Source organism: Suncus etruscus, chromosome 5 (genome assembly GCF_024139225.1).
Source record: "Suncus etruscus isolate mSunEtr1 chromosome 5, mSunEtr1.pri.cur, whole genome shotgun sequence".
Taxonomy (NCBI): Eukaryota; Metazoa; Chordata; class Mammalia; order Eulipotyphla; family Soricidae; genus Suncus; species Suncus etruscus.
This window is the reverse complement of record NC_064852.1, coordinates 20,773,648-21,018,851: the sequence shown is the minus strand read 5'-3', so window position 1 is coordinate 21,018,851 and position 245,204 is coordinate 20,773,648. Positions and strand designations below refer to the sequence as shown.

Genomic DNA, 245,204 nt, shown 5'->3' with positions numbered 1-245,204 from the left:
CACCCTCGCGCCAGACCCGCGCAGGCGCAGAGCGACCCAAAGGACGACGCGCGGGTGCAGTTTTGGGATTGGCACCAAGCAGGCGCGGGTCAGCTGCTAGGGTCAAGAAAGGGCTCCTTGCGGGCCGAGTTAGGGGGATATGGGTGGCAGCCCAGAGTTGGCCCTGGACATGTGCCATGTTCCTGATCTTCCTGCGGTGCCCTAGCCAGGCCAGCAGAGCAGGTGCTTCTTGCTGCTCGCAAGCATCTGTCTGGTCTTAATGAAGGCAATTCTGTTGAATGCTCAAATGATTATACTAGTATACTAATTTTTTTGGTAACTGATATAAGATTTGCTTAATTCACCTAGGGTTAATAATAGTCATGGCAGGTCAGGCCCTGAGCCTGAGCAAAGAGCACAGAAAAAAAAAAAAAACAGAACCAACAAAAAGCTGGTCCTGTTTATCTTTGCTCACATCTTTATGCAATATATTAAGTCCCGGTAAAAGCATTTTTGTACATCTGTGTTTTCTATGCTATACATTAAAATTGGCTCGAATGTCATGCCATTATCTCATATGTCAATTAAGACTGTTATATTACCTACGTAGGAATGCAGAGGAATGGGAAACAGGATGTCTATGAAAGTGAGAAAGAATTAGTATTTCACATGTCAGGTAAATATTGGGTAAATATTGTTACATTGTTTTTAAATTAATGTTTGCTGCATGGAATGCTGGATGGAATATCTCTGAAATGTATCGAAGAAGAAAGCAATGAGCACTCAGGATTCATAGTCATGAGCTCCATCAGGAAATTGTCGGACCCCTGTTGCCCAGGTAAAAATGTTAATAAATAAAAGCCGGATGTAACGCGTCACAAATTGGCCGTCTCTGTCTCTCTGGGTTTTGGGGCGATGGATAACTGTAACTCTAGTTCTTTTTTTTTCTTTTTATTATTATTATTATTATTATTATTATTATTATTATTATTATTATTAGTTTTTGGGCCACACCCGGCGGTGCTCAGGGATTACTCCTGGATGTCTGCTCAGAAATAGCTCCCGGCAGGCACGGGGGACCATATGGGACACCGGGATTCGAACCAACCACCTTTGGTCCTGGATCGGCTGCTTGCAAGGCAAACGCCGCTGTGCTATCTCTCCGGGCCCGTAACTCTAGTTCTAACTCAACAATTCCTTTTGGCAAGTGGCCACTGACTGTCCCCAGGGAGGGGGCACTTTGCTTATTGGCGCTGTTGGGGCACCAGCACAGAAGGCATTGGGGGCATTGTGCCCACCTGCCAGGGCCTCAGCAACTCCCTTTGTAAGCGCCCACACCATCCCCAATGGGTGATCCACGGTTCATCTGCAGGTTGGGTAGGATGCACAGTCAGGGACAGGGTCCGCCCTGTGGGCCTAAGTTTAGAGAGGCCCAGGACCACCTGCACCTTTGCCTTCCTCCAGGCAGGCAGGCAGCAGCAATGCCTATGTGCAGGCTGCCCTGTAGGGCCTGTTGCCCAGTGCCAGCTCCACTGACCACTGCAGAGACAGTGGTGGGAGAAAAGAGTTGGTTTAGAATTGACAGGCTTCTACTCAGGCTAGAGCTTGAAGGCTGCTTGGTTAGTTCAGACTGAAGGGCCCAGCTCAGGGAAAGCTCAGTAGTCAGTGCAATGCCGTGGTCCCATTAGTTCCATAGGCCAGGGGCTTTCCAGAGCTGGGGTCTGCTCTGCACTGCCTGTTCATGACTTGGGGTTTAGCAGTAAACACTCAGTGTAGTCTCAGGATTGGCCAGCCAGGAGCACAGACAACGCATCCAAACTGACTTTGCACACTACTTTCTGCCTTCCCTCTGGGGCGCCCCTTCTCTCATCTGTGCCATCCCCTGGCCCCTCCGCTGCACCCTCAAGACCCCATTCCACCTTCCATTCTCCGGAGAGCTGCATCTCACCCTGGACCCCTTCCTGCCCAGGCTCACTCCATCTAGCCTCCCCCTACCCCTACACTTAAGAACCCAGGACCTAACTCCCCCACTTTCCCTATCACTCCTCATAACCAGAGTTTATACCTCTCTACTTAGTTACTTGGTGACCTGGCCTCCACAGGAACTTCTAGGACCATCTATGCTTTCACTGGCCACACCCTACCACACAGCTACTTTTCTTCCCCAGCAGAAGTGCCCCACAGGATGACCAATGTCCTCAAGACCAGTTCAGGGGGGGGGGTGTAACCCTGCATCCTGTTTCCCTGGTGCAGTGTCCAAGGAGTGGACAGAGGCCTGGTGCCATCTGCTGGCACAATCTATGCATTGCTGGTTTCGTGAGGCTCCTGGCAGGGCCTGCAGGGACTATGGGGTGGGGGGAGACTGGATACTGATCCTGGGCACCAACCTGTGCCCTGACTTGTCCTTTCACTTATTATTATGTAGTAGGGGAACCTGGTCATATTGGTGCTGAGCCAGGGGCACTCTGGGCATTAGACTCAAAGGAGCCAGGCTGGCCTGAAATAGGGGTGTTTGAGGACTGAACTTCCAGCACTGGTGTGTGTTTTGTTTTGGTACCACACCCTGTAGTGCTCAGGGGTTACTCCTGGCTCTGCACTGAGGAATCTCTCAGGGGACTCTATGGGATACTGGGGATCGAACCTGAGTTGGCTGTGTGCAAGGCAAATGCCCTCCCCACTGTGCTACCACTCTGTCTTCCTGTGAATGTTTTTGGGGACCACACCAGTGTGTTCCTGGCTCAGTGCACAAGGGACCAGGATTGATGTGAGGCCTGAACACAAAGAGATCGTTTTGTGTTTGCACTGAGCAGAACTATGGGTCAGTACTGCAGTGAACCCTGTCCCCGGCTGCTGCCCTCCTGTGCTGTGGTGATCCTATTGTCCCTGATGCTATTTTTTTTGGGGGGTGACACCCAGTAGCACTCAGGGGTTACTCCTGACTTCACGCTTAGAAATTGCTTCTGGGGGCCGGAGAGATAGCATGGAGGTAAGGCATTTACCTTTCATGCAGAAGGTCATCGGTTCGAATCCCGGGGTCCCATATGGTCCTCCGTGCCTGCCAGGAGCAATTTCTGAGCATGGAGCCAGGAAAAACCCCTGAGCACTGCTGGGTGTGACCCAAAAACCACAAAAAAAAAAACAAGAAAGAAAAGAAAGAAAGAAAAAAAAGAAAGAAAGAAAGAAAGAAAGAAAGAAAGAAAGAAAGAAAGAAAGAAAGAAAGAAAGAAAGAAAGAAAGAAAGAGAGAGAGAAAGAAAGAGAGAAAGAAAGAGAGAGAGAAATTGTTTCTGGCAGGCACGGGGGGACCAAATGGGATGCCGGAATTCTAACCACCGTCTGTCCTGAATCTGCTGCATGCAAGGCAAATGCCCTACTGCTGTGCGCTCTCTGCCACCACTCCCGTATGCTATTTTAAGGCAGAGACTCTGTGATGGATGCAAGGAGGGGTCACCTGTATGGGGGCTGACCCGTGACCCATCAGGAGGCCAGGGGATGCTCCATGCTAGCACCCATACCTCCAGTACCTCCTGACCCATGTGCATGGCTCAGCCCAGCCTGGCTCTGCTTTGGAGGAACCCGGGGTATGGCTATCACATCTGCTTACCCTCCAAACTGGTCCCAGTTCCTGCTGAACCAGCCACAGTGGCCTAGGCTAGGGATGATCACATACTTTTTTTTTTTTTTTTTTTTGGTTTTTGGGCCACAGCCGTTTGACGCTCAGGGGTTACTCCTGGCAATGTGCTCAGAAATCGCCCCTGGCTTGGGGGGGACCACATGGGACGCCGGGGGATCGAACCGTGGTCCGTTCCTTGGCTAGCGCTTGTAAGGCAGACCTTACCTCCAGCGCCACCTTCCCGGCCCCTGGGATGATCACATACTATGCAGTAGCTCCCAGGTGTGCTGCCAGCCTCCACCCCTGAGATGAATGGACACCACCTCCAGGCAGCCCTTGGACCTACTACCATCTCCCGGAAGCTGGAAACATCTCCCAACCCCAGATTCCTGGGCCCTTGCTCTGAGCCACAGGACAGGGTACTGTAAAGTGTCTATAGGTCTAAACTGTGACACCCCCAGTCCCATCTCAGAACCTCCAGTTCTTGGAACCTGACTGTCTGGACATGAGTCTTTACAGTGTGGACACAGGAACCAGGCATGCACAGGTGGCTCTTCAGGGCAGTGAGTAGGACTTTGAGGGCACCATGAATACCCAGAGCAGCCTGGAACCTGAGGCGCCTCCCCCACCCTCAGCCTGCACCCACAGCTAGAGTTCCCCGGGCCTGAGGTTCTGGCTGAGCCACAGGGCTGGGGACAGTGATGCTGTGGGCAGCATCACTGCTGTGGGGACTCAACTGTGAATTTAGTACCAGTGCCCTCCACCCCCACCAGGTAGGACTCAGATGGGACAGTGGCCATGGGGACCTGGATATTTGCTTTCCCCTAGCTTGTGCCTCCCTCCTCGATCCTGACCACTTCCCTGCACCTTTCTCAAGCCTTCAGCCAGGGCCAGCATAACCCAGTCCCTCAGTCAGCAAACCTGTCCCCCTTGTCTCCTGTCTAAGAGCAGAGCCCTTATAGGGGACACATAATGAACTAGCACATTCTGTGGCCTGGCTTGGGGACCCCTCGAGCATGTCAACCACCCAAGTGCTGCCCTGAGGCCTGGTGTGGGGGAAGGCACCTATGGGAATTTGGGCCTCCTGTGCCACCCTGCATGGTGCCCAGGCACAGTGTGGTCTCTGAATGGCACCTGCTAGGTCGCCTCCCCTATCCGCCCATGCCATGCCATAGCCAGGCTGCACCAGAGGAAAAGCTTGGTGAGCACTGGTCAGGGAGGCTCTGGGGTCCCCCAGGGATGTACCTAATGAATAGTGCCCCAGCCCTCACAGGGAAGAAGGCCCCTGACCTCACCTTTCAAGCACCCACATACCCCTGCCAGCTACCCTCCTAGCTCAGGTACTTTCTCCCAAACACACCCTCTCTGCCTTGGGCTGGCCAATTCCACACTGACATCTGGAGCTCAGCCCGGGCCTGATGCCACATGGTTTACGGCTTGCAGGAAAGACAAACATGGGCTCTGGCATGTTCCTGGGTGCTGTCTGGATGCTAACTTGTCCATTTGTCCCAACTTTTAGTCGTTCCACTGCATTGTGAGAGATTTACAGTCTGGAGGGAGAGACGGAAATGTCACCTTGAACATACTTGTTACTCAGGCACAGAAAATGTCCGGGAGACGTGGCTCTTCCAGATAAATCACCAAGAAGAAGCTCATTTTGGTCATTAATGCTTGATGGGCCCCCAGTACTGAATTTAAAGCTGAATTATGCAGAATCAAAAACAAACCTCAGAATACTTAATCAAACCTGCATAAAACTGTCAGGCCCAAATAAATTCTCTCAATTAACTCGCTTCGGAGTGTGATTGCATTCACCGATTTAATCAGCCACACAAGCCAGGACCCAGGGTGGCAGCAGGCAGGGGTCCCAGCCACAGCCTGGCCCTCCCTGGTGGCAGCTTTTCCTTCCCTGATACTCGGGCACCCAGCAAGTTTCCCCTGGCATGACAAGGGCTTATTAGCCTGTGTCCCCAAGGAGCTGGATATACAGGGACTCCCAAGTCTGCAACCTACAGCTCTGTGCCCTGAGGGACATGGTGGATGTCTGGGTCCTGGTGTAGAGTGGGGGCATCTCCTGGGGTCTGAGTGTCTGTGTGGAGAGGATCTGATAGTTCAACCTTGTCCCCACTGCAAAGTACTTGTTTTGTATATTTTATTCCTGAGAAACAGGTGACTGCTTTATATTTTTCTTGTTATTGTTTCAGAGCCACACCAGCAGTGCTTGGGTTACTTTGGCTCGGCACTCAGGAATCACTCCTGGAAGGCTCAGAGGATATAAGGGATACTGAAGATCGAACCCAGGTCAGTCAGGATGCGAGGCAACTGTGCTATTGCTCCAGCTTTCTTGGGGGACTGTTTTCTCATTCCTTTCCTTGTCCCTTTTCTGCTCACATACAGTTCTGGGGTTTATGCCCATTGCTTGCTGGGTTACTTTCCTGTGCTGCCAGGGTCACACTGCATGTGAGGTACAGCTGAGGTTGGCCTTGAGGCCTTGCTCCTGCCTGGGAGCTGCGGGGGAGACCAAGCTTGAATTTGTAAGTAAGCCCAGACAGTATAAAGGGACATGCAGGGCCCTGAGAGATAGCACAGCGGCATTTGCCTTGCAAGCAGCCGATCTAGGACCAAAGATGGTTGGTTTGAATCCCGGTGTCCCATATGGTCCCCCGTGCGTGCAAGGAGCTATTTCTGAGCAGACAGCCAGGAGTAACCCCTGAGCACCGCCAGGTGTGACCCAAAAACAAAAACAAAAACAAACAAACAAAAAGGGACATGCAGAGCCTAGTGTGGGGCCTCCCCAGGGATATGGGCTAGTGGTGGTGGTGGGGGGAACCCCTATATGTATGACACAACTAGGCACAAACATGACCCGAAAGTGTCAGTTGCTGCTCCTACTGTCCCATGCCCCTGGGCACCTGCATCCACTTTGCCCCACCCTGCCTGGCCCCCCACTTAGCATCTCCCACAAGTTCTGCTCAAGGTAGCCCCTACTGGCAGCATCTTTAACCCAAAACCAGAACCAGGTACTGGGCAAAGCCACATCAAAAGGGCTCTTCCCCACCAATCTCAGGCAGGGCTGAGCCCAAAACTTCCGTGGTTCCCCACATTTGATCTGAGGGTCACCTCCCTGGGGGGACAGAGCTGTCCCAGAGTAACCCTGATTGGGGCAGGTTCTCCCCTTGGATTGTGGGGGGTGGCTGCTCCCCTCTGCACAAAGGTTGGAATTACACCCAGGGGGAGAGGAAACACCCCCAAAATCAGCCTTCTGATACCCACACCCCAAGCCCTGAAACCCTGACATTCTGATACCCCAAACCCTGAAACATTATAACAAGACACCCCAACACTCTGGTACCCTACCACCCTGATACTCCAACAGTCTGACACCCTGTGACAGGATGCCCCAACGTTAATACCCCAACATGACAGCCAAGCATTAATACCCAATATGATATCTGTAAAATCACCCCATGCACCATATTTTTAATCCCAGTTGAATGGATCTGAAGCAGAGTTGTTGCACTAAATAATCCAAACCAGGCTGAGGGTGAAACAGGTGTAGTCTGGCAATCTTCTACCTCGTATCAAGTGTGAGCTGCCTGCCAGAACTGTCTTTTTTATTGAATACAGAGACCACCCCCAGGTGGGGGGAGGTTAGTAAGGATAGAGTAAAAACTGGTAGCTCAGGCTATCCTGAGCCAGTTCTGCCAGGTCTACATGTAAGACTATCTCTGTTTGGGCCCGGAGAGATAGCACAGCGGCATTTGCCTTGCAAGCAGCCGATCCAGGACCAAAGGTGGTTGGTTCGAATCCCGGTGTCCCATATGGTCCCCTGTGCCTGCCAGGAACTATTTCTGAGCAGACAGCCAGGAGTAACCCCTGAGCAACGCTGGGTGTGGCCCCCCCCCAAAGAAGGACTATGTTTGGGGGTAAAACCAAGTTGTAAATAAATACAAAGAAACCAGGGATGATCTTTGTTTTGGGTAAAATAAGGTGTAATCTAACAGACACCCTAACATGTCTTTTTTTTTGGGGGGGTCACACCCAGCAGCGCTCAGGGCTTACTCCTGGCTCTATGCTCAGAAATTGCTCCTGGCAGGCTCGGGGGACCATATGGGCTGTCGGGATTCAAACCACCGTCCTTCGGCTACCCCCATGCTGTCTCTCTGGCCCCACCCTAAAAGTCAACCCAACATGACATCCAGACACTGACACCCCAAAATGAAACCCCAACACGCTTACACTGAGACCAACACCAATACCCCCACATGGACCTTCTCACCCCACTCACCCCAGCACATTTCCCCTGCCCACATCAGCCCACACCTTCTTTATTTCCCTGGGGGGGGGGGTCCTGAGTGTGACTTGTGCCCTGTACCTCAATTTCCCCTGCAGGTCAGCTGGGCATGGAGTGGGGATTGGTCAGGGACCTCAGCACATGTAGGTCCTTGAATAGGTGTGCCCCCTCCAGAAGCTGCTCCCTGGGTATCCTGTTGTGGGATACAGGGTGCAGAGGGGGCTTGTATCACCCCCATATGTGGGCCCTAGGTGCAGGGGTAGACACTCAGCTTGAGGGGTGAAGCTGTAAGTCCCACAGGGTAACTAGCACCTACTGGGTCCCCAAGAATCCTGACTAGTGATGAGGGCCACGGCCATCTTCGATGTTGGCACCAGGGGGCGCCATTACCCTTTCACTGGGACTGAGCTAGGCCCAGAGACCAGTGTGGGGAGACAGACTGAGATGGAGGGCCTGGGTTTTTCCGACACACAGACTAGCTTGGCTCTCAGCTCTTAGCTGCAGTGTGAGGTGCATGTGAGCTGGGTCCCTCCTCTGTGGGATACTGGGCACTGCCCCCTTATGGGGTGGCCAAGTGGAGGTGGGAGTGTGTATGTCAGAGGGGGGATTGATGAGGGTGGCTGCTGTTCTGTGCCAGGGTGAGGCTGGACAGAAGGGGTGTCTGACCTCTGCTCCATACACAGTGCAGCCTCCTGGTCCTATCCTGGGGATCCAATGCCTCTCTCTCCCCAGGCCTCCTGCAGCCAGTCAACACCCTTACTGTGCTTGGCCATGAGACACTCTGCAGTGACCACAGACTTCTCCCTGCTGCAGGCCCCATGCGTGACGGGTGGAATCGGACCTCAGCAGCTGGTGAGTGGCCAGAGATGTTCCCCCACCCCCGACCCCCACCCACAGAGCCTCCCTTGCCTTAATTAAAACTTCATTTAATTAAAACCCCAAGTCCTCATTAGACTCGCGATTGATTTAATTTTCTGCAGCCAAACACTGAAGCGGGATGTCTCCCACGATCTGAGATGACAAAGATGGGAGAAAGAGTAGCTCCTGGGGCACCTTCCCCCATATTCAAGGGGCTCTGGGACCCCACAGAGCTTGAGTCTGTAGGGGCCCTGGGTGTGGGCAGCACTTGCATCAGGGTCTAGAAAGAAGAACACATGGTCTGTATATGCAAGTCCCATGAGTCCCATCTGCCTTTGGCCCAGGAAGGGCTTTTCAGGGCACTTTGCCCCCATCTATGTGGGACTCCATCATGAGTCCCCCTGAGAAGGCGTGGGATGCTTCAGGGTCTCACGGTCACTGCCAAGATAAGATGGTCAGTCCTTCTGTTTCTTTGTCCTTCTGCCTGTCCTCCTGACCCCTGCCACCATGGGTGGCCCTGAGAGATGAGAACACTCCTGCCAACTAGAAGATCTCTTCCACCTTTTTTGGATCAGGGCAGGGAGAGCTCAGAGGTAGTAGGCTGAGATTCAGGGTCCACTCCCCAGCACCACACATGCAGCCAACTGGGTTTGATCCCTTGCACCACACATGGTCCCCCAAGTGATCCCTGAGCACAGAGCCAGTAGTCAGCCCTGAGTCACACACTGCTGGGTGTGCCCTCCCCCCAAAAAAAAAGAACTCAGCAGCTGTGGAACATTGAGAGTAGGGAGGCTGGGGGGCAGCCTGTCAGGGCCAGGGGCCCCCCTGTAGCCCCCTTCTGGGCTGGGCTGTTTGCATGTGGCATCTGATTTCTCCGGCCCTTTTGATTGTGGGATGGGGAGGGGACCTGGGAACACCAGTGATTTTGGTAAAGCCCCAGAACCAAGAATTCTGCTTAGCTGGGTCCCCAGAATGAGAGGTCAGCTGTGCCTGGCCTCATGCCACATCTTGGGAGCCCAGCTTTGCTCCCTCCCCTCCCCTAGGGCCATGTTTCTCCCAGCTTCTAGGGTGAAAATTCACAATCCTCAACATGGCAAAGGCTCCTGGGCACTGAGAACAGTGCCTAGGCACCTGGCCGGCCCACAGGCCCACAACAACCCGTCCGCCTCCCCGAAGCTCTCCCTCCCAGGCTGACCCCCTCACGATGCTGATCAGCAGGTATTGATTTCACTCTATTTTACTGGTTTCACTTTAATGACCAGAAACCCCAAACAAATAAAATCCCCTTTTAAAAAAAATCCAGATTGATGTACTTGGGTGACCAGATGATTCTCCCCAAAGGAGGGGTATCCTGGGCCCCAAGTCAGTTTCAAGCCAGAGGTTGGGGAACTGGGACAGGGGTATGCATGTACAAAGGCTTTGTGAACCAGAGGTGTTGGCACCTATGTGCCTGGGACTCCCCACCAAAGGCAGAGACAGAGCAGAAGGGACCTGGGCACCCTTCTGCAGACTGAGGTCTGGGGACTGTAGGCAGGAGGAAGGCGAGCAGGGGTTGAAGCTGGGCCATGCTAGGCTGGGTGAGGGTGCAGTATCCATGTGCCCTGCTGAGCTCATAGGTGCCCAGCAGTTCCCTCTGGGCTCTGGGGCAGGCACAGGGGCCCTGTTTCTCCCCTGACTGCCCCCCCCATGTACCCTCATGAGGCCAATTTAATCTCCGGCAGGTGACACGCCTCTTGGCAGCCGGTGTCCAGGCTGGGTGCCTCATCAATCATTCAGGCCAGTTCTCGGGTTCCCTGCGTCATGTTGGGGTGCGGGACCCACCCAGCCTCAGCTGTGTCTAAGCCTTCCAGGGACCCCTGGCACAGGGGACAGTGAGGGGTCCTGTTCTTCTGGCTGGATGGTGTCCTTTGGGTGACACAGTCAGGGTGGTACTAAGGCCTCTGACTGAGGTGTCCTGAGTGGGATCAGACAGGCAGTGCCCCTTACCCACCCCTATTTCTCCTCTGGGTTCTTGTGAGCTCAGCAGGATCAGTTCTTCCCCTCGCAGTCCTAGGCTGAGGGGGAACGCCTGGCTCAGCTTCAGGGCATAGAACCGGGCAAGGTCTGCATTGGGCAGGACTGAGGGCACATAAAGGTCTCATGTTTGGACCCCACTGGCTGCGTCCTCACTATCCCCTTGGGTCCCTTCACAGATATTACTGGAGGACCGAGGCTGGAGCAGGGCCATCCAAGTCCAGGCCAAGGGCTGGTGGAAGCAAGCTGGAATGCCCTCAGAAGCCTGGGCATGAATCTTGGAGTCCCTGCAGCCGACATAGCTGCCCTCGGGAACTCTAGCACTGCCCCCATCCAGAGTCACCATAGTGAGGGAGGGAGGACATTTGTAGGTCACTGGATCCTCTATTGGATACCCAAGAAACTGCAGCCGTGCACTGCCTATTCTGGGCCCCCAAATGCAGTCAGTCACTGCCTATTTGCTGGGTCTTTGGACTCAACCAGTCACTGCCCATTAGTGGAGCCCCCAAATACAGATAGTCACTGCCTAATGTGGGTCACCAGATGCCTGAATTACAGAGCAGGCCAGGCCTCATGCAGAGGCAGCTCCCTGGACCCAGAGCTGGCCAGGTGGGCGGGTGTAAGCTTCTGGCCTCGATCCAGACTCAACTGTGGGGGACATCCCCAGAGCCCCCCAAGCATGTGGCAACCTGCGTGTGGATGTTCATCTTTCCAGAGAGCAGCTGGGTGTGAGTATGTAGGGCCCAGAGGAGCCCAGTAGGATCCAGGGAAACTCTGGGCTGAGATGCTCACTGCCTGCTACCTGGGGGTGTTGAACCAGCAGCTATGCAACCCCCCTTGCTCAAGCCCCAGAAGCTGTGTCCAAGTGATGGAAGGAAGTTCATACACTCCGGGTGTGGTGCAGAGGTGGTGACTGACCCCCACCAGCCCATCCACACCAGAGCTGCTCCTGGTGCTGCCTGGAAAGTGCCTTGGGCCCGCCCCACAGGCCTACTGGGGCTCCCCAGGGCACACCTGAGTCCCTCAAACAATGATTTATCTGAGAATTAAGTGTATTACACGGGGAACCTGCCAGTTCCGACCCAGGGAATCTGGCTAATTAAATAGATTATGCAGCGCGGCCTTGATTGTGGGGAATGAATCAGTTTAATTACAGCCCAAGAATGCATCACAATTAATTTTAGCATGTAAATCAGTTCGGCCAGCTCCCCACGCCTTCCCACACACAACAGGGACCTAGGACCAAGGTCCAGCAAGAACCAGGCATGTCAGACCTCCATGTCTGGCATATCTGCAAGATCAGTATTCAACTGAGGCCTAGGAGCAAGATGCTAAACCAAGTGGCCACCAGGATAAGGTGACCAAGCTGGGGAGGGGTCTAAGGCCACACATCAAGGGGGTCAGTCAGGAGGAGGGCTCGAAGGTCTGTCCCCATCTCCTTGGACTCAGTCCATGTAGGCCTCAAGGTCATGCTTTGGCTGATGTCCCAGACCCAAAATGGCCCAGGGTCCCTGGGTCCCCAGATGGCTCAGTGTCCCAAGCCTGAGTGTGATGGGGACTGACAGGGATTAGGGCTGGGGTGTGATAGGGAGTGACAGGGAAAGTGTCTGCAGTGACTGTGAACAGGATCAGACCGTGATGATGCAGCTGTTATGATTCTTATAGGGCAGTAAGAGGCTGTCACAACTCGGGTTGTGCCTTTGCCTAGTTCCTGCCTTCCTGTCTCCTCCATGCTGGGCAGTGTTAAGCATGGCCGTGTTGGACAGTGTCCATGGGAGGCCAGGCCCTGGGAAGAGCCAAGACACTGAACTGGGGACCCAGGACTGGACTCACTCACAGGCTGGAAGCACCGTCACAGGCGTCCAATGCTGACATGAATTCTCCAGGGAAACAAACTCATCGGGGTTTGTCTTCTGACTCCCAGGTGCCCAGGCACAGCTGCGTGCAGCCTGATGGCTCAGAGCACATTGAGTCCTCAGGCCCACAGGGCTGGGAGCAGACCTAGGCCCTCAGCACTACTGGCCCAGGGATCAAGGCAGCAGCACTCTGGCTTGCTCATCTCTCTGTGCTCTTCTGGGGTGACATCTCTGAGGTTGTGTGTCCAGACAGCCAGACAGAGAGTACATTTGTGAATACACAAGCTGCCCACACACACCACATGTACTTGCACCCGCCAGATCCCCAGACGGGAAGCAGAACTTGGCCCAATGAAAGGCAAGGGGCTCATTTTCCTTCGGCCCTTTCTTGTTGTTCTGGACAGGTGAGCACATACATGTGGCCATGGTCTCACCAAGTGCCTGTTCCTGCTTTTCCACACACGACCCATTCTCTCACATGTGGCCTGCCTTCATACATATGAACCATCCTCGCACATGTGACCTGATGTCTCACATATACCTGTCATCTCATATATGACTCAACCTGTCAACATGTCACTTGCAGCTTTTAAAGATGACCTGCTCTTGCATGTGACCTGTTACCCTCACATATAACCTGGACTCTCACAAGTGGCCTGCCTTCTTTTTTTATTTGTTTGTTTTTTTGGGTCATACCCGACAGTGCTCAGGGGTTACTCCTGGCTCTGAGCTCAGAAATCGCTTCTGGCAGGCTCAGGGGACCATATGGGATGTCAGGAATCGAACTGGGGTCCATCCAGGGTTGGCCACGTGCAAGGCAAATACCCTACTGCTATGCTATCTTTCTGGCCCCTGACCTGCCTCCTCATGAGTCCTATGACCCTCACATATGACCCACAACCCTCATACATGCCTCAGGGCCAGACTTTCCGACCACAGCTCTCACACACTTTTTGAAAGGCTGGTGCTCAGAGAGTACTGCATCCCTTCCTGTGGCACCTCACCTGTGGCATGAACAGAAGTTATCTGTGACACTGGAGGGTGGTATCACTCATTGCAGAGCTTCCAGAAACAAAGTTGGCACCTATGAGGTCAAAACTCATGAGCACAGGCTCCCCTAGAATCATTTGTTTTGGTTTTTGAGTTTTTGGGTCACACCCAGCAGCGCTCAGGGGTTACTCCTGGCTCTACGCTCAGAAATCACTTCTGGCGGGCTTGGGGGACCATATGGGATGTCAGGATTCGAACCACCGTCCTTCCACATGCAAGGCAAATGCTTTACCTTCATGCTATCTCTCCGGTCCCTCCCCTGGCATCTTTGCCTCTCCTCGTGACCCTCAGTGAGGGCTGTGAGAAGTTTGGCTACAAACAGTTCAAGGTTTCAGATGCAGCCCTCAGCTGTGGTGAATGAGGTGCCTGTGCTTGTCTCTGGGCCAAGGCCAAGTGCCCTCTCGGAGCCAACAAAATGTTCTGGTCATTGTTATTCTCTCCTGGGCAAGCTTGAACCCGGGGCCTCGCCCTCAAAAACCATGTGCCTCCCAACCCCTCTCAGCAGCCTCAGGTTCCTGGAAAGACTGAGTAGGTGTTTCAGAGACCCCCCCAAGGTCCCCCTCTCCCCACTTCACACCCCATCGCAGACACTGCACCCAAATGCTCATCACCCAGCTCACAGCACCCGTGGGGTCAGGGGTCGTTCTGAGCAACCTATACCTAAAGGCACTTTTTTGTTTTGTTTTGGGGTCACACCCAGCAGCATTCAAGGGTTACTCATGGCTCTAAGCTCAGAAATCAATTCTGGCAGGCTCAGGGGACCATATGAGATGCCAGGAATTGAACCCAGGCCTGTCCCAGGTTGCAAAGCAAACAGTCTACCACTGTGCTATTGCTCTGGCCCTGAAGGCACTTTTTGAGGCTCCTCAGCCTGGGATGGGAATCTGCACTCCAATGTCCCCCAGACCACCTCTCTGTACTGAGGACAGCAACCCCTCACAGGCTTACAATGCCTCGGCTTAGAGGTCATCTGAATGCTGGGAAAGTGGAGACTATGGCTCTGAAAGTTTCTGGCTTCTTCCAGTGAAGCCGTTAGAGCAGCTGGCTGGGGCAATGGAGACTTGTGAGGACCATAAGAGACGAGAACCATGAGGGTCTGTGAAGCCTGTGAGGCCTGTGAGGGATGGCGAGGCCTGTGAAGGCCTGTGATGCCTGTGTTGCCTGTAAGGCTTCTGTGAGAACCTATGAAGGCCGGCGAGACCTCCCTGAGGATCTGTTGAGTGCTGGTGAGGCTGGCAGGGCTTCATGTCTTCGAGGCCCCCCACCCCATCCTCAGGGCTTCCTGGGAGATGTCCAGGCATCCTCTGAGTGTAGCTCAGGATCTGGGAACAACACAGCCTGTCTCTGACTGCTCATTTGTACACCACCAGCAGTGCCCACTGAGGCAACATGGGAGGCGATGGACCGGGCACCCATGGGGGCGGCCAGATGGCAGCGGGGGGCCGGGCCTCATTAGGCAGAGCCAGGCCGAGGCCAGATTAAAAGCGCGGCCTAGACCTCTCGGGGTCGGGGTCAATAAATCTTGTGGCTGCCCAGCCTCCCTCCCGCGTGGCCCAGCAATCTGTCCGGCCCCTTTCAGCAGCCTCGTTGTCCCCATTACCTCGGGGGAAGAGCCACAAATCACTGTGACAGACCAATCAACAGGCCAGGAAATTTTTATACACCGCGCCTTGAAGGATGACCCTCCCCGGGAGCACGGGGAATAAATCTCCCAAACTTGCCGGGCCCAGCCTGCAGCCCGGCCCCGCCCCAGCCCGCACTGGCCACCCCAGCCCTGGGCAGGGCCACCACCCTTAGCTCAGCTGGAAGAGAGGAAAACAGCTTTAGGAAATAATTCATAGGAAACTTAAAACACCAAGACACGAAGAAATTGCAAATGGGGAAATATGATGGATTGTGGCTTGAGAGAAGGCGACTTCTCCAGGCAGAATTGATCCCTCAGAAAATGCTTTTGTCTGCGATGAAAAATGGGCAATATCTCGCCGGGGCTCCAGAGCCATAATCCCGAAAATAATTTGCTTTTGATTTCCTCTTAGTCTCTGCCACTCGGTGCCCGTCTCTGCGCTGGGGGGCTCTGGTAGGGGCCAGGGAGGGGGGTCTCCTATCCCAGATGAAGCTTGGCCATCTGCTCCTTGGGCCATGGGTGCCCCACATTCAGAGGTCACTTGGAGAAGGAATTTTCCCACTGAGAGATCTGGGGTGGGAGGCCCCACCCAGGCCCTTCTTGTCTACCCCACTCTGCTGTCTTCAAGGTCCCTTTGCCTGGTTCCTTCTAGCAGGAGCAAAGACTCATGGCTTCCCTAAGGGGCCCAGCACATACCTTCAACCAGGAGCAGATGGGGAAACTGAGGCAAGAGGGTAGATCGTTGGAGCATCTTGGCTCAACAGCACTGGGGAGACACATGGGCAAAGCTACTGTCAGCCCCAGGAGCAGTTTTGGTCTAGTCACATCTTCAAGTGTCACCATAAGACGGAGACCTGGTCCCTCTTGGGGACACGGGACAGGGATCCCACAGGGCATAGGGCACAAGACTGCACTGGCAGGTGGCAACTGCAAAGTGGGGGAGCCAAGGATTGCCTCTGTGCCCCCAATCTGCCAATGCTGCTCCTGGGTCAGGGAGTGCTTTCCTGGAGGGCTCTTCAGTACCCCCAGCCCCTCCTATTGGTGGGGGGCATCATGTGTCCTGGCTGGAGCCTCCAGACAAACCCAGGAGCTGGATGCCAGCCATGGAGGGGCCCAAGCTGAGCCCAGTCTAGAGCTCTGGGGAGACCGGGCTCCAGAACTCAGAGCTCAACCATGCAGGGGATCTACCAGGTTCCTCTTGCACCATTATACAATCAGAACAAGAGACCCCACCCAGAGCCTCTGAAGTCTTCTGTGGTTCTGCTCACCTGGGGGCTTGTGAGGTTACCCCTCCCCCAATGCCCTATGTTCATGTCACCTAGATGGTCAGATCTCCACACACACACACACACACACACACACACACACACACACACACACACACACACACACACACACACACACACACCTGGGAGGGGTCTGAAGTTTTTTGTTTTTTTTTTTTTTGGTTTTTGTTGGTTTTGGGCCACACCCATTTGACGCTCAGGGGTTACTCCTGGCTATGTGCTCAGAAATCGCCCCTGGCTTGGGGGGGACCATATGGGACGCCGGGGGGATCGAACCGCGATCCTTCCTTGGCTAGCGCTTGCAAGGCAGGCACCTTACCTCCAGCGCCACCTACCCGGCCCCGGGTCTGAAGTTTAAATAAAGAATATAAGGTGTTGCCTGGGGGGAAGGGGAGGCAGAAAGAAAAGAGCAAGGAATTGTGGAGAGCAGCAGAGAAGAAGCTGTTTGGAATAAGTTTAGCAAAGAAGCCATGGGAGGAAATGCACATGGCAGATAGGACCATAGAATAAACCGAGAGCTGTCTTCGATGAAACTTTAACTGACTGCCTGTGAAATTATGTCGCCGCTACTGCCCTTCACCAGACCTGCCGGCAGGAGTAAAGGTGCCGTGCAGAGAAAGGCCTCACCCCAACACTATGACTTTAGACTTAATATTTTATATTAAAACAACAGGGACTCACCTCCAGGTCCACCAGTCAGGGAAGGGGCACCCAGAAGGCCCATCCAGTTTCCTCTTCACACTTGGGTACAAAGAGGTCCAGTTTGAGGTAATTCCCAAGTATCTGCCCAGAGCCCCTACTTTTCCCCCAAAACCTCAGGGCATAGGCCCCCTACATCTTTGTACCCAGGATAGAGCAGAAGCTGGAGGCTGTGATGATGGTCCCAGTGTGGAACCTACCTGGCCGAATCTCTCAGACCCCACACTGACCCATTAGTGGGGCTTGCATGGACCAGACCCATGAATGCCAAGTACCCCCAGTACCCTCGGAGGGTCCTTACATGCTTCATAGGGGTCTTTCCCATCAGGGCCGAGTGCCATGTTGGCAAAATGTACAGGCATTCAGGACCGGTTGTTCATGGGGCACCATTAGAATTGGGGCCACAGAAGCTAGAGCCAAGACTGATCTCGCCCTTGGAGCACTGGAAGAGGAGCTGTGGGGTGAAGGCCCAGAGAGAGGGGGGCCAGATAGGCCCTAACCTATGATCTGGGCCTGCATCTGAGGAGCCCGTCACTTCTCCAGGCACCTCAGAAAGCGAAGGCAGCAGTACTGAAGGACAGGAGGGTAAGCAGAGTGGGGCTGGCCCTGAGCCTCTCCTTGTAGGGCAGGGAGCTGGCTTTGCAGTTGATTCTATCAGATGCCTGGCTTCCCTTTTCCTGCAGTCCCACAGCAATGACCCGCAGTTTAGGCAAAGCACTGTCTTCCTCTCATCCCCTCTCTCAGCCAGCCTGTTTGCCAGGGAGAGATTTTGTTTCTGTTTTCTTGTCATACCCAGCCGCACTCAGGGGTTCCTCCTGGCTCTATGCTCAGAAATCGCTCTTGGCAGACTCGGGGGACCATATGGAATGCCGGGATTCGAACCATCATCCTTCTGCATGCAAGGCAAATGCCCTACCTCCATGCCATCTCACCGGCCCTGCAGGGAGAGATTTATGAGAGTACAAGAAGGAGACTCATGGGCCCGGAGAGATAGCACAGCAGCGTTTGCCTTGCAAGCAGCCGATCCAGGACCTAAGGTGGTTGGTTCGAATCCCAGTGTCCCATATGGTCCCCCGTGCCTGCCAGGAGCTATTTCTGAGCAGATAGCCAGGAGTAACCCCTGAGCACCGCCGGGTGTGGCCCAAAAACCAAAAAAAAGAAAAAAAAGAAGGAGACTCATTTGCTCCTGAGGTGTGGGATGGGTGGATGCAAGGGTATTGTAGGGCTGAGCTTCACAGGCCCTAATGGGGACCAAAGCCACTTCAAGGCTGGACTGTACACTGTACACCGTGGAAATGTATCTGGGCAGGACTCAAGGGAGGGCAGAAGCCCCGGGTAGCTCAGGTGTGCCAGGATGGGCACAGCCCCTGGGAAAGTGCCTGTCTGCAAAGGGAGAGGCAGCAGGTAGTGTGGTGTGAGCCCATGCAGTGTACATGTGTGAATATATGTTGGTTTGTCTCAGGTACACATTTGAGTATGTATCTGTACACATGTGTGTGAGTACATTGTATTTGCTTCTTTTTTTTTTTTTTTTTTTGGTTTTTGGGTCACACCCGGCAGTGCTCAGGGGTTACTCCTGGCTCCATGCTCAGAAATTACTCCTGGCAGGCTAAGGAGACCATATGGCATTCCAGGATTCGAACCAATGACCTGCATGAAAGGCAAATGCCTTACTTCCATGCTATCTCTCTGGCCCCCTTGCGTTGCTTTTTTTGTTTGTTTCTGTTTTTTTGTCCACGGCTGGAGGTGCTCAAGGGTTACCACTGGCTCTGAGCTCAGAAATCGCCTCTGACAGACTCAAGGCACCAAATGGGATGCCATGTATTGAACCTGGGTCGGCCACGTGCAAGGCAAATGCCCTAACTGCTGTGCTATATGGCTTCAGCCCAAATTATGTTATGTGTGCACATGTGAGCGTCTACATAGACCGTGTGTTGAGGTTGAGCATGTGTGTGCTAAAGAATGTGAGAATGAGAGGCCTGAGCAACAGCACAGAGGGGAGGTTACTGGCCTTGTACAAGACTGACTCGGTTTTAATCCTCAGTATTTCATATGGTCCCCAAAGCACAGCCAGGAATGATTCCTGAGCAGATCCAAGAGCAAGCCCTGAGCACACTGGGGTTTGGTTCCCCCCCCCCCCAAAATGTGAGAACATGCTCTGTGCATGTGAACATGCAAGTGTGAGTGTACCATGAATACAGGTGGGAGTGTGCTGTGAACACGGGAGTTGTGTGTACTTGTACAGTCTGCCGTGCTATTGGACCCCGTGGTCTGTGCCTCCTGATCTTGCTCATCACAGCCACCATTTCTGTGGAAACTTCGGCCTGACTGGAGTGGCCAAACCTCCTGTGAGCCTGACGTCAGGCCCATAGGTGATTGTTCCTTTGCTCTGAGCTGTACATGTTCCTGCCTGCTCCCCTGGTCCTCCCTCTGCTACACCCAGCTCTGTGCCCTCATCCCTGTGATGTGCTCCTCAGCCTGTCCTGCTGTGCTCTCCTTGGCACACGCACCAGGGCCAACCCATGCATTTCAATCACCCCTGCATCCCCACCTCTACCTCCTCTGTTCCCCACAGCTCGTCTGCCATTGATCCTTCCCAGTCTGGTGGGCACTGGGGATTCTGTTCCCCCCATGTCTAGCTCACTAGCTGGGAAATGAGACGTGGCATCCCTGAATTCTCATAAAACCCGCCTGATCCAAGCCTGCTGGGGCTGCAACCAAGAACATTGACCCCAAGTGCTTCTGTGTGTCCTTCCAAGCATCCCTGCGAGGGTTTAACAAGCTGCTCCTTTTACAGAGTGCTCTGGGCAGTCTGTGTTCTCCCTCATTCAGGCAGCATCCAGTGCTCATCCCCCAGGACTCAGTGCTCAGCCTATAGTGCTCATACTTAGTACTCCTCCATGATCACCCAATACTCTCCAGTGCATACCCTCCAGTACTTATCAGTGCTCAACCTCCAGTGCTCCACATTGTTCAGCCTCCAGGGCTCAGATACAGTGTTCCTCTATGCTCACCTAATACTCATCCTCCAGTGCCCACCCCCCCCTCAATGTTCAGCCTCCTCTCTCTGTCTTTGCCCTTCAGCTCTATCTCCTAGAAGTCTTGAGGTCCCCGTGGGTCTGCTTATGTCCATGCCTGCTGCTCCCCCCCACCCCTGTCATCCCTCTGATGCACCCAGTCTTCTAGTCCTCTGCCCTCATCCCTATGATGTGTTTCCCAGCCCTTAACTATTCCACAACTAGGCTGATGTTGCAGACCCTCCCTCAGGGTAGTAGCTACCGAGGACAAGCCCTTCCTAGTCTTGCTAGTTCCTGAATCTTGGTTGGGGCTAAGGCCTCGGGGCTGATGAGTGGATGTTGGTACTGCTGAATAAACAAGCTATAATGCACAGACACTCGGGGAAAGGCCACTTTAGGGACCTCAGTGCTTCTGCTCTGAGGGTGCTGAGGAGGGTAGGGCTGGCTGGCACATTTGCCCTCCACCCCCTGTGATGAACTGGGCTGTCCTCACGATGCTCTGCTGGGGACTGGGTTGCTGTCAGGGCACTGACCCTTACTATTTTCCCCAACTTGTCCTGTGCAGGGGCCCTGTGGCCTGGTGAAACTGCAGTGCCCAGTGCAGTGAGCTGGACAGTGAGAGAGCAGGACCAGAGGTACCAGGGTTCCCAGGTCCCAGGGAAGGCTGCAGGGGCCCACAAAGGGTCAGGCGAGAGACTCGCCCTGGGCAGGAGCCAGATGCCCAGGACATATTGGCACAAAGGCATGCACCTGGTTGATGAGATTGTGGGCACAGCCGGGGTCAGTGGGCGCGTGGGCTCTGGCACACCGTGGTCATCGAGATGATGGATCGAGGCCCCCCCAGGCAGCACACACGGCCTCACTCGCCCTCAATTGCTCCCCAGGGCCCGATCGATGGCCCAGGCGAGGCCAAGCAGCGGTGATGAATGACTCGGGATTGATTTTCACTTAATTGACAATTTGGTGAACCTGTTTGCGAAGCCCCAGGTTTGGCAGAGTAGGAGGCCCCACATGTGGGGTCCATGTGCCTGGAAAGGGGGCAGCCAGTAGGGGTAGGTCAGCTGCACTGCGGTGCACCCTCTGCCTGGCTAGAGAGGCCTCCAGAGAGGGGGCGCTGGCTCAGTGGTCACTTAGGTAGGAGGAGCTCCAAGCTATGCCCGGAGGGACTCCATGCAGCAGCAGCAAAGTTGATCCAGCCATTCTGATGCAGTTTGTCTGTGCTGGGCTAGTTTGGAGCTGGCAGGGCTGGTGCTTCTCCTGATTGAGTGCTCACCAAAGCCCCAAAGGGGTTGGCTCCTGGCTCAGTCTTTGACCCTCAGCCTCTTCACCTGGAACCTGCTCTTCCTGAAACCCACTCTCAGCACCTTTGCTTGAGCAGGAATGAGGCAGGCAGCGCCAAGGGCACCTCCTGTGGGTCCAGTTTTTCTGGCCGCCATCCGCAGTCACCTGGGGCTGTTACTGGGGTGACAGGTAGTGCTGCCCTCGGCCATCACCCCTGAACTCATTAGCAGGAGAGAGGAACTGTAACAGGATCCTTGGGTAATCCCTTGGGGCCACCCCACACAAAAGCCAGAGTGAATCCACAGAATTACTGGGGAGAAGTCAAGAGCCTGGAATGTCCCCCTCAAGTACAAACAAAGACCATCCTTGGAGGACCCAGAGGGGGCTGCCCGGGTCTGATTTCCTCCTGGTGCAACCTGATGCTGTCTACGAATCCTGCTGTCCCATAGCAGCAGCAGCGCCCCAAGAAGGGAGTTGGGGATCAGGGCTGGTTCTTAGGCAGGCAGAGGGACCCTGGGTCAAAGACAGGAACTCTTGCCGCCACACCTGCCCCCACACCCTCAACTGTCTCCATACCTGTCCCCCACACATGCCCACACCTTCACCTCTGCCCATACCTGTCCCCACGCTCTCACCTGTGCCCTACAACCACCCTCACCTGGCCTCCAACGCCCCCTCATCTACCCCACTTCACAGGGACAGAATGTACAGGGCCCCTAGAGCACTGGTCAAGGGTGTGGAGACCCTTTCCCTACCCAGGACTGGTGTCTTCTAGGAAAGGGGGTCACAGAGACACCCCAAGAACAAGTCACATGAGATTAAAATAGATAATTATGTGACCTCAGGCTGAGGGTACTGGAGCCCCAGAAACTGGGTGAGGCTGAGACACCCCCCACCCCTAGAATGCCAGAACTGGTGAGAGCAGGGGCTGGAGAGGCAGGACAGGGCAAGGAGAGCATTGTCTACACCCCAATTCAAATCTGGCACCTTGTGTTTTCCTAAGCACTACCAGGGGTCACTCTTGAGCAAAGTCAGGTGCAGTCCCCTGAGCCCAGTTTAGTTGGATGTGGCCCCTAATCCCCAGAGAAACATCCAGAAGGGAAGGGAAGAAAGAGATTCGTCTGGTCCCCTGTGGATCTTGGTGCCAGTTGGGGGCTTCCTTTTTTTTTGGTTTTTGGTTTTTGGGTCACACCAGGTGGCGCTCAGGGGTTACTCCTGACTGCTCAGAAATTGCTCCTAGCAGACCAAGGGGACCATATGAGATGCCGGGATTCGAACTACCATCCATCCTGGATCAGCTGCTTGCAAGGCAAATGCTTATCTCTCTAGCCCCACTTGTGCTATCTCTCTGGCCCCAGTTGGGGGCTTCCTGAGGTGGGGAGCAGTGGCCCACACCCCTCACACCCCTTGCTGTGTTTCAGGGCCCCAAGTGGTGTCCAGTCTGATGCTTGGGTCCTGAGGGCCCAGCAGACTCTCTGGGTGAGTTTGTGGGAAACCCCCATTCTCACCCCCCAGACTCCCTCAGCGTCCAGTGTACTAATGATGGGACATAGGGTGGGAGCGCTGGCCTCAAGGTGGCCTCTCTGTGCCCCTTGTCAACTCTCTGCCCCCTTGTGGGAACTGACAGGGGTGGCATGGTCCCTGGTACAGCTCAGGATGACATTGGACATTGCGGCTGTCCCCACTGGCCCACAGGCACTGTCATGCCCCCCACCACCACCACCAAGGCAGAGGGACTTGGTGGTAAGAAGCAGTGAGAACAGAGAATGGGCCAGTCTTTCAGACTTTTCCAGAACATTCTGGAATAGGCCTGGATGAGAAGTCCCCAGGCTAGCCCAGCAATTCTGGGGTCCTGTCTTCTCACCTGATTTGGGCTTACCCACTGTTTGTTCAACCAATGTGCCTAGATGAATGAAGACAGAACCACCTCACCAGGGCCCCGCCCTCCCCCATCATCCCCTGACCACCCCCAGGTCACTCCCAGTGCTCTCCCTTCCCAGGTCTGTGTGACATTCACAGCCACTCAGAGGGGCTGTGACCGGAGCAGCCCCTCACCTCCTCCCAACCCCAAACTAAATAAAGCAAATAGATGGGGCTCGGAGTGTGTGTGTGTGGGGGGGGGCGGCCGGAGATCCCCTCATGCAATCAGCCAAAGAGGTCTGAGTGCGGGTGAGCAAATTCATCAGCATAATGGCACAGCCAGCCACTGCCCGCCCACCCGCCCTCCAGAAGGAAGGAAGCAAGCAGCAAGCAGGGCCAGGCTTTGGGAAGGTGCAATCCCTAAGCTCTGCTGGGGCAGAAATGTAGGGGGGTGGCCAACCCAAGTCTGCATCCCCAGCCTCAAAAGTCTGAGCCCCCCAGTCCTGAAAGTCTGCATCCCCCAGCTCTTCTCACTCCCTAAGACCAACTCTCAGCCCAGTGACCCCCCCCCTTGTTCCAAACTAGGCCTCAGCCCTCCGTGTCACAGGCACATAGGGCAAGGGACAGTGTCTCTGGGTTCTAAGAGCCTCTCAGAAGGACCCCTGGGTGCCTGAGAAGAAGCCTGGCATGAAGCCTACTGGTCCTTGCAGCCATCCCAGTGCAGGTCCAGGCTGCTGGGGGCTATGGGGAATGGGAGAGCCATGTGGGGTCCCAGGGTCTTCACTGTTGTGCACACGGTTGGTGCCCACCCTGTGTGCCTTCCGCTTCTCCAGCTGAGGCCCATGCCCTGGGCACAGAGCTGACACCAAGTCCCCCTTGGTCCCTCACAGTTAGGCCCACAAAATTGGCTCTCAGGATGAAGCCGTGGGCTCTGCCTCTTCCTCCAGCACTTCTAGCAGTTTATGACCAGGGGTCAAGTGTTGGGGGCCAGGGAGGAGAGACCCAGGCAGGAGCAAGTGTGGAGTGTCATGGCTAGGGGAGCAGAGGGACCCCACCATGCAGGTCCTTCCCCTGGCCAGGCTCACTATGGGACTTTCCCAGCTGTCTCCAGGAGTTAATTTATGGGGAGTACAGAGCCCACACGCAGAGATTTATGCACACCCCAGCACTGCCCACTGAGGAAAGAATGTGGGGGCATACCAGCCTACCCAGACAATCAGAGTGTAGTCAGGGGGTGCCTGAGAGGCGAGATGGCAGTCAGGGATTTAGGGCAAGTGGCCAAGAGCCAGGCAGGGCTACAGCAGGTTGGGAGCAAGGGTCTGAATGTGGAGCAACTCAGGGGAGAATTGGGGACTGGGGCCTCTGGACAGGGAGAGCTTCAAGCTGCTATGCCTGCTCTCAGGCAGCTGCCGCAACCAGGCAGCAGCGTGGACACAGCCTGGTAGTCCCCTTGTTTCTAGAGCTGAGCCCCTGATCTGAGGACTCCTGCCCTGGCACCACTACACACAACTCTGAACAGCCTGGCTTTTCACTCACCCCCTTTTTTGTTGTTGTTGGTTTTTGTTTTGTTTTGTTTTTTGTTTTTGGTCACACCTGGCAACACTTAGGGATTACTTCAGGTTCTTCGCTCACAAATCGCTCCTGGCTTGGGGGACCATATGGAATGCTGGGGATTGAACCTGCTTCGGTCCTGGGTGCAAAGCAAATGTACTTCCACTGTGCTACCAATCCAGCCCCATCACATTATCCTTGGTTCAGGGATCAGGGTCAGGGCTCGCTTGCTGTTCTGTGCGGCCCTGGGTCACCTTGTACCCCAGATACAAGTCCTGCCCAGGGTGTCTGTTCTGTTTAACTCCCTGGGGGCACCAGGCTGTGTCATACTCCTTGGCCTTGGTCCTGGGAAGAACTGCCTCCCATCCCCACCTGCCTGGTTTTGATCCAGTCCCAATGTGCCAGCCCCTCTAGAGGACCTTTCCAGAATGTTCTGGTGGGCAGGAGCAACATGTGAACAAGATTTGGGGCTGATCCCTTGGGGGCTCTAGAGCCAGAAGTTCTTGGAAGTGGAAGCACTCAGCCATCTGGGGGAATCACTTCTGTTGCAATGGGGCAAACAGAAACTGGGGATCCACTCCAAGGGGAGTGGCAAGACCACAGGTGTTTGTTTTGGGGCCACACCCACAGTACTCACAGGTTACTCCTGGTTCTGCACTCAGGAATTACTCCTGGTGGTGTTCCAGGGACCCTATGGGATGTTGGGGGTTGAATCTAGTTTGGCCACATGCAAGGCAAATGCCCTCCCCACTGTGCTCTCCCTCCGGCCAGCAAGACCACAGGTGGGCCCATGTGGGGCAGGACTTGCAGACATATGAACCTAGGTTTCCCCAAGGGTGGTATCTCTGGTGTCTTGCCTGCTACCCTCCCTAGCAGCCACTTTGGCCCATTCCTGCTGAACTATGGTGTCCCTTACCCCCATCCCACACTCAGGAACTGGCCCTAGACACGATTTCTTCCAGCTTAACTTCCTTCACAGGGGAGTGGGAAAGAGCTGCTTGGACCATGAGGCTGGGCCTCCTGAAGTGTGTATGTGTGCATGTGTGCAGGGAACCCGTTTAGACACGTGTGCAAACCTATGTACACAGATTTGTGTGCTAGCATGCAACTGTGTGTGGCTATCAGTGTGCACAGTGTGGGTGAGTGTCACAGGTGCAAGTGTGTCATGCATTTATGCTTGTGTCATGCATATACACGTCATGTATGTGTCATGTGTGTGTGGGTGTCATGTGTGTGTGCGCACACATGTGTCTGCATTTTCCTCTCTCCAGCTCCAGCATTGGGCAGCCAGAGCCCACAAGCCCCCACCAGCACTCTATTTAATGTCTTCCTTATAAGAGTTTTAAATTATCAGCCTAAATGAGGCCCATAAATTTGACTTCATAAAATCCACGCACATCATTTTCCGGCAGAAAAGGCTCTCTAAGAAATATTTTCCTTAAGACCCCCTGCACCCCCCTTGGCAGCAGAGCGTTTATTCTGATATTAAAACGGCAGGAATTCTATAAATCCTGGTCGCCTGAGCCGGCGCCCAGGGACACCCTGCGATATTAGTCTATTCGATTGTCATTCAGGCCCTATTTGGGGGTCAAAGAGCGGGACCCGCATGCTTGAACTTCAGGCAGTCCGAAGCGGATCGATGGTGGGGATGCAGATTAGGTGGTCGTGACTGGGTGGGGAAAGCAGGCCTGCAGGGAATGAGGGTCTGCATAAAGAGCCCTATCTGCTTGCTAGACCCCCAAACCAGGTGAAGACCCCACCCCGAAGTCAGAGGGAGACAAATCCTGACTAGCCTGGAGGCCCTGTCCTCCTCTCAAGTCCCCCACACTGTATGTCAGCCTTAACTTCCAGCTGCAATCTGGGTTCTACTTCATTTTCTTTCTGTTTTAGTTTTGTTTGTTAGTTTTGGGGCCACACCTGGCTGTGTTCAGGGGTTACTCCTGGCTCTGCATTCTGAAATCACTCCCTGGCAGGCTCAAGGAACCATATGGGATGCCAGGAATGGAACCCAGATCCATCCCGGGTCCACTTGTGCAAGGCAAATGCCCTACCATTGTGCTATCGCTTTGACCCTGGGTTCTGATTCTTTTTGTTGTTGTTTGGTTTGTTTTTTGGGTCACACCCGGTAGCGCTCAGGGATTGCTCCTGGCTCTATGCTTAGAAATCGCTCCTGGTAGGCTTGGGGGACCATATGGGATACCGGGATTCGAACCACCATCCTTCTGCATGCAAGGCAAATGCACTATCTCTATGCTATCTTTCCGGTTCCGGGGGTTCTGCTTCTTAATCTAGCCTGGGACACTCACAGGCTCCCTAAATCAGGCTCCTGGAATGGTTGGCTTCAGGGTTCCCCTTGCTTTGACACAGGCTGATTCCCAGTGGTCCCCCAGTTCTGACACTGGCCCTAGAAGGAGTGGGAAATAAGGTGCTTTGCTCTTTCAAGGCCGGGATCTGAGTGCTCACGCTGCCCCATAGCTCCCTGAAGACCAGTCTGGGGTGTCTCCTTGCTATGACCTTGGGGCCACCAAAGTAAAGGTGTCTCCTGTCTCTACCCCCTCATTGATCACCCACAGCACCCCAAGGCCACAGCTGTCTTCATAGGGCCCACCCACTGGGAAAGTTCTGGGGGAGATAAATAACTTGAACCGTGATCTCTCCCCTTCCTCCAGCCCCTCTTATGGGGTCAGGTCCCTTCACACTGTCCCCAGTAAGCATGCAAAGATCTTCCAGACAGGCATGTTGGGGCTGGAGAAAGCCACTGCACATACCCTCATTCTGGTGCCCCTACTTTCCTAAACTTCTCTTCTTTGTTTATTTTATTTATTTATTTATTTATTTATTTATTTATTTAGGGTCACACCCAGCAGCGCTCAGGGGTTACTCCTGGTTCTGGGGAACCATATGGGATGCCAGGGATTGAACCCGGGTTCGTTCTGGGTCAGCTGCATGCAAGGCAAACACCCTACCGCTGCGTGGTATTGCTCCGGCCCCTGGGTTTTGTTTTATTGGGGGGATTGGGCCTTGTCCTAACAGTGTTTAGCAGGTACTCCTGGCTCTGTGCTTTGGGAGTCATTCTGGCAGTGCTCAGGAGACCAGGAGCACTGGGGATCATATCCACTCAGCTGCCCATGCTGGGGCTTCAGTCTCGAGTTGTGAGTTGCAGAGATTCTGGTTCTACTTCATGGTCCTGGTTCTGCCTCCTGATTCTGGTTCTCCTTCAATGTTCTGTGTTTTTTAGTCAATGGCTCAAAGGCCCCGAGGCTGCTGAGGGTCAGCTATTTGCAGCTCTGGCTGGAGCAGAGTCAGTTTGAAGACCCAGCACCCCAAGCAACACCAGGAAGGAGTCAAGAGCACAGAGCCAGGAGTAATCCCTGAGCATGCCGGATCTGCTCCTCCAGAAAAACAAACAACAAAAACCCACAATGGTAATAAAACCCAAAGACAATAGAGATGATGGTCAGGAGGACCATTCCATGGCAGGCAGGAAGCTTGTTACAAAGCGGCGCAGAGCAGTTAGAGTAGAGTAGGGAGCGCTGTGACAATGAGAATTGAAAATGATCACTCTGGAAAAGAACTGGGTACTGAATAGAGGGAAAATAATATGCAAGGTACCCTTTCAGTAATGACATTGCAAACCACAGTGTCTGAAGGGCAAAAAGGTAGAGAGAGAGAGAAAGAAGGAGGGGAAAGGAAGAGGAGAGTGAGAGAGGGAGAGGGAGAGGGAGAGGGAGAGATAGGGGGCACCAGAGAGTGTTTCCTGCAGGCTAAGAGGGCGTGTGTGGTCCCAGGAGGCTCTGGCTTCCCGCCCCTCCAACTGCACCCCCAGGTCCAGATCCAGGGTGAGTCCCCTTCCTAATGAGGCCCCTGAGAGAGTAGGGGTCCCAGAGCACCCAGGGGGGCTGCCCAGTGGGCGGGACCTGGGGGTCCTCCAGCCCTGAGTCTCCTTCGCCCCATCCATCTGGCCCTTTGTATTGGCCCTGGCAGCCAGACCCAGTCATGCAAGCCAGTGGGGACTCCAGGGGGCCCCCACCCCTCATGGGCTGGGCTGTGCCGCCTCCTGTCACATCCGTCACACACTCCAGGCTTTCAACTGAACTGGCTCCTTTTCACTCCCCGTTACTGACCTATCAGAGGGTTAATGGCCCTGCCAAGGGGGGCAGCTGTGGGGTGGGGACTGCTGGCCAAACCGTCAGATTCCAACTGCCAGAGCCCTGTCTCCCCCCTGCCCCACCCCCGCGCCCCCCCAGACTCAGACCCAGAAGTAGTTCAGCCTCTCCTCCCAGCCCACCTGAGGCCCTAGTGGAGAAGCTATGGCATCCTGGATGGGAACTGCTGGGTGGAGCAGCTCTTAGCCTGAGGCACTTCACTGAGGCACTGTTGCAGGATCCAACTTATAGGGGTGCGAGAATGTCTGGGCCCTGGAGCCTGCAAGAAAGGGCCTGGGGTTGACCCTCAGGGACAGTGGCTGATGCTGGGTTTCGCTCATGAGTAGCCCCTGCATCCCTCCATCTCTCTGGGGGTTATCCCAATACACATGCACACACACACAAACACACACGCACACAAGTGATTCCTAGTACCTGATGGAGTGAACCGTTCCTGAGCCTGTTTTGTTTTGTTTTGTTTTGTTTTGGGGCCACACCCGGCGGTGCTCAGGGCTTACTCCTGGCTGTCTGCTCAGAAATAGCTCCTGGCAGGCACTGGGGACCCTATGGGACACCGGGATTCGAATCAACCACCTTTGGTCCTGGATTGGCTGCTTGCAAGGCAAACACCACTGTGCTATCTCTCCAGCCCCTGGTTCTTGACCCAGTCACCCTTCTGATACTACAAGTTGGATCTTTTTTAATTTTTAATTTGAGTCACCGTGAGATACGTAGTTCCAAAGCTCCAAAGATCAAGTTCCAGTCATACAATGTCCAACACAGTTTACCAGGGCACATTTCCCTCCACCAATGTCCCCAGTTGCCTTCCTGCTGTCCCCTTTGCCCTCCCTGCTGCCTGCCTCTGGGTAGACAATTTTCCTCTCACTCCACCCCCCTCTTTCTGTCTCTCTTTCTCTCTCCTTTTTGAATCATGGTTTGCAATATTGTTACTGAAGGGGTCTCATGCCCACCACTTTCTCTCCTCTTAGTACCTCATTCTCATGTGTGTGAGGAAAGAACACAAGACAACAAGACAGCAACTCATAGGACAGTATATGAGCTTATCAGTCCTGAGGACTGTGTGGGTGAGACCTGTCAGTCCCTACAACAGCTTGTGTGAGTCCATCACTCTCAAACAGAGGGTTAGGTGGGGCTTGTTGGTCCTCTTACCCTGTTACCACAGCAGGCATGCACTGTCTCTCAGGAACAGGGTCCTCTTGGCCTTGGAACCTTCAGTGACTCCTGCCTATGAGGCCTCTATGTATTTCTAGTCCTCTAGGAGACCCCATTGTCCTGAAAACCAACTACTGGAAACCTGGGTTTCAGCCCCGCAGAGCTCAATGCTGAGAGGAGTAGAATGTTGGCCAGTGGCCCCCAACCCCACAAGAGGGGCCCCCAAGGAGGGTCAGGAGCCCAGCTGGTGCAGCCAAAATGTGCTCGGAAGAGACAGGGAGGTTGTGTTGGGGTAGAGAGTGACCATACTAGGGAACATTCTGCAAAGAAAGAAAGTCAGGCTGTTCCAATTGGGGGATTTGTTGATGCCCTAACCGGGCATGTATTCATGTCAGGATGGTAAATTGGCCTGAGAGGTAGCAGCAAATGTGGGTTATACCCAGCACTGAGGCATTAATTGTCTTCCAATCCCTCTGTCTGTCAGTGTGCACTGCTGTGGTGGCAGAGAGGGAGGTCAAGGGCTACTCCTGGCTCTACTCCTGGCTCTTTTTTTTTTTTTTTCTTTTGGTTTTTGGGCCACACCCAGCAGTGCTCAGCGGTTACTCCTGGCTGTCTGCTCAGAAATAGCTCCTGGCAGGCACGGGGGACCATATGGGACACCGGGATTCGAACCAACCACCTTTGGTCTTGGAGCAGCTGCTTGCAAGGCAAACACCGCTGTGCTATCTCTCAGGGCCCTCTACTCCTGGCTCTACGCTCAGAAATCGCTGACCCCCCCCCCCCCCCCGCGCGCACAGGCTTGGGGGACCATATGGGATGCTGGGATTCGAACCATCGTGCTTCTGCATGCAAGGCAAATGCCTTACCTCTGTGCTATCTCTCCAGCCCTGAGGGAGGTCAGTTTAAACAGAGAACACCCTGGGAGAGGGGGGCAAAAATCCTGGAAAGAGCTAGCCACACCCTTTTCTGGATTGTGGGGTCCCACTTAGTGTTCCTCCGGTGACATCACCTCTGCAATGTCTGCAGGCTGCCCTCACCCTCACCCCACCCCCACGCTTTCACTAATGGGACACTTAGTTTAATGAGAGACTTTGCATAACAGCGCTTTGCTAATTCAACTTTAAACCTTGTCATTCCGAAGATTAGCAGGGCCGGGAAGACCACAGACCTCGCCAGAGGTCTCGGCTGGGGAGCCTGGAAAGAATATTCCAGAAGGCAGAGGGACCCAGAGGGGGTGGGGCTCAGGGCACTCCCCACGTTACAGCGAGCCGTGTCCCCACCACCGGCTCTTCCCTCCCTCTGTGGCCACATTGTCCCCAGCAGAGAAAGAACAAGAAGTATGAGTCAGAGGGGCTGTGGCAAGGTCACCCTGAACATCTCCGGTCATGACCTGTGACCCCCCTAGAGGTCAAGCAGGGCTGGTGGTCCGGGTGGCCTGGCTGGAGACAATAGTCCAGGCAGCCTTGGGTGGAGCTGCCTTGTAAATGAGGGACGGTGGATGGGTCCCCTGTGTCTGTGGGTCACTCTCCTTCCTTCCGGGGTTCAGGACCACTTAGGTGGGGTCGTCCCTCCCGGCTGCCACTTGGCGCCTGTGCCCCCCGCCCCAGGTCAGGACCCCAACACCAGCACAGATGCAGACCCCAGACAGGCTGTGGATCGGTGGGAGGAGGAGGGGCCAGGAGGGGGATCTTGGAAGGGGGTGGGGATCCCCGGAGGGGAGGGAGGTATTGAGATGGGAGGGAGTTTGAGCTAGGCAGGCACGCAGGCAGCAGGCTGTAGATGGATATGGCACAGCATAAAAGGGGACCCCCTACATCTACCCTGCCTGGGCTCTAAGTGGCTGCTGTGACCCCAACAACTCATCCGGGCACCTCTTCCCAGCTGTGGTCCCCATAACAGGACCACTCCCCTCAATCCCCAAACATTCCCCACCTCCACCACCAGGTCTGTCCTCTGGGACCTGTCCTTCTGGACACACAGAGTCCCCTAACTGCTCCTGGGAGCACTTTAGGACTGGCCCTCAGGGTCTGCCTGGTCTGGAAGGCAGCAATTGGCATCCAGCTCCTGAGTTTGGGAACTGAAAGTTCCGAGTTTCTCCACCAGCATCTACTCCAGTGCTCTTAAGAGGGTGGGTGGGGTCTGACTAGATTGAGAGCCCGATGGCTGCCTGTAGCCCAAAACAGAGCCTAGAGCAGGTTCCCTGAGGGGGACTGAACCGCGAGTGCCAGTGAGGGAGCCTGATGTGGGGTGGGGAGGTATCAGGAGAAGTCCCCACCTCAGCCAGTCACCCCTGCTGACTATCAAAGAGTGACAGGCACTGATTCCAAGCACTGCCAGGTAAAAGTGTCAGAGTTTGCTTCCCATCTACACCTCCACAGACCCCAGCACCACCCAGTCTGCAGTAGCCTGAATATACCCGATATGGCTCAAAATCAAAGGAGCAAAAATGAAAAACAAAACAAATCAGTCGAGGCTGCCAGAGCGATGGTGCAGCAGGGTCAAAATTTGCCCTGCCAACAAAGTCTGAGGTTCAATCCCCAGCACCACATACTGTTCCCTGAGCAACCCGAGGAGTGATCCCTGAACACCGAGCCAGGAGTCAGCACAGGGCACTTCTGGGTGTGGCCCCAACAAATAAATAAAATAAATGATAATACAATAAATCTCACATCTGCCCAAACTCATCTAAGTGCAGTGAGAGAGGCAGGTCTGCACTCCAGCACCCTGGAACCCTTACAGCAATCTCGCTGAACGACTTCTCAGAACTAGGGGTAAGAAGCCCCGGGGAACCCCCACCTTGACAGCAGCCTCAGAAACAGAGGGACACACAGATCTCTGACATCCCCATCCCCACACTCAGCCTCTCATCTGTTTTGAAATGTCAAGAAAAACCAGGTCAGGAGGAATATTTTTATGGTAAAAAATGAGTCAGTTGGAGGGAGGTGGGCGCCCAGGCAGATTGGAATTCTGCTTATGAAGGGGATGAGGGGCCCCATTAATTACAGGGGAGGGAGCCCTCCTGCTGCCACGTGCCTCACCAACGCCAAAAGCTTGTCAACATTTTGCAAAGAATGAAAATGCAAATAACTTTCAAATTCTTCAATGTCACCAAGGTGCAGAAAAAGGTCGCCACGCTGGCTGCCATTTGTCTCGTCGTGAGTGTGAAAGAGCTTTTTTTTCTATTAAATTTCTTAAAATTAATGTTTTATGTTGCTCAGAGTAATTTGAACAATTATGGGCTTAAAGAATTGATCGTCGCAGCCCCTGGGATTCGCGCCGTAGATGAATTCCTTTAGAATGGTGCTGATTTATCAGGCGTTCCTAACCTGAAAAATACCCCCGTTAGCCCTCCAGTCCCTGCCAGCCCTGCCTGCACACGCCAATGAAGGGCCAGTCTCCCCCACTCTGCTGCGCTGGCGCTGGTGGTGGGAAGGCAGAAGAAGGGAGGCAGGGAAGTAAGGTCTGGGCAGTTCGAGCAGAAATTCTGTGTTAGAGGGAGAAAGAAAGTCCTTTGACATGTCACTGAACTATCTCTTAGAAATTCAACTGTTTACATTTCACGGGGTAGAACCTGAGTTCGGAAGCACACACACACCCCCAAAGTAGCTTAAGACTCTCATCCTCAAGAAAGTAAAGTGCTCCTCCCAACCCCACCCTCAGCCGCTGGGTCTTTGGACCTTGAGCGCCACCTGAGCAAAAGTCCAGGGGAGAGAGAAAATCAGTCACTTGAAGACTGGTCTTGCACTTCCTTCACTCTCCCAGCTCTCACTCCCTCTGCACTGTCCCCCAGTCCCTCCCTAATCCTCCTCCGGCATCTGAACTCGGCAGAGCCAGTGGGCAAGGTTCCCAGCCCAGGAATAGTCTCTGGTCTAGGCGCAGCCCTTGCTCCCCCTTTCTGCTCCAGGACTCAAATCCGGCTCCCACAGGCTTCCACAGGCACTTGGGGCTATCCTGCATCCAACTGGGGAAACTGAGGGCAGCGGGATGAGGCCCAGGAGCACGAGCAGATTCTTCAATGGATGGCACTGGGGCCCACATAGAGCAGCACCCTACATTTCCTGGATTCCAGCGCCCCTTTCCAGTCTGTACTGAGGACACCCCCCCCCCCTCCTGCCTGCACCTCTAAGGGCTCAGCATCAGCCAGCTGGAGTGGCTTCGACAGGTGGAACCCTAGGGGAACACTCTGGGCTTTATTAACCAGTCAGCAACTAAAAGGTCCCTGGGGCCTGGGGAAGGGGCCAGGAAGCCAGATGAGGATTTTCCCCCATCAGACCTCCAGGGCCTGTGCTGAGCTAAACAGCCCTCTCCAAAGCCAGAGTCCCGGTTTTCTCCTCCTCAGGACCCTAGAAAGGGTCTAGAGCCCCAGCACTGAGGCCCAGCCTTCCCCGTAGCACCCCCACTTTGAGTCCATGTCCTCTCCCACCCTGCTCAACTCCTCCCAACTACTACTACCCCAATCTCCTCTTTCTCACCAATGAAAGACTTGGAGACCACTGTTTATTTGGGACCCAGGGAAAAGTCTTCTAGTGAGACGACTGAACCAGAGTCCCCCCAAGTTCCCTGCAAAACCCCTCTGCTCTTCATCCTGTTCTCAAACCAGGGCCGCCTTCCCTGAAGGAAGTGCCTCTTCCTGCAGCCGCACCAGGACAGGTTGAGGAGGGTCGGGTTCCCCCCCAGTCTCCAACCCCAGCTCCATGCTCAGTCCCCACTCCCGACAGTCTGCGCCCACACACCAGGACCACCAAAGAGGGTCCCACTCACATCAGGAGCTTCCCTGACAAATAAATAGGCACCACCAGCTGCCCGGAAAAACAGCCAGTTCCCACCAAGAACCGTTTATTGGGTCTGGTAAAGCGCTGTGGCTGAGGCCGGGAGTCTGAGATAGACACTCACAGACTCCCAATGGGGAGCTTGGGGTGCAGGTTTGTCCAGCTGCCAGGGGTGGGGGGTGGGCTGCAGGAGATGTCTAGTGCTTCCAGTGGATCATCACAGTGCAGCCCTTGAGGGTGTTTGGCAACGAACCCCCGCAGGCTGGGTGCTGAGTGGAGCACAGAGGGGTGCAAACGGTTGGGGTGTGGGGCTTCCCAAGGCATCCATCCTGCGCCCCAAGACTCCGAGACATGGATGCACTGAGAACTGGCTGTGCAGATGCAGGGCAAGGTGGGCGACAGGCTGCCGCTGCCCCACAAAGTAGACCGGATCTCTCTGTAGCCTCCGGAGAGGAAGCTTCGAGCCCCAAGCAATGCAGGGACTGCAGGGAAGAACGGCAGCGGTGACTTCTCTCTGGGGAGATCAAATCCACTGACAATTGTGGTTTCTGCAGCCCTATAGGTAGGTCCTGCTGCTCCCCGAGAAGGGTCCCTGGAGCTCCTCAAGTTCAGTGCTCACAGAGTCAGTCAGAACTGGGCATGTTCCACCTCATCCAGCCAGGAGGCAGGGCTGGCAGGGAAGTCGGGGTAACCCCCACTGCTCCCAGGGGACAAGTCAGAGCTGGGTCCAGTCCCTGCCAGTGCTCTCATGGGTGGGGGCGCCCCCGGGGCCCCGGTAGGCACCAGACTCAAGCTGGCATCGGGGTAAGCCAAACTGGAGAGCAGGGGTCCCGGGAGGCCAGGCAGTGCAGCCGGGGAGGGAGCCACGCCAAAGGGGCTGCCGGGCCGCAGCTCACGGTAGGACTCAGGGCCTCCCAGACCCCCGTGCTCCAGTGGGAAGCTTCCAGGAGCCCCTGCAGGTCGGCCCAGGGCTGGTGTAGGCTCCCCCAGGCTGCCGTAAAGGCCATTCGCAGGGCCCATGTCGGCCACAGTCGGCTCATCTGCAAGAGAAGCAGAAGGGGAAAGCAAGTGGGTACTGGATGCCCAATGCTCTGCACCCCGGTTCCCACGCATTGGATGGTCTGGGATCACCTGCATTTTCCCAGTGAGGCCTGATCAGGGGCAGGAAGAGTCCAGTCAGGTTTCCTGGAATCAAGGGGTATACTGACCCCCAGCCCCATTCTATAGACAGGTTCACCACCCCAGAGCCAATTCCACAATGTGGGTGGAAGTCTGTGGCATAGCCTCAGAGTCTGTTGGGGGATGCTCTATAGTATAGAGTCTATACCATAAGGTGGATTCTAGGAGCTAGAGCAATAAGACAGCACGAAGGGCATATGACCCTAGTATGCAGCCTGTCCTGGTTCAATCCCCTACATCCCATAGGGTACTCCGCATCTGCTAGGAGTCAATTCCTGAGCGCAGAACCTGGAGTAAATCCTGAGCATCATCAGGTGTGGTCCAAAACAAAAACAAACAAAGAAGGTAGATTCTAGGGGGATGCTGAATGATTTGTTTTCTTGAAAAGGCTGGTTAATGAGAGCCAGAGAAATTGTATGGGGGTAGGACATTTGTCTTACACACAGATAGCCTGGATTTGATCCTCGGCATCCCATAGGGCCCCCTGAGCACCTCCAGGAATAAATTCCGAATGCAGAACCAGGAATGATTCCTCAATATCTGTTGCCAGGTGTGGCCCAAAAACAAACCAAGAAAAAATAAAGAAGGGAGAGAGGGAAGGAAGGAAGGAAGGAAGGAAGGAAGGAAGGAAGGAAGGAAGGAAGGAAGGAAGGAAGGAAGGAAAAGAAAGAAAGAGAGAAAGGGAGAGAGGAAGAAGAAAGAGAAAGAAATAAAGAAAGAAAAAAGGAAGAGAGAAAGAAAGGAGGGAGGGAAGAAAGAGAAAAAAGGAAGAGAAGGAAGGAAAGGAAGGAAAGAAAAAGAAAGAAGAGGGGGCCGGAGAGATAGCACAGTAGTGTTTGCCTTGCAAGCAGCCGATGGAGCTTTTTTTTTTTTTTTTTTTTTTTTTTTTTTTTTTGGTTTTTGGGCCACACCCAGTGGTGCTCAGGGGTTACTTCTGGCTGTCTGCTCAGAAATACCTGCTGGCAGGCACGGGGGACCATATGGGACACCGGGATTCAAACCAACCACCTTTGGTCCTGGATCGGCTGCTTGCAAGGCAAACTGCCTCTGTGCTTTCTCTCCCGGCCAGGAGCTATTTCTGAGCAGATAGCCAGGAGTAATCCCTGAGCACCGCCGGGTGTGGCCCAAAAACCAAACCAAACCAAACCAAAACAAAACAAAAAACCACAAAACAAACAAACAAAAAAAAAACGAAAAAGAAGAAGGGGAAGGAAGGAGGGAAGGAAGAATATATGAAGGGAGGAGGAAGGAAGGAAGGAAGGAAGGAAGGAAGGAAGGAAGGAAGGAAGGAAGGAAGGAAGGAAGGAAGGAAGGAAGGGAGGGAGGGAGGGAGGGAGGGAGGGAGGGAGGGAGGGAGGAAGGAAGGAAGGAAGGCAGGCAGGCAGCACTGGCTGAGTGAAGGGATCAGGGCTTAGAGAACAGTAGACTGGAGCCCTCCTGTCCCTCCCCTGAGCCCCCAGCACACCTGTGAAGGACACCTCAGCGTCACTGTCCTGTGCCTCATCCTGGACACTGTCCTTGTCGGGCCTGGCGCCGCCCCGAGAGCGCTTCATGTTGCGGAAATATTGTCCCCAGCGCTGCCGGCCTGCGTCCTTCTTCAGTCTCTTCTCTTTAGCCCGGCGGTTCTGGAACCACACCTGGGGGAGGGGCGTGCGTCCGTAGGGCTGCCCAGGCCAGCCTGCACCCACCACCCACCCGCAGGGGCGCCCTCGCTGACCTGCACCACCCGCATGTCCAGGCCGGTTTCAGAGGAGAGCTGCTCTCGCACGTGGCGCGCGGGCTTAGGCGATGTGTTGTAGGCGCTCTTGAGGGTCTCCAACTGCTTGGCCGTGATGGTCGTGCGTGGTCTCTTGGCTGTGGCTTCAGCCTCTGTGAAGGGTGGGGCAGGACGGCAGGGTGCTGAGGCAGGCCCCCACGGCACCCCAGCACCCAAGCCGCGGCAGAAGCACGTCGTGGGTTTTCTGTGCCAGATCCCAGAGACCAGGATCCCAGGACAGCATAGCCTAGGGCTGGGGAGTGGGGCATGGAAGGAGAAGCAGGAGCAGCGGCAGGGTCCACCTCTGTCAACCCTCCCTCCCTTCCTCCCTCCCTCCCTTTCTTCCTTCCTGGTTTTTCGGGCCACATCCCTTTGATGCTCAGGAGTTACTTCTGGCTATGCACTCAGAAATTGCCCCTGGCTTGGGGGGACCATATGGGATGCGGGGAATCGGGATCGAACTGTGGTCCTTTCCTTGGCTAGCGCTTGCAAGGCGGACACCTTACCTCTAGCGCCACCTCGCCAGCCCCACTTTATTTATTTATTTATTTATTTATTTATTTATTTATTTAATTTTGTGTGGGGTGCCACTCAGGAATCACTTCTGGCATCTAGACTCGGGATCTTATAGGATGCCGGAGCTAGAACCCAGGTTGGCCTGCATGCAAGGCAAATATCGTCTCCTCTTTGCTTTCATGTGGCCTGTGCCTCCTTTTTGTGTGAGGGTTTGGGTAGGTCAAAAATCCATCACTCGGGCCCGGAGAGATAGCACAGCAGTGTTTGCCTTGCAAGCAGCTGATCCAGGACCTAAGGTGGTTGATTCCAATCCCGGTGTCCCATATGGTCCCCCGTGCCTGCCAGGAGCTATTTCTGAGCAGACAGCCAGGAGTAACCCCTGAGCACCGCTGGGTGTGGCCCAAAAACCAAAATAAATAAATAAATAAATAAATAAATAAATAAATCCATCACTCAGACCTGCCTCCCTGCACCCTCTCTCAGAGGTCCCTGAGACGAAGACCTGGGCTTTGGCTGAGCAGCTATGCTCTGTCCCCCTGGCTGGAGCTGAATTTGTGCCCTGTAGGGGATTTCTTGGCGTGTAGTAGGTTACTGCAGCTGCCTCAGCCTCCCTGACCCACTCAGCCTCACACTGTTGAGTGTGTGCAGACTCAGGGGAGCTGGGGGTGGGTGGGTTTTCGGGATACCCGGTTAGAGCAGTTGCCCCACACGCACCTCGCTGCTTGGCCGTCTCATAGTCGGCCTTGCACACCAGCCGGCTGTCTTCCATGAGGTAGAACTCGTCGCCCGTAGCCAGCTGCCGCTTGCACACGACGCAGGAGAAGCAGGGCAGGTGGTACACGAAGTCCTGGGCGCGGCGCACCACCTGCGTGGGCGGGATGCCCAGCTGGCATGCGGCACACTTGGTCCCGAAGCGCCTGCGGGAGCACGAACAGGGTAGGCTCGGGGCCGGCTAGGGCACGGCCGCCAGGGCGGCTCCTTCGCCCGGAGCGGGTTGGAGCGGCGAGTACCGGGCAGTGCGGGGCAGGGGCAGCAGCTCCCAAGGTTCCACCAACCCTTTCCCGCCCCGATCTGCACCTGCCACATAGAAGACCAGAAAGGAGAGCAAAGGCTCTGGAGCATCCAGGGGCAGCCCCGCCTCAAGGGCCCCAGACCCAGACATTAAGGACAAAAACAAAACAAAAGTCAAAGAGTGCCAGCCCCAGGGTGCCAGTCACACCACTTTCACTGGGCTGCTCCTGAGATGCAAAATCACTTCATTTAAAAGGTGGCAGCGCAGGAAGCCTGTGTAATCAGGTGCAGAGCTCTAAGACCCCGGGTTCAGGAACAGGGATAGATAGGGCTGGATGCGGGAGGGCCAGTGAGAGGGGAGGAGCAGGGCACAGAAGGCCGGGTGAAGAAGCTGGATGCAGGGGCCAGGTGCTTGGTGCAGGGGCCCCGGAGTACAGGGGGTTGGCACAAGCTGGGCGGGGTAGGAGCAGGGACCAGGCGAGGCTGCCGCTCACTTGAAGAAGTCGTCCTTGCAGTAGACGCTCTCCCCGCGGCTGAAGCAGCGCTCGGCCAGCGGCGTGTGGCAGTCGCTGCACTTGAGGCATTTGCTATGCCAGTGACGGTCCAGCGCCTTGAGGATGAAGCGGTCCAGGATGTGCTGGTCGCAGCCGGCGCACAGCGGGATCTCTGCGGACAGGAGCACGGTCAGGGGATGCCCTCACTTTCCTGCAGAGGGACTCAGGGATCCTGACTCCCCCAGTCCCAGCGCTGCGGACTACCCAAGCTCCCTGCTGCGATGGGGCTGGCTAGACGGTAGGCAAGAGGATGCAGGGGGCCTGACCCCGGGAACGGTCATTTCCCTTCCACAGGAACGCCCACCATCATCAGGAGACAGTGAACATCCTCACCCTATGATCGCTGTCTGTTTGAGCCACCGCGATCAAACCCGAAATCCCGCGTCGGGTGACCATCCCTGTGCTGGGGACTGTCAGTCGTGGACCCTCACACCAGACTCCCACAAGCACACACAACACGTGCTTCTTCCCTCCACTGTGGCCATCACCGTCACCCCAGCATAGGGCTCTGTTCCCAGGCCCACTAGGAGTAGTGGGTCCAAGGGAACCTCATACGGGGCTGAGGGCACTCTAGAATTAGGAGAAGACGCGGGAGAAGGGAGTGGAGCTCAATTAGGTAGGCAGCGTGGACCCTGGCTCTGCCCGCTACACAGGCTCCGCGCCCCTCCTGCGCCTGCGGGCTGGGCCGGACCCCAGGAGGGTCTCCAGGACGTGGACCATCCTTGGGCAAGACTGCAGCTGGAGCAGAGCCTGGTCGGACCCGCTCTTGACGGTGCGGTGGAGACAGCAGGGCCTTGGGGTCCGCTGAGCAGACACATAGCGCGGGGTGGATTCAGCACCGAGGCCAGGACAGCGGCATTGACCTCGCTTCCCGGGTCCAACAAACACCGCCCGCGCGTCCCGGGCTCCCCGCGCCCTCGGTTCCCAGCGCCCTCCGTTCTCCGCACTTTCGCTCGGGATCCCGATCCACTTCACGGGGGTCTGTCCAGCTTTTGGGATCCGTTCACGGGTCTTCAAGCCGGGCTCAATGAGCAGGGCTGGCGCCCACCCACTCCAGCCTCTCCTCCCAATGCCCGCGTCCCTCTCATCGCGAAGCCGTCAGAAAACGCATCACCGAGTGGGAAACCGGGACGAACCGCTGGGTAACCTCCCGCTCCGGCCCGGGACACGGCGGTCGCAGCTCCGGCCCCACATTGCGGGGGTGCGGGTCAGAGCTGGGGCCTGGCCGGAGCTCCTCGGAGGCGGTGCCGCAACCCGCTCCAGTACGACGGGTTCCGGAGCCGGCCAGAAGTGGGGGCCCCGGGGTGCCGCCCCCCGACACTTCCCAACCCTTGAGCGGCTGCGGACCGAGCCAAGTCGCTCCGGGGACCCTCCCTGCACCCACCCACCCGCCCGCCCGCCTGCCCTCCAGGCTTGGTCCATGGCCCCCCGAGCTTGGAGCGCGGGGCCGGACACACCTCGGCGCAGGTCCTCGCGCCGCGCTAGCAGGGCCAGCAGCAGGTCCCCGCCCGTCGCCTCCCGGGCCGGGCCTCGCTCCCCGCGCGCCTCCATGCACCCCGCGGTCCCGCGCGCCGCTCCACTTTGCCGGCGGGTCCGAGCGCTTCGGCGCGGCTGGGCGCTAAACCCGGGGGGCCCCTGGCCGGGGCCGCGCAGGGGGGCGGAGCGGCAGGCGGGGCGGGGCCGCGGCGGGGCGGGGCCGGGCTCGGGTGCTGGGCAGCTCAACCCGCACCTCCCCGCACGTGGGGGTCCCGGGAAGGAGTTCGGTTCCATTGGACGTCGAGACCCAAAGGTAGACGCCGCGGGACCCACGGATAACCTCAGGCGTGTCCAGCCGGACTCAGCCTCGAGTGTAGCTCTGGCACCTGCTCTGGGAGGCGGTGCTGTGCGGGAGGTTCTGGGAAGAGACCCCCCCCCCCCACCAGGTCCTTCCCTCCCTGGACTGCGGATCCTACGGAATGGGTCACACTAGGAGACACCCCTGTCCTTGGTCCTCAACAGGTGAGAGCGCCCAGGGGTAAAGCAAGAGAAGCTCGAACACCCCCTAGTCCTCCCAGGTCACCAGGCACCCGTTCAACCACCCCAGCAGCGAAGGCCCCTGGGCACTGGGCAGGGTGAGGACATGGGCCAGTAGCTGCAGAAGCTCCAGAGAGTGAATAAATTTAGAGCTGGCGCTGAAGGGGTCCGTATGTAGTCTTTGTCCAGAACCCCCCAGTTCCCAGGTGAGGGTAGACTAATCTGGGGGCCCCCTGGCTGCTGGATGGGGAAACCCAGTTCTCCTCTTGCTCCATGGATCCAGAGCCTCTGTTGGTAAAGACCTCGTCGCGGCAGTCCCCCAAAAGGGTACCCCGGGGCGTCAGGGGGCCGCTATCTGTCGGAGGAGGTGCCGCAAAGGCCGGCACAGGTGGGGGCTGGCAGCAGGTCCAGGCGTCCCCTGCGCGCGCTCGCTTGGCGTCTGGCGAGGTCTCTATTATTTATCTCCAACGTCTGCAGCGCCGCCCCGGCGACCCTGGGGCTGGGGCCAAACCGCTGGGGTAGCTGGAGCTGCTGAGGGAGCAAGCAGAGGGAGCGGAGGGCTGCCGGCTCCTCCCAGGCCCGCTCTGGAGGGCTCTGGACGCGGAGCCCAAGGCCCCTGGGACCTTACTTGCCAGACCTCCAGCATGTTCGTTGATTCCATCTGCGCTGAGTGTGCCCAGCCCTCAACGGCGGGTCCCGCTTCCCGTCTCTGTGCCAACCCTAACCAACCCTCTCAGGCTGCCCAGGCCGATTGCAGGGCGGCTCTTACCCCGGGTCCCGCCAAAGGTGCAGATGGCAGCGGCGGGGGCCCCGGGTCGGTCCCGCTCACCCTGCAGCTCCGTCTCCAGCAGCATCCTGCGGCCAGGCTGTGTCTCCTGTTCCCCAGAGCCTCGCGCCCGCTTGGTCTCTTGGGCCGGGGTTCTGCGCCTCGCCCCTTCTCCTGTTCGGTCAGCACCTAGGGCGCCTCTCCTGCAGCGTGAGGCGCACAGTCTGGCTCTGTCCCCGGTGCTGACGGAGGCACGTAGCCTTCCAACTCTGGGCACCCCCCCTCCGGTTGCCCACCCCATCCAGCGACGGGGCCGCAGCCCCCGCCCCCAGCCCCCACCCTCCTCACACCTCCGCACCTTCCCAGGTCCCGGCCTCGCGCTGCCAACCCCCTCAGGCTGGCTCCGCCCCAGCGCGATGGTGGAGAGGAAGAGGGAGCCGGGGTGTCGGGTTCCCTTCGGAGCACCGGGGTCTGGTCTAGAAAGCTGAACTCCGTTCGCAGCCAGCAGCACACGGTGGTGGGGAAAGGGGACGTCGCAGCCCACTGGCCTTGGCTGCAGGTACCAGCCTGGGAAGGCTGAAGGGCCCGCTGGTCCCCTGGGAACTGTTCCCGATTCTATGGCTCTAGGCGGGCGGTCTCGGCATTCTCTGGCCTCAGAGGAGCCCCGAGCTCAACTCAGCGCGGCGGATGGTTTTTTTCTTCAAACTGTGGCAGCTGGGCAGACACCGATCAGACGGGGGTGGGGGTGGGGGGCGCAGGCGGGAGGAAACCCAGTAGGAGGCCCTGAGGGCAGCACAGAGCTAAGCCTCAAAAGACTAGGACTGGGCGAGACCACCCCAAAGCCTCCTCCACTCCCTTTCAGCCCAGGAACCTACCTGCCCCCACAGACACTGGCTAAAAGCTTCCTTTTAATACAAGAAACCACGGGACAGGAAAATAGGGCGCACTGCACCCCACCTGCCCCCCCGCTGTGCCGGCTAGGATGCACCCTGTGCCCCCCCCCGCCCCGCAGCTGTGCCCCTGGTGGTGCCCGCCCGGGGGCCCAAGAAGCACCCAGCACTCGGAAAGGCACTTCTCCAACGTAGGAGAGCTTTATTTTTTTTAAATGTGTCCATTATGCTTTACACAAATACAAAATGTTCTTTTGTTGCAAGTAAGAAATTTGATTGACACTCCATGTCAACTAGTTTTCTTTTCATCAAAATATTTCCGTTAAAAATAAATAAACATTTAAATTACTTAGCTGTCATATTCATTAGTCTCTATACCTTTTAAAATACTCCCAACTTTAGAAAACAGACCTTGACCCTTGTAGAAGATGGCACCAGTTCGGGACAGTCACGCTAGACAGGCACAGTTCTCAGCATTACACACACACCCACAGTCCCCACCACGACAGCCCCAGTACACTGTCCCTCTGCTCTGGAAAGGGGGGGGGCTGACATCAGCCTCGGGACCCCTATCCTCTACAGCCCTGCGGAGCTCCTGCACACAGGCACTGGTGGTGGCAGTGAAAACAGCCTCCTGTTGGGACTGCTTTGTTTGGGGGGCTGCACCCAGCAATGTTCAGGAATGGTTTCCGGTTCCTGGTGCTGGCGACTGAACCCCCACCGTCTCGAATGTGTGAGCATGGGAGCTCTGAGGTGGGGATGTATGTGGCACTGGACTTTTAGCCAGAGATCATGCACAAGGCACAGCAGGGTCCAGCCCAAGTCCCTGCAAGCCTCCATCACAGCAGATGGGGCTGGGGTGGGTTTGTCTCTCCCCAGGATCCAAAGAAACATCAGCAGGAATGTTCTCCGAGGCCCCGCATACAGCCAACTGTGGGTATCACACAGAAAGAGTGGCGGCCACTCTGGCCAGACAGGTGCACGCAAAGCACACATGCACAGAGGCACACAAACACACACAAAAGCAGACACGCAGACTGCAGTCACATAGTGTGGACACACATGTACACAAAGCAGACATACTCAAGTGTATAACAGAACACGTGCATGTGTACACATGGCAGGCACATACATGTGCAGACACAGCTGAGATGGTTCACAAAGGCTCCTACTGTCTGTCCTCAGCACAGAGAACAATTTCATTCTGGCATCTTGTCTTCCAACATGTGCCAGATAGAGCCGCAGGGCCCAGCATTTTGAGGTGGGTCACACCTAGTCACAGCCCAGAGAGGACAATGCCCCTTACCAGAGGCCAGCAAGGGCAAGAGACAGAGACAGCCCCATCTCCATTGGCCTCTCCAGGATTCTGGCAAGAGCCTGAGGACACTTTCCCGACCTCTGACTCCAAGTTCACAATGGGTAACAGGATGTGGGTGCCTGGTTCTCATCTCCTGAACCAGTGCTGTAGGCAAACATGGAGCTGCAGTGAGTGTCGTCTGGCTGGAGGTGTCCTGGGACCTGCAGGGTGGAGCTGCCAGTAGAGGTGCTCTGGGCCTTTGTCACTGTGGTCACTACTTTGAGCCAGGAAGGCACCGGGGAAGGACAGGGATCGTGTGAGGAGGAGTGTTCAGAGGGCAAGTCTGCAGGGTGTAGGGTGGCTGTGCCACTTGGCTGGGGCTACACAGCCGGGTGCTGCAGGCGGAGTCTCCAGCGCTTGGAGCGCACCCGGAAGAAAAAGTACATGAGCATGAGGAACAGCGATGAGGCCACGTAGAGCAGGACACAAAGGCTCATGTCAAGGCTGGAGAAGCCCGAGGCTAGTGCAGGCACAGCTGCCTCGGCCTCCACTGCCCCCACAGCTGCCCCAGCTGCACCTCCATTAGCCTCCAGGCCAGCATGTGGCCCATGGGGCAGGCGGGGTCCCAGGCCTGGGGAGAAGATGCTGGGTGGGTGCAGGCTTTCTGCCCCAGGGTGCCTGGTGGGCTTCGGGTACTCGGAGGCCTGGGCCGGGCCAATGTCCCCAGGGGCCACCGCATGTGTGTGCAGCAGGTTGTCGGCACCATAGTGACGTTGCAGGAACTTTAGCACCTGCTTCTCATCCCAATGGTCCACGCCCTTCACCTCATCATGGCAGGTAGGACAGAGGTCAGGTGAGGGCCATGGAGCTTTGGGGAACTGGGGGTCCTCGCTGGGATGGCCTAGAGGAGGAGAGGCAGAAAGGGCTGGACCTACCATCTCCCTCTCCGCCTCTTGCTGCACCCCTTGCTGCCCGCTACTACACCCCAGTTCCACAGTGGCCAAGGTCTCTGTCCCAGCTCTTGTCCTATATTACTGTATCACCCCAGCAGCAGTTTAGCATCAGCCATAAAAGGGATCTACCCCTTTAAGAAAGACCTTAGTCAACTGTCATTGGTTGACTAGAGGCATAAACTCCTCCACCTCCAGGCTGGGGGGTGGCATTGTGGCAGTTGGAAGAGGCAGTTGCTGAGTAGCAATCTGAATGAACTGTTTCTACTCCTAGCTCAGACTTTTCTCCCCAATTTCGACAGATCTTCAACTGTACCTTTTTGGACTGCTTATCCTTTACTTTGTATACTTGGTCCTTTTATCTGACACTTAATCTGACCTTACCCTGGTCCCAAACACAGCTCTCTCTCCCTTTCCCACTTCCTCTCCTGGCCTAGGGGTTTGTCATTAGGCCCCCCCCCCCTGGCTTCTCTATTAAAAAAGGCTTGAAGTATTTTGCCAGAGTCTTGCCTGCTTGTCTATGGTGGATTGAGGGCCCCGCGGACTCTGGCAACCAGCATCTATGCTCCTCTCCTTGGCCCAATCAGGATCCCAGGCCCATGATGGAGACATGTTGCAACCTGGGGCCCAGCCCATGTGCACCTCACCCTATGCCCAGAGTGAACAGACCTGGGTAGGGGCCCCTCTAACACCCCCTGGCTTGTCATATCCAGGGAAACCAATTCCCTTTAGTGCCCTTGTCGCGGGATGCTTTCATAATACGGTGGATTAGAGAAAAACTGACGGCTTCGTGCAGTCCCTGTTCATCTCTATTAAGACTGATTTCTCCATGGAATTATTTCTAAGCCTAATTTTAATCCGCTGCTGATTTAGGAACAGTTGGAATTATTTAACGCTGAGAAAAAGATGTGTATCCTATTTGGTTGGTTTTTTTCCCCACAAATCACCGCGAGGGCTGGTGGATATGCCAAGAGCACATGACCTTGGGGATGCAGGAGTGGACACATCCTACTTCCCTCGGAAAGCAGGGGCCAGGGCTGGATACACTGATCCTGCTCCAGGTTGCCACAAAGTCCAGGGCGCCCACACTGTGTGCCCATTACCTGCCAGGCGGCTGTTGACCACGTTGTGTTTCCTCCAGAGCCACAGTATCGCCTGCTCCGGTGTCTTTACTGTGTCCAAGGACTCTTTTGCCATCTCCTCAAAGTGCTCCCCGCATTCCTTACAGCCAAAGAAGGTGTTCACGTACCCCCGGACCACCTGCAGCACTGCCTTGGGGTCGCCCTCAAGGCCTGTGGGGAAGGAGAGTAGCTGGAATGCCCTGTACATTCAGGTGCACACACATTCACACATGCATACTCACATGTACACTCATACATGTACATTGATACCCACCTATGGGTACAACATGTACATTTATGCACACACATACGTTCAAGCACATGCACATATGCACAGAAAAGCTGGTGCCCAAGTGTTTCTACAGAGTGTAAGGAAGAGTGAGCAGGGGATCGGAGAGATAGCATGGAGGTAAGGCGTTTGCCTTGCATGCAGAAGGTCATGGGTTTGAATCCCAGCATCCCATAGGGTCTTCCGAGCCTGCCAGGAGTGATTTCTGAGCATAGAGCCAGGAGTAACCCCTGAGTATTGCTGGGTGTGACTCCCCCCCAAAAAAAGGAAGAGTGAACAGACATGTGGGTGGCAGTCCATGGATACATGCAGAAGGGCCTGGCAAGGATATCACAAACGAACCCTCAGCACAAGGTCATGAGGGCGGGGGTGGAGGTGTTTCAGTGCCCCAGTGAGCGGGGGTGGGAAACAAATGAATGAGCACGGCATCTGACCAGACACAGAACAGAATCCTGATCACCACTGGGGAAGCTATGTGCACAACTTTTGTCCTTTGGGCCCCCAAAGTGGAGGCCTCAGCCATGGAGGAGCCTTTTCCACCTTGAAGCCCTCCAGAACTCCCTGAGGGGGACCCTGGCCTTACAAGACTTAATGGCCACTGGGAGGCGCAATTGGCAAGGTAGGTTTGGGGTGCTTCTCCAGGTCTGGACAAGAAAACAGGGAGAGGTTAGGGTGGAAGGCACAGCTGGGCCCCCCTTTCTGAACTGGGCTCTGCCAAAGGGACCCTCAAGCTGGGCACAGCCTTGGTGCCAGCTGCTGTGCAGCCTGTAATCCTGCGGCATTTCTCACCCTAAGCTGTAAAGTGGACAGAGCCCAGGGCTGTACCTGGGGGATTAGGGCGGCTTTGGGGGGAAGGCTTTAAGCAGCCAAGACGGAAGCGGCCACATAATCCAGCCAGCTCAGCTGACCCACTTCTGGGGGCCCAGGCTCCTCCGCCCTGTCTCCTGGGAAGCTTTGGGGGCCCACCACGGCTGGTGGGAGAGAAAATGCCATGGGGGGGGCATTCTAGAACATGAGAAATCCCTCCCTCCAAATATGCTGCTTACTCTGCCTTTGACTTTGATTTGGAAAGGCTCTGGGGATCATATCCAGCCATGTTCAGGGAAAGAGGTGCTGGGTTTTGGGCTAATTTTCCCAGCAAAACTGGGTGGGTTTTTTTTTGGTTTGTTTTTGGGCCACACCCAATGATGCTCAGGGATTACTCTTTTTTTTTTTTTTGGTTTTTGAGCCACACCTGGCGGAGCTCAGGGGTTACTCCTGGCTGTCTGCTCAGAAATAACTCCTGGCAGGCACGGGGGACCATATGGGACACCGGGATTTGAACCAACCACCTTTGGTCCTGGATCGGCTGCTTGCAAGGCAAACAACGCTGTGCTATCTCTCAGGGCCCCCAGGGATTACTCTTGGCTAAGCACTCAGAAATAGTTCCTGCCTGGCTTGGGGGACTATATGGGACGCTGCCGGGGATCGAACCCAGGTCCGTCCTAGGTCAGCCATGTACAAGGCAAACACCCTACTGCTGTGCCACCACTCCAGCCCTGGAACCAGGTGTTTTTGAAAGGCCCTGCCCACCCTGTGAGGGTTGGCTGGGCTGGCTGGGCTCTGGCAGGGTGGGGTCCAAGCTGTTTGCAGGGGCCTTACCTGTCCTGTCCAGCACCTCAGGGTGTGCCCAAGCAGCGACGGTCAGTGTGTGGAAGAGCTTCCACAGTGAGCAAGGGTAACCCCGCAGTTGTGGTTGGCTCCCCTGGCACGCAACCCAGCGCACCTGGTTAGGAAGGAACAGCCCAGAAATCTGCAAAGGGAGAGGGGCAGAAGCTGAGCCAAATAATGCGGGGCAGCAGAAGGGTGTGTGCATGCCAGACCCTTTCTCTGGTGGGTGGAACCCCAGAAAGCAGCACCCAACTCACCCTCATCTTGTTGTCTACCAGATCCAGGATAGCGTGGTAGGGGACCCTGTCCAGGGGGAGGGGAACCAGCCACTCCTGCAGTGTCTCTAGCAACCTCCTCACATGTGGCCGACCTGGAAATAGCTGTAGAAATAACCACACAGGGCAGCTGCCCCGGAGCGCAGGGCAAAGAGCACAGGGTCGGGGGTGGGCCCTGTACCCCAGCAACATGCCCCCTGGTCCAACCCCCACATGCAGCCCAGAAGTTCCATGGGGACCACACAGTGCGAGTTCCTGCACGGACACTGCCCCATGGGTACTGAAGGGTGATGCCCAGAGCCCTCACACAGACACTGCCTGCCAACCACTGAGACTCCCTCTGCACAACCCTGACTCAGTCTTCATGTGCTCAGAGCCACCAGATGGGTCACAAGGTCCCACAGGCTGCACAAGGCCAGGAGAGGTCAGCACCACCTGATCCTCCACCTTCACAGGGAATTACCCTGAAATAATGTCATCAAAACCCAGGACTTTGCAGGGGGTCCCTGACCCATCAACTGCTTAGATGCTGGGTTGGTCCACTGGGACTGACCACAGGACCAGGAGAATCAGACAGAGCTGGGCCGAGGAGATGGTACCCCAGACTGAGACAACAATCCTCTGGCCTACTTTCTGGAACCAAGACGTCCTACGAAAACATGCATGGTGGCCCAGCCAGAGCCACATGCCAGATCCTTCCCAAGCTTGGTACAGTCTAGGAAGTGCCCAGCCACACCCATACATAAAACAAGAGCTTGCAAGCCCCACCTTAGCCAGAACAGTGACAAAAGCCTTGAAGGTCTTCAGCTGCTCCCCAGCCAAGGACGAGTGGGCCGCCAGCTCCACACGCAGGAGGTAATGCAGGCCAGACTCAAGATCGACTGTGTACAGCCGGGACCTAGGGACATGGGCCCGAGTGAGGGCTCTCATCTACTCCGGCCCCTGCAAAACCTCCCACTCCCATTTCCATACCCACTCCCACAGCCCTGCCTGGGCACCTGTCAAAGTCCGTCCACTCCACCTTCTCCACAGCACCTCCCTCCTGAGGCTTCTCAGCCATTGGTGGCAGCTTCTTCCTCACTGTCGGCAATGACTTCAGGTATGAAGAGAAGAAGGAGCGAAGGGGCTTCACGCTATGGAGAGGTCGCAGGGCTCAGGGCCACAAAGAGAAAGCCCCCCAAGTCAAGGGGTCCCTAGGATCTCCAGCCTTGCTCTCAGTAACCTCACAGCTCAGGGACACAATGACAGAGAGCCTCAAGAGAGTGACACTACCCAGGATACGCAGACGATCCTAAGTGAATGAATCCGGGCAGCCTGTGACTGGCCTATGATGCAGGGATGCAGCAGGGGACAGGCCTGCCTGCCTGCCTGCTGGGGATCCTGTGTGTTGGGAAAGCCTGGCCACTGCCAACACACCCCTCTAGAATGCTTGCTTGGCTGCACCTGTCCCACCTGCTCCCCTAGGAGCCCTAGGAGTCATTGCCACTATGGAAGTAGCTGTGTGGCATGGGGTCTTGGGCAGCCCTTGGGCCTCCTCATCAGTGCCAGCCGTGCCCTGCCTATGATCTCTGTCCTGACCCAAACATGGCAGCTTTGTGCAGGTGTACTCACGTGTGAACCAGGCTGTGGGAGCCATTGGGGGTGACCAGATAGCAGGCGGGGCTGGACAAAATGCCCAACTTCTCCAGTAAAGCCTGGTCTGTGTCCAGTGCTCTCCTGACTACGATGTTCTCGAAGGGGATCAGGTCCATCATCACCTGCTCATGAGGGACCCAGTGTCACCCACGGCCCAGCTCGGCCGAGGGAGGCTGCCTGAGACCTCCAGGGATGGTGCATGCCAAGCACCCGGGGCGCAGGGCCCATAGAGCAGACACAAGGAGCCACACACCCCTTGGGGCCTGCAGCCAATGGTCCCTCAAAGCTGGGCAGATATGAAACCACAGATCCTGCCACAAGCTCTCCCTAAGTTCCCATGGGCCAGGCTGAATCTGCTTAGCCTGGCTAGCAGTGCAGCTGAGAAGGAAGAACTTGGCAGAAAGTTACTCACACTATTGGGGAGTTTGGGATAGAGAAAGATGTGGAAGGGATTGGGGGAGCACTGGGCTCTGCCCACAGCTTGGCAGGCGTGACCCTCCCAAAGTACAGAAGTGAGATGAGCTGCCCTGCTGCATCCCGAGTGCTGCTCCCGAGCACTGTTCTCTCTGTGATGGAGACCCAAGGCCGGGCAGCCAGGCGGTGGGATGACATACTCACCTCACGCCCCACGTATGAGCTGTTGCTCTCAAAGATGATGGCCATGTAGTAGCTGTCATGGGTGCGGAGGAGCGAAAGGACCTCACTGGGCCTTGGCAGGGGAAAAGAGGCCTTTAGTGCTCTTCAGAGCAGCTGCCCATACCCACATCCCCAAAAGCCATGGCGGCCTTGAAACACTTCCTATCCACAGGGGCTCTATGTCCCAGGGCGATGGTGCATTGCCATGTACCTGATGGGCTCCAGCTGAGGGCAGGCCGGTGGCCTCTGGGTGACTGAGTGGCTCTGCAGGAAATCCACCATGGCATGTCGCACTGTCTGCAGATCCCTGTCGGGTCCTGTGGACACAGATGCCACACCACACTCACACACAGCCACACTAACAGCCATGGCCATACTCAGAGCTGTCATGGCCATACCCACACTCAGCTGCCATGACCACACCACAGCCACCATGGTTATGCCCACACTCAGTTGCACGGCCATGGCCACAGCTGCCACAGCCACGTGTCCAGTCACACTCACAGCCACAACTTCGTGCACTGCTGCCATGGCCACACTCAGCCACCACAGCCACAGCCGCATGGCCACTCAGTCCCCACAGCAAAGCGCACAGCTGCAGAAATAGGCAGGGCACAGTGTGCGGGGCATTAGCAGTGCCAAGGACAGTGGGTAGGTGTGAGTGTAGGGCCTGCAGACATGGGGCTGGGAGCTTGGGGGTGAAGGCCTGATCCGGAAGTCATGCTGAGACACAAGCCAGAAACTTGGGGTCCACCCCAGATAAGGGGGAGCAGATGGTACCATGGCACCCTCATTACAAGTATGCTCAATGGGCTCTGAAGGCAGAAAGCAGCCCCCAAGCAGCACATGGCCTCCAGCAGGCCCCACCCACCCACAAGGCTGACGCATAAGCACAGTCACCATGAGCCACTGTGAGTCTGTCCAACAGACAGCTATGCTGGGACACTGCTCCTCACCTTTGAAATTCTCTCCCACAGTGAAGTCCTTCGTGAAGGCCCTGAAATACTGGGATGCAGGACACGTCGTCAAGAGGCCAGTGACCCTTACAGGGGCATCAGGTGCCTCCTGCACCCCCATGAGAACCCCCAGAGGCACTGGTCTCACACATTCAGGGCTCAGGGCACCATACATGCCCCAACACATAAAGTGGTTGCATGGGGACAGTCAGGGAGACAATCAGTGAAAGGGGCAGTGGGGGACAGTCTGGGGAACAATCAGGGGACAGCTATGGGGAAGTTGTGGGGGATGGATCGTCAGGTACAGTGAGATGCTTAGTCATGGTGGCCACTGGACACACTGGGCCGCTCAGCACAAACTGTGGGCACCTTCTATATCCCCTAGGCCTGGACGTGTTCTGGCCGTGCCGGGGTCCCACTGCTCAAGGGAGAGAGGCATTACTTCCTCCAGGTGGGGTGCTTGGCTTGCCCTGGCAGTTCCTCCGGGCAAACTTTCCCAAGCTGCAGGCTTGTTCCAGGACCCTGAGTGGGGCAGGAGGGACTGTTGCAAGCCCCCAGGGCACTGCCCAGATTCCAGCTGACCTGCAGGGAGCACTGAGCAGGAGCAGCAGCTGTCAGAACCCTTGACTGTCTGCAGTGGGGCTTACCTAGAAGAGGGGCTCATGGGAAGGTTGGGGCTCACTTGGAAGTGGGGGGCTCACCCGGAAGGTGGGGTAGAAGTGGACATCGTAGGCCCGGCACACCTCGTGATTCTTCTCCTCGGCACAGTCCAGAGCAGCCACCCGGATGGCAGAGGCCCAGTCTGGGAACGGGAGGAAGGGGAGATATCAGTGTATAAGCATGCTGCCCCAGCCAACCCAGGGCGCACTAGCATCGTGTCTGGCTCCAGGGCAATAGGTGGCAGGTGGCACTCAGCAAGAGGCCCTACTGAACCTCCTCAGCCCTGTTAGCTCCACCAGTCCCCAGGCCCCTCACCCCCCTCAGACCTGTAAGCTCTATTGCCCCCTCAGCTCTGTCAGCCTGGCTACTCCCGGCCAGCACCATGGTCGAATCCCAGAGAAGGCAGCTTCAGGCTGCCTTACCCCCTGCCTGGTGGGGGTAGGTCCCGAACCATCTAACTATGGTGACCCAACAGTCGCCTGGGCATAGATCAGGCCCTGTGGACCCACCATCACTATAGCAACAGCCTGACAGGTGGCTTCTGGGGACACCATTGTAACTGATGGCAGCAGCTTCTCTCTGGGACCCCAGCTGGGCCCCGGGTCCAGGAGCTCCGGGTCTCAAGATTCAGACACGCACTTCCTGGCAGCTGGGTGAGGGGCCAGAGGTGGCACTAGGTAGCCCTGCCTATCGGCCATCTGTCCAGCTTTGCAATAGTTATTATTGCCAGGCCAGCGGATGAGGCAGGAGTCCACACACTGGCTCTGCAGTTTCACTCTTGAAGACCAACCAAACGTGGCTGAAGCAATAGCACCTCAGGGAGGGTGTATGCCTTGCATGCAGCAACCTGAGTTTAATCCCTGGCATCATATATGTTCTTTCAGAGCCTGCCAGAAGTGATGACTGAGTGAAGAGCTGGGAGAAAACCCTGATAGCTGCCGGGTGTGACCTCCCCCCCACTCCAAAACCAACCCCCCAAAATAAACCAAGATCAATGAAACACAAAAACTCCACAAGAACATGGTGTGACCATCACACACCACTAACACTATCTCCCTCTGGCTTCAAGGCCATGTCCATGGGAAAAGCTCCGCCTGGCCCAGGTGGCAGCTCTGTGAATCTCCAATTGCCAGAACAACAGAGACACAGTTAATACTGGCTCTAAGTATTAATTTGCCGTGGTACAGCAGGTGGCAGGGGAGCACTGTCCAAGACTGGCTGTCCTTGCACTGGCTGCCCACAGCCCCTCTGCACAGGTGAATTGGCTCAGCAGATGCTTGGGGAACCACCTCACTGGCTCATAGACTCAGGTCTGCAGGATCCCAGGATGTCCCCTCTTTGTAGGGCACTAGTTCTCCTGACCAGATGGGTATGCAGGAGAGTAACAATCCTGAATACCCCTCCTCGTTGCTGGGCATTAGTCCTTCCAATCAGATGGGCTCACGAAAAAGTGACCACTGTGACAGGTCCAAGACCAACAAGGAGACCACCAGCCAGACACAGGAAAGATCATAGGGCCATTATCAGGAAGGCGGCAATCCTGCTCGCAAGGATAACCCTGAACCCCAATCCATGGCCAGTGCCTAATTCACCCAGGGCAGCACAGCCCACCCCAAAGTTCACACTGGGCCTCGTGACTGTCCAAGGGCCAGCAGACACCCTGGTTCCTATTCAGGCCCTGTAAGTGGAACCTGAGCATGGAAGGAGGGGTCTTGGGAATGCTCCAGAGGGGCACTTCCTAACCTGAAACCACCCCTGTCCATAGCTGTAGTCACTCCTCAGAGGGGCCTCCCAAGCCAGGCAGACCATGGGGGGACAACTCCATCTGCTTCGATCCAAGGCCCCAAATGAAGTATTCGGTGGGCCCAAGGGCACCTTCAGAATGTTCTCTGGTCTCCACCCCTCTTTGTACTATGCCTGTGGGGATCTCCCCAGGGGATTAGGCACTCAGACTGGCAGCCTCTAGTTACTGGCCACATCAGCCCTCCACAGCTGCAAGGAGGAGACATGGGCAGTGCAAGGGCCCCAAGGGGAGGCCCTTCAATTTATGGCATGACTGTTTCTTAGATGACACCCGCACCAGCACTGGCCCTCTGACCATCTGTGTATCTTGAGTAGCTGCTTCCAGTCCTCCTAGCTCACAGAATCCTAGTTCCACGCCCCAGGGCTCTGATCAGGGGTAGGGGGGAGCCCTGTCAGCAAAGATGAGACAAGCCCACAAGGCTGCACGTGCTGGTCCCCACCACCTGGCCGGGCACCCTCCCCACTGAGATGGCCTCTTGCCAATGAATGACCTGGTAGAGGTGTAGACAAACATGGACCACTCATGAAGCTCCAGGCTTTCTGGGAGCAGCCCGACTGTCCCTCAGTTCCTGCAGGGCCTGTGTCTATTCAATGCAATGAGGCGGCAATGAGCATCAGCCGGATGGATTCAGGGCCACACAAGGGAGGCCAGAGTCAATAAGCTTCCAGACTGCTTCTCTGCCCATCCACAGCAGAAGCCTGAGGAGGCAAGGCACACCCTAGACAGCAGGCCCCGAGTTCAATAGGTCAGAGAGGATACCAAGTCACAGGCCACAAAGAGGTCACCTCAAGTAGGTGTGAATTGGGGCCAGAGAGATAACATGAAGGTAAGGCGTTTGCCTTGCATGCAGAAGGTCGGTGGTTTGTATCCCGGCACCCCATATGGTCTCCTGAGCCTGCCAGGGGCGATTTCTGAACGTAGAGCCATCCGAGCAATGCCAAGTGTGACCCAAAAACCAAAAAAAAAAAAAAAAAAAAAAGTAGGTGTGAATCTGAAAAGGAAGGCCAGATGGAACGGCTACACTCCAGGGTGGTATCGCTATGCTCCCTCTATGGGCAGGTGCCTCAAGAGTGTTGGGGTCTTAGTAGATACAGCAATAGCTTTGGGGTCATAGGGCAGCACTGACCCTGGACAGGCCCAAGGCTCTTATGGGAGGGCACCAGGATGAGACAGAAGGAGCAGGCTGTGGGGAAAAGGTCCTAGACCTCCTGAGGTGAGAGCAGAGACCAAGGACCTTAGCAGGCCAAAACAGAGGTCCCATAATAGCAGCCCCAGAACAGAGGGCCCAGAAAGAGGGTCCAAAACAAAACCCAGAATAGAGAGAGGGTCCTGAACAGAGCCTAGGACAGTGGCCTCTTTCCTGTACGAGATGCAGCCGCAGGGTACACCAGGTCTGTTTATAGAGTGTGAGGAGCCTAAGCCAGATCCCATCAAGCCTGAAAGGTCTGGCACAGGCTAACAGTGTCCCTTTGTTCTTGGGCCACCTTCTGACTAGGAAAAACAATAACTTGAGTCACGAAGATGCCAGCGAAGGACTCAAGCTGGGCCTGATGTTCTGGGGAAGGGAGAAAGGTGTGGAGCTGCCAGCTTCCTGTCCGCAGAGACCCCACAGCCCCTGCTGTCCAGGCTGCAGCACAATGACCACATTTTCTAGAGGCTTCTCTGGCATACGCTGAACAGTTTCCATCTGGAAACTCCCAAAACTTGTGTGCAGGATCCTGATAGTACAGCCCAGCCCTCGAGAGGCAGGCAGGAGGTCGAGAGACCAGACCTAGCATAGAAACATCCTCAAAGGCCTCCTCAGGGTTCCCCTGATATCAGCCGTGCTGAGCCTGGTCACCATGATGCTTGGAAAGGGGTCAAGAATATGGTTGAAACCAGAGCAGTAACAGCAGGGAGGGCATGTGCCTTTTATTGGCTGACCTGCGTTCAGTCACTGACATGTCATATGGTGTCCCGAGCCTGCTAGGATTAATTTCTGAGCATAGAGCTAGGAGTAACCCCTGAGCACCACCAGGTGTAGCCCAAATACAAAGAAAAAAAAAAAAAGAAGAATATGGTTCTAACTGGGGTCCAGGTAGTGCGCTGGTGGTCGTGTTGTGTAGGGTGAGTAGTGGCGGGGGACAGGACAGGACACACCTCTTTTTTTGGGGGGGGGCCACACCCGGCGGTGCTCAGGGGTTACTCCTTGCTGTCTGCTCAGAAATAACTCCTGGCAGGCACGGGGGACCATATGGGACACCGGGATTCGAACCAACCACCTTTGGTTCTGGATCGGCTGCTTGCAAGGCAAACGCCGCTGTGCTATCTCTCCGGGCCCAGGACACACCTCTTACACCTGCTTGGGCTTCCACACCAAGGCCACAGCTTCCTGTTGTCGTGGCTACCCACTTCTCCCTCTATTCTCAGACCTACTTCCCTAAACCTCCTCATCTAGCTCAGTGACGCTGACCAGACAGCCGGAGTGGACACCGATTCTCCTTCCAGAAGGAACAACATCAGGTCTCAGAATCCCCGTTCCTTAGCGCTGGCTCTGCTTGGGGCTCAGCACGCTAAAGTTTCAACCTGGCCACTTACTGCAGAGCCTGGAAGCAAAAAGGATTACGTGGATTGGTCTGGTCTGGCCAGGGCCACCTGGCAGGACTCCCGCACACCTGTCTGTTTCCAGTGAGAGCTCTGGGAAGGTCTGAATGCATGCGATTCACTGCGGGGGGTGGGGGGGAGGCACTGGCAAGAGTCTGAGCAGGGCAGAGCCCCGGGACAGACTGACAGAGCAGAGAGGTCCTGGCTGGGAAGAGAACTCTTAAGTTCGGCGCACAGGGACATTCTGCAGGTCTCTAAGCACCGGCTGAGAAATAGAGAAACCACCCAGGGCGGCGGGATTCAAGCCCTGAGCACCAAAGTGGCAGGAGGAAGCGGGAGCATCTGTCACCCACTCCGGAGACCTGCAATTAGCGGTCAGCAGAGCAGCAACACGCCCCCGGGGCCCGTCTACTTCCCCAGAGGTCCAGGGTCACCCTGGCCGTGTTCCTTCCTCGCTGCCCGGGGCGCTCTGCAAGGAAGGGTGCAGGAACCCCGAGCGAAGCCCATGGGGGCGCTGCTGGGGGTGGCCCGGCCAGGCCCGACAAAGGCAGCGGCGGCCGTGCAAGGGATCCCAGGGCCCAGGAGGCGCCTCACCTCGCACGTCCCCGGCCAAGGCCCGCCAGGTGGGCGCGTAGCCGATGCAGTGGCCGCACCACGACGAGTAGAACTGCACCAGCCACGCGGCCGAGCTGTTGGCCGTGGCCCCACGCACGCTGCCGCTGTCCAGCACCCACACGGCGTCGTGGCCCTCGCGGTACAGCTGGGCCGCGCCTGCACCCGGGCAGGCCGCGGCCGCCAGCACCAGCAGCAGCACGAGAAGCGCCGGCAGCCGCGAGGGCCGCTGCAGCGGGGCTGACCCCAGGATCGCACGGCCAGCCTGGGCCCCCGGGGTCGGCGAGGCCGCCACCGCCATCGCCACCGCCACGGCCGCCGCCATGTTGAAAATGAGCCGGCGCGCGCCTGACCTTTCACCCTGGCAACCGTCGTCACGCGCCCGCCCGGGGCCACGCCCCCAACGGAGTCTCCGCCCCACTCCGAGTTCCTCGGACCAATCCCGATCCAGGATAGAGCGCGTAGCCACGCCGCCTCTAGATCACAGCCACGCCCCTAGGTGTAGCCCCGCCCCCACGCTGCTAGTCGGTCCGCTCACACGCCCCAGTGCATAATAAATCGCACTGTGCCTGACCACGCCCCCTAGTGCATAATAAGTCGGGCTCACGCTCCGCCCCCTGGCTCCAGGTCCCGCCTCCAGCTCCTCCCATCCTCTAAACGCGCCTCCTGGTCTCCCTTGCGGACATCTTCCACCTGCTTCCACCCCAGATTGAGGGAAGGAGAATCTGGAGGGCCTGAAGCTGCCTTTGAGAGGCGGTGGGCCATGAATCGACCCACGTGGGCTTGAATCTGCCATCGTTCAGCATTTGAATTCGCTGTAGATCTATGGCAGTCGTTCAGCTGCTGGGCCTAGCCAGAAGGCTGGAGTGGACATTTCTTTTGTTGCTCTTTTTTGGTTTTGTATTTTGTTTTGTTTTGGAGCAGCACTTGGTCGGTTCTCAGGGACTGACAGCCCAGCGCAGAGCTTGGGGACAGTGTGGGGCCCAGAGTTTATCCTGGCTCCCTTGGGCAAAAACTTGTTCTCTGGTCTGGTTCCCCTGACCTTGACTTTTTTTCTTTTCTTTTCTTTTTGTTTTTGTTTCTGGACCTCATCCCTGGCTCTGCGCTGAGGGATCCCTCCCGGTAGAGCTTGGGGAACCATATCAGGTATCAGGTTATGGGAGCCACGTTGATCACATTCAATGCAAGCACCTACCCACTGTATTATGGCTCCAGCCCCTAACCTGGAATTTTTTGGTGAAACATTTTTGTTTTGTTTTGATTCACATCTAATGATTTCGAGGCTTCCTCCTGGCTCTGCACTCAGGAATCAATCCTGGCAGTGCTCAGGAGACCATATGGGATGCTGAGGATAGGACCTTGAACAACTACATGCAAAACAAGCATTCTACCTGCAGTACTATCTCTCCTGCCTCCTTCATGAGACTTGTTTTGGTTTGGTGTGGTTTGGGGCCACACCCAGTGGTGCTAAAGTGTTATTTCTGGCAGGGCTCAGAAGAACAAATGGGACACCAGAGATCAAAGTTGGGTCAGCTGTGTGCAAGACCAGCACCCTCCCCACTGTACTATCCTATCACAGTGGCCTCCTTGATGAGACTTTGAACTGCAGAGAAGGTGGCAAATACCCAGTCAAGTGGCTGTAATAGGGGCTGAAATGTAGCACCTGTGGGGCCTAGGATAGCAGGAAGGGCTGGGGCACATGATTCACAGGCAAAGCCTGGAAGTGACACCAGGGGACCACCGCAAGGGCAGCTCCCTACCCCCCACACCAGTTGTGCTGCTCCAGAAGGCAGAGACAAACCATAAAAGGCTGCTGACCACATGCAGAGACCAGAGGATGATGGGTGCAGGGTGAAGTGGCAGACCAGGGACATGTCAGGACACAGATGGACCACAGGAAGCTCTATGCTTGCAGGACAGAATTGGAATGTGGGAGGGTGAGAACAGACCCAGGTGAATAGGCCTGATGCAGGGATGCTTCAGGATTAAAAAATGGGGCCTTGGGGCTGGGGAGATAGCACAGCAGGTAGGGTGTTTGTCTTGCAAGTGGCCAACCTGGAATGGACCCTGGTTTGATTCCAGGGTCCGGATGGTCCCCAGAGCCTGCCAGAGGGGATTTCTAAGCACAGAGCCAGGAGTAACCCCTGAATGCCACTGGATGTGACCTCAAAAAGGGGTGGTGGTGGAGTGATAGCACAGTGGAGAGGTTACACACAGCCAACCCAGCCAGGTTTGATCCCCAGCATCTCATATGGTCCCTGGAGCCAGGTAGGAGTAATTCCTGAATAACTCCTGAGCACCTATGGGTGTGTCCCCAAAACAAACAAACAAACAAACTAAAAAGAGCCAAAGGGGGTTGAAGTGATAGCACAGCAGGTGGAGTGCTTGTTTTGCACATAGTTGACCTAGGTTTGGTTCCCAATATCCTATATGGTCCCCAGAAGCACTGCCAGGAGGAATTCTGAGCCCAGAAGCAGAAGTCCAGAATATTGTCGGGTGTGACTCAAAACAAAATAAAAAAAAAAAAAAGACTGAATTAAGAGATAAAACATGGGGGTCAGGTCACCACTTCACAAAGATCCTTGACTTTCTTCTACAATATTTATTACTTAGAGCAGTTAATCATCAGAACAACATTCTTGGGTCAAATGCCAGACTTTGACATACGGCCTTACAGTACCTGGATAAGCATCTTTGTAGGGGGTGTTTCCAAGGGAAGAATTGGTCTTGGCAGAGCAGGGACAGTTTCAGGGCCCTAAGGCAACATTTCTCCCTCAGGCTGTATTTCTTCCTGGGAGCCAGCACCTTGCCTTTGAAGGTCTTTTTTCTCTCTGGCCTTCCACAAGGAGAAAGGGACTTGGCTGATTGGGCCAGGGTCTGGGGACAACAGGAAGCTCTGGGGCCTGAAGCTTTCCCAGGGGATTCCTACAGACCTTCTATTTCGACAATAGCTGCTCTCAGCGGCTGTGCACTGGCGGGACTCAGAGGCAGGGCTGAGGTCTTGCTGCCCCCTGGTGGCCGAGCGGCCTCAGTGTCCTGGCAGGGGACAGGACACCTTGTGTGTATGAGACTGTTACCCAGCCCACTGCCAGTTTGCAAACCCCCCATCTGCTCCCCACTGTGCTCGCAGCAACTTTCTTTGTTGATTATTTATTTATTTTTGGTTTTTGGGCCACACCCGGTGACGCTCAGGGGTTACTCCTGCCTATGCACTCAGAAATCGCTCCTGGCTTGAAGGACCATATGGGACCCAGGATTCAAACCACCATCCATCCTAGATCGGCTGCATGCAAGGCAATCGCCCTACATTTGTGCTATCGCTCAGGCCCTGTATTTTTTGTTTATTTTTATTTTATTTATTTATTTATTTATTTATTTTGGGGCCACACCCAGTGGCGCTAAAGGGTTACTCCTGGCTCTGCACTCCTTTGGCAGGTTCTGGGGACCATATGGGATACTGGAAATCTAACCCAGGTCAGTCCTGGTCGGCCACATGCAAGCAAACACCCTACTACTGTGCTATCTTTCCAGCCCCATTGCAGCAACTTTTGAAAAGGCTTTTGCTTGAGGGGGTCAGGGACAAACTCAGAGACTTTTGTCATTTGACAAAGGGCTGCAGGGATGAGGGACAGGACAGCTGGCATGGAATATCACTGTCGCATACTCATGTGTGTGTGTGTGTGTGTGTGTGTGTGTAAGTATGACAGGAGTCTGGACACCCAGGAATGTGCCACCTGCTGGCTGTTGGCACCCAGGACTCCCCATGTCTGCCTCTCTTGTTGTTTCACCAGGGGGTGGTCAGTGCTGCAGGGGAGACTGAGAATGGGCAGAAGCCTTGGGCTTTGGGGCATAGAAGCCTGGTTAGGCCTTCTGCCGGAGGGCGCGCTGGGGTGGGGCGTAGGGAGACAGATGCCAAGGAAATGTAACGTGGGCATAACCAAGAAATAATCATTCTCTTTGAGAGATAATGACTCCTCCCGAGATTTATTGGCTCAGGAGGTCACAACAAAGCAGAGCAGAGACCAGCCGAGACCTTGAAGGAGGCCAGCAGGATATCAGTGAGTCGATGCTGGGTCAATAGATATATGGCGAGGCTGGCAGCCTCAGGCAGGGCTGTGTGGCTAAGTGGTCAGTTCCTTACAGGAGTGGGGGCAAGCCTCCTAAATCACCCATCAAGACATAGCCCACAAACCCCACCCCATCATGCAGTAGCTGGGCTAGCTAGGCCCCCATTTGCTCTCCTCTTTGCCTTCCTCTCCAGTCCACATCACTGCAGCAGAGGTGTGTAAACTTGGGAATTTTCCGGCAAATCTGCAGGTTTCCATGGAGATTTATGAGCAGACCGGGTATGTGTCTAAAATACATAATTCCTCTCACACAGCCTCATAAATCCAAAGACCTAGCGATAAAGAGGGGGCAAAATACTACAGACTAATTTGTTTGGAAAACTAGAAGGGAATCAATAGGACGTGGAAAATGTGAGAGAGAAGAAACATTTGCTTTGTCCCTCGATGGTCTTCTAAAGGTGGGGACTCGGGAAGGGGATCGATCCCTAGGGTAAGGGCAGCACCAGGACATGGCCCCCTAATTATTCTTGGATTTCCCCAAGAAGGGAGGTGGCCAAGGACGTGTGGATCAGTCAGAAGCTGACAGGTGAGAACGGATCAATGAAGGGGAGTGACGGGTGAGGCTCTGCACGCAGCTGGTAAGTGGTAATCAAGGGGGGGGGGGTGACACAGATGGTACTTGGGGAGTGGGAGTGGGAAGTGAGGCTCGGAGGGCAGCTCCCAAGAGGCCCAACTGCTGCATGAGTTAGCCCACGTCAGGGCCTGAAGATTGACTGCTCAAACGCTTTGCAGTACAAAGCGTTGATTCTGTCCTCCTGGAGTCTACACTTGGTTTCACCTGGGTGGGTGCAAGTGGACGTGGGCATGGACAGGGCATGTTAGTCCCTTTGAGCAGGCTGGGATGTCCCAGGGAAGATTCAGGGCTGGGCCAGGGTGAGACAGAGGGTGACTTGGCGTGTGGTGGCCTGGAGTAGACAGACCGTGCATGCAACAGACACATACACCAGTAGTTCAGCTAAAGGAGCAAGGGATCCCCTAATCTTCCAGGACCTGGCACAAGGGCAAGCTGAGGGGTGCAGCAGCTGCTTAGGGAGGGGTCAACCTTGCACCTCCTGCCCAATCTCCCCATCTTCCTTTCAGCTCTATCAGTGCTGTCTGCATCCCTCCTCATCAGAAGCTGCATGCCCTGTCCTGCGTCTGGGGACACCACTGTCCCTCTCAGGCTGTGTGATCTTGAACACACCGCACAGTGTTAACAACGCTGTGTCTCCTGAGGCCCAGCAGCTGCCGTGTGCACTTCAGGGACCTGGCTGGCACTCGCTGCATCTTCAGGCAGCTCTGAGAGAGCAGCCAGTGTGTCCCACAGGATCTTGCGCGTAAGCTGGGTGGACATCCGGTCCACAGCCTCAGCCCCCGCCCCCCCTGGCAGGTGTCCCCTGCAGGAACCTATCGACTCAGTGTCCCCCCATAGCATCTGAACAGTCTCAGGGGTCAGTCTGGGCATGTCTGGACAACAGGGGGTCTGCCCGGGACCTTGTTCTCCCATCGCCCCAGGACTGTCATCACCTCCAGGCTCCTCCTCTAGGCAGGCCTCCCCCTCACTGCATCCCAGATCTCCCCACAAGAAAGGCCTCTCGGGGACAGTGGGGGTGGCCTCCTGTGCAGGGTGCTCAGAGCCACCAGGGAACAGGACAGCATCATCAGGGGGAGGAGGGAAGTCCTCGGAAGCATTGCTCTCGGGGCTGAAGGGTGGATGGTTGGCACAGGTCCTGCTGTCAGATACCTCAGCCATAAAGCAGGTGCATTTGGCGGTTTCTTCAGGGCTAAGGGGAATTCTACTGTCACCCTGAGTGAGACTTCCAGAAGGAGTCTGCGGGTGGACCCAGATCAGCAGCTCAGGGGAAGCCTGTTGGGGGTGACCATGAGTGGAGGGACTTGGGATAGCTTCTTGGGGAGCCTGTAGAGAACCGCTCTGGGCCAGGCTAAGCTGGTGCGAGGGGTGCCCAAGCTGGGAGGTCTCAGGACTTGCCCCTTGGCCCTTCTTCAGATTGGACCCATTGCTTCCGGAAGCTTCTAGGCCCAGGGTGGGAGGCTCAGAGGGGGGTGCCCCATGGTCTTCTGGGTCCGAGCAGGGTCCCAAATCTGGTGGGGTCTCCTCACCCCACACCTCACTGGACGCTACCGATAGCTCAGACCCTGACCTTCTAGAGGCCAGAGGGGAGCTGCCTTGGACAGGGGCCTTGTCAACCTCTACCCCTATCCAGGACCCCCCTGAGAAGGAAAGCTCAGAATTGGGGGGATCTGACAGGGACGTGGAGGATGGGGACAGCTGGACCAGGATGGCCGACACCTTTTGGAAGTCCTGGAGCGAGGACAAGGACAGAGTGTGCACAGAGTCCAACCCTGACCCTGACCCCACAGGGGTCCCAGGAAGCGCTGTTGACTCAGAGTCTGGGTCTTCAGGGGCCTGAAGCTGGCTGGATGCCCCCTGGCCCACAATTACAGGTTCTGGGGAGACCAGAATTTGAAGTGACTGCAGGGCACCATATCCCCAAAGCTGTTCTTAGTGCTGGGTGAACAGCTGTCTCCCCTCCACCACCGCGGTCCTCACCTGGGGCCCAGGCAGACACAGGCAGGGAAGGGAATGAACCCTGAGCCCCCGGGACCCCAGAATCTCAGCTGTTGCTCAGGGGCTGCCCGTGAAATGTCCCCACCTGAGTCTAAGGGTTCCCCAGATCAGAGACCTCCCAGTCCTGGGGGGAGGGGATGTCCCTGGAGAGTGGGGTCACCTGGTGAGGTACTTGGCACTTCCTGTCTTCGGGGGTCCTGGGGGTCCACCTGCCGTGGCTGTGTCCTGCAAGCACAAGGGCCATGTCCTTCAGGTACCCACAGGCACCTCACAGAGCCTGAGGCCTGGCCTGGGTCAAATGCTGTCTTTGGGGGTCCAAACTTGGGGACACGCTCCCTCATCTCATGCTGACCCACTGACAACATGACCTTGTTTGGGTTCGGGGGCACACTTGGTGTGGTATGCAGGAACCATGTAGTGCTGGGGTTCGAACTCAGTGGCTCCATGCCAGACTGACTCTGCCCTCTGAGCCTCTTGCAGGTAATTGGAGGGACTGAGAGCTGAGGGGTCTGGGGTTTCCTGCTTACCTCTGTTCTCTTGGCTCCCCATTATCTGCGCTGGAGGTGAAAGGCAGGACCTGAGGCTTCAGGAGAGAAGACAGATGAGGTGTCATGAATCTGTCTGGGGACCTTCCCACCCGTAATGACTTCCCGTCGCCCTCCGTCATCACTAACACTCACACAGGGGCACAGGTGTGTCTACTCACACTCACACTGGTTTCTAGGGGACACTGCTGGTCTGGGGTGTGTGTGCTGGGGCTCAGCATGTTCCGTTCTTGGCTCCCCAACAGAGCCCGGGGAATTGTGGAGGCATCTCCTAGGGGTAGGGAGTTGAGTGCAGACAGGAAGAATCATTGGAGTGTGAAAGAAGGGACTCTGCACATCCTCTGGGCTGGCAGTGGTTCAGGTCCTGGGACATTTACAGGGTCTGCCAGGGCCACAGCAGCGGAGTCAGGGGCACATGGGGAGCTGAGGGTTAAATTAGAGTCCCCAGCCCTGCTCCAAGCCCACTGGGGGCTATGCCACTTCCCAGGCCACTCCAGCTGGCATGAATGGCATGATGACATTTAGCACTGGGGCAGAGAGGGACCAACGGCAGATCTGCCTTGTCCCCGAGAATAGCAGGAGCAGTTCCACAGGGATAGATGGTACATGGGGACTCGTAGGCCAAACCCAGAAATGGGGTGGGCTAGTGCATTTCTGAAGCTTACCCTGTGTCTCTTGGACCTGGTGCCCTTCAGCTGAGGTGCTGCCCCCTTCCTCACCTGCCTGTGGCAGAGGGGAGACCTGCAGAGACAAAGAACTAGTGTACCCCTTAGACACTACTGAAGAGGGGATGGGGACCCCAGAGACACTGATAGAGAACAGGGGATCTCAGAAACACTGGAGAAGGCAGGGGACCCCATTGGAGACAGCAGGGAATGGACCCCAGAATGGGGAACAGACAGAGGACCCAAGGAGATAGGAAGGACAGACAAGGGACCCGGAATGGGAACAGATCGAGGATCATATCAGCTCAGGACCAGGTGCCAAACCAGTGTCCCCAGGACCTGGAGCTGAGGGAAGAGGCCAGGGGGGCCTCTGGGTCTACGTACAGGAGAGGCTGGACCCCATGTCTGCCCTGCATCCAGCCTAATCACCTGTTGGGGTATCCACAGCAAGGCCTTGGGCTGCCCTGAAAGACACGGTAGAAGATGAGGTGGCCTGAGCCCGGGGTTCCCAGGGAGGGCGACGGGAAGTCATTGCGGGTGGGAGGGTCCCCAGACAGATCCATGACATCTCATCTGTCTTCTCTCCCAAAGCCTCAGGTCCTGCCTTTCACCCCCAGGTCCCCAGGTCCCAGGCCCTGTTTCCTGAACCCCTCTTTTTTTTTTTTTTTTTTTTTTTTTGGTTTTTGGGCCACACCCGGCGTTGCTCAGGGGTTACTCCTGGCTGTCTGCTCAGAAATAGCTCCTGGCAGGCACAGGGGACCATATGGGACACCGGGATTCGAACCAACCACCTTTGGTCCTGGATTGGCTGCTTGCAAGGCAAACACCTTTGTGCTATCTCTCCGGCCCGAACCCCTTTTCTTGAGCGCTTCCTCCATGCCTGTCCTCTCTCTCCACCCTGAGGGACCCTGTGCCCAGCTTCTTCCCTGAACTTCAGGGGTTTGGGGGTGGGGGAATGGGAGTAGGGAAACCACCTTGGTAGCCCTAAGTCAGGAAAGGCTGAGGGGTGGAGGGTGGGGTGGGGTGGGGTGGGCAGGTTTGCTTCTCAGCCCAGATTCCCTCCTTGAACAGTATCTGTCTGCTTGTCCCCATCTCTATTTTCTTTTTTTTTTTTTTTTTTTTGGTTTTTGGGCCACACCCGTTTGACGCTCAGGGGTTACTCCTGGCTATGTGCTCAGAAATCGCCCCTGGCTTGGGGGGACCATATGGGACGCCGGGGGATCGAACCGCGGTCCTTCCTTGGCTAGCGCTTGCAAGGCAGACACCTTACCTCCAGCGCCACCTACCCGGCCCCCCCATCTCTATTTTCATCCACTCTGGAGAAGCCTGACTCTTTCTGAAAACATTCCTCGCTCCCCTCATGAGGCTATGTAGCTATTTTTTGTTTTTGTTTTCTTTCTTTTTGTTTGGGGGGTCACACCCGGGGTGCTCAGGGCTTACTTCTGGTTCTGCTCTCAGAAATCGTTCTTGGTAAGCTCAGGGTACCATATGGGATCCTGGGGATCCCAACCTGGGTTGGCCACATGCAAGGCCGCTGTGCTATTGCTCTGACTAAAAAATAATTTATGATTTTTTGGTCACACCCAGCTTAGGGATTATCCTGACTCAACACACAGGGATCACTCCTGCCAAACTCAGGATTTATTCCTGGCTCTGTCCTCAGGAGTCACTTCTAGTGGTGCTCAGCAGTTACTCCTGACTTAGTATTCAGGGGTCACTCCTGGTGCTGCTCAGGGATCATATGAGATATTGGGCAATTAAACCTGAGTGGACAATTTGCAACACAACTGCCTTCCCCACTGTCTTATCACTCTGGTCCCTCTATGTAACTTTTGCATAATGAAAACAATTTTGTTTCATTAAAAAAAAAAAAAACGAACTGGGGCCGGAGAGGTGGCACTAGAGGTAAGGTGTCTTCCTTGCAAGCACTAGCCAAGGATGGACCATGGTTTGATCCCCCGGCGTCCCATATGGTTCCCCCAAGCCAGGGGCAATTTCTGAGCCCTTAGCCAGGAGTAACCCCTGAGCATCAAACGGGTGTGCCCCCCCAAAAAAGCAAAACAAAACAAAATAAAAAAAATAAACTGTTGCCCACAATTGCACCCTGGACCCTATGGAAGAAGCATATTTGCAGACAGAATCAGTCACAGGTTGAAGCCAGAGGTCCTGGGCTACTTGTCAGGGGAGTCACTTTGAAGTGACAGTCCTGGGGTACAGGGAGCCTTTTGCTTGCATTCCCGCCTTTGACTGCCTCAGAGCACAGAGGGGAGACTGAGGCAAGGGAGTTATGGTAGAGTAGCATGGGAGGGGCCACACCATATCTGAGCAGATGCCCCTTCCAGATCCCAGGTGGCCCTGCCCTAGCCACCCTTTTACCTTGGTCCAGGAGGGCTTCATGCTCCCTCTGTGATGCTGCTGGGCTGAGTCCTCCGCTCCTTGCTTGGCCGTTCTCTTCCCAGGTCATCTCTGGGTGCTGCAGGGCCCCGGGGGGCCTGCAGGTTGAGAGGCTGTGACTGTCCACCCCCCCATCCCATCTGTGTCCTGTTCTCCTGGGGTAAGAGTTCCCCTGCCCCTCTCCTACAGTGCCCTGAGCCAGCTGGTCATTCCCAAGGCCCCTGTGTGGGTGGGGAAGTGCCCTGCCTAGCCAGACAGTGATGAACTTGGGGGTTCTGCCTGCAGGGCTGCCTCCCAGAGCTCTGGAGGCCCAACTGAGACCCAACCCCTTCCCTAGACTGTGCCCATACCACCCTAGGAGCTGTGTGATCCCCAACTCTGAAGTGTCTTGCCCATTCCAGCCTTCCCACACAGGCTCAGCTAAGCCACAAGGCCAGAGTGGGGGCCACGGGCTGTATGTGGCTTCACTCTGTCATTGTGCACCCCAACTGTGGCCTGCAAGAGTCCCCAAGGGCTGCAGATTTCTGCCTGGGAAGAGCACAGCCTTCACCCTGAACTGTGCCCCATGGCAGTTGGCTCAGGGACCTCATCTATCTACTGGGGAAAGTCGCTGCCCTTCACCCCGCTCCCTGTGCTAATGGCCCCATCAAGCTCCAGGGCAGAGCCAGGGCAGTGCAGAGCTGCAAGGTGGCACCAAGCGGTGCATGAGTCCTGCAGGGCTTTATTGGCAAAGGGCTCATTGGTAAAGAAACACTGATTGTGGTTGCAGGGAGCCGGGCTGCCTTTCTTGGGAGGGCAGAAATGTGACCTTCCCGAAGACTGCTGGTCACTGCAGGTGCCCCGGGAAACAGGGATCTCTGCAGACGGTTCCAGGGGGCCTCAATTGCTGCACCCTCACACTCCTGAGGTGCTGGCTCTAGGCACAGCTCCAGGGATCTGCTGGCTTGGCCCCTGGGAGAGGGGGTCACGCAGGTGCTGGGGCCCGGGGCACAACAGGGCTATTTGCCTTATGGCTAGTGTCCCGAAGAGCAGCTGTCACCAGTCCTGGAGGGGCTAGGCTGAGCAAATCCCACAGACTCACTGTGCAGCTTGGGGGTTCAGGGGGTTTGTCTGGGGCTGGGAGGGACATGAGATGACCCAGGCAGGCCGGTCCAGAGGGAGACAGGTCTGAAGGCATCCATTCTGAGCAGCTTCAACTTGCTTGTGGGATCCCTGAGGGAGAAGCGGGGTGAGGGAGGGGTCCTGGAGAGGGTCCTAGGGGAAGGTGGGGGTCAGGGCCTGGGGGGAGGGGAAGGGGAAGGATTTTTGAGAGAGGGGTAGAATCTCTGGGGAGAGGGGCCCTGAGGAAGGGCAGGGTGAGGGGTCCTGTGAGAGGGGCCCAGGAAGGAGGGTCGGGGAGGGGTCTCCTGGAGGAGAGGGAAAGAGGTCCAGGGGAGGGGTGGTGCTTGGGGAGGTGGGGTTCCGGGTAGGATTCCAAGGAAGAGTGAGAAAGAGGCTATGGGGAAGCAATGACCAGGACATTCTGGGTCCCTGGGGACACTGCAGGGTACCCTCACCCCCACCCTGGCCCCTAGTGCCCTGCAGCTGGACAGGTGCTCAGTACATCCTGGCCCCTGCCCAAGGGGCAAGACTTCCCCCTAGCTCAAGGCTCAAGACTGGCATCCAAGCCTCCTGATGCCCCTTGCTGCACAGGCCCTGGAGGTGCTCCACAGACCCTCACACTTGAGGAGACACCACCATCTCCTGGGGAGGGTCAGGAGACTGTGCCCGGGTCCCTCACTCACCTTCAGCCTCAGCACCCAAAAGCCCTCCCCCTAGAGTCCACTGACCCGCCTCTGCCCCTCCCAGTACATCTTGGAGTGAGCGCCCCCACCTGGGACAGCCTGGAGCGGAGCCAGAGCTCTTGCTGCATCCGGGTCAAGGACCTCTGCACCAAGGCCAGGTCATGCTGCTGATCCAGGAGCAGCTCCCGGGCGAGATGCTCCAATCGTTGCTGGCGATGCAGAGCCCGCATTTCCCTCTGCAGGGGAGGATTAGCATAGGGGGGCACGCAGAGGATCCTGGAGGGACACCATTCCACCCTCCCTTTTCCTCCTTCCCCTCCCTCCCTGTCCATCCTCATCCCTCCCTTACTCCTGAACTCTGGCAATTTGGTTCCATCAGGGCTGAGGGAGATTGGAAGGGCTGGGGCTGGCAGAGGGTCCTATAATGAAGCTGTGACTGGCCAGCTGCACCCCTCCCTAATGGGTCCATCCTTCTGTCTCTACCAGAGGGTTTGAGGGGCCTGGATACCACTGGGTAGAGCCACGACCATGGCCACACTTCCTGTCAAGCCATTGGGGTGGGATAGGGGTGTAGGTGGGGTGTGTCCCGGAACGTGGGCCCAGGACAGCCCAGATGAGATGGATACACCTGCTGCTGCTCCAGCCTGCTGAGCACTTCCTGCTGCCTCTTCCCCAGGGTTGACAGCACCCCCACAGTAGCCAGGCTGCTCGGATACCTGGGAGAAGGGTGGGAGCACAGAGCTGTGGGCAGCCACAGGACACAGCAGAGGGCAGCTGTCTTCAGTGGCAGGAATGTGACCTAGGTACCCCTGACCTCCTGCAAGTATCACCAGAACTGGCCCCTAGGTATCGCTTGATACACGCCCACCCCAGAGACATCACCCCCTCTTCCACCCTTTGCAGTCTCTGAGCTAGGAGCCCAGCTCAGATGGAGGGAATGGACTCCCATGTTCCCATCACACATGTGGAAAGCTGAGGCTTCCCCAGAACTCTAGCAGAGCTTCAGGACTCCTTCCTTCCCTTCTCTAGAACCAAGCACAAGGCAGGGACTCCCCAGGGTCACTTGCAGTAGGGCGAGTCCTGCTCTGCCTGGGGCCAGCTGCAGGCCTCTAAATTATAATTCCAGCAGTCGCAGCTTCGCTCCAACCCTACCTTGCCACTGGTGCCCAATGCTCAGTGCCCATGCCAATCTGCAGGCCAGAGGCACTGGGAAAGGAGCCCTATCTGGGAGTGCTGGGGTTATCGAGGTATTGAGATTTTTGGCCCTTGGCAGCCTTATCTAACTTTCTGCAAATACCAAAATCAGAGAGGTGGGAGGGGCCCGGGACTGGTGGGCGTGATCACGGTGGTTATGGGCGGGGCCTATGGGGCGGGTCCTGTGGATGTGAGGAGGACCGTGTGTGGCAGTAGGCGGGGCCAGTGTTGCGGTGGGCAGGGCCTGTGGCGCGCATGCGCTCACCCTAGCTGCTGATACTTCCAGGCCAGCTCACTGCGCACCTTCTCTTCGAAGGCCATCTCACGCAGGCGCAGCAACGTATCGTGGATCTGGGCGCGCAGTTCCTGCGGGAGCGTATGCAATGTGAGAGGGGTGAGGGGGTCCCGGTCCCCAGTACCGGGGCCCTCTCTGGAACCCAGCTCCTGGGGGGAGGCCTCCAGGAAGCCCTTCAAGATCATCTCCCATCTCCCATCATCTGGCCCATCTAAAACAGACTTCTACATCCTGCCCTTGCTCCCTGCAGCAGCTCTGCCAGGAACTTGTTTGTATTTTAAATGGTTAAAAATTGTTCAAGTTGGAGCCAAAGCACAGCGGGTAAAGCGCTGGCCTTGCACAAGGCCGACCTGGACTCCATCTCCAGCATCCCCATAGAGTCCCTGAGCACCACATGGTGCTCCTGTGTGCCAGGAGTAACCTCTGAGCACCTCTGGGTGTGGATCAGAAGCAAAAAAACAAAAACAAAAAAGAGGTGGGACCTGCCCAATACCTGCAAGATGGGATTTTCCCAAGCTCGGAATTTGGCAGCTGGGTCCTGGAGGCGCTGGTACCCTGACCCTGACTCTGTGAGATCTGAAAACATAAGGGGGAACGGTGTGGGGGCCGAGCGGCTCCTAGCAGCCCTGTCCTCCCGGTGGAGGTGTTCCGTGCCCCCACAACCTGACCCCTAGCCCAGAAGGAACTCACTGCTCCTATTTTTGACCAGAAGCTCTATGTGACGTGAGGGCCCTCTTATTGCCCCCACCCAAATTTGTGCAGACCAGACCAAGATAGCGAGGATGTGGTTTGCATATGTCTGTGCATATCTATGCATGTGTGTATGCCCTGCTCAGCCCTCTCTCCTGGCCTGAGCCTACAGTAGCAGAGACCCTGCACTTCACATGTTGTTGGGATACTAGAGTTCATTTGGATTTGGGATCCAAATGGATAGTCCACTTTAAAAACTACCAAGGAGGGGCCGGTGAGGTGGCACTAGAGGTAAGGTGTCTGCCTTGCAAGCGCTAGCCAAGGAAGGACCATGGTTTGATCCCCCGGCGTCCCATATGGTCCCCCCAAGCCAGGGGCAATTTCTGAGCATCAAAGGGTATGGCCCCCCCAAAATAAAAACAACCAAAAACTACCAAGGATGGGCCAGAGAGATAGCACAGGCGTTTGCCTTGCATGCAGAAAGATGATAGTTCGAATCCCAGCATCCCATATGGTCCCCCGAGCCTGCCGGGGGCAATTCCTGAGCATAGAGCCAGTAGTAGCCCCCGAGCACTGCCAGGTGTGACCCAAAAAAAAAATAACTGCCAAGGAAGGCTCTAAGTAACAGCACAGCAGGGAGGGCATTTGCTTTGCACACAGATCCCAGCATCCCATAGGGTCCCTGAGCCCGCCAGGAATAATTTCTGAGCGCAGAGCCAGGAGTAACCCTTGAGCGCCGCTGGGTGTAGCCCCCAAACAAAACCACCTAGGGGTCAGAACAATAGGACAGTAGGCAGAGTGTTTGCTTTACACAGGGCTGACCTGGGTTCGATCCCCAGCATCTCATATAGTCTCTGGAGCCCATCAGGAGTGATTTCCAAGTCAGGAGTAACCCCTGAATATCACACCTAAACACCTAAGCATCTGTAGTGGTTGTTTGGAGGTCACTCACTTGCAAGGGCCCCACTTCTGGACCTTGCCTTGGGAGCCCAGGAGAGTGCAGTGGGGCTTCCATCCAGGGATGCCCATGGCTGAGCTCTGCAGACCGTTCGGGACCCATAGTCCACAGGGGAGGCCGCCAAGAGTTCCACAAGAGCATGTGATCTACAGGGAGAGAAGTGCAGCTTCTGCCCACTGCACCCCTTTACCGCTCCCCCCCCCCCCACCTTTCACCCACCTGCTTCTAGCCCTCGAGTTCCTCCTCAGGTAGTCCCTGTGTGTCCACCTCCGCAGCCTGGAGTAGGGGTCTGGCTCAGCCTCCATGGGGTGTGACTCTGTCAGGCACTGCAGAGCAGGAAATGCAGGAGGGAGCATAGTCACTGGAGGCCCAGCTTGTACCCAGCTGGTTCCAGGGAGAGGGAAGCCTCCTGCAGCCAGATCCCAAAGGGAAGCGGAGGGAAATGCCTTTGCAGCTGAATCCAAAAAGACCCTATAGCTGGGTCCCAAGGGGAAAGGAGCCCCCTGCATTTGGGTCCCAAGATAAGGAGAACCCTCTCAGCCAGGTCCCAGGGGAGGTCCTACCTGTAGCCGTTGCCTGAATAGTAGCTGTTCCAGATCTTTCTGTGCCTCACACAACTCCAGCTCTGCCTGCAGAGCCAAGAATGCCAGTGTTTGCTCCTGCTGCCTCTGGTCTCACTACAGATGGGCCCACGGCCTTCTAGCTGGGGCCCACCTACATCCCCCTCTTTATTCTCTTCTGGGAGCCTGGTTATTCCAAACTCACCACAGAGCATCTAGGCTGGGCCAGGACCCACATAGGATGGGGTGTGAGGGAGACACACCTTTAGGGCTTTCAGGGAGGACAGGGAAGACTCTCGAACGGTGGTCTTGTCCTGGAGATCAGGCAGTGGATTGCTGGCCTCCCCACACTGACCTGTGGGGAGAGGGCAGCACTCAAGTGCCCACAGGGCCGCTCCCTCAACCTCAGCCCCGGTCTTCCCTGGCACAGAGGGCAGAGACCAGGGCCCAGGCTTCTGGGTGCCCTGAATAGTGCCCAGAGAGGGGACTGCAGCCCATCTGGGCCATGGCACCAAGGGCCCGGGCGACAGGAGTGCAGAGTCATTGCCAAAGCTGGAATGACCGCGAGGGTCAGGAGGGCTCATCCCAGCTCATCCCTGAGGCATTAGGCTGTTCTGGGATTCATACATGAGAACTGACATTTTCTGGAGGTTCCAGGGCCCCAGCAGTGGGGGTGGGGTAAGGCCACATCTCAGGCGGCCCCATAATCGGAAGCTCTGTCTGTGCAATACTCCCCTACCCCCTTCCCACTACCTCCTTCCTTGCCTGCCCTTCCCCACCTGTCCCAATGAATCCCTCCCCTGCCTGCCCTTTCCCTCTGCACCTCTTCCTGCCTACCCTTCCCCTCTGACCCTTCTGACCCTCTGAACTCCCACTTGACCCTCCCCTCCCCCACTGTTCCTTCCCTATTCTCAGATCCCCTCCGAACTTTTCCCTAACAAACCCTCCCCTGCTCTCCTCTCCCCTCTGCACCCCTCCCTTGGCAACCCCACCCCATCTGCTGCACTTTTTTCCTACACATTCTGCCCCTACCCACCCCTCTTCTGCACAGTTCTCTGCCTGCTTCTCCCTGTGTACCCCCCATTCCCTGTCTGCTCCTCCTCTTCATCCTTTACTTTCTGCAGACCCCTGGCAGCACCACCCCTCCAACCTCTCCCCTGTACACTCTTTCCCTACATGCCAATCCCCTCTTGCCCCCCCGGCTCTTCTCCCACCAGAGCTGGCTACAAGCAAGGGACACCTGAGATTGGGGTTCTGGGCACATCATGGCAGTGGGAGAGGCTGGGCCTGGGGGAGTCACACGGACCAGGCACACGAGTGCCCCCTGCGTCCCCCCCCCCCCCCCGTCTGCGTGGTAGGAAGTGGAAATGCCGGCAAAATTGTCTCCCTGAGGCCTGCCCAGCCCAATGTCCATGCAGAGCACCACCCCCCTCAGAAGCTGCTTCCCCATGATTTATGCCCAAGTCCAGTTGCCAGTCAGTATGGCAGTGGTCCCTAAGCTCCACGCAGTGACCCCCAACAAGCAGACTGACCTCAGCTCACAAGCAGAGGGCAGTAGCTGCCCCCGCCAGGCTCAGGACAGGACTGGCTCCCCAACTGGCAGTGACCTGGAGGTGCCCTGGAGCAGTGGGCACAGCGGCCCCTCGAGGCACCGACCTCATGGTCATGGCCTCCGCCTGTCCTGTCCAGAGATAGTCTAGCCACCCACATGGGGGCAGATGGCAATCTTGGGGGGTTCACAGAAAGCTCTAATGGAGAAAACAGTGGTGAACCAAGCCCATGCCACCCAGGGACTTCCTGACACAGTGTCTGCCACCAACCCTGGCTGGGAAAGCACTCTGGGCTGTGGTCACTGTTTGGCTTCTGAGCTCTTGGCAGGAGTGGTCAGACTGGGACCAACATTGGGCCGAGATCTGCGCCCAGTTCTGCTCCAGAGGCCTTGTCAAGGGGTGCCTGACTCAGCCCTGTATGCATGCAGTGGATGAAGCAACTGGAAAACTGGAAAACCCTCCCTCTGGCCTGACCTGGGGCCACATTTCCACTTCTGCTCATCTCAGCAGCTATAGAGGGTTGAGATGGGGTCCCTCACGGGAGGGCCTGGCTCCCTTTTGTCCCCACTCTGGATTCTCTGTAGAAGCAACTGAGCCCAGGGCTCCCCAAGGCTTCACACCTCCCGCTTGTTGAACAGGCTCTGTCCAGACAGACGACCCAGGTGCCCCAGACTTCTGACATGCACCACAGTGGCTGCCACAGCTCATAGAGCTGTGTGAACCCATCTCAGAAAGGCTCAGGCACATGCATGGGGCCTCTCTGTCCCCCAAATGTCAGGAGCAGACAGACCCTGGCCTGGGTCCACAGAGGGGGGTCATCTGGGGGCCAGTGATGGGCAAAGCGGGTTCTATTTTCTTCCATACCTTCCCCACCACTGCTCCCTTTTGTGTTCATATGCACATGCTTTTACACATGTGCATATAATGCCACAGTGCCATCCTGTTTTCACAGTGTTCACACATGTGCACATGCTTTCACATGTGTTCTAATGCAATATGTATCCATGTAAATATCCACACAGACCCCCACATACTTATATGTTCCTGTTTTGTGTTTACATACATGATAGCATGTTACACATGTACACAATGTGTTTGTGTACTTGCTCACAATCTGTGATTCACACATTCACATTATTCTATTCATATGCCCACATATTCTCACGTGTTCATTATTTCAGTTCCATGTGCCCATACATACCACATAACATTTCCACATACTCATGTGTTCCCATGGCATGCTCCCACACATAGGCATATATGCTCATATACTGCTACTCACATGAAGCCTCATCCCTCCTTTCTTCCTAGGTAACTTGACCTAACCTGCAAGACCCCGCCCATTCCTGGGAGGGGTCTTGGAAAAGGTAGATAAAGCCTTTGACCCAGGGGACTAGGGGCTAGGTTCTTTTGGTCTTTGGCCAGCATGGAGGTCAAAGGGAAGATGGCTGAAAGGAGTTAAGATGCAGGGCAAGCTAAGAATAGCAAATGCTTAAAAGGTTATGATTTAGGCCACACATGTGGTGGATAGGGTATGAATAAAGCTGATGCTTCCTGATGCCTGTCTCTGGATGAGTCTGATTCAGCTGTTCACCTAAACCTGGGACCCGCCAGCTAAATGGGGATTGCGGAGCCACACATAAATGTGTGCTTTCACAATGCCACGCGTTCCCATTGCATGTTTCACATGCATGCCCAGATATGAAAACATGACAGTACCACCATCTCCATGTGTACATGCATGTTCACATGCTCATGTGTGTTGACGTGCATGCGATCACATGTACGTACTCTCCCAGTGCCCATGGTATGCTCAAACATGTGCACAGGCATGCACAGCACAAAGCCCACATGTTATATCCTCACATGCATGACAGGCGCACACAAGCTCACACCTCCACCCACATGCCAGTGTGTTTCTGTGTATTGCACAGATGTACTTCCAGAAGGCACAGGTGAATATCGCTGCATGCATACATGCTTCCACAATGCCCAGAGTTTATGCCTGTTCATACAGCCCATGCTCCCATCATGTGCTCCCATGTTCAAGTACTTTCCCACAAGGCTTCCACACAATGCACTGCATATGCCAACATGGGCATATACTTGCCTATGTGTTGGCATGTGCATTATCAGAGGCATTTCCACATATAGTCACATAAACATGCTCAGACACACGTATAAGCGCTCACATGTATGCATTTATACAAGTGTCCACATGTTCAAACACACTTATGTATTCACATGTGCTTATATGTTGACACATACCATAGGAATTACAACATGCTCCCACTGATATGGTTACATGCTTACACAATTCGCTTGTGGGATGTACACATGATTCATACGCATGAATGCATGTTCACATACACAAGCTTGTGAGCAGTGCTTCACATGTGTCCAATTGTCCCTGTGCACCCTTTACTACAAGGTGCCCATATGCTCAGCTGCATTTGCACAGCTCTGTTCACATATGCACATGCCCCTGGTGAGCCCTGCAGCCCCAGAGAGGCCAGTGCCTTTGCAGTAGGTCAGGAAAGACAGAATCCAGGAGGCATGGTGGTCTGGGAGGGGATGTCTCTCTGTCCCTGCTGCCTGTGGCCTTAGAGCGAGGGAGAAGGTCCTCCCTGGGTATGAGGGAAGGGTGCTGCTCCCAAGCCCCAGCACTTCCTCAGGCTTCTTTCAAGAAGACAGCCCACTCTATCCATAGGGGTACAGGTTCTTTGGGGGCTACAGAGGGAGCCCTAGACGCAGCCCTAGACCTGAGCCCTAGACCTGAGCCCATCCCAACCCTCTACTTTCCAATAAATCAACCAGTACCCCCAGGATCAGCCTGATGCCATCACCAAACCCTGAGCCCAAGTCGGTGCAGAAGGCCTCTCCAGCCCGATGGCACCACAAGAACCCATGGGGAACATGAAATGGAGCCTCCGCAAAGGGAGCCCAGGCAGAGCAGGGGGACTGTGGGGGGACTCAGGGTGCAGCAAAGGGGCAGTTGTCCCCACTTCACCCTGCCCAGCACTCACCACAGCAGGCAAAAGAGCGAATAGCTGGGCCCCAAGGCCCACAGAATCCTTTAATACCACTGCGGGGTGCCGCAGGGGTGCAGTCCACATAGAAAGGTCCTCTCTACAGAGCACTAGGCTGAGAAGTGGGTCCCCAGTGGACTCCCTCGGACACCCGACCAGACAGCCCAGGGCCTCTCCACAGGCTCGTCCTTACCGAAGCTCTGGTTGGTCCAGGTCGTGCCTGAGCCCAGTTTCTGGGCCTTGGGCATCTCGTCCAGCCACGGGGAGCCACAGGTAGGGTCTGGGGTAGCGAGGCTGGGAGCAAGTGCACATGTGAGCAGAAGTGGCTGGGCCTGAAAATGGGCGCTTAGGGGACCTGGAAGTCTGAATACTCAGGATGGGGTCTGCGCCCTAAGCAGGCGCAGGAGCTGTGGGCACTACTCTGGCCTTCCTAGTCCAGGAGACATGGCAGCAGATGCTTTGGGGGTGAGGGTCACTTAATTCATCCCTGTTGCCTCCCCTCCGCCTCTTCCCAGGGGACCCAGACATCTCCACAGTTGTGAGAGCAAGTGAGCACTCAAGTACCACACTCATCAGTGAGCATGTCTCCAGGTGTACAGTTCTGTCAAGGGGGCCCCAACAAGGCCTACAGCCATACTCATGCTGGGAGGCACCCACCTCTCTGAGCAGGGCCCCAGGGGACACACCCACCTCCCTGCACAGCTGCTGATGGACTCGGACAATGCAGTACCACCCACCAGCTTCTCTGCTTGTGCCCAGGCTCCGTCGTCATCCATGAAATCTGCTGCAAGTCACCAGGTCTCCCAGTGGGTGTTGGAGCCCAGCAGAAGTGAACCCTGATCCCAGAGGGCAGGGGGGGGGAGGGGGCTCCCGGGGCACCCTGTTAACTTTAATTTGCCTGTCTGTGGTGCAGGACTGAGGGGCAGGGGAGACCCATATCCAGGCTGTGCCATGGCCTTACCTCGGGTCTGGCCGCCAGGGTCTCCTGTCCGTGGCAGAGTCTGGCAGTTCGGGGAGCAGTGGGGAGTCTGTGTATCTAGACAATCCCGCCATGCCCCTACGCCCCCGTCTTGGGCTGTGGGGATGGTAGGTGTGAGCCTGCAGGGCTCGAGTGGAGTGTCAGGGCCCAGGCGCCCGGGTGCAGCCAGTGGCTCATGAGACTGCAGCCTGGCAGTCAGGACATCCACACGCTGCTTGAGGACATTGGCCATGGCCTCCAGGGCCTGCACCTGGGCCTGCTTGTGCTCCAGGTGGTGGAGAGACCGTGCTCCTAGGGGCCCTGCCTCATCCATGCCCAGAGAGATGCACACGTCTGAGTATGGGTAGCGGGTGCCCAGGGCCCAGGACCTCGAGCGGCCACCAAAGATACTGGGCCTCATCCGCCTGGAAATGCCGGCCCTGCTTCCTGGCTCTAACGGCTCCATGTGGCTCAAGGATCTGTTCAGACACAGACAGAAGCTGCAGAGAGAAGGGAAGATGGAGAAAGCAGGGTGGGGCCCAGGTCTGCTGTCCAGGATGAGAGAAAACTGGATCCACATGAGTGCCTGGCTAGGTCCCCATGGGGCAGGAGGTGGGACCATCATCTGTCTCTACCCTCATGGTATCAGTAGTGGGGCCCAGGTAATTGAAAGCAAAGAGCCCTAACTGAGGCAGGATTAGCCCCTCTGGGTTGCCCAGGCTCATGCCCGGCCCAGAACACCAGGCACTCACTAAGTGGTGCTAAGTCTCTGCCTCTGCCCCACTGCAGTAACCAGGAGCACCCACACAATCCTTCCTAGAGCACAAACTAAAAGTGAGCTGACCCTCAAGAAATGGCAGTGTCTCCCACCAGCGAAGCAGAGCCTGTGCCTCACTGTGCCAGGCTTTGAAACTGGTCCAGGATCACCTGCCCCTTGCCCCCCATGGTCCTAAGCAGCATGGAAAAAAAAATCTAGAAAACATAAGGCCCACAGAAAGGTTCTCTAAAAAGATCAGGGACCCCAAATGGGAGGACAGAGATGGTGGGCCTCCAGCTGGGAGCACATGAAAACATGCCCCCCCCACACCTGGCACACACCTGCCTGGGGCCTCCTGGTTGCCCAGCACTGTTCCAGAGGTCACCTTGCTCCACTCCTGCCCACTTAAATGCTCTGAGCTCTGTGGGTTCTAAAACAGCAAGATGTCACTCAGAATCCTCTGAGCTGGGGGATCTCTTTCTGGGGCTGCCCCCTTGGCCATATCTGGATCCTGGGGACCAGACATGCCCTCATCCCTGCTCCCCCAACTCACACTGAACTGTGCAGAGCTGGGGACGAAGGTGACAATGCCGGGGTTGGTCTGGGAGACCTGCGGGGTGGTGGCTATGCAGGGGCCGGGCAACACAGTGCCAAGGACAGCCTCCCTGCGTCGCCGGAACTCCTCCTTTCGTGCCCGTGCAGCCAGGGCCTTCTCTTCCAGGGCCTGGCATCGCTGAGCTTGTGCCCGCTGTCGCATAAAGTCCCGCAAAGACTCAGGGCTGTGGAGGGGGGCCAGGGGTGCTAGCGGCTTCGGGCAGGTCAGGGGCTGCTTCTTCTCCACTTTGGGGTGTTCCTTTTGGGTTGGCTTCTGCCAGGCAAGTTTGGGTCCCCGGGGAGGCAAGTGAGCACCCGGCTGTGGTATTGAGGCACTCCAAGAGCGCTGGGCTGGGGAGTTCCCCAGACCCCAGGATGTTGACTCCCTTTCTTCCCAAGGCCAGATCCTAGGGTTCCGGGAGCCCCACCCAGCAGAGGCACTCCAGGGACGCTGAAGGACATGGCTCAGCCCACCAGAGGGGCTCTGGGGCCTTCGGAATAAGGGGTCTCTGTGTCTCTGGGTGTCTAGAATCTGTCCAAGTGGGTAGCTTTCAGCCCTCCTCAGGCCTTGTCCCTCTGCTCTGGCCTGAGAGGTCTTAGAGAAGCCGACACAGGACTCAGGGTTCTTCCAGGGCTGCTTCTTCCCCCGCAGGTCCCGGGGACCCAACTCCAGCCCCATTCTGGGTCGGCTCCGGGCCAACTCCAGTCCGGTCTGGATCTGGTGACGGAGGTCTCTGAGGATGGACATCGCTGTACGGAGGGTCCCGGGCGCATCACAGGAGGTCCTGCTGGACAGGTGGGCAGACGCCAGGTGGCTGTTGCTGACAGAGGCTGAACTGGTCACGGGGGTGCGGAGAGAGCGGCTCCGGCCAGCACTGACCATCTTGCTGGTCCCTGGGAACCAAGAGGGTAACAGGTGCTCTGGGCTCAGGGCCAGCTCCTGCCCAGCCCCCCTACATTTAGCATCCACTGAGGCAGCTCTGGGGACATCTCACTACACCTGGCATGCAGCTACGGCTCTGCAAGGTGGGCAGGAACCCGGCTGGGAATATCCTGATGATTGTGACTGCCCCCAGAGCCTCAGGCTCTCTCAAAGAGTCCAGAAATCCTTCTCCAGGGATTTGAACCAGCCTAGCTTCTATTGTGGAAATTGATCCCCCTGCCACCACCTCCTGGCCACAGCACTATCCCTGCATGCTCACCCAGATGCCACAGGAGTGAGAGACATGTAGGTACCTAATTCTTTAGTAGGGGTGAGGTCCTTCTGGATCCTGCAGAGTGAGGGAGGCGGCCCCAAGAGAGCCCTTGCCAGAGCACTACCTTTCCTCCAGGCGTAAACACCAGCCAAATCAGAATCTTAAAGAGAAAAACAACACATCCAGGGTGTTGAGGAACTCCCAGAGCAGGGCCCAGTCCTGGAGGGGCTGGGAGCAAACTCCCCACATGCAAGCCCCCTAAGCAGAGAGAGGCAAGGCTGTGTCTCAGAGTGACCCTGAATTTCTCCTCTTTTATGGAGGAGATGAAGCCTGATCCCAAACCTGCAGGCTCTGAGGGCTGGCCCAGCCACATAGAGATGGTGGGGATAGGCACAGTGGACAGAAAGGGACCCTCAGCTCTCATTGTTAGTGCTGAGCTAAAGGGGATCAATTTGTTTCTAAGCAGAGGAGACGCCACGGTGACTGGGGGTGGAGAGGATGGATGAAAATGCTGAGCTGACAGGACAAGGGAACCTGGACAGTCATGAGACAAGCAGCTGACAAACACCAAACATAAAAGAACTTCCTTTCCAAAGGAGTGTCGTAGCCCACGTGCTAGGAAGTGATAGGAGGTACCAGCCCCAGCCTCCATCCTCGGGAGCCATCCAGAGGGTAAGTATGAGGAGCTTCTGCATGTACACACACTGGCTGCTCCAGGTGGGCTCACTGAGGCCCAGGCCACACCTGGGGGACTGGCTTATGGCACCACCTAGCTGATTGAGACCACCCCTGAATACTGCCATCTCCCCTTCTTGGTGGAAAGACATTTCTGCCAAATGAAGATGCTTGCAGCTGTGATCACTTTGGGACCCAGGTGCATGGGGACACACAAAAAGACATGATCAGGAGACCCTACCACTCAGACCTGGCACTTTCTCACCAGGTCAGCCCAGCCCAGGTGCAATGTCTCTAACATAGGTATGAAACAAAGCCAGGAACACAGAAGGCTGAGGAAGGAGATCTGGAGAGAGGGCCATCCTGCATGGTCATCAACTAGGAGGGGCCTGAGCCCACACACCCCAAGAAGCTACACTGTGCTCAGGCAGGAAATAGGCATCACCCAATGAGAAGCCAGAAGCAAGCATGGGAGATCCCCTCATCCCAGATGAAAGCAGGCCAGGACCCTCTCAAGCAGTAACAGGCCATGCCCCTGAGAACTGTGCCCCTCCCAGAATGAAGCAGGCCCCAACCCTACCCCACACCTCTCCAGGACCCACTCTGTGCCCTACTACCTGTTCCCTCCAGTGATCTTGGTCTCAGAAGTCAGGTGAGGGGGTTATTGTATTGGGTTGGGTTTTTGGTGTTGGCCTCCTAAGTAGTGTTTGGGGCTCACTTCTGGCCCTGGGTCATGCCCCTTGATCTTTGGCAGGTCCTGGACTTTGGGCGAGCTGGTGTTGAGGTCCTCCAGCCATCCACTCTACAGTGCTCAGGGAACACTGTGAGATGCAGGGCAGGGCGCATTCTGGAACCTGCAGGTATCAGGCCTATGCTTGCCCCTGAAGCCCCTCTTGGCTCTATTTAAGTCCCAGCTCCTTGCTCTGTAAGGATGACCTACCCTTGCCTCAGTTTCCCTGTACGTAGACCTTTCAAAAGGCCTCATGGGGGAGTGTACTTGGGGTCCCTCTCACTCAGGTGTGATGGTTTGGAGTGGAAGGCCAGGGCTGAGGTGGGTCTATTCCCCCGCCCTATAGGGTGAGGCCTTGGGTCCTGGTCCCTAAAACACTTATACTTCAATCCCAGTCATGCTGGTCAGGGGCCCCCGGCCCTCAGCATTCTCAAGAACCTGCCAGGAGTCCAGGGGAATGAATGAGTCCTGCTGGGCACATTTTTTTTCTTCCTCCGAGCAGTTTAATGGCAATTAATTTTTTTACGAGAGTATTTTTAATCTGTGGAAATGGATGAAGTCCCTAGTGCCCTGTCAGAGCCTCGGGCAGGTCTAATCTATGATAAAAAATGCAAAGCACGGGCGAAAATCTGGAATTAAATATCGGGCTTCATTTCCCCTCTGCCCAGATGGATGAATATTTTATAACTATTGTGATTTAATTTTTTGTTAACTACAGCAAATTCCGACTCCATCCAATTCCCGAGTCCTGTGGCTTTGACCTCTGAACCCAAACTCATCGCTCCTTAGCCCTGCAGTGCCCATGTCGGTGACAGAAACTGATGGTCACCTGGGCCGTGACACAAGGTTTACGATGATGAATGTGGCCCAAGGTTTGGCCCTGTGACCTGGTGTCAGCTGAAAAACGGGTCATTTTTCAACAGCACCATTAGGCTAAAACAACCCTAAGCTGGGGGAGGGGACGCAGGGGGCTCGAAAAGTGTCACTAGTGGCATTTGCTTGTGGCCTTCCAGAATCTTCTTTTTTTTTTTTGTTTTGTTTTTGGGCAATACCCGGCAGTGCTCAGGGGTTCCTCCTGGCTGTCTGCTCAGAAATAGCTCCTGGCAGGCACGGAGAACCATATGGGACACGGGGATTCGAACCAACCACCTTTGGTCCTGGATCAGCTGCTTGCAAGGCAAACGCCGCTATGCTATCTCTCTGGGCCCAGAATCTTCTTATTTCTCAGCATCCCTCCCTCTTTCTGGATCCAGGGGAGGTTTCACCCCTTCTTGTTCACCTGCTTCAATCTCTTAAGCACCCCTCACAAGCTAAGTAGAAGTGGACCACAACTTAAAGGGTTGAATGTGATCTTTGCCCCCAGTATTGGGTGTGTCCCCCAAAATGCAGAGCAAGCAAGAGTCTAAGGCAAGAACTTGAACCATGGGTCCAGCTGTGCCTGGACTGTGACCTTGTGTCATTTGCAGACACAGGCAGGAATGCCAGGACAGTCCACTGACCTAGCAGCTCACAGCACACAGCACCCAGCTACTCTCAGAGAGTACCCCCAAATCTTCCTAGCTCAGATTGGCTGGGCCCTGGACAGGTGCTGTACTGTGGAGCCCCTGCAGCACCTTTCAGGGTCATGGGGGATGTGATACAACAGGAACTCAGGGCTTCACTCAGTTTGACAGCCCCCCACTTTCCACCTCCCACCACCTGCCTCCAACCCTGCCACCCACCCCACAGTGTCTCTGCTCATGGATGTGACAGTGATTATCTGCCACTGTGTGGGGTTGGGAGAAAATGGACCCCCTCTCCTATCATCTCCCACAGCAGCACCCATGAGAACAGAGGTTCAGGGTGTTGTGGGTTATTCCCATTTTTCAGCTGACACCAGGTCACACAGGGCCAAACCTTGGGCCACATTCATCATCGTAAACCTTGTGTCACAGCCCACCCACCTTTCTCAGCCCCATACTCAGACACAGCAGTCTGCCTAGGGCTGTATTCCCCATACCCTACTCTGCTGCTGAGCTTGGGGGCATTGCTGGTCCAGACAGGAACCGGGGAACACCTGCCCAGTCAGGAAATGCCACTCTCACCTCTGTCCCTGGCTGCAACTCCGGGGCACCTGGAGTGCTTCTGCCTTTTGCAAGGACTGCTCTTCATCCTCTGGACTTTATTCTGGAGCACTGAGATGGGAACGAGGGAGCAACAGGGCACGTCACCCATAATTCCCAGCTGGGTGCAGACTCCCAGGTGCCCTGCGGGGAGGCAGGGGGATGGCTTCCACTTGAGTCCTCACCTGAGCACCAGGTCTTGGTCCCCACCCTGTGTCCCCTACCCTCAGTTTTCCTGGTCCTGGGCACAGCACAGGGACTATCCCATGTTCCAGCACACATAGGGGAGACAGTGACATGGGGGGCAGCAAGACAGGGCAGGTCCGAACCAAAGTGTGCTGAGGGTCATAGGGGCTGGAGCCCACAGACCCTGATGGAACCCCTGCCTGAGTTTCCACCTGACACTACAGGATCCCCCCATCTGATCCCCCACTTGAACCCATACCTGATCCCTAATGTGATTCCCTTACCTAATCCCCATACGAACCGCATCAGGTCCCCCACTATAACCTGTACCTGATCCTTGAAATGATCCCCCAACTGATTCTGTGATTCCCACCTGATCTCCTGATCTCCACCTGAGCCTCACATGATCCTTGACCTGATTCACCCATCTGATCCCCTCCTAACCCCCTGAGCCCCATGAGCCCTGGGGGCACACACCTGTGCAAGTGGGGCTCCGGGTGGGACAGGGGGCCCGGGTGAGGGTTGGTGCCAGTGAGGAGTAGAGATAAGAGGCACTGGAGGGCGCAGAGGTGCCCAGGGATGTGTAGCTAGCCTGCCGCCGGGCCTGGGATCGAATCTTGGCCTTCAGCAGCTCTAGCTGGGTGTCTCGGCTCTGAGGCTGCTGTTTGGGCCTCAGGGACGGTGGGGGCTGCTTCCTCCAGGGCACATGGTGCAACGTGGGTGATACATGACCCCCTGAGGAGCCCGAGAAGCAGCCAGACGACACTGAGCTGCCCCCATCACCAGCCTCTTCACTGGTTGACCACAGGGGAAGGGTGGCGTGGCCAGGCCAGGTGGTGCGTATGGTCCCTCGCAGAGCCCGGGGCCCCTTCAGAGCTGCCATGAGCGCGACTTCCCTGGGGAGATGCAGACACCACAGGTCAGTATGTAGCCCGGCACTGGGGCCATGTGGGGCCCTGCTCCCCCTTGTCCTGTCTTTCAAGGGGCCTGTCAGACTCCCCGAGGGGTGAGATGAGACAACTGAGGTGTGGGAACACAGCCTTCATGCCCTGCTCTAGGGGTCAACCTGACCTGGAACCAGGGCCCTTCAGTCAGGCTCTGGGCTACCATGAGGGGCATCACCCCCCAAAAAGCAAGTCACCTCCCAAGGACCCAGCTGAGGTAGATAGGGGGCTGAGACCAGCAGGTGCTGCCCCAGGTCATAGGCCACTTTCCAGGGTCCCCAACAACCTCTGCCCACCTTGCCAAGGCTGTCTGATGCCCACTGCCTGGGCAAAAAATTGGGGAAGGGGACTTTATTTTTTTGCTTTTGGGGTCACACCTGGTGGTGCTCAGGGGTTACTCCTGGCTCTGCACTCAGGAATCACTCCTGCTGGTGCTCAGGGAACCTTATGGGATGCCGGAGATTAAACTTGGGGCAGCTGCATGTAAGGCAAATGTCCTCTTTTGTGTGCCATAGCTCCAGCCATCCCCAGGGGTGAATTCCATGTGCCCTTGTACAGTGTCATCAATCATATGACTCTGCGACACCCTTGGCCTTCAGCTCTGCACTGCCTAGCTGCACCCCATCTCCTGAGTGGGGCAGGGGCCTATGCTGGGTGAGTCAGGGTAGAGGAACATGGCCAGGGCTGGGAAACAGCGTGGACTGGGTTGGCGTTGATTGCTCCACCTCAGGGAGCACCCAGCATACTTCCCACCTTTCCAAAAGCAGTTCCAGATGCCCAAGTGGGGCCTGATTCACCGGCTGAGCTTCCAGGACTGTGCCACTACACCCAGGCGACGTTCACTTACCTTCGTGATAATAGTGGGTGGGCAGGGTGACTTGGGCGCACTGTGCCCTGTGCTCTATTGGCTCTGGGCTCCGCATGGTCCCTGCGGGGGGAGAGATGGTTGGGGCCAGACTCCCGCAGAGAGGGTCACCTCGGGCAACAAGACCCCACCCTTGGTGGCTATTGTGAGCACGTGGTGAGTTCATGGGGGAGGCTAAGACCTGTGCAGGGGATAGAAGGGGGCTGGTGCTTAGGGCACCCCAGAGAAGGGCTCAAAGCAAAAAGCCGCTGACCAGACTCAGCCTGTGGGACCCTGATTGTAGCCTTTGAGCAGTGCTCTTGTAGCTTCCCTGGGCCCCGCTCCTCCCACCACAGTGCTCACCAGAGCTCCTGTCTGCAAGCACCCCGGCCAGCCCCACAGGGCTCATCAACAACTCAGGGACAAAGGGGTGAGTGCGTATGCTGAGCCCTGGGCATGAGGAAAGCAGAAGTAAACCCCAGATCTGGTCACCCCAGCACTGTTCTCTCCAGACCCTTCCCCCAACACTCTCACCCACGGGGGTCCCTTGGTCCAACAGAGTCCAGCATTACAGGCTTTGGCTATGGGGTCTGAACTCAGAGATAGAGTGTGGGGTTTGGGAGAGGGGCTAGCAGGACCCTCCAAGTGAACAAGGCTGGGTTCTCACTTTCCAGCAGAGGACGAGCTTGGCTCCCTCCACTACCCCTGTACTCACTCCCCCATAAACACACACACACACACACACACACACACACACACACACACCACCACCACCACCACCACCACCACCACCACCACCACCACATGCATGCTCTAGTCCAGTGACAGACTGATCCCCCCTCCCCCTCTACTGACCTTCTTTGGCTGGCTGTTGGCAGTGCTGTCAGTGCTGTCGCCCCTCACAGTACTGACCCTTTGTGCCCCACTTTGGCTCTGCCCCTGTTCCCCTGTACTCACCCTCTCTGGCTGGCCCTTCCTCTCTCTGTGCCTTTCCTTTCTTTGCCTGTTCTGGATGGTGCCTGCGGCTCCTCCAGGGACGCTGTTGCCTGGAAACCACCTGTGCCAGGCTCCTCCCAGGGCCACACCTGCTGCCCTGGGGTTTGTCTTTGGCCCTGCTAGAGTGTGTTTGTGAGTGTGAGTGTGGGTCAGTGAGTTCACATGTGTCAGTGTGTGTCTGAGTATGTGTGTGAATATGAGTATGAATGTCTATGGGGTGCCAGCCTTCTCCTTGGCAGGGTCCCTGGGGCTCCTATGGGGGGACTCAAGAACAGCACCAGGCCTAGCCAGGTTGGTGGGCAGGGTGGGATGGGGGCAAGAGCTGGAAAGGTGAGGAGACCCTGGCAGGGAGCTGGGGAGTTGCAGGACATGAGGGAACACTCCTGCCCCTTCCAAGCAGTTCCAGAGACAGTTGGGCATGCAGGATTGCTGTCCTATGCACACACCAGCAGGGGGCTTTTCTCCTTTCCATAAGCCAGGACTCCCCTGCTTGAGAGCAGACCCATCCCCAGAAGCATGCCTGCCCCAGGAACATTCTAGAAAACTTCTAGGAAATTCCAGAAAACTTCTTTGGTCAAGAAAGTCCTCCTGGGGAATGGAGTGATAGCACAGCAGGGAGAGCATTTACCTTGCACACGGCTGACCCAGATTTGATCCCTGGCATCCCAGATGGACCCTTGGAGCCTGCTAGGTGTGAGCACAGAACCAGGAATAATACCTGAGCATCCCTGGGTATGGCAAAAAAAAAATAATAATAATAAGCCCTGGAGCATCAGGGAGGGCACCTGCCTTGTAGATAGCTATGACTGACCCAGATTTGACTCCTGGCATTCCAGATGCTCCTCAAGCACAGAGCCAGAAGAGATCCCTGAGCATAACCAGGTGTGGGCCAAAAAAACAAAACAACAAAAAAAAAAGAAAGTTTTTTTGGTGTCCAAGAAATTGGGATCCAGCAGATTCAGAACATCCCCATCAGGAAGGTTCAGTCCTCCCACCATGGTTCTATGGACACGGCAGTCCTGGGCTCTGCCTCTATTGATAGGTCTGTGACAACACCATGCCCTAAGGGGTGGGACAAGGTCAGGACCCACCTGGGAGAACCCAACTGCAGGAGACAAGGGACTGCTTAGGGAAAGAGCCAGCCCCTGCTGGGGCTTTCTGTAGGCACTGAACCCTCAAATCAGTCCAAAATCCCAGTGCCAGTTTTTTTGTTTTGTTTTGTTTTTTGGTTTCTTGTTTTGTTTTGTTTTGTTTTTTTTGAATCACACCCAGTGTCACTCAGGGGTTACTCCTGGCTCTGTGTTCAGAAGTCACTCCTGGCAGCCTCAGGGAATCATAAGGGATGCCGAGAATTTAACCGAAGTCTGGTTAGGGTTGGCCACGTGTAAACGCCCTATCACTATGCTATCGTTCAGGCCCCAGTGCCAGATTCTTGTCCAGACTCCAACACTCTCTCTATTAGTACCCATTGTCTAGGGTAGCCATGCTGGCCTGTGGGGGGCAGGCCTGAGATCCTGCAAATGGATTCAGAGAGGACAGAAGTTAGAAACTGAGTGTCAGTTAAGAGGTGGGCTGGCTTCATGGCTTCATTTCAGAGGTGTTGGACAACACTTAGCAGTGCTCAGGGATTCCCCTGGGCTACACTCACAGATCCCTTTTGGTGGGGCTCAGAGACCCCATGTGGGGTTGGCCTCATGCAAGACAAGTGTTCTCCCTGCTGTTCTGTCTCTCAGACCCCCAAAGCTGTATATGTGGCAAGAAGGGTCTCTGCCAAAAGTAGGGGTGCTGCCCCGGGGGTTCTAGGCCTGAAGGGGCCTCACCTAACCCCCTTGTCCTGCCCACCCTGCTTTCTTCAGAACCAGTTGCAGTTGTCTAGGGCAGGCTCAATCCAGGCCCAGGAGCACTTGGGAGCCCTAAGTCCAGGTTCCCCACCTGGTGATGGCAATCACACAGGTACTCCAGCCTTGGTACCTCCATCTGAAGGGTCTGGTGGGACTCCGAGTTCTTAGCAGGTTCCTGCTATTACAGCACAGTGTGCAGTTCTAACCTCTGGGAATAGGCTCCAGGCCCAGCTTATTCTCAGGTACCCTGGCATCTCGGCTAACACTGACAGGAAGTCCTCAGCTGACAGCAGAAGGGAGGGGTGTGGGCGTGACCCTGGCCAGGGGCAGACTCAAAGCCTGGCAAAGCAGGCATCAGGATGACAGGGCAGCAAGAGGTATATGTGGAGACCACTTCTCCGAGCCCAGAACTACTGGCCTGAGGGATAGCACAGTGGGGAGGGCCCATGCATGCTGCTGACCTGGCTTCAATCTTCAACATTCCATAGGGTCCCACAGCCTTACCAGGAGGGATTCCCAAGTATATATCCAGGAGTAATCCCTGAGTACTGTTGGTTGTGGCCTAAAACAAAAATCAAATAACCAGACTTCTGAGCACTGCTTCTGCCAGGATCTTGGGACACCATCCACATAGTCTGGCCCACATGGGGAACAAGAAGCACCAGGAGAGGGACAGGGGTCACCCAGGGGCCTCAGTCCTGAGGGTAGGAATGAATTTTGGTTTCTCCCCTAAATTTGTCTCTTTCTCTTTCTGTGTGTGTCTTTGTGTCCTTGTGTCTGACTGTGTCTCTATATTTGTCTCTCTGTCTCTCCCCCTTCTGTACCCCCCCCCATAGCAGAGACCCTCCTCCCCAGTCTTATTCTCCCAGAAGAAGAGGACAGCATCTGTGTCTGGAGCCAGTGGTAGGGCATTTGCCTTTCACTCGACTAACCCGGGACAGACCCGGTTCGATCCCCGGAATCCCATATGGTCCCCCGAGTCTGCCAGGAGCAATTTCTGAGCACCTCCAGGTGTGGCCCAACAAGAAAAAAAAGATGGGGCCAGAGCAGTGGTGCAAGTGGTAGGGCATCTGCCTTGCACACACTAATCTAGGATGAACCTCGATTCGCTCCACCCCACCCTCCAACATCCCATATGGTCCCCCACGCCAGGAGCGATTTCTGAGCGCATAGCCAGGAGTTACCCCTGAGCACCACTGGGTGTAGCCAATAAATAAATAAATAATAAAGAAGAGGGAAAAAAAAGGACAGAATCTGCGTCTGCCTTGGAAAATCTCTTGGTGGACATGTGTCACACATTCACATCTTGACACTGAGCTCTGGGGTCTCAAGTACAAGCTTGAATCAAAGGAGACACCAGTTCCTGAATCTAAGGAGACACCAGTGGGGTTCTGGGAGGTGGCTCTAAGATGGAGGTATCAGGCCTCACATCCTTCTGCCCCCACTGAGTGTCCAAGCTGGACCCCAAGTGAGCTGGGGCAAGCCCCCAGTGCTGTATAACACCCCTGGATGGGGCTGGATGGTAATGGGATGGATGGAGGATGCGGCCTTTCTCCACTGGCCTAGGCCACGCTCCTCCAATTCCCTTCAGCGGGGGGTCTGAGGGTTCAGGATAGCTGCAAGGAAATGATCTACTGCAATCAGGTTTCAGGAGACATCAATTGTATTCAGGCCCTGGCCAACATGTGTGGCCTATCATAACCTTTCAAGCCAGATCCATTATCAGCCCTGCATTGAACCTTGTCTCTCCTGCCAGCACCCTCTGCTTGCTGAATCCTTGAATCAATTCAGCCTCCAAATCCCCTTCCTGCCCCTGAGGTAATCCTCTTGATACCTCCCAAAGACCACTCCCAGAAATGGGCAGGTCTTACTATCAGGTAAGGTTACATAGGAAGATAAGGGTGGGGTGACACCCCAGCACCCCACGCCGGGTATAAAGCCACCAAGGAAGGCCAGGCTAGGCCCTATGCAGGCAGGCCCCAGTAAGGACACATGACATGGGGGGAGGGAGGGCTCTGTAGGCCAATACCAGGCCTGGGTGAGGTGGGCTGACCTACATACCCTAGCCTCAATGGCCAGCTGCAGGCCAAATCCCAGCATCCTGGCCCCCTTCCCCAACTCAGCCCTGCAGTCCCCACATCTGACTTCCAGGCTCTACACCACCAAACCCCCATTTCCAAACTTGAGGCATCTCTTCCTCACTTGTCATGACTTGAGTCCCAGCATTCATGGACACACAGGCTGTTCTCAGAGGGAGTGGACCCTGGGCTGGAGACTGTCCAGGCCAGGGGTCTTCAAACTACGGCCCGCGGGCCACATATTGTATGTATTCCCATTTTGTTTCTTCACTTCTAAATAAGATGTATGCAGTGTGCATAGAAATTTGTTCATAAATTTTGTTTTTACTATAATCTGGCCCTCCAACAGTCTGAAGGACAGTGAACTGGCCCCCTGTTTAAAAAGTTTGAGGACCCCTGGTCCAGGCCATGGGACACTAGCCTTGCATGTGGCAGGTTTGGTCCCCAACACTACAGAAGGTCCATTGAGCACTACCAGAGGACACTCCAGAGCACTGAACCCAGAGCAGCTGCTGAGCACTGTGGAAATGGGCAGAACTCACAAGAAGGACTATGCCCAATTCACTCAGGGTAGTGCTGGGGGAGGAAGAGGACAGTTAGATTGTGGCTGAGGAAAAATGGGGACCCTCAGGTGGGCTGCTGGGCTCTATCTTCCCCTCTGGCCACTCCCCAGGCCACACGACCGGTCAGCTCCTCCTGCCTCTGCCTGTTGGTGGTGGCTCCTGGCATCTTTGTTCAGAAGCCCTGGCCCAGGGGTCCATGTACTTCATCTCAGGTCAATTCCCTCTGCATCCCCCTATATGTCCCAGGCCTCTACTGGACTTCCTGGGAAGGAGGTGCACTGGAGTGCTGAGAAGCCAGTCTGCTGGGACCCCCTGGGACCCTGCCCCACTCCCACATGCTCTGGTGGCTGCTCACAAGGCTCCCCCACCAGCTCTAACCTCTAAACTGGCCTTTACTCTGCCCCCCCCCCAGATGCCATTTCCATGGCGAGCCGCTCTCAGGTGCCCAGTGGGCACCTGATTCCCAGCCCTGCTATGTATGCAGCTCCAGGGCTGCCCTGTGTTGGGGTCAGAGCTCGAACAGCCCAGTGCTCAGTGCTCTCAGGTTCAGGTCCCCATGCCATCTCAACATCCCATCGCCTGTCTTCGTGTCTGCATCTCTCCATGTCTCTGTGTTTCTCTTCCTGTCTCTGTCTGTCTCTCCCTATTTCTGTGTCTATCTTTTTTTTTTTTTTTTTTTTTTTTTTGGTTTTTGGGCCACACCCGGCGTTGCTCAGGGGTTACTCCTGGCTGTCTGCTCAGAAATAGCTCCTGGCAGGCAAAGGGGACCATATGGGATACCGGGATTCGAACCAACCACCTTTGGTCCTGGATTGGCTGCTTGCAAGGCAAATGCCGCTGTGCTATCTTTCCTGGCCCTGTGTCTATCTCTTGTTGCTTCTCCCTGTGGCCCTGTCATTGTCTCTACCCCCCACTTTTTTTAAATTTTGGCCCACACCCAGCGGCGCTCAGGGGTTACTCTTGGCTCTGTGCACAGAAATTTGTGCTCCTGGCAGGCTCGGGAACCATATGGGATGCTGGAATTCAAACCACTGTCCGTCCTGGATCAGCTGTGTGCAAGGCATACCCCCTACTGCTGTGTTATCTCTCTGGCCTGTCTCTACCCCTTCTATCTCTTCTCTCCCTGTTTCACAGACAGGAAGGATTATCTGACTGGGTCCCCCCAGACAGTTCTGCCATGCGGGTAATAGTCATCTGCTCCTGAGTGTCCCATCCTGTCAGCGGGGTGATGGTGCATGGTGCCTGCTGGCAGGTGTCCCTGGAATGTGGTGTGGCAGGTGACGCTGTGTCAAACAGCGTGACCTCCTGCTCCGGGGACAAGTGACATCACTGGCCAAGGTGCTCTTCTGGAAGGAGTGAGGGACAGAGGCATGTTTTGTGGGTGGCCTGAGGTGCCTTTGTGCCACATGCAGTAACTGGAATTTCTCACAACAGCAAACACCCCATTTAAGACCTGGGAGACCTGGGCAGGTGTCCAGTGCTCACAGAGGCCCACACAGCGGCTGATCAATCACTGTGAAGCTCTGAGCCAGCGCCTGCCCTAGCAGCTGGTCAGGCAGAACAAATTCTCCATAGCTCCTGGGAGAAACGGGTCTCAGAGCTGGTCACTGGCCAGGTGGAGCCCATCAGCTTTGCAGAAACTGCTAGGGTTCATGGGGCAAGTGCCAGTTGGCCTGTTCCTGTCCCCACAGGCACCATCTGTGTGCAAGCAGGTCTCATCATGCTCTCAAGACGTGGTGGCACAGGGTGTGAGGCATCTGCCTTGTGCACGCTAGCCTAGGACGGACCACGGTTCGATCCCCCAGCGTCCCATATGGTCCTGCAAGCCAGGAGTGATTTCTGAGTAAACCCGGAGTGTCAGTGGTGTGGCCAAAAACAAACAAACAAAAAGACATGAGGGCTGAGGGTTGAGTCTAAGACCCCTGAGCAGGGCCATGTAGGATCATGTGCAGAAACTCACCCCTTTGTGCATACACAAGTTCATGTGTGTACATGTGCCGACATGGTGCATGCACATGTGTGTTCATCTGCCTATACAAGTGGGGCCACATTTCCATGCACATACATAGGAATGCATGGTATGTAGCCAGGCAGTCACATGTGTGGTCATGCACTATGTGTGGTCAGGGTGAATGTATCATGTGTCATGAGTTGTGTGACATGTGCCATGAGTGACACCATTACTACCCCTGGAATCCACATGATTTGGGCTGAGTTGCCTCCTTTAGGGTAGCACCTGTGAGGGTCCCTGAGGATGGGCCTGAGTGAGTCAGGGTGGGGTTGCCCTGTGTCTTCGGACCCCCTGTCCTCAGGTGCTGCTTGGCTGCCAACTTCAGCCACCCCCTGGGCCTGGGCTATGGCACTGCCTGGTTTGTGAGGTTACCCCTCCCCCTAATATCCTATGTTCATACCTATGTTCATATCACCTGAATGATCAGACCTACCCCTGAGAGAGGTCTGAGGTTTGGAATAAAGAATATAAGATGCTAGCTGGGGGAGGAGAGGATAGAAAAAGGTAACAAGGAGAGATAGCACAGCGGCATTTGCCTTTCAAGCAGCCGATCCAGGACCAAAGGTGGTTGGTTCAAATCCTGATGTCCCATATGGTCCCCCGTGCCTGCCAGGAGCTATTTCTGACAGACAGCAGGAGTAACCCCTGAGCACTGCCGAGTGTGGCCCAAAAAACAAACAAACAAACAAAAAAAAGAAAGAAAAAAGTAACAAGGGGGGCTGGAGTGGTAGCACAGTGGTAGGGCATTTGCCTTGCACGCGGCTGACCCAGGACTGACACGGGTTCGATCTCTGGCATCCCATATAGTTCCTGAGCCAGGAGCTATTTCTGAGTGCAGAACCAACAGTAGCCCCTGAGCACCACCGGGTATGTCCCCAAAGAAAAACAAAACAAAAAATAAAGGCAGCAAGGAATGAAACATGAAGGAGCTGAAAGGGAGACAGAGAGTTCCTGAGAAAAAGGCAGAGAGCCAAAGGAGAAACAGCAGAGAGGCTGCTTGAAAAGTTTAGCATAGAAGCCATGTGAGGAAAGGAACATGGTAGTAAGGCCATGAAATAAAGCTGGCTGACTTCTATGAAACTTTAACTGCCTGTGAAATTATTTCACCGCTACTGCCCTTCTCCAGAGCAGCCGGCAGAAGGGAAAAACATGCCAGAAGGGGTAAAGGCCTCACCCCAGACACACAAACTCTTTAGACTTTTTTGTTTTTTGAGCCACACCCAAAAAAGCAGTGGTGCTCAGGGGTTACTCCTGGCTCTGTGCTCAGAAATCACTTTTGTAGAGCACAGGAGACCATATGGGATGCCAGGAATCGAACCCAGGTCTGTCCTGGCTAGGCCACATACAAGACAAACACCCTACGACTATGCTATCACTCCGGCCCCTAGACATTATTTTATTTTATTTTATTTTTTTGGTTTTTGGGCCACACCCTGTGACTCTCAGGGGTTACTCCTGGCTATGTGCTCAGAAGTTGCTCCTGGCTTCTTGGGGGACCATATGGGACACCGGGGGATCGAACCGCGGTCCGTCCTAGGCTAGCGCAGGCAAGGCAGGCACCTTACCTCCAGCGCCACCGCCGGCCCCTAGACATTATATTTTATATTAAAACAACAACACAGTGCCTATGAGGATCCCATAGAACGGAGGTCCCTAAGAATGAGCCTGAGTGAGTCAGGGTGGGGTTGCCCTGTGTCTGCGATTCCCCTGTCCTCAGGTGTTGTTTGACTGTCAACTTCAGCCACCCCCTGGGCTGTGGCACTGCCCAGCTGTCTCTGTGCCATCTGCCTGTCTGTGTCCATCTGTCTGTGCCCACCTGCCTGTCTTTATGCTCACCTGTCTATCTTTGTGCCCATCTGTCTGTCTCTGTGCCCATCTGTCTTTGTGCCTGTCTGCCTGTGCCTGCCTGTCTGTCTCTGTGCTCACCTCTGTGCCCCCTGAGGCCAGGCCCAACCGAAGGTCCTGAACATTCTCTTTCCCTCTCAAAACTCCTGGTTCACATGCTGGAGTGGGGACAACGCAGAAGGAGTGGGGACAACGCAGAAGGCTGAGCCTGCCTGACTCCTTCTGGCAGGAGAGATATTATGAATCTCAGCAAAGACTCAAGTGTCTGGCCCTGCTGCCAAGGTGGCAATGAAGGCAAGTGCTGATGGGGGGGGGGGCACGGGCCTTGACCCCTAGTGATCCAGGCCCTCCTCCAATCCGTTCCCTTGTACACCTGAGCATCCATGCTGGCAGTGTAGGGAGCGTCTAACTTGAATCCCAGTCCATTCTCTCAGGCCCTCTGTGCCAGAGCTGGGTTGCAGGAAGGTAGGTCCCCTTATCCAGCCAGGACATCCACAGGATGCAAGGCATCAAATGCTGGGCACACCTCAGCCAGGGCCAGGCAGAGTCTGAGTCCATCCAGAGCCCTGTGCCTAATGCCAAGGCTGTGGGCACCTAGACATGAGCAAGCTGGAAGCTTGGAGGAAAGCGGGCATGGGGGAGGGGGTCGCTGGACATCTAGGCTGGCAGCACCTCACCAGAAGGCCTGTGTGTGGTGCCCCACTTTCCTCCCCAACCCAGTCTCCCACTCCTCTCTTCACCCTCATCTCCCTGCTTCCCACATGCCACCTGAGTTTGTGGGGCCACAGCAAGACCTCTGGAGTCCCCAGTATCAGAGACTCTGCAGTCCTCTTCCTTCCCACATTGCCAGCGAGGGACAGCATTTGGAGGGAGGGCAACCGACCCTGCTGGTCCAGCAACCCTGCCAAGACCTTGCCCAGCCCCTGGGGTCCCAGGGGTGGGCACAGCAGGGCACAGATGGTTCCATCCTGCTGCCTCGCCTCTCAGCAGAACAAGCCTGGGGCAGGGTGCCAACAGGCCCTTTATCTGTTGCTGGGTCCAGCGGCCAGGCCCAGCCAGGCTGCACTCCCAGACCCGCTGCCGGCCCCTGGCTGGCTGGGCCCTGACCCCGGTGGTGGTGGTGGTGGTGACATTGGCCCCCAGTTCCCGGCATCTCCTGGCACAGGAAGATGAAGATGAACAGGGGACGAAGAGATACCCGGTGTGGGCCTCCAGGCTACAGGGTGACACGGGGTGAGGCCAGCAGCAGAAGAAGGCTGGTGTGACGCAACGGGTGCATCCCGCATCCCGGTCCTGCGGCCAGCCAGCGGGTCACCCAGGAATCCAGCGGGGGCGGGAGTGGGCGTGCCAGGAGGGCGCGTCTGGGTCTCCCCATTTCTCAGAGCAGAGCTCCAGGCCAGCAGGGACCAAGGACGGGACTGGTTCGAGGTGAGACGGGCTGGGAGGTGGGAGGGTGGCCAGCTGCTGCGAGCCAGCCGAGCCCCGCGCCCTGCTGGAGAAGGGGCTGCAGCGTGGTGGAGGGTCGGTATCGGGGGGCGGGGAGCCCCGCGCCGGCGGCGGTGACATCACCGGGCGGGCGGCGGCCGCGCACATCACTTCCCGGCGTCTCCAGCAGCGCAGGGCCCGGCGGCTCCCGGGTCCGGCCACTCCGCGCCATGGCCGGCCCCGCCCCGCGCGCAGAGGAGCTGCCCGGCCCCGCGCGCCGCTTCTACTCCAGGTGCGCGGCCGCGGGGGGCCGGGCCGGGCCGGGCTGGGCAGGCAGGGCCGGGCCGGGCCAGGCCGGGCCGGGCAGGGGCCAGGCCAGCGCCGGGCCAGGGCCAGCAGACCCGCAGGCAGCAGCAGAGCGAACAAAGGCGGCGCCAACGTGGCGCGGAGCCTCCCTTGCGCGCGGGAGGATGGTGGGGCCCTGTGCGCGCCTCCAACCCCCATTCCCTTGGGGCGCATGGAGAGGGACTGGCAAGGGGGTGACCAGCTCAGCAGGTCGGGGTGGGGATAGGCTGCTCCGGACTGGAGTCGGGGTCAGACCCAGCCCCACTGGGGTGCAGGGTCAGGCGCTGAGCGAGGCAGTGTTCCCCCACATCTGCTGTGGGTGTCCCTGTGATTCCCCCATCCTTGGGTACCCATACCTTGGGTACCTGTCAAGGTAGCCCACAGGTGATTGAACTAGACTCATGTGACAGCCGCAGGGGGCGGACCCGCCTTCTGGCGGGATCCCCAGGGCTGGCAGGAGCTGGGTTTCTGGTGCTCCCACTGGGCTGGTTCCTCCACCGCTCCTCCTGCCTCCCCACAAACCCACCCTCCTTCTGTCTCCCCAATCTTGGCAGGGCCTATCCCAGGCCCACTCCTCAGCTCCTTCAGGGAGCTTCAGGAGCGCGGGAAGCAGCTTCACTGGTTAGACATTACACCATTGTGCCAACTGAGACTAAGTGCCTGCCTGGTGGCCCTGTTTGCAGGGCCAGTGGGGACCCTCGCCCCTGAGCAACCCCTTCAGGGTCCCCCTGGGCCCCAGGAACAAGGCTGCAAGACCTCTGACCTCGGGAGCTGGGGCCTGAGTGGAGGCTGTTTGGGGGCGTAGTGGAGCTGGAGGACCTGGTTGGTCATTCCTATCCCCCCATAGGCCAGAGCAGCAGCTGATTCTTAGGGAACTTGGGGATCACGTAGGCTGGGACCCTGGTGAGGGACAGACGTAGCAGAAGACCTGGGCTGGGCGATGCGAGCACAGATAGACCCAGAGCTGTGCCTGTCAGACCAGGGCAGAGTCATCCGCAAAGGGTTTTGCTCAGGGGTCGGAACTGCGTGGAAGGACAGAGGAAGGGAGGTGGACAGAGCCTAGGTCTGGACACTGAGGTAGTCAAAGGGTGGTCAAGGGGCTGCAGTTTGGGACCCGAGGTGCTTGGGATGGCCCAGCTCAGCCTGTCTCCAGTTTCTGACCCCAGTTCCTGTACTCCTGTGAGAATGGACCACAGAAGGACTGTGAGCCCAGGAGTCCGGGGGGTGGGGGGGGAGGAGAGTGGCATTCAGTGAACCCCTACAAACCTAGATACCTGATCCATGTGGGGAAGGGTTCAGAAGGCCCTGAGAGGAGGCTGTAGGGGTCCCTTCAAGACTTCCTGGATCTTGGGGGTCCCCTCTTGGTGCTGAACCCCAACAGCTCATATGGGCCCAAGGTTCTTCTCAGCTGCTCACGCCTCACATGTGAGTCTGTCTGAGAAGAGGGTTTGATTCCATCTGGAAACACCCCTGTGAGGGGCCTGAAGCACGTGAGGGCAAGGCCAAGGCTCACATAGGGGCACAGCGTAGAGGTGGGGGACTGGTTCAGGGTCATGGATTCCAGTGGCCAGAATGTGGCCCAAGTATCCACCTCCTGGCCACACTGGCCTGGCTCAGGGTCCCGCAAGGCAGACTAGTTGGGTTAGGAAGTGGATGCTCACAGCCTGCAGAGGTTCTGGAACCTTCTCCCTAGGGCCAGCAGAGCTCACCAGAGGTCAAGAGAGGAAGGACTGAATGCTGACATGGCCAGTGCCCCCTGCTGAGCTGCCCAATGGGTACACTGAGCCCTAGTGTAGAGAGCAATGGTTGCCCTCTGGACTGTCCCACTCGCCCTGCCCTGTGTCCCAGGCACAGAGCCCAGGAACAAGACTCAGGACAGCCTGGCTCCATGGTCCATGGTTACCTGACTTGTACAGGTTCCCAACGGCTGGTGGGGGGAGAGGGTTGGGCACGAAGGGCAGGTCTGCTTGGGAGTGGGGCTGATCAGCCTACCATCCCTGGCCTCGGCCCAGCCCATGGGGCAGCTCCAGGAGCCAGGAGAGCATGGCCACAGGGTCTCAAGAACCCAGCCTGGCTCCCCCAGCCACTCTGTCCCACACTCCAGCCATGGGATGTTGGGGTGGACAGCATGTTCCTTGCAGCACAGGGCAAAATTGGTGAGGGCCACTTGTCAGCATGGGACAGGGTCAGTGACCCCATTGTCTCACACACATGTGTACTCATACCTTGTATACACCTGCATACCTGCACACAAACCCTGCCACTGCCCTCGGCCTGGAGCTGGGCTGGATCCCCAAAGCTGCGGGATCTGGCTGGAAACAGTGCAGGACCCTGGGGTATGTGGGGACCTGAGGTGGGAAACTCTAGGCCAGGGTCTCTGAATCCCATCTCTGCAAACACTGGCCTTCAGAACCAATGCTTCTGCCAGGGATCAGTCAGAGCTGGGCTAAGAAGGGCAGGAATCGAGGGCGCCTAGGACTCCTGCTACCTCGTAATTCTCCAGCACCCCCTGTACCCCCTTCCATCTGTACACAAGGTCCTCCCTCCCAACAAGCTCAGGGAAGTGGCTCTGACCCAGATCCCATCCCTAAAGCTACTGTGAGGGACACCCTGGACCCACAAGGTTGGGGCAGGGGTTCTCCATGGCCAGGTACCGAGGCTCCACATTTCGGGTCCTTATTAGGTAGAAACTGGCATGTTCTGGGTGTGATGGTGCTCTCACACCTTAGCAGACATTGCAAAGGACAGACTGAGCAGGAACCAGGTCCTGTTTTGTGACCCCCAAACCACCCCTGTCTCTCCCACCCACATCTCCCATCCCTCCCACCCATGCCCCTGCATAGGCAGTGGGGATGGCCTGGCTGGCATCCTGTTTCAAGCACTGGCACTGCTGGAAGGTGGGATGATGCACTGTGGGCTCCTGTGCACCCCATGCCATTTGGGTCAGGCGTAGCCGTGGCTGAGCCAGTCCCTGTCCTTCAGTCCCTTGTTCCTCTCCCTCTGTCCCCTGTCCCTCATCCCTCTGCCCCTCATCCATCCATCTCTCATTCCTCTTTCCCTCATTCTTCTGTCCCTCATCCCTCTGTCCCTCTTTCCTGTGCAGGATGGAGGCTTCGTGCCTGGAGCTGGCCCTAGAGGGCGAACGTCTGTGCAAGGCTGGGGACTTCCAGGCAGGTGTGGCCTTCTTTGAGGCAGCCGTGCAAGTGGGCACAGAGGACCTGAAGACACTGAGCGCCATCTACAGCCAACTGGGCAATGCCTACTTCTACCTGAAGGAGTTTGGCCGTGCCCTCCAGTACCACCGCCATGACCTGCTGCTCGCGCGGTGAGTGTGAGGACTGTGACTTGGCTTTGCTGGGGCCCTGGGGTCAAGGGTGCCTGTCCAAGGGATGGGTCCAGGATGCCCCACAAGGCAGAGGGGCTACTCCATGTGAGAGCACGTATATGGCCTGTGTGGGAATATGCTTGGGCCTTGTGTGGTACCATGTGTGAACATGTGTGTGGATCCCTGAAACATGTGTAGTCCTATGTGGGGCCTCATGCGTGAGCACATGTTTCTATGTGAGAACACGTGAGAGCATGTAACCCTACTGTGAACATGTGTGATTCCATGTATTGTCTGTATATGTGGTCTTACATCAAATCATGCATGTAACATTGCTCAGTTCTATCCATGTAGTAGTCCCATATGAGAACATATTGTAGTTCTGTGATCCTATGTATGATCCCGTATGTGTGGTCCCATGTGAGACCATGTGTGGTCCTATGTACTGTCCATATATGTAGTTCCATATGATAACCTGCAACCTCCCGTGGGGGACCTCCGACCCGCGGGGGTGTGGAAATGAAGGTTGCTAGTTATTCGTGGGTTTGCCCGAGCAGAACCGACCTGTGAAGAAAAACTTGAGAAGTTAGTAAGAGAAGCCCTCAAGACGACACATGCTGTTCAAAAGGGAAGTTTATTGTCCGGTGATCAGCTTTTAAGGGCTGAAATAGGTCAGAGGGTGTTACAGGTTTTTCCACCAATTACAATTACAAGCATTCATTAGCATAAGCTGGGGCAGGTAATAGGGAGGGGCAAAGAGGTAGAGAGCACGTTTTACCTGAAAGCATAAGATTCAAACAGAGTTCTATAAATTTTACTCAACAAGCATAAATAGAACATCAGATGTAATCCTAATAACCTTTTGCTAACACAAAGGCAAGTTGCTCTATATTTTTCTTTCTGGCTGGATGTATTGGGCTGCTTTGAATTACTTTAGTATTTGTCTATTTCCTTTGTTCTCAAGGCATGGGCGCCTTTGGTCACGTGGGTGACAAGATTAGGAATTACTGAGGTGTCCTATGTTCTAGGTTTCATCAGCTAGGCTCCCCACAATAACCTGCATGCAACCTATGAACATGTGTGATCTCATGCATGCCCCATGCATGTGGTCCCATGTGTGAGCACTGTGTGGCCCCCTGTGTGACTGTGCATGTGCATTGTCCTATGCTATTGGGCTCTCTGTGCATGAGAGCCATGTTCACATGTATATGATCCTATGTGGTTTGTGCATGTGTTCTTATGTGAACATGTTTGTGGTCCTATGTAAGACCATGGTCCCTGTGGGTATGCGTGTGAATGTGTGGCTTCATGTGTATATATGCACGTGCTCCCATATGGGGTCACGTGCATGTGGCCCTTCAGAGTCTGGGGCTGTGATGACAGCAGGAGGCACCTTCCCAGGGCCCCAACTTTGGTGCTGCTGCCCTGCTCCTGCCCTACGCCCCCTTGCTGCCCCTCCATCCTGGCTGAGCTCCTAAGCCTTTGCCAGCCCCCCCTTCCTCCACCCTCACCTTGCACAGAGCCCAGAGTCCCTCACACGCTCCAGACCCCCAACTGTCGTCTCCCCAAGCTGGGCCCTGATGGTGGCCCTGGGCTTCTCTCGCTCATCCCCTGCCCTGCCCGCAGGACCATTGGTGACCGCATGGGTGAGGCCAAGGCCAGTGGGAACTTGGGCAACACGCTGAAGGTTCTGGGACGCTTCGATGAGGCTGTGGTCTGCTGCCAGCGCCACCTGGGCATTGCTCAGGAGCAGGGTGACAAGGTGGGCACTGCCAAGCAGCCACCAGGTGGGCACAGGAAGCATATGACACCTGAGCTTTTCGCTCCGGCTGCAGGCAGATAGGGACAACTGAAGTCACAGCCCCCAACCCTCCTGGACCTGACCCACACTCTGTATCGCCCTTGGGGGTCTCCTTCTGGGAAATGCAGTGGAGGAGTAGGTTAGGGAGAGAAGGGAAGAATTGGGGAAGGGGACAGGTGGGAAGAGAGGGATGCAGTGGGAGAGGAAGGAAGAGCTAGGGGAGAGGAGGAGGAAGAAGAGGCAGGGGAGGGGCTCCAAGGGGGGAGAGGCAGGGCAAGGTCTGGGGGAGGAGGAAGGAGAGGCGAGCGGAGAGAAGAGTCAGGGGGTGAGAGGGAGAGAAGGAGTGGAGGGTCTAAGGGGAGAAGTGGGAGGGGACAGGAGGGGGAGAAGAGGGAGAGAGGGAGAAGGGAGGGAGGAGGGCAAGACTCGCACCGAGCACTCTGCCTTGCAGGTCGGTGAGGCCCGGGCCCTCTACAACCTGGGCAATGTATACCATGCCAAGGGCAAGCAGCTTTCCTGGAGTACCGCACAGGACCCTGGCCGCCTGCCGCCTCATGGCCGAGAGACGCTGCGCAGGGCCTCCGAATACTACGAGTAAGCAAGTCCCCCAGAGTCATCCCCCAGTGACTGTAGCCAGGCCCTGCCCTGCTTTCCGTTAGGTGGGGGGGGTTACTAAGCCCCAGGTGCCCCCCAGTGGCCAGATTTCGCTGTGAGGGCAGCATATGCTGTGTCAGCTGAGACTGGTTGACTGGTGCTCCCCAAGCCCAGGGATGAAATGAGGAATGGGGGTAGAGGATGGAGGATGGGGTGGGAGGGTGGATGATGGGGATGGGCTGAGGATGAAAACTGGGAATGAGAATGGTGGTGAGAGATGGAGGATGCAAATGGGGAGGAGGGATGGAGTGATAAATGGATAGCAGATAGGAATTGGGATGGAAAAGGGTGGAATATGAGGATGAAGGATAAAGATGAGGGATGAGGAATGAGACTGGTGATGGGGTGGTGGATGGGAGATAGATGATGGGGATGAGGGATAAGAATGAGGGATGAGGGGCCGGAGAGAGAGCATGGAGGTAGGGTGTTTGTCTTGCATGCAGAAGATCAGTGGTTCAAATCCCAGCATTCCATATGGTCACCCGAGACTGCCAGGAGTGATTTCTGAGCATAGAGCCAGGAGTAACCCCTGAGCACTGCCGGGTGTGACCCCCCCCCAAAAATGAGGGATGAGGGAAAGGGAAGGGTAAGGGATGAGGGATGGAGGGGTGGGATGAAGGATGGGGGTGGGGAGATGAGGATGGGAATAGAGTAGGGGTGAGGGAGGGATCAGAGACAGGGATGGGATGAGAATGGAAGTGGATGATTGAGGACAAGAGGTGATGGTGGTTGCGGGATGGGTAGAAGATGAGAGATGGGGAATGGGGCTGATGGAAGTGGGGGATGGAAATGGACAGTGGGGATGGAGGGAGGATAGAGGAGAGAATGGAGGAGCAGACTGAGGGGATGGAGCAGGGCCTGGCGGGCTCTCACTGCACCATTCCCAGGCGGAACCTGTCCCTGGTGAAGGAGCTGGGGGACCGGGCGGCGCAGGGCAGGGCCTACGGCAACCTGGGCAACACCCACTACCTACTGGGCAGCTTCACGGAGGCTACGGCCTTCCACAAGGAGGTGAGTGTGGGGTGCCTGCGTGGGAGACTTGATGACAGGCTCACTGATGGGCTCCTGACGGACCCCTGACGGGCTCACTGACTGGCCCTGCCCTGCCCTGCCAGCGCCTGGCGATTGCAAAGGAGTTTGGCGACAAGGCTGCGGAGCGCCGGGCTTACAGCAACCTGGGCAATGCACATGTCTTCCTGGGGCGCTTCGACGTGGCTGCTGAGTATTACAAGTAAGAGGTGGCCCACGGCTGCAGCTTGGGCATGGTAGTGGGGCATGCTCAGGCCATGCAGGCATACCAGAGTGGGCCCCAAATCTCCAGACCCACAGTTTTCCTATAGGTGTGGGCTGACTTAACTCATATCCGAGGCCCTCATCAACTCCACAGAGGCCTCTGCATTCTGGGCCCAGGCCTGGCTTTCCGGTCCTGGTTTCTGGGGATCCCCCATAGCTTTCCTTGCTCTTGGCACTGCCTGGGGGCTTAGTTGTCCCCCACATCCAGCAGGCCCTGGGCTCCAGGACATGGGCTCCTGCTGCTGCCTGGCTTTTAGGCAGAGGCGAGGCCGGGGTTGGGGTCTTTAGGAGTGTGGAGCTGGTGGCCAGGTGGGAAGCCTGGGTCTGGGCTTGAGCACATCCCTCACAGGAAGACGCTGCAGCTGGCGCGGCAGCTGCAGGACCAGGCGGTGGAGGCGCAGGCATGCTACAGTCTGGGCAACACCTACACCCTGATGCAGGACTATGAGCGTGCCGCAGAGTACCACCTGCGCCACCTGCTCATCGCGCAGGAGCTGGTGGACAGGTAAGGGCAGTCATGGGAGACACGTGGAGGGCAGAGGGGAGGGTTGATAGGGTGACTCAAACTGGGGAGACTGCAGACTCAGGATGAACCCTCAGTGGCCACTAGGGGGCGAGCAAGCCCTGGGGACCCCAGGCTATTGCTGATGAGGCTAATGTGGGGAGGGAAGGTGAGGGGGGGGGAGGGGAGGAGAGGAGAAGGAAGTTGAGGAGAAGAGGGGCAAGGACTCTCTCTGGGGTCTAATCCCTCTTGTACTCAGGCTGAGGCCTAGTGGCTCAAAGCCATGTGTGGCATCCAGTACTGGGCCCTGTGCCTCCTCCTCCCCATGGCTGGCTAGCAGGTGGGCAAGCTGAGGATCCTGAGTGCACAGACCTGACTCAGTTTCCCCGCAGAGTGGGAGAAGGCCGGGCATGCTGGAGCCTGGGCAATGCCTATGTGTCCATGGGGAGCCCAGCCCAGGCCCTGACCTTCGCTAAAAAGCACCTGGAAATCTCCCAGGAGGTGAGCACCCCCGTTCTTCCCGTCAACAAACTTGTTACCCATGGGTCAGCAGTCCCCAACAGCCCCCTTCCCTTCCAAGGGCCACCCCAAGGGATGTGGCCTTGCAGAGACCACTAGGGCCAATAGGGCCTGTGCACCCCAACCCTCCTGTTGGCTTGGCTCATTTTTAGCCTCGGCTCCTGGGGTGACCACAGTCCCTGAACCCCATCTTCTGGGCACTGCTCCTCAGCATGGGGGACAGCAGGGATTGGGGAAGGAGCCCATGGCCCCTGGTGGAGCTGAAAGTCCTGAACCACACTTGCTTGGCCTGCACTTGGTGGTGTCTACAGCCTGGGACCCTCCACTTGGGTCTCTGCTCTAAACTGGGGATGCAATAGAGGGTACAGAGACCTGGGAAGGAGCCTCAAGTCAGACAGCCACTCTGGGGTGTCCTTGATCCTCACTCAGAACCCCTGTTCTGCTGGCTGCAGATTGGAGACCGTGCTGGGGAGCTCACAGCCCGCATGAATGTGGCACAGCTACAGCTGGTACTAGGCCGGCTCAGCCCAGCAGCAGCCGAGAAGCCTGACCTGGCCGGTTACGAGGCCCAAGGTGAGTCCAGGAGGGATGGGGTCCAGTGGGTGGGGGCAGGAGTTGGGGGCCAGGGGCAGGGTGTCCTGGGACAACTAGAGCCTCTTTGCTTTTTTTGTTTTGTTTTGAGGCCACACCCAATAGCCTCAGGGGTTCCTCCTGGCTTTGTGTTCAGATGCTCAGCAATCACTCCTGGCAGGTTCAAGGAGACCCCATGGGATACTGGGGATTGAACCTGAGTTGGCTGTGTGCAAGGCAAATGCCCTACCTGATATTCTATTGCCCCAGCTCCTTTTGGTGTAATTTAGACTTATTTGTGCTGCCTGTGAGGCCAGGGGAGGCAGGGAGTGAGAGTGAGGCCAGTGGGAAGCCAGTCAAGGGGCTGTGACCAGCCCTTGTCCACATCCACAAGGCTTGCAGCACTTGGGTCAGGCTCTATGGGAGAGGGTGACCTTCAAGACTGGGAAGGCCTAAAAACAAACAAACAAAAAGACTGGGAAGGCCTGTCATCTGACCCCCCTGGAGGGAGTGGGGGGCACTAACAAGGCCCCATCTTCCAGATGCTGGGCAGTATCTACCCCCAGCAGTGCCACACAGGCAGCAGGTGCCCAAGCAAACACATTAGCAAGTTGGGCAAACATGGGCACTGCAGGGGGCTGGCCCTGGGCACAGACAGGCCCCTCAGGTTGTGGGTACTGCAGGAGAACAGTCCTGGCATCCTCAGCCACCGTAGCACCCCACACATGCTGTTAGTCTCCCCAGCCTCACTTGAACCCCTCCCAGGCTGTGCCTTAGGGGTGTCCATCTTGCCCAACTCCAGTGCCCACTAGGAGTCCTCACTAAGAACCCAGAACTCAGAACTCAGTTGGGCATGCTGGACGCTGCTGCTTCTGTTGGGGGTTGCTGGGGGATGGGCCCGCAGAAGACAAAGCACCTCTTTCATGTGTGGATTTCCTCCTATGCACCCACCAAAACACCCGCACAATAGTTTCTGTGAGTGTCCTGGGTAGCAGCGGCCTCTCAGACCCCCATCCGGGTGCCACTGGGCCCAGAGGGTGAGTCTGTCGTACCTGGATGCCCGTCTACACTGCAGTGTGGGGGATGGACCCTAGGCTGAGTCCTGTGTGGGGCCCATCCGCCTCAGGAGACACCGCCCAATACTAGCTGCCAGAGCCAGGAATGGGCATGGGGTGGGGAGAGGCTGGCAGGCAGGAACAAGTGGTCCTGTGTGCCCGCTGCCCTGATTGCTGCCCGCCAGAGCTCCACGTCCTGTAGTCTCCCAGGACTGGGTACACTCTCAAGCTGAGTTATCGAATACCTTTCAGGTCCACTCTTGCACAATGGCAGGGGCCACTGCTGCCCCCCAAACCCCGTCTCTCTCCCAAGGGTCCCAGCTGGTGACTTCAGCTGTCCCATCACCTCCCAGGTCCCTTGCACCCCCATAGACCTTGGCAATAGCAGTGAGGCTCAGTCCTGCCCAGGGTACCCTAGGGAGTACTGCCCCTCAAATCCTGGCCCATGCTCAGGCCCCTCCACTACTGTGAGCCCCCCGAACATGCATGGACAAGAGCCAGGGGTGCAATTCAGCTGGGACAAGGTTGGGGGTCCCTAGGAGTAGTTAGGGGGGCAGAGTCTAGCTTGGAGAGACGGAAGGTTCCAGACCTCACCCTTCTGCAAGGAGAGGGTTGGGGTGTGGCCTGAATGCCCCAGTCAGGCCAGCAGACGGCGGTTGGGCCGCCTAGGCTGGCCCCTCTCCACACAGAGGCTCATTTAGCACCAAGGGGCCTTCCACCCACTCCCCACTGACCCCCCAGCTCCTAGGCGGCCAGGGAAAGGGACACGTGTCCTGGAGATCCAGGCTGGACAGAAACAGCCGGTAGGCTGGGCAGGCAGCGAACTAGATGGGGAAACTGAGCCGGCCCCCCAGGCTGCCAGGCAGCTGGGAGAGAGGCCCCCCACACACCACAGGAGGAGGGAGATGGAGCCGGGTTCTGGGGGGCTGCGGTGAGTGTTGGGGCTTTTGGTCCACTCTCGGTCATTCCCATCCACAGCCCCCTGCTTGAGGAGTGGTGGCATTTCCAGTGATCACCAGACCTGGAGCTGCTTTTCTTATTGGGACATTAATCCCCAGACTCGTCTTATGGTGCTCTCCCTCTTCTGCTTCATCCTCTATCCTCCCTCTCTGGTCTCCTCCACTTCCCCTCTGCTCCCTATCCTTTGTTGTCCCCCAGTTCTACCCCTCTCTCCTCCTCCCCCTCTGTGCTCCTCCTCTTCTCTCCTCCTCCCCTTTGTGCTCCCCCTACTGCCCTCCAGCCCTCTATGCTCTCCCATCTGTTTTCCCTCCATCCCACTCTGTGCTCCCCCGTCCTCCCCATTTTCTGGACCCTGCTTTCCAGTGTCTCTCCTGGCCCTGTTCATGCCCCCTCCACTCTACCTTCCTTAGGGCCCCAGTGTAAACAGGTGCAATTGACCACTTTTGGGAGCTGCTGAGCAGCAGTGGGGCCCCTTGTTCTTAGGGGGGCACCTCGCTGCCCACCAAGCTCCCCGTGGCCACCTAGAACTGTGCGAACCCCTCCCTACCTGCATAGGCATCCAGCTCAGGCTCACTGAGATTTGGAGCCTGCTGGCTGGGTCAATGCTAAACACCCTGCCCAGTCGGTCAGTTTTCCTATGTCCTGGGGCACCTTGTCTGCCTGCCTTGCTGGCACAGGGCTCTGCTATTTCCTGGAACATTCTCAGCCAAGCCTTGCCACAGCCCAGGCCATCCCCTTGCCTGCTTCCTTCTACTGTCCCTGCAACCTCCAGAGTCTGGCCCATACCCAGCTCTATGCAGGTCCTAAGGCCCACAGCATGGGGCCAGAGATAGCAGGGAACAGACAGAGGGGTCAGAGCACCACAGGGTGAACCCCCGGACAAGGCACAGCTCCTCATACCCCCAGTTGAGGCCTGACTGACAACTCTCTGCCTTCCAGGTGCCAGACCCAAGCGGACACAGAGGCTGAGTGCAGAGGCCTGGGACTCACTGAGGTTGCCTCTGGAACGGGTAAGGCTGGGGAGAGGGTGACGCTGGGGAGCTTGGACAGGGCAGATGGGAGCTGAGATGCAGGGTCTTTGGTATAGGGTTAGTGGTACAGGGTCAGAGTGTAGGGTCTGGGGTATAAGGTCTAATGGGTAGGGACTGGGGTGCAGGGACTGGTGTACAGGCTCTGGGCTGCTGAGTTTCGGGGTGCTGTGGGTCCTGGGGTCCCAGGGCTGGGTGGACCTGATCGCAGGGCTGGGTAGTGACTTCCTCACTAGTGACTGCCCTCTCCTCATCCTGTGACCAGTTTGGTCCCTGTCAGACACCAGTGAGGAAGTCCCACAGGCCACATCTGGCCATGTCCCCATCCCTGTCTACATCTCAGCCCTAGATCTCAAAGACCCCTTGGGGCAGGGTCAACACCAGAGCCTGTGCTTCAGTGCTGTGAGGCTATGGCCAGGACCTGACAGCTCTGAGCTCTGGTTTCCAAGCTGGACTCGACTACCAACCCTAGTGGGGGCCGGGTAGGTGTTGAACACAGAGCCCCAGGGTCACGGGTCCCTCAGTGTAGGAGCTGCCCCACCCCTGCCCTGAATCCCAGGGGCCCCTAGACTGCTGTACCCTTACAGCTCTGCCCCCCTGCTGCCCAGGAGCAGAATGGAGATAGCCTGTCAAATGCTGGGGATTGGCGGGGTCCTGGCCGAGATTCATTGCCCCTGCCTGGGAGAAGCCGCAAGTACCAGGAGGGGCTGGACGCCACTGAGAGGAGGCCCCGGGAGGGCGGCCACTCCCCGCTGGACAGCGCCGATGTCCGGGTGCAGCTGCCCCGCACGGTAAGTAGGGGTGCCCCCACCCCTGCACATTGCTTATCACTGGCCAGCTTACCCCTGAGCAGAGACAGATGGGTTCCGGCAGGGTGTTCTTTGCTCAGGATCTGGGTAGGGCTTGTGGGGCACAAAGGGGCGAATCTGCAGCCCACGGAGCCCCCCGCCCACAAGTGCCTCCCCACGGAGCTGCAAATAGGCTTGTGATCACTTGAGTGGCACCTTCCAGCGGAGCCGTGGGCGCTGCAGTATTCTTAGCTCGAATGCCATACCCCAGTTCTCTACAAGCCTGGTGAGGGGCCGATACCCCATCTGACCCCTGAACTGCCCCCTGAGTGATGGCGGAAGGCTAGGGTCACCCCCAAAGTGAAAGCCCCCAGCCAGAAATCAAGGCTTTCTATTTCATCCGCCCAAGGCTGCAGGGACTGAGCTCAGGAGCAGCTCTGGGCCTGGTGATCCAGAAGTGAACCCTAAGGGAAGGAGTTCAGGAGGGTGGGACTGGACATAGACTGGGGATCCACAGGTATGAAGGGCATGTGTGACGTGGTCTGGGCAGCACCTGCCCCCAACCTGGCTTCATCCCTGCTTCACTCCAGCTTCCTGACTCAAGGCCCCTCATGTGACCTGGTCTCAAACCTTATGCCATACATGCTTGCCCCCTAAACCTCAGCCCTAGGAGGGAAAACTAAGGCCCAGAGGGGCAAGCTGGCCTGCAGCACCAGCTGGTGCAGTCCCCCTGTACCCCTTACAGAGGAGAAGTGGGTGGGCAGTGCCTGGCTGCTCCCAGGGTCCCTCCTGCTGTCCTGCCCCTGCACCCAGCTGCTTCTCCAGCTCTGGGCTGTGGAGGGGCTGCCAGAGGTGTGTGTGTGTTGGGGGGGGGTTTGCTCTGGCCCAGGGCCCTGGGCTGAACAGAGACCAAGAGGCCCCACGGGGGGGGGGGGGGTGAGGGGAGAGTCCAGAGGCCTGAGTGCTCAGATCAGCATGGGAAATGTACTCCCAGTGTTTACAGAGGCTGTGTATGTGCGTGAAAGAGAGAGAAAGAGAGAGTAAGAGAGAGAGAGAGAGGGAGGGAGGGAGGGAGGGAGGGAGATAGGAGAGAAAGCACAAGGGGAGAGGAGGGGGGAGGAGGGAGAAAGAGAACACAGGAAGAGGAGGGAGAGGGGAGGAGAGGGAGAGGGAGAGGAAGAGAGCCCGAGGGAGAGGGAGGGGGCAGGGGCACCCGCACAGGCAGGTGGGCTGGACAGGGAGGTCCCAGCTCTCTCATTTAAACAGGCGCGCTGGGTGCCACTGACAGGCGCTGGGCGCTGCTAACAGTTGCTGGGTGTGAGGTGCCTGCAGCTCCTTGGGGTGGCCCTGCTTTCTGTGGCCCCGTAGCTCTCAGTGGCGCTGCTGGAGCACAGTGAGCCAGTGTGAGTATCGGGGTCCCTGGAAACATCTCTCCTGGGGAAGAGGGGGGTACGGCAGTGGGATGGGAGGGGGCCACCCAGAGTCCCCTGGCAGCCTTGCTCAAAGCTAGTGCTATAGGCTATGTTCCAGCACCTTCCAAATAGGCCAGCAACCTCTTTCCCAGGGCCCAGCAGGTTGGGGGGGGGGGGGGCCTGCCTTGGCAGAGAGGGGCCGGGTGTGGATGCGAGAGGTTGACAGAACCCTCAGCTGTCCCCCAAATCCCCACTGAACCACATATAGGGGCCTGGCACCTTGGTCTTGCCCTGTGGAGGCCCCCCTCAGCCCGAGCCCCCACATAAAGGGAGGGTCCCCTTGACAGGTGTGGGATGAGGGTGCGCCAGCCCAAAGCCTCTCCCTGGGAGCACCTCATCCGAATGTCCCCGGGGGCTGGAGAGTGGGTGTGAGTATAGAGAAATGGGGTTCAGTTTATGGAGGCTGTGGATGTAAGTGCAGAGAAGTGGGGTTCAATCCACAGAGACTATTGATACAAGAGTAGGTAAGTGGGGATTAATTTATAGAGTGTGGATATGAATGCAGAGAAGTAGGGTTCAGTTCATGGAGACTGGGTGTGAGTGCAGAGAGATGGAGTTGAATGGGTCCAGCCCACTTCTTCCTGTCCTAAAGGAGCTGGACCCTCGTGCCTGGCCTATTTTCTACAAGGACAGGCCCCTGGCATGGAGCCCACTGCCTGCAAGCACCATGGGGTCCCCAGAAGGGTAGATCACCCAGCTCGAAAGCCCCTGGGGTTCCTTCAAGCTGCCCCTGCACTATCAGGACCCCATGAGCAGCCCTCCTGCTCTCCCCAGTATGGTTGAGCTGTTTGTAATCCCAGCAGGGTCACAGTTGGGGGTTCCCTGTTAAGAGGTGACCTGCAGGGCAGGAGAGATAGCATGGAGGTAAGGTGTTGCCTTGGATGCAGAAGGACAGTGGTTCGAATCCCTGCATCCCATATGGTCACCTGGGCCTTCCAGGGGCGATTTCTGAGCATAGAGCCAGGAGTAACCCCTGAGCACTGCCGAGTGTGACCCAAAAACTAAAAAAAAAAAAAAAAAAGGTGACCTGCCCTCTCGCCCTGCCAGCGCCTGAAACTGAAACTGGTGTACAGGTCTGGGCCACCTCACAGCCATGGGGTCAGCAAGAGGGATATTCCACTTTCTGTGACCTGAGCACTCTACACATGGGAACCTGGCCCCCCAATATTTGCTGTCTTCTGTGCCTTATAAATCTGCTGTCCAGATCCCATTAAGGCAGGAGTCAGGAGCCCTCACCTTCTGTGGCCTGGGCTCCTTGCCTTTGCTATATGCCCCCATGTTGCTGGGATGTTTGAGTCAGGCTGCATGTTGACAGGCTGATGCTATTGAAGCAGAGACTCATAGGGGTGTGGGATGGGGTTGGGTGGGGATATCTGTCCAGGGGGCAGGGCAGGGCGGCTGCAGAGGATCCTTCCGATGATTCCCCCCTGACCCACAGAGCATCCCCCGAGCCCCATCCTCCGAGGAGGAGTGTTTCTTCGACCTGCTGAGCAAGTTCCAGAGCAGTCGCATGGACGACCAGCGCTGCACCCTGGAAGATGGGCCTGGGGCCTCTGAGGCCACAGCAGCCCCCGCCCTGGAGGAGCGGATTAGTGAGTACCCGAGGGCGGGTGTGCCAGCTGCCAAGTGCCCCCAAGCCTGCCAGAGCCTGCACCGAAAGGGTGTAATCATGCTGCCCTGCCCCCGGCACTCCGGAACAGGCGTCAGCACCTGCAGCGAGGCTGTGGGAGGCCAAGGCCCTCCTGTCACCTCCTGGGCGTTGCAGTAGGGGGCTGGGAGGGCCGGGAAGGGCTGGCTCAGTGGGCAGAGCATAGCCCTGGCCCCTAGCTAACCCCTGTGTCCCGTAGCCCAGCCCTCGATTACCGCATCACCACAGACTGAGGAGCTCTTCGACCTCATCGCCAGCTCCCAGAGCCGCCGGCTTGATGATCAACGGGCCAGCGTGGGCAGCCTGCCTGGCCTGCGCATCACCCACAACAACCTGGGACATCTTCGAGGCGAGGGTGATCCCCAGGAGCCCGGTGACGAATTCTTCAACATGCTCATCAAATGTCAGGTCGGCCCTGGGGTCCTGCCCCGCTCCTCAGCCATGCCATGCCCACCTGTCATTCCCATTCCGAAAGCCACGCTCCTCATTCGTGCCTATTAAACAGCCATACCCATTCAGCAGCTCACACACTCGGCCACACCTTCTACCACCTGTCCTGCCCCTCAACTACACCAATCACCCCCATATGCCATGCCCATTCAGCATGTCATGACACTTAACCACACCCATTCTGCTTCCTGACAAGCCCCTCAACCATGCCCCACCCACCCTATACAGTCCTGTCCATTTCACACCCCAGGCCCCAGTCACGTTCATTCCATTGCCTACCCTACCCAGCCATACCATTCCATGCCCCTTCACCATGACACTCCCCCAGATCACAGCTCCTCACTCCATTCCCAGTTGTGTGAGCTCTGCCATCCCCTGTTTAGCCCTCTGGTCTCATTCAGAGACAGAGACTGGGTCACCTAGCGCCTACAAGTGCTGAGAGCTCTGGGCCCTCCTGAAAGCCTTCCCAGAGGGTCTCCCTTAAGGGCAGGGGTTCAGAGCCTGGATGCACAGTGTGGACTCTGGAGCTCCCATCCTCCAAAAGTTGGTGCAGCCTGCGGGCAGGTTGACAAGGAAGCTGAGGGTGGGGATAGGCAGGAGGCTGGGCCCTCCGCAGACCTACCTTCCTTCCCACAGAACCGCACCTCCCAGCCCATCCCGCCCCAGCGCCCTCCAGCCCCCCGTCTGCACACACACCCGCGGCGCCCACTGTGGCCGCTGCACCAGCTTATGGACCTCCTGCTCCACGGCCTGCCGAGAAAGCCATCGCGGTCCCCGCTTCCCCGTACCAGGCGCCGCGGTCTGGGTCTGAAAGCTGTAGCCAGATCTCACTGGTGACCCTCAGCCCCATAATCCAACCACATCCAGGGGGTCTCCTGCTCAGCTCTCACCCAGAGACCTCTGTGAGACCAGTGCTGGCTGCACCTCCCCAGGGGGTCCAGGTGAGGCAGCCAACAATCCGTGTCCCCCCAGTCCTCCAGGATTGATGACCAGCGCTGCTGCCCACCTGCTGTTCTGCCCCGTGGCCCCACCATGCCAGACGAGGATTTCTTCAGCCTCATCCAGCGGGTGCAAGCCAAGCGGATGGACGAGCAGCGGGTTGACCTCGCTGGGAGCCCAGAGCAGGAGGTGGGCGGGCCTGAGCCCCGAGAACAGTGCCAGCCAGGCGCCAGCTAAGACTGCTGGGCCCCCACCAGGCCTGCCCCCAAGCCCCAGGGTCACTGGCAGGCTCTGTTCCCCCAGTCCCTCCCGAGGAGCCAGCATACAGCCCCTGTGGCCTCGTCCAGAGCAGCAGGCCTAGGCTAGGGCCTCAGGGGGAGGTGGTGGCTCCTGTCCTGGGCAGACCTCCATATGGTACATGGCCTCCTTGGGCTGCCTGACTCAGCCCTGCCCCTTCCCCTGGCCAGCCCCAAACCCGGTGCTGTCCCCCCTTCCTGCTCCCCTGGCCAAATGTGAAACCCTCATATTCCCCAAGCCCCCAAATCTCTCTGGGGGCGGCCAGTAGCTTGGACCTTACTGTTCCCTCCAAACTGGTTCTAGAATGCCCAATGCTGAGCCCTGGATAGGGACCCCAGGGGAGGCACCCACAGGCTTCTTGAGTGCCCCTGGGGGTCTGGGACCACAGAGTTGTGGGGGTATCAGCCACCTCCAACCTTACCCTGACCATGCCAGGAACCCAATTCCGAGACCCTGACACTGCCCAGAATGAGGGGCTCAGCCCAGCTCTTGCCCTATGCAGGCAGTTGGGGGCCGGCCCCTGCATGGCCAACTTGCCCAGTGGGCAGGAGATGTTCATCCCTCAGGCCTGACTATCACTTGCTCAGCCCATTTGGATCCATGACCCCCTGGGGAGCTCCTGAGGCCCAGCCACAGCCCTCCTCCCCTGTGTGCTCTTGGATGGGTCAAGGGTGCCTCTGAGGAGGCAGTTGGACCCCCCACCTGTGGTACGGCCTGGGTATGTGGGTGAGGTGGAGGTGCTCTGAGGGGCTCCACACCCACATACTTAAATGTCCCCCATGTCGCTTCCCTGTGCACCACGCCCACGGGCCCTTCCAGCCCCAGCGCTGCACCTCCTCCCCGTGATGCCCAAATAAATGCCACCAAGTAACTGATGTGTTGATATCAGAGCTGGACACACAAATTGACCCATCCCCTGACCCTCATCACAGGTCTTTCTCGGGACACACAGCCTGGCAGAGTGCTGTGCAATTGGTAATGAACCAGGGTTCTGTCCCAGGACACTGCTTCTGGGTGGCATAGGGAGGTGGGTGGGCTCTCCACTGCATCCTGGGAACCCAGTATCTCTCAGACAATCCCCAGCCCTGCCTAGATTCACAGACAATACTCAGTACATGAGTCTAAGTGAAAACTCACGAGTTGCTTTTCCTACAGTGAGGACCCCTAGAAGAGCTGACAGGTCTGGGAGACTGGAGGTGGGGCAGAAGGTCTCTGCACCCCCAGGACATCATGCCAGGTTGGGTTGGGGGAGACTCAGAAGGCTTGAATTTAACCCTTTGGAGACAGAGTTTTCCAGGACAGCAAGGATCACAGAGGGACGGAGTACAGAGGGCTGGAGCACCAGGGCAGAGGCAAGACTAGCTGTAAGGGCTTCTTGGAGTGAGTGGATGCAAGAGAAGGGGGCTGCAGGCACTGGAATCCCCTGGGCCCAGAAACTGAGGCAAAGCAACAGCCACATGTCCAGGCCCAGGGCCCATTCCCAATCCCTGCCAGGCTGCCGCTGGTTGCACCCTGCAAGTAGGGCTGCCCTGGGTTCTGGTTCTGCAGCTCCATGCAGGAGAGGTCCTCAGTGACACAATCCTCCCCTCCCATGCTCATGGCAGGGCGGATCTGGGGGATAATGGGTGCCTGCTAGGGAGTAGACAGGGGGAATCAAGTCTGAAGAACAATGCTGGGTCGTGAGGATCCAGTGCTGCCGCTGCTACCGGTGATTAATGTTGAAGGTCACACAACCCAAAGCGGAGCCGGAATAAACACGGCCCTGCTGGCGGGCTGGCGGGCAGACAGCAGGAAATAAATGGGGCTCTGGCCCGCCCTCATTCCCCCCTCTCCCTGAGTGCAGAGCAGTGGGGGACAGGGTCAATGCTAAGGTTGGTGCTGCTCACAGGCAGTCTGGGACACTGGATTGGCAGGGCAGCCAACATGCTCCCCGACCCTCAAGTCTACTGCAAACCGAATGGCCCTGATACCTTACCCTTATGGGGGCATAAAGACCCCTACCTTGTGCAGTCATATCGAGCTGGCTCCATTGACAAGGCCTTCAGTGGCCAAGCCCCGAATTGGGTCGTATGGGACAAGACAGCAACAAGGACAAGGAAACACCAACTGTTTACTGAGGGAAGCCAGACCAGGGCAAGGAGAGTAGGGGGCAAGGTGCTCAGCTGCTCTCTGTCTTGCCGGGGAGAGATGCTGGGTTCTGGTCCTCGGACTCTTCTGGGGCAGTGGTGGGTTTGGAGGACTCTGCAGGCTTCAAGCCCAGCTCCAGGACCCCCTCGCTGGTCACTCTGCGCACCTCCTCCCCTTTGGCTGCCAGGATTTCTTCAATGTTCCTGCAAAGGAGTGAGAGGGAGAATGTGAGGGAGGGAGATGGAGAAAGTGAGAATGAGGGAGGAATAGGGAGAAAGAGTTAGAATCAGAAAGAAAAAGAAGGGGAAAGTGAGAGAGAATGTAAGAGGCAGAGAGGGAGATAGAGGGTGGGAGGGACCAGAGCAACAGCACAGTGGGGAGGGCATTTGCCTTGTATATATTCAACTTGGGTTTAATCCCCAGCATCCCATATGGGCCCCCAAGCCTGCTAGGAGTAATTTATGAACACAGAACTAGGAGTAACCCCTCTGGAGAGTGGCCATAAAGAAAAAAAAAGAGAAAAAGAGAGAGCTAGGTGCTATGAAACTATAGACTCATGCCTGCCCTGACTTGGTCCCCAAGAAACCCAGCACCACTCTAAGGGACTTCTCCAGTGCTGAGAGCCATGGGTGACTCCAGCACCTCTCGGGGAGGGCAGAGCTGACTGGGCACCCCCACAAGCCACACCAGTCCCATGCTCCCAGTGCAGCACCTCCAGAGAGGACGCGATGATCTGAGGACTCTGGCTTCAGTGCTTAGGGAGCCTTGGTCGGGCAACAGAGGGAACCACAAAATAGAAGTTTTGCTCTATGGCTGACCCTGGACAGATGCAATTGTTTTATTGGGGGGGGGGCGCTTCTGCCCAGAACACTGAGACAAGGGCAGAGGTTAGGCAGTGAAGTGGTTCGTGGAGCTGATCTCCAACAGATTCAGCAACTGAAACATCTACTATGCCTGGGCCGTCCCAGCTAAAAAGTCACTTGTGAATGACTCTGAATTTAATACTGGCAGTATAATAAAACTGGTTTATTTGTCATGCCAGGGAGAGAGCAAGGCAGGGAAGGAACTTGCTTTCCATGTTCCTGACCAGGATTCAATTCCTTGCACCACATAGCATTTCCCAAGTGTGCCAGGAGTGATCCCTGGACACCACTAGGTGTGAGCCATAGTGGGGGAAAAAAAAAACTTTTGAAGAATCATGTTCTCTAGGGGATTGGTTGAGGTTTGATTCCCACCGAGCTCCCAGTCAGGAAAGGCAGTTCCCATTCCCCTTCCGATTAGGACAGGAGGAACAGTTCCAGTTGTAGAGATCTGCAGGAAATAATTCACAGTGAAGAGGTACAAGAATAGGTTCAGGAAATCCAGTGCTCAAGCAAGAAATTCAAACCACTCAAGCTTTCTGCTCCTAAGATGGAGCGCAGCCCAGTGGAAGAAGACCGAAGAATGAACCCCAGCCTTCCTCAGACCCTTGTTTTGTTTTGTTTTTTGGTTTTTGGGTCACACCTGGCAGCGCTCAGGAGTTACTCCTGGCTCTGTGTTCAGAAATTGCCTCTGGCAGGCTCGAGGACCATATGGGTTGCCAGGATTTGAACCACCGTCTGCATGCAAGGCAAAGGCCCTACTGCTGTGCTATCTCTCTGGCTCCAGATCCCTGCTTTTATTGACAAGAATTAAGTCCCACCTTAGGGTGGGAAAAAAATACCTAGTAAGGGATAATCCAATATATTATCACCAGATCACACCCTAAGGTGAAGAACAATTATTGATCAGGGTAGGATCAGGAACCCAACAACTTTAGCTTTATCTGAAATTCTAGTTCCACACACAGCGTGGTTCTCAAAAGCCTTAGGGCACCTCCAGTCAGGTCCTTTCACAGGGTTCCACTTGACTCACCTTTTCCCATCTAGGTCTGAGAACCAGCCCAAGTTGTCAGCGATGATGTGATGGTTCTGGCAGCCAGGGCAGGTCACAAGGACCACACCATGCTGATAGGCCCGCTTGGAGATGCGGTTGGAGGACCGAGTGCCACAAACCTAGAGGCGCAAGGTGGAAGCTGCTGACCCCGCCCTCAAGGGAAGCCACGCCCCACAAGACAGTCCAACCCTGCGAGAAGCCACGCCCCTGCATAAACAGCCCCGCCCACCACGGGGGAAGCCACGCCCTACGAAACAAGCCTTGCCCAGAAAGAGACAGCCCGAGTGAAACCCCGCCTCCAGTGAAAAAGCCCCGCCCCACAGGAAGACACTTTCCCCGCCTCCGCTTGGTAGCCCCGCCCTTTCCAGAAGGCCACGCCCCTCCTGCCGGAGCAGCCGCGTGGCCCCGCCCACCTTGCAAGTGTAGACGAGCTGGTAGTGCACATGCTCCACGTGCCCCAGAGTCTTCCCCGGCCCCGATTCGGAGCATGCGCGCCGCGGGCTCCAGCCCCAGCCCCGCCCTCGCTCTGCGACCACCAGGTGGGATCCAAGTGCCCACAACCTCCTCAAGCCGGGCGTCTGAGGCCTCGCGCGGCTCAGGAACACCGCAACGAGGCCCAGCGGAGACCTGAGCATCGTGCCCGCCCGCCGCCGACTCTGTCCGCCCCGCCCCTGCCCCTCCCCCTGAAGCCGTACAGCGGCCATGTTGGAAGTGGGCACGCAGCGGATGTCCCGCCTCCCCATTTCCGGCCCTGCAAGGCGCCTTGCTCTGCTGCCCCCTGTCGGAGGATTTAGAAAAGACTCGGAGGGCCAAGCGGTGGCGCAAGCGGTAAGGTTCCTAGCCTAGGACGGACCGCGGTTCGATCCCCGCCGTCCCATATGGCCCCTTCAAGCCAGGAGCGATTTCTGAGCGCATAGCCAGGAGTAACCCCTGGACGTCAATGCATGTGGCCCCCCAAAAAAGAGAAAAGATTTGGAGGCCTGGGGTATTGGTTCGCTGGCTTGTTTATTGGGGGCGGCTGGGACCGGGGCACCCAGGACAGGGTCGTGCAGAGCTGCGACCCTAGGAGCCTTCCGTGTCGGTGTTGTCGCTGCCAGTGGTGTTCTCCCAGTCCGCCTCGCCCTGCCTTGAGGCGTGCTGCATCTTCCTCAGCGCCCGCTTCCTGCCACAGACACAGATGAGAGGGTGCAGGTATGCATGGTGGGCACAGAATGCAGGTACAAAGGGGCACAGACAGGCACAGGCGGCCCTCCCACCCACCTGCGATAGTTTTCAAAGCTCTCCTTGAGACGACGTCGCTCCTTTTCAGGGGGCTCGGCCCCAGCATCCTGCAGGAGGGGTCAGCTGCTCAGGGAGTGCCCCATGGGAGGGGGCAAGGCCGCAGTTCGAGGGAAGAACCCGCTTTCCACTGCCTCTGGGCTTCCAAGGGGGCCCTGCCCTGCCCCACATCATGGTCACTGTCCAGATGAAGGTGCTCGGTTGCCGTTTCCAAATACTGTACCCCAGAGTAGCCCTGGAGCATCCCCAGGAATTAAGCCTGTCCAAGGCCCTGGGGCAGACATGGCACTTACGTGGTGGGTGAGTGACAGACACTCCATGTGCAGGGTAGCCACTGGCTGTTCTGGGCCCTGTCTGTCCTGATTTCCTGAAAGGACCAGAATGCCTGTGGGTTCTCCCATACCTCTGAGCCCGAACAGGCAGTTCCCACCTGTCTGGGTGAGTTGGGCTGAAAACCATCGGCACTACGTATATCTGGTCTGCTCTTGGGGGGCCCCTGTGCTAGCTGTGGTCCCCAGAACCCACAAGCTGGTGGGGGGCAGAGCTATGTCTCAGGGCCTTCAGGGCAGAGCCCATAGGACAGTGGGCAATGTGGCCTGTCTCCAGCTGACTGTGCTGCTGCTCTGAGCTCATCTGAGACTGTGGTACTGGGAGGGACTCCAATACAGGTGACCGGGCCCGAGCTCTCCCCACTCTTCCTAACCCTCCTCTCCTGCCTTTCCTCATCCTTCTCCTTTCCCTCCTTTCTGTCCTTCCCTCCTCTCCTTCCTTTCCTCCTCTCCATCTTCCCCTCATCTTCTTTCCACTGTCCTCTTCCTCATTCCTTTTCTCCCTTCTCTTCTACTTCCTTCTTTTTCCTCCTCCCCCTCTTTCCTTCTTTCTTCTCTCCCTCTCCCTCCTGTCTTCTTTCTCCCTCTTCCCTCATCCTTCCTCTCCCCAATTCCTCACAAGCCTGGCCTCCCTCAAGACCTGGGGAGCTCCCCAGCAGAGCACATCCCTCTTCCATCCGATGTTCCCTTCCCACAGCTTGGCCACATCTTGGGCACTGGATTGAGTGGCTCCCATTTGAACCTGGGGCTCTTTTAGAATGCACCCCTCTGAACCTGAAAGGGGTTGTGGGTTGGGGCTCCCCTCACCTTTGTCTGAGAGTGGGGCATCCTTCAGGTCCTGGGGAAGCAAGAGCTTGGGAGGAAGAGATAGAAATGGGGTCATGACACGCCCACCCGACTCTGCCTTTGTTCCTGTGTCCCAGCCTCCCACCCAGCCTGTGAGTACCTGGCTGACCTCCTGGGAGTTTCGAGGTGAGATGTCCTCCAGGTCTGAGCTCTGGCCACAGAAGGGACTGGTTACCAGGTGTGGATGGGCAGGGGACGGTCCTGGGTAACCTGTGCCCTAGCCCATAGCTCTGTAGGGGAAGCCCCCCTATCCCACACCCCTGCCCCACTCACCAGCACTAGCCGGTCCTGGTCCTGCCGCTGACCAAGGCGTCCGTGAGCCTGTGCAGCCAGCAGCCGCGCCTCACACTGAAACAACTGCAGTTGCAGCTCGTCTGCACGCTCGCCCAGTTCCCGGGCACGTTTACGCAACTCGTCTTTGTCCTGCAGGCTCCTTGCGTATTGTGCATGCAGCTCCTCCCTCGACGCCAGCGCCTGTGATGAACCCGAACAGAACACTTTTGGGCGCCCAAGCTGGAGCAGCTCAGCCCGCGATGCCCACTGAGACCTATCACCCGTGCGGGTATGGTTTCACACCGTGTGTGCCCCTGTCGACCCCATGAGTCTTGAGGACCACAGGGGGAGACTGAGGACACACACAGGCCACAGCCAGATCAGTGTGGCCCCTGACGCTCAGCCTCAGCAGGAAATCAGCCAAGCCCTGGATAACTGGCCACATCCGTGTCTTCTGTGCCCATGTACTACAACCTTGGACCACACTGGACCGCTGACCCCCTGCCTGGTCTGGGCAGCTCTGCCCCTGGCTCAGTTCTTCTCTAGTGGACTCGCAGTTTTTTTTTGTTTTGTTTTTTGTTTTGTTTTGTTTTGGTTTTTGGGCCACAACCGGCGTTGCTCAGGGGTTACTTCTGGCCGTCTGCTCAGAAATAGCTCCTGGCAGGGACAGGGGACCATATGGGACACCGGGATTTGAACCAACCACCTTTGGTCCTGGATCGGCTGTTTGCAAGGCAAACACCGCTGTGCTATCTCTCCGGGCTCGGACTCGCAGTTTTACACCCACTTGCCTGGCCTATTAGGCCTGTGGCCTGGGACCAGTGCCTTCAAGGACAGCTGCCCACACAACCTGTCTGTGGGAGCCTTTGGAGATGCAGTGTTGCCAATTCTCTCCAACTCATTCCTGAAGCCTGACTTGACTGGCTGCCTCTGACCTCTGACCTGCCAGTCCACAGTTTTAGTTCTATGTTTTTGGTTTTGGTTTTTTGGGTCATACCTGGCGCGCTCAGGGATTACTCCTGGCTCTACGCTCAGAAATCGCCCCTGGCAGGTACGGGGGACCATATGGGATGCAGGAATTTGAACCACTATCGTTCTGCATGCAAGACAAATGCCATACCTCCATGCTATCTCTCCGGCCCTAGTTCTTTGTTTTTGTTTGCTCTATTTTGGGGCCAAACCCTGAAGTACTCAGAGGTTCCTGGCTCTGTGCTCAAGGGTAATTTCTGGCGGTGCTTGGGGGACCATATGGAATGTCGAGGATCAAACCTGGGTTGGCTTTGTGCAAGCCAAATGCCCTCCCTCCTGTACTATCCACTCCAGCCCCCCTTTATTTATTTTTTTGTCGTGACAGGGACTGTGCATTGTGGATGTAGCACGAGACTCTGGCACCTGGGACCTGCAATGGGCTTCAAGTCAAACATGAGTCAGTGAAGTCAAAACTCAACTGAAGTTTCCTTTTTTTTTAGATTTCCCTTTTTTTAACCCAGGGCCTCACTCATGTGAAGCAGGCACTCCTGAGTAGAGTAAGATCTTCCCTTTTTCTGTTTTGATTTTTGAGGCCCCAACCCAATGGTGTTCAGGAGGAGATGAAGAGGGAAATCCTCTACAGCATTGGGATTCGAACCAGTGCCAAAGCCACATGTTAGGCAATTGCCTTCCCCTGTGACTCAGCCTCCAGGCAATTCCTTCTATCCGAGAGGCCAGTGAAGGCAGGAGGCGCAGCCCACCTGGTCACGCTCACCAGCCACCTCGTCCATCTGCTGCAGGATGGCCTCGATGCGCTCCTGGGACATCTGGGAGTCTTTGCGCAGGGCCTGGACCTGTAGTTCCAGCATCTCCTTCTCCTCCTGACACTGTGTGAGGGAGGGCACTGGCTAGTGTGGCCACTATCCACAGGATGCCCTATCCTAGTCCTGCACACACCCCAGGGATGAGAGAGCTATACCTGGGCCCACCTATCTGTGGATGACTGGAACCCAGTAATGTGAAAGTGGTGGCATGGAGCCCTGTAAGCTGTCTTACTGGTACCTGGAACCTCCCCTAGCTCCAGCCTGGCGCCCACTCATCCAGTGCTCACCCGGGCACGCAGGGCCTCGCCCACACGCAGGTCCTTGCGCAGGGAGAAGATGGTGCTGGCCTGCTCTTTCTGGGCACGCAGGGCCTGGTGCCAGTCTTCCTCGGGCACCTGCATATACGGGCTGCCCCTGTCCGGCTTCCCTTCCTTCGGGAAGAGGTGGGCAGGGAGAGAATGGTCAAAGCACTGGGGTTACCCAGTGCTAAGACTGCAGGTCCAGCACGCCCACCCGTGAGGCCCACCTGCACCTCTGCCTCTAGCTCCTGCACACGGGCCTGCAGCAGCGCCTTCTCCTGTTGTAGCTCCCACAGCAGCTCCTGGCTGGGCCGCTGCTCCATGGCGTGCCTGAGCTTCAACGTGTGCTTGCGTTCCACCGTGCAATCATTCTCTGCCTTCATGAGATTGTGCTTGAGCCGGTCAATCTGCACATAGAGAGGCCCGGAAAACAGGTGAGTGCCCTGCCCTGCCCCACCCTACCAGGGGGTCAGACCATGGAAGTGGGGTGGGGGTACAGCGCCGGCACCTCGAGCTGTAGGTCTCGGTTGCGCATTAGTGCAGCACCCTTCTCCTCACTCTGGCGTGCCAGGCGCAGAGCCAGGTCGTAGTTCTGTTCCTTGCAGCGCTTGAGCTCACGGCCGCCAGTCTCGCACTCTTCGCGCAGTCGCTGCACACGCTCTTGGTGTTTGCGCAGGAGACTGTCCTTGACCCGCAGCTCCTTTATTAGGTCGTCCTTGCAGCTGAGCAGCGCTGACAGGTCCTGCACCTTCTTTTGCAGCTTCATCACCTCACTCATGAGCAGCTGCGTCAGGCCCGACTCCCCTGATGCATCTGTGTGGCCCCAGGGTCGGGTATACGGTCACTCCACCTGTCCTCCATGCCATGCCATGTGGGAGACTTCTGCCCCTGCCCCTGTTCACATTAGCTTCAGCTCCTGGGCGGGCAGCAGACGGCTTCCCAGATACCAGGCGGTGCCCAGCAGGTCCCCAGCAGCCCTTGGAGCAGGGCTTATCAGATCCTTAGTTCCTGACACCAGACCTCCCAGAGTGCAGCTCATTTTATCTATCACCCACTTCATCCCAAGTCCCCCAGAGTAGGAGAGGCCAGCAAGTTCCCTGTACCCTGCACCCCTCTCGTCCTCACACCCAGGCATGGTGGTTGCACCCTTACCGATAATCATAGAGAAGACTCTGGCTGGCTCCTTGCCTGTCACCTTCTTGTAGAGCTGCGGGTAGTACAACTCCAGGCTCTCAAGGAAGGCCACATAGCCCTTGTGGCCAGTGCGCTGCAAGATGTCCAGGAGCACCCCTGCGAGCAAAGCCTGGCTGGGTAGAACCCTAAGACCACCTGGGGTTTCCTCAGGGGGCTGAGCATATAGGGGGGTGGGGCTGGGGCAGGGCTCAAAGGTGTAGAACCAATGGAAACGGCTCCTGATGGGGCGTGGCAACAGATGGGTGTGGGGGGGGCTACAGGTGGGCATGCATTTCCTGCAGGTACTGCTGCAGGTGGGCGAGGCTGTCTGTGGGTGTGGTTATATGTGGCATGGCTCCCCCTTAGAGGGGTGGTTCCCCTGGGTGTGATTCTTCCTGGGGTGGACATGGGTACAGGTGGACATGGTTCCCTTGGATAGGGCTGGATGTAGGTGGGCATGGCTCCCAGAGGACTGAGCTGATTCCAGCCCCAGACTAAGGCCACACTAACCTACTTTCCGCTTTCGAATGACCAGGTTGGGGTCGCTGAGCACCTGTTCCTCATCATCAGGGTTAAGGACCTTGCACTGCCGCAGGTAAGGGGTGATGCGCGAGGGGTCAATGACAGAGATGAGCTTCACCCGGAACCCTTCCAGAATGCTCCAGCACGCATCATCATTCTCGTAGTCAGACATGGCACCAGGCTGCAGCCACAGCACAGAGGGGTGTGCTGACTGCCTGCTTCCACATCCCCCCTCCAGGGCTGACTCTTCCACAAAGCCCCCCTCCCAGGGCACCCCGCCTGCTCCTGGGCTCTCTCCCACCCCTCCCATCACCCTGTCCTCTCTCCCCATCACCCGATGGCCAGGGGTGGGTGGGGGAGTGTGGTGCTCCAGCTTATGATTCCACATCATCCCATGACTTTAAGGGGTTCAGAAACGGCTCCTCCCTTGGGGGGAAGTGGTGGCTAGGAAAGGCTACTCCACCGGCAGCACCATCAGCCCAAGCCTGCTTTGGGGAGTTCCTCATTCCCGGTTGGTCTCCTCCCCTCCTTCCTGTGCCTAGTGATGCAAGTGATGCCTAGCAGCCGGCCAGGCAGCCTGCATGAGTGTGTGAGGAACAGGAATGGCCTGGGAAGGCGCGTGTCACCCACGGCTGCTGGGAATGCTGTTCTGGCACCTCCGCCCGGCTCCCGGCTACACCTAGGTCGCCCATGCATGCCCGGAGCCTGCCTCCTTCCCACAGGCAGGACCCATGTGTCCCCAGTCTCAGCGCTGGCGGGAGACGCCTACTCCAGGTTGGGGAGGTGCTCCGATCTGGCCCTGAGTTCCTGTGGGTCCTTCTGTGGCTGGTTTGTTGCCAGCCCAAGCCCATGGTGGAAGAGTCCGCATCGGGCAGGGTGCTGCTGGGGGAAGCTCATCCCCTTCTTGCCCACTCAGCTGAAAATCCTTACCCTCAACCACCACCCTGGGACTCCTGCTGCTACCGACACAAATTATCAGGTACAAGGAAACCAGGAGGGGAGACGGGGAGTTCCCTCTGCCACTTGCACCCGAGCCTCCTTCTCCCCAGAGGTCCTGCAGGCACTGAGGCCAGCATCTTCCCTTCCTACCACTGCTCAGGGAAGGAGCTGACCAGCCTACCGAAGTCCTGGGCCAGAGGGATGGGCAGGTCTGGGGCAGGTGCAGCCTCCCGGTACTTGCTGGTGTTCTCTGGTGTGAGCACCCAGGCAGTCTCCCATGGAGACGCTCTGGGCTGGACTTGCCAGCCCAGTAGGGGCGGGGCCCAGGGAAGTGGAAGTGGAAGCTCTGAGGAAAGCTGTGGGGGACCTGCCCGCCTCCCTACCCAGGCTGGGCCCTTGGCATGCGAAGGGGGGGATATTGCTGGTTTCTGGGGGCACTTCAGCAGAGTATGCCTAGCCTACAGTGAGTGGCTTTGGGGGCTGCCGCCCAGGCTGGGCACAGGGGACACCTCACACAGTCAAGCAGCCTGAAGTCACTCCACGGCAGTGTTGGACTCCAGAATGGCCATAGAGGAACCAGAGAGAAAACTTAGAGGGGAGGGCACTGGCATTGCATATTGCCAACACAAGTTCAACCTTCAGCATCCTATAAGGTCCCTTGTGCACCACTAGGAGTGATCCCTGAGCACAGCCAGGAGTCAGATGTGGCCCAAAACTCCAGAGTAGGCACAGGACAGTGGTTGCTGCCCCCCATATGGCCTTCTCTGCTATGTCCTGGCCCATAGTGGTGACTGTAGCTGTTTCCTGACAGGCAGACCTGCCTGTGACTGCTGTGAACTGTCACCGTGGTGTCACCTGCTGAGTGAGGAAACAGCAACAAGAAGGGCAGGAGAGGGCCTGTAGCCCAGCCGGACACACCCAGCCAGGACAGGAGATGCACCCTAGCAGAAACCTGGACCTGTGTGTGTGTGGGGGGGCTGATTCCATAGACCACAGGAAGTGGCTCTTCTGAGGCCTGGGCCTTGACTGGTTTTTGTGGGAGGGCCCACGTGTGTCTGAGGCAAGACCTAATGCAGCGAGAAGGCACATAGACCGCTGTTCCTAGTGAGTCCCAGTGCCTGTGTGCAGTGGCCGGTATATAAAAGATGAGATGACAGGGATAGAGAAATTCAGTTTATTCCCCCTCCAGTTTGTGCGGTGACGTGGTTTCAGCCCACAGGACCAGGTGTGGGGATGTCCATGCAGGGCTGGCCTGGAATACAACACACCCCAGTAGTGGTGCCACTGAGCCTCAACCTCGGTCTGAATCCACGGACCCGAGCCAGACATGGGTTCCAGAGAACCTAGCACTTAGGGGCAGGACCAGAGCTCTGTGAACCCAGTGGTCAGAATCAGGGTGGCTCTTGCGGACTCAGAGGACGTGATGGGGATGGATGTAGAGGAACGAGCATAGGGAGAAGGTCCGTGGCATCACCAAGCTGGTGCTGGGGCAGGAGGAGGGGTGGGGAATAGCTTCTGAGATCCCCCCCCCTCGCTGCCCGTAGGGGTAGCCTAACAGTCTGTCAGGTAGCTCACGGACCTGGGTGCCCCGCAGCTCACACCAGCCTCTTGCGCTTCCGTGCATGCCGGGTCCGCTGCGTCCTCAGTACATCCCCGTCATCAGAATCCTCCGAGTCCTACAAAGGTCAGGGCTGGAATGAAGGCAGGGCAAGTTACCCCTGCCCAGAGCCCCAGCCCTCCCCCATGGGACAAGGGACACACAGGCACTGGAGGAGGGACCACAGCGGATGGGCCAGGAAAGTTGGATGGGACCACAACAGAGGCTGAGCCAGAAACGTGGGCAGTGCCTCGGCCACAGAAGAGGCAGCGTTGGAGAGCAGGGGGACACGGAAAGTTTCAGGGAAGTGGGCGGAGCCACATCAAAGGCTGGGCCAGGCAAGGGGCGGAGACAGTTGGCAATGGGGACAATGGAGCAATGCACGGGGCGTGGTAATGGCAGAGGCATGGTGGGGGAGTGGGTGTGGTCAGTCCTACCTCCCTGGGAGTGGCTGCCCCAAGGTTGGTGGGAGGCCCCTGCTCCTCCAGTCCATTGTAGTCATCCTCATCTTCCTCAGATTCGGGGTCTGGCCCTGACAGCGTAGTGGGGACGCCATTGGGGGGCAGCGTTGCAAGCAGCGCAGGAAGGGCAAAGGTGGCGAGGAAGCGGCTCCGGAGCAGCAGGTATGCAGGGCTGTGCTGCAGACGGGCCCGCACCTTGGTCAGCGTCGTGGGCAATGCCTCATTGGGCGCCAGCGCTGCAGCCCTGTGCTCCAATGCTGCCTTGCGCAGTAGGAGTCTTGCCAGCGCCCTCAGGCTGCACAGCTCTGGGGGCTGGTAGGGTAGGCAGTTCCACAGAGGGGCTGCATGCAGACCCTGCTGTCCCACCAGCCACTCCTCGGCCTCAGTCTCCTTGGACAGCAGGCCCAGGTCCAAGGCCCCCTTAAGTGACTCAGGCTGGGGCAGCTTCTCTGAGCTCAGAGGTTGTGGGGGTTTAGTGGGGGGCTCACCAGGTATGCTGAGGGGAGGGTCAGGGCGTTCGGCCTCAGGGTGGGTGGCCGCATGCAGGGGACCAGGTGCTGCCAATTTCTTGGCCACGGAGACCTCAGGGATCTGGGAAGCCTCTGTCCTGGCAGGCAACTCTGGCCCCCGGTCTGTGCTGGCTGGGGGTGGCTGCAGCTGGTTTGGGGCATGGGGCTTGGTTAGGGGGGACAATGGGGCAAGTAACAGTCCTTTGGGGTCTGAGGCAGCTGCCAGCCCAGGCAGGCCCACAACGGTGGGAACAGTCAGCAGCCCCTGTGCTGTGAGAACCAAGGTGGCGGGCAGGGGGACACTGGAGGTCACGTGGGGCCCGGCACTGGGGATGCTCTGAGCCGGTGTCACACCTAGGGCCCAGCCTGGCAGTTGCATGGGGCTGGGGGTGGCCGGGAGGAAGGTCAGTGGTTTAGGTAAGCCCTGTTCCTGGCATGTGATGGGGGTCTGAGACAGGCCCAGGGGGCCTGGCAGTAGCTGGCTAGAAGCTGATATTACGAGCCCCGGAGCCTGTGGCAAGAGGTTCCTCTTGTTCATGGGGAGTACTATGCTCGGGGTGGCTACTGAGCCACACAGCAGTGGGGTTGGGGGGCTGGGAGTAGACAGGGTGAACGGGGGACGGAGTATCAGCAGTGGTGCGGGGTGCTGGACGGCTCTGCGGGTTCGAGCTTCGCGGCGCCGTTTCTCCCGAAGCAGCTCAAACACTGTCTTGGACTTGGACCGGGGCCCACTGGGAGTGGCAGGGGCTACAGTTCGTGGCATCCCTGTGCCCTTGGGGTCATTGCTTTTTGACACATCTTTGGCTGGCGCTGGTGGAGAGCAGCTGTCTATGGGTGGGGAGCAGAAACACAGCCCTGAGACTTCACAGCCTGTGCCAGCCAAGCCTGTCCCCATATGGGCAGAGGGAGGGCAGCAGAAACCATTGACCCTATCCGGCAATGAGGGGCACCCCATTGAGCAGGACACACCTGTTGCAATCTGGCCTGCGGGGAAACTGAACATCTGCCTAAGATGAGAGCTGAAAATCCCCTTATGTCCCCCCACTATTTACCCCATGGAAAAAGTCCAGCCCTGCCAGGGCTGCTCTGGCGGTAGCAGCACGGGCAGAGAAGGGAGAGGCAGATAAGGTACCTGTGGTATCCTGGGCACTTGTGAGCACCTAGAGAGGACAGAAGGAGGATAAGTAGCTCTAAGTGTTTCCATAGGCCCCAAACCCCTTGGACAGAAGCACAGTCCCTCCTACTGCCCTCAGGACTCCAGGCAGAAGGACTCACTGGTACCTGCCTGGAGTCACCTGGGGCCCTCACCTCACCCCCCAAGTCTACACTCCAGTAGTCATTAGTGACCTGCCAAGGGCTCTGGGAGCCCCATGCCAGCTGGGGAGCTGGGTCAGGAGATGGGGGGGGGGGGGCACAGATACCTTGTGCGTCAGTTTAGGCACCCCCTTCCTCTCCTGCACCACCTCCAGGCAGCCTGCAGTGTCAATCTGCAACAGCTGAAACATAGAGTCCATGTCACATTGTGCCAAGATAGGCCAAGCAGAGCCACCCGGGCCACATGGCTCCGCCTCCCTTCCCACTGTGGCCACCTGGATGAGGAGTGTGAAGACAGGTGTACTGGCGAGTCGGATGTCCTGCAGCTGCTCCCTGATTCTGTCAGCTGTGGGAATAAGGCTCATGGTCAACATGAATGCCAAGGACCTCCCAATCCCAAGGTGTCCCCAATAGTTGCCAAATGAAGAAGGGCCACAAACTAGGGGTCCTCCCCAGCAGGGTCACACCTCGGGTGTGCAAAGCCGGTCTCTGGGGTGTGGGGGGCAGCGTGACTTTGCCCACCCAAGGGCTCACAGCCGTCAGCAACTGGCGGTACAGGAGTCGCTGTTGCAGGGTATGTCCCTTCCTGAGGGTCTGGTTTCTACACTGTGCCACACAAGGCCCAGTCTGGCCTCCCAGCTGCTGCCTCAGTCTCGGCTCCTGCAGGTGACACAGGTCCTGGGTTCAGCCGGGTGTTCCAGTGACCACACCGCAAAATCATATCCGGGGGTACCTTCTACCGACTAAGACTCTGAAGTCCCCACCCACAGCCTCACAGGGCCTCTCCACGGAGCACTGCCTCCCCTGGGAGGGATTGGGGGCACCCACCTCAGCCACCAACCCCAGGCTTGTGGGGTGCGCGTGTGTGGAGCCTGGGATCCCAGTGCCTGGTGGGATGGAGGTGGCCTTTGCTGAGGGGGGCACCCTGGGAGCAGTGGAGGCGGCATCGCTGCTGCCACAGGGTGCTAGGCTGGAGGCTAAGATAGTGCCGCCCAGATCAGCAGTGCTCCGCCGGGCAGGCATCCACAGGTCCAAGTTGGGAACCAGGTGCTGGGCTGGCAGCTGCTCCTGGGGTTCCTGGGCTCCATCCCCAGACTCTAGGGAGTCCTCTGGTTCCGAATCCTCACTGCTCTCATAGCTGCTGTCCAGGCTGCTGTCAGAGCTTGAGCTCAAGTGTAGCAAGTGCCGTGGCCGCTGCCTCAGCAGCCTGGGCCGCCGCTGCCTCGGCAGCTTGGGCTGCCGCTGCTTCTGCTGTGGGTGAAGATGACAGAGGTCAATGGTGGCACCTCGGGCCCTGGGCCCTCCCATCCGGCTACAGCTGCTTGAAGTCTCACCTGGACCATGACCTTCCACTTGCTGAGGCATTGTGCGCCTGAGCGCTGTGGCAGCTCAGATGCAATCTTGGCCCAGTTGCCTAGGAGAGCGAACAGCACAGAAGTGACCTCAGGGCAGCCTGAGAGCTGGGCCAGAGTCATGTTTTCCCAAAACCTTGGTTTTGGGGTCATGGAAAAACTGACAACAGTGCAGGTTTCTGAAGGGGCAAGAACTAGAAACCAATCTAAATTAAAAGTTGGAGCCTCTGGGGCTGGCAAGGTGGCACTAGAGGTAAGGTAGTCTGCCTTGCCAGCGCTAGCCAAGGAAGGACCGTGGTTCAATCCCCCGGCGTCCCATATAGTTCCCCCCAAGCCAGGGGCAATTTCTGAGCGCTTAGCCAGGAGTAACCCCTGAGCATCAAACGAGTGTGGCTCGGAAAACCAAAAAAAAAAAAAAAAAGAAAGTTGGAACCTCAGTGATCATGTGGCAGGGAGGGGCAGATCAGGATATGATGATCCCCTGCACTGCTGGGGGGAGCCTGCACTCACCCCTGTCCCCTCATCCATGTCCCTGTCCCCTTACCCACGCCGTGTTTCTCGATGAGCTCCAGCAATTTGTTCTCCTCTTCAAAGTCCCACCGGCCCTTTTTTAAACTGAAATGCAGCCTCCGGAGATACCTGCAAGAGATGAGCCTTCCAGTGAGGGCTGCCCACAACTGCGGGTCCTGTGTCGGCCTCAAGGCTCATATGCCCAGACAGGAGGACATGTGGGGTACGGGACAGACCATAATCTTCATTGGGCTCCCCATTCTCCCTCTAACCCTGTTCTGAGACCCTCCCACCTGCATCCTCCAAACATGTGATCTTTGATTCAATCACAGCCCATGGCTCAACTCACCGATCCCTGCACTGGGCATCACTTCTGCCTGGCACTTCCTCCCGGATCTTAAACCAATCCTGCTCACCATATTTGGCCACTGCCTGAAGCAGCTTCTGTGGGATGGAGAGAGAAGCCACAGCTCTGGAGGCAGCCAGGACTCCAATATGCCTGGCAGGAAGGAGGCCAGGCCTCATGCTGCATGGAGGTGGCCTGCAGCCCAGCACTCACTATGTCTTCCTCGGGGGTCCAGAAGCCCTTCTTCAAGCATGGGTCTAAGCTCTTGGTCCAACGATAGATGAGCTGCATGGAATCTCGGCCTTCCATGTAGTAGGCGACTGTAGATGGGGTGACTGTGAGATGCAGCCCACAGCACATGGCTGGCCCCACTGTACCCCACACTGACTACTCACTGCGGCGATAGGGTACATGTCTGCCCACACGCATCTCCTGCACCAGCTGCATCAGCATGTGGTCCTCTTCCTCTGTCCACTGGCGGCGCTTCAGGGCTGGGTTGTGCTCCTGGTACTTCTGTAGGCACTGGAAGGCACTGCGGCTGGTCTGTGGCCAAGGGCAGAAAGGCGGGGATTCAGTGAGGTTCCTTGCTGTTCCTCCTGGCCCCAGCGGCCCACACAGAGCCCATGTGGGAGACCCTGAGCACTGTGGCAGAAACCAATGAGATAAGTCTGGCTTGGGGCCAGAGTGACAGGCATTTGTCCTGCACCCAGCCAACCCAGGCTCAAGCCCCAGCATCACATAGGGTCCCTTGAGCACTGCTAGGAGGTATCCCTGAGCACAGAGCCAAGAGCAAGTCCTTGAGCACTGCTGGGTGTATCCCAAAATAAACAAAAAATAAGTCTACATCGGTGTGAGTTGCAGACCACAGCTTGTCTGGACATCACCAGCCAGCCTGTGGGAGACAAGAAACCTTGGGCAGGACCAGATTTCCCTATGGGTCTCTAAACCACGAGGCAAACGTGCATTTTCGTGTTTGAGGAGAATTGGGCAGCGTGTGCTTGTATGTGTTTCTGCATGTCTCTGAGCATATGTTGTGGGGAGTGTGTGAACATGTGGTAGCTGTGCCATGGATGGACATGGTGGTGTGTATGGAGTGCGTGGTCTGAAATGAGACTGAAGTTCCAGGCCTGCTGGACTGGCTCATTCCAATTCAGGAATGGCCCCTAAAGGGCAGGAAGGAGTGAGACCCAATGGGGCGCTGCCGCTGCACAGCCAAGTGGGGATTCACGTAGGTCTCCCAGAGCTGCACCCAAACCCCAAGTAAATGAACCTACTAAAGAAACAGGAACGGCCTCGTACAGCTGATGCAGGTGCAGAGGGGAAGGGCCGCTGGGTATGGCATCCAGTCCAGGGCTCTTGTCTCAATCCTGGGCCAGGTGACAGAACTAAACATCACTTGGGGTCAAACTACCGACTCATGGAAAGGCCTTATCTGAGGTGCTCAGGCTACCCAGTGGTGCTCCGGGACCACACCTGGCAGTGCTCAGGACCTTTGCAGTTCTAGGGATCAAACTGCAAGTCTCTATGTGCAAGGTAAGTGCCCTGTATTCTCTCCAACCCTCCAAATGACTAATGTTATGACACTGTGGGGGCACAATTCAGAACTGATGACAAATGGACTGGCTGACTCTGGCACCACCAAAGAAACACCCTATAGTTGGCCCCACTGTGCAGTGCCAGCACAACCCAACCAGGACAGGTGAGACAGGCAGACAGAAAGTCGAGCAGGCCTAAGGGCCAATGTGGTGAGAAGGACCTGGCCTGATGGGATAGGCCCGCCTTGGTGGGAGGGGCCCTGGTCTGGTGTGAGCAGCTTTCTAGCACTCTGCTTGATCTGTGCTGCAGGGATGTGGCTGTTGGTAATTAAAGCAACTTTTCACAGATCTTGTTCCCTGACCTGAATTGATCCAACAGAGGAAGAACAGCACTGATCCAGGGAAACAAGTAAACTCCACCACTGATACTTTTGTTTCTGGGCCACACCTGGCAGTGCTCAGGGGTTACTCCTGACTCTACACTCAGAAATCACTTCTGGAGGGCTCAGAAACCATATGGGATGCTGGGGACTGAACCTAGGTCGGTCGTGAGCAAAGTATTGAACAGGGGTTGGCTTTGTGCAAGGCAAAGGCCCTAGCCACTATGCTATCACTCTGCCCTACCACTGACAAACCTTGAACTCAGGGATTGAGAAGAGCAAACCTTCGAGAACCAAAAGGTAGAGAGAGCATACCCCGTCCTCCCATGGGCAGGATTCAGGGGAGACCCAGTAGGTGGGCCCCTTGCCAGCCTGATGTGGCTCTGCATGGGTGCTCACCCCTAGCTCCTCAGCGATTTTCTGCCAATGCAGGTGGCCATGCTGAGCAGCGATGTCCAGTAGCCGGCTGACCTCGGCTTCTGACCACTCCTGCTTGTTGATGCTGGGGTGCTCGCTGTTCTGCCAGAACTTCCGGATCTCCTCTGCACCACGGCCACCTTCGAACTTCACCAGAGAGCGCCAGAGCTGGCTATGACCCGGGGTCTCTGCTAGAGGGGAAGAGGGAGGTCCCTGTGACCAGCCCTGAGGGCTGCCCCACTCACATTGACGTTGGAGATCTTCTCCCAGTCGTGACTGTCCAGCCGGCTTCCAAGCAGTGTTTCCTCTGGAAGTTGGCTGCAGAGACGCATCCCGGGTCTGAGTCATTCCAATAGTTCCACTCTGCCCTGCTCCCCATTTTATGCATCCCTGACCACATACTCCACATGGCTTACTCACCTGCTGCCCTACACATCCTCTGCCCCCCGCCCAGCACACTCAAGTGATGTATTGCACCCCTTCTCCACCTCTCCCCAGCTCACTCACCTGATATCCTGCACTTCCCTCTCCGCTTCCTTTGCTTGCTTCTCCAACACCTGTTTCTCAGCCTCACTGTTGGCCCTGCTCTGTTTCTGCTGCAAGTACTCAAGCCTGTGAGCAGGGGAGGGGAGTGCTGTGGGGAGCAGCAGGCATACCTTCCCCCAAGAGTTGGCTGGGAGCTGGCACCAGATCCCACCCACCTGGTAGTAACATCCCACTGTCTCCTTGCAGTGACCATGTGCAGACATGACGACTGGTCAGTGACCTGTGGCCCTGAGCTCCAAATCCCAGGTTTCTGCCCAGAGACTTGGAGTGGATCTGAGCCATGGGCCTGCGGCACTAACTCACCCTCCTCCAGTTGGGGCCCCTCTGCTGATTCCCCATTGCTGCTGGGCCCACCCTAGGACCCATAGCAACAGCCCCTTTCCCTGGCAAGTACTGAAGCCCCAGAAGAACCAGGACCACAAAGAGCCAGAGAACACACCCTGCCCATCACAGAGCAGCTGGCCTAGTTGTTGCCGCCAGGACTCACTTCAGTAACTTTGGCTGGAGCAGGCGCTGTAGACGGTCACTCACCACGGCCTTCCGGAGCAGGGACTTCTCCCGGCTCTTCCCTGCAGAAACAGAACACAGAGCTCCCCTCGAACCTTTGGCAGTCCTGTCCAGAGGTGCAAAGGGTGGGCAGAGGATGAACAGGGGACCTACACTTGGTCACCAAGAGCTGGTCGAAGGACTTGATGCCTTGCGCAGACTTCTCCCGTGTGTCCTCATTGGCAGGAGGCCCCTGTAGGGGACACAGGACCTCAGGGATGGCACCCAGAGCCTTCCCTGCAGCTTGCAAGCAGCCTCACGGGGACACTTATGCCCCCACCCACCTCCAACTCACCAATCCTGTGACTCGGTCCTTGAAGTAGGGCTTGAGGAAATGGCCGACGTACATGTTTGAGGGCAGTTGGCGGCTTTCTCTTGCCTTCAGGCCCTTGGAGCCGGCCAGACGACATGTGAGCTCTTCTTGCTGCTCCCGGTTCTGAGCCAGCAGCTGGCTAAGCTGCACCAGTCTCTCCCGCACCACCTCTTGGTATACTAGGTTCAGCTGCAAGCATGTCTCCGGGTCCTCAGCAAGTGCCTTCTCTGGAGCATCCACCTCGTCCTCACTGGCCATGCCCCATTGCTCCTCCTCCTGTGTGGGAGGTGAAAGGAAGAAGTGCTGAGGTCCGTCCCCAGCCTCGACACTGGGGACACAGATACCCCGATAGAGGGCAGGCAAGGAATCTGTGCGGACATAGCAAAGAGGATAGCAAGTTCGGCTGGGAGAAGGGTTCGGGCCTCAGAAATAGCTGTGGCTTCCTGGAATCATCTTGTCTGTGGGAATGAGGCCTGGCTATGTGCCTATCCCCCTTGCCAGGGCAGTACCTGGGCCAGACATAAAACAAGGCAGGGGCAGCTGGTGACCTTATACATGCTGAGCCCAGTTCAGTTCCTGGTACATCAGCCCTGCCAGGATTAAATCCTGAGCATGACTGGGAGTGCCCCCAAATACAAATGGACTGAGACCTGCCATGCCCACAGCCAGTCCCCAAATCAGCAGGCTCGGCAAACACAGGATAACCAGAGCCAGCGCCCTGATGGTGCTGCAGGCCAGATAGTGGCACTAAGGAAGCCCTGAATACAGACAGTCCAATGAAGGCAGCCCCACTGAACTGCCCAAGAAACTGAGGCTTGGGATATGCACTGTCCGCTCCCCATCTTCCAGGGAGCAATAGGAACAGCGGTCACTGAGGCAGGGTCAAAAGGCAAACCACCCAGCTAGGAGCAAAGGCTGTTTCAGGGACAATTGGACCCTGATGCTTGACATTGGTACCGTCTCACCTTTGGTGCATCTCTCTCTCTCTCTCTCTCTCTCTCTCTCTCTCTCTCTCTCTCTCTCTCTCTCTCTCTCACACACACACACACACACACACACACACACACACACACACACACATCCTAGGTACTCACTGAGAGGCAGTACTTTCTGGGGGTGATTATCTAGAGGGCAGGTACTCACTGAGGGATGGGTATTTACTATGGGGGCTTGAGGGTGGTATATACTAGGGTGGGTATAGTGATGTGCCTACTGCTCGCCTAAGCAGTCAAGAAGAGAGCTGTGGAGGGGGGATTAGGGGGAGAGAGAGGGAGAGAGGAGTGAGCAGCACCTTGACAATGCTTGATCTCAGGACCAGGCTCCAAGGCTCTGCAGGGGCCATGTGCCGAAAGGCCCTGCTTTGGTCTTGACCCTAGGCCCCCCCTCCTGCCAGAATTTACCTTTTTATACTTAGGGCAGTTGTCAGTTACATGGGACGTGTCCCAGTCTAACTGCCATTGGGGGGGGGGGACGGGGAATCATCACCCCTTAAAAGTACATTGACCAATTCCCTTACATACATCAACAATCCCTTATTTTCTGGTGTTTGGACCATACCCAGCATCGCTCGGGTTACTCCTAGCTCTGCACTCAGAAATTGCTCCTGGCAGGCTCGGGGGACCATACAGGATGCTGGGGATTAAACCCGCATCGTCCCAGGTCGGTTGCATGTACGGCAAAAACCCTGCTGTGCTACTGCTTCGGTCCCAATTAGCCTTTTAAGTTTGTTAAAATAATAATGACAGCCCCCTGTAATGAGGGTTGGACTAAGACATGCCACCCTGGAATGGGATATGCCCCCCTGTAACTGACAACAGTCTTTTTTGTGTGTGTGTGTGTGTGTGTGTGGTTTTTGGGTCACACCCGGCAGTGCTCAGGGGATTTTTCCTGGCTTCGTGCTCAGAAATTGCTCCTGGCAGACACAGGGGACCATATGGGACGCCAGGATTCAAACCGATGACCTTCTGCATGAAAGGTAAACACCTTACCTCCATGCTATCTCTCCGGCCCCTGACAACAGTCTTAAGTATAAAAAGGTGATAGTTATTGAAGGAATCCCAGGAAAATGATTGGAACATAGCCTATCGGCCCACTGGGGACCTGAGATAAAGCAACAGCAAGTGTTGTTTTAATATAAAATATAAAGTCTAGGGCCCGGAGAGATAGCACAGCAGCGTTTGCCTTGCAAGCAGCCAATCCAGGACCAAAGGTGGTTGGTTCGAATCCTGGTATCCCATATGGTCCCCCGTGCCTGCCAGGAGCTATTCCTGAGCAGACAGCCAGGAGTAACCCCTGAGCATCGCCGGGTGTGGCCCCAAAATCAAAATAAATAAATAAATAAATAAATAAATAAATAAATAAATAAATAAATAAAATACAGTCTAAAGTCCTGGTGTTGAGGTGAGGTCTTTCTTGGCAAGGCGCCTTTAGCCCCTTCTGCCAGATGGTCTGGAGAAGGGTAGTAGCAGCGAAATAATTAAACAGGCAGTCAGTTAAAGTTTCAGGAATCAGCCAGCTTTATTTCATGACCCTAACCACCATGTGCATTTCCTCACAAGGCTTCTATGCTAAGCCTTTTCCAAGCAGCTTCTTGTCTGCTCCTCCTCTCGCTCTATCTGCTTCTGTCTCCCTTTCAGCTGCTTCTCAAGCTTCCTTGCTGCTTTTCTCTCTCCCCTTTTCCCCAGGTCACACCTTATATTCTTTAATTCAAACCACAGACCTCTCCCAGTTGCGGGTGGTTTGGACCATCCAGATGATGTTAACATTTCAAAACAAGTTTAGGGCATTGGGGGAAGGAGTACCTCACAGGCAAGATGCTGCTCGCTTTGCCTCTAATTCCCCCTTCTGGAACCTGGAGCTACAGAACTACCCGCTCTCCAGCCATCCATCTCTCTGGTATCTCTGGGTAGGAACCTCCCAGCCCCAGTGACCAGAGCCCAGTCCTCGCAGATGATGCCCTGAACAGGTGGACTTTGCAAGGATCTAAAAGAGGAAACTTACAAAGACAAAGACAGGAGTAATGTTGAAGGAGAAATGAAAAACAGAAAAATGAAAGGGGAGAAATGAAAGAGAAATAAGAAAAATGAGAGAAGATGCAGCTGGAGAGATAGCACAGCAGTAGGGCGTTTGCCTTGCATGCAGAAGGATGGTGATTAGAATCCTGGCACCCGATATGGTCCTCCAAGTCTCTAGGGGCGATTTCTGAGTATAGAGCCAGGAGTGGCCCTTGAGAGTTGCCAAGTGTGAGCCCCACCACCAAAAAAAGAAAAGAAAAGAAAAGAAAAATGAGAGAAGAGAAAATAAGCAAAAAAGATTTAGACAGAGAAAACCTAAGCACGTCAGGGGTTACTCCTCTTTTTTTGTTGTTTGTTTTTTGTTTTGGGGCCACACTTGGCAGTGCTCAGGGGTCACTAATGGCTCTGCACTAAGAAATCACTCCTGGCAGGCATGGGGGACTATATGGGATGCCGGGATTTGAACCAATGTTGGTCCTGGGTCAGCCGCTTGTGAGACAAATGCCCTACCACTGTGCTATCTCTCTGGCCCCTGCTTCTAATATCTTAGCTAGTTTGAAAGCCCGAGAGCTGAGAGATCAAGTGTAGGTAAGAAACAAAACATTGAGGGGCTGGAGAGATAGCATGGAGATAGGGCATTTGCTTTGCATGTAGAAGGATGGTGGTTCAAATCCCGACATCCCATATGGTCCCGAGCCTGCCAGGAACGATTTCTGAGCGTAGAGCCAGGAGTAACCCCTGAGCACTGCTGGGTGTGACTCAAAAACCAACCAACCGGAACAAACAAAAACAAAACAATTGGGGCTGGAGTGATAGTACAGAGGTAGGGTGTTGCCTTGCACGTGGCCAACTCTGGACGGACTCTGGTTCGATTCCCAGCATCCCATGGCTGCTGAGACTGCCAGGAGCAATTTCTGAGTGCAGAGCCAGGAGTAACCCCTGAGCATGGCCAGGTGTGACCCAAAAGCCAAAAGCCAAAAAAAAAAAAAAAAAAAAAAGAGAGGGCCTGGAGAGATAGCCAACCAGCGTTTGCCTTGCAAGCAGCCAATCCAGGACCAAAGGTGGTTGGTTCAAATCCCGGTGTCCCATATGGTCCCCAGTGCCTGCCAGGAGCTATTTCTGAGCAGATAGCCAGGAGTAACCCCTGAGCACCGATGGGTGTGGCCCAAAAACCAAAAACCAAAAAAAAAAAAGAGAGAGAAACTCTGACACTTCAGGTAATGGGTAGATGAAATCTTTCTAGATGTTTCATGCTAAGGGACATTATGGGTTTGTCAGAGTTTTTCACTTTTTTTGGGGGGAGGAGGAGTTTTGGGTCATACCCAGTGGCACTCAGGAGTTACTCCTGGCTCTATACTCAGAAATCGCTCTTGGCAGGCACAGGGGAACATATGGGATGCCGGGATTTGAACCACCGTTCTTCTGCATGAAAGGCAAACGTCTTACCTCCATGCTATCTCTCCAGCCCCCAGAGTTTTTCACTTTCTTTTTTTTTTTTTTTTTTTTTTTTTTTTTTTTTTTTGTGGTTTTTGGGTCACACCCGGCAGTGCTCAGAGATTATTCCTGGCTCCAGGCTCAGAAATTGTTCCTGGCAGGCACGGGGGACCATATGGGACGCCGGGATTCGAACCGATGACCTCCTGCATGAAAGGCAAACGCCTTACCTCCATGCTATCTCTCCGGCCCCAGTTTTTCACTTTCTATTGTCTATCATTCTATCTAAGGGGCAAATATTTCCTATTCAAAAATTCATTTTGCTTATTTTGTCTTTTTTCTTTTGCTCAATTCTCTCTCTCTCTCTCTCTCTCTCTCTCTCTCTCTCTTTCTCTCTCTCTCTCTTTTTTTATTTTTGTTTTTGTTTTTTTGGGCCACACCCGGCGATGCTCAGAAGTGACTCCTGGCTATGCGCTCAGAAATCGCTCCTGGCTTGGGGGACCAAATGGGACACCAGGGGATCAAACTGCAGTCTGTCCTAATTAACATATTAATTAATATAATTAACATAAATTAATATAATTATTAATATATAATTTATTTATATATTCATTAATTCATTGGTTTTTGGGCATACGGGATGCCAGGAATCGAACCAGGTCGGTCCATCCCGGGTAGGCCACATGAAATGACTTACCACTGTGCTATCTCTCTGGCCCCCCAAAAAGACTTTAGAAGCAGAAATGCAGTTGATAGCCATCCTAGCTAGAAGATTTGCATAAGACCATCACTTGACTGATCTCCACTGACTGCTAAGAATAACTCTCCATATATATATATATATATATATATATGTAACATAGAGGATAACTGACTTACTTGAACAACACTATTTTGCTTGTATAATATGTTATTACTATTCTTATTTTAGCAAACATAAAAGGGGGAATTTGCTGATGTATTTAAGGGAATTAGTCAAGTTACCTTTACGAGGTGATGACACCCTCCCTGTAATGGCAGTTGGACAGGGACAGCTCCCGGGATGGGATACACCCACCCCCTATAACTGACAACCGCCCTAAGTATAAAAAGGAGTCTGGTAGTTATTTGGGGGGCCCAGGGAAAAGACCAGAACAGAGTCTGCCAGCCCACGAGTGGGCGGGGCTGAGATAAAGCACTCGCAAGATGCTGCTTATTCTGCCTCTCTCTCCTCTCTCTCTCTCTCTCTCTCTCTCTCTCTGGGTGGGCCCCAGCAGCCGACACCTGGCTCTTGCAGGTGGGAACCTAGTGAGAAAGGTACTGAGGGTGGGTACTCCCTGAGAGATGAATACTTACTGAGAGTGGATTACTTACTAAGGATGGATAATTACTGAAGGCAGATACTAACAGAAGGGAGGGTACTCACTGAGGATGGGTACTTACTGAACTGGGGGCCTCTGCTGCATCCTTCGCTGAGTCCTTGCTGGATGGGTCATCTGTGGGGCACAAGCAGAGTGCATGGGACCAGCGATGGGGGTACAGCTCTTCAATACAGGCCCCCCCCCCACGCATGGCCGTCCCTAGGGCAGAGCGCCTGGCGGTGAGGCAGCAACCAGGAGCAAATATGGGCCGGTGCCATGGCGAGTGAGAGGGCCACAGTGCATGGTATCTGGCGGGACCCCCAGGGCAGGTGGGGCGCCGGGCACTTTACCTGCATCGGAATCCAAATCCAAGCTGGAATCCGAGAGCTCCAAACTAAGGTCTAAAGCGTCAGGTTCCAGGATCCTTTCCAGCTCCTGGATCTCCCTCGTGATTTTCTCCCTCTCAGCATCTGTGTCCATGGCTCCCACCTGCCCCAGACACGCGGGATGTTACAAGTACAGTGGCCGAGGCAGGACTCCAAGTACCATCGTAGTCGGGAGGAGTTAACCTGGCACATGGCCTCCCTGGGTTTTACCCCAGCACCCCATATCCGGTGCCCTGCGCCCCATCAGGAGGGGGATCCCTGATTGGAAAGCCAGAAGTAACCCCAGAGCAACACAAGTGAGATTCCAATACCAAACAATAAATAAAAACTTGAAAAAAGGGATGAGGGAAGAGCCCAGCGAGGTGGGCGCTGGCCTTGCACCCGGGTGACCTGGGCCCCTCCCAGCAGCACTCTAAGGTCCCCCCAAAACCCTGCCTGGAGTGATGGATGGCCAGGACTAAGGCCTGAGCATCTAGGGGTGACCCAGCATGTGCCCCCAAATGCAGAGCAGGAGGAGGGAGGGGAAAACCCAGGGACACATGTTCTCCGCAACTTGGCACTGACAATGGGGTCGTGACAGTGCTGCGGCCTCCGCTCTGCTCTGCACCGCCTACCGCGGTGTCCTCACCAACCGCGCCCGCGGATCCAACCTGGAAACCAAGCCGCGAGCCGTAGCGGGACTCATGAGCCGGCTGTCGGATGTCCCGCCTCTTGTGAAGGTAGTCCCGCCTCTTTTTGCCGGAAGTCCCGCTCTCATGAGCCAGGGAGCCCCGCCCTGAGGAGGAAGCGGGGCACGCCGGGAAAGCCCGGACCCACTGCCTGCGGCGGCTGCCCCCTCGCGGGCACCCCGGGAATCGCTCCCAGACGCTCTGACCCGCCAGGGGTTAGGGGTTAGGGACTGGCTGGGCCCCTGAGGCGTGCACCCCCTCTGCTAACCTTCCAATTGCTCTGTGGCTTTGGGCTGCAACCTCGGCAAAAGCGGCCGTGGGAGATGAGTCGCACCAGGCAGCCGGGGATTGCTGCAGCGACCGCAGGGCTCCCTTATGCTTGGGGTACCTACCCCGCGACTGACAGTCAGTCTAAACCTCTAAACTTTACAGGGGTTGCCTTTGAGGGCCCGGCCTGCTCGGTCCAGTCCTAGTGGCTCCAAGATTGGGGCCGTGGAAGGGAGACGTTGGGCTCTCCCCTGGGGGCTGCTATCCTAGGCCCACCCAGATCCTCTCCCGGAATCTTGTAAAATGGCTCTGCAGGGGTACGCCTGATTGCACCCACCTTGCTTTCCTGCTTCCCAGAGCTCTCCATGGGGAGAGCAGCTTACGAGTTCCACATTTCCCTTTCCTGTGCTGGATAGGGATTCTGGAAGGCTCTTACCTGAGCTAAAAGCAGAGGGGTCCAGTCTAAATCTTTTTTTGGGGGGGGCCGCACTCAGTGGTGCTCAGGAGTTACTCCTGGCTCTCAGAAATCGTTCCTGGCAAGTTGAGGGACCATATGGGATGCTGGGAATCAAGCCATTGTCCACATGCAAGGCAATCGCACTACCATTATGCTATGGCCCCGAGTCTAAATATCTTTTTTTTTTTTTTTTGGTTTTTTTTGGTTTTTGGGCCACACCCGTTTGACGCTCAGGGGTTACTCCTGGCTATGTGCTCAGAAATCGCCCCTGGCTTGGGGGGACCATATGGGACGCCGGGGGATCGAACCGCGGTCCGTTCCTTGGTAGAGCTTACAAGGCAGACACCTTATCTCTAGCACCACCTTCCCGGCCCCAGAGTCTAAATATCTTAAGTCTTATGCACAAACCTCATGATTGCTCCTGACCAAACGCCTCCTCAGAGAAGGCTTCAGCTCTGGCAGAGGGCAGCAGCCACTTAGCTGACTGAGAGAAGGGTCAGTGCGTTTGTATGTACAAATGGGAGAATTTATTGGGTAAGCTGTCAGTGAGAACAATGTGGAAAACGAATTGTACTTAAAAAAAAAACCAGTTGCAGGAAAACAAAGCATTGTGCAGGGTCCCACCTTCCGGGGGACAGAGGAAGCACTCCAGGGTCCCACCTCCTGGGGACAAATGAGAAGGCACTACACAGGGTCCCACTTCTGGGGACAGATGAGAAGGCACTGCACAGGTCCCACCTTCACAGATCAGAAGGGCTTGCAACCGACAGGCATTGCAGGGAACTCCCGCGTCCTCAATCCCAGTGCATGATGTTCTGCATCTGGCCACTTAAAGGCCTAGAAGATGTGCTCACTGGACACCCTGCAGCACACCTGTGTCCATCAACCTCAAGGCCACCCATGGTCAACTACAGGAACGGTCTGCAAGCTGGCAGGCGACAAAACAGGCGGAGGCACGCACTGCACAGTCCCATGTCCCATCTCCCTCATGGTCTTTCTAGAAGTCTAGGACATGCAATGAAAACTTTTCAGGCTCAGCTCTAAAAGCCACTGGCTGGTCCCCAACCTATTCCTGAGTTCACCCCAACACATGGCTCGCCAGGACCGCACAGAACACAGGCCCTCAGGGGGATTGACCTTCACTCAGCTGCCCCCAATCCTGCTCTAGGTGATGAGGGTGGCAGTTCAGGAGAAACTTTTACTATGGGTGAAGATGGCAGAAAGAGCCGGTGCTTTGCAGCTGGTAAGGCATGCCCCAGAGGGAAGGGCTCCAAGCCAGTAACATAATCAACATTCCTCTTCCTCCTCCTCCTCCTCGTTCTCTTCATCTTTAATCTCAGAAATCTTGTCTATGGATTTCAGGATTTCAGCAACAAGATTCAACTTTTCAGCTCCAGATATCAGCTGCCTGCAATGAAACAAGGGGATTAGAACAAACAGTTTCACCCGCTCATAAAGTATTATGGGCTATCACACCAGTAAGTTGCATCTTTTACTTAGCTTGGGCTTGGAGGCCACATTTGGCAGTGATCAGGGAACCACATATCTGCTAGGTGTGGGGCCTCAAACCCAGAGACCTCACAAACTACGTGGGGTATTATCTCCCCAGTCCCAAAGTGGCAGATTTTATTCTTTGATCACAGCTGGCAGTGCTCAGGGTTTATTCCTGGCTCTGCACTCAGAATTGGGCTCAGGAACCAAATGGGATGAGTGGGATTGAACACAAGTCAGCCATGGGCAAGGCCAATACCTTCCCCACTATACTATGGTTCTGGCCCCAAGGGCAGACTTTTTAGCATCTTACTGAGAATCATTTGAAGGAATTTGGACTCTGCTTGCCTCCACCACCAGTCCCTGCCAAGGCTCAGCGGGACAGTCACTCTCCTGGCCCAAGTGCCTATAGCAAGAGGTGCACTTCCTCCATACCAGGTTTTGCAAACTTGCAGGCAGAGGACAAGTTCTGTGACCCTGGGGCCCCATCCCACAGCCCCAGCAGACACGCACTTGATGGAGGTGTGCGCGTTGTCCATGACCAGGTGGAGGCTCCGCAATGCTGTATCTGTGTTCTGCTTCACCACTGCCAAGCTGGCACCCTCGCCTGAGTGCAGAGCCTCATTCTCCAGTTTGAGGTTAGAGATCTGTATCTATGAAAGCAGTTGCGTCAGAGCTGTGGGGTGCCCTAAGTTAGAGCTCCGAGGACCCCGAGTTAGAGCTGCCCCACTAAAGACATACAGGGGTCCCCGTGTCAGCTGTGGACTTCAAGTTAGATCTATGGGGGGACCATCAGTTAGACCTTCAGAGGGAACCCAAGGCCCCCTGGTTACCTGGAGCAAACTCATCTCCTGCTTCAGTTTCAGCACCTGGTTTTCAGCTTTCATGGCCCGTTTCTGTCGATTGCCCCAGGCCCCAGAAAGAAAACAAAGATCAGTGACCAGATCCCTGATCCCCAAAGATGTGGGTGCCCCCAGACCCACCCACAGAAGGTGGTGATCATACCGTCATCAGCTCCAGGTTCTGTTCCACCTGCTGGACCATAGTCTCCAAGTCATGGTAGTCACTCTCCTCCTTCACCATCTTGGCCTCCAGCTTCCGCTCCAGCGTCCTCACCCTCAAGAGGAAAAAGGGTGTGGTAAGGGGTCTCACACTCTGCTCCTCAAGGCCACCTACAAGGCATCTACTGCAGAGCAGTGAAGAGCCATGGCTGTGAGCATAAAGCAGGAATGCGGGAGCCTGGGCCAGGAGCGGAGCAGCTGATTCTAAAGGGATAGTGGCCCTGGGTCTGCACACAACTGTGGCAGCAGGCCTGCCTAAAGTTTAGGTACATTTCTTTTTTTTGTTTTGTTTTGGGGCCACACTCTGTGGTACTCAAGGGTTACTCCTAGCTCTGGGCTCAGGAATCCCTCCTAAAGGGCTTGAGATATCTTATGGGATGCCAGGGATCAAACCTGGGTTGACTATGTGCAAGGCAAACACCCTGCCCACGGTTCCCCACTGTTCTATCTCTCTTGCTTGCTTACATACATTTCTGTTTGTGTCTCAGAGAAACTCTGGATCTCAGTCAGCTTCCTTCTGAGCTTGGCATTTTCCTCTTTGAGCTATGGAGAGAGAAAACCCTGATCAGAAGCTGCCCTACTTTAGGTTGGCAGCCTGTGGTAAGGCAGAAATCTGGATGGGCTCACGAGGTAGCTCCAAACTGCCTGCACCCTGCACTGCTGGGGCTGGTCCTGGGCCACACCTTACTTGGCTCTGGGGCCCCTGTGATACCTGTCCACAGAGCTGCCCCTCGGCCCCTACCCACAAAAGGCTCATCCATTCTCCCTCTAACTCAGGACACTACAGCCCACCCAGGCCCCTACTTACTGTCTCGTAGCTGATGTGCAGTGCCCGTAAATGCCGGTCGCCCAGGCACTCTGGGGAGGCGGTGAAGTCAGTATCAGGGCTCCCCGAAGGGGAGATGCCCGCAGTAGAGTCCCCCAGAGTCCAGGAGGGCAGAGACTCAGGCCCAACAGCCAGCTCGGATGGGGTGGACAGGAAGGACACAAAGTCGCTGCGGGGGGCACTGCTACTGGTTACGCGCACAGACCGGGCCTGCTCCAGAGCAGCTGGCAGATAGGCCCCACCCCAGACATCCTCCTCATCATCTTCATCATCCTCAGCCAGGAGGTCGCCAGCCCCTGTCAAATCCTCAAAAAACTGCTGCTGGTACTCCAGGCCATAGCCAGCAGCTTGGGAAGGCGGGGAGTCGAGGTCGAGACCTAGGGCATGCCCGGGGACACCCTGCAGGAGATAGTAGGAGGTTGGCTCAGCGTGGGAAGGGGGTGGGAGGCCCATACCCCGACCACTGCCTCTGCCCGAAGGTGCCCACCTTAGAATAGGCCCTGGTGTCTGAATCGGAGTCGAGCAGGCCACGGTTCTTGGTCTTCAGAAACTCCTTGAAGGAGAAGGGGTTCGCCTCCTCCAGACCTTCCAGTTTGTCTTCTGTAACAACACCAGCCATTAGTGTCAGCTCTTGGGTGGGATTAGCCATGTCACCTCTTTGAGTGCTGAGGGGCCTGAAGACTTGAGCACAGCTGGGCAGCGGTTGGGGGTGGGGGAAGGGCTACCCTGTATTTACATATGCCGCCCTGCCTGTGCCAGCAGCTGAAGGTTTTAAGGGGCCGGAAGCTTCCACTCAAGGGCCTACTGGTAGCCATACGTGAGGCCCCAGGAGAACTTGCCTTTCCTTTGCTCTGGCCTTGATCCCACCCAGTTGCGTGGTGGGGCCCTGAACCCCCTGCCCTCCCGTCCTGTGTCTGCCCCCCAAGAGAGACAACAGGGGCCACCCCAGGTGCTAGCATGCTGTCCCAGCCGAGCAGGCCAGTCAGCTGCAAATAAAGTAGACCTAGGTGAGGCGGCCCCCACAGTACCTCCGAAATGCGTGGGCATGTTGCCCAGGGCTCCTGGTGGGGTTCCTTTCCCCTTCCCGTAGTCAAACTCTGCAAAGACACGCCCAGTGAGGACAGGATGGTTCGAGGAGTCCAAGGGCAAGACGCTGGTGCGGAAACTTCCAGACACCCAGGGATGTCCGTGGGCATGGGAAGCTTCTGGTGCCAGAGGCCGAGGGGGCCCCATGGGCCTGTGACACCTCCAACTGCCTTCATGGCTACCACGAGCCTGAGCCTGGAGTGACCTCGATAGGCAAGAGGGGTGTTCTATGGTGAGGGGAAATGAGGGGGGGGGTCCAGAGGGCAGTAGAGTGAAATGTAGGGTCTGCAGGTAGTAAAATAAAGAGTGGGATCAGAGGACAGTCCAGAGAGAATGTGGTAAGGCTTTTAGCAGGCAGTACAGGAAAATGTGGGGTCAGCAGGAAGTAAGTAAACGGCGAAGTCACCGAGCAGGACAGAGAAGTGTGGTTTTAGGGGACAGTTCAAGAGTGAGGGGGATCGCCGGGCAGCAGGTAGATCGCGACGACGATGGATGGAGACAGGGCCCTGTCCCTCCGTCCGTTAGTCCGTCCGTGGACGCGGGTGTAGAATTGGCTCGGCGGGCTGCGCGGAGCCCGAGGGTCGGTCGGGGCCGGGGTCTGAGTGCCCATCGGGCAGGTGTGGGGGGCGTCTGTGTCCCCCGGGGCCGGTCCCAGTCTGTGGTTGGTGGGTCGGGGAGGCGCCGACCTGAGTCTGCAGCCGCCGCCGCCAGCGCGGGGCCGGGCATGTAGCACCAGAACGTGGGCCGGAGGCCGAAGCCCGGGCCGGGGCCCTGCGCGTCCGAGTGGCGGGCGCGGGGATGCTCGCAGTCCAGCGGGGGCAGGCAGGGCCGGCGCTCGTAGAAGGCGGGAGCTGCGGGGGTAAGCGGCCGGGGGCGACGGTCACTCGGCGGCCGCCTCCAGCCCCGGCCCGGCCCGGCCGCTCCCCCGTGCCCGCTCACCGTCCGGGAGGACGAGACTCCGCGCCCGGGCCAGAGGGGTAACGCCCCGGCGGCGCGTGTAGCCGGACATGGGCGCGAGGCCCGGCCTAGCCCGGCCTCGGCCGCTCCATGGCTCCGGCTCCGGCCCGGCTAGAGCCGCGGCGCCGCCACTCGCTCGTCCCCCGGTTGCCCGACACCGGCCGCCGCCGCCGCCGCCCCTTCCGCCCCGCGCGCCGGAAGCGAGGGCGGGATATCCGGCCTGTAACAGAAGTGACGCATCTGTCCCGCCCCCGTTGCCCGTTTCCAGCCGCCGGCGCCGCCGCTTCCGCCCCCACCCGCGCTCAGAAAGCGAAGGCGGGATTTCTGGTCTAAAACGGAAGTGACGTTAGTCCCCGTTTGCCCAGCCGTCGCGCTCCGAAAGCAAGGGCGGGGTTTCCGGTCTGGGACGGAAGTGACGCCAAAGCGGTGGGCGGACACAAAATGGCGGCGGCGACGGTGTTGGCGGCCTCTCGGTTGCTGCGGGGCTCGGGCGTTTGGCAGCGCTCCCGGCTGAGGTGAGCGAGGCTGCAGGTGGCCCCGGCACGTTCTCGGCTCTCCAGACGTTCTCAAGTCGCGGCCCGGGCCGGTTCTCGCTCCTGCCCGGCTCTAGGAGACTTCTCCCCGGCCCTCCCATGCCCCATGCCGTCCCAGGCATGTGTCACCTGTTCACCCCACCGTGTTTTTTTTGGGGGGGGGTCACACCCCGCAGCGCTCAGGGGTCACTCCTGGCTCTACGCTCAGAAATCGCTTCTGGCAGGCTCTGGGGACCCTATGGGATGCCGGGATTCGAACCACCGTCCTGCATGCAAGGCAAACACTACCTCCGTGCTGTGTCACCTGGCCCCTTTTACTACCCTACCCCAGTTCTATTCGCCTCTGATGGATGGATGGATAGATAGGTATAGGTAGGTAGGTAGGTAGATAGATAGATAGATAGATAGATAGATAGATAGATAGATAGATAGATAGATAGATAGGCAGGCTCCTCCAGCCTTGAGCCTGTTCTCTCCCGATTCAGTCCTGCCACCACCATCTGGGTCTGATTCTTCTCCAAGCTGGTTCCCCCCTCCCCATTCCTGGGCCTGCTACTCTCCGGATCCTGTCCCCCACTCTTGAACTGCTTCTCCTTGGAGCTGGTCTCCCCCCCCACACACACACACACATTTCTGGTCCCGCTTCTCCCCAAATTGGTTTTGGTTTTTTTTTCTTCTCCCACGTCTTGAGTGGGGGAAGAGAACTTTGGCGTGACCCCTGGCAGTGCTTAGAGGTGCTCCCAAAAGCGATCAAGGCAAACACTCGGGCCGGAGAGATAGCATGGAGGTAGGGCATTTGCCTTACATGCAGAAGGACGGTGGTTCGAGTCCTGGCATCCATATGGTCCCCAGAGCCTGCCAGGAGTAGCCCCTGAGTGCTGCCGGGTGTGACCCCAAAAACTATATAAAATGGGGCCGGCGTGGTGGCGCTAGAGGTAAGGTGCCTGCCTTACCTATGCTAGGACGGACCTAGGTTCGATCCCCTGGCGTTCCATATGGTCCCCCCAAGCCAGGTGCGATTTCTGAGCTCATAGCCAGGAGTAACCCCTGAGCGTCACCTGGTGTGGCCCAAAAACCAAAAAATAAATACAAATAAAAAAATTAAAATAAGGCAAACACCCTACCCGCTGTACTATCGTTCCAGCCCCCTGGAACACGATTTCTATTTGGTACCCAGCACGGCCATGTCGTCTTGAATTCACACTTCACGTACTTCAAAGAAGGCTTTGGCGTCAGGAAACCTATATAACTTGCTCCGTTGTTGCTGGCATATAGCGGGTGTTGGTGCATGTCAGGGGCATGGTAGCAATCCCAGGCGCGGTTACAGGCCAGATTTCACACTGAAGGGAACCACAGGACATTTCCATCCTGCAGAGAACGCTTTTCGTTGGTGGGGAGTGGCAGGCTCCATCTGTCTGAGAGGTGGTGCCTGAAGCCCACTCGTTGGAGAGCCCAGGCAAAGATGGGTGTCCACTCCAGGCCTACCCAGAGATCAGAATTAAAGAAAAACTCGAGCCTGTTTCCCGAGCATACGCGGGGGGTGGGGGCTGTGCCCAAAGTGTTCCCAAGGACCAGAGGAGGTGATGGGCTATGGACCCATCTCAGGAGTAGCTGTTGAAGGCCCAAAACCCCTCAACCCATGAAGCTGGTTCTATTGTGGGTCCTCCTGGAAGGAGGTACCCTACCCATGTTCCCCACACACCTCACTCTCCCCTACCTGTCTTTCACTCCAAGTGCTCCCTAACACCCCTGTTCCCCCGTCCCTGTTTGCAGGTGTGGAGAGCCAGTAAGCAGGCGTTTCAGCAGCAGCATTGCATACCCCAACATTCCCCTCTCCCTTCCCCTACCTGGGGTCCCCAAGCCTGTTTTTGCTACAGTGGATGGACAGGAAAAGTTTGAAACCAAAGTGACCACACTGGATAATGGGCTTCGCGTGGCCTCCCAAAATAAGTTTGGGCAGTTCTGCACAGTGGGAAGTAAGTACCTTCCCTCTCAGGCCTCAGTGTCGGGGTGGCTGGATCTCTTAGGGGTCGATAGTGGCCTCTAGAATTGGGTCCTTTGGAAACATGGTTTCCCCTTGGCTTCTTTTCTTTCAGTTCTTATCAACTCAGGATCTAGATATGAAGCAAAGCACCTCAGTGGAATTGCACACTTCTTGGAAAAATTGGCGTTTTCGGTCAGTGCCCGTTCTCTGGTTTGGGGCTATATCATTGGGGAGAACTAAGCTTTGTTCTTGAGATGTTCTGAGCAAATACGTTAGCACTCATCTTAATACTAATAAAAGCTATCGAGGTAATGCCACACTCAGCAGTATTCAGGAATCACTTCAGCCTGTGCTCGGGGCACCATATGGGGTACCGGGATGGAACCTGGGTTGGTCATATACAAGGTAAGTGCCTTTCCTACTGTACTATCACTCCAGCCATGATAGATAATTGTGTTTATTTAAGGCAAATGTAAACTTAGAGAGTCCAGGGCCTAAGGCTTTGTATTATGGCTGACCCCAGTTCAGTTCCCAGCCCTGCCAGGAATGACCGACCCCAGAGTGAGAGTAGAGACAAGAGTTAATGCCTGAGCAGCACCTGTAAGGCCCAAATTCTGTGCCTAGAGTTTGTGTTTGGAGGTGTCTTACCCACTGAGGTTTCTCTGTGTCTTCCTAGTCCACTGATGAGTTTGGCAGCAAGGATGAGATCTTACTGGCCTTGGAGCAGCATGGGGGCATCTGCGACTGCCAGACCTCTAGGTAAAAAGGCTCAGGTCCCCATTCTGACCCTGTGTGCCCGGCATTGCCCTGAGGGAGCATGTCCCAGTTCAGCAGGTGGGATACAGAGCATCCTTTCCTAGCTGCTTGAGAAACAGCACCTAAGTGTGGAGCTGGAGAGGAGGCAGGGCCTGGGTAGAGGTGGAGCCAGGAAGGAGGCAGAGCCTCATAAATTTTCAGAAGCTGATGCTGGGCCCTGCAGGGGCTTCCCTTGCTGATGAGATGGGGGCTGCATGCAGGGTGTGAAGCTCAAAATGTTTGGGGGTTGTGAAAGCTACAGAGACCACATCAGTCCTGATGGCAGGTGGAACCAGGCAGTTGGACATCACAGTGTCCCCACAATGTTACTGGGCAGGATCCTCTGCCTCCCTGGGGTGTTGCCTGGACAGGGTTGTGCCCTGGGCCCTATTTCAGCCACCTGTGTCTTAGTGACTGCTCTATCTCAGGGATACGACAATGTATGCTGTGTCTGCTGACACCAGAGGCCTGGACACGGTGGTGGGCTTGCTAGCCGGTGTGGTGTTGCGTCCCAGGCTAACAGGTGGGTCTTCGGCTGCTTGGGGGGCCAGGGTAGGGGACAGGTCACAAAGGCCTTACTGTGCATTAAGCGCCTCCCAGCAGCATCCCTGGCTGGCTGGTTGCACATTGTCATGGGCCAAAGGACATTGGGCTGTGTCCTTGTTCCTCTCTGGCTGCTTTCAGCTGATGTATCCTCCACTCCATGGAGTGAGGACGGGTGAACCAGAGCCCAAGTGCCCTGTCTGGGGGTAGCTCCAGCTCAGAGCAGCTAGGAGATACCCTGCCTCTGGTCCTGCCTCTGTCTGACTCACGTGGGTTGCCCACATGCCTGGGCATTCTTGGTGGGCTGAGTTGGGCTCATGCTCTTGGCAGATGAGGAACTGGAGATGACGCGCATGGCTGTGCAGTTTGAGCTGGAGGACCTCAATATGAGGCCCGACCCTGAGCCACTCCTCACAGAGATGATCCATGAGGTGAGAACATGGGGAGAACCACCTACTGGACCGTTGGAGCAGTCTAGAGTGCCCAAGGCTCACTCTGGGCACCCCCAGTATCTCCCACTCTCTACCTCCCTGATTTTCCATGTCCCCACTGGATTGAGCTCCTGAGTGTGGCTGCCTGCAGCCTCCACCACCTCACATGGGTCGGATGGGTGAGGCCTGAGCAGGCACTGCAGGTGGCTGCCCCAGGACAGTCTCAACCCTCCCACAGGCGGCATACCGGGGCAACACAGTGGGCCTGCACCGCTTCTGCCCAGCCGAGAACATTGCCAGGATCGATCGGGAAGCGCTCTGGGCCTACCTGAGAAGCTACTATACACCCGACCGCATGGTGCTGGCAGGTGTGGGCATGGAGCACGAGTACCTGGTGGCATGTGCCAAGAAGCACCTCCTGGGTGCTCAGCCAGCCTGGGGCACGGGGCTAACTGCACCCGTGGACCACTCAGTGGCACAGTACACTGGGGGCATCGTCAAGGTAGGGGCGCTGGAGGTCTGAACCCAGGGTGGGACTGACCCCTATGGGGTTCCTGTAGGGTGTGGGGGTCGGACTAATTCCCATGGGTCTCTGGTGGCGCATCTGATTCTTAGTACCACTCACTTGCCTTCCTCTTGGAAAGTGAGTCACTAGGACTGAGAAGTTTCTGGAAGCTTCCAGGTGGTTAAAGAACCTGGCGGGGGGTGTGGGGAGTGTTGGCCAGCTCTGAGGGTACAAGTCTGAGGGGTGTCCGGGGCTGCTCCCCCTTCCCAGCTAGAGCGGGACATGTCGAACATCAGCCCTGGACCCAGCCCATTTCCCGAGCTCACACACGTCATGGTGGGCCTGGAGAGCTGCTCCTTCCTGGAGCCCGACTTCATCCCCTTCGCGGTGCTCAACATGATGATGGGCGGTGGTGGCTCCTTCTCGGCTGGCGGGCCTGGCAAGGGCATGTTCACCAGGCTCTACCTCAATGTGCTCAACAGGTGGGCTCTACCCCCCCCCCCCCGCCCGTACTTGGCAGGGGAATAGCTACAGTGATGTTGATGGTGACTGGCTCCCTTTCTCCCTTACCACAGGCACCACTGGATGTACAACGCCACCTCCTACCACCACAGTTATGAGGACACAGGACTGCTGTGCATTCACGCTAGTGCTGACCCCCGCCAGGTAAGGCTTGGTCCACGGGGCAGGCAGGTGGGCAGGGGCATGGGCAGCCAGCACTCACGGCCCTCTCACAGGTGCGGGAGATGGTGGAGATCCTGACCAAAGAGTTTGTCTTGATGGGAGGCGCTGTGGACCCGGTGAGTGTATTGCCTCCCCACTCCTCATGAGCCTGTGGAATTTGCTGGTTCTCTGGGTTTCTATCCTCACACAGCAGTGCCTGGTCATGTTAGGATGGGTCCCGGTTCTGCCCTCAAGCCTTCCAGCAATACCTGTTCAGCACCTGTTCGTTCTCCAGCTCATGTTTGTCCGTTAGAATCTTAGGGCTCTGTTTCTCTGCCCTAACCTTGTTGGCTTGTTTCTCTGGCGGAGATTTGGAGATTTGGCTGGGTTAGAAGCTTTGTTGGTACTTGGATTAGAACCGGTGACAGTGAGCAGATTTTACTGCTTTAGTGGATTGGGGGATGCACCCTCTCAGGGTCTTCCCTCGGAGCCTTCTTCCCTTTTGCTTCCCTCCCACCATGTCAGGGTGCCTGCTCATAGGCCAGTGGCATGGGGTGCCCTGCCAAGACAGGCTGCTCGCCCCCAGGTGGAGCTGGATCGAGCCAAGACACAGCTGACATCCATGCTGATGATGAACCTGGAGTCTAGACCTGTCATCTTTGAGGACGTGGGGCGTCAGGTGCTGGCCACGAATGCCCGGAAGCTACCCCATGAGCTATGCGAGCTGATCCGTGAGTCCCCCACCCCTGAAGGCCCTGTGAATTGACCAAGAGGACCGGGGCAAGGATCTACTTCTAGTTTGGGTCATTGTGGGGTGAGGGTTGTCTGAGTCTCTTTATCTCCAGAGGTGTCACCCCAAGAAGGTGAGCCTCTTGCAGCTGTCATACCTGTGGCTGACTCAACCCTCCTTGTGCACCACTGTCTGTGCAGACTGGATGCTGCCTCTGGGTCCTCTGTTTGGTCCTGTCCTAGAAACCAGTCTCTAGGAAGTTGTGATGGGTCTGGGAGAGCCGCAACCAGTGCTGTCCCTTCTCTGTGCCAGGCCAAGTACAGCCCACCGACATCCAGAGAGTGACGGCCAAGATGCTGCGCGGAAAGCCTGCGGTGGCTGCCCTGGGTGACCTTACCAACCTGCCCAGCTATGAGCACATCCAGACAGCTCTGGGCAGCAAGGATGGCCGCCTGCCCCGGACATACCGGCTCTTCCGGTAGAGCTCCGAGTGCACAGACCCTGGGGCTGAGTGATTCCCCTGTGCCCACCGAGCCTGCAGTACATGCTCCTGGCCACTCCACACAGGAAGTGACAGCAGCTGTGAGTTCCGGCATGGACTTGACCCTAACCTGGGCCTGCTGTTCCCAATGTACTGGGTTGTCTCTGCCATTCCATGGCTCTGCTGCTCACAGTACTTCTGGAGCTCAGGAATCCAGCAGAGACAGGACTGGCAGCCAGTTTGAGACACCTCTGGACCAGCCAGTCTCAGCTGAACGTGTGTGTGTGTGTGTGTGTGTGTGTGTGTGTGTGTGTGTGTGTGTGTGTGTGTGTGTGTGTGTGTGTGTGTGTGTGTGTGCGCGCGTGCATGTGCAAGCTTGCTGCAGCCTCCCAAGAAATAGACCCCAGAGGATTGGTTTTGGTTTTGCAATGAGCTGGGTGAGGGCAGGATGCTTGAGGAAGTCAATAAATGTCTCCAGGCCAGTGTCCTGCTGCCTTCACTGTGGGCGCGGGTCCCTCCCAGGCTCTCAAGTGGAGAGTAGTTGCCCCTCTCTGGGCCAGGAGTCCTTGAGTTGGATAGGTCTGGCTGTCCCCTGTGTCCTTCTCAGCAAGCCCAGGGCTTCTTTCTGGAAGTAGGTGGTGTCCCTATCTGCTTCCCTGCCCTCTATGCCAAGCCCCATTTGCCCACTGTTGACAGAGGGATGTGGGGGTCTCAGGAGTATCATCCTCCTAGGCTTAGCCTTGCCTCATTTCAGCAGTTTTCAGACTGGTGGCTGACCTGGGGTTCACTCTTTTCCTGGCCCATTTCCAGGGTCTTCACTTAGAACTTTGGGGCCAGCCAGTGATTAGCCCCTGGCTTCAGGCTTGTGCCCTGTGGGCACATGAACAGGGGAGCAAGGAAGGTGTTGAGGGGACCAATGAAGCTTGCCCCATCTCTCCAGTGTTCCTAAGGAACCCTGAAGCCCAAAGCCAACCTCTGGCCCACCACTGGCAGAAGCCCCAAAGCCTCCCTGCATAGTCTGGGTTGTCCTGACACCCCAGGAAGCCACAACATCTGCCCATCCAGCCCCCTCCCAGACATCCAGTCTCAGTTTCAGTGAAGCAACTAAGCAGCAGGGATGGTCCCAGGATGCCAGTGGGCTGTGGGGGTCACCTGTGTTCTGGTAGGACCCCGGGTGCCACTGATGGGGTGGGGGCAGTACCCAGGTCCCGGCTTGCTGCCTTTGGCCTATTGCCACACAGCAGTCTAGGATGCAACCTAGCTAGAATGAGTTAGTTGACATTTGCATTTATTTAAAAATATAAATATGGAAAATAAATAATTTAAGACTGAACACCACTATTTTCGTACACCTTTGAAGCCCATGTGAGTTTGAGATGTGAGAAGGTATAAAGTTACAAAGCAAGGCCAGGCTCTGGATCCTTAGGACCAAATGGAGCCCCAGCTGGGGTCTGGGGGTTGGCACCATGCAAGGTTCATGATGAGCTGGGCCCTCTAACTCAGTGCTGTTGTTTTCCTGCCACAGAGGGCCCTGCCTGCAGCCCCCCAAGCTGAAGCTGCCCAACAGCTGGGCCTATAGTTAATATAGGATGGAGGGTGCAGGGCAGAACCCTTTAAACCTGGCCTGGGACGGAGTGGGAAGGGGAGGCCAAGCTGGCTCTTGACCAAGCACTGGCTGGACCTTGGGGCTCGATTTCTATAGTCATGAGCCATCATGTTTCTCAGCCAGGGCTTGTGTGCACCCTAAAAGACGAGTGGCTGGTGCCCACTCAAAACAGGGTGCACACAGTGCTGGCACTTGAGCCCTGCAGTGTCTGCCGTAGCTGCCACTCCCTGGAGATGCGCCTCTTAATCCCAAGCAAGTAGAGTTCCCGGTCGAACTTGCCAGCAGCCAGTGGAATGCTGTAGAGGAAAGAGGTGTGAGGGGCACAGTGCTTCCTTGACATCCCAGAGAACATAGTGGGTAGGTGGAGGTGTGTACTAACTTGTCTCGGCCAGGCCTCACTTTCACTCGGAACAGGCCGTATACAGGCCGGTGGTCTGAGGTCTTGATGCCAGGGCAGCAGGTGTAGCGCAGCACACGAATGTCATCAGTGTGGCGGCTCCGGAACAGGACACGGTCCTGGGGGGCAGAGGTAATGCAGTAGGCCCCATAGAACTCAGCCCAGGCCTGATTTCTGGAAGGGTCACACAGGCAATGCCCCATGCCCCCAAGTGCTTTGCTGCAGTGTTTGGGGGGGGGGGGTCTCTAGGAGTGGGGGAATGCTCCAGCCCTTTTCAGGGCTAGGATCACAGCCTGCCAGACACTCACTGTGTAGGAGGGAGTCCTCTGCTTAGATGTAGTATCGTATGAGTCCTTTCCCACATCAAACTTGTAGGATGGCAGGAAATGGATGTCCGCTTCCCGGAAACCCTTGAAGATTGAGCCTATGGCAGGCCTGGGCCTCAGTGGGGCAGGCAGGGCTCCCCTCCACCAAACACCTTCCACCCCCAGGAATGCCCAAGGGTACCACCTTGCCTCATCTCCCGGATGAGCTGGTCATACTGTAGCAGTGCCTGCACATCAGGCCCCAGGCCCTGCCTGAGGAGAGCGTCCACGGCTTCGCGGCCCCTGCTTAGGCGGAAGTTGAAGTCTCCAAACCAGAAAACGCCATCGAAACGAGTAGTGACATCGGCTGGACCAGGTTGATGAAGGGTGAGGTGAGCCCAGATGGACATACCCGTCAGCTCTGCAGGCTACCCCCCTGCCCTGCCTGCCCACTGCTCTGAGGACAGGCAGCGGTATACATGTTCAGGAGGGTGCTGACTGCAGGGCTGAATTGGATCTGCCAGCTTCCAGCATGATGAGCTGGCATGGGCTGATGACTTTATCCCTACCTCCTGTCTTGACTGAGCTCCGCAGTTGCCCTCACCTGCATCCGAGTGGTAGGGGCTGGTGTTGGGCACATTCCGGGGCAGGCTAAGGCCCTGAACTGTCCTGCTGTAGTCCAGCAGTCGCTCGCTCACCTTACCATCCCCGGCTGCAAAGATGTGAACCCCACACGGCCACTCAGTGCCTGCCCCTGCCTCCCATAGAACCCAGTCTCACTCCTGCTGGGAGACAGTGGCGGGTGGGCATGGAGGGCAAACTCACAGGTGAAGTGGGATGTGATGAAGAGGAGAGAGGTGCCAAAGAAGGTGAAGCTAACACCCAGGGCGCCCTTAGTCTTGATCTGGGACACGATGCGTGTGGTCACCGTGGAGCTCTCCACCTCTGTGGGCACAAGGTGGGAATGGAGGCACTCGGCCAGGGCACCACCTGCCTCCCAGGCCCTTCTGGGCCTGTCTGCCAGGTTACCCCAGGACACCCCACCCCCAGACCCCCGAATATTCCTGCCCCCCTAGGACACACACCTTCTAGGCTCCCACCCCCATCACCCCCCCCCCCACATCCAGGTCCCCTAGGACATTCCTGTCTCCCAGGCTCTCCAGATCCCCTGCCTGACCCAGTTTCCCCAGGACACCCTCACCCTCTAGACCCCCATGACACCCCCGACCTCTGGGGTGCTCAGGACACACCTAAGCCCCAGGAAACCCTCATCTGGATCCCCAGAACACCTCAACCCCTAAGGCATTCCTGCCTGCCAGGTTCCCCCAGGTCCCTCCAACCCTCAGCACACCCTCTTCCCCCAAACCCACCTGAGCAGAACCAGATGAGGTCTCGGCGAATGAACACTGACATGTATAGGGCTCCATGGGCTACTGAGTGCAGCATCACGTAGTGGGGGCCCAGGGTCTCCTGCAGACGTGTCTCCCACTCCCGCCTGTGAGTGAGCGCCCCGAGAGCCCCCTCACACATGGCTGGTCCCTCACAGGCAAGCACAGGGAGGGCAGCAGTGCCCCAGGGTCTGGGTCAGGGGTTGGGTTGGGGCCACCTCTGCTCCCCCAGGTGCTTCTTGCTTGAGGGTCCCGCCAGGCAGGCGAGGGTCCTGGGTCCTACCTGTCGGAACAGCCCTCCTGAACGCCCACCACGTACAGGTCCTGGGCGTAGTCGGCCTCAGCAGGCAGCAGGAGCTCATCCAGGTTAGTGGGCAGTTCCTGGTATGAAGTATGCAGCCAGGCGTGGGGGGATGCACCCCAGAACCCTGCCTACGCCCTGTCCCAGCACAGGTCACATCCCTGCAGAGGACTCAGGGTGGGAAAAGGCCTCCAGACCTGACCAGGCCCCTCACATGTGTCTCAAGAGGCTGCCCTCAGGGCTACTAAGCAGGACAGGGCCTCTGTGTCGGCAGAGCCTGTCCTGGCACCCAGGTAGCACCAGGTCAGTTTGTGGGCAGGGCTCAAACCACTCACCTTCTGGCCCTGCATGTTCCAGGTGGCCACGTAGAGTGCCAAGTTCCGGTCTGGAAAGTATCGAGCCAGTTCATCTGCCCCCATTAGGGCCCCACTGGCCAAGAGGCTCCCCTGCATGTAGCTCCTGGGAGGAAGGTGGTGGCCAGGCTGAGCACCACAGGGCATGGAGTACAGATGTGTGTGTATCTGTGTGAGTGTGCCCATGTCTGAGTATGTCTGTGCGTGATTATGATAGTGTGACTCTGTGTATGCACACATGTGTGCCCTTACTGGATAGGTAAGGCATGGGCTAGCAGAGATAGAAATAGATATAGGATTGTGAGATCTGGGGATCCCCAGGGTAGACTGGAAGCTAGACGGGCAGGACCCCAAGACAGGGTCCCCCTCTGGGCTTTGCCTGGCTGGGGCTTGGGGATTGAACGGAAGACATGGGCTAACACAGCCCTGACTCAAGATACAAGCAGGCCCGTGGGATGGACTGAGCCGTGGACCAAACATGCTTGGGTAGTTGAGGCTGGCCCAAGAGGCTGCAGTGGCAGCGGGGAGGTAGTACAGAGCCCCAGAGAGCAGAGAAGATGGGTGGTCCTTAGATGCCTCACAGCCCAGTGCCCAGAATCTCATAGCAGACAGACCAGACTAGTAGGAGGGCACACTACAGGCACCTGCGGGCCATGGGCAGCGATGGTAGGAGGGACCGTGGAAGAGGGCAAGGTAGGGGATGGCAGCCAGAACCTACCCCACTGTCCGTCAGGACCCACCTGCTGCGAACATCGGTGGTACGAATGGGTGCCAGGAGGCTGAAGGACTGGGCTGAGCCCAGAGGAGAGGGGCTGCCGGCCAGGGGGCTGGGGAGCCGGCCAGGGCCCAGGCTGGCGTGGTCTCGGGAGAGCTGGGACTGCAGGCGTGGCCTAAACTCAGCATCCACTTTGTTTTCTGGCCTCATGGCTCCTGAGGACACACTCATATCCAGCGGGGGCAGCCTGGGCACACCTCCTGGCCTGGCTTGGGGTAGGAGGTCCAGAGATGTGCTCACTCTGCCAGACAGACCTGCAGCCCAGACCGCTGGCCCTCTGCTCCCGGACGCCCGCCGGGCCCTGGGGAGTTCCTGCAGAGAGGTGCTTAGGCAGGCAGGGGGGCTGCCAGTGGCAGGGGTCCCAAGTGTCTCTTCAGGCAAGCAGCTGCGGGCTGAGCTGGGCTCCACATGGGAATCCAGATCCTCCCTGTTGGCCCGGGTGTGGCGGGAACGCCAGGCCCGGTCATCCAGGGACAGCGCCCGCTCCAACCTGGGTGTCTGGGGTGGCCTGGGAACCAAGGTTGGCGTCATCGCTGGTGGGTCCTCATAGCTGTTTTCCGGAACGTTTGGAGGCAGCACTGGGCTGGTCCCGGGGCCGGGGCCGCTGTCTGAGAACCGGGATCCGGGGCGGGAGGACAATGCCATGTCTGTGCTGGGGGGCCGCGGCCCGAACCCTCGGACCTCAGGCTGCGGGGACGCTGCCAGCGAGGACGGCATTGCCGGTGCTCAGGGTCAGGGCTGCGTGGTCGGAGCACTGGGGCACAATGGGGGCCCACAGTCAGTGACGACCAGGCCGGGGAGCATGGTGGGTGCCCTGGGGTTCCCGAAGACACCTGCTGGGGGGGGGCGGCAGTTAGGGCCAAGGGGTGCGGCAGGCGGACACGCAGGGGGGAGGGACACTGGAGTCCCGCCCGGCGCCCGCGATACTCCCACCGCGGGAACCGGCCACGTCGCGCCACGCGGGTGATGGAGCCCGGGGCCAGCCGGGCCGAACAGGGCTCTGGACAACGACCGCGGCGCCCCGTGCCGGCCCACTACCGGGTCACTCACCCCGCGCCTGACCGCGCGCCCGGGGCTCACCCTTCCACGCAAGGCCCAGCCCCGGAGAGCGACCTAGGTGCCCCGAACCCGCCCGGGCCCTCGTCCCCACCTCTCCGCGCGCGCCCGGCAGCCTCGGCAGCTCCCCGGCAACCAGCGCGCGAGAAAAGCGAGGCGCATGTCAGCAGCGCCCCTGTTGGCCGGAGGACCCTCCTGCGGGCCTGTGCGGGTCAGAGTGCAAGGCCTTCCCCCCCGCGATGTGTCAGTCATCCTCCACCTGGGGCCCACTCCAGCCCACCACAGGCAAGATAAAGGGACGGGCCTCACTGAGAGCGCAAAATATTTATTTAACAATTTGCAGTGTAACAATTTGCATCTAGGAAAAAAAAATAGCAGCTCCCGCCTGGAGGAAGCATCTGGAATCAAGTCACGGGCAGTCACCAAAGGTAGGAGCCGGACTCAGGCCCTGCACCCCCACATCCTGGCTACCCAGCTTTTGCCAACCAAACCACAGCACAAGGACCCAGTTGTACACTGTAGAATATTCCAGAAAGCAGTGTCTTCCCTAGGTGATTGGTTAGCCAGTCAAGTTGGGAGGACATGTTGATCTCACATATGCACAATTTCTACAGAGATTCAATACACCAAGAAAACTGTGTCCCCAGCGGAACCTGCCGAGAACCTGCCCACTGATTGGATCAAGATCCAGCTCCTTTTGGAAAAGGTGGTGTTGGGCTTGCCCTGGTGCTTGTTTGCTTCAGTATGGCAGAGGAGCCGGCACAGGTGGGAGACTCCAGTGTTGCCAGGCATTATTTAGACACTTCCATACGGAGCAGTGGCACTACAGCCACCTCACCAACTCCAGGCATCCACGTTTATTCCCATGTGCTGTCACTGGTTTCTGGGATGGGGATGCGAGGGATCACAGCCAGTTCTACAGCGCTCCAGAAGTGGTGACTCGGGCTTGAGGCCCTGGGAGAGCCGGAGTGAATTATTGCTGTGTTGGACCCCCACTTCTGAGAGGCTGACTGGGGCCCCATGAAGTCCCTTTCGTAGGTGCAGCAATGCTTAGTGGACATAGGCTCAGAGGTCCACACACCCCGTCCAGCACCTGGGCACGATGCTGGCACTATTGCCCAGAGCAGCTTGAGGAAGCAAGACCCCGAGCTAGGGACCAGCCTGAGCCAATTCCTAGAGTGCCAAGGCCTCTCTGAAATGGGTGGTGAGAGAGAGCGCATGGTGGCCAGGTGTCTCTAGGGGAACCAGAGATGAGGCTCTAGCTCAGCGCAGGTTATTTCCTCCGGCCCATCCTTCCTGCCCTTGAGCTTCCTGAGGTGGCAGGAACCTGAAAGGCAAGAGCAGCACTGGTCACCACCAGCCTGTTCCATAGCGCCACCCAGGGCCAGGCTGGCAAGAGGGCACCAGAGAGCAGGTGCTGTCGGTCAGCCAAATGTGGTGTGAATCTCAGCTCCACTCCCCTAGGAAGCCCTGCAGGGTCTATACTGGTAGGCAGCGGGCACAAGGCCAGCCCAGCTCAGAGGAGAGCAGGTGAGGTCCTGTTTGTATGCAGCAAACAGGAGACCAGACTACCATTAGGGCAGTGAGGAGGGCAGTGACACCTCATGGCTACCAGGAGGTGGCCGTATACTTGGAAGAAAGAGGCAGAGGGAGGAAAATGAGAAACATGTGCCCAAGCTGCACCAAGGGGATGGCCAGCACCACACAGGCCAGCAGTAGTGATGAAACGGGGCACTTACGGGTGTAAACTGCACAGGGTTGTACAAAGGCACTGCCCCTGCCGCAGGGAGCCCTGCAACCTGCAACACAGGAAAATGGACCTCAGCCATGGCACACATCATATACCAGACCCACGAAAGGAAGGGATCAGCCACATGCAGCCTCAGACATGCGAGCAGGACAGGGTGCCACCATGGGCCCATCGGCGGTGCTGTGAGTGAAGAGCTGGCCACACAGCCTTCAGGGTCCAGAGTATCACACGGAGCCTTGGCTGCCTACACCACAGATGGGCCTTTCCCAGGGCTCCTGAGAACTCTGAGTGGGAAGTGAACATGGACAGTCCACACAGGCAAGGAGACAAGCTGCGATGCCAGGGCAGACAGCTGGTGGGAAAGGTTAGGGCAGAGCTGACAGCGCAAGTAGTGGAGGTGGGCACAGGCGCCCATGAGGTGCTGCCAGTGTGTCACCAGCCACAGGTACCTGGTGTAGGTGCTGGCTCACCTCCCGCGACAGCGAGCTCACGGAGCTCCAGCGCGATAGCTGCGGGCAGCAAGAACATGCGTAGTGAGAGCAGCCCACAAGGCACTGCCCAAGCTCAGTCTGACAACAGAGCCTACAGTGCCCAGCACTGACATCGTTCTCAGGGGCAGTAAGCCTCTTGAAGACCCTGTTCTCATGGGCAGTGCTCCTAGGAAACAGTGGGCGTGTATCTGTCCAGCACTGGGTATAAGTCACCTGACTGTGGGCGCTTGAGACACTCAAGAACATGGGCTAGAGGGCAACGGGAGAGGCCTGAAGGATGGACTGGGCCGACACTTGCTGACTTAGTGAAACACAGACTTAGTAACTCTTTTTTTTTTTTTGGTTTTTGGGCCACACCCGGTAACGCTCAGGGGTTACTCCTGGCTTGGGGGACCATATGGGACACCGGGGGATCGAACCGCGGTCCGTCCAAAGCTACCGCAGGCAAGGCAGGCACCTTACCTTTAGCGCCACCGCCCGGCCCCGACTTAGTAACTCTTAATATCTAAAGAGTTCTAAACAATTGGGGACGGAATAATGGGAACAGAAATAAACACCCATCAGTGCTCAGGATTTACTCCTGGCTCTGTGTTCAGAGATTACTGCTTAAGAGGCTCAGGAACATAAGGGATACCAGGGTGGGAACCCAGGTTAGCTCATGCAAGACAAATGCCCTCCCCACTATACTATCTCTCCAGCTCTCACATTTCTTTTCCTCCTTTATTTTATTTTGGGGCCACATCTGGCAATGCTTAGGACTGAATCCTGGGTCTGTGCTCAGGAATCACACCTGGCAGGTCTCAGGGGATGCCAGGGATCAAACGTGGGTTAGCCTCGTGCAAAGCAATTAATCACTCCTGCCCCTTCAAATTTCATTTTTTGAGAAAGAAGCCTTTGGCCAGACAAAAGCAAGCTCCACAGGCCAAGAACAAGCAGGGAACCCTGGAAGCACTTACCTCTCCTCCTGGAGCTGCATCTGCTCTAGAGGACGGGAGCTCAGACACAAAACCCTGCAAGGAAAGTATAAGGGATTGTGGCTGCTCCCCAGATCAGGCCCAAGGGCCCTGACATGTCTTTTGGGGCTCCAAGGAATAGTACTCATCCTTGAGCACCCTTAAACTTTGTGACCTGTGTTCTGCTACCCCACTTCTCAGAGCTTGCACTGTTATTGGGCCTCTGTTCCCCCAGCTACATGGAGACTCTGCCCTCTGCTGCCTCACCTTGGGCTCTGCACTGGGCACCAGCCCTTCTGTGCTAGCCCCGTCCACAGATGGCGGCATGTCTGCATCTGTGAAGGAGACAAATGCAAGAAAGTGGCTTGGGCCAGCCCATTGGAGGTCCTCACAGAGGGGGTGAGTACCCAGGGCTGAGGCCAACAGTGGACAGCTGGGTGCAGGGCTGCCTACCTGGCTGTGGGCCCACCACGAGGGCTGGGATTGGGAGCGGGGCGAGTGGGGCGAAAAAATCCGCAGGGGCCAGCACTGGGTCACTGCGCTGGGTGCTCCCAGGGTTCAGCACATCCACATAGCGTGAGCGGGATCCCGCTAGGAGAGAGAAGGCACTGTCAGACTTGCGGCCCCACGGCTAACGCTTCCCCAAGTGGGATCTCCCTTGCCAGCCCTGTGGGGCCGAAGCTATAGTACAGCCCTTTGGGGCCGAAGGTATAGGACAGCCCTGTGGGGCCAAAGCTATAGGACAGTCCCTGTCCCTGTCAGTGGGCTGTCCCTGACACATCAGCGAGGGAGTCAGTGGGGGGAGGACCCCCCACCCCGACACATGCTGCCACCTCTGCTCACCTGCTTTCCTAGAGAACATGTTCACAGATGCTCTGGGGGCCCCTCCAGGACCCAGGGGCGCAGCCTTTGGAGCCTTCAGCAATGCAGCTGGAGGTGGGGGTGGAGCCTTCTTCTGCAGGGGGACAGGGGAGTCAGGGGGGCAGAGGCAGCCAAGCCAGCCCACAGAATGGAGCACACCCAGCCCCTGGCCACCCACCTCCTCCTCTGGCTCGTTGGTGTCTACCCAGCGGTTTTTCTTCTCATCCCAGACGATCTGCAGGCAAGGAAAGCAAGAGAAACTGGAGTGGAATTAAGCCGGGGCCACTCGGCTCCCTGCCCCCAGTTAGATTCAGTGACCCCCATCAGGAATTCAGTCACCCTGACACCAGAACGAGCTCAGCTGCCCCAACCCCAGCAGGAATGCAGCCATCCTAACCTGGACTTCAGTCACCACAAGCCCAGCCAGAGCCTGGCGGCCACTCACCGACTTGTTCTTGTCGTCAGGCAGATAGGCTTCTGTGCGTTTCTTCCCGTAGAGCCAGCGTGAGAAGAACCAGGGCTCACTGCTCTGAAGAGAGACCCATGTCAGCTGAGGGAGCAGCACCCATGTGGGTTAGAACCCCTACCGGCTAGGACCAAGTCAGTGGAAGGTAGGTGGAGGCTGTTTTGGGGGATTCAGGCCCATCAGGGAAAATGAAATGGGTGAAAGATGATGCATGTACCAGTGATCCCAAATCTACAGGCTGACAGACCTGGACCGAACCATTTCACATCAAGTGTTATATGACAACAGACGCCTTTGAGCAATTTCCAATTCTCAGTGCCAGCAGTGGAAAACCTGGCAATAGTGCTGGGCAGAGGGGCAGGCACAAGCCCTGCTTGGGGGTGCTGGGCACCAGGAACAGAGTTCTGCTTCCCCCAACGGACAGGGCTGTTTCCACTCTGACACTACTTCCAGAGGGATGAGAGGCAGGAAAAGCATTGCCTACACAAGCCCAGTCTGTGGGGGGTAATGCTACAGACAGCTCTATGCTATGGGGGCAGTGCTCCAGCTAGCTATAGGATTAGTTCCCGAGGAACTCATTTTGATTTTGGGGCTACACCTAGTGGTGCTCAGGGTTTCCTCCAGGCTCTGCACTCGGATCAATCCTGGAGTGCAGAAGGGCTCATAAAGATGAAGAGGATCTGGGGCTGGGAAGGTGGCGTTAGAGGTAAGGTGTCTGCCTTGCAAGCGCTAGCGTAGGATGGACCGCGATTCGATCCCCCGGCGTCCCATATGGTCCCCCCCAAGCCAGGGGCGATTTCTGAGTGCATAGCCAGGAGTAACCCCTGAGCGTAAAATGGGTGTGACCCAAAAACCAAAAAAAAAAAAAAAAAGATGAAGAGGATCAAACCCAGACCAGCTGCATATGAGGCAAGCACCCTCATCACTATCCATCCTATTGCAGGTGCCAGGAAGGCTGCTCTAAACTAAGTTCTGTGTCACTGACACTCAGGACTACAGGAAACACTGAAATCTCATGCACATTATTGAGGTGAAAAGCTTAGATGCACAAAGGACCAGAAAGAGTAAGGAGCAGCTGGACAGACAAGGGACCCCAGGTTTCGTCCCTGCCTGCTGCAGAGTGAAGGCCCAGCACAGTCCCAAGGACAGCCCTGGATCCCCAGGGCAAGGCATTGGCTATCTTTGGGAGACTGCAGGAGATGGCCGGTAAGACAGAGGAGAGCAGAAAAGCTGCACTGTACACCAAGCATCACTTCCAGGGGGCGTTCAAGGTGACATAGCGGGCAGACATAGCAGACATGGCGGACAGTGACAGAGCGTACTGGGGACGGTGGGATTGTGGCCCTTATCCACTGCCGCCTCACCCAGGCACATCACACCCACTTACCTTTTTTGGATCCTTGGTCTCCTTTCTGGCAGCCTGTCCAGGTCTCTTCCCATCCTGGGTGGGGGTCAGGGTGGGAGGTGGTGACTCCCAACCCCCCAGGTCTTGATGGTCCTGCAGATTCCTGGCAGTACCCTGTCCCAAGGTAGCAGAAAGCAGTTAGGGCCAGTGGGCAGCTTCCAGGGTGGCCTGAGCCCACTACACAGTGAGTATTACAGATGGGAGACAGGCAGTTGACAGCTTAAAAAAGTTAGGTCTATGGGGCTGGACTGATAGCATAGTAAGGAGGGCATTTGCCTTGCATATAGCTGACTCAAGTTTGACCTCCAGCATCTCATTTAGTCCCGAGCCTGCCAGGAATGATTTCTGAGTATAAAGCAAAGAGTAAACCCTGAGCACTGCCAGATGTGTCAAAAAAAAAAAAAAAAGAAAGAAAGAAACCCACAAAACAAAAGTTAGGTCAAAGCCAAAGAGACTGCATAAGGCCAGGACACATATTGTGCAGCCAACTGATCCTGGGTCAATCCCTAATACCACGTGGTCCAGAGCACTGCCAGGCCTCATATCTCAGCAGAGCCAGAAGCAGCCCTCGAGCTCCACATGTGACAATATCCAACAAAGGCATCATTCATTTACACTGAGGGGAGGTGAGGAGTCTTCTGGTGTTGAGGCCAAACCTTGTTAGGCTCAGGCTGAGCTCAGACCCTGGCCGTCACCCTCAGTAAGTGCTCCAGAAGCCATACAGTACTAGGAATCAAACCCAGGGCCTCACACCTGTAAAGCAAGCGCTTTCCCCATTTCCCCAGCCCCACTTTCTTTACCTGCAGAGAGAATGTCCTAACGGCCAGAGAGGGCATCCCCTCCAAGTAGGACATTCATAAGAAGGTTGTAAGTCTACCCTCTGGTTAAAACCAAAGCAGTTAGAAAGGATTTATACTCAAGTCTCAGAAACTGTTCCCAAGGAAGCACCATGAGCTTGCTTATTTGTTTGGGGGCCACACCTGGCAGTGCTTGAGAGACTATATAGGATGCTGGGGATAGAACCTGGGCCTTCCTGCTGTCCTAACCTTCTAGCCCCACTCTGCAAGACTTCTGTTCCAGAAAAGGGTACAGTGAAGGGAGTGCTCCATTAAGGAAAAGCAGAAATCAGTGGCAATTTCTGTCTATGCAGGAACTACTTTGGTTCGAATTTTTTTTGTTTGATTTTTGAGCCTTACCTGGTGGTGTTCAGAAATCACTCCTGGCAGGCTCGGGGGACCATATGGGATGCCAGAGATTAAACCTGGGTCTGTCCCTGGTCTTTGGTATGTCAGGCAAAAACCCTACTGTTATGCTATCCAGCCAATTTGGTTCAATTTTAAAACTTGATTCTACTCAACGGTGCTCAGGGGGATCCTCCTGGCTCAGTGCTCAGGAACTGGGTAGCATGGGGCTTGAACCTGGGTCTCCTGCCAGCCAGATCCCTCCACAGTCCTACAAGTTCTCTCTGGTCAAAGAACGAGCTGCTTCATGCTGTAGCCATCTCCAAACCACTTTGAGGGCTCTCCCTAACAGGAAGATCATGCCTCTACAGCCAGAGCAAAGGAGGTGGGGCCCATCAGAGAAGCATGTGGCGACAAACAGGGAGTTACCAGGCTTGTGAGGCTGCCGCCCAGGTCCCCATCTCTGAGCTCTGAAAGCAAGCTTCTGCCGAGGCCATCCTGCAGCGTGGTTCCTAAAGAGGTGAGAGAGGTGCCAGGCCGTAACAGCTGCTCTTCATCTTCACGACACACCCCAAGGGACAGCTCCTCGAGTTTCACTTCTCATAACCCCCCCACCTCCTCCCACCTCAGACCTGCTTCTGATGCTGCAACACCTACCAGCTTCAGGGTTCCTGGACTCCTGGAGAGGAGGGGGTCCGGCTGGCAGGCCTGGCCCAGGAAACAGAGCTGTGGGGTCAGGCCCAGATGGTTCTAGAAAGCCCAGGGAAGATGGTGGGGGGCCAGTCCCTGGTCCCAGCTGCACAGGGAACATGGGCACCTCGGCAGGGAAGGCCAGCTGGCTGCCAGGGAACCTCTGTGGGGCTGCAGACAAATGGCAGAGAAATAACAGCTGCAGCTCACAGGAATAGCCAACCTGGCACCTGGAACCCAGCACGCACAGAGGTTAGGTCAGGTCATGGGGATATAGCTGACCACCCTCCTTCCCCCAAGACAGTCTGGTTCCAGAGAAAGGGCAGGGACCCAACCATTGAGGCCAAAGGCTAAGAACACCAGGGCCAGGTAGTCCTGGTCAGAGAAAACAGAGGTCTTGGGACAGATGCACCTTACAGGCAGCACAGCCCCAGCTCCTCCTTCCAGGGGTTCCAGCAGGCTCTAACCCTCCATCTGTGTCCCTGTGCCTCCAGCATTGGAGATGTGCCCACTGAGATGCCTCGGCCCAGGCCCAGACCCACCTGAAGGAAGCAGGCGCACACTCTGATCTGGGTGCTCAGCAGCTGGCATAGGCGGGGCCAGCAGTGGGTTGTCAGGGGCTGGCTCAGTGGGCAGAGCTGGTCCCGGACCCTCGCACAAGCCCACCTCAGAACTGGGTGAACTGGGACAATGCTGAGGGCCAGCCACATCCTGGCACCACAGCACAGAGCCCTCCTGTGAGAAGGAAGGAAGAGTGACGTCACCCTGCAAGTCTGGCTGCCCACACCATGCCCTCAGGCAGAGGACACACCTTGACCTGCTGGTCCACCCGCTGTAGCTGGGTAAGCCAGGCAGGCTCCACGAAGGCCTCTTCCTCTGGCCGCTCCTTCAGCTGAGGGTCGAAGAGTCGCAGCTGGGATGCAACCTAGAAGCAAGGAGCAGCATGCGGACCAAGTCCCCATCAAAGCCATAGTGTGGGCGGGAGTGGCCTGTACCTGCCGCCTGTACCCCCCTCCAGTCAACATGCATCCCTGGGCAGATGAGATGGTTTGACGCTGTGTTCAAGGGGCCTGAGGTGCCATGTGAACACACCCGCAAACAGGAAACCATGGGGTGCCCACGCCCCACTACTCCAGAGTTCCTCATACCCTGGTTGTGAAACTGTGCAAGCCTGAACCTATGGAGGCCTGGCCACAATACCCCACGTCTGCACAGACAGAGGAAGAACTGCTCGCCTGTGCAGTTACTCCCGAGGTACAAGGCGAGTACACAGTAGCCATGGGGAAGCTCAGGAGTCTGACCCAGGGGACAAAGTGACAAGACAGTGGGCAGGGCACTGGCAACCCAGGTTCAATCCCGAACACAGCACAGGGTCCCAAGCCCACCAGGAATGCTCCTTGGACACCACTATGTAAGCCCAGAAACAAAGAGCAGGAACCTAGCAGTGAGGGTCCAAGTTGAGCTGCAGCAACAGAGCCCTACCTGGACGAGTTGGCTGATAAGCACAGGAGAGTGGCCTTGGGGCTGGGCCAGGATACTCTTGGCGATGACCTCGCAGTAGTGAAAGGCCTGAGTGGCAAGCCCCATCTCGGCCAGGCGACACGAGTAGATGAACTTGAACACCTGTAACGGACAGTTCTATTACTGGCCCTGCACCAGTGACCATCACTCAAGCCTATCTAGAAGGTTCCTGGATTTGACAGTCCCGTCCTCCCCTTTTGCTCCCTTTAGTATAGGGAAGAGTTCCCCTTCGCTTAGTTACTTTATGTCAAAGTGAGCAGGAACTTCTGGGAAACTCACCCTCCTCTATCTACACGGCACTAGAGCACAGGAATGCTCTCCCTGCTCACATCACCCTCCTCCATCCACGGGGCCAGGGGCACCCACCCTGCTCATATAGGTTCACTCAGAGTGAAGCCCACATTTGACAGGAGGTCATACACAGGAGTGTCCTGAAGGGGGAACTGAGAGTTTGGGCCTGGCAGAAGAGGTGCAGGTGCTGCCCTCTAGGGGCTGTCTCTGGAGTGAGCAAATCCTTGCTCTTCCTGCACCTGCATGGGACCTGCTGTGTGAACTTTCAGGATGCTATGCAGAGAAGTGCTTGGAGCAGGCACCCAACATCCTTTAAACCGGTAATATTAGACCCAATTCCAGATGCCCCCAATTCAACAGTCCCTGAGAACACCCTTCAACAGTTCTCAAGCACCCCTTTCCCCCAATCTTCTCCCCAAGGTTTTCAAAACCATTTTCTTTTTCACTGAGCTAAGGCCCCTCAGTGACAATGGCTGTCTAGGTGCAGAGCAGTATCCCCATACCTGGAAGTTGGGAAGCGTGCAGGTTTGCGTGCCCAGGGACTGGGCATACTCATAGGCCTCCGTCCTCTGAATAGCTTCGTTGGTGGCAAACTTGGGAAACGGCAAACTGTGGGGACATGAGCCACTTTATTATGAGCGAGATCCCCAGGGCCATGTCCAGGTAACTCTCAGAGCAGCATGTGCATCTGGCATTCCTCCTTACCTATGGTTCGAACCGATTAAGACCAGTTTTGTGGTTTTGCGGGTGTATACGCCGAGGCCAAGCTGGGCCATGAGGTAGCAGAAATGGGCGGCATCCAGAAGTCCCCTGGAGGCTGAGGAGACAAGGCGCACCAGGCCACAATGAAGGCAGGGTTCCCCCCCACACACCCAACCCTCACACCATGTGGTTCCCCAGCCCCAACGCACCCAGGGTGTCACCCATTGTGACCATTGTCCTCGACTCCACGTCCATGTTGTTGCTCAGGTTGGACAAGACCATGGCGAGATGTGGCCTCCAGTCACCCCACTTCTCATCCCCACAACACTGTGATCAGGGAACAGCCAGGCCACACAGCCAGGGTCACTGTTGGCTGAGCTGACAAGCACCCCAACGGGGCAAATCCCAGAGGCATAAGGCCCCCCACTGACCGTGGATGCTGCGGGCATGCGGCCTGACATCAGTTGGTAGACGGTTTGCAGGGGGTCGTTGATGGGGAGACTGTTGGCGAACCTGGGGAGACAGGCGAAACACTCAGTGCAGGCCTAGCTGAGGTGATCCTACAAAGAAAGGGAGCCCCCAGAGGAAAGTCCCATAGTGCAGGGCTGGCTTGTTATTATGGATTAAATTTTTCAGATTGATTGGTTTCAGAGCTACACCCAGCTATGCTCAGGTCTGATTCTATGCTCTGCACTTAGGATCACTCCTGGCAGTGTTGAGGGAACCTAATGAAGTGTCGGTGATGAAATGTGGTCAGCCATGTGCCAGGCCAGTGCCCTCCCCACTGCACCATCACTCTAGGCCTTGTAAAGAACTGGTTTCAAGACCCCAAGGCAGGGTCAAGGCCAGCATCCACACAGAAGTTGGCCACCTTTCCATGGGCAATGAAGCAGGCACACAGCCTAGATGTGTACCTGGTCATGACCCTAGCGTGTGTCCGGCTGTCCATCTTACTGGCAAGTAATAGAGCGTGGCCCCACAAGGCATTTTTCATGGCAGACTCCAAAGCATCCTGCAAACAGCAAGCACATCAGTGACCCGAGGGTCAGGGCAGTGTGGTCCATCACAATAGACCAGCAGAGGCCATTGCAGACTTGGGTACCACATGCTGTTCTATAGTGCCTGTCACCATTATGCACAGTGCATCCACCGGCCAGGTGCACACAGGCAGCCAGAGCAGCGCTACCACCCAAACTTTTACTCCCAGGGCATCAGAACCCACCCCCCCCCACCCCCGGCCACCCCAAGGAAAGCCACCCTGCTGAGGAGATAGCAGGGCTGCTGCCTGACGAATGGGCCAAGATAAATTTCACATTCATGCAGATGTCAGAGTACTCAGGCTCTGAGAGGCCGCGCTTCTTGTCCAGGCACAAGGCCCACCACTGTGGCCGTGAGCAGCTTTCATAGCTTATCACGCCACGAGGCCCTGACCCCATCTGAGCTTGACCCAGCTAAGGCTCTAGTGCTCACATAGACACAATGGTACCTTCTTGCGGCCATAGAGCAGCAGCTCCCGGAAGCGCTCAATCTCCTTGTCCAGGGAACTGGCTGGGACCGGTCGGCTGCCAGCTAGCAGGGACAGCTGAGCTTCCACTGACTCCTCATCATCCTGTCCCACTGCCTCGCTGTTGAAGTCGATCAGGTTGGCTTCATTAGGTGACTTCCCGGGGAGCCACACAGTCCTGTGATCCCGTAACAGCAACTCGGCAATGTCTGTCCCCACCACAGTCTGCGTGGGGGGACGACAGTAAGAAAGACAAGGACTCAGCAGGGACTCTCCCACAGGGAGCAGAATACCCTTACAGGCCCCAGCAAATGGCCCCTTCAATTCTCTTCAATACTCTTTCTACCCTCTTTAGACACAAGTCCTGCCTCACGCCTCATGGACTGCAGGCCAATAAGGACCCCCACACAGTGATGTACGTACCCCATTTTGCCTGCACAACAGCACAATAAAATTCCAAAGAAGACTTGCAGATTCTTTGTCAAGTAAAGTGTCATCCTGTAAACACTTTGTAGCTTTGTTCTGTGCAAAATTAATAACATCCACTTTATGGGTGTCCTCTCTGGAAAAAGAACACATGCTCAGCCAAAAGCAAGGGCAGCACCTGCAATGCCCAGGACCCCTCCGCCCCCGCCCCGGCCTAGCCAAGGCCCCTGGAGACGTACTTGCCCAAAGGCCCTGGGAATGCACGCATCTCCTCCTGCTCTGGCGTGTGCTGCAGCAGGCTCTGAGACAGAACAGGGAAACTCAGCACCACCCACCTGCCCACTGGATGGGCACTCCACCGGGCAGGGCCCCCAACCATTCCCAAACCACCACCCTTAAGATTCCCAGTGAAGGAAGCACAAGCAAGACCTTGGCCGAAATACAATAGGCGGCGCCATGCTCACCTCCATACTGTGGATCTCCACCAGTGCAGGCTGGCCCTCTGACGGCAGATTGGGTATCACCTTGATGAGCTGGCCCCCCGGGCCGAAGTGGGCACAGATGTGGGGCACTGAGAACTTCTCAGGAGAGGATGGTCTCGAGGGAGCTGCAATCCAACAAGAGCAAAAGCTGGTGCAGAGCAACCAGCTCGTAGGCCAGCATGCAGGCTGGTTCCCACAACTGGTCTGCAGAGAGGCAGCAGAGCCCAGCAAGGCCACTTCTGCAGGGGGTGGAGGAGGTACACCACCCAGACAAGCTCACCAGGTCACCACATGTCCACAGATCCCAGGGAATCCCAACCCCATCATTTCAGAGGGAGTAAGGGGCGATCAGGGCATCAGAAGTTGGGGACGGCACACCAAGACCACATTGCTGTTCTCAGAACCACAGACCGGCTTTAGGCTGGGAGCCTGGCACCTCTGGACAGCCCCAAGCCAGGGAATGGGACTGCCGGGATGAGGCTGAGCAGGACGAGGCCAACCACCCCACGCCCTTGCCAGGCGAGCTGAACCCTCTTCAGGACTGACAGTGCCCACGCACCCTGCTCCACAGCAGGCCACTCTGGAAAGGCGCCTGCATAGACGCTGTACGCGTAGTCGCCGTGGAAGGAGCCAGTGCTCACATTGTGACTTCGGTAGATCTGACTCTTGGAGACACAAAGTGGAGAAGTCAGCTCCTGCACATCAGCCACCCTATCCTGCCCACTGCCCAGCCTACAGCAGCTGCCCACCTGCTGGGAGTGGGAGCTGAAGCTGCTGCGGCGGCTGCGTAGGCTCTGGGCTGAGTGCTCGCTGTGCACGCTGCGCCGGTCCACCTCCTCCCCGTATAGGTCCCTGCGAGGCTCAGGGTCGTCGTCAAAGCTCCCAGTGAAGCGGGGATCATACCGCCAGTGGTCATCATACTTATCAGGCCTGTGCCAGTGGGGCCACACTTACACACGGCCCACAGGTCCCCACCTGGGGCCCGGAGCACTCAGGGTCTGGGCACGCTTGCCCAGCATCCCAACCCGCTTAGAGTCCTCACCTGTCGCCGTGGGCAAAGCTGTCCTTCCGGTAGGCGTCATACTCGCTGTCGTGCCAGAGCCTCGGGTCATAGGTGCGGGGGTCCCGGAACCTGGAGCCATAGTGGTAACGCTCCCAGCGCCCCATATCTGTGGGCAGGAAATGGTGGGTCCCGAGGTACCGAGGCTGCTACCCCCGCCAGAGATACTTCCTTCCACTCCTTGTGCTGGAAAACAGCACCCCACTGCCTGGGCTGGCCTCGTCGCTTGGCTGTACCGGATGCTCAAGCGGGCACCTTTACACACAGTGACTAGGGCAAAGAGAAAACTCCTCCCTCTTAGGAGACACGTATCACCACCTGCAGCCTAGCACAGTAATAGTAATAATAATAAATCATAATAGTAATAGATAATACATTTGGGAATTGCTAATCCCAAATTTAAAAATCTTCATCTCCCCAATCTGGTCCGGATGGAGATTTTGGTTTTAGTTTTGGCTTTGCAAGTCACACACCCACAGCGCTCAAGGTTCACCCCTGGCCAGCTCAGAGGACCATACGGTGTGGGAATCAAACCCAGGTTGATCTTGTGCAAGGCAAGTACCCTACACTCTGTACTATGGCTGTGGTACCATCAATCCAAAGGTTGCAAGAGATTCTCAAAACTGAAAATTTACTGGGCCCAGCTGGAATGATGGAGGCAGCCAGAAGGGCACTTGCCTTGCATACATTCTAACTGGGTTCAATCCCTGTCACCACCAGGAGTTAATTCCTGAGTGCAGAGGCAGGAGTAACCCCTAGATGACATGATGCCTAGACATGAGCCCGAAACAAATATCAAAACAAAACACTCTTTTGAAAACCATGTCCAGGAATGCTGACTTGCTTGTGGCCAGAAGCAAAAGGCCTGGGGCTGCCAATGGGGCCAAGGACTGTTTGTTTGGTGACTGTGGTCTGATACCTGGGAATGCAACCCTCAACCCCTGCCTGAGCATCACAGGCTGTAGCTGTTCAGGTGGCCCTGGTCCAGGCAATGAAGAAGACAAACCAGGGAAAGGAAAGCATGAAGCAAGAATATGGGTCAGTGCGACTATGAGGTAAATAGAGGCCTTTGAAATAGTTCCCATCATGGAGCCAGAGTGGTGGTAGCGCAGCAGTAGGGCATTTGCCTTGCACATGGCTGATATAGGATGAATCATGGTTCCATCTCCTGTTGTCCCATATGGTCCCCCAAGCCAGGAGGGATTTCAGAGAGCATAGCCAGGAGTAATACGAGTGTCAACGGGTACAACCCAAAAGACAAAACAAAAATTCCCATCTTTATCTATGTTCCACTGCCTCTCATCTGGCATTTTCTCCTCCCCTCTAGGGAAAGGGGCTTTGTTTGGAATTCAATAAAGAGGCAGGATTGGTGAGGGCTTGTGGTTCCACATGGTGGAGCAACTGGCTTATATGTGAACAACTTGCAGTGTGAGTTTTCTTGCCTGCTAAAACTTTCCTATCTGGATTACTTTACTGCGGGGAATTACAACCGGACCAGATTCTCCTATCCTCCTTGGGCAGGGGATATGCGATTTCCCTTTCCTCATTAGGACCTGTGGAACGTTCAACCTGTACATTCAACATAGCTGTTCTGGCAAGAGTCCATGGGGCTAGTGTAGAGAATGGGATGAGTATAGAAGGGCAGAGGTCTCAAGAGAGGTATGTCATCAGGACACTCACAGTGCACCCCGACACCAGAATGTGCCGTGGATACCTGACCCACCATGGGCACTAATGCAATAGGTGTGGCTAGAGCACAGAAGTATCTGGTTTTGCCTTTCTCTGCCATCCACTAGGTTTTTATGGGTCCAAGCACACTGCTTTGATGGACAGTCAATGGCCAATATTTGGATCAAGAGCCCTCAATACTGCCACTGAGCTATGGTTTCCTTTGTGAAAGACAGTGACCCAGTCACTCCAGAGAGAATCCAGTAACTCAAATCATGGCTGGAAACACCCATAGGGGAGTCCATGCAGGCTAGTCGGGCCCAAGAACACACCTCCGTAGTCGTACTGGCCGGAGTAATAGCTGGCATAGTAGTCACTCTGACTGCTCCATCCTTTAGAGTGGTAGTAGCCGTCTGGGTACTCGCGCCTGGGAACAGATGAAACCGAAACCATTAGACACAGCCCTGTGCAGAAGCTAAACTAAGACCTGCACATGGGCTCATTGGGGTTTGACTTCCAGCAACCAATAGGGTGCCCTGAACACTGACAGATGTAACCCAAAACCCAATAAATAAAACCATAGCAACTCAGGGTCAAAAATATGGCTAGAGAGGCTGGAGTACATGCTTAATACTCAAGAGCCTGGGTTTGGGGACCAGAGTGACAGCACAGCGGGAAAGGATTTGCCTTGCATGTGGCTGACCCAATTTCCATCCCAGCATCCCATAGGTCCCCTATACCCATCAGGAGTGAGCAAAGCAGAGCCAGAAGCGAGGCCTGAGCACCAGAGTCAGGCCTGCCCATTTAGAGTGGAGGTTCCACACAGGAAAAGAATGTGTGGCCCCTGTGGCTAATAAACACAGGCTCTGTGCCCTGGTAGCCAGCTACCTGGACTGTGGGTGGAGGACTCGGGGCAGGAAAACAGGCATAGTGGGTGGGGGGTCTTCAGGGCAGGAAACTGGCAGTGCAAGTGGGGCTCTCAGGGTAGGAAGGTGGACAGCGCAGGGCAGGACACATTCCCAATTTCTGACAACAGGTCTAAGACAAGACTTGGTTTAGAAACTGGGACTTCCCTCTGCCCCACACAGGAATGCCTCTCTGCTGAGCCCAACTAGCTGGACACCACATCAATGGGCAGAATGCATGGGTACACCCCGTGGGTGGACTTTGGCAAACAGGCTGGTCCTCACTGCCCGCTAAGCCCATAGGCTGGCACAGTGCATGGAGCAAACACAGCTAAGGGCAGGGCCTGGAGAAAGTAGGCACATGGCAGCACAATAAGCCAGGCAGGCAAGTGAAGGGAGGAGCTGCCAAAGCAAGCACTGCCCAAGGCTGAGCAGGCATTGCAGCTGGGTCAGAGCTTTGTGGGCAGGCTCAAGAGTAGAGCCAATAATGCCATCCCCCACCCCTCCTTTCCTTCTCAAGGAGTTGAGAAATATCTGCCATTGCTTCCACAAACTCAATGTTTGCCCTGGCTACCAAATGGCTTTTCCAGGTGATGTGGACAATTGGCAATCCATCTGAGTGGGTGTACTTTGACCTGCTTTGCTTCTTACTCAGCTGAAGGTGAGATGCCTAGAGAACAGGGAACATATGTGGGCCCCTGGCACCAGAGTCTCAGCACAGGGGCCTAGGTGGCAGAAGCATGTAAGGGAAGATACCAACCAGACCTGGGGCCAAGCATGGTCACAGCTAGGAGCTTTGCGGGGAACACCCTGCCCGTACTGAGCCCACCTGGCAGGAGGCCGGTCAGAGCTGTGGCTTGCACGGGAACTGGGCCGCTCGGGCTCGGGGTAGCGGTAGCCCTCAGCGTAGGAGGCAGCTGTGCTGTCGTAGGGCCGGTATCGAGGGTCATACATGCCGTAGACATCCTGTCAGAGGGAGGGTCCGTGCTAGAGGCCAGAAAGGGAATGACCCAGAACCAGCATTGGCCACCCTGACAGTCCCGGGTGCTGGATTGGACCTCAGTGATGGAAAACCAACTCCAGGAGCGGCCCAAGCACTGAGCTGGGAGCAGCCCCCAAAGCATACAAATACCTAAGATGCAGACCATGATGATGATGGGGACCTGACTGACAAATCCCGAACCCCGGGTGTCACAGCACCAGCACAGGTTCCTGTGTCACACTGACACAGTTCTGTAGCCAGACTGGCCCCACATTTACCAAGACAGGCAAAGTCCTTGAGGGGAACATAGATCTCCTGTAGTAGGGGGCAGCTACTATCCTTCCTTGCAGCTGCCTCACCACTCCAGGTGACCCACTGGAGTTTTTCCAGTAAACAATGGTTTTGTATACACCAGGTTCAACCATCTTCTAAGATGTTTAACAAGGCTGACCCAGGGGCAGTGGAGGGTCCACGCTGGCCTTGCAGGTTTCATCCCCGGCTTTCCTGAGCACTGTTGGGGCCGATCTCAGAGTGCAGAGCCAGTAGTGAGCCCTTAGCACTGTGAGAAGTAAGCCCTGAGCACCTCCAGGGGGATCCCTGAATAAAGCAAGGAGTCAGCCCTGAACACCACCTGCTGTGGCCCTCCCCCAATGTTAACAAGGTCTGCAGAGACCAAAAGGTTCTGCAGAAAGGCGGGAGCCAGCAGTGGATCAGCCTTCGGTCCTCCCGCCAGCTCACCTGGACTGGCCAGTCCAAAAGTTCACTGTTCTCACTCCGTGTCCAGGAAGGGCAAGAGGACGCTCTCCTGCTGCCTCCAGAGAGGACTTGAGAGGCAGGAGCTCCATTCACTTCCAGTACCTGACATTGCTGAGGGCGGGTGTGTGTTCCAAGATCCAAGAGGGGTGCACACCCTCTCAGATCCTTCAATTGGGCTTTGAAATCCAAAGTAACAGAAGCCTAAGATAGAGGTTCCCTGAGTGTGCACTCAGAACTTGATTCTGTACAGCCAACAGGCCCCACAGGAAAAGACGGTTTTTCTACCCCAGATATTGGGATGCTAGGGCAATAAAAGTTAGAAGCACTGCGTGAAGGGGCAGAGACAGGTCAGGCTGCTCAGGAAATAAACGGTGTGAACACAAAATTTGCCCTGCAGGACCCTGAGCTAGGGGCACCCCTGTCCCAGCCCCACCTACCTGGTAATAGAGGGGGCCTGAGCTAGGCTCAGGTGGGTAAGGTGCAGGGTACTGGGACTGGTAGCTGTCGTACAAGGGTCTGTAGTAGTAGTAGTCTGGGGGTGGTGACTGTGGCCACTGTTGGTCGGGCCGTGCAGCTGCTTGGTTTGATGGGGCTGCAGTGGCCCCACTGGAGGACGGAGGGGGCCGAGATGGTGGTGGCTGCTGGCCTGTGTCGGCTGTGGTCTGGCTTACAGGTGGCTGAGCAGAGTTTTGAGACAGTCCAGGCCCAGGGGGGATCCCCACATTTGAAGGTTCTGCAAGTGGTGCTTTGGGCTCTGGCAGGGATGGTGGCACCAGCTCCTTCTGGGCTTTATCAGGGCCCTGCGGCTCCTGTGTATCTCTCATTACCTGCTGGTAGAAAGGGTCTGGGTTATGTGCCCTGAGTCCAGGGCATCTGGCCACAGGCTGCTGACCAGCAGCTGAAGCATCTGAATGGGACAGGCCATACATTCTCATAGGATTCTCTAAGGTCCTGGGGAGCAAGAAGTCTAGGGTGCCAGCAGCGTCCTCATGGCTATCAGAGGTGGCTGCCTTCTCGCTACCAGATGCCAAGACCCCTGGAGCGGCCAGCTCCAGACTCCCCGGGAACAGATTCTGGAACGCTGGGCCAGGCCGTTGCAGCAGCAAAGGTGAGCAGGAAGTGTGGGGCCGGGGCGCAGCCCTCAGCGCTTCACCCCCAGAAGCATCCCAGGAAGCCCCACTGCTAAGTGTGAGATTCTTCCCAACCACAGCCTCTCCCCAGCACAGCTGCTTCTCTGCGGGGCTCAGCAGAGACCCAGGAAAGGGAGTGAGTTGGCAAGGCAGAGGCTCAGTGGGAGGACTTGCCTGAGAGGGCCGATCCTCCTCCTCCTCGCCCATTTTGGGGGGATTCTCCAGATTCTCAGAAGCCCCGAGGGTATCACCACTCAACAGAGGTGGCCTGGGGGTTGGCCGCTGACCGGATATGCCCTCATCTGGGGGCTGGATCACTTCACAGGGCCGAGGGCTGATGGGGACGTGGAGCATGGGAGCAGCGGGGGCCAATAGGACGTTGCCCCCAAAGTCGGGGAGCTCATTCTGAGCCCACAAAGTGGTGGCGGGGCTCTCGCACTTCACAGCCCCCTGCATGCGGTTCACAGTCCTTCTCTCTGAGGTGGAGAGCACAGCGTCCAAGTGTGGCACTCCAGCCTGTGCAGGCCCATGGTTGGTCTCTGAGGCAGGGCCATCATGGGACGTGAAGAGGGTCTCCATATTGTCCGGGGGCTGCTCCAGGTTGCCTGGGGATGCAGTGGACGAAGCGGCAGCCATGCGGGACTGCTTCTGCAGTCCATGAGTATCCCTCACCTCTCCCACCATGTTCGCACGATCTGCCTCTAATGGTTTCATGCCCACTAGGTGGGATTTCACAGGCTCAAAAGAACTGTTTGCACTTGTCTGGAACACCCCTGTGGGCTTGGGAGGGCTAGGGGTTGGAGGATGGGAGAGGCTATTCTGGTAACTCTGGCTCCCAGGGACCTCATCTGCCTCCCCTCCAATGGGAGACGAGTCAATCTGCTTAAAAAAACTCCCCGAAGCCTCGTCTTCAGGCTTCCCAACTTCCTGCTGGATGAAGGTGCCCACCAGGTCCTGGGGTCTGGATGAACCCGGAAGGCTCCTGAGGCTCTTGGTGCTGTGACTGGAAGAAGCACTGTCAGGTCGCAGGGGGTGCAGTGCTGCATCTGGGGCCTCGAGGTTGGGACCTGTGGCTCCAGTGTAGCTTGGCACACCAAGCCTGGAGTTGGCTGGCCCAGGCAGGGGCCCAGTCCTGGGCTGATCGCTTGGGGACAGCTCCACACCCAGAGGCTCACTTGGCAGTACCTCTTGATTCTGAACAAACTCTAAGTTCTCCACATTCTCATACTGTGGGCCACTGGCCTCAGGAGCTCCCACACGGGCTGGATCCCCCCATGTATCAGTGGGTGCACCTTTAGTGGTCTTCCTCTCGTGTTGGACGTCCAAGGACTGCACAAAATAGGCCTGCGCTTCTCCTCCCAGCTGTGCATTCTCGCCACCGGGACCTCTAAGTAGGGCTGCGTGGGCCAGATGGCCAGGTCCAGGAACGGAGACAACATTGTCAGAGTCAGCCAGCCCCACTGAGCCTGGTTTCTCATACGAAAGGTTCTCCTCGTTCTCCGTCTCACCCCCTTGGAAGAAGACGGAGAGGGCCCCCAAGTCCCCTGGTGGGGGATGCAGATGGCTTTCTGAATTGTTTCCCTGAGCGGGTAGGGTGAGCAGGGCAGCAGTTTGCATGTGCTCCCGGGCCACTGTTGGAGCTGGCCTCAACTCCAGGCCTGCCACACCAATGCCAACTCTGGAGTTCCGCTGGAAGGTGCTTTCTGGATCCAGGCCAGTAGCCGACGGGTTTCCACTGTACAGGCTGCTCACTGGGGCTGGCACAGAGCCAGGCGGGTTGAGTGTATCATGGCCAGAGCCCTGGTGCAAAGAGGCAGGGAATTGGGCAGCACGGGAGGCCTGGGGCACCAGGAGAGGCACTGGTCCTTCTGGGCAGGGCCAGGAGTGCTGAGCAGAAGCAGACAGGGACCCCTGGGCTGACTCCCATTGCCCTGGCACAGCCTGACCAGGCAAAGGGCCGGAAGGGGGCACTGTGGAGGACACAGCAGCAGTGTATGGATTCTGCCTGCTCCGAGGCCTGTCGGGCCCTGGCATATTCCCAGACAGAGGAACTCCTTGAGAAACATCTAGGCCTGCTGGAATGTACTGAGGTGGATACGGCAGAGTCGAAACTTGGGGTTCAGAGATGGAAGCTGCCTCAGTTCCCCTGTTCATTTCAAGCCCTGGTGGCACTGCAGGGGCCACCAGACTGACAAATGGGCTGGCTTCTGACTTGGGCTGCAGCAGAGGTCTGGGCAGTGGCTCAAAGGGCCCATGGGCACTGTGACCGTGACCGGCACTCGTGGGAGGCAGGGACTGGCCAGGGTGCTGAAGAGATGCAGGTTGGGCCTGCAGGACAGGGAGGCCACTCTGGGGTGCGTTGGCTGCAGCGGGGCTCTGCAGTGCCTGTCTGCTGAATGCAAATGGGTCTGTGACAGGCTGTACCGGGCAGGGCACAGGGGCCGCGGGCCCACTGGGCACTGCTTGCCGCCGGTAGGGACTGTTGGACCAGTACATGCTCTGAGGGGTCCCAGCTGGAGGTGGCCCAACCAGGCTAGAAGGGACTGCCTGGGGCGGCGGCTGCATAACTGCGGCTCTGACAGTCAAACTCCAAGAAGCAAGTTTTCCTTAATGCAGACTAGAAAAGAAAAAGAATGGCATGAGCACAAAAGTCTCGCTCAGGGTCCCAGCTAAAGCAGAAACAAAGCTGAGGGCTACTTTTTCCCTCCTACCACACACAGGCCAAACTGGGGCAGGGGCAGGAACTACAATACCAGCTGGCATAGGCTGAGTTCAAGATACCCTCACAAAACTCCAGGAAAAAGGTCAGAGCCTGACCCAACAGTAATCTGCTGAGAGGCTACACAGCCAGATACTGGCCTGGAAGGCATGGCACTTAGTCCCTTCTGGTTTTCAGTTTGGCTTTTGAGTCACACCTGGCAGTGCTCAGGTTACTCCTAAGCTCTGCACTCAAGTATCACTCCTGATGTTTGGGGACCATATGGTGTGCCAAGGATCAAACCCAGGTCAGCTGTGTGCAAAGCTAGCACCCTAGCACCCTCCTCACTGTGCCTTGGCTCTGGCCTCCACACATCAGGAAAAGAATATTAAAATGTACAAGAGATCCCTGCTCTCAAGAAGAGGGTTCTCGGGGCCGGGTAGGTGGCGCTGGAGGTAAGGTGTCTGCCTTGCAAGCGCTAGCCAAGGAAGGACCGCGGTTCGATCCCCCCGGTGTCCCATATGGTCCCCCCCAAGCCAGGGGCGATTTCTGAGCACATAGCCAGGAGTAACCCCTGAGCGTCAAACAGGTGTGGCCCAAAAAACCAAAAAAAAAAAAAAGAAGAGGGTTCTCAAAGGCCTTGCAAATAGGTTCCCTTCCCTTTTGTTGGGGTGGTGGTGGTGGTGACCCATCTAGTGAAGGCCTAGTGCTCCAGTCCATGGAGCATCTCCCCAGCTCCAATGTTCTCTTCCTACCCTGCAACTGAGCACTCGCAGTCAGTGAGCAACCACCCCTGGGAGGAAAACACGCAGAACTAAAGCAGCTTTGAACAAAGTGACTGGCAGCTGACAAAGGTTCCACAGTAAGAGGCCAACACACTCTCAGGGACCACATGGGCAGAATCCTCGCTTCTTCTTAACACATGAGCAGTTTCCGGTGCTCAGCTCTGGTCTTACAAGACAGCTAAAAGAGACACTTCAGAGTGTGTTCGCCGGGTCAGGACCAGGACAGCACTCAAAACACATGGTCCTGCCTGCTCAGTCCTGAGTCACAGAGGGCCCTGCTGCTCTCCAGCACTTTCAACCCCACTCCAGTTTGACAGACCAGAAGAAACAGCAGTGAGACTTGATCTGGCTCTAGACTGCCACCAAGAACAAAAGGGCATGATGAGGAACAGGCAAAGGGGAGCTCCTGCCCTCTGGAGGGGCAGGTATGGGGCTTTCTCACTGAGCAGCTTCAGAAGAGAAGCCAACTTTCTTTTTTTTTTTTTTTTTTTGGTTTTTCGGCCACACCCGTTTGATGCTCAGGGGTTACTCCTGGCTAAGTGCTCAGAAATTGCTCCTGGCTTGGGGGGACCATATGGGACGCCGGGGAATCGAACCGCGGTCCTGATCCTTGGCTAGCGCTTGCAAGGCAGACACCTTACCTCTAGCACCACCTCGCCGGCCCCAAGAAGCCAACTTTCGAAGCAGCACCTCACGCGAGTTACACGGGAGGATGTAATCAATTCTGTGATGCCGTGAGTTCGATCCTTGGTACCTCCCATATGTGCCAGAGCACAAGCCTAGGGCTTCAATCAATGCAAAGCTGGACCCATAACAAGGAAAAATAAAATCTGGCACTAGGAATACCCATCTGAACGTCACGTTAAAAGAGAAAATCCTGGGGCCGTTGAGGTGGTGCTAGAGATAAGGTGTCTGCCTTGCAAGCGCTAGCCAAGGAAGGACCGCGATTCGATCCCCCGCTGTCCCATATGGTCCCCCCAAGCAGGGGGCAATTTCTGAGCGCTTAGCCAGGAGTAACCCCTGAGCATCAAACGGTGTGGACCAAAAGAGAGAGAGAGAGAGAGAGAGAGAGAGAGAGAGAGAGAGAGAATCCTTGCATCATCACTGATCAGAGATAAAAGTCCCTGATACTTCCAGAACGAGTCTTCACTCCAAACCACTTATTGCACCTGCACACCCACACACATGCACACACACTAAGGAAGCTAGTTCAGTGGCTCATCAGCACAAGCACTGCATTGCCAGCCCCAGGTCACTCAGCAGCCTGCGGAGACCCTTATAACAACAAAAGCAAATGGGGCTAAGGAGCCATTCTGGGAGGTCAGGAGGGGCTCCCCACACAGGGGTTTCTAGGGTCCCGTCTCATCAGCTAGAAAAGGAGAGTGTATAGAGGTCAACACTGAGCTTGTTTTTGTCGGGACAGGTCACATTCAGCCATGTCCAAGGGTTATTCAGAGCTTTGTGCTCACAGACCAGTGCTGAAAGCTTATTTCCAGAGGTTATGGGGGGAAGGGGACACACAATAGACACAACACGGTGCTTGGGGGTAGGTTTAACCTGCAATTCTCCTGGTAAGGAGAGAAAGAAATCTCGCCAGAATCAACACTCCAGAAGCCTAGAGTCCCCGAGGCCCTTCAGCAACTTTCTTCAAGGTGTTTTACTGACACCGCTTTTTTTTTTTAAAGTGAGCACTTTCAGTTCCCCACAAATCAGCCCAACCATCACCACCGCCACAAATCTCCACGCCCCCCTCAATGAACAGCTTTCAGCAACACCTCAGTTTCACCTGCCACCCTCTGGGAGTCCCCTTCACCACCACTTGTAGGGTGGGGTGGGATGAGGTGGGGTGCACCCCAGGCAGTAATGAAGCAAAGGAGCCGCAAAGCCTTCATCAGGCCCTGGCTGCTAGACTTCGTGCAAGGCCTGGAGTGGAGCAATCATTGCCGGTATTCCGAGGAGCCACCTCCCACCTACCTGCTGTGTGTGGGGGGGACGACGACGACGGGGTCACCGTCCACACCGCCCGCTCCCTCCCAATCACCAAGACCCCAGACAGAGGAAAAAAAAACGAGTCGGGGACTGCTGGAAAATAAAAGGATCAGACCCCAATGAAGCACCTTGGAAGCCACCAGTGGCCCCGAACCCCTGGGAAACGCCTGGAGAGGGTCCTGCGGGGTCAAGGGTCAAGGGTCACCCAATCCCCGCACGCTCCGGCCCGCCCGACCCCTGTAGCCCGGAGGCGAGCGACCAAACCCGCCGCTCCCCCGGGCCTCGCATAGAAACGCCCGCCGCCCAGGGCGCCCCGGTTCTCACCGGCCCGCCGTGGGACGGCCGCCTCGGGCCCCCGCGCGTCCCTCGGCCCCTCAGGAGCCGCAGGCCAGAGCCGGCCCCAAACTGACAGGGAGCTTGGACTCCGCCGCCGCCGCAGCCATCTTGGCACATCCGGCTCCGGGACCTCGGCCTCGGCGCCGCCGACGTGTCCGGCTGCGACGTCATCGCGCCCCGCCCTCAAGCCCCGCCCCTCGCACTGCCTTCCGCACCCGTCCGGCCCGGGGATTGGCTCAACCCGTGCTCGTCCGGAAAATACCACTCCCGTGGGCCCCGCCCCACTACGGGCTGCTATCGCCTTCAGAGCATGCGCGACGCCGAGGCTCCGCCCCCTTCCGGGAAGAGAGCTGTCCTTCACCGCCAGGCCGACCTCAGGCACTTCCGGCATAAGTCCCGCCCCTGCCGGCCCGGCCTCGCCCTCGCCGCACTCCGCCCCCTCCCGCCCCCGCCCCGACTTTGCCCACCTGACGCTCGCCCCCGGCGTCGCAGGCTTTTTCCCCATCCCCACCCCCGGACTTCTCCCGTTTAGGGACGTGCGGGGTGCGGAGAGTCGGGGTGTCTCCATTAACCCCCGCCCCCACGGAAAAGTGTGAGCAGAGAGCCTCGGAGACCACCTTGGCCCGGCCGGAACCGGCGCGGCGCTGCGCCTCGGCGCAGGCGCGTTAGGATTCCAGCCGTTGACCTCGGGGGCGGGGTAGTGCCGCGTCTACTGCGCCTGCGCAACGGCCCGCCTCCGGCGTTGCTAAGTTACAGCGTTGGCACCCGGAAGCGCTCGCGCTCTAGGTTGGGGCTGGAGTCAGTGGCTCGCTCTGCAGGCCTGTCCGTCCTTTCCGTCGTCCCCTCTGCTCCTTTCTCTCCTCCTTCTTCCTCCTCCCCTGCTTCCTTACTTCCGCTCCCTAACTGTCTCCTATCTCCCTCTGCTCCCCTTTCCTTGCATCTCTTTTTCTTCACTTCCGCCTTCCTTCTTCCCCTACCTCCTTCCCTCCTCTTTCTCCCTCTCCCTCCTCCTCCCCTTCTCTCTTTCTCTCTCTCTCTCCCTCCCTCCCTCCCTCCCCTAAATTCCTTAATCCCTTCTCCCTCCTTCTCCCTTGTCTTCCCTCCTCCCCCTCTCTCCCCCTTCAGTTCTCTGGGCTTCCCCAGTGGGAGTATCCCAGCCTACTCCTCCATTCTTGAATTAAGACAGCAAGCCTGGGGCCGGGAAGGTGGCGCTAGAGGTAAGGTGTCTGCCTTGTAAGCGCTAGCGTAGGACGGACTGCGGTTCGATCCCCCGGTGTCCCATATGGTCCCCCAAGCCAGGGGCGATTTCTGAGTGCATAGCCAAGAGTAACCCCTGAGCGTCAAACGGGTGTGGCCCAAAAACCAAAAAAAAAAAAAAAGACCAAAGACAGCAAGCCTGAAATGTGTCCACCCTCATTTCTCTTAGCCCCTGACTTTTCTCCTAACTAGCAGCACCATCCTGTTGGGGTGAGGGGCAGGTTGCTCAGGAGTTGCTCAGTCCTCTGTGCTCAGGTCACATCTGGCGGATACTTGGGGTGTCCCATGCAAGTCTGCACTTAGCCCACTGAACTCTGCTCCAGTTCCTAAGCCACAATCTTCTGAGAGATCCAGCCCAGGCTTCTGCTGCTGCTCCCCAACCTTCGTTTAAAGTAAGAACCCAAGGGCCAGAGCGATAGCATAGCAGTAGTGCGTTTGCTTTGCACGCATCCAACCCCAGACGGACCCCTGGTTCTATTTCCGGCACCTCATATGGTCCCCTGAACCTGCTAGGAGAGATTTCTGAGCACAGAGCAGGGGTAACCCCTGAGCGCCATCGGGCTGTGACCCAACCCCCCCAAAAAAAGTAAGAACCCTCAAGCCAATGTGGCACCTGCCTTGCACATGGCCAACGGGGGTTCAATCCCCAGAGGGTCCTCCAAGGCCACCAGGACTCATCCCTGAGCACCACTAGATGAGGGCCAAACACCAAAAAAGTAAACAATTGATGCCATGGGCCATAGCACTGAAGGGAGGGCCTTAGCCTTGCATGTGGCTGACCCAAATTCAATCCCTGGCATCCCATATGGTTCCCCTGAGCCTACCAGGCATAATTTCTGAATGTAGAGCGTCACCAGGTGTGGCCCAAATATAAGAACAAAATTGCTGAGGCACACAAGTGCGAGGTAAAGTGGCAGGCCAGGCCTTCCTGGGCTAAGGTGTGCAGCCTCTGCTCTTCTTGCCCTTTTCCAAGGAGAAATGCCGGGATGGGTGGCATCAAAGTTACAAACCATTCGGTTCCATCCCAGGCTCTGTGGAAATGAAATGAATGTAGACCCTGGAGTCTGCAGAGACAGGACGGAACTAGGGCCAGGTCTGTAGCTGGAGCCCAGAGAAGGCCAGACCCACTCACCTGCGCAGGGTGCAGGTGTCACGGGGCATTCAGTGCTCTGTTGCCTGCCTGCCTGTCTGTCTACCTGCAGTGCTGCCAGCCCCACAGGCTGGGCAGATCTGCACTTTGACGTGGCAACTCTGCTAAGCTAACATTTGCCTTTCGGAGTTTCGACACAGTCCGGGTCCACGTGGTGGAGTTCAGCCCTGCACCCACATCTTGCTACTGGTTCCCCTTCTCTGCACCCCACATCAACGTGGCCGACAACCTCCCATGGGTATGTGTGTGTGACAGAATGAAGTCAGGCATGGCAGATCCACGGGCTGAGTCCCTCTCACACTCAGAACTGGCCCACTCTCAGGCCCAACCAGCTTCTAATATGCAGAACCCCTTCCCACAAGTCCTTTGCCAGGTAGTAGATTTGGGGAGGACCCAGGTCAAGAGAGGGGGCCTGCCCAGGAGGGGCTGACTCAGTGCTGCTCCAATGTTGAATCTTTCTGCTGCTTTTGAGGGGATCACATCCAACGGTACCCAGGGCTTACTCCTGGCAGAGTGGGTGCTGGGGCTCGAACTCAGATCAGCTGCATACAGGGCCAGTGTCCTCCCCCACTGTCCTAGGTCTCTGCCTGAGGAGGGGTCTCTCCCACAGTGGCACTGACCTCCCCCTCAAAATAGTGTCACCACCTTCCTGAAACCCTCCAGGCACAGCCCAGCCCTCCTGAGGGAGGCCACTAATACCCACCAGTAGGGCTGAGTGTGATGTGACAGTGGAGCCATTCACCTGGGGGCTGGGTCAACCCTGACTTCTTGAGGAGGGAGGAAGACATGTTTGAACATGTGGGGCCCCGGACAAATAGGCCCTGAGCTCAGTAACAGTCTCTTGAAGCAACTCCTGGTGATGCTCAGGACCAGGTAATTCCCAGCTCCAACTCAGCATCTCCCTTGGAGACATGAGTACCCCTTGAGCTCCCTCCAGAGGTCCTGGAAGGGATGCAGGGGCTGTCCAGCACTGCTTGGGGGAACCATATAGAGTCCCAGGATGGGGCAATGACTTTTGTTTTGTTTTGTTTTTGGGTCACACTCGGCAGCACTCGGGTTACTCCTGGCTCTGCACTCAGAAATCGCTCCTAGCAGGCTCGGGCCCATATGGGATGCCGGGAATCAAACTGTGGTCTATCCTGGGTTTGTTGCATGCAAAGCAACTCCAACTTTTTTAATTCAGCTTTTATTCTTTTGGGCCACACTTGTCTCTGCACTCAGGATTCTCTTCTGCAGGTGCTCAGTGTAACAATATACGGTATCGGGAATAGAATCTGTTGACTGTGCAAGGCCAGCACCCTCCCCACTGTGCTCTTGCTTCGTGGGCTCATGTCCTCACCCACACACTTCCCCCCCACCTTCTCTCCTTCTCTCCTTATTTTTTTCTCTTTTTCTTTTTAGTAAGAAGAAGGGCAAGAGGAAATGAATAGGAGGAGGAGGAGGAGGAGGAAAAAAGAGAGGAGGGGGAGAGAGAAGAAGAGAGGGACAAGGGAGGGAGAGATAAAGGTAAGAAAGAAAGGGAGGGAAGGAGAAAGGAAGACAGGGAGAGGGAGAGAAGGAGAGAGAGATGAAGAAGAGAAGGAGGGAGAGAGAAAAGGGGAGGGAGAGGGAGAGAGGAAGAGGAGAGAGAGATGAGAGGGGAGAGAAAGGAGGAAAGAGAGGTGGAGAGGGAGGAAGAGGGAGAGAGAGGGAGAGAAAGAGCCTCTCCTTTATTTTTACTTACAGCCTTTCAGGGGTACTCCTGGCTCTGCACTTAGAAATTACTGGGGCAGGCTCGTGATCCTATGGGATACTGGAGATCGAACCCAGATTGGCTGCATGCAAGGCAGATGCCCTCTCAGCTATACTATGGCTCCTGCCCCTCCTCTTTTAAGCATCTGTGAAGAAGCTTCAAAGTGGGGCTGGGGAGATGCTGCCTATGCTCTGAGGGGCTCAGGGTTCTGCCCCAGCACCTCCCAGCCCGGCCCTCCCTGTGCTGCTGAGAACAACCCCCCCAACCTCACCCCCCTCCCGCACTGCCAGGCCTGCCCCTGCCACCTGTGACCTGGAGTTTTGTCCACCAGGTGGTGCTGATGAAGGTTCGGGTTCTGGGCAACCACTCTGTTACTCGTAGTGTCCTGTGCCTCCACTGTCCACAGGCCTCCCAGCGCCACAGACATGAGTGTCCACACTTCCTCCCACATCCAGCATGGTTTGGGGCTGCAGAGGGACAGGCCCCCACTGGAGAGAGGTCAGGGACACTTCCAGCCCAGCTGGCAGAGGGCTGCTGGCATAGAGCATACCAGGGCCTCAGGTGGGAGGAACAGACACAGAGCTTCCTGGAAGAAGTGGTGAGGACTGAGGAGGACTGAGGAGAACTCATCAGTGTGGGCACAGGAGTCCAGAGGGCATGTCCTGGAGCACTTGGGGCAAAATATGTCTTACGGTACACCCAGCTGAATGCCCCTGTGAGGATGCAAGCGGAACTGGCAGACCGGGTGCTGGTGCCCCCGTGGGTTCACTCAGACATCCATTTGAAAATCGCCTATGAAGGGCATTGCAACGGAAGTTTACGGGTGCAATTCTCCCCGCCAGGCGCGGATCAAGGGGTCGTGGTGTGCGTGTCTGAAAACAGGAACGCTCCATCAACAACGATGTCTGGAAGCTACTACTTCGTTATTGTTGGCCATCATGACAATCCAATCTTTGAAATGGAATTTTTGCTGCCTGGAAAAGCTGAGTCCAAAGATGACCACCGCCATCTGAACCAATTCATAGCGCATGCTGCACTTGACCTCGTAGATGAAAACATGTGGCTGTCTAACAACATGTACTTGAAGACTGTGGACAAGTTCAACGAGTGGTTTGTCTCAGCCTTCGTTACTGCAGGTCATATGAGATTCATCATGCTGCATGACGTAAGACAGGAAGATGGGATAAAGAACTTCTTTACTGATGTCTATGACTTATACATAAAGTTTGCAATGAATCCATTTTATGAACCCAATTCTCCTATTCGATCCAGCGCATTTGACCGAAAAATTCAGTTTCTTGGGAAGAAACATCTTCTGAGCTGAATGCTGAAACATGCAGAAACAGTGTTACTACAATAGAATATACCTAGAAAATGTGTATATGCTAAGTAACTTAATTAAAAAGCCTAAGAAAATAAGTTTAGTTGTTGTAGCCTAACTTTTGTTTAAACTTAAGTTCCTTCATATTTAAAAAATAACAGGGCAAAGGAGGGGAGATATGGGATATATGCTGGGAACAGGGGTGGAAGGAGGACAACATTGGTGGTGGGAATGCCCCTGATTCAATGTCACTATGTACCTAAAATACTACTGTGAAAGATTTGTAATCCACTTTGCTCAAAATAAAAATTATTAATAAAATTTTTTCAACAACAAAATATATATAACATATCATTGGGACCAGAGCAATGGCGCAGCAGTAGGGCATTTACCTTGCATGCAGCTGGCCCAGGACAGACTGCAGCTTGATCCCCCAGCATCCCATATGGTCTCTCAAACCAGGAACGATTTCTTAGTGCATAAGCAGGAGTAACCCCTGAGCATCATCGGGTATGGCTCAAAAAGAAAAATACTGAAATTAAATAATGCATTATTTCTTAATATTATCTACAGTTTTGTTTGCCTATGAATGTTCTTTACTTAGAACTCTTTGTCAGTAACCTTGAAAAATACCTTACTTTTAAGAACCATACATTTGATACATGTGTAGAATATACGAGACAAAAAGTCCCTCGTTGTACTGGAAAAGTGTGGACACTGATGTAAGAGTAAACGTTCTTTCAAAAGCAAGTACTGGAGTTCATATAATCCATGTTCTTTTCTGCTCAGCTGAAAGCTTATGTTTCAGTCTGAATGATTTGTAAATTCTAATATCCTGGTGTGATATTATTAGATATAATAATGCTGGTGTGAATCCTACCCACCTTTTGGGCCTCTCCTATTAATTTGATTGACTAAATAAAAAAATTGTTTCTGAAAAAAAAAAAGAAAATCGCCTATGAGTCTATTAGCCACGTCCCCTTTGAGGTCCATTCACACATCCCCTATGGAGTCCACCCACATGTCTGCCCCAGCAGGCCTCAGGGTTTATTTTGAGGGCCCTCCCAAGCTGATTTGGGGGACAGGCAGGGGTCTGTCCATGTCTCCAACCTCCAGTGCTAACCAGGGTGCTCAGACCCTGTGGTACCAGGATCAAACCAGCAGGAGGCAGACACCCCCCCATCTGGTATTCCAGGACTACCTCATAGCTCTGAGCGGTGCTGGGGTGTTATATCCACCTGCGGCCCGTGACACGTACTCTGCTCATGAGACCCTGCGCCTACCCAGGAGCGAAGACGGGGGTGGGGGCTTGAGAGAAGCTCCTCTCTCTGAACATCAGCTTCACATCTGTAAAATGGGGGTGGTGATGCGGGGGAGAGGTGTCTCTGAGCAAGGGATGTCTCCGCCTGTGACTTCTCCCAGCCAGCAGAGGGCGGCAGAGGGTCGTGGATGGTCTTCCACAGACTGCAGCGTCTGACAGTGGAGCTGGGGGGGGGGGGTCAGGTCGAGGACACCCCAGCTCGGTAGGGATCATGCCCCAGAGGGAGCAGGCACCCCTTACCCCGGGCACCCCCCATCGATGACAACTCCATTTATTCTTTTTCTTTGTTGCCATTTTTTTTGGTGTTAGACAGAAAATAATTAAATTTTACTTTATGACAGTTACCAGTATTAAGTGTGTAATTGCTAATTTTAATTGCAATTTATAATTTACAATAGCAATTTATACTTGCTAGCTAAAAAGGCACATGAGGTCCAAGCATTATTACAAAGGGTAGGGCGCTTGCCTTTCATGCAGCAACCCAGGTTCAATCTCCAGCATTCTATGGACCCCTGAGCAACGCAATTACTCAGTAGTTAATCCTGAGTGCAGAGCAAGAACTAACCCCTGAGCATTGCTAGATGTGGCCCAATAACCATTAGTAACTTAATTAATTTACAAAAATAGTCACACTTTCGTGCCATTCTACTATGTCTGTTTAGAGATTTTCTTTCTTTCTTTCTTTTTTTTATGACCAGGATTTTGTTGAGGATCTTTGCATCTGTGTTCATTAGGGATATTGGTCAGTAGGGGGTTTTGGGGTTTTTTTTGGGCAGCATCTCTGTCTGGTTTTAGTATAAGGGTGATGTTAGCTTCTTAAAAACTATTTGGGAGTGTTCCTGTTTCTTCAGTTTTATGAAAGATCCTGAAAAAAACTGGCAGTAGTTCCTCTTGAAAGGTTTGAAAGAATTCATTAGTGAATCCATCTGGGCCTGGGCTTTTGTTTGGGGGAAGACTTTTGATAAACATTTTAATTTCCTCAATAGTGATGGGTCTGTTTGGATATGCTAGATCATCCTGGTTTAATCATGGAAGATTATAAGAGTAGAAGATTATATAGCTTTGCCTTTGTTCTTCCTGAAACAAATGTATTATGATCATTTGTGTCAACTGTGTGATACATTTCCTTTAAATAAATTTAAAAAAAAAAAGAGTAGAAGATTATAAAAGCTTTTGGGCCACACCAGTGGTGCTCAGGGGTTACTTCTGGCTCTGCTTAGAAATCATTCCTGGTGGGGCCCGGAGAGATAGCACAGTGGCGTTTGCCTTGCAAGCAGCCGATCCAGGACCAAAGGTGCTTGGTTCGAATCCCGGTGTCCCATATGGTCCCCCGTGCCTGCCAGGAGCTATTTCTGAGCAGACAGCCAGGAGTAACCCCTGAGCACCGCCGGGTGTGGCCCCAAAACAAAACAAAACAAACAAAAAAAAGAAATCATTCCTGGTGGGGTTTGGGGAACTATATGGAATGCCAGAGGTAATGCCCAGATAGAGCCCAACCCAGGTGCAAGGCAAACATCTTCCCCGCTGTTCTATGGCTCTGGTCCCGAACTCATTCCAAACTGTGGGTGTCTGGGGTGGGGTGAGCTGGGTACCCCGGTGCCCCATCAAGGCTGTCTCATAAAACCTAGAGATAGTTCTCTTCTCAGGGGTCAGCTCAGTGTCCCAGCTCTAGACCAGCAAGTGCTACAGAGGAGCTTATCCTGGGCCCCCCCATGGATGATGGTAGAAACTGAGGTTGGGGCCCAGGGGTCAGAAGGCCCCACTTTTGGAGGAAATGCCTGGTGAGCCTCTGCCTTGTGCATCGCAAATGCACTTTCTGGACCTGGAGTGAAAGTACAGTTGGGAGGGCATTTGCCTTACACATGGCTGACCTGAGTTCGATCCTCAGCATCCCATATGGTCCCCTAAGCCTGTTGGAGTGATTTCTTTTCTTTTTCTTTTTTCTTTTTTTTTTTTTTTTTGATTTTTTGGGGTCACACCCGGCAGTGCTCAGGGGTTACTCCTGGCTTTAAGCTCAGAAATTGCTCCTGGCAGGTTCGGGGGACCATATGGGATGCTGGGATTCGAACCACCGTCTTCTGCATGCAAGGCAAATGCCTTACCTCCATGCTATCTCTCTGGCCCAAGCTGGAGTAATTTCTGAGCACAGAGCCAGGAGTAACACCTGAGCACCACTGGGTGTGGCCCAAAAAATCAAAACAAAACAAAATTAAATTAAAAAGAAAAAGAAACAAAAGTCAACTCTTCAGCTTTGATTTGCACAACATATCAGTTAGTGTTGTAGACGCTGAAGTTCTGGAGTCTGAAGTTCTGGAGCTCCCCAGCACCACATCTGGTCTTGCTCAGGGGACCCTGCAGTGTCAGTAGCTGCATTCATAGTAGGTGGGTGGCACGTGGTCCCCATTTCCATGTGGGGGTCACACAGTTGGCAGACAATTGTAGACAATATTGTTTGTTTACTAAAAACAAACAGGGGAATTGTTGTGTATGTAAATATTTTAGGGGATTATTATGTTACTGACCCTACCCTGATGGGTGATTGTGCCCTACCCTAGGGTGTGACCTGGTATTCTGCCCCCACCCTGGGGTGGTACCTGATTCTGCTTCCACCATTGGGTGGTATCTGAATCCACCATTGAGTGGTACCTGATTCTGGGGGATAAAAACAAGGGTCTGTGGAAGGCGAGTAACTTATGCCGAGTCTTTGGACTTCAGTCTTATCCACTGAATAAAGCTAATATTTCCACAAGCCTGACTGTCTGCGAGCTGTTTACCCACCTTTTCACCTCAGAACCGTCGGCTAGACAGGGTGGCAGACGCGTGCTCCGAGCTGGAGGGGAAAGACCTCATCCTCCATCCCTCCATCAGTCAACCTCTTCAGGGGCTGACTTGCAACAGCAGATCACACATGGCACAGTCCCACTATGACATGCTGCTCACTCAGTATAAAGGGATGCCAGTCATGCCTGGGGTCTCCCTACTTCTATCTGGAATAAGCAGACCACAGTATTTAGAGACATTATAGTGAGATGTCATTATAATAGACTGACCATGCCAGGGCGGGGGAGAGAGCACTGTGGGGAGGGTGCTCGCCTTGCACTCGGTCTACCTAGGTTTGATCCCCAGCATCCCACATGATCGCCAAGCATGGCCAAGAGGGATTCCTGAGTACAGAGTCAGGAGTAATCCCTGAGCACAGTCAGGTGTGGCCCCCAAAAGCAAAAACAAATAAAATAGAGTGAAATTGCTTTTGCTTTTTGTTTTTGTTTTGGGGCTACACCTGTCAGTGTTCAGGGCTGACTCTTGGACCTGTGCTTAGGAATCACTTCTGCTGGAGCTCAGACTATATGGCATTTCGGGATCGTACCCAGGTCAGCTGTATAGAAGGCAAGTTGCCTTCCCACTCTGTCCTATCGCTCTGTCCCCCACATCCTGTTTCTTTTCACTGTTTCTTTTCACTGCTGCAATGAAAATGCCTGAAACTAGTACATGTGGCTCACAGGATGGCGAACACACTGCTCTGAGTCGGATTTAAGAGTAGAGACATCAGCAGGCGACAGTGTTGAGTGCTAGAAGGGGCTGACCTCGAGGCCCAGCAGTCCCGGGGACAGCTGTAGTGCAAGGCCAAGAGCCAGGAGTGGGGCAGGGCTGGCGTCTGTGAGTCTGCAGGCTGGGACCCAGGAAGTCTGGAGGAAGGAGAGCAGGCTGCGGTGCCAGCAGGCAGGACCCTCTTCCCTTGGTTGTCTGCGTTCAGCTGATTGGACAAGGTCTACCTTCTCTCTGTGCTGTCTTCACCAGATTGGACGAGACCCACCTCCTCTCGGTCCTGATTTCACCTGCTACCAATGGTTTAGATGAGGCTTCATTTAAACTTCCCCTCAGCCCTGACCTTGTGTACCTTCAGCAGATTGTTCAAGGACCACATCCTCTCGGCCCTGACCTCTCCTGCCTTCAGCTGATTGAACAAAGCCTACCATGTGCGGAGGGCCAGAGCCTTGCTTAGTCTGAGTCAATGCTGAGTCTACGCAGGAAGAGCCTCTCTTGGGCCTGGCAGACCAGCCAGTCTCACCTTAGCCCCACCCCGTCCTGCCTGGGTGCCTGAGCTGTCATCACCTCTGTGAGCACAGTATAATCTCTTCTCATCTGAGTCCTACCCAGCCAAACCACGGCCTCCTCTGGGCTTGGTGCTCAGGGCCTGCTGCACATTTGGACTGTCCTGTGCCCCTGCATTCTCTTGCCAGCCCCATCTCTAGGAGATGGAATTTGAGGGTGCTGAGAATCCTTAGGGCAGAATCAGGCAAAGTTGAGGTTCCCCTTTCGAAGACACTGCTGCCGGTCCTTGGGCAACTCTACTGAGCCTCATGCTTTCGGGGTACAGCAGATCCTCCCATGTGCCTGTCAGCCCTGTATGCTGAGGTGAAAGGAAGAAGCTTGGTGCCCTGTTCAGCCACTGCCCCTCAGATGTCACAGTATTTTATGCACTGTCACTCCCATGTGCCCAACTCAGCTCTAGGTTCACTGAACCTCCTGGGCTCTCTGCCCTGCAGGGGCCCCAGTCACTGTCCTGAGTGTAGAGAGGTTGCATCCCAAGACCCACAGAAACACCCAAGTCCTTCCGTCTTGGTCCCAGTCCCAGTAAGGTGGACTATAAGGTGCAATATAGGGCACCCTGTGGAAGGAGCTCCAGGGCCAGGGGGTGTTGCAGGAAGTAAGCAGAGACCCTTCCCCCAAAGGATATCAATGTCACAGGCACATTTAGCAAAACCTGGATGCCAACAGCACCACTTTTATTGTAAATCAATTAACAAGCAAGATGAAAAAAACATCCATAATTTTCATTACCTACTTCTGCACGGAGGTAAAGTTCCATTGTCTGTTTCCTGTAAACTACATGTCTCACAGGATTCGGGGACCCATGCAGAAGCCACAGAGGGTCCTCAACACAGGTCACACCCCGCACACGCCAGCCTCGGCTGCTCATGCAGATTTTTGAAACAAAATCCACCTTAGAAATGTATTCGCAGACATTTACTCTGCCACAGGCTTTACTCGACATTGCAAGAATCTGCTCTTCCCCCATCTGATCAGGGTCCACTTAAACCAGGATAGGTGCCTGAAATATCCCCTCACAATATAGCCTCAGCCAGGCACCCCATGTGTGTGTAGGGGAGGGATGCATCCTGCTTCCTCGACGCCTCACCATGTGAGAACTCTAGTGGGCCCCAAAACCACAACAGGGAGACTGTCCCCAACCGGGCATGGGACAGCCCTGCCTCCTCACCAGGTGGGCATGGGGGGGGGGGGGCGCGAGGCAAGCCCAAAACTTTCCATAAGGAACAAGTAACATGAAGGACCCATGACACCCCCCCACCAACCGAAATAGAAGTCCAACGCGGAGGATCATGACTGGTACCACAAAACGTACTCCCGGGCAGACACCCCAGAGCACTTTAAAAAAAAGCTAATTCCGGGCCCGGAGAGATAGCACAGCGGCGTTTGCCTTGCAAGCAGCCGATCCAGGACCAAAGGTGGTTGGTTCAAATCCCGGTGTCCCATATGGTCCCCCGTGCCTGCCAGGAGCTATTTCTGAGCAGACAGCCAGGAGTCACCCCTGAGCACCGCCGGGTGTGGCCCAAAACCAAAAAAAAAAAAAAAAAAAAAAAGCTAATTCCCAGAACCCAAAGCCATCTCATCTCAGCTGCCTCTCAATGCGCGTCACGTCAGGGGTCCGAGGTGACAAGGGTCCAAGGTGACAGATGGCCCTGCTTTGCCCCGTATCCGGGGGGAAAATGGGAAGAGATCTGTGGGGTAGCCCATAGCTTTTTGGACGATGCTAGTTCAAAGCTTCCTTTCACCAACTTCGTTTCCTTTTGCAGTTGGACACACAATCAATAAATAAGCGGCCTCTGAAAACTGCGAATCCTGGCTGATATTTTACACACACGTAAGACTCACTGAGGCAGCCAGGTCCATCTGAGGGCCGGAGGAGAGCAGAGTCCACATAAATAAGAAGTAATGTTTGCACATCAAGACACCAGTACAGAAATAAATATTAGGGAAAAAAAAAAAAGTCCTCTTTTGTATAAAAAAACTTTTTTTTCTCTTTTCTTTTCCTTTTTTTTTTTTTTTAAAAAAAAAGCTCCTTTGGTGGGTCCCCGCCCGGCAGAGCTTGGGAAAGGAAGCACAGGGTCCCCAGGGGCGCGGCTGTTTACTTGAAGGCCTCGGGAATGTGCGGCATCTGGGCCTGCGTGCTGGTGGGCGGGCTGGAGACACCCTCGGACCAATCGGAGATGTTGGAGTGCGGTGATGAGCTAGACCACTGGTCTGGGGACTCGGGGGATGGGGTAAGGAAGGGGTGCTCAGGCACGTGGAGCTGGTGGCTGGGGGTGCCGTCCACTGGGGAGGCATAGCTGTGCTGTGAGGGTGGCGTGAGGAACTGCGCTGTGGTGAGCGGTGGGGCCAGGCCCTGGTTGTCCGGCAGCCCTGTGTGCATGCCCAGACTGCTGGCACCCAGTGACTGCCCGTCTGCCTGGCTGGGCTCCCCGCCCAGGAAGCTGCGGCCCAGGTGGCTGTTGGTGGCCGGGGTGACACTGAGCTGTGGCTGCAGGCTGGGCTGTGGCATCTGTAAATTGGGCTGCGTCGGCGGCACCTGCTGAAGTGGCTGTGTGGGCACCAGGTGAGGAGGCTGCGGTGCCAGGCGTGAGCCAGGGAGAGCCTGGTAGCTCACCATCTGTGACAGGGCCCCCGCTGAGAGGCCACCATGCAAGGCCCCCATCATGCCGTGCTGTAGTGCAGGGGCCTGGACACTTAGAGGCCCGGGCCCCACTGCCCCACGCAGGGCACCATACTGGCCGGGCACCAGCCCGTTCTGCAGACGGGAGAGCCACTCACATTGACCGCTGAGGCTGGCAGTGCCGCTACCCAGGGTAAAATTCACGGCCGCACCTCCGGTACTGCCTCCCCCTGTGCCACCGCCACTGCCTAGGACGGTGCCGGTAGCCGATGCCACAGGCAGGTGGGATAGGCGAGGTGGGCCAGCCTCAAAGGCCAGTCGGCCGCCGCCACCACCCAGCTCAGGTTTGGCTGCCACGCTCAGGTGGCCCAGACTCATGTGAGTGTCGGGCATGCCAGGCAGGTGGTTGAGGGGCACAGAGGGGGACGGCTGGAATGGCGAGGGCAGGAGTGGTGGTGAGGCCACATCTGACAGGTAGCCATGAGGGGACTCAAGTGAGCCCACAGGTGACAGCACATTGGACGTGTCTAGCAGGCAGCCCTTGCCATCCTGCGATTTTTTCCGGCGAGCCTTCAGTTCCTTGGCGTCCTTGCCACATGCCAGGCCTTTAGCACTGGGCTTGCGGGCCTTCTTGCCCTGAGAGGCGGCCTTGAGGTTGCCCAGGTAGCCGTTGGGTGAGCAGAGCGGGGGCGACAGGGTGGGTGCCCCGGGCAGGCCGGAGTTGTGCAGTGGGGGGCTACACACCAGACTGTGCTCGTCCAGCAGCCTTACGATGTCGTGGTGCAGCCGCTCCTGTGCAATGTCACGGGGCAGCCGATCCATGTGGTCTGTGATGTCTCGGTTGGCAAAGTGATCCAGGAGCACCTTGGCTGTCTCATAACTGCCCTCCCGGGCGGCCAGGAACAATGGCGTCTCCTCCTGCAGGGAACAAGCCAGGGGCAGTCACTCTCAGCCCCAGCAGTGGGGAAGGAATGACTTTTCTGACTCTTCCCAGGCTTTTGACCCTAACCTGCTACCTCCCGGTTGTTTGGGGATCATGCCCAGCAGTGCTTGGGGCTGACTCCTAGCTCTGTGCTCAGGGCTGACTACCAGCTCTGTACTCAGGGATTACAACTGGGATGTTCTGATCGAACCCAAGTCAGCTGTGTACCAGACAGAAGTCCTCCCCACTGTATGATGCTTGAAGCCAAACGATAGCAAGGCAAGTGCCTTAATCCCAATCTTTTCTCCCATCTTTTTGTTTGGTTTTGTTTTGGGGCCACACCTGGTGCACTCAGGGGTTACTCCTGGCTCTGTACTCAGAAATCACTCCTAACAGACTCAGGGGACCAAACAGGATGCCAAGGATCGAACCCAGGTCAAATGCATGGAAGGCATATGCCCACCCCACTGTGCTATCTCTCCAGCCCCTCTCCTCCCATCTTTTTGTTTTTTTGATTTTTGGGCCACACCCAGCAGCAGTGCTCAGAGGTTACTCCGGGCTCTAGGCTCAGAAATCACTCCTGACAGGCTCGGGGGACCATATGGGATCTGGGAATCGATCCCAGGTCTGTCCCAGGTTGTCTGAGTGCAAGACAAACCCTTACCGCTGTGCTGTCACTCTGACCCCCCTCCTTCCAACTATTTTTTTTTTTTGGTTTTGTTTTTTAGTTTAGTTTTGTTTTGTTTTGTTTTGTTTTTTTTGGTTTTTGGGCTATACCCGGAGATGCTCAGAAATAGCTCCTGGCAGGCACAGGGGACCATATGGGACACTGGGATTCAAACCAACCAACTTTGGTCCTAGATCGGCTGCTTGCAAGGCAAACGCCGCTGTGCTATCTCTCCAGGCCTCCTCCTTCCAACTTTAAAGGTGCCCTGAGAGCCAGAGGGACAACACAGGGGCTTAAGTGCTGGCCTTTTACACAGCTGACCTGGTTCTACCCAGGAATCACATAGAGGGAACCCTGAGTACAGAGCTAGGGAGTCTGCCTTGAGCAGCACCAGGTACAACCCTGAAACCATTAAAATAAGGATCTCCATTGTGGCCTCTTCCTCCTCTATCCCAAAACACATGGGAGACAGAAACTAACCAAATTTCTGGGGAGCAGCTCAGTGCACCCCAGCCAGCCATGATACCAGCCTGCAGCTCTGCCTACCCGGGGTCCCCATCTCCAGGAGGGAGTACCCAGCACTTCACAAACCTTGTTGCTTTGCATGTCCTTGTTGGCACCATTCTTCAGCAGCACTATGGCTGCCTCCACATTGTTCACTGCAGCTGCCCAGTGAAGTGCAGACTTGCCTGTTGGAGAATGGGACAGAAGATAGGTTGAGGGCTAGCAGATGGGCAGTGGCCCCCACACTGCATGTGCATTTGCAGGTGCATGCACGTCCCAGACCAGCCATCCCTGCTCACCCAGGTCATCCACAGCATTGACATCGGCATGAGAGGTGATGAGCTCTTCCAGCATGCCCTCTACTGCCAGGCGGGCTGTCAGGATCAGCGGCGTGGTGCCATCGTGCATACGGGCATCTAGGTCTGTGGCTCGGTTCCGGATCAGGATCTGGAACAGAAGGAGTGACTCAGGGATGACCCAGGCCCTCATACACCCACAACACCCTGGCCCACAACCATCTGGGGGCCAATCCAGCCCCTTTGACCCTTTGGAAGGGCCAACTAAGATCAGGCAGGCACAGAAGGGCACAAATCAGCAGCTCTGGGACCCCTAAAACCTCCCCTAAAGCACATGGATAAATCTCTGTCCAGTTGGGATGAGGTGAAGCTGACTCTAAACCCCAGTTCTTGTGGGAGAGCAAGGTGCCAGGGGAGGGGCTGAGGACCAGCTCACAGTGGACCCAACCTAGGTAAATGTTTTGTAGTCCCATGGGCACATTTGTGTCCACACAGGAGACAATGGCAGCACATGAAAGGCCCCTCAGTTCCCGCTGGTTGGGCCCCCAACCACAAGCGGCCAACACCTCCTCTAGCTCCTCTCTCTGCTCCAGGCTATGCCTCAGGCCAAGACTGGGAAATGGGGGGAACGCCCAGAGGAGGGAGGGGAGCCCTACAAGGCAGCTGATCCCAGTTTGGAGTCAAGGATTGAGGTAGGAGCAGGGTCTGCAGGGCAGGGGCTGCTCACCTGGAAGACACCCTGGGCATCTGCTGACACAGCGGCATGCAGTGGGGTGCGGCCCATGTGGTCCTGGATGTTAGCGTCAGCACTGGCCTCCAGCAGGCGCTTGGCAGCATCAGAACGCGAGTAGCGAGCAGCCAGGTGCAGGGCTGTCTCCCCTGTACGGTCAGTCTGGCTATGCAGGCTGGCGCCCTGGTAGATGAAGTCTGAGATGACAGCAGGTGCATCCTCCTCCTCCTCACTGTGACCCGTCTCCAGGCCCCCTCCGCTACAGGAGGCGATCATGAGGGGTGTGAAGCCATCTGCGGGGGGACAAGAGGGAGCTCAGTGAGGATGGGCATAGCAGGGTGCCACAGAGATGGCCCAAGCCCACCTACCACCCAAGGAAAACTCTGTAGATGTCCATGTGTTTTAGACATGCATCCCCACATAGGAGAATGGATAAGAAGGTCCCATACCCCAAGTTGGCTAGAATAGGAAACCCTGACCCCATGCTGGGCTTCCAGAACATTCTCGAGAGCAGGAGAGACAGGTGCCACAGAGGGAAGTACTGTGGGGTGGGCGGCACCTACCTGGCCCACGAACGTTGACATCTATGCAGTCGGCATCGGCCTCACCCTGTGGCGGTGTGGGCGCCATAGCCGATACACGCAAGTCCGCTGCATCTAGGTGCTGCTGTGTCCACTTGCGGTGGTCAGTCTGCTCATCCAGGTCAGGAAGGACCACTGGCTCCTCAAACTGAGGATATGCAAAGAATACATCACAGGGGAGTCAGGGGAGGGATGCCCTCAGGGGAAGGACCCCAGAATAGGAGCCCCAAAAAGGAGACCCATAAATGGTTTCAGAATAAGTGCCCGGGAAGATCCTGGGCTGGTCCCTGAGTGGTGCCCCAGAATGGAGGGGACCCCCCCCTCAGAGCAGAAGCCTGGAAGAGGAGAGCCTACGGCTAGTCTCAGATTTGGGGGTGGAGGGAATCCCGACTCACCCGAAATTTCTTGGTCTCCAGGTCACCATCGCCCCACTCATTCTGGTTGTCATCCATCAACGCTCCATCCGATGAATTTTTCAGGGGCCTAGACAGGAGGCGGTGGGAAGGAGATTCAGCGGGGCTCCCAGGAGCACCCCAAGTCCCAACCCTGGAGGCCTTGTGGAACATCACAGCAGAGCAGGTGCCCCCCAACCCCTCTGCAGCAGCAGCCACGTCCACTCACTTGAGGCCCACGGAGTCCTCGCCCAGGGGCTCACGCCGCTTCTTCTTGCCAGCTTCTGACACCTTGAAGCCCTCAGGGAACCAGAGCTGCCCATGCTGGCGTCGGCGCTTGCGGGACAACAGAACCCCGCAGCCCACGAAGAAGAGCAGCAGGAAGGCGGCCACAGCCACGTACATGAAGTGCAGTGGTGGTGGTGGCGGCGGCTCCGTCTTACCTGCAGGCACACAGGGCGGGTGGTGGGCATCAGGCAGAGCTCTAGCTCAGCTCACCCGCGCGCCTCCATCCCACCCCCCAAAATAAGGTCATTTTCTCGGCACTTCATCAGAATTGCAAACTACGGCTAAATTCCACCCCCCCACATTGTCTGGAGACGGCCTTTTGCTTCCCCCTGTAAGGGGGGGATTAGCCAACTTCAAATCTCCGCGCTTGCGGTGAGCTGTTAAGACAAAGGATTTAGGGGGATTTTCGCGATACAAACTTCAACTCTTCACATGACACCGATCAATTCTTTCCTCTCTCTCTTTTTTTTTTAAAAAAAAAAAGAGCTGTAATGATTTTGAAATAATACCCAACAAAGGAAGACCAAGGGGAAAGGGGGGTGGGTGGGAGAGAAAACAGCTCCCACTTCCTGCTGGATCGGCAGCTGGCCGAGGGGCCAGTCACTATAGGGAAAGGAGGAGGCCAGCCAGAAAATTCCAGAAAAACACTTCACATGCAGGACATGAGCACTGGCCCATGGGCAGCAAGGGCAGTAGAGGGGCTGCAAACAGACATAGCCCAGGATTCCCGAAGGGCAACAAATACCAGGAGTTGAATGGGATGGGGTACTCACTCTGTACTGCCTCGATCTTGTAGGGGATGTCGAGACTGCCCAGTGAGGCGAGCGCCCCCAGGAAAGCAGCCACATCGGCGGCACTCTGGAAGCACTGGGCAGATGCTAATGCGCACTGCCGGTTATCAATCTCCAGGTACACGATGGAGCTGGGGGGGGGGGGGGGAACATGGTCAGGTCAGCCTGTGCTTGCAGCACCCTACTCCCAATCCCGCCTCCCACTCGGCCAGCCCATTGCATTGTACGGCATGGAGTTGGCAGCTCCTGAAGCTTGGAGCAGGCTGGGATGGCAGGGAGTGAGTTGAGGGCATGGAGGCAATATTCAGAGTGTATAGTCACCTACTGCCCACCATCCCCCAAGCTCAGCTTCAGGCTCGCATTGCCAAGGACCCCTACAGTCCCCACATTCTGCCCTAACAGTCCCTGCTGCCCATGTTAAGCTGAGAATCAGCCCATAAAAATGATACTCCCCAATCTCTGGGAATAGACAATGGAGACCAGGACCCACTCACCCTCGAATGTCCATGGGGTCTAGCTCCCGGCGCCGCCGAGAGCCCTGGCTGCCTGGGAGCAGCTTGGCTGTCACTTGGCCCAGGAGGTCTCGGGGTGCAGGCCAGTTGCTCAGTGTGTCTAGCGAGCGCTTGATAGGGTGTTTGTGCAGCTCCTCCACATTGCCATAGTAGGGGAAGATCATGTGCTGGCCGTTGGCATCGCGCTTGAAGACCACGTTGGTGTGCAACAAGCGGCTCAGCTCCCGCAGGAAGTGCAGGGAGTGGTTGCGAAGCTGGTCGGGTGGCACCAGGACTACCACCACCAGTGTGCCTGCCGCCAGGCGCTCAGGAACATGTCCAGCACAGTCTAGCCCATCCCATTCACACTCAGGACTATTACAGCCTTGATCACAATGGCCATCACTGAAGTGGTCCCTGCAGTACTGGTCATAGAGGGGGCTGTGGGGGGAACAGGCGTGTTAGGGTACTTCCCAGCCTCTGTGGCTGCTCCCACTTCCCCAATATATGCTCCACCCATACCGCAAGGCCCTACCTCTCATCCAATCGCCACAGGAATACCAAGTACCTGTAAACCCGCCCATCACCCAACAGCCACAATACCACAGGCCACGCCCACTGTCCCTGCAGTCCACCCACACGCCACGCCACCACCAAATAGCCCACGCACCACCCTAACAGCCATGCTCATACCCAGCCCCGCCCACTGCCCACAAAGTCCCACCCACTGCCACGAAGCCCCACCCACTTCCCAAAGTCCTGCCCATACAAGCTGTCCACTGTCCCTGAAGCCCCACTCACATTAGATCACGCCCATCACCCAAACAGTCCCACCCAAACCAGCTCCACCCACTGCTCCAGTCCTGCCTCATATGGCCCAGTCCACAACCCAACAACCCTATCTACGACCCAAACAGCCACACTCAGTCCTGCAGCCCCACCAGCTATCCTTGCGGTCCTGCCCACCGTCCCAGCCTCGCCAAAAGTCCAGGTCTTACTTGCACTGGCCCTCAGCATGCTGGCAGTCAAAGCCATCAAACAGGCAGTTGGCCGAATTGCACTGGTTGTCACAGCGGCCATCGTTGAAGTACTTCCAGCACTGCAGCGCCTGTGAGCAGTTCTGCCAGGGGTCGTTGAAGTTGAGAGAGCAATCGCCTCCATCCCAGCCGCAGGCATGGTTGTTGCAGGGGGCGCTGCACACCTTGTTCCCTGCCTCCTCTCGGCATGCGGGGAGCTCGCACACCTCCTTCACCTGTGGCGGGTTGATGTCACGGCCTGCGCCACCCACAAAGCTGTAGTCAAGGATGTGGCACCGGAGCCCGTTGAACTTGGGGGGGCACAGGCAGCGGAAGAATGGTCTCTCAGCCGTGGGCTCACAGACCCCCTGGTTGTAGCAGGGGTTTGTGCCCTCGCAGGGGCTGTTGGCCGAGAATTGGCACTCGGGGCCAGTGAAGCCATCTGAGCACAGGCAGGTGGGGCTGTGCGGGCCCGACACACAGGTGCCCCCGTTGAGGCAGCGCAGACTGCCACAGGCACGGGCATCGTTCTCGCAGGTGACGCCCTCAAAAGCCTGTGGGGGGCATGAAGGGGATGTTAAGAGGCTGGCTTTAACCCCGGACCCGGCACCCCGCCCAGGATCGATGCCTTTTGTAGGGAAATTGCAGGCTGAGGGGATGGCACACACAGTCTGTGAGGAGCCCAGTTGGATCCCCAGCACTGCAAGGAGTAAACCCTGAACACAGGACCAGAAATAGCCCCAAAAAAGGTCCAGGGAAATACTCTGCTAAAGGGTAGAAGGTTCAAGCATCCATTTAGGGCAGAAGCAGAGGGACTGGGAACAAAGGCCTTGGTGGGGTTAGAAGATTTCAGGGCCACCCTCATGTTGTGTATGTAAGGGCTGACTTGCTACACCCTCACACCGCAAGGGACTCTGCTCAGGTTACTACATCAATCCTGCCAAAAAATGACATCTTGCAAGGGCCAGTGTACAGGAGGGGCCCCAGGTAGGTCAGGGCCTTGGCTGGACTCAAATGCCCCTGTAGGTGGACCTGAATGCTAGAGTCTGGGCAAAGCTCAGGTTCCAGTCAGCCCCGCTGGGATCTTCTCCCCATCCCGAACCAGGGAGCCCAGAGGCAGCAAGGACCCCTACCGGCGGGCACTTGCAGATGAAGCCACGGATGGTGTTGGAGGCCACGGCACAAGTACCTCCATTCTTACAGGGCCTGTCCTTGCATCCATTGATGACAGATTCACAGCGCCGCCCTGGGTGAGGAGTGGCAGGAGAACCAGCGTGAGTTACTTCACCCCACACAGGCATTCCACAACCTCATTCCTCCCCACCCTGCCTCCTCCACTGCTTCCAACTTCCACTCCACCTCCACCCCCACCCCATAGGAATCAGCTTCCTGACTCCACCCACCTCAATCCTCTCCTTGCCTGCCCTGCCCACAACCCTGTGAATCCCTGCTTGCCAGGCCCTTTCATTGCAGCTCTGCCCACAGCCCCACCTCTTCACAACGGGCCCCACCCATCTCCTTGCCAGGACACCCAAAATCCCACCCTTTCCTGAATGGCCCTGCCCATAGGCCTGCCTCTGAGTCCATAGCTCCCCACATCCGGGCTCCGCCCACACCGGGCCCACAGCCTCGCCCACCATGCCCGCTGGTGCCCACCGGTGTGGCCTGCGCGGCACTCGCAGTGGAAGTCATTGACTCGCTGCACACAGTTCTGGGTGCCACGGGCATCGCAAGGGTTGGACAGACACTCGTTGACGTCCCCTTCGCAACGCTCGCCCACGAAGCCAGGAGGGCAGAGGCAGCTGTAGCCACCCACGCGGTCCACACAGGTGCCATTGTTGAAGCACTTGGGGCCCTGGGTCACGGGGTCTAGCGCCGGGTGACAGTCGTCTACGTTGATCTCGCAGTGCATGCCTGCGGCCGGACATCCATCCATTAGCCATCAGGCAGTGGCCACAGCCCTCTCTTCCCCACCCTGGAGGCCGGTCCACGTGTGGCCTCACCTTGGGTGCCACGGGGGCAGGAGCACTTGTAGGTGTTGACGAGATCAATGCAGGTGCCTCCATTTTGGCATGGGCGGGATTGGCATTCGTCTATCTCCTCGGAGCAGTTGACTCCTTGGTACCCAGGCATGCACTGTGAGGGCAGAGATGGCCTGGACCAAGCTCCCAGGGCAGGTGGCTGCTCCTCCCACCTGGCCCCCTAGAGGGAAACCCCTGCCCTGCATGGCCAGCCAGCTTAGGAAAAGTCTAGGAAGTGTGGGAGCATCTGAAAGTCTCCAGACAGGGATAAGGGAGCCCGATGCCACATGTCAGTGCCTCAGCATCCAGAGCCCCTCTCCACACTCCCACAGGGCACCTCCAGGCAGCCTTCCTTGACTGCGCTAGCAGACACAGGTACCCACCTTACAAGAGTAGCCACCGGGGTAGTCTGTGCAGGTGGCACCATTGTGGCACGGGCTAGGTGAGCACTCGTCCACCTGGTCCTCACAGTAACTGCCGGTGTAACCAGCCCGGCAGCGGCAGTGGTGGGTGTTGCTGTCATTGATGCAGAAGCCCCCGTTCCGGCACAACTGGGTGACATTCACATCTGCGGGGAAGGGCTGGGTAAGGCTCGGGGGCAGGCACATCTTTCCCCAGGTCCCCTGCTCTCTGCTTCCCGGTCTGACTCACCTCGTCGGCGCGCAGCCTCCTCGCAGGACACACCGGGCACATCGCAGCGCAGACCTGTCCAGCCAGCACGGCACTCACAACGGAATTGCGTGTGGGTCTGCCAGCAGCGACCCCCATTCTTGCAGGGTGAGGAGTCGCACCAGCGCACCAGATTCTGGGGGGCACAAACACCCGCTCACTTTCTGTTCGTGCTGCACGACCCCCTATTCCACAACTGAGGCTGATGTAGCAGTGCTCAGAGGAGGAGCAAACCCTCCAGACAGCTTCCTCCCCAGAACCAGCTGACCTGACACACCCTGAGGTCATGAGCTCCCATACTTGGCACCTCTGAAGGGCCGCAGCTCCTCACCTGGCAGTTAAGGCCAGTGTAGCCCTGGGGACAGGTACACTTGTAGGCCCCGTAACTGTCCTGACACGTGCCGCCATGTAGGCAGGGCCGCGAGTCGCACTCGTTGACATCATGTTGGCAGTAGCTGCCTGTGAAGCCAGGTGGGCACAGGCAGGTAAAGGAGTTGATGCCGTCCACACAGGTGCCGCCATTGAAGCAGGAGCTGGGGGAAGCAGCAGTGAAATGAGGGCATGGAGTGTGGTGCAGTGTTGAGCAGCCCTGTGTGATGAGTTCAGTTCCCTTACCCGAATCGCTTGGGGGTGAGGGTTCCCCTGCCTGAGCCCAGACTCATCATGCCAGGCCCACTCCCTGAGTGCTCAGACCAGCTTATCTGTTCTGGGGGGCACAGCTAGTGCTTTACCTACCCACTGTTTCTCTCCCCCCACAGCCCCCCAAATGGCTTAGTGGGATCCTGACTCTGCCGGGGAGTCATGGGGAGGGACCTGAACCCACGTTGGATTATGTCAAAAGACAGGAAGAAAGATCCAACATTTAGTGCCAGGTTGTAGGGAAAACATGAGATTTGTATGTCCTTGGGCCCACACTTGCTTCTGGCTTAACCAGCAGTGAATCTAGGGATGTGGGCAGATTGATGACTCTTGGGAGTACAGGAGCAGGAACAAGAGCCAGGGACCATGGTCCACACACCTCTCGGTGCAGTCGGGTGTGTTGTCTTCGCAGTGGATCCCACTGAAGCCGGGAGGACAGGTACAAGTATAGCTGTCTACACAGTCAGTGCAGTTGGCACCATTGAGGCAGGGGCTGCTGGCACACTCATCGATGTCCTCTGCACAGAAGGGGCCCTGGAAGCCAGGCAGGCAGGTACACGAGGCCGAGTTGATACCGTCGGTGCAGGAGCCGCCGTTGTGGCATGGGTCTGTGGGGACACAGGGGGTAGATGTATGGTGGGCATAGCGAATTGCAGGGAACAAGCATCTTGCCCCTTTCCCCTTTCCCCCATCCTGTTGGCAGAGTGCCTGCCTTGGTGCAAATGCTCCTCCTGCCCTGCACTGAGGCCCCAGGCCTTGACTTTGCAGTTGGGCCAGGAGGAGTTGAGTGGACTGGGCCTGGCTTGATACTATGGGGAGAACTGGGCCAGCCTGGCCACCAGGAAATGGCTCTGGAGCCTTCTAGAACTACGCAGAAGAGTCTCACCTATCTAAGCCAGGCCCACAGTGCTCCTGAGTCTCAACTATAAGAACTGTCTCCTACAAACTGAGGGCCTGCAGGCTGGCAGGAAGCAGGCAGTGCTGTGGCAGGGGTGGGCACAGTGGGGCAAAGTGCAGGTAACACGGTGGCTATGGCTGGGGAGAACGCAGCAGCACTCACTGGGCCAGCAGTCATCCACGTCGTTCTCACAATGGCGCCCAGTGTAGCCAGCGCGGCAGTGGCAGTAGTAGCCTCCATGTGTGTTCTGGCAGGAGGCCCCATTGCGACATGGGCTCTTCACACACTCGTTGATGTCGATCTCACATGTCTGGCCTGTAAGAGGAGCACTGTTCAGCCCTGACCTCCTGCACCAGCCTGGGACCTCACGCAGGGATCTAAGGGTGCAGGTGCTGCTCTTGCACTCCCTGCCAGTCTGGCCACTACGCAGGGGAGCCCCAGGAGCCCTCCAACCCTGGCACCTTACCTTGCCAGCCCGCAGGGCACATACAGGAGAAGCTCTCATAGTCCTCGGACTCCTGGCATTTCCCGCTGTTCTTGCAAGGGTCAGGGGTGCACGGGGCCAATACAACCTCACAGGAGGCTCCTGTGGGGGCATGAGGGTGAGGCATGGGGCCAGGCAGCAGGGCTACAGCACTTCTAACCACTCCCACAGAGCTGGGCCCAAGGGGGGCCCATCGGAGAAAACATGAGAAAACTTGGGAGGATAAGGAAAAAGGTGACCCAGAGGTCCCCAAACAGCGACCACTGTGCCAGAGCAGTGAGGGACAAGTGCTGGCCCTGGCACAGCCATGTCAGGCTCAGGTGTGTGTGGAAAGTGAGGGATGTGAAGGGCTGTGGGGGGGTGTGAGAAATGTGAGGGCTATGAAGGGTTGTGAGGGTACTGTGAGGCTGTGAGGGGCTTTGACTTGTGTGTGGGGCTGTGAGGGGACTTAGGGCTGTGAGGGCTGTGCAGGCCGAGCTCCCCTTGGAGCCTGACGCCAGCCTTCCTGTTTACAGCCGGGAAGGGGGGTGACCCCCGATCTGGGGACTGAGGAAGTGCTTTCTCCCACCCCCACCCCCCCTTATCGCTGGCTCTGGGCCTTGTCCCTGGGCCCTTCCTTCCATCAGTTTCCAGGGTGACCTGGGCCGGCAGGAAATTCGCCAGTATTTCCGACAATTGTGTGAAGGGAAGTGGGAAGCAGGCGGGAGGGAAGCAGGTCAGGGCCTGCAGTGCCTGTTCACAGGGAGGTGCTCCCAGGCAACTCACAGGCCCCTGGAGTGGGGGGGGGGGGATGACAACAGACAGAAAGACAGACACACAGACAGGCGAGACAGAGAGGGTCTCCTCAGAACAGAGAGTCTCCTCACAGGATACAGGAAAGAAAACCCAGGTCTCCCATAGGGGTCAGAGAAAACAGGCTCAGGCTAGTCACAGCTGCCTGGACAGTTTGGGACAGCGCTATGGTCCAGGATTACTCCTTTGGGAGCCATTTGCAAACCTCTTTACTGGAGGATCCTCCCTGGGGAAGGGCAGCCTCCTCCCTCCCATACACAAAAACGGATGAGAATTCCTTATCCCAGGGGATCTCGCTGTTGGTCAGGGCTAGAAGGGCAGTCAGGCCTCACAGCTACAGCTGCATGGATGCCAGCATGGTGAAGCCAGCACCCAGCCTGCCCAAGGGCTCCTGATACATCTCCTATGGCCCTGCCCCAGAAGGAACAGAGGATGTCCTCAGACTCCAACATCACCCAGGTGCCTGAAGGTATGAGCCACAGCAGGTACAATGGGGGACCCTGGGCTCCAGGGATAGGAGGCCAGGTCTGTGTCTAGCAGAGCAGAGCAGACCATCCCCACTCAGAAACAGGCCCAACCCACCCATCCATGGTGTCTAGTATCACCCAGATAAAGGCCTCACCCAGAAACACAGGTCCCATCACCCATGGTGCCTAGATCCACCCAGAAACACAAACCCCACCCACTCATGATGCTTAGCTCTACCCAGAAACAGGCCCCACCCACCGTGAAGCTTAGCTCCGCCCCCAAAACCCATCCCATTCACTATGCTCTTAACCCTTCCCAGAAAAGGCCCTAGCCATGCATCCGCTTAGGCCTGCCTGTATATCACTCCCCCGCTGCAAGGCCCTGGACATCTGTACCCACAGCCTGGCCATGCCCACCCATAAGGTTAGCCCTGCCCAGACAGAGCAGCCTACGACCATCTGGAAAGCCCCACGCACCTGTGTAGGGTAGCGGGCAGTTGCACTTGTAGCCGGCCACATCATCCATGCATGTGCCCTGGTTCAGGCACGGGTTCGAGGCACACTCATTGATGTTGGTCTGGCAGTTGGGGCCTGGGCAGGACCAAGGCAGGGTGAGTGAGATGAACCCCCCCAGATGTGGTTGTTTGTTCCCCTGGATTCTCCATCTGCTGGGCTGGCCACTCACCACTGAAGCCCCCACGGCAGGCACACACATAGCCCCCACTCAGGTCCCTGCACGTGCCACCATTGGCACAGGGGTTAGACTCGCACTCGTTGTTGTTGACGTCACAGTTCGTTCCGCTCCAGCCGGGGTCACAGTCACACTTGTACCTGCACGAAAGAGCCGAGCACTCAGGGGTGTGGAGGGAGGTGCCCTGGACCCCGGGTCTGTGACGGCAGCCAACAGTCCAGGCCCTGCAGCCACAAAGCTACCTTAGAAAGCGGTCCCGTGAGACCATGAAACCCTGACACTACTGGACACTCGACTGTCCCCCAACCATCCTCCCACAGTACCCCACAGATACCCCACCCCCAGGAGAATGGAAAGCTCCAGCCCACACTGCTGTGGTCCCCTGGTCTTGACCACAGTGGGACATGGGAGCCCAAGGCCCCTCCAAGCTGAAAATTGGATAGCTCAGTACACAGTGGATGCCAGGCAGGAAGCAGGTCGAGGTGCAGTGTGCCCATACCCGTTGAGGCCGTCCCGGCAGGCACCATGAATGCAGGGGTCGCTGCTGCACTCGTTCACCTCTGACAGGCACGTGGGGCCATGGTATCCCTCGGGGCAATGGCAGGTGAAACTGTTGATGCCGTCCACGCACGTGCCCCCATTGTGGCAGGGCCGCGCAGCACACTCGTCTATGTCGATGTTGCACATGTTCCCTGTGGGCATGAGGGTGTCAGGGGCTTCCCACTCCATGTTCCCGGCCCAACCAGGGTCTCTGGTCCCCTCACCCTGGCAGAGCCCAGTTGGCACCCACCTGTGTAGCCTGGCGCGCAGGCACACTCATAACCATCGATCTTGTCCATGCAGGTGCCTGAGGCGCAAGGACTGCTGGCACAGTCGTCCAGGTTGATCTCACAGTTGGGACCTGATGGGGGCAGTGTGGGGTCAGTTTCTGAGGCCATCCATGTACAGGTCACCCACCCCCTGCCCCATGAGGCAGAGCCCAGGCACCCCCAGACCTGTGGTCCCTGGGAGGCATATGCACAGGTAACTGTTGTCACGGTCCTGGCATGTGCCCCCATGGCGGCAGGGCTGGCTGTGGCACTCGTTGATGTTGGCCTCGCAGTGATGGCCGGTGTAGCCAGGCCGGCATAGGCAGGTGAAGGCGGCCACGCCATCCTTGCAGGTGCCATAGTGGCAGGGGTCGGGTTCACACTCATCGATGTCCACCTCACAGTGGGGCCCCGTGTAGCCTGGGGAGGCAGCAGGCTCAGATCGCTATCCTGGTGCTCCGAGTGCCCTGATGCCCCCCACCACCACCTGCCTGCTGCACCCGACGCACCCTCAGTGCAAACGCAGCTGTAGCTGTTGGGGCCGTCTAGGCACTTGGCGCCGTTTCCACAGGGAGTGCTGGCACACTCATCCACATCATGCTGGCACAAGTGCCCAGTGAAGCCTGCAGTGCCCAGACAGCAACTGGTCAGACAGAGGTACCCAAGGGGGCATCCCCACCTCACCTTCCCTTCCCTCCCCTCCCTCTCCTTCCTTCCCTCTCCTCCCCTCCTCTTCCCTTCTCTTCCCTTCCCTCCCGTCCTCTCCACTCCACCCCCTCCTTCTCCCACCCTCAGCCCTGCCCACCCAGACCAACCTCCTCTCCAGGTGGATTCGGGGTTGCTATAGTGATGGCCTAGTTGACTGCAAATGGGTCCCTCTCCCATGTGGGAAAGGCCTGAGTCTACTTCAGCACCCTGACAGGCCTGAACTCAGCACCTCCAGATTCCTGCACCCCAACAGCCTGGGCTCAGAGCCCCTAGCTCCCTGAAACCTAACAGTGCCAGGTCTATTATCCCCAGGCCCTTGTACTGGAACACAGCTCTGGGCTCAGCACTCCAGCCCTACTCTACCTCCTGAACCAGGGGTACCAATCTCCAGGGGCCCAGCCAGGAAGCCCCCAGGAGAGCAGACACCTACAAGGGGCCTGGACCCTGCCCTCCCTGCTATGCTTCAAGAAGCCCAGAACTAGCCCAGCAGGCCAGCCTTTCCCTGGTGGGACCCCTCCCCACAGATGTGGATACTAACACTCCTCACTCATGTGCAGTGGCTCATCCCTGGGACACTCACCTGTGCACCAGTACAACACCCCCATACTCCCAAATCACCCCCACCCATGTGGCCCTCAGCCTCACCTGTGGGGCACTCGCACAGGAACTCGTTGATCTTGTCCACGCAGCGGCCATTCTGCAAGCAGGGGCTGCTGGCACACTCATCTGTGTTGATCTCACAGTGCACCCCCTCGTAGCCTGGGGGTGGGGGGAGTGAGGGTCAGCAGGAAGTGAGAGACAGAGGGACCAGGAGTAACCCATAGGGATCCCACACTCTGAGCTCTGGAGCCTTCCATGCACATGGGGAGCAGAGTCGTGACTTGGGACCAAGGGAGCCAGGGTTGGAGGGACAGGGAATGGAATGATGGGGGACAGGAAGCCAAGATGGGGGTGGCCGTGGCACGCACCAGGCATGCAGATGCACTGGAACTCCCCGATCTGGTCCAGGCATGTGGCGTCATTCTGACATGGATTTGACACACATTCATTGACGTCAATCTCGCAGCGGGGCCCGGTGTATCCCTGAAGACACTGGCACTCGAAGGAACCCAGAGTGTTGATGCATTTGCCTGCATGCTCACAGGGGTTGGCGCCTGCGGTGGGGACAGGAACCTCTCAGTGCCTGGTCACACCAAGAATCCTTGGGGGTACTGGGCTCTCAGCAGCTTTCTGGCCACCGCCCTATGCAGACACATGTGCACACACACGCACACCTGGGCAACACACACACTTGCACATCAGCACACACTACAATGCACCTGTGTATACCCTGGGGAGAATTATTCACATATCCGGGGAGCACTGTACACACATCAAGGGAACACCGTGAATGTACCCAGGGAGCACCCATGCGCAGACCCAGAGAGCACTTGTTCGCATACACTAGGAGCATCCATGTGTGCTTACCCTGGGAGCATTGTGCATGTATGCAGGAAGTACTGTACACTTCTCTAGGAAGCATCATTCATATACCCAGAAAACACCCATGCGTTACCCAGGGAGCACACATTGCACACTCAGGGAGCATTGCACGTACCCAGGGAACACTCGTCCACATCCTGGCTGCAGGCAGGGCCTGTGTAGCCAGAGGGGCAGGTGCAGATGGCCTTGCCATTGACAGGGTTGGTGTCGCAGTTAGAGCCTTCATTGCAGGGGTTGCTGATACAGGCGTCGTTGAGGTGACACAGCAGGCCTGGGAGCAGAGAGGCCGTCAGCAGGCACTGTCGGGCTCCGAATCCCCACCCTGCCCTGCCTCCCTTGCCCCTTGCTCCCAACCAGCCAAGCCTCATCCAGCGCCCACCTGTGCGGCCATGTGGGCACTCGCAGTAGAAGGAGGCAACACGGTCATGGCAGGTGGCACCCTGGAAGCAGGCAGCGCTGGCACAGTCATCGATGTTCTCACTGCAGTCCTCACCCGTCCAGCCATTGACGCATACACAGGTGTAGCCACCATTGGTGTTGTGGCAGGTGCCACCGTTCTGGCAGGCGTTGGGCATTAGTTGGCATTCATCCACGTCCTCCGTGCAGTACTGGCCTGGGGCGGGGGGCTCTGGCAAGTCAGCGCTGTGTCTCCCCATCCCTGCCATCTAGTCCACCCCAGGCTCAGGGTCCTCTGGACTCACCTGTCCACTCAGGCGGGCAGCGGCAGTTGTAGGTGTTGACACCATCCACACAGGCACCCCCGTTCTTGCAGCCATTCCCCGGGCAGTCATCAACGTTTTCCTCACAATTCTGCCCAGCAAAACCTTTGAAGGGAGATGCGGTTGCTAAGACCCCCTACCTCATCATGGGGATTGGGCTAGCCACACACACGGGATGCAAGAAAACTAGGTTCTGGAAGACTCAGTGGTCCAATCCCTGATCCTGGGGCTCCCTAACTCAAAAGGCCACCGTAGAAGTTGTGTGGAGCCCCCAACAGTGCTCTCTGTGCAGGTTGGGAAGAGGCAGACTGGTTGGTGGGGGAAGGTATAGGGCACCCCCAACTCATCAGCCAAGTTAGCTATTAACCCACCCAGTTGCCTCTGCTCAATGATCAACCTAGCTAAGCTGCTGACTCATCCCCCTCCACAGTGTCAATGTTCTAGTTCTGCACTCAGAGGACCCACCTGGGACCCTTAGGCCAAAGGAAGGCAGCTGCTGGGGAACTGCAACCCACTGCCCTCTGAGCCTTACTGGGTTTGGATCTGGTCTGCTGGGCTCAAGGTTACACCCATCCCGGCTCTCACAGCTCACGGGGCTATGCTGGGCACCAACCTACCACATTCCCAGGGAAGCCCATGCCCAGGACCCGTGTGGCATTCATGCAGCCCTACTAGGGTCACACAGCCACAGAACAGAGCCCAGTGCTGACCACAGACAGGTAGAGTGGGCACATGTCACATTGGCTGTGGCCTGGTTGTGGTGTGACCCACGTACCTCTTCAGTCCCTTTGAGAGCTGTGGCAGCAAAACTTATTCCCGAGAGACCCTGGGTGAGCAGTATGGGCACTGGCTCTGTGCAGTGTGTGTGTTTGTGTGTGTGTGTTTGTATGTGCTTGTGTGTATGTACCCTGTGTCTATCCTGCCCCTGGGGAGTCCTGGGGTGCAGTCGGGACCCACTCACACATGGCTCCTGGAAACAGCAAGGGGGTGGGTCAAGACTGGCTCACACATGCACCTGGGTTCTCGGGAGACACACACACACCTTGCCAGGTTCATCCAGCAGAGTGCCCCTCTGGAGGCTGTGGTACCTCAAGTACTGGACACAGTTGTCCAGCTAAACCACCCCCATCCCTCAGAGAGAACAGGTGCGGGAGTAGGGGGTGAGTGTGGCGGCTTGGTAGCCCCTCTAGAGAGCATTGGGCCTGGCCCCTCCAACCATGCATAGTGAGACTGCATCAATTCCACCAGTCCCCCATATCCCCCTGCTGCAGTAGGGTGGAAAGGAGCCTCGGCCACACTGATTGCCCTGTACGGGGTAGGGGGAGACCTACCTGGCAGGCATGCACACTCATGCGTGGTGTCGCCCGTGGGTCGGCAGGTGCCCCCATTCTGGCAGGGTGAGGGGCTGCAGGGCACGAAGGGCAGATCGCACAGGGGACCCGTGTGAGTGGGCCGGCAGGCGCAGCGGAAAGAGCCCACCTCATTGTGGCATGTGCCCCCATTGCGGCAGGGCGAGGGCGTCTGGCCACACTCATTCACGTCCTGGCGGCAGGTGGGCCCGTGGAAGCCGGTTGGGCAGCTGCAGATATACGAAGCCTCGAAGGGCAGGCAGCGGCCACCATTGGCACAGGGATTAGAAGCACATGGGTCCGCCTGCTGACATGTTTTCCCTGGGGGTCGAGGGCAAGAGATGAGACTGGGGGTACTTCCAGACCTGCCCCGTGTACGCATGAGTGGGGAATGGGCATTGCTCTGCAGAGGGTGAGGAGCGGAGCTGGCAGCTAATCCCTTCCAAGCCCCTCACTCTGGTGCCAATCCCCAACGCCAGTGGGAACAGCATGGGGGGAGCACTGGGCAGACATATGTGGGGGCACCCAGCATCTGGGGAAGTGGCTCACCTGACCATCCGGGGCTGCAACGACACTTGTAATCATTCAGAGTGAGCAGTTCACAGGTGCCACCATTCCGGCATGGGTTGGTGAGGCAGGCGTTGTCCTGGGGTGTCAGGCACAGGGGCCCTGAGAAGCCCAGACGGCAGCTACAGGTATAATCCACAGCACCATCACGTTCAGCCACTAGGCATGTGCCACCATCCCTGCAGGGCCTACTGAGGCACGGGTTGGGCTCCTGGCACCTCGGGCCGGCAAAGGCACTGCTGCATCTGTGGGTCATATGGTGGGTCAGTGGCTGGCCTGAGCCTGCGCTCACAGAGCGCCCCCTGGAGTGCTAGGCTCCATCCACTGTGGCACATAGAAATCAAGGGTCACAGGATGAACTGGACTGAGTGAAAACCGGGGGTGACCCCACCGAGCATCCAAACTTTGCTCTGGGCAGGTGGGACAGCCCTAGCTGGGCTGGGCTGAGGTGGGCAGAGTTGGGGCTAGGTGAGAGACCAGACAGGTAGACAGCACGCGGCTGCTCTCTGGGGGATCATTCCTCATCCCCAGCCATGGGGGTAAGAAATGCCTCTGGAGAAGGCTGGAGCAGGAACACAGCAGGGAGGGTGTTTGCCTTGCATGTGGCTGACCCAAATTCAATCCCCAGCATGTCACAGGGTCTCCCCAGCCTACCAGGAGTAATTTCTGAGCACAAAACCAGGAGAAACCCGAGTGCTGCCAAGTGTGGTAGCAGGAGCGGCTGGGTAAAGTCTACTCAGAATTCTATTACTGGGGGTCTGGGAGTTTGGATGGGGAAGACAGAGCTGGACACCCCTCACTCTGCCCACACCCAGCACTGTCCCCTCCTAGATCGAGGCCAGGGCTGGTCTGCTGAGTACAAGAACAGTGCCTGCCATTGCCCGCTGAGTAGGTGGCCGAGGGACCAGGCAGCAGGTCTGATTGTCCCAACCCCCCACAATGTCACTGCCCAGCCAGCTTTGAGGCTCAACACCCTCCTGGCCACAGTCATAAATCGCGCCCAGGGGCAGCCATGCCTGCACAGGGCGCAGGAGCAGCACCGTGAGGCTGTGGGACCCGCCAGGCCGCGCCCTTCCCAGCGGCTGAGCCTCTGAGGCAGAACGAGCTCCAAGCCGCGAGCCCCGAGGGGCCTGGGAAGCGGGCAGCCCCCACAGCTCTGTACGTGGAGGGGGGTGTCTTCCCGGAGCAATCGAGCTGCCCGGACTCTGGCCCTGCCCTTAAGAGCAAAGCGGCAACAGCACCAGACGCCCCCAGACCTGCAGGGATTCTGGGGATGGCGGTGGCTAGGGGTTTGAGGGCTGCCTGTTTCCCAGCAGCTGGGTGGGCCCCGTCGCTGCCCCCCACGGCCCAGGAGGCAGCTGTCGGCCGCGGTGGCTTTTATCTGTGGCCACGGCTGGGGTGGGCGACAGGGACCAAGCAAAAGGGCCACTCGGCCGCCATCTGCTGCCAGAGGCACAGCCCCCCACCCCCAGCAACTGGCTCAAGAAAACAAGCCTCCCTGTGGGGCGGGGGCAGACGTAGAGGTGCCCCCAGCACAGCCTGCCTCCTCTCACCCGCCCAGCACACACCCCAGCCAAACTACAGGCCCTGCAGGGATCCGGTTACAGGCGCCCCTCCAGGCTGGGGCGCCCTGGGAACCCCTGTGGACAGGCAGCCCCTCCCCCATGCCGTGAATGCTCCTCATTGTCAGGGCGGGCAACCCCCTCCCCAGGGGAAAAAGGCGCTTTTCTTTCCCAGCCGCCGGCACTTGAGGGGGGGGCACAGGCGGGCGGGCACAGGACTGAGGATGTCTGCTCATCTATCAGTCCATCCGTAGGGCTTTCCATGCTGGCCTGGTTCCAGGCACTCCTTGCATCCACCTGCCTATGGGCTCACCACGGGGTCTACCCCCACAGGTGTCATAAGATGTCTGGTCCCCTCTGATTCCCCACTGGCTGGCAGGACATGACTCTGCAAAGGTGACTTCCCAGCCCTTCCCTGAGGAGATCCCCAGCACAGAGACCCACGAGGGACCACCTGGACTGCCCATCTCAGCTGAGGACAGCCCAGAGGAAAAGTGCGACAGCAGCCCTAGGACAAAGGGCACCATGAGCAGGTGCAGCCCAGGCAGGATGCGGCAGCTGCTCCTGCACTGAGCTGGAGGGTGGGTAGGGTGTGGCCAGGGGGGCTCCCTGCATGGGGGTGGTGGCAGCTGAGAGAGCCATTGTCCCTGGGCTGGCAGCCTGGCATGTAGGCGTGTAGGCATGCTGCCCAGCCTGTGCTGGCATGGCCCCCGGGAGGGATCATTAGGGATGACCAGGCAGTGCCCCCCACCTGCCCCTCACTCACACACACACACACACACACACACACACACACACACACACACAGAGCTCAGGAGTGTTACAGACTTCCCCAAGATCCAGCGGGTACCTAGAATTCATCCAGACCCACTGGGAACTCCAAGGAGGTCAGCCAGTCACCCCCCACCACACATAGATCAGGGACTGTGCTAGAGGCTGAAAGAACCCAGGGGTCTTGAGGTCAGGGACAGGTAGGAGGGGGCATCAGTAGGGACTTCACACATCCACTGCCTGGCCCGGAGGCACACCTGTTGCCGTGTGGGCCCCCCCCACCCTCCATGTCCCGCTTGGTATTTCCACTAAGCTTCTCCGGCACCCCACCCTCCCAGGCCCTGCAAAGATATGCAGCCCAGAAAGCATCCGAGGCAGATGTTGCCTCGACCTTTCACCCGGGGCGATTCTAAACTGTGTTGTTTCCCTTTCTAAGTCAGCAACCATCTGCCGCCTGGGACAGAGGACAGAGGACAGGCACAGGCAGGAGCGGCTTCAGCCAGAAACAGGCGGGATGGAGCAGAGAGCAGGCAGGGGCTCAAGGAGGTGCCCTAATTGGACAGATCCCCCCACAGCTTGTCCCCCAGGAGGCACGCCTGATGGAAGATCTGAGGGATTTTGGAGGTGACCAGCTCCAGGCCCCTTGGCCACCAGCCAGCCTCTCTGGGGGTCAGATAGGCAGGACCTCTGAGTCTCAGTGCCCCTCTGGGTGACCAGAGTTCGAGTATGGGGGGCACCTCCGGCCAAGGGCATGTGCTTGGCTCAGGTTCCCCGCAAGGCGGCCACACCTCAGGAATGGGGCGTGGTGCTGGGCACTGTGCTTTTCCCGTGCTACCTGCACACAGGTTTCCCTGGCCCCCCACCAGTCCCCAAGGACCTCAGGAGCAGCAGCAGGAGAGGTTTCATCCAGGAGCCCTGGGGAGGGGTGGAAGGGATGGGCAGGCGCCAGGGTCAGGCGCTTCCCACCACCCCTGCAGCCTGCCAGATAGTAGAGGAAACCGCGCCCCTTTCAGACTACACCTGTTCTGGGCTAGGCTCCTGGGGGTGGGAGTAAGGGGGCGGGACTGGGAGGCCCTGCACATCTAACTGGCCACATCCACTCACCTAGCCACGCCCACCCAACCCTCTGCGCACGCGCCCACCAGCACCCACGCCAGCCCTTGCCAAGTCCAAAGTTTCCGGCGGCTGTGATTATTCACGGGGCAATAAAGGGGTGATCGCCCGGACCCCCAGCCCGAAGCTGCGGGCAGGTCCCTCCCGAGCACGCCAGGCTGGGAAGGAGCATCACTGCTGGGCTACCCTGCTACCTCTGTGCCTCTCCAACCACCAGCATGTCAGGGAGACTCCTGCTATGCACCCCAGGGCACCCAGGGGGTCCCAATGGGGCTTGGGGGCATACTCCTGACAACAGAGGAACCACTTCCTCCCCATTCAGCAGCGCCCAGAGGCCCAGCTCTGTCCTTGGACAAGATTTGAGGGTTAGTTCCAGCTGGTCCCTTGCCCTGCCCTAGGCAGGAAGGATTCAGTCCAGGTGACCCCAGATCCCTGGGAGATGCAGAGACACAGTGTTGGGGCAGCCTCTCCCCAGGCCCTCAATGCCCAGCTCCGCGCACCCCTCCAGCTACAGGCAGTTTGCCCAGAGTTGGGGGGGGCAGATCATACTGCACACTGGTCGGGTCCCACTTCCTTCAACTGTCAGGCACAGAGCAGGGGCCGGGGCCACCAAGAATCGCAACAGATGGGGCTGTGGTCGCTCCGACCTGCCCCGACCTTCATAACCGTTGGGTTTGAGCAGTTCAAAACCAGCCCTGGGGTGGGGACACGTTTATCTCAGAGGGGGAGACCCCAAACACGGTGGCCCCTTAGAAGAGAGGAAACCTGGGGGTTGGGGGAGACTTTCCGGGCCACAGTGCTTTTGTCTTGAACCCTGTTCCTGGGCCGCATCCCTGGAAGAATGAGCCAGAAGAGGAAGTGGTTGGGAAGCGGCTTCCTCGGAGGCTCCAGGGAAGCTGGCTGGGCTGGGGGGGGGGGGGGGACACGCCTGTCCTCCTGGGATCCAGAACCTTTCCCACCAGAAAACAATGCCCCAGGCGGCCCATTGTCCCCCAAAGCGGGTGCTGCCCACCCCCCACGTGGGAAGCTGGAAGAAAGGGGGTGAGGGAGGGCAGAGGCACAGTCACAGAAACAGCTGCCACTGGGCCCAGCCTCGGCCAATCTGAGGCGAGCGGGTCGGCCCAAGTACTCCCTTGCTCCACTGGGCAAGTCCACAGGATAGAGGAGGCCCCACTGTAACCCAGGCCAGGGTAGACCCCAGCCTCAGCACTCCCCAGGTCTGGGAGACAAAGGAACCCATACTTTGGCAGCCCCCAGACCTGCCCCTAACTCATACTCCAGATAGCTGTGAAGGATCAGGAGAGCAAGAAGGTGTGAGGGAGGGTCAGGAGGCAGAAGACTCTGGAAGCTGTGGTGTCCCTAAAGGGAAGGAGATTCTGGGGTTAACAGAAGGGAACAGGAGACTGTGGGTCCCTGAGGGAAGCAGAAGGCCCAAGCTGTTCACTTCTCAAACATGTCTGGTCCGGGCAAGAGTGTCATGGCCGCCAGCTGCCCTGACCACTTCCGTAGGCGTGAGGGAGGACCAGGCTCTGGGTAAATTCTGGAGGGCTCAGATTGTGGCCCCTCAGCTGGGAGCAAGGCCCCAGATCCTCCTCTCAGGGTCGCCTGTGCACCCAGAGCAGTCTGAGCAGCCCCCAGCCTCCAAAGGGAGCTTCTCCCTGGAAGCCAGGACTGGCTACAGTGGCTGGGGAACCCTGGGCTGGACAGGGAAAGCCGAGATGGCGCTGTCCCAGCCCTCGGGGGCAGGGGCAGACAGTCCCCAAGGAACGGAAGTGCGGGGGCCCCCGAAGCCCCACGCAGCGCCTCTGACTGAAAAGCTGTCAGGGAAAATACACACAGGGGACGCCTCTCCCTGCCTCATTTCCAGTAACCACAATGTTTCCGTGTATGGCCAGGAGAGGAAGCAGTAGGGGGTGACACCACACCCCCTGCCCTGCACCCGACTCCTCTCCCTCACACTCCCCAAGATGAGGAGGATGGGGGTCCCCGGAAGAAGGGCCGAATACCCAAGTGGCTCCTCCATACCAGGACCTACCTCTGGACACATGTCACCCCCACCCAGCCAGGCCTGATGAGTGAAGTCGAGGCTGCTCCCAAGATATCCTGATCTGTAGTGATTGCTGAGCTCATGCTCATGCTGAGCTCACAGAGAGAGGTGCAGCCCCCAGCTAGCCCACAGTCCCACAAGGCACGGGGCCCTGCCTCGATATCACCCCTGTGGGCCAACCCCGGAAGCCCTGTGATGCCACCCCAGGAAACATGTTTCTGTTCTTACAGCCCTGAGAGATGCCTGGAGCCGGGATGCCAGCAGCCAAGAGCAGGCCTAAGCTGAGCCCACAGCTGGCTAAAGAGAGCCTGGAGGTCCCCGGAGATTCCCAGTGAAACCACATCCTAAACACAGGACCCCAAGGGCTGGGCAGCTGAACCCACTGCTTCTTCCTCTCCTCTGTGAAGGAGAGATTGGGCCTAGTGGCCACTCTATGACCACCTCGATTCTGAATGCCCCAGAGCATTGATTTGTGCAGGACCACCATCCTAACACAGACACACCATGGCCCTCAGGGGCCTCCTGGATGTGGCTGAGATATAGGCTCAGAATAAGGGCCCAATCTTCCAAGGAACAACAGAACACCAGGACAACCTCAGCCCCAAGACTAACCCACATTGCCCAGAGAGCCATGCAAGTTACAATTTATTGGAGTGGGAAGCTGATGGCCAAAAGGTATTGGCAAAGATGCTATTTGAAAGACATAGAAGGTTCTACAGAGCCAGAGAAATGGAAACATCAAGAACCTCCAACCTCTAGAGCTGGAGCAAAAGCATAGTGGCAAGGTCATTTTCCTTGCAATAGGCCGGCCTGGATTTGAATCCTGATATCCCATATGTTTCCCCTACTCTGCCAGGAGTGATTCCTGAACACAGAACCAGGAGTAACCCCTGAGCACCATCATGTGTGGCCCCAAATAAAAACAAAACAAAATTAAAAAGCCCTACTGAGAAGAGCTGAATGGGCAGGTTTTAGGGGCCAGGACTCACTGCCCAGATGCCTATCTCCATGCCTAGCCCTCACTGCTTCCCCACTCTGGTCATTCCCAGAGATGAGATGGGGTGGGGGGTGAGTGCAGGGGCTGAGAAACTTCAGGAAACCAACCTCAGGAAAGGGCTGCCCTCCTCAGCAGGTGCTCCAGCCTGCGGGCACACCAGCACTCATGGCAGTTCCAGACCGGTAGAACCTGCCCTGCCAGGGAGCCAGGCCCACTCTGGGCATGGAATGGAACGCCTCCCCCTGCTGCTGCCTAGCTGCCCAACCCGAACACTCATAGGCCCTCCTGGGCTTCAGGGGCCGCTGAGCCCACCCCACTTGTATAAGGGGGGGCCATATAAGTTTCAGGGGTGCATGGGTTGTACCCGCCCCCTGCCCCTGTAAAAAGCTCTGGTCCTCCCCAACTTCACTCTTGGCCCACAGTCATCATGCCCTGGAGCCAGGCGCTCATTAAAGCCTCTGGGAAAGTTCTGGAAAGTTCTGGATGTGCCTGCACATGAAGGGGAGAACTGACGCGGCTGAACTTGGATCACCACCTCAGGCGGCCACTTCACCTGTAGCCTCAGCTTTTCCCACCTGTAAACCAGGTGTTCAAAGGCTGTGGCACTAACAGCAGCAATACTCTATAGTTGAGTGGGCGGGGTTTTGGGGGAGTATCTGGGCACATTCTCGTCTCCTCACGGGAGATGTACCGCCATCAACATACCGCCATCGATATACTGCCAGCCTTGCAATGCTATGTCCGTCCACGGGGGACAGGTACTGGGGTACAGGTACGAGAGAGGCTTCACAAACTGTACCCTGCCTGCGGGGGTTGCCCAGACCCTTGGGGGGGGAGTGGGAGTCCCAGTGCTCAGCCTCAGTCAGCAGCTGCCCTGCCTGCTGGCTCCTGCAAGGACCCAGTTTCTTATTCTTTCTAAACAACAAGGTTGTTTTTTTTCAATGGAAAAACATTGGCTGCGGTTCAGACTGGGCCGCCCGCAGAGGTACCTTCCTCCAGTGCCCCAGAGCCTTGATGTGCCACGGTGGGGGACAGGCGGGGTCCGGCCCCACATGGGTCCACAGAGGAAGTCCTGCTGAGCCCTGTCGCTGAGCTGTGAACAGTCAGCAGGTGAGTCAATGGAAACAGCAGACAGGTGAGAGATGACAAGGCCCTGCCAAGGCAGGACAAATAGGCAGTCACTTCCTGTCTGTGGGTTAGGGGGGCTTCCCTTTGAAAGGGGCTGAGAAGACAGGAGGGACAGTGGTTGAGACAGATCTGCTGGAAGGGCCCATGCCCACCACTCCGGGCTAGGCCAGAGCGGGTGCTGGGCTACCCACGTAGCCTCTTGGGGGTCACAGGCCTGCAGGATCCCAGACACCCTGGTGCCCATGAGCCCTGAGCTTGGCAGAAGCGTAGAAGGGAGACTCCCCGCTGGAGAGGATGCCGAGTAAGTAAATGCCCACCGCAGGCCGCACCCCTCTGACCCGCTAGAGAATGAGGATCCTGAAACTAGCACTATCAGCTCAGAAGGGGCAGGGGAAGTGAGCCCGCTGCCCCCAGGACCCTCTTAGGCAATAGTGCACACCACCCAAATGGGGACCCTGTTTGCACTGAGCCTATGGTCAGGGCCAGACTCAAACCACAGGGGCTCCCCCACCCCCACCCCCATGCAAGCTCCACTCTTAAGGTGCGGCCTCGAGGGCACCAGCAGTGAGGCAGAAAGGGACACTTAGAAAGGACTGAAGATGGGGCCGGAGAGATTTCATGGAGGTAAGGCAATTGCCTTGCATGCAAAAGGTCGGTGGTTCAAATCCCGGCATCCCATATGGTCCCCGAGCCTGCCAGGAGCAATTTCTGAGCATAGAGCCAGGAGTAAACCCTGAGTGCTGCCGGGTATGACCCAAAAACAAAACAAAACAAAACACAACAAAAAAGGACTGAAGATGGCAGGAACACACACACACACACACACACACACACACACACACACACACACGGGAAATGGAAATGACGGGTGTCTTGCAGTCAGGAGGAACCTGTGGGGCCACCAGTATGGCAGGTGTAGAAGGAGTTGCTAGGGACCCCAGCCAGGCTCAAACTCTCCCTTAAAATGCCCTACCCCCACGGTTGCAGCCCATGGCGAGGTCTCTCAGCCCGATTTCCGCTCCAACTCGCCAGTGGATCTAGGGGTGCACAATGGGGTCTCTGTGGCTCGCTCGGCTGAGAGCCAGGCCAGTCTCAAGTAGGTCTCCCCCCAGGGGAGAGGGCATGCTGGGCCCCAGGGCGCAGTCCAGACTGGCACCAGGCGCCTGTGGAGACCTGGCAGGGCAGTCGGTGCCCAAGAGCCCAGGTTTGGGGTGGAAGACCATATCACTACCCGCTTCCCTGAGTATCTGCCACGACACCACCACGGAGCCAGCTTCAGACGGGAGATAAGTCGCACGGAACTAGAGCAGACAGGCGTGGCCTCGGTCAAGGAAGCCCACCAAGCACCAGGCAGGCCAGCCCCGCATAGTGCCGCTCCAGGCCCGTCAGCCCTCATGGCCCATTCCCCATGGAGGCAGCCGGAGCGGGGAAGCCACACATAATTAATCACACAGCATTAATCCGCCTCCCCCAACAAAGGCCATGGCACGGCCGCTGAATCCCAGCTGTCGGTTTCTGAATGAAAGGAAACAAGATTTAGGGCATCAAGCGTCCATGAGGCTTCTGCAGAAGGAGAAAGACACCCCCCCCAAAAAAAAAAGTAAAAAAAAGAAAGGAAGAAAGAAAGAAAGCAAAGCAGTGTGCATTCATTAGGGCCACAAAGACACAATCGCTTTGTGCGTAAACTGCTCACAGCCCCACTTAATTGGCTTCAGTCAGGGGCGGGCGGGGCGCCGGGTTGTCAAGGCAATGAACCCTCAGCAGATGGAATGAGGGCGCCCACTCTGCACATTATTCCCAGGCCAGCAACCCAAGTTGAAGGGCATGAGCTGCCACAGAGCAACCCCCAGGAGCAGTTGCTGCACCCCCAGACCCCCACTTGTGGCTCTGAGTCAGGGGCTAGGGCTCTCCTAGGTGCCAGGACAGAAGGACCCGCAGCCACTGACCCAGAGGATGGAACAGGGAATGTCCTCCAGCATCAAGTGTCCCCCAACATCATGTGCCCCCTGACAGCTACTGTCCCCTTGACAGTAACAGTTTCCTACTGAGATACCACATGCCTGGAGGGGTCACCTGCCCGGGGGACCCCCTGCCTAGGGGGGCTATCTGACCAGGGAGGGTTACTTGTCCAGGAGATCAACTGCCAGGGAGGGTCACCTACCCAGGGGGTATTATTTGTCCAAGGCTGACCTGTGAGGGAGGGTCACCTGCCCAGGGAGCATTACCTGTCCAACGGCTCATCTATCCAGGACAGTGACCTCTCAGGGAGGGTCACCTGCCCAGGGGTTATCTATCCAAAGAGGGTCACCTGTCCAGGGAGGGTCACATGCCCAGGGGTCATTTGTCAAGAAGGATCACATGTCCAGGGGGTCACCTCCAAAATATGTCACTTTTCCAGGGAGTCACCAGCTATGGGAAGGTTACCTGCTCAGTGGGAGGGTCACCTGTCCAGGGATGTCACCTGTTTGTAGAAGCAGCCCAGTTGGCAGCTGGCATTGGGCCTCAAGTTAAGTGGTCCTGGGTCCACTCACCAGGCCAAGGGAGAGTTTTTGGGGGGAGAGAAGGAGCTGCAGGCTTCTCTCTAGCACTGGACTCTGCAGCGGGTGGGCGGCCACATGCAGCATAATCGCCCTGATTAAGTAATTGGCAGACTCGGTCCAATCAAAGCAGCACGTGACGTGCCGCCTCTGGGCCATCTCCACAAGACAATGCGCCAGTGTTCAGTCGGTCCCCCATCCCTGGCCCAGCCCTGTCCCTAGCCTAGCCCGCGCGGGCCAGCAGTGCTCCCAAAAGAACAAGAGGGCTGCATACTCACACGCACGTCTCCGTGCCGTTGGCCACTTCACACTTGCCCCCGTTCAGACAACTCTCGTTGGGCTGGGAGCACCGCGGGCCTGGGAGAGGAGGGGACAGGGGAAGGTCAGCTGAGAAGGGCCTGTGGATGAAGTGCCCCCCTCCCCAATCACATACAAGAAGATTGATCACTTTGCCCAGAAATGTGCGGTCAGAAACGGGCCAGGCGGATGGGTGGGACACACTGACTGGCAGGTGGACGGGTCAAAGTGGCCAGGAGTGGCCACCTGAAAGCCGTAGAGGAAAGCTAAGCTCAGGTGTGCAAGCGTGTGCGCACTTGTGTGTGTATACCACACACACACACACACACAAAAAATCACATACACACGCATCCTCTCTCTCACTCTCACTCTCTCTCACTCAGGGCAGCCGGCTGTGTTCCAGACTCGGGATTGTCTCCCTGTTCAAACACGTCCTGCGAGGGGGCGGTGCGGAGGGTCGGGTCGGAGGCGTGGCTGCAGACTCCCGACTCGTGGGAAAATCCGACAGCTGCGGGCCCGGCCGCCCTGCCCGCCCGCTCGCTGCCCGCCGCAGCACAGCCCGGCCAGGCCGGAATCAGAGCGGCCCATTGTAGACCGACCGGGGCCGCCGCCTCCCCAGGGACAGCCCCGCATCCCAGCGGACATCCAATCCCTATTCTCTGGAGAGGACACCTCCAGGGATCCCCTCCCCGAACCCCGACATTCACAAATCCACCATGAAGGGGTCAGGATGCATGCCCCTTCTAGAACGGTTTGGATCTGCAGTTCCCAGGAAAGGGGGACCAGCTAGCCAGGACCCTGCCTGTCCAGCTAACTTAAACGGGGCGGGTAGAGGTGGGCGCAGATCTCTGATTTAGGGAAGGGAGGCGCTCACCCTCACTTCTCATTCCCTCCACCCTGGTGTGAAGTGGATATGGGGGGGGGGGCTCTCCACACCTCTATCATTTCCAAACTTGACTGGCAAAGCGGAGTGAGCCTCTCCCAGGGGCGAGGGGCCAGGGACCAAGGGCGAGGGGCCTTGGACACGGAGGCGCACGAACGCTAAGCCCACCCGTGTGGTTCTGAGAAGGTGAACGCAGGGCCCGGGACACCCCCCAACACACACACACACATTCCACACCCCAACATCCGCTCGCGGCGCCGGCCAGCGGAGAAGAACGATAGATATACATGGCCACGAAAGGCAACAGGAAACCCAAACCAAGTCGATTCAAATCGAAAACTAGTAGGCAGCGCGCGCCCCGCGCGCCCCACGCGCCTCTGGCTGGACCCGGGTCTCCCACGCTGGGTTTCTCACCGGGGTGCAGGTTCAAGCCCGCCCTCCGGGGTTTCCTCTCGGCCTTCGCCTGCGCCCCGACTCCCTTCCCTCCGCACCCCGGGACCCCCGGGACAAACGCACGCGCGCGCGCGCGCGCAAAGCGCGAGCGGGGCGCAGCCAAAGTTTCCTCCGGGCGCGCAAAGTTGCGGCCCCAGCCGGTGGGGTGTGCGCCCGCCTGCCTACCTCGTGCTCGGGCGAGCGCGGGCAGCAGCGCCAGGGAGAGCAGGGGCGCCAGGAGCCGCAGCATGCCTGCCCGCCCGCTGCCCCGCACTGCGCCCCTGTGGGGGGCGGCCTGCCTCCTGCGCCGGACCGGGGTGGGTGGAATCGGGTCGGGAGGGCACGCACAACCCCGCGACGGTCCTCTTCGTGCTGCCTTGGTGGGTAGGCGCCGGGCTCTTCTCGGGACCTCCGGCCACGTACCCCGGGTTGCGACGTACCCCGGTTCGTTTCTTCGCCGGGCCCCACGCACGCCCCGCGCGTCCCTGCGCTCCCTCCCGCGGCCGAGGCACTAGTGAGGTTCGGGGCTGCCGTGCGCTCCGCCCCCGCCCGACCGGACACGCCCCTTTTTCCAGGGCACGCCCCAAACTCGCCCCTTCCCGCGGCCCAGGCACTAGAGAGGCTCCGCCCCCGTTTTGGTAGGCCACGCCCCTGTGTGACACGCCACGCCCTCGTCTCTTCCCCATGCTCCCCTCCAGCAGCCCAGGCACTAGGAGGCTCAGGGAGCTCCGCCCCCAACTGCAAGGCCACGCCCCCGTGACTCCCCCATGCTCCCTCCAGGCAGTAGTGAGGCTCGGAGCCGCCCTCCCACCGCTAGGCCACGCCCCTACCCTATAGTCACGCCCCAAGCGGCACACCTCTCCTGTCTCCTGCGATCCCTCCGCTCCGCCCCGCAATCACCACCCACCCACTAGCAAACCCGGGACCCCTTGAGCCCCGTGTTCCTTCAGCCGCGCCTTGGGGTGAACCAAAGGGACCCCACGTCACGCGCCCCGAGTCTCGCGTCGGAGCCTGGGCGCGCGCAAGAGGCTGGGACCGGCCCCTGGGACTATTTGTTCGTTGCAACTTTTTTGAAAAGTTTTGTTCCGGCGCGGAGGGATCCGCCGACCTATTTGCATGTCAATGGCCCAGGCTGGCCTGGGCCTGGAGGAACCGCCGGGCTGCACGCGAGGGTTGAGTTGCGTAGGGATGCCGGGAGAGCGGCTGTGGCCAATTTGGGGACCCCCCGCCCCGGTATGAAGACTCTGGTTGGAGTCTTGCCTTGGCCGCAGACGCTGCGCCCATGAGTCCCGCGGGCTCTACTGGAGGAAGCTGGACTGTTGGCAATGACAGATCCTGGGGAGAGGTGACCCCAAAAGCTGGTGTCAGCCTAAGGAAGGGAAAGGTCCCCGAGTGTCCCCCCCCAAAGTTCCTCACACATAGGGGTGCTCCGAGGTCACCGATGGCTCTAGCCTCAGCGTGCCTGGGAAACACCTGCAGCCCAGGCCCTTAGGTGCACACCTTCCAGACATGCATTTATTTTTTTTGACTGACTCAGACATGCATTTATTGATTTCTCCACCTGCATGGATGGATTTCTGATGGTTCCAGTTAAGTTCTGCACTTCTGGGGCTGGAGAGATAGCATGGAGGTAGGGCGTTTGCCTTGCATGCAGAAGGATGGTGGCTCAAATCCCTGCATCCCATATGGTCCCCGAAGCCTGCCAGGAGTAATTTCTGAGCGTAGAGCCAGGAGTAGCCCCTGAGCGCTGCCGGGTGTGACCCAAAAGCAAAAAACAAAGCAAAAAAATAAAAAAAGTTCTGCACTTCCCAAATACCAAGCTCTGGCCTCAGACAGGGGACTACCAGCAGGTTTCTCCCCTCTCTGGCCCCTCCCCACTTTATTTCCTTTCTGTGGCCCCCCCACTGTCTTGACTTTCATCCGTGGGCCCTATGGAATATACCTGAGGGATGCAGCACGGGGACGCCTGAATTTATCCAGAGGGCAAGAGACTGTCCTTCTACACTGCACCCAGAGCCCCACTGCTGCTCAGGGGTACCTGGCAGGGCACTCATAGCTGACCAAGGCAGTCCTTCCCCAAGCACTGAGACCCACCTGGGCAGCAGCTGCTGTTGCAGAGGGGTTTGGAACAGTCTGATCCTGCACCCCCAGGACCCTCCCTCCTTAAGAGGAAGAAGGGTCTCCTAGCACTGCTCCTGTTCCCGGGCATCTGATGCTCCATTTCTACCCACAGGTCTCAGGCCAAAGGAAATCAGGTCATCAGCCCTGGTGGGGAACAAGCTCTAGTCTGTCTTCTGTCCCCTTCTAACCACCTCATCCACTACTGGGCGGAGACAACCCCCCAAATTCGGAAGGGGCTATGGCTGGGGAGAGACCCTGCCAAAGAAGGGGTGTGAAGCCTTTTCACTTGCAAATGAGGCCTTCTCCCCCAACCATTGCCTTGTTCTTCCCTATTAAGGGTCCCTAAGGTGCGAATGGCCTACAAGAGCTGGGGGATGGGGGAGATTCCGAAGAGAAGCCGGAAGGAGGAGGTGCCCAGGACCTCACGGGGCGAAGCCTGGTGCAGTGTCCAATCTTCAGAAAAGTGGGGGGACCAGAAAGTTTCTGAGTATCCAGAAAGACTGAAGCACAGGGCTCAGCTTGGCCCCTCTGCTGCTCCTCAGACCCCCGGGGAGAAGGAGACACTGGGGGTGTCCGGGGCTAGCCAGATCCTGTCCCAGCCCTAGTGGTTCTAGGGAGGGGCTGAGTCTTGGTGGTGGCAAGCAGTCCCTTTTTCGCTGTCTGTTCTCCTGCTCTCCCAGGACCCCCAAATTCCTGAAGTCTGGGGAGTTGTGATGAGGCTCAGGCGACCACTGACCTCCTGCCTGTTTATAGTCTGGACAGCCGTGGGACTGAGACATGGGGTCCCAGGCAGGACATAAACCAGCCAGGAGGGTAAAAGGACCCTGTTTAGATTCCTCCCTCCCTTATTGTTTGCTGGACCTCAGTTTCCCTCTCTCCCACATGAGCACCCTTGGCCCCTCACTGAGGCTGACTGAGAATGGACAGGGTGTGTGTGTGTGTGTGTGTGTGTGTGTGTGTGTGTGTGTGTGTGTGTGTGTGTGTGTGTGTGTGTGTGCCTCCCGCATTCCAAATGAGAACCCTGATCTCCCAGTCAGGGCCCTTTCCCACATGGCTGGTGGGTGTCCCCTTGGCTGCTGGGCCATGTGCTCTGCACCACAACTTGTGTCCTGCAAGCCTCACCTCTCACTCTCCTCCACCCTCACCTTCCTCAACCAATTCGCCCATAACCATCCTTCCCCATCACCCTCCATCCTGCAAGGGTCAAAGGGTGAATGCAGACCTGTCACAGTGTGTCCCCAACACTCAGCTGACCTGACTATGAAAATGTGGGTACAGACAGGGAAGGAGTGGGATGTGTGGATCCTATTCAGCCCCCCAATTCACCCCCATGAAAATCTCCTTCCCGGGTCCCAGTTGCCATCTAGTACATTGGCCGGGACCCTGCTGGACAGTGGGGCAGGGCACAGGGTAGCATCAACCCTGTGTCAACTCCTGGGACACTGAAGCAAATTGGAAGATCAGAGGAGGCACAGCTAGGTGAGCTTTGCCCAGGCAAGTCCCCCAGGTGAACCTGTTCCCAGTGGGGGGGGGGGGGGCACTTCAACAATCTCCCATCCTTTCCCCCCTCCAAGCTACTCCCCTCACTGGGGATTGTCTCTCCTAGGTGGGCGGCCTCCGAGACAGGGTGAGGTGGGTGCTGGGAAGCACTGTTTGGGGAGTCTAGGGGGTGCTGTTGGGGGCATTGTGGTCTCCCATTTCTTGGAAGGCACCAAAGCTCTGTGTGCAAGGAGGGTGGAGTCTGCCCACCCCCAGCTGAGGCCCCCTGCAATGCAGCAGTGGGTGGGGCTGGGCAAGGTGAGCTGGGGAGTTGTAGAGCAACAGTGCAGCCCGGCCCTGCCTGCAGGCTCAGCCTAGAACTTTCTCCAAAAAGAAAGTGCCCCAGGGGACGAAACTGTTGGGCCCCGCCCCTGGGGCTTTGGTACCAACTGGCCCCTTAGCCTGAGTCACAAAGAGGCTGCCAGGCCCTCCCCATGGCACTCCCTGGTCCCTTCCTCCCTCCTTCTTCTCATTCTTTCTTCCTCTCTTCCTCCCTCTTTCCTCCCCTTCATCTCTCTTTCCTCTCCCTTTCTTAATCCTTCTCTTTTCATTTTCCCCTTTTCTTCCTCCATCCATCCTCCTTCCCTCCCTCCTTTCTCTTTCCTTCTTCGTTCCTCCTTTCTTCTCTTTTCCTCTCTCCATTTTCTCCTTCCCCTCCTTCCTTTCTCACTCCCTCCCACTCTCCCTTTCTTCCTTCCTGCCATTAAAAATAACTAAACATTTTCTTTTTATTTCTTCCCAAATCCTTTTTTTTTTTTTTTTTTTACAAAGAAGAAATGATGGTTGCAAAGTGCCGTCCCCCTATTTGGGGGCAGGACTTGCTGGCAAGGAAGTGGGTCTATCTGTGCAGGCTGCTTCCCCCCCACCCCCGCAGGGGCCCCCCTTAGTCTCTGGCCCTGTCCCTCACCCCTCCTCCGAGCTCCAAGATCTTGCTCCAGAGCCGGGTTCCCAGGACTCCAGACACATTTAAACATGTTTTGAACTTCCGTCCTCCCCCAACCACGGGGCCCCTGTTAAAAAGAAAATGGGATGGAAATGGGGTTTGGGTTACAGGGAGCGTGGGGGTGCTGTTCCCCGGGCGGGACGGAGCAGACATTAGCAGGTACCGCACATCTGTGAGTTATTTTCATGTCCCAGGGGAAGGAGAAACTCCAACAATCCTTAAGTAAGACCAGAATTCTTTTTTTTTTTTTTTTCTTCGCTCTGACAGCTAAGGAAAGTGCCAAAACCCAGAGGCGCTGCCGAGTGAGTCGGCGTGGGAACTTGGGTCTCACAGACACTTGCCCGGGGTCATTCAAATGGGAATCAGCACCTCACTGGCAGTTGAGTGCCAGAGCTGCCACCGGGCACAGGGGCCGCAAAGGTTTTGCAATCGGGCCTCCCAGCTCCCTATCTTCACCATCAGCGTCTCCCTGGTAAACATTTGCTGCAATAATTTTTGAAAATCAGCAGGAACGTCCAGGCTTTCATGGCGCCTGACTGCGTGGTCCAACGGGGAGCATGAGGACCCCTCTGAGGGGTGGTGATGCAAGGATGCTGATGCAAGGATGCTGTGGGGCACAAACCTGGTCAGTGTCTCCCCAGAAGGCCCATAAAGGGCTCCAAAGTTAAGTTGCAGGTTCTAAGGACTGTTGGGAAGTGATAAGGGGGTCAGATCTGGTGGTGCTGAGGCTTCTCACTCACTGCTACCCTCCGACACATAGTCCCTACATATAGGGGTTGTTTGGCCCAGAGACCGTGACCTGCATGGGCACTTCTGGGGTGCTGCCCATTGAGACTTGGGGGCCAAAAACCTTGTTAGCTTGCTGTTCCCAGCTGGGGTGTGTGACAGGGTACAGGGACCAGCGTGTAGGGGCAGTTTTACTCTGGTGACTTTGGGGGGGTGATGAATATGACATTCCTACTCCCTGGCTTCCTCCAGGGTGTCTGTCCTCCAAAGCATTCCGGGGAAGTGTGTCTGCACAGTGATCTCCTACCCCCAATCTTGTCCCCCTAAGCTTGTCCCTCAAAGCTGGGAGACACTGCAAAGGTGCGAGCCATATGTCTCAGCCCTCCATGTCCCAAGCTAGCCTGACTCAAAGACCTGACTTGTGTGCTTGTGTGTGTGTCCCCAGCAGTGCCACTCCCCAGTAGTCGCATGCAGGGCCACTCACTCTGGGCGCAGGACCAGGGCCTGACTGACCCGCAGGGAAGGGTACTAGGAAAGGTAAAGAGGTTCTAGGGGGCACTGGAGGAAGTTCTGGGACACTTCTATTCCCTCAGGGGCATGTCTCTCTCCACATATATACATGCTAGGTGGGTCCCCAGAAAGTAAATGGCATCTGAGAGTCAGTTCAGCCCAGGTGGGGTGTGTCCAAGAAGACCAGACCCCAGGGGGCCACTGCTCAGAGCAGGGACAGATAGGGTGAGGCTGCTGCCTGCTGAGATGGGATGGACTAGGACTGACATCTCTCCTGAGCACTCTCAGGAGGAAGGAGTCTGGGGTTACTCTAGAGGGCTAGGAGAAGCAAGGAAGGCATCTGAGAGAGTCCCCAAGTGATCTGGACGAGGATCTAGGACAACTCACTGAGGTGTTCAGGATCGGTCTTGAGTCTCCCAAGCACTGCACCAGTCAGTGGTAAAGGAAGCAGAACTTAGCACCTGCCACCGGCCCACCTGCTGGCAGACTGCCTCTCAAGTCTTTTTAGCTGAAACAACATAATGAGATGCTTCTGCCCCTTCAATTATGGAGCACAAGACTGCGACATGTCACCACATGAGTGGGCAGAGCATGGCCCTCGGGCCTCCCGGTCACGGTGAGCTCCCCCATCCCCCAGCCCTATGCCTGGCCACCTCCAACAGGGCTGGGCATTGCCTGCGGCCCCAGGCCCCCTTGAAGACTTCAAGTTCCAGCCCCAGGGAAAGACATGGCTCCTGCTGAGGGAAGAACTAAGAAGCAAACAGTCTGGAGCCAGAGAGATAGCACAGTGGTGTTTGCCTTGCAAGCATCCGTCCCAGGACCAAAGGTGGTTGGTTCAAATCCCGCCGTCCCATATGGTCCCCCAGGCCTGCCAGGAGCTATTTCTGAGCAGATAGGCAGGAGTAACCCCTGAGCACTGCCGGGTGTGGCCCAAAAAACAAAACAAACAAACAAACAAACAAACAAAAAGAAGCAAACAGTCCAGTGCCTTCACCAGGGCCCAAGGGCAGCATAGGATGGAGTGGTCACTGCTGTCCAACTGGCGGCCAGGGGTACCGCACTGGCCCTGACTTAGGGGACAGGTTTCTACCTGGCTTGTCCCGAAACAGCCCCTCAAATAGTCTCAAATGTGCTTCCTCGTGTTTTTGCACAGAACCAACCCACAGACCCAAAATCTCGCTTCAAAGAAGTTTTTCTCTGCCTCCGCCCCCCAACAATCCCAGGGAACTCTAGCAACCTCAGGCACAGTATGGGGGGGGGGGGTCAGGGGCACTTTCTAGGGCTTCACATAGAACAGGTAGATTTCCAGCACTGTGTGGGAGGATGGGGTTGTTCTGAAAAGAAAGCAGCAGATCAAATGAAGCAGGGCCCAGAAGCTGGTCTTCTGGAAGCTTCTCAAACTTGTCCCGAAAGCCCCCTGCCCCACCCATGTCCAGTCCCACCTGGCACATGAAGGCACTTTGGCCGCTGGCCTCAGACACACCCAGGGTGAGGGCTGGACCCAGACAGAGATCCCCTATCCCCAGACCAACCCTGGGCCTTTTTCTAGAAGCTCCTTTCTTCAGTGGCTCCTGTTCCATGCAGAGGGGCAGGGGTAGAGAGCGTGGAGGGCAGCAGAATAGCCTAGCCACTTGCGCCTGAGGGCAAATCCATAGTGCTAGGGACCCCATCTAGGAAGATCTGGAAGGAGCCCAGAACACAGATGAAGGCCTTCATCTGGGGAAGGTTCTAGAAGGAGCCAGAACGTACAGAATACAGTATTGTGGTGCTCATCTAGAGAAGGTTCTAGAAGGAGCCCAGAACATAGCATGGGGGATGTCCATCTGGGGAAGGTTCTAGGAGTCCAGATCATAGCAATGGAGGGTCCTTCCCAAACAGCCATAAAGACCCCCACTTCAGAGCCCCAAACTGAACCCAGGCTCAGGCTTCGACCAGCTCCCAAGACTGCTGGGGCACTGACCCCCCACAGGCTGTGTCCTCAAGAGCCCCAAGTACTGGGAGTTCTGTCTCTTGGGTGACAGCTCCCTGGAGGAACCCAGAGCCCAGGAAATGGGCCAGGCCCTTAACCGGACACTTCGGGATAAGGGGTCACAAGAGGTCAGGCTATGGGAGGGCTCGGGGTTGTAGGAGAGCTATGGGATGTGAGGCTGCTCAGGGCCACGGGGTGGGGACAGACCGTAGTTTGCTTGAGGCTGTGAGGGGGCTCAGGGCCATGGAGGAGCCAAGCTGTGGGGTTGCTAGGCTGCTGTGAATTCTCTCCCCCACCCCCACATTTTTTGGGGTCACATGTGGCAATACTTAGTGGTTACTCCTCGCTCTGCACTCAGAAATCACTCCTGGCAGGCTCAGGAGACCATATGGGATGCCAAGGATTGAACCTGGGTCAGCTACATGCAAGTCAAACGCCCCCCCCCCCCTTTGTGTTATCTCTCTAAACCCTTCCTACTTGAATCTTAGATGTACCATGATCCAGCACAGCCCTGGGCCCAGTGTCAGCCGGTCCCCCCAGCATCCCTGGTTCTATCCCAGCCAACCCCCATGCTACCTCACAGCATCCCCTCAAGTTAGGATGTATGGTCTCGTGATTTCAGCATTAGTAACTCTGATTCAGAGATTTAGCTTCGAACTTCCCAAACACCCCCCATGTATTGGATATTCTCAACCCTTCCGCCTGTTGCTTCTCACTGTTTCTCCCCTACCCCCGATTTCTTTCCTCCTCCCTGGACTCTGAGGATCCTAGATTCTGTTCTCTCAAGCTAAGATTCTCTGGGATTTGAGATATTCTCTCTCTTTCTCTCTCTCTTTCTCTCTTTCTCTTTCTCTCTCTCTCTTTCTCTCTCTCTTTCTCTTTCTTTCTCTCTCTCTCTTGGATTTTGGGCCACACCCAGGGATGCTCAGGGGTTACTCCTGGCTATGTGCTCAGAAATTGCTCCTGGCTTGGGGAATCATATGGGATGCTGCAGGATCGAACCATGGTCTGTCCTGGGTTAGTCATGTGCAAGGCAAACGACCTACCACTTGAGATCTGAGATTCTCTTATCTGGGGATCTGAGATTCTCTTCTCAGGGGATCTGAGATTCTCTTCTCAGGGGATCTAAGATTCTCTTTGGACAGAGATCTGAGCCCTTTGGAAACCCCCAGTGGGAATGGGCTAGACAAGAAAGGTGTAGGGATGGCCTGGTGCCCCCTTCTGCATGTCCTTTGCACTGTGGTTCCTAGCTCTAAGGGTCTGAGAAGGAACCCCAAGGGACCTTCCCAAACTGAGGCCCACCACATTTCAAGGCAGTGAGAATGCATGGTCTCATTCTGAAACTCTAGTGTATGTTGGTTTTTTTTTTTAATTTATGTATAGAGCTAGGATGAAAGCATGGGACCCTCACACGTGCAAAGAAAGAGGCATCCCCCCAAAAAACCAAGTCCCATCAGGAGTGATTCCTGATCACCACCAGATCACCCGGTGATCAGATCACCTGATCACCACCAGATGTTGTCCAAAACTAAGCAGAAAAGGAAAAGAAATAAAAGAAGCAAAAGGATATATTCACACCATTATTTTTGCTGCACTTAGTATATAGCTAGGATATGGTACCAACCTAGGTGTCCAATGGGGGATGAATGAATTATGAAGATGTGGTACATACAGATAATGGGACACTATGCAGCTATAAGTAACCATGAAATCATGCAATTTGCTGCAACTTAGTTGGAACTGGAAGGTTTCATGTTGGGTGACATAAATCAAAAGAAGAAAGACAAACACAGGAGAATCTCACTCATCTGTCTATGAAGTAACTGGTGAGGAAATGTAATATAATAAAAGGGGATGCCTAGATCACCCTTGACCTCAGAGCTTTGGGAGGGCAGAAGAGGAGAGAAACCCAGGAGGAAGGAAGACAAAAAAGGGAAGTAGTGAGGGGACAGAGATTGGGGATCGGTTATACTGGCAATGCAGGCAAGCTGCGCAACTCAGTATCCATAACACAGACTCAGACACACTGAAACATCAGATAAGATGCAACCAGCAGGTGGTATTGGAGCAAGAGCACAGCAAAGAAAGGTCTGACTCTGCTCATGGCTAGCCAAAGGTTGATTCCAGGCACCTTATAGGGTTCTGCAAGCAAGTCAAGAGTGATTCCTGAGTGCAGAGCCAGGAGTAAGCCCCAAGCACACAGTTAGGTGTGACCCCAAACAGAAACAATACATTGCAAACAAGGAAACCCTGCAATATGCCTGTCAAGGTGGCAGGTGGAGGACGGAGCCTGGGGCGGGGCAGGCACTAGTAGAGGGAAGTTGGCATATGCAGTGGGGTTGGTGTTAAAAGAGCGGATGCCTTTAACTCAGCTATTGGGCTGGAGCAATTACACAGTGAGGAGGGTGCTGGCCTGGCCTTGCTTGCAGTTGACCCTATAGAGTCCCTGGAGCCTACCAGGAGGGATCCCTGAGTGCAGAGACAGGAGTAAACCCCTGAGCAAGGTGTGGTTCCCCCCCCAAAAAAAAAAAACCTCAATTATCAATAACTTTGTAAATCACGGTTCTTCACTTAAATAAAAAATTATTTTTAGGGGCCAGAGCCATAGCACAGCCAGGAGGGTGTTTGCCTTGCAAACAGCCGACCCAGGTTTGATCCCTAGCATCCCATATAAACCTGCCAGGAGTGATTTTGAGCACAGCCAGAAATAACACCTGAGTGCTGCAGGGTGTGGCTGAAAAACAAAAGAAAACAAAAACTACTTTTAAAAAATGGGACTAGGGGGGGCCGGAGAGATAGCATGGAGGTAAGGCGTTTGCCTTTCATGCAGGAGGTCATCGGTTCGAATCCCGGTGCCTCATATGGTCCCCCGTGCCTACCAGGAGCAATTTCTGAGCCTGGAGCCAGGAATAACCGCGGAGCACTGCCGGGTGTGACCCAAAAACCACACACACACACACACACACACACACAAAAGGGACTAGGGACAGGAATGCCAGGAAGGAGTACATAAAGGAGGGGCGATGTAGGTGGGGGCCGGGCCCTCCCACGTGAACTCATCAGAGGACCAGGCCAAGCACCTCAGGTGGGTGTGCACATAAGGAATAGGTTGTGAGGACAGCTGAGAAGGATGCAGAGGTGGGGGTAGCAAGCAAATACAGGGTAGGGGGCTCATAGGTAGGAATAGAAAGATGGTGAGGGGCTGGAGAGATAGCATGGAGGTAAAGTCTCCACCTCTGCAGAATTCACCCCAAAGACTTCAGGTGTATGGGGATCCCCAACCAAAGAAGTCACCCCAGAGGTTCCACTACCATCGGGCATATGGGGTTCATGTGAACTGGCTGCCCCACAACCTCACAGTCCTGCACAACCTCACAGCCCCATGCCATGCCTACCACCTCCAGGGTCCCCTCTACCCTGGGGCATTATTGACTTGGCACTGTATGAACCAGTATGGACTGCATCTCCAGCTCCAATTTCATCCTGAGGAAGTAACGGAGCCATGTTGAGCCATCCACCTGGACTATGGGGCCTGGAGCACCCACAGTGAGGAGGAGCACGTGCTTCTAATTGCATAATGAATATATGCAGCACAGTTCCAGGATAGAAACTAATGCCTGGCACAGAAAGCAAGGCCAGGCCATGAGTGAGGTTGCGCAGGAACAAGGACACGTGCTGCATGGACATGTAAGAATCCCTGCCGTGTGCTCATGCCATAAGGGGAACCCTATGCTGTGCACGTTCCCGTGCAGAGACCCCATGCTGCCCCCTCATCCTGCATCATGTGCACAGCACCAGTCTCCTCTGTGCTTGCCACAGGGCTCAGGCATGCAGAGAGGTGAAGCCCCTAAACTGTACATCCTTGTGGAACAGGAACAAGGCCCAAGGTCTGGTGGACCTCAGGACTCAGGTGCAGCTCCAGGAGATCCTGGCTCTAGAACTCCCCAGGGGGACGGGCTGTGCATGGCTTCTCCTGCCTCAGAGCCCCAAGTTCTTCCTGCAGTAATGGGAGCTCTGGGCCAGGCAGGGAGCCTGAGTCAGAGATGGCAGGTTGGATTCTGGCCAGAGCCTTCTCTTACCAGAGACACACCTTTCGCTCACTCTCACATGTGTTATGACCCTCATAGGGAGGCAAGTGCATGATCCTCCAACCCCCGGGCCCTTGGACCTCCGCAAGGCCGGCTTTGGGTCCCCCAGTCTGGCAAAGGTGGGGCCCCCTGATCCTTACTCTAGCAGTGGTGGTGAGGATGAACACAGCTGACCCCAGGCCAGGTGGGAGCCGACCTGGCCAGGGGCTGTGGGGTGTCCTGCCTCTCTCTGGCCCACAGCCCCCTCATCCTCCATGAGAAGAACTTAGAAGTGAACCTAGACACACGTGGGGCGCAGGCCAGGAAGAGCAGCTGTGCCGTGACCCAGGCCCCCCCAACTCCGCCGGTTCCCACCATTAATCATCTCGATACTCTCTCAAGTAATTACCCGGCTAAGTGGGGTTTGTTTATCTTTCTCCTTGTTGGCAGCGGGCAGGCCCAGGCGCAGGCTCCCCCACCGGCCCTCCCAGCTCAGGCTACAGTGTGGGCGCAAGAGGGGCCTTTTCCAAGGAAGGGGAGCACCCGAAACTGGGGGTGGCTACATCTTGGCAGTACGTGGAAGGGGTTTGCAGCCCTGTGAGCACTGCACAGCTGGTGTGAGAGGGATGAGTGGACTGGGCTGTGAGTACCGGACATCCTGAGGGACCCTGAGATGCTGGGCCTGTGGTTGCAGGCCTCAGGGGGGTTGGGATTCTTTAGGGGTGCTGAAGGGCTCTGGAGCTGAAGGGTTTACAGGGTGTAGGGCACAGTACGGCCTTTCCTTTGCCTCTCTGGCACTTTACCCTGATTCTCACACTGGCTGGCCACTGACCACTGGGTGTCCTTTTGGGGAACCAGGGGCTGAGGGTGGCCGAGTGAGGGTGCTACAGCTGGGGCTCACTAAACCTGCCCCTAGTGTG

At 56.7% G+C, this 245,204-nt stretch overlaps 13 protein-coding genes and 2 long non-coding RNA genes across 22 annotated transcripts; 3 read left to right on the top strand and 12 right to left on the bottom strand.

Moving 5' to 3' along the window:
• Window positions 1-35,694: 35,694 nt before the first annotated feature.
• LHX3 (LIM homeobox 3) lies at window positions 35,695-42,950 on the bottom strand. Of its 2 annotated transcripts, none has more exons than XM_049773692.1 (6): window positions 42,866-42,950; window positions 40,024-40,195; window positions 39,233-39,435; window positions 37,964-38,115; window positions 37,712-37,883; window positions 35,695-36,107 (listed from the first exon to the last, which is right to left on the bottom strand). In XM_049773692.1, the coding sequence occupies exons 1-6, from the start codon at window positions 42,948-42,950 to the stop codon at window positions 35,695-35,697; spliced, it is 1,197 nt and encodes a 398-aa protein (XP_049629649.1). The 2 variants fall into 2 exon arrangements, with proteins under 2 accessions (XP_049629649.1, XP_049629648.1); XM_049773691.1 differs by lacking the exon at window positions 42,866-42,950 and adding an exon at window positions 41,541-41,634.
• Window positions 42,951-43,929: 979 nt separating this feature from the next.
• On the bottom strand, window positions 43,930-58,985 carry QSOX2 (quiescin sulfhydryl oxidase 2). The gene is given in 14 exon segments (XM_049772824.1): window positions 43,930-45,950; window positions 47,103-47,291; window positions 49,051-49,201; window positions 49,317-49,439; window positions 50,103-50,232; window positions 50,333-50,467; window positions 50,946-51,091; window positions 51,588-51,678; window positions 51,817-51,922; window positions 52,562-52,610; window positions 53,263-53,363; window positions 58,203-58,550; window positions 58,553-58,650; window positions 58,828-58,985. Coding segments are annotated over 14 exon segments (2,346 nt in total). The 3' UTR covers window positions 43,930-45,429.
• Window positions 58,986-63,539: 4,554 nt separating this feature from the next.
• CCDC187 (coiled-coil domain containing 187) lies at window positions 63,540-88,540 on the bottom strand. The gene is made up of 28 exons (XM_049772823.1): window positions 88,524-88,540; window positions 87,570-87,650; window positions 86,256-86,674; window positions 85,575-85,736; window positions 80,849-81,783; window positions 80,637-80,725; window positions 79,542-80,038; window positions 79,271-79,364; window positions 78,737-78,874; window positions 78,578-78,636; window positions 74,265-74,356; window positions 74,005-74,070; window positions 73,661-73,767; window positions 73,436-73,587; window positions 72,287-72,369; window positions 71,764-71,864; window positions 70,933-71,020; window positions 70,394-70,540; window positions 69,602-69,732; window positions 69,329-69,471; window positions 69,119-69,200; window positions 68,503-68,618; window positions 66,511-66,590; window positions 66,127-66,184; window positions 65,623-65,732; window positions 65,444-65,499; window positions 65,077-65,141; window positions 63,540-64,795 (listed from the first exon to the last, which is right to left on the bottom strand). Exons 3-28 carry the CDS (start codon window positions 86,659-86,661, stop codon window positions 63,540-63,542), a joined length of 5,313 nt encoding a protein of 1,770 aa, XP_049628780.1. The 5' UTR covers window positions 86,662-86,674; window positions 87,570-87,650; window positions 88,524-88,540.
• LOC126009340 (uncharacterized) lies at window positions 65,672-69,617 on the bottom strand. Its single transcript, XR_007495895.1, has 3 exons — window positions 69,602-69,617; window positions 66,127-66,202; window positions 65,672-65,732 (listed from the first exon to the last, which is right to left on the bottom strand). It is a non-coding gene; the product is annotated as an uncharacterized LOC126009340 (long non-coding RNA).
• Window positions 78,774-79,552, bottom strand: LOC126009339 (uncharacterized). Its single transcript, XR_007495894.1, has 3 exons — window positions 79,542-79,552; window positions 79,271-79,364; window positions 78,774-78,874 (listed from the first exon to the last, which is right to left on the bottom strand). It is a non-coding gene; the product is annotated as an uncharacterized LOC126009339 (long non-coding RNA).
• Window positions 88,541-97,950: 9,410 nt separating the features above from the next.
• GPSM1 (G protein signaling modulator 1) lies at window positions 97,951-116,842 on the top strand. 3 transcript variants are annotated; one of them, XM_049773648.1, is made up of 14 exons: window positions 97,951-98,133; window positions 101,774-101,995; window positions 103,622-103,757; window positions 104,248-104,390; window positions 105,338-105,461; window positions 105,566-105,681; window positions 106,093-106,248; window positions 106,638-106,746; window positions 107,217-107,337; window positions 110,289-110,359; window positions 110,965-111,168; window positions 114,076-114,229; window positions 114,485-114,693; window positions 115,708-116,842. In XM_049773648.1, the coding sequence occupies exons 2-14, from the start codon at window positions 101,775-101,777 to the stop codon at window positions 115,909-115,911; spliced, it is 1,968 nt and encodes a 655-aa protein (XP_049629605.1). In that variant the 5' UTR covers window positions 97,951-98,133; window position 101,774; the 3' UTR covers window positions 115,912-116,842. The 3 variants fall into 3 exon arrangements, with proteins under 3 accessions (XP_049629605.1, XP_049629604.1, XP_049629603.1); XM_049773647.1 differs by lacking the exon at window positions 97,951-98,133 and adding an exon at window positions 98,508-98,617 and having other exon boundaries at window positions 110,986-111,168; XM_049773646.1 differs by lacking the exon at window positions 97,951-98,133 and adding an exon at window positions 98,508-98,617.
• A 1,225-nt stretch (window positions 116,843-118,067) lies between these two features.
• DNLZ (DNL-type zinc finger) lies at window positions 118,068-120,664 on the bottom strand. Its single transcript, XM_049773727.1, has 3 exons — window positions 120,426-120,664; window positions 119,992-120,131; window positions 118,068-118,301 (listed from the first exon to the last, which is right to left on the bottom strand). The coding sequence occupies exons 1-3, from the start codon at window positions 120,645-120,647 to the stop codon at window positions 118,130-118,132; spliced, it is 534 nt and encodes a 177-aa protein (XP_049629684.1). The 5' UTR covers window positions 120,648-120,664; the 3' UTR covers window positions 118,068-118,129.
• Window positions 120,665-120,998: 334 nt separating this feature from the next.
• On the bottom strand, window positions 120,999-126,790 carry CARD9 (caspase recruitment domain family member 9). Its single transcript, XM_049773655.1, has 12 exons — window positions 126,514-126,790; window positions 125,983-126,120; window positions 125,339-125,643; window positions 125,058-125,237; window positions 124,819-124,962; window positions 124,469-124,594; window positions 122,739-122,939; window positions 122,566-122,616; window positions 122,427-122,472; window positions 121,584-121,657; window positions 121,273-121,340; window positions 120,999-121,174 (listed from the first exon to the last, which is right to left on the bottom strand). The coding sequence occupies exons 1-12, from the start codon at window positions 126,695-126,697 to the stop codon at window positions 121,075-121,077; spliced, it is 1,617 nt and encodes a 538-aa protein (XP_049629612.1). The 5' UTR covers window positions 126,698-126,790; the 3' UTR covers window positions 120,999-121,074.
• A 1,909-nt stretch (window positions 126,791-128,699) lies between these two features.
• SNAPC4 (small nuclear RNA activating complex polypeptide 4) lies at window positions 128,700-143,564 on the bottom strand. The gene is made up of 21 exons (XM_049773754.1): window positions 143,429-143,564; window positions 143,161-143,213; window positions 137,273-137,566; window positions 137,092-137,170; window positions 136,919-137,000; window positions 136,393-136,497; window positions 136,131-136,203; window positions 135,868-136,032; window positions 133,949-134,096; window positions 133,767-133,873; window positions 133,557-133,651; window positions 133,242-133,336; window positions 132,686-132,759; window positions 132,174-132,575; window positions 131,813-132,005; window positions 131,621-131,691; window positions 131,453-131,527; window positions 131,164-131,191; window positions 130,597-130,859; window positions 129,499-130,560; window positions 128,700-129,140 (listed from the first exon to the last, which is right to left on the bottom strand). Exons 1-21 carry the CDS (start codon window positions 143,556-143,558, stop codon window positions 129,060-129,062), a joined length of 3,675 nt encoding a protein of 1,224 aa, XP_049629711.1. The 5' UTR covers window positions 143,559-143,564; the 3' UTR covers window positions 128,700-129,059.
• Window positions 143,565-146,040: 2,476 nt separating this feature from the next.
• On the bottom strand, window positions 146,041-150,427 carry ENTR1 (endosome associated trafficking regulator 1). 2 transcript variants are annotated; one of them, XM_049773668.1, is made up of 10 exons: window positions 150,260-150,427; window positions 150,007-150,171; window positions 149,263-149,331; window positions 148,722-148,834; window positions 148,217-148,633; window positions 147,878-147,951; window positions 147,353-147,464; window positions 147,181-147,243; window positions 146,861-147,000; window positions 146,041-146,264 (listed from the first exon to the last, which is right to left on the bottom strand). In XM_049773668.1, the coding sequence occupies exons 1-10, from the start codon at window positions 150,327-150,329 to the stop codon at window positions 146,144-146,146; spliced, it is 1,344 nt and encodes a 447-aa protein (XP_049629625.1). In that variant the 5' UTR covers window positions 150,330-150,427; the 3' UTR covers window positions 146,041-146,143. The 2 variants fall into 2 exon arrangements, with proteins under 2 accessions (XP_049629625.1, XP_049629626.1); XM_049773669.1 differs by lacking the exons at window positions 150,007-150,171; window positions 150,260-150,427 and having other exon boundaries at window positions 148,722-148,831; window positions 149,263-149,804.
• Window positions 150,428-150,704: 277 nt separating this feature from the next.
• On the top strand, window positions 150,705-157,235 carry PMPCA (peptidase, mitochondrial processing subunit alpha). 2 transcript variants are annotated; one of them, XM_049773657.1, is made up of 12 exons: window positions 150,705-150,792; window positions 152,584-152,786; window positions 152,907-152,986; window positions 153,471-153,553; window positions 154,018-154,112; window positions 154,463-154,563; window positions 154,802-155,065; window positions 155,339-155,550; window positions 155,644-155,734; window positions 155,806-155,868; window positions 156,318-156,462; window positions 156,774-157,235. In XM_049773657.1, exons 1-12 carry the CDS (start codon window positions 150,719-150,721, stop codon window positions 156,941-156,943), a joined length of 1,581 nt encoding a protein of 526 aa, XP_049629614.1. In that variant the 5' UTR covers window positions 150,705-150,718; the 3' UTR covers window positions 156,944-157,235. The 2 variants fall into 2 exon arrangements, with proteins under 2 accessions (XP_049629614.1, XP_049629615.1); XM_049773658.1 differs by lacking the exons at window positions 150,705-150,792; window positions 152,584-152,786; window positions 154,018-154,112 and having other exon boundaries at window positions 152,931-152,986.
• A 978-nt stretch (window positions 157,236-158,213) lies between these two features.
• On the bottom strand, window positions 158,214-163,225 carry INPP5E (inositol polyphosphate-5-phosphatase E). Of its 3 annotated transcripts, XM_049773650.1 has the most exons (11): window positions 163,148-163,225; window positions 162,033-162,900; window positions 161,275-161,398; window positions 160,922-161,019; window positions 160,621-160,745; window positions 160,076-160,195; window positions 159,855-159,962; window positions 159,456-159,617; window positions 159,254-159,369; window positions 158,928-159,064; window positions 158,214-158,844 (listed from the first exon to the last, which is right to left on the bottom strand). In XM_049773650.1, exons 2-11 carry the CDS (start codon window positions 162,782-162,784, stop codon window positions 158,712-158,714), a joined length of 1,875 nt encoding a protein of 624 aa, XP_049629607.1. In that variant the 5' UTR covers window positions 162,785-162,900; window positions 163,148-163,225; the 3' UTR covers window positions 158,214-158,711. The 3 variants fall into 3 exon arrangements, with proteins under 3 accessions (XP_049629607.1, XP_049629606.1, XP_049629609.1); XM_049773649.1 differs by lacking the exon at window positions 163,148-163,225 and having other exon boundaries at window positions 162,033-163,062; XM_049773652.1 differs by lacking the exon at window positions 163,148-163,225 and having other exon boundaries at window positions 158,948-159,064; window positions 162,033-163,062.
• Window positions 163,226-163,432: 207 nt separating this feature from the next.
• On the bottom strand, window positions 163,433-188,267 carry SEC16A (SEC16 homolog A, endoplasmic reticulum export factor). Its single transcript, XM_049772822.1, has 31 exons — window positions 188,144-188,267; window positions 181,655-184,964; window positions 180,309-180,445; window positions 178,907-179,001; window positions 176,889-177,015; window positions 176,596-176,776; window positions 176,406-176,511; window positions 175,829-175,971; window positions 175,604-175,665; window positions 175,362-175,500; window positions 174,921-175,163; window positions 174,349-174,446; window positions 173,866-173,947; window positions 173,644-173,761; window positions 173,438-173,549; window positions 173,236-173,341; window positions 172,403-172,543; window positions 171,732-171,845; window positions 171,463-171,655; window positions 170,888-171,091; window positions 170,660-170,742; window positions 169,032-169,163; window positions 167,624-167,707; window positions 167,357-167,413; window positions 167,161-167,272; window positions 166,771-166,908; window positions 166,585-166,652; window positions 166,321-166,374; window positions 165,323-165,382; window positions 164,863-164,922; window positions 163,433-164,450 (listed from the first exon to the last, which is right to left on the bottom strand). The coding sequence occupies exons 2-31, from the start codon at window positions 184,910-184,912 to the stop codon at window positions 164,397-164,399; spliced, it is 6,561 nt and encodes a 2,186-aa protein (XP_049628779.1). The 5' UTR covers window positions 184,913-184,964; window positions 188,144-188,267; the 3' UTR covers window positions 163,433-164,396.
• A 4,914-nt stretch (window positions 188,268-193,181) lies between these two features.
• Window positions 193,182-193,712, top strand: LOC126009313 (trafficking protein particle complex subunit 2-like). The gene has a single exon (XM_049773734.1). It carries the CDS (start codon window positions 193,196-193,198, stop codon window positions 193,616-193,618), a length of 423 nt encoding a protein of 140 aa, XP_049629691.1. The 5' UTR covers window positions 193,182-193,195; the 3' UTR covers window positions 193,619-193,712.
• A 6,887-nt stretch (window positions 193,713-200,599) lies between these two features.
• NOTCH1 (notch receptor 1) lies at window positions 200,600-232,901 on the bottom strand. Its single transcript, XM_049773581.1, has 34 exons — window positions 232,596-232,901; window positions 231,076-231,154; window positions 220,625-220,887; window positions 220,058-220,396; window positions 218,709-218,831; window positions 218,387-218,620; window positions 218,123-218,278; window positions 217,494-217,679; window positions 217,171-217,284; window positions 216,327-216,440; window positions 216,004-216,237; window positions 215,799-215,909; window positions 215,508-215,700; window positions 215,003-215,148; window positions 214,795-214,908; window positions 213,041-213,160; window positions 212,737-212,889; window positions 212,056-212,284; window positions 211,369-211,570; window positions 211,020-211,173; window positions 210,752-210,936; window positions 210,351-210,483; window positions 210,004-210,261; window positions 209,481-209,593; window positions 208,330-208,901; window positions 207,335-207,772; window positions 206,823-206,971; window positions 205,991-206,204; window positions 205,765-205,852; window positions 205,352-205,517; window positions 204,786-205,081; window positions 204,062-204,209; window positions 203,850-203,947; window positions 200,600-202,587 (listed from the first exon to the last, which is right to left on the bottom strand). The coding sequence occupies exons 1-34, from the start codon at window positions 232,657-232,659 to the stop codon at window positions 201,145-201,147; spliced, it is 7,629 nt and encodes a 2,542-aa protein (XP_049629538.1). The 5' UTR covers window positions 232,660-232,901; the 3' UTR covers window positions 200,600-201,144.
• Window positions 232,902-245,204: the final 12,303 nt, after the last annotated feature.

What these genes read in the sequence shown, in the direction of transcription:
- DNLZ (XM_049773727.1), bottom strand. Translation starts at nt 120,647, where the DNA reads ATGCTCAGGTCTCCGCTGGGCCTCGTTGCGGTGTTCCTGAGCCGCGCG. An exon ending in AGCTCGTCTACACTTGCAAG is followed by an intron (nt 120,132 to 120,425) that starts GTGGGCGGGGCC and finishes TTGCGCCTCTAG; the next exon opens with GTTTGTGGCACTCGGTCCTC. An exon ending in TCAGACCTAGATGGGAAAAG is followed by an intron (nt 118,302 to 119,991) that starts GTGAGTCAAGTG and finishes ACTCCTTTGCAG; the next exon opens with GAACATTGAAGAAATCCTGG.
- SEC16A (XM_049772822.1), bottom strand. Translation starts at nt 184,912, where the DNA reads ATGCAGCCGCCGCCCCAGGCAGTCCCTTCTAGCCTGGTTGGGCCACCT. An exon ending in TGTTGTGCAGGCAAAATGGG is followed by an intron (nt 175,164 to 175,361) that starts GTACGTACATCA and finishes CCCCCCACGCAG; the next exon opens with ACTGTGGTGGGGACAGACAT. An exon ending in GCGGCAGCCTCACAAGCCTG is followed by an intron (nt 169,164 to 170,659) that starts GTAACTCCCTGT and finishes ACCTTGGGACAG; the next exon opens with GGTACTGCCAGGAATCTGCA.
- PMPCA (XM_049773657.1), top strand. Translation starts at nt 150,719, where the DNA reads ATGGCGGCGGCGACGGTGTTGGCGGCCTCTCGGTTGCTGCGGGGCTCG. An exon ending in TGGCAGCGCTCCCGGCTGAG is followed by an intron (nt 150,793 to 152,583) that starts GTGAGCGAGGCT and finishes CCCTGTTTGCAG; the next exon opens with GTGTGGAGAGCCAGTAAGCA. An exon ending in TGAGCTATGCGAGCTGATCC is followed by an intron (nt 156,463 to 156,773) that starts GTGAGTCCCCCA and finishes TCTCTGTGCCAG; the next exon opens with GCCAAGTACAGCCCACCGAC.
- GPSM1 (XM_049773646.1), top strand. Translation starts at nt 98,556, where the DNA reads ATGGCCGGCCCCGCCCCGCGCGCAGAGGAGCTGCCCGGCCCCGCGCGC. An exon ending in GGCCGGTTACGAGGCCCAAG is followed by an intron (nt 107,338 to 110,288) that starts GTGAGTCCAGGA and finishes TCTGCCTTCCAG; the next exon opens with GTGCCAGACCCAAGCGGACA. An exon ending in TGAGGTTGCCTCTGGAACGG is followed by an intron (nt 110,360 to 110,964) that starts GTAAGGCTGGGG and finishes GTACCCTTACAG; the next exon opens with CTCTGCCCCCCTGCTGCCCA.
- NOTCH1 (XM_049773581.1), bottom strand. Translation starts at nt 232,659, where the DNA reads ATGCTGCGGCTCCTGGCGCCCCTGCTCTCCCTGGCGCTGCTGCCCGCG. An exon ending in TGTGGACGAGTGTTCCCTGG is followed by an intron (nt 217,680 to 218,122) that starts GTACGTGCAATG and finishes TCCCCACCGCAG; the next exon opens with GCGCCAACCCCTGTGAGCAT. An exon ending in CTGCGCGCCAGGCTACACAG is followed by an intron (nt 215,701 to 215,798) that starts GTGGGTGCCAAC and finishes TCATGCCCACAG; the next exon opens with GGAACATGTGCAACATCGAC.
- CCDC187 (XM_049772823.1), bottom strand. Translation starts at nt 86,661, where the DNA reads ATGGCAGCTCTGAAGGGGCCCCGGGCTCTGCGAGGGACCATACGCACC. An exon ending in CCGGAGCCCCACTTGCACAG is followed by an intron (nt 85,737 to 86,255) that starts GTGTGTGCCCCC and finishes GCCTCCCCGCAG; the next exon opens with GGCACCTGGGAGTCTGCACC. An exon ending in AACCAGGAGGCCCCAGGCAG is followed by an intron (nt 80,039 to 80,636) that starts GTGTGTGCCAGG and finishes TTCTCTCTGCAG; the next exon opens with CTTCTGTCTGTGTCTGAACA.
- CARD9 (XM_049773655.1), bottom strand. Translation starts at nt 126,697, where the DNA reads ATGTCTGACTACGAGAATGATGATGCGTGCTGGAGCATTCTGGAAGGG. An exon ending in AGCTAGAGGCAGAGGTGCAG is followed by an intron (nt 124,963 to 125,057) that starts GTGGGCCTCACG and finishes CTCTTCCCGAAG; the next exon opens with GAAGGGAAGCCGGACAGGGG. An exon ending in TGGCTGGTGAGCGTGACCAG is followed by an intron (nt 122,940 to 124,468) that starts GTGGGCTGCGCC and finishes GGTTCATCACAG; the next exon opens with GCGCTGGCGTCGAGGGAGGA.
- LHX3 (XM_049773691.1), bottom strand. Translation starts at nt 41,634, where the DNA reads ATGGAGGCGCGCGGGGAGCGAGGCCCGGCCCGGGAGGCGACGGGCGGG. An exon ending in GCGCGAGGACCTGCGCCGAG is followed by an intron (nt 40,196 to 41,540) that starts GTGTGTCCGGCC and finishes TCCTGTCCGCAG; the next exon opens with AGATCCCGCTGTGCGCCGGC. An exon ending in TGGACATGCGGGTGGTGCAG is followed by an intron (nt 37,884 to 37,963) that starts GTCAGCGAGGGC and finishes CCCCTCCCCCAG; the next exon opens with GTGTGGTTCCAGAACCGCCG.
- INPP5E (XM_049773650.1), bottom strand. Translation starts at nt 162,784, where the DNA reads ATGCCGTCCTCGCTGGCAGCGTCCCCGCAGCCTGAGGTCCGAGGGTTC. An exon ending in CATCACATCCCACTTCACCT is followed by an intron (nt 159,963 to 160,075) that starts GTGAGTTTGCCC and finishes ACATCTTTGCAG; the next exon opens with CCGGGGATGGTAAGGTGAGC. An exon ending in CCCCTACCACTCGGATGCAG is followed by an intron (nt 159,618 to 159,854) that starts GTGAGGGCAACT and finishes AACCTGGTCCAG; the next exon opens with CCGATGTCACTACTCGTTTC.
- ENTR1 (XM_049773668.1), bottom strand. Translation starts at nt 150,329, where the DNA reads ATGTCCGGCTACACGCGCCGCCGGGGCGTTACCCCTCTGGCCCGGGCG. An exon ending in TCTGAGACACAAACAGAAAT is followed by an intron (nt 147,465 to 147,877) that starts GTATGTAAGCAA and finishes TTTCCTCTTGAG; the next exon opens with GGTGAGGACGCTGGAGCGGA. An exon ending in AGAACCTGGAGCTGATGACG is followed by an intron (nt 147,244 to 147,352) that starts GTATGATCACCA and finishes GGCAATCGACAG; the next exon opens with AAACGGGCCATGAAAGCTGA.
- LOC126009313 (XM_049773734.1), top strand. Translation starts at nt 193,196, where the DNA reads ATGTCTGGAAGCTACTACTTCGTTATTGTTGGCCATCATGACAATCCA.
- SNAPC4 (XM_049773754.1), bottom strand. Translation starts at nt 143,558, where the DNA reads ATGGACACAGATGCTGAGAGGGAGAAAATCACGAGGGAGATCCAGGAG. An exon ending in CTCCAGCCAAAGTTACTGAA is followed by an intron (nt 136,498 to 136,918) that starts GTGAGTCCTGGC and finishes CCCTGCTCACAG; the next exon opens with GCTTGAGTACTTGCAGCAGA. An exon ending in GATGCCCAGTGCAGGGATCG is followed by an intron (nt 133,337 to 133,556) that starts GTGAGTTGAGCC and finishes CATCTCTTGCAG; the next exon opens with GTATCTCCGGAGGCTGCATT.